This window comes from Camelus bactrianus, chromosome 25 (assembly GCF_048773025.1).
Source record: "Camelus bactrianus isolate YW-2024 breed Bactrian camel chromosome 25, ASM4877302v1, whole genome shotgun sequence".
NCBI lineage: Eukaryota > Metazoa > Chordata > Mammalia > Artiodactyla > Camelidae > Camelus > Camelus bactrianus.
Window position 1 is genome coordinate 10,033,027 of NC_133563.1, and position 288,358 is coordinate 10,321,384.

At 39.1% G+C, this 288,358-nt stretch overlaps 3 protein-coding genes, 1 long non-coding RNA gene and 1 pseudogene across 12 annotated transcripts; 3 read left to right on the plus strand and 2 right to left on the minus strand.

The window, feature by feature from the left end:
• Positions 1-4,983: 4,983 nt before the first annotated feature.
• On the minus strand, positions 4,984-34,794 carry RRM2B (ribonucleotide reductase regulatory TP53 inducible subunit M2B). 2 transcript variants are annotated; one of them, XM_045517241.2, is made up of 10 exons: positions 34,512-34,794; positions 26,172-26,325; positions 22,598-22,714; positions 21,714-21,847; positions 21,206-21,300; positions 17,919-18,052; positions 13,834-13,938; positions 12,539-12,652; positions 8,444-8,625; positions 4,984-6,011 (listed from the first exon to the last, which is right to left on the minus strand). In XM_045517241.2, the coding sequence occupies exons 1-9, from the start codon at positions 34,769-34,771 to the stop codon at positions 8,473-8,475; spliced, it is 1,266 nt and encodes a 421-aa protein (XP_045373197.1). In that variant the 5' UTR covers positions 34,772-34,794; the 3' UTR covers positions 4,984-6,011; positions 8,444-8,472. The 2 variants fall into 2 exon arrangements, with proteins under 2 accessions (XP_045373197.1, XP_045373196.1); XM_045517240.2 differs by having other exon boundaries at positions 4,984-8,625.
• Positions 34,795-34,909: 115 nt separating this feature from the next.
• LOC105069629 (uncharacterized) lies at positions 34,910-88,443 on the plus strand. Of its 2 annotated transcripts, none has more exons than XR_012502254.1 (6): positions 34,910-35,106; positions 62,338-62,606; positions 62,943-66,846; positions 67,629-67,711; positions 79,319-79,429; positions 87,222-88,443. It is a non-coding gene; the product is annotated as an uncharacterized LOC105069629 (long non-coding RNA). The 2 variants fall into 2 exon arrangements; XR_012502255.1 differs by having other exon boundaries at positions 35,099-35,229.
• Positions 54,133-179,213, minus strand: UBR5 (ubiquitin protein ligase E3 component n-recognin 5). 7 transcript variants are annotated; one of them, XM_074353060.1, is made up of 59 exons: positions 179,054-179,213; positions 144,639-144,683; positions 144,177-144,258; positions 143,639-143,715; positions 142,788-142,907; positions 135,707-135,896; positions 135,361-135,520; positions 134,618-134,767; positions 132,643-132,836; positions 123,629-123,745; positions 123,232-123,342; positions 122,019-122,173; positions 121,087-121,204; positions 118,250-118,434; positions 115,895-116,004; positions 114,948-115,060; positions 113,466-113,609; positions 113,259-113,370; positions 112,860-113,014; positions 112,379-112,576; positions 107,959-108,169; positions 106,875-107,001; positions 102,768-102,919; positions 102,242-102,337; positions 101,744-101,867; positions 97,131-97,228; positions 96,180-96,328; positions 95,591-95,682; positions 94,449-94,595; positions 94,241-94,359; positions 94,032-94,158; positions 93,810-93,939; positions 92,538-92,698; positions 92,182-92,421; positions 87,166-87,289; positions 86,490-86,601; positions 85,461-85,592; positions 84,800-85,057; positions 83,993-84,261; positions 83,613-83,824; positions 80,796-81,026; positions 80,247-80,320; positions 78,867-79,039; positions 78,658-78,771; positions 77,538-77,758; positions 76,033-76,153; positions 75,848-75,946; positions 73,311-73,554; positions 71,825-71,936; positions 71,018-71,162; positions 70,117-70,247; positions 68,658-68,718; positions 66,576-66,751; positions 66,264-66,348; positions 62,311-62,466; positions 61,854-61,967; positions 60,232-60,376; positions 58,974-59,059; positions 54,133-56,357 (listed from the first exon to the last, which is right to left on the minus strand). In XM_074353060.1, exons 1-59 carry the CDS (start codon positions 179,113-179,115, stop codon positions 56,145-56,147), a joined length of 8,379 nt encoding a protein of 2,792 aa, XP_074209161.1. In that variant the 5' UTR covers positions 179,116-179,213; the 3' UTR covers positions 54,133-56,144. The 7 variants fall into 7 exon arrangements, with proteins under 7 accessions (XP_074209161.1, XP_074209160.1, XP_074209159.1 ...); XM_074353059.1 differs by having other exon boundaries at positions 132,643-132,854; XM_074353058.1 differs by having other exon boundaries at positions 75,842-75,946; positions 132,643-132,854.
• A 54,409-nt stretch (positions 179,214-233,622) lies between these two features.
• Positions 233,623-237,394, plus strand: LOC141574959 (small ribosomal subunit protein eS12-like; annotated as a pseudogene).
• Positions 237,395-278,927: 41,533 nt separating this feature from the next.
• Positions 278,928-286,587, plus strand: ODF1 (outer dense fiber of sperm tails 1). The gene is made up of 2 exons (XM_010955788.2): positions 278,928-279,272; positions 285,928-286,587. The coding sequence occupies exons 1-2, from the start codon at positions 278,953-278,955 to the stop codon at positions 286,358-286,360; spliced, it is 753 nt and encodes a 250-aa protein (XP_010954090.1). The 5' UTR covers positions 278,928-278,952; the 3' UTR covers positions 286,361-286,587.
• Positions 286,588-288,358: the final 1,771 nt, after the last annotated feature.

The window sequence follows — 288,358 nt, forward strand, 5'->3', positions numbered from 1 at the left end:
CTTCATAGGATGAAGCATCATTTAATGGACCCAGGAAACTTGCTTCCAATACCTGAATTGTGAAAATACCCACTTCCTGCCCCGACCATGGGTAGTACCCTTCCCAGACTGAGGTGGAGGGGAGCTTCAGGTTTCCAGGACCAGAGGAACTCATGTGACCCCTTCAGGTGGAGCAAACAAGGGCCAGTATGTCCCCTCCATCCCCAGAGCTTCCGAGAATGGGTCAGAGAGTAAGTGCCATTTCTGACCATCCTTCCAACTGACGGATAAGCAGACACCAAAGCCACAGATGACTGCAGCTAGTCCGGGGCTGCCACTGCCTCACAAGGAGGCATGGCTTTGGCAGTTGTTTCATGACTGCTTGGCATCCGTTCATGGAATAAGGTTTTTCCTGTTTCATTTGGTATCAAAATGCAGGGCTTCCCCTGTGGCACTGTCCCCTAGACTTTCATCTCTGTGAAAGCCAGCCGGGGGTGACATTCCCCAAGGGCTCCTGCTGGGAGTTTGCCCTTCTAAAGGGCTAGTGTTGAGCATGGATTTCTTCTACGTTTCTGGTGACCTCACTCTGGCCAAGAAGCCCAAGCTCAAGCTCAACTGGAAACAGAATCGTCCTTTCTCTAAAATCTACCTCCTCGGCCCCCAAGTGAAAGAGCAGCCTCCAAGCTGAGAAGCCAGTGGCTCGAGGGCTCCACCGTGAGGCAGTCAGGAAATGAGACCTCAGACAAAGTTTTGGGGCTTCCAGGGCAGGTGCCACCAGCAGGAAGCCTACGGCAGGAGATGGGGAACCAGGGGCCAGTGGAGCAGCCAGGCCATAGCTTTCTGACTCAGAAGAGAACTTGGCACCGTGTACCCCTACATCCCCTCATCCCAGCCTCTCCTACTTTACCCGGGTCCAGGCAGGGCAGGGGGCACAGCAGCTTCCTTTGACTTTCTCAGCTCCACGCGAGGCATGTGGCAGCTGGCGATGCTGAGCTCTCCGTTGGCAGCGGCTGGCAAGATGCTGAAGCTATTCTTCCCTTTTGGAGAACTAGATGGAATTAGTTTTGCTAAATTCTACCATCAGCCCTGCCCACCAAATCCTCCCAGTTACAGCAGGGCTGCCTGCCAGTTGCTGGCAATTGCAGCCACGTCTGGCCCTCACCTCCCCAGCTCCCCCCATGGGGCCTGAGCACACCTGCGGTGGCTGGCTCTCGCCTTCCTCGCCCCCGGCACAGCCCTTGGGGGCAGGTTGAGACCACTGCCTCTGGGGCCCGGGACTCTGTGCCTCTCAGAGCTGCAGTCACATCTTGACTGGGAATTTCCCAGGAGAGCAGGCGCTTTGGTATTAAGCAGAACTGGGACAGAGTTTGGCCTCTATCTGTACCCCTTTAATAAAGCAAGGAGCAGACAAGGGGTAGAGCCTCTCTGAAAGTCATCTCAGAAATGGAGGAAATAACATATTCTTTGCTTTTGTCTATTATGCATCTACCCCACTGCTGTCCACGAGGCAGGCATGTCTGTCCTCGGGTTTGGTCTTCAGCAACTAGCATAGTACCTGGCACTTATGATACACTCAATAAATATTTTTGGAAGAAGGAGGGAAAAAATAACTTCCTAATAGGATTTTTTAAGAGCATTAATTGAGATGACATATATAAAGCCTGTGGGTCACATGTTCTCTGTAAATGACAGTTTCTAGCTACCAGCTTATTCTGATTACATGAAACCAGGCTTTATGATTTGACTAATTATGACTGTCATTCACTCATTTGTTGAGGAAATACTGAGCACCTACTATATGTCACTCGGACAAGAGTAATGAGCACTGTCCTTTTCTGAAAGTGGCTCAGCTACCACTGTAATACACCGAGTACCGGAGACAGAGGACAGAGAGCTATGAGCGCACAAAGACAGGGAGCTTCCTGGAGGACAAGTAGGGACTAGCCGGTAAAGAAGGCATGAGCAGGTGGAAAACCTGGAAAGGAAAAAATTTTGTGTCAAACTCTGTAGCCTATTGACAAAGCTGAGTCCCTGCAGATAAGTAGATGATCAATTGATGTATCACACCCAGGAAATATCTTGGAAGAGATTTTTACTTATGTGTTTTCTCCGAGATGTAAAGGCTGACTGTATCTGGATGTCACCTTCGGTGGGTTACACTCTCTTTTGGAGAACTGTGCAAAGGAGGGTGCAAGCCCCCTGAGATTTTAGGCTCTAATCCTAGAGACCTAAACCAACAGATGGCAGGAATTAGAGGCAGGTGCTGCCTTGTGGCCTGAAATTTAAACAAATTGAAGCCATCCTACCTTTATTTATATCACTTTATAACCCTCTGTTCTGGGCAGGAGTTCTTGGGAAACTCCAACCCAGACAGCCTGTAACATTTTAGACAGTGATGGTGTGGTTTAGAGTTTCCAAAATTTGTCGTATGTAACCACTGTCAGGATATGCCATTCTGAATTCCACCTGTACTATTACTTTACCAATTTATTACTTTAAATTACTTAAAGAAACCACCCCTGTCAGGCCCCCGTAGAAGAGCCCTCTCCACCGCCACCCCCGTGAAGTTACACTCTAGCACAATTCCCAGCAAGCTGTGGGGCAGGACCTGAAGATGGACGAATGCAATTCTCAATAAATGGACACCTGCCAATGGAGTGCATTAGGGAGAGTAGGTCAAGGGGATCATATCCCATAAAAAATAGCCTCTTGAATACCACCAGGAGTGGGAATAGACATTTGGGTGCAAAAAAAATGATGAAAAAAATGATGGCATCTCAAGCCATGACACCTGGGTTGGGGTCCTGCCTCTAACTTCTACCAGCTGTGTGGCCTTGGGCAAGTAACTTACTTGTCTGAGCCTCCGGCCCTCTTATCAACAATATTATTAGGGCACAGCAGTGCCTCATAAGATGAGCAAACCAATGAAATGACTAAAATAACATGATTGCAAAATTACCTTAGAAACTCTAAAGTACGTACAGATAATATTTTATCGGAAATTAATGTTAAAGGTACAGTGAAGCACATGTTTCTCCTCTCAGAACTCGGACACAATCATTACTGGTGAGGCAGTATCAAGAGCATCCTCCTTGACTGTTACTCAGACAAACCGGAAATTCTTTGTTTCTTATGACGTGAAAGCATGCCAACCCGAAGAAACAGAACAGAGAGCAGATGTGGCTGTGAGAGGGCCCTGGGCGCAGAAAGCCCAGATGCACGAGTCACCCAAAAAGGTCATGTAAAACAAGGTCAGCTGCTTTTTCATCGCAGGATTAACAGGCAGACCACGGACACCACATTCTTTTGTAACAACGCTGCTCTTCTGAGACTCACAACTTAGCTATCCCTCCCTCTCCTCCTCTTCACCTTGTCCTCCGAGGTACTTCAGTTTCACTGCAGACTCAAACACCAGCTCTCAGGGCCCACTCAGGGTGCCAACTCTGGGCTCTCAGCTCCTGGACTGATACACACGTGAACACCCTGGTTCTTTCCAATCACTTTTTTTGTTTGTGTTGTTTCCAGGAACCAATTTCTGTTTTAAATAGGGTCCTTTTGGTTGCAAAACAAGAAATTTAACTTGAACTATCTTAGGCAAAATGTAGGCATTTATTACCTTGACAATGAAAGGTTGCAAAGAATTGGGATAAGGTTTGGCCTCGGGGGAGGTAGAACTAGGCCTCTTTCTCTAGTTTTGTCATTAGAACAAAAATGATCCTTTTCCTTTAGTTTCAATAAAAAAGAGCTTAGGTAAGGACCTGGCCATGCCTGGATCACATGCCTAACACTGGGCCCAGATGAAGCACGTGTTGTACAGATGGAACAGTACTGGCAGCCCTGCGAGAAGCACCTGGTGGGAGTGGGAGCAGCAGCTCCCAGGACTGAGTGGTGTTTATTCCCAGATATTCCCAGATATCCTCCTTCATCACCTTCTGGTTGTAATGACTGCACAGAACAGAAATCGTGCATAGAAACTTGTACCATCAATTCTACTGCCCACTTCTTCGGTTCTAGATTTAGAGCTCCTATATTGTCAAAAATGTCTGCTGACTGAGAGCATCTCTTGTGCCCATAGTCCAAAAAGAAAAAAAAGACAATAAAGGTATCTCTTTGGGGAGTGAGGGTAGGAGCAGAGAGTGGAAACAGCATGAAAAAAGCAATTGTGGAGGACGGAGAACAAGTTTATCAGGAAACTAGTATGACTGTCAGACAGGGCTGGGGTAGGTGCTATAAATCGAGTGTCTGCGTCCCACCAAAATTCATGGGGAAACCTAAACCCCAGTATGATGGCATTTGTGGGTGGGGCCTTTGGGAGGTGATTGGCAGGGCCCCCATGAGAGGGATTAGTGCCTTTGTGGAAGAGCCCTCAGAGAGCTCCCTCCACGTGAGGACACACGGAGGGACAGCTGTCGACAGTTGTCTATAAACCAGGAAACAAGGCTCACCAGACACTGAATCTGTCAGCACCTTCATCTTGGACTTCCCAGCCTCTAAAACTGTGAGAAATGTCTTGTTTGAGCCAGCCAGTCTATAGTAGTTTTTTAATAGCAGCCCAAATGGACTAAGACAGTAGACAGTCACGAACATACAGTAGATCCAGTTTGTCTTACATGACTTTTTCTCTAGCAGTATTTGGCTGCAGGGGTGCAAACATGGATGTAACAGGGTGAAGAAATTTCTCTGAATTTTCTATGTAAGGTAGAAATGCAGATGAAGAACAGAGTTCAGGGTATTGATAAAGAATGTTACTCTTAGTAATATGATAGATTGTGGAATCTTAGCTGAATACAAAGAGATACGAAAAAAGGTTCAGGGATTGGGAGAAAGATAAGAGAGAACTAGGGGGTCCCACTTAGGTCAGAGTGGGAGGAGGAATGGTTGAACAAAGTGAACAATATGTATTTATCTGTATACATGAATAGAAAATATATATATTCCTTGATTGGGGTAGCCTCTGCACTTATAAAGAAACATTCTTACTCAGAAAGGACATACACAAAATGATGTAGCTATGATACAGTTTATTTCAACATACTAAACCAAAAAATAACGAAACAACTCATTTCTTTAAAAAAAAAAAAAGCCCAAATTTTATATATGCAGCTTGGCTTGATTGACTGTAATATATTTTATCAAAAAAGTACTTAAGTACACCACACTTAATAAAGCTTTCAGAATACACAGTAGATAGTAACTGTGCTAAATGACTAGACATTTGGAAAAATCAAAACACCATTGTAAAACAGAGTCAAATGCACAAGTTAAGATTCTTGTAAACTTAGAAAAAGACTGAGTTGTTATATTTTTACCTGTACACACAAAAAATTATTCTTCAGCCTTTCATTTTTACCTATATTTTCTGTAACGGAATTAAGCCCCAAACTTGAAGGCTTAAATTCGTTCATCCTAATGCCTCAGGAGTATCAGATTTCTCCTTCAGTCCTGTGGCTGTCTAAAAAGGAGCAGACCCTTTAAATGGCGGGGAGAATGAAGACATACAGACTTGACTTCCGTGCCACTCGCGCAGATCCTGCTGCGGAAGAGTTCCTGAGTTGGCTAACAATTCACCCAGCTTAGTTAAAACACATAATAACTGATGAAAGGACTAAACTGGCATTCATGCAGCCGATCAGCAGATTTTCTTTATCCCCGAAAATCAGGTAGTGACATTCAGCCCTTAATCTGCACAGATGTAATCTGGGAATTCTATGACATGATGTTAATATATTTAAATGTAAAATGCAAAATTCTGAATATTAAATAATTAATTTTTTTAATATATAGGCTGCCATGTTTTCTCAATAATCACCTTTTCTATGAACAAGTGAAAGTCAAAATGGTGAAAGAAGCAGAAAAATTTGGATATTCCAAAATGAGAGAACTGGAAAAATTTCATGTATAAAGACATGATTGAGGTAAGTTTATATTGTAAGAATAACTTTATTATTGCATGTAATCAGACAGCGGAACAGCCCTGTTGAGAGCACTGGATCAAACGGTCTTCCTGAGTCCTTCCAAGCCATGATTCTATGCTACAATGAAACATTTTTAATAAATGCAATTTGTCATAGGATAACTAGTTTTCACATTCTTAAATATCAACTTAACTTTACTATGGCAATGATTTATATACATGTGCTGTTAAAACGAAAAAGTTATAAACATACTCTGAATTTTTTTCTTTGCCTGTGAGATAATAGTAAAAAGAGATTCCACAACTTCTTGATTCCTTAAGAACTAAGAACCAAAATATTAAACATAATAAATAAATATGCAACCTGGAAGCCAGGAAAAGGGAATAGAATACTTAATATAATAAACCAGTGTATTAAAAATCCAGTATTTCAGTATTAAAACTTCATCTCAATACAGTTAGGTTTATTGCTACTATAAATAAGCATCATATTAAGGCACCTGTCATTACCTATGAGAAAAAAGATTTGGATTCAAAACAAAGGGAATATGCAATATAAAACTTTTTTTCTTTCATTCTGATGTCACCACTGATACTTTATCAGTTTTAAATGTAAGTTTTTGTATGGCAGTAGATAAATATCTTTGAACACATTACCCAAATATAGTTAAAATGTTTATAATACTATGATATTTTAATTAATGTATATGACACCCTAATTAAGGTATGTGATTCTTTAATGGGAAAATAGGCAAAATCAAATCAAGATGGATGGCAGGGGACTAAATATAAGAAATATGATAACCTCTGAGAAAAGAAATATATTGTAGGGACAGTGACTATGAGCAGATCTTGGTCAAGTTATTGAACGTCTCTGAGCCTCACTCTCTCCATCTGTAAAATTTCAAGCTCATAAGGCTGTTGTGAGATCAAATCAGGTGATGTAAAAACACTTCCCAAACTACGAAGTGTTGAACAAGTAAATGGTATCATCATAGGCCAAAACAGCTCAAGTTTCTGATATACTCCAATAGAAAACGTTATGGCCTGTCCTTTCACATCACTTGAAAACTCCAAGTTTTAACCAATTAGATAGTTGTATAATGAATGGAATCAAAATGTATGCAAAGAGAAAAATCTCTAAACCTTATTCCAGAATTATATAAAGTAGTTTGTTGTGAGTGAGGAGCCCCACTGCTTGCCGGAGCTCAGGCTACCTTGACATTTCCCTATGATAGAGGGCGCAGACTTCTCAGAGACCTTGGCTGCTGGTCCTTCCTCAGTTTCCCTCACCATCTGCTATCGTGCAGCGTGCATAGTTGCAGAAAAGAACCAAATCTTATAATAGCATAGAAGAGTTTTAGGAGTATAAGAAACATAGCTGAGGTCAATCACAGGTACATTACTCAGCTTGGCACAAAGTTGAAATGGTTCACTAATCCTTACCATGTTCTCCCTTGCTTGGTCCACAAGGTTTTTCCAACTATGTTCTGAGGAGCGTCAGTTAGGTGAAATATTAACAAGTGAAACACAGACCTCTGCTAAGTAGGTTTGGAATATGCAGGGGGAAGTAAGTTTATGTACTGCAGAAATTCTTAGTCTTTGATGTACTGACTATACTTTCTAAAAAGGAATGGAGTGTGCAATATTTCCCAAACTCATTTGACCACAGAATCTTCTTTTTCTTCCTCCCACAAAATATTTAGAGGGGCTAACAGCTCTTACAGTACTCTTCAGGAAATGCTATTCTAGATAATTCACCCTAGTTTTAAACATTCCAGGGCTATGTCTGGCAAAAATTACCCTTTTAATTTCTGAAGGAGCAGAATCATTTTGCTTACAAGGTCAACTACCATGATAACTTCCTGAATTCCACTCCATACGTATCCTGCCCAAAGCAACTAAATACTCAGTTTCCTTAACTACATACTGAGAAGTTCGAAGAGGTTATTCTCATGTTTCTTTTTAAGGAAATCTTTATGTTCTTCCTCCATTAAAAATACAAAGATCTAATTTTAGATCTTAGGACCTAGAATCACAATGACTTTGAGGAGATGGAAGTATTTTATCACAACATCACTGCAATTAACATTATTAATAATAATAAAAATAGGAGAGGAGTGGGGAGGAGGACGAGGAGGCGGCAACAGTAGCATTGGCTAAGAACTTATTTTGCGTCTTAATCCTCATGCACACTCTGAATTTAGGACCAACTATTACATTCATTTTAAAGGTAAGTACACTGAGGTTTAGAGAGATTAACTGACTTATCATGGGTCACACAAAGACAGACAGACTTGCAAACTCATATCTGACCCCTCGCCCCATGCTCTCAACAACTACGTGACGCCGTCTTATATTTTAGTGACAAAACAAGAGCATTTAGGTCATACTCCTGCTGTTAAACAGGAAAATTAAAGCATATTTATATAAATCCAACTTGACTGAAATTTAGTTTTAGATTTCCTTTTGAGCAAACTCCTATGCCCTAAAGGAGATAGTATAAGTTCTTTTTTTTTTTAAAGCAGAGAAAAAAAGACTGCTATTTACCAATGATAAGTTTAGATATTGGGAGCATTTTAAAAGTCTGCATCTAAGGTGAAGACATTATCTGTAGTTTCCGCCATAACTGCAAAGCGCTGATACTCTGAAACTCGTTTCTCAAAGAAATTTGTTTTCCCCTCTAAAGAAATGTTTTCCATAAAATCAAAGGGATTTTCTGCCTGAAAAACCTGGAAAGAAAAGAAATATTGTTAGATACTCTGAAGAAGCCAAATTATACCCCACAAGAAGAGTAACAGATAAATAAAAGAGACCTCAGGTCTCCCAACACCTGTCTAGTCACCTGCAAGATCACACTGTTCCCTAGGGTCCTGGGGACACTCAACGCTGATAAATTCTAAGATGACTAAGATCACCTACTCACCTCCTAAAGAAACTATACTAGCATCTCTGGTATTCGAAGAAGTAGACAGAAAAAGATTGTTTCAGGAAATGAAAGATTCAATACCAAACTAAAATATTTTCACAACTTGAGAAATCTAAAACACCACAGACATTACAGGCATTTTTCACAGGTATTACCACTAAGTACTCACATATACATGATACTACAAACTGTGACGTTACCAACAATGTACTGTGGGCATAAATATGTCTCCTAGTTTGTAAGAGAACATATAATCAACAAATCGATGTTCAGGGACCATGATCAGGGAAGGCAGAATAAATGCTATCCATAGTAGCCCCAAACAAGAAGAGGGACATGTATTGACAAGAAGCTTTTTTTTTTTTTTTTTAACTACTTCTGAATTCAAGAAACAGGCTTGGAGATACAGCTTGATGGAAACAGACATTTCAGTGATTCATGAGGAACAGTAAAAGAGGATTTTAAAAATTAGTAATACTCCAGCAGGAATTATGACTACCATAGATAAGAATATATTCAAATAACTCAAAAATGGGCAAAGGATCTGAATGGATACACAAACATTTCTCAAAAGAAGATATACAAAAGGCCAATAAGCACATGAAAAGATGCTCCAAATCATTATCCAGAGGGAAATGCAAATCAATACCATAATGAGATACCATTTCACACCTACTAGGATGGCTGTAACAAAAAAGACAGATAACAAGTGTTAGTGAGGATGTGGAGAAAGTGGAACCCTCACATTCTGATGGTGTTAATGTAAAATGGTGCAATGGCTCTGGAAAACAGTCTGATAGTTCCTCTAATGATTAGAAATAGAATTACTATATGACCCAGTAATTTCACTTCTAGTTATATACCCAAAAGAAATAAAAACATATGTCTACACAAAAACTTAACATGAATGTTTACAGCAGCATTAGTCATAAAAGCCAAAAAATGCAAACCACCCAAATGCCCATTAACCAATAAATGGATAAATAAAATTTCGTATAACCACACAATGGAATATTATTTGGCCATAGTAAAGAATAAAGAACTGATACATCTAACGTGAATGAAACTTGAAAACATTATACTGGAGCTGCATATACCATATACTGGTATACTGTATATATCATACACTGATACATGGTGTATACCATATATGATTCCATTTATATGAAATGGGATACACAGAACAGGCAAATCTAAGGAGACAAAAATCATATTAGTAATGCCTAGGGTTAAGGTAGGGGTGGAGGAAAGAAAGGTAAATGATTGCTAATGGGTACACAGTTTCTTTGTGGGGTGATAAAATGTTCTCAAATAGACTGTTGTGATAGTTATACAACTCTGCAAATATACTAAAAACTATTGAATTGTACATTTCTTAGTAGGTGAACTGCATGCTCTGTGATTTATATCTTGATAAAGCTATTTTTTTTCTAAAAAAAATTCATATACTGGGTGTGGCTGAACTGTGGAACTGCCTGTTGGAAACAGTTTTAAGAGGGAGTGAATGTGAGTTATCACACACAGCAGGATACAGTGGAAAGAACATTGGACAACAGTCATAGATTCACTGGATTTTAAAACTGGGTATCTTCCCAAAAATCTGATCCAAATCATTCACAGCATGGACAAAGTAACTAAGACCAGCCTAAATTAAGTGACTTATTTTGACACATAGAAGTACTCAAATATTTATTGACTAATCCAAAACTAAAAGAGAAGCTGAGAACAGCATTAATGTGGCTCCTACTTAGAATTCTGTATAAATAACAACCATTTGCTAATTTAAATAATCTCTTATTTTACCCAAAACTATCATTATAAGAATAATTCTTCTTCTAGCTCCTTGAAATCACACTTCATGTATTTTAAATTGTCTTGCTTTCTTAATATACACACTCAAGGGTCCAAATTTTCTTCTGAGGATCTATGTGGCTGCATTCTATAAGTTGTGATATATAGTAATCTTATTGTCATTTAGTTTATATTTTCTATTAGTTTATATTTTCATTTTTAACCTTATTTCAAAGGGTATAGTTTCAATTTCTAAGTATATGGAACTTCTTGGCAATCTTGTATTGTTAATTTCTAATCTTATTGCATTGAAATCTAAGAGGTCAGTATAATTTCTGCTTTCTGGAATTTACTGAGATATTTTGAAGGCCTGTGGAGAAATGATGTTTTAACTACATTCAGATTTTCTTCTTAGGAGGCATGTTTTGTATACCTACAGTTAGCAAGTTCCCCAAAAGAAAATTAGACCTGGGGGTCTGTAGGTTTCAAATGAGCAGAACATGGATATGTAGGTGTGAGGATAGCGGGGTGGGTTAAAGGATAGTGCGTTCACTTTAAGGCTTAAGTAAGCAAATTAATTTTCCCGTAACAAATATATTATATAACATAAGAACAAAAATGATTTATTATAATATATGGTTTATAAATTTCAGAGATCATGTTAATATAATTACAATCTTTATTTCTCTCAATGATCTGTAAAAAGAGAGGCTCTTGTAACTAAAATACTAAGATATAAAGAATTTATACTTTACAATATATAGTTACAAAAAAATCTTTACCGCATCTGACTCTTTCATTACAGTATTTCTGTCGTTACCAGAAAATAAATGCATTACCAAGAGAGGTAATGATTACCCTAGCATCGTGGATTTCATAAGGCTTCTCATTAATTTAAACTTCCATTTCCATACAAAGAAATCAAAACATAATTTCTAATGAACATGGTATAGTACATAGTAAATTTCTGTGAATGTTCTACTTATGACGAATACAATATGACCATTTAGTACAATTTACACTGACACTGTTTCAAGTGCTTTAAGTATACCAACGCATCAACAATTATTTGCGGTAAGCAGTATTATTATTATCTCCATTTTACAGGTGAGGAGACTGAGACAGAGATAAGCAACTCGCCTAAGGTCACAGTGCTAGACAGTGGTGGAACCAGGATTCAAACCCAGGTAGTCTGGCTGCAGCCTTCTTTTAAATCACGTGAAAAGTGCACCTTTTTATGAAATTGAGGTACACTGTCTCTGATAAGCAAAATGACATAAATAACTGAAAGACAACTGAGTTCAAAGAGTCAAATATGACAGTTAATGTCTTTCTATTATTAGGAGTATTCCTATATTATAATTTTCTATTTAAAAGTATTAACCCCAAAATTACAACATAGACACATGAGGATTTCTCGGAAGGTAAACATACATTGGCATATTAAATCCAATTACTTAAAGACAGTTCTATTAAACACATACCTACAATTATCACAAAGTAATTTACTGAGCTTATTAGTTCTAAGATTTATCAGCCTCCTACTTCAGTTATGAATTTCATTTTGAGTTTCATTTAAGAATTTTGCAAAATCAATTTGTTCATACAAAAGAAGGTTCTGTCACGGACAATTTAAAAACCTGACTAGTCTCGGGGGAAGGGTACAGCTCAGTGGTATAGCTCATGCTTAGCAAGCACAAGGCCCTGGGTTCAATCCCTAGTACCTCTGTTAAAAAAATAAGTAAATAAGTAACCTGAATTACCTCCCCCCCACAAAAAAAATCTAAAAACAAATAAATCCATTTAAAAAATAAAAAATAGACTAGTCTGTTACAAAAACTTTCAGTGAAATATAGTATGTGTTTTAGAGGACTTACCTGACTGTAACATTTTAGCTAGTAGTAATAAATTTTTAAACACCTTACCTTTGAGAATCCAAGTTCTGTAAGCAACCTGTCAGCTACAAATTCAATATACTGTTTCATCAAAACACAATTCATTCCAATGAGGCCAACTGGCAAAGCTTCTGTTAAAAACTCCTGAGACATAAACAAAAACAGAATAAAATTGAAAGAAAGAACAATAAACAGTATGTATTTTCCAAATAAAAAGAAGGTTTTAGTTTTATCAGTCTTCTAAGTCACTGGTCTTGTTCCAGGAGAGTACACTAGGATAAATTCTTTCAACATGGCAAACAGTGCCCATTTGTTTTAAAATTTTGGGGGTATTACTATTTACATAACTTCACATTTTCAAGTAGCCAAAAGAAATGGAAACTATTAAATTACTGGTATTTTTTAAAGTACACTTGTATGCCCTGAATGTATATGCTTTTTCAATAGAAAAAGGGATATAATTTGTTCTGAAATATCCAAAAAAAGTTTCACCTACGATGATTATTGTGGGGAACATCACTATGAAACGGAGTTGGGAAAGAGAGAAAACCTTAACAAAGAAAATGAGAAAGACATAGAAATGGATCTGGGGAGATAAACTGAACTTTAATTTTATTGAAAGACAGTGGTAAAGTGTTAATAGAGGAAAAAGTAAAAACATATTAACCATTTGGATTTAGTTCTCAAAATGATTCAAGATATAAAAATGCATTTTATACCTTTTCCCCTTCCCAGTATGAAAACGATGGCTATTAAAGTATGTACTATTAACATTTTTTTAAATTTATTTTACTTTTAAACTAGTTCTTTCAAATGATAAAAATACATTCTAAGTATCAGGTCTTTCTAGTCAGAGATCTTTACAAGCCATGAATTACAGTTTATTATTCACAAATTCATTGATTTATTCATTCTATAAACATTTGACGCACACTTCAAGCTAGATACTCTGCTAGTTTTTTGAAACCATCACTGCCCTTTAGGAGCTAAAATTTTAAAAATACAAAATAAGATAATTAAAACAGTCTGTTATGGCATGAAATTTGACAGATAGGTCAATGAGACCAAAAAATAGTCCTGAAACAAGTTTTAGTACACATAAAATCTTAATATATAATAAAGACTGACTTATAAACCGAATGATAAGATGACATAATAATTGCAATACATCATTTATTGGTATTGGTATTTGGTTCACCATATAATATTGCTGACATCTGTTTTGACCTACGAAATGGCAATTTCATATGAATCAACCTAATACAATAATGGTACAAACACCAAAGAAAGAGAAATGTGCTAATTATATAAGCTTCCCTGCTTACCTGCTCAATTTCAACAGCATTAACAATGATCTCCCTAACCCTTTCTTCTGAAGGCTTATTTACTAAGTACCGAAACATCAGGCAAGCAAAGTCACAGTGAAGACCCTAAAATAGAAGAAAAATACCACTGTCAAAGGATGTTTAATCAGCTATTTTTACACAATGATGTGTCAGGCGTTACAAATAAAGTGGGTTCTAGGAATGCAACATTGAACTTCTGGAAGATAGAAGGACTATTAGGGCCAGAAACTTCTCTTCAAATCTTATTAAACTGTCAATTATAAAACCTATAAGGAAAATTTTTCAATACCAGCAGATTTCAGTTCATTAACATGAAAGAAGAATTAATTAACAACAACAACAACAACAAATCTGCAACCAAAAACATTTTGGAAAGGAAAACAATGCAAGAAGAACCAAAATGAAAATTCATTAATTTTCAATGTCTTTAAAAAAAAATCAAGAAGTGACTGAAAAACAATAACTATTGAAAGAACAGATAAAACTCACTTAGAGACTTCAAAAATACAACAGTTACATTAAACAAGAATGGGGGGAGGGTATAGCTCAGTGGTAGAGTGCATGCTTAGCATTCAGCAGGTCCTAGGTTCAATCCCCATTAGCTCCATTAAAAAAAATAAACAAAAAATTAAACAAGAATGGCTCAAGATAAAAATGAATTTAGTGCAATGAAAATGGAAAGTGAATATACCATCTGAAGCTGTATAAACCAGAGATGATACTGCAGATAACTCAACCAAAGAAGATGATAAACTTGTGAAATACCTTGAGAACAGAATGGTTATGCAAATATATAAAATGGTACAGAATCTTAAATAACTGGAGAACAGAGCAAGGAGATTCAACATACAATAATCAGGATCTCAACACAGAACAAGCAGTATAAAGTTGAAAACAACGGAAGAAAATTTCAAAAAGTCAAAACAAAAAAAGAGAAAAAGGCCAGAGGTATAGAAAGATGGCGTTCTAAACAAAATTAACAATTAGAGACTGAAAACAAGGCAGAGTCAATTAACATTTCTAAACTACAAAGAAAAAAAATAATTCTGTAAGCCAACAAGGGAGAAGAGGGAGGGAGGAAGGAACGTGCACTTTAGAGGATCACAAATCAGAGTTGCTTAGATTTTTCTAAATGAATCAACAAAAACCCAAAATCAATCAAAAGACTCAAATCAAAGGTTGTATTCCAAGGATTATTTACCTAGTTAAATTGTCATTCCCAGAAGAAACCATTAGGAAAAAAAAAAACAACCTTTGAATAGCTAATCTTAGAAAAAATTTACTAGTGAAACACACTCCACCTCACTTGGCTCAAGAGAATACTTCAAATTACCAAAGGCTGAATTTCAAGTAAACTGCTGAAAGGTGAGGAAGTGTTGATTGGAACCTACAGCTAGCTACCTATTACAGAGATGAGTAAATCAAAGGTAGGCATTTATAATTGGTAGATCAATAAGGGAAAAAAATTAATTTTGAGGTTTAAAGTGACTCAAAATAAAATCCCAGTGGGATTGTTTTTAGTTAAAAAAATTAATCTGAAAGAATAAATGGGCAGAATCTTAATTTTAAGCATACTTTAAAAAGGAAAGTTGTGAGATTTATCCTACTAATTATCAGAACATAAAAAACTGTAAGAATTACAATAGTTTGTTATGGCATGAAATTTGACACGTTAATGAAAAAGAAAAAGCCCTGAAACAGATTTTAGTATACTTGAAAACTTAATATATAATACAGACATCATAAGTGAATGGAGAAGGAAGGGTTAGTTAACAAAGAGAACTGGAAAAATTTCCCAAAAGTGTGTGAAATAAAATTAAGTTAAATTCTAACTTATCCTATACCATATTTACACTAAATTCCATACTTGTACTAAACCAATTCCAATTGCCTTTGAGAGTTAAATGTTAAAAAGCCAAAAAGAAAATATATGTGACTATTTAACTCGTCTCTAGAAGTAGATCACACAAATTTCAGGTCTCTGTACATTAAAAAGAACAAAGTTTAAAAGAAAAGGACAAACTAGGAAAATATCTGCAATAAATAAAACAAAATTTATATTTTATATTATAGTTATGTGATAAATATAACAAATACTATAACAAATTCAATAAACAAATACTTAATGAAAGAGCCCAGTTACTGTGCATCGGGAAAGTATATCTACAGAAATAAAGGCAAAAGACAAGAATAGGTAAGTACAGAAAAAAAGACAAATGACTGGTATCATTATGAAAACAGTGTTCAATCTAAGTAGTAATCAAACAAATGAGAATAAAACCAATAATGAGAGACTAGCTATATCTATCAAATTTGTCCAATACTTAACAAGTAAATTCAAATTCTGGTGAGGGTGTGGTAAGGAAAGACACATTCATACATTATTCGGTGGGGCTGCAAATTGTTACTAGATTTCTGGAAAAAAATCTGCAACTACGAAGGCCTTTAAAATGTCCATACTTTATACTCTAGTAATTTTATTTCTAGGGAATCTATCTTAGGAAAATAATGTGAAATTGGAACAAAGCTTGTATACAGAGATACTCATTTTGCATTTTAGCAAATAAACAAACAAATAAACAAAAAGCCTGCAGACAACCTAAATTTCTAATTATAGAAGAGTCAAAGACATGATATACGCATTAATTAGTATATATATATATTATATTTCAAAAAATGCTTAATATCATAGAAAAATACAATATTCTGCTAAGTGAAATAAGAATAGCTTAGCTTGTAAAAATATGAAAAAAGCAAGATATCTCAAATTATAAAAATATGATGTTGGAATATAGCTGCATAGATTTAAATGTAGGAAACTGTCCAGAAGGAAATAAATGAAATCTGAAAGGTGGCTATCCCTGTGTATTGAGATTGAATGATTTCTTTCTCTTAATTCTCTGTAATAATCTTATGTGACATTAATAATAAAAATTGTTAGAAGTTTAAAGAAATGAAACAACAAAAAGTAATTATATGAAGCATTTTATGGCACTTAAAAAGTACATTCATACATACTGTTTCACTGCATTTTAACAAAACCCTGTTTAAGGTGTATAGTTAAAGAAACTGAGGCTCAGAGAAATTAAGTAACTCGACAAGGTCACTAGAAATAGGGTGAGGGAAAAAATAAATAAATAAATAAAAAGAGATAGGTTGAGGAGCCAGGATTAGTCAATAATTGTGACCTGAATGGCTGTAATGGGCTAAATACTGAGAACAGAAAGATAAATAACAAACTTTCTGCACTCAAGGAGCTTAGAGTCCAGCAGAGAGATACAAGAAGTGCAATGCATGTTGTAGACTCTAAGATAGGGACAAGTTCAAGTTTCAAAGGGATATGTAGAGGAAAGAGTGGTCAATTCTACATAACTGGGTCAGGAAAGTTTTAAGTGGCAATTTGTGAGAAGGTAATCAACAGACGGAAAAAAACTGGTAGGAAAGACAGAAAGAGTGTTGCAGACAGAAGGAGACAAGATTTAGTTACTGATTGGATGTGGCTGGAAAAGATAAGCAATCTGAAATGACTACCAGGTTTCAAATTTGGATGACCAGGTAGAAAGTCGTACCACACAACAAGTTAGGGAAAACAGAAGGAAGAAAACCTTTTGGGAGAAGGATGATGAGTTTGATTTCTGAACTATTAGGTATGAGATACCTGTGGGGCTTCCAGCAGAAAATCTCTAACATGCACATGAATATATGGGCTTGGAGCTCAGGAAAGAATAACCAGGGTAAAGATAAAATTTTAGTTGCTATGAGCATGTAGGTGGTGACTGATTCCACGGGAATAAATACAGTCAGGAGGTCACGATTAGGGAAAAAGAGAGGTCAAGATGGGAACCCAGGAGTACAATGCCATTTAAGGGTGAGAAGAGATTGAGGAAGAACAGTAAGAGGAAGGTGGGAAATATGGACTCTTAAAATTCAAGGAAGAAGTGACTTCCTATTTTATTTTAATTACCAGGATACTTGTGTCACCATAAGCACTTTCAGGAGAAAGAAAAATAAATGAACACCAAACATGAATACAAACATAATCAGAAGAATACGTCATTCCTTACTTCATCTCTGCTGATGAGTTCATTGGAAAAAGTGAGGCCAGGCATAAGACCTCTCTTCTTCAGCCAAAATATAGCAGCAAAAGAGCCTGAGAAGAAAATTCCTTCCACAGCAGCAAAGGCCACCACCCTTTCCCCTGGGAGACATAAAATAGTTTCACTTTCTGAAATATCATATACTACAGATGTTTTCAAGCTTAGATATCTATTTTATATATATTTTACATATATATATATAAATATTTTACATATATATATAAATATTTTACATATATATATATATATATATATTAATAACAATACCATAGCTGTTTTGCTAAGATACAAAATCAACAAGTTAGTGCTATGGCCAAAAGTCTCCAGAGGAGGAAATTTACCACCTCTACCAACTAGAGCAGAAAGTTCTGTCTACTTCAATTCCTATATCTGACAGTGGACTCCTGTAGAATATGGGCAAAGCAGAGCCTTCCACACCCAGAAAAAAAGGCGATTTATCTGTGTACCATACATGCCTGTGAGCTCAGGTGCGTGTGTGAATGTAGCATGTATATACACATGGGTTTGTGCACTATGCTCTGTTGACCCTCCTGAAAATAAAAGTGGCTCTTCAGACTAGTGAGTTATATTTTTTTTAGGATGGAGATTTATCATTAATTTAACATATATTTTCATCTTACCATTAATAAGCTAATGGGTAGTTATAATTGATACATTTTAACTGACATAAGGGTGATGCAGAACATTTATCTCCAAAGGACCTAGACAATAATTTAATACAAAGTGTTAATAAGAGGAATACTGTTGCTGTAACTATTCTATGCATTCATGTGAATGCTGAAGAATGAACATTGTAACAGAAATAGTTATAGAAGGCTATTCTTTTGGAGAAGATTAAAGGATTATGAAGAATAAATTTTACAAATTTTGAAGAATAGATGTGAACTAAAAAGAGACTTCCAAAACATTAATTCTAAAGCCATAATGAATTGTAAAGGCCTCATGGTTTATTTTATTGACAGGAAAGTAGTACATATTTTTAAAATATGGCTAATCTCTATGATGCGGAGTACTAAGATTGTATAACTAATAATTTTTTTGATATTTGAAATGTAATTTCATTACATATATTAAAGTTGAGTCAATATATTTAATGTTTAAAGTTCTTTACATATATTTTTAAAACCAAGCAGATTGTTGCAGGATGACTGCCACCCTCCTCTGTTTCCTCTGTCTCTAGGTTACCTCTTTCATAGTGTCATGAAATACGTGCTTTCTGTGAACCTGTCCATCATTTCCATCATTATCTATCCACACTAATCTTTTCAGTGCATATTAAACACCCTGACAGTTGTCTTTGTTTTTCTCTAAAGCCAGTGTTTCTGAAGATTGGGCGTCTCAAACCGCTTGTGAGAGAACCAGCTGGGTACAAAATGCAGGTTCCTCAAGCTCACCTGGGCCTCCTAAATCACTCTCTGGGGAGGACCAACAAGCTGCAGGATTTTTCCACAAATTCTCCAGGTGATTTTTATGCACATTGAGAACCACTGCTTTTCTCATTCTCGAAATGAACTAAGGCAATGCTGAAATGTGTGTTTCTTCCCTGACATACATGCTTGCCTGTATCTTATGCTACATCTCTGGTTCTCAATGTGTGGTCCAGGGATCCCTGGAGATCCACAGACTCAGGAGGTCTGTGAGGTCAAGCTATTTTCATAATAATACTAAAATACTATTTATCTCTTTTACTACCATTCGCTCATGAGTGTACACTGGTGTTTTCCAGAGACTGCACAACATATTCACAACAATCTGAAAAATTTAGTAAAATACTCCACCCTTTACTAACTACGTATGTACGGGGCTGGATTTTTTTCATGTACTTCAATTAGAACAACATACTGCGATAAATTGAATGCAGAAGCAGATACAATATGGCTATCTTCTATTAAGTCAGGTATTAAAGAGATTTCCAAAATTTAAAAACTATGCCATTCTCACCAAATTTTTTTTTTTTTTGGAAAATACAGTGTTTCTTTTCATAAATATATGTTATTTATTTTAAAATATAATGGGTTATTACTGTTAATTTAAAATGCATTTATAAGTAACTATTTTTAAAGTTTCTTGGTCTTAATTTCTATTACAGAGATAGATATCAATATATACAATCAATCAATATGATATATCAATAGATATAACCTCATAAATAAAATCACTTTGGAGTCCTCAATAATTTTCAAGAGTACAAAGGAATAATAAGACCAAGAATTTTGAGACCTGCTTCCCCACATAATGAATAAAACCAGAAAGTGAAGAAAACCAATTGTGAAATAGGTAAGAATAAGACAGTTACTTAGCACTATTCAAATTATTCTCTTTCTTTTTCTTTTTATTTTATTTTTTGAATTTTTATACAATTTTGAAAGATTACTTTCCATTTACAGTTCTCGTGAAATATTGGCTATATTCCCCACGTTGTACAGTATGTCCTTGAGCCTGTCCTACACCCAACAGTACCTCCCACTTTCTCACCTCTATATTGCCCCCCTCATTAACCACTAGTTTGTTCTCTATATCTGTGAGTCTGCTTCTTTTTGTTAGACTCACTAGTTTGTTGTATTTTTCAGATTCCATATATAAGTGATATCATACAGTATTTGCCTTTCTCTATTTGATTTATTTTACTTTGCATAATGCCTTCTAAATACATCCATGTTGCTGCAAATGACAAAATTTTGTTCTTTTTATGGCTTAGTAGTATTCCATTCAAATTAAATATATGACTATTTTAATTAAATGTAATAAATATTTATTGAGCAACTACTATGTGTAAGATACAATATTAATGGCTTCCTTAAAAAAATGTTATTGGATCTCAACTCATCCAAAAGGGTGTTTGCATTTAACTTATCTGTGAAAAATAAGTCTGTTATTGCAAACTGTTTATTGCCTTAGTTGAATGCACTAATCTACATATTTGTTCTCTGAAAAATGTTAAGACTTTAACTTGCTTTATTATTTAGGGACAATAAATATTCCTGAAAGCAAATACAAACTGAGGATTTCTCTAATATTCTTGTCAGTCTATGTGACTGACTCGTATTTACCTATAATTATCACTGACATTTTAACCTTTCAATTTCCAAATTAATAAACAGAATAGATAACAGCTTTAGATTATTTTTTCACCAGTTTCTAGTTAATTATTAGGAAATGTAATTCTACATCACAAAAAATAGTACTGTATAACCCATGGCAAATTTGATCATATATAAATTAAAGCTACATACCAAAAGTAGATTTTCTATCTGCTATCCATCTCAAGGCCCAATCTGCTTTTTTCTTAACATATGGCATTGTTTCAATTGCATTAAACAAAAACTCCCTGTAAAAACAAAATAATTAATAGCAAAGTTACTCACTTGATTTTAATCAGAATATATTTGATTCTATGTAATTCTATGGTATGTAACAGACTTGTAGTTTTTCTGTATTTTTGCATGTTTATAAAATCCAGAACTGAAAGTGAAACTCAAATTAGCAGTTTGGATATGGTCTAATACAAAACTGACTAAATTAGAACATTTAATTTCTAAACAGACTGTGCTGGTGAATAGTTTTTTAAGATACAATATCCAAAGATTAACTGGTCCTATACAAGTTTTTTTTAACCCAACACAACATTAAGCAATAGAAAATATTGTACTCCCAAACTTCCATATTTGAATAATGTTTCCCTAATATTTACATAATCAAGCAATAGGATAAACCCTTGTAAATAAAATCCCAGCATAATACCTTTTCTTGGGATCTCTGATGTAAGTGTCTATTAGCAAACTGTACATCTCTGAGTGAACATTCTCGATGAGAATTTGAAAGCCGTAGAAACAGCGAGCCTCTGGAACCTGCACCTCCTGACTAAAGCGCTCCACCTAAGAAAATAAGGGAAACATACATCCAATCCTATGGGCTCTCAGTAAACACTACAAATTTAGAATCTGGACATCAGAATTATCACTTAAAAATTGCTTGTCATGCTACAAACAAGTCAGAAAGAACTTAGGAATTATTTTAAGCAGTACTGTTTATCCATCAACCCTCCAAAATTTAGTTGCAGTCTATATTCTTAAGCAATTAAATAAATTGACCTGTTAGATGGAGATACTGCCTATAAAGCCAAATACATTTTAGAACATCTACCAAAAATAATCATTTCACTTTGTGGAACTGACCTTACTAAGTAGATCTATTGAAGCCCCTACCAGTTCATGATGGAAGCTTGTATCTTCCCACTCTGTTTAATAAGAAAGCGTGCCTTTTGACAAACCAGAATACAAGTTTAAAAACCAGACCCAGCGCTCTATTACAGAGCTCAGAAGGGTATTAAGGTGCAGGTTCCCTATTAGGATTACCATCCAAGGGGGAAATTAAACTCACATTCATGCCTTGTAAGCAGTTTTGATTGGTACAATATACTTGATTTCATGGTATTTGGGGGGTCAAATTATAGAAATGTATTCTTTCCTCTGACGCTTCGTCAAAAAAATTGTTTTCAAGAGTTAAGCTTCATCTAATTCATTTCTTAGACATCATATTTTAGGCTCAGTCTAACTATCTTACTGCCATTATCAACATTTAACTACTGAATGGAAACAAAAGTAACATAAAACAAAAAATCTTACCAAATTTTCATTCACAATTCCATCACTGGCTGCAAAGAAGGCTAAGATGTGGGAGATAAAATACTTCTCATCTGATTTAAGCTTGTTCCAGTGAGGGAGATCCTTTGATAAGTCAACCTGAAATAAAAAGATTTTCAAAAAATTTAACTTTGAGTTAAATTATTCTCAATGAATGGAAAACTAACTTCCATCTCCAAGTTAAGGTGGGATATCTCAGCAGTAAAATGTGAAAAAGTAAAAATGCTATCTTTATTGCTATAGACTGAATGTTTGTGTCCTCCCCCGCTACCCCGAATTTATATTGAAAAACCTAGTATTCAATGTGATGGTATCTGGAGGTGGAGCCCTTAGGAAATGATTAGGTCATCCTCGTGAAGGGGAGTAGTGCCCTTACAAAAGAGACCTCAGAGAGTTCCTTTGCGCCTATGCCATGTGAGGACATAGCAACAATACAGAGGTCTATGAACAGGAAGCAAGCCCTCCCCAGACACCGTATCTGCAGGAGCCTTCATCTTACAATCCCTGGGCTCCAAAGCTGTGAGAAATAAACTTCTGTTATTTGTAAGCCAGCCACTCTATGATTATTATTATAGCAGCTAAAATGAAGACAATTACAAAGGAACACAACAAAAAAATATTATGAAGGAATCTATCGTTCCGTTAATTGAGAAGATGGAGAGGAGATACTTTCAAAATATTAAAATTAACCCAACCTATTCTCACCACAAAAAAGAAATGGTAATTATGGAATGGGATACAGGTATTAGCTAATGATATGGTGGTAATATCTGGGGATACTAACTGTATCAAAGTGGTATGTTGTATACTTTATACCCTTACACAGTGTTATATGTCAACTCAGGTGAATAAACTAATGACTTTCGGCAGTCATTGCTTTAACATTTTATACAATATTTTCCATTGTGTTAGATAATTAGGCAGCTGTTAAACAACTGTAGCTGTTACTTTACTGCTGGCTAATCTACTTTTACCACCCACTAGTAATGTCAGGCAGGTAGCAACCTGGGTTATAAGACAATTTGTAAGTATGATTTCCTCTAGGAATAGACATGTTTTTGAAAATGTTTATTAGAACAAGTCCTTGGGATTAATAGAAATGCATTCTAGAGTTTGGTGAAATCAACAATTTAAAAGTAGTCTTTAAATGTACCTTGTAGATATCATTTTGTCTCAGGAAGATCTCTTAACTGTGTTTCACAATAACCTCATAAACATTGAAAGATGTAATTATCTTTTGTCCTTTTATTTATTCTAATAAAGCCCTAATCTCTTTGGTCACTCCAAAAAAGACCAAAGTTTCAGCTTTTCAATCATTTGTGTTCTTCCCTAAAAGCCTTTTTTCATTATTTTACTTTTTAAATGTTTACTGAGCACCTACTACATGCCAGACACTGTGCTAAATGTTGGGGAGAGATACAATGGGGCAAAGAAGAGGAAATATTTATATACATCTTTTAAAATATGCAAGCTAAAAGTAAGGTCCTATTCTATTAAGAGTTCACTCAGGTTTAACTGACATCTTCCTGGTTTTTGTGTAACATAAAATAATAAATTTCTGATATTAGATTTTAATATTATAATGTGCTTGCTCCCAAACACTGAAATTACCTCTTTGAACACTCAGTTTCAAAAGGTCTTAGGAATTTTATTTATACTACACTGGTCATTTTCCATTCCTAGGAGGTACACCTTTCTTTCTATCCAGCTTTATCTCATTTGAATAATCCTCTATTTCACAATCTAAATATTGATTATAAACTATTAATTAACAGAATTGCCTGGGTAGCTTCAGGAAAAAAAAAAAACCACCAGAACTGTCTTCTGAATCAAGGTTTCGATGATCAGCCATATTTATGAATAAAGCTAAGTCACTGATAAAACAATAAAATCTACAGCTGATTAAATTGTAATTTACATAATTTGTTTAAATGAAAATATATGTGGAACTAAAAATGTGTTTGAGTTCCCTCAATTATGTATTTGAATCTTCCTATAAGCTGCCTACAAAATACATACCAACCTGTATATTTTAATTTTTAAAAATTAGTGTGTAAGTCATAGTACAACACATAATATGTTTCCTAAAGGATGCAAGAAATTTTCAAATGAATTTCAAAAACCCAAGTACCACAAGTGCCTTTTTTAACATGATGAATTAAAAAGCTACCTATGTACTCCATTTGTTCTTACAACCATAGCTAACAAAACACTCTAAAAACCACAGATAGTTAGGGACAGCCAGGTGTGCCTAGCACTATGGTCCAATTTGAAAATACTGGGTTTTCGGTTTGGTTGGTTTTTTTTCTTTTTCTATATATATGTTAACTACACTATAGCAAAGATATTAATAATGTAACAATACAAAATGACAAAGATGGGTAGGTGGTAGAATTAGCGTAACAGAGGCTTCAAAAATTGGTGCCTTCTGATTTCTAGTATAAATCTCCCCCATTCTGTGTAAAATAATAGCTTACATTCATTTAGTGCTTATTAAGTGCCAAGTAACGTTTCACACTTCTAACTAATTCTCACAACGACCCAATGAAACAGGTGACCGTTAGCCCAGTTGACTGATGAGAATACACAGAGAGGTTCCACAGAGCAGCTCTCCAAGTTGCACAGCTAGTCCCCGGGAGAGCCAGGATTTGTACCCAGGCAGCCTGGCTCCATAGTCTGCATTCTTCACAGCGGATGTGACGAACCAATTTCTCACAAAATAGGTAAATAGACAGATAGATAGATCCAAATATAGCTACACAAATAGATGTATCTATCTATATAGATAAATACACACACAGAGACAGCAAGAGTGCTGTGTAGGTATCATCCACCATGCTCAAAGATGAAGACAATGACTAGTGGTGTGTTCAGTTTACATCACGTAGCAATAGCTCACATGACCGACTGTCCTCACCAGACCTACAAGCATTTTCTTATTTGCTGTGTTCCACTCATTCCCTAGGTGGAAAAGGCCACACTAACCAAAAGCATACTCCAGCTGTCCTGTCTGCTGGGGCAGCTGTCCCAGGTTTGATGTGGCTGAGGACAAGGCCAGGCTGGGAGGAGCACTGTGAACGCAGGCCAGCAGCTGAGAAGCGAGTGCATTGCCCGGGCAAACTCCCCGTGTGACAGCTCCTTCTGCACAATCACATAAAGCCTCAAAATTGAAAGCAGGGTCCCTGAGGCTTTTACTTGTTCATATTTTAGCGATAGCTGCAATTTTATTCATTCTGCTGACCAGAAGTAAAGACTAGTCTTACATGATCATAGCAAATCAAAAGTCTGTTTAAAAATAGAAAATACTCTAAAATATATTGGAGGTAAAAATCTGGCAAACTGAGATGCCATTTTTGCAGCAGGAAACGTATAGTCTAAACACAAAACACTGGAAAACCCTGTACCTACTCTCGGAAATTTCAAACATTATCTTTTATAACTGATCCTGTTCAATGTATCTTACAATGTGAGTTAAAAAAATTTTTAATGTCTTGGAACAAAAAATGTGAACACCGCACTAGAGAATATGTTTGCTGATGAAGGCGACACCACTTACCTCTTCTGCTGTCCAGAAGGAGGCCTGTGCCTGTTTATACATTTTCCAAATATCAGGGTACTGGATTGGAAAGATGACAAATCGGCGAGAACTCCTTCTTAGGAGTGGCTCTTCATTTGACTTTGCTTCGTTTTCGTTGGTATCTGAAGATAACCTCTTGAAAAATAAAGTACAAACACTCATTTTATGTAGGCATTTCTTCTTTATTCATATCTGAACACACATTAGGGAGACAGCACAGTTTTGGGAGCCAGTCTCCGCAGGTTGAATCCTTATTGTTTATCTGGTAGCTGTTCAATTGTGTTTAGCTAGTTGTGTGGCTATAGGAAGTTTCTTAACTTCTCCGAGCCTTGGTTTCCCATCAGTAAAATAATACCCACCTCAGGTTAATTTTGATAATTAAAAGTGCCTTAAACGGAGCCTGGCAAATAATAAGCACTCAAAAAACTTGTCATTATTGTCGCTTTAAGAATATGTATAAAACTAGACCCATAAATATATTGATGGGCAAATTTCTATGTTTGTGAACAAAATGTCCATTCAGTGCCTCTCTCAGAGATAGAATGCTGCAACCAATAGGCTATTATCATAAGCTACTTTTTTATTTTAATGTTTTCTTTTCTAATCTTAATCTAAATACTGTAATACTTATCTAAAAACTCCTTACCAACAGCTTTGCAGCCTTTGTTTGTCTGAACCTTCCCATATACCAATTTGTTATTGCTATTTACGTGTTAACATTCCTTTACTGCACGTGGGCTCACTGTGGGCTGTCTCAAAGTTCTGTGGCATAAAAAAAGCAGCACATACCTAAATATACACTGCTTGGAAAAAGGATGGCACTCTAAAAGGGGGCAGTGCCACATGTGTATTTTTTTAAAAAGTCAGCAAGAGTCTCAGAAGAGTTGTGCGTTCTTGAGAATGAGTTATACACAAAGTGCATACAAATGGCCTAAAGGGTATAAATCAAAATGATTGGAATATGTCTAAATTCTGGACTTCTAACTCAAACTGTCTGTCTCTTTCTCTCCTGTGCCAGGCCCATCTATCACGTCCCTTCATCCTTACCATTGCCTCGACCAATCCCATTACCTCTCTGAAACAAGCGTGATAACTCAGGTGAGGCTAATGCAAGACAAGATGAGAGGAAGCCCAAAATCAAAGCGTGAGGCCATACAGGTGGGGCTCGCACACTCACACGGACTGCCATTAGAGAACAGACTGTCTTATTTTGTAACTACCTCTTTGAAGGTGTGAGCCTCCCCAGATGGAGCACTTGAGCCCCAGAGGCCAGAGACAGGTTTTACATATTGTGCTGTTCCCAGAGTACTATGTCACGCGTAACATCAATAAACATGAGCTAAGTAAGTGAATGGGCTGCTAATTTCTCTTTATTCTGTGCTCAGATTACTGGATACCTTTAGATTTTTGAAAAATTTAATATAAGACTACAATACATCAGTGAAATAAGTTCACAACCACTAAAATCAAGCCTTCTCGGAATGTCCTCGTACCTCCCCTGCCCCCTCCACACCAGAAGGCTGGATTAGGTCCCTAACAGCACATAGCTCTCTGCAATTTACTTGCCTGTTACTTGTCTACAGTCTCCTCTGAACTGTGCTTCTAAACAGTAAAAACCAACTCTACACTTGTGGAATCCCTAGAGCCCAGCACAATACCTGGCACTTAGTCAATATTCATTCCAGAATATTGAAGCAGATTTTTAAAAACAGATGTTGTCAAGTTTTTTGTTTGTTTGTGTTGCCATTGAGGGCTTTGCAATCTCAAAAGAGCCACAAGATCTTGAGACACTGCAGTTCCAAGTTCTAGAACAGGAGGCATACATAAGAGCGTGTCTTCTGGGTCTGGCATTGAGGCTGCTTTTGAATTGTCACTGCACAGATGCTTTATATACATTATTCTGCTTAATCTGTACAACAATTTGGTCAAATAGTAATAGTATTCCCATTTTACAGACGGGGAAATTAAATCTTGAAGGATATAAATAACATAGTCAGGATCCCACAACTGGTAAGTGGCAGAAATTAGAACCGAGGTATGTCTGCTTGTTTTGTTTGTTTTACGAGGGGGTGGTAACTGGGTTTATTCATTTAGTTTGATTTGGAGGAGGTACTGGGGACTGAACCTGGGACCCAGTGCATGTCAAGCATGCGCTCTACTACTTGAGCTATACCCTCCCCCTCCGAGAACTGAGATAGGTCTGAACTCAAGCCTTGCCTTAAACTACATCTCTGTATGTATGGATGGCAGCTAGAGTAGAGGCAGCCTACATCTAAAAACCAGGATTCAAAACAGTGAGATGAACTAAAGTTAAGAAGAGTGTCCACCCTTGAACAACACAGGTTTGAACTGCACAGGTCCACTCACAGGAAGATTTTTTTCCAATAAAAACGACAGGACTGTATCATCCACTGTTGGTTGAATCAGTGGATACAGGACCATAGATACGGAGGGCCAGCTGTAAAGTTATGTGAGGCGTTTCAACTGCACCAATGGTGTTTAAGGGCCAACTGTACTATCTAGTGATGGTAGTGATGTAACCAGTGAAATGACAGGGGGAGGAAATCACCAAATTTGATTCTAGGAAAAAGTAAGATAAATAACAATGATTTTCTTGTAAACAAAGTTGAAAGAACCAAAGCTATGTGAAGTTGGTGAAAAACAGCCAAACTGATGAGGTTTAAATCAGTGATTTTAACTGGTGCAAATTTTAAAATCTCAGAATAATACTTTCTCAAAACGCATTAGCTTTCCCTTTTATCAGGTTAAAATCACGATAGGTAACGAGATCATGAAGCATGTTGTTGATGGGGATGTGTTCAGAGGTATATGATAAAATATAAAAATAAGATTGAAAATCAACATTTTTGAAATTGCCACCTCTACAGAAGAATGTAACATGAACCAAATGACCATATTTTATTCCACGTGGTTCATTATAGTACAAAATTGTGTTCACTTACAATATGCACATAGTATTACTCATGTTTTCAGGCAAGTCATTTAATTTGATCATCATCACGTGTAAATTAATGACAGTAACATATTTAAAAAGAATGTTATAAAGATCAGAGGAACTAATATAAATAAAAGTACTTTGCACATTCTCAAGTGCTACACACTTTAAACTATCATTGTGTTGTTATTGGCTGTTGAGATGTTTCTGGTTGGCCTTAGAAAGGCTGTCCCTATAATTCAAATAATTAATAAAAGAATGATTACTGTGGTTAATTAATAGTTCTTTAATTTGGTTTTTGGTTTTTTGTTTGTTTGTTTTTTGGGGGAGAAATAATTAGGTTTATGTATTTCTTTACTTTTTAGAGGAGGTATTGAGGACTGAACCCAGGACCTTGTGCATACTAAGCACTTGCTCCACCACTTTGAGCTATAACTTCCCCCTCCAGTGGTTAATTATTTGATCAATCAATACCTTCTAAGACTGCCCTCAGGGAACTGTCATGAGGGCTTAAAAAATGAGATATTCAAATCCCAATTTAAAAAGCTGAGGTTTGCAGTCAACAAATATTTCAAACTTGTCTTGGCCCAAACTGTTCTTCATTTATTTCTTCTAGAATGTTCTTGCTTTTATGATCACTATGTAGAATTTTAATGATTCTGTATTTTTCTTTTTGTTATATATTTTGTCCCTGGGGTACAGGTATATATTCAGAGTTAGAATTCTTTACTTTCACTGTATTTGCTATGTGGGCCACCCTGAAAGTTGAAGAGGACCTCAGAAGCAGTATCCCCTTGGCACCAAGCACTCTAGCCCTGAATGGAGTTTTTAAATGCTGACAAATACTCAAAGTCAGGATCCATGAAAACTGCTGAAAATGACTATCTCTAAATTAGGATGAAAGTCACATTTGTGTATACATCCTGATAATATGTGGACTGTTAACAGAAGAAGCTGGCTTAGGAAGGTATTATGAAAGATTCTGCTATGTAAAGAGAAGGGCTTTCACAAACCCAGACCTTTGAACTGGGCTAGAGATGATATACTGCTTATTTTCCTGATGCTTAGAAAAATCCACACACATTTTAAAACAATATGAGGAGGTCATACATCCCAAATTTCTAGGCTCTCTAGGGTATGTATCCTCTGTGGATGCTAAGAACCCATATTTTAGGAGGAAAAACAATATGAAAAAAGACATGATGGCATGTGACATTTTTAAGAATTGGAAGTAACTTTCTAAATCTGGATTTTATGGTATTTGGGGGGCAAGAGAAGAAAATATGTGTATGTGTGTGCATCAGAGAGCAGCCTACTAGCCACGTGCATTCTGATGCTATAGGTATCCACATGTTTTACAGGGTGGGAAAATCCACAAAATTGGCCAGTAGTGAATTGATTAAGAGAACTTCTGATAAATTTGTGAAGAAATTGTTTGCTAAGTCTCATATAAATCTTCAGCTATCATCTATACCCCAATTTAAAATGATGTGTTCATCAAAACATCCTCACTGTTCCAGTGAGTATAAGTAATGCTATATATATAAACTTTAAAAATTATACTAATAGGCAAAAGTCAATTTTATCAATTAGTTTTGCACTTATGATTTTGTTTGGAAAATGGGCTCAGGTATTAAAGCCCTGGAAGGGCCTTGAATGTAAATAGATATGAATTTTGCCATGGCTATTTTCCTATCACCATTCTGATACAACTATTTTGACACTTTGTTTTTTACCTCAGTGTCATCATTTTGATGGGAAAAAAATTAAAATTTTTAAAAATTTCACCTTTAAAAAATGTACTCCATCTCCAAGCTTTACCTGAGGTTAAAGGGGATGTGTCTAATTTGCATATTAAATGGATATTAAGAGGTTGACTTTTTTAAAAATGTTGGAGCAGGTCAAAGTGGTCTGCTTTGATATATAACACTTTGGCATCTGGTCTTACCGTGCAGACTATTGGGAGTCAAGTTTTTAATCAGGTAAGAAACATAATCAGGTCTATGTTTTAAGATCATTTTTGTAGAAATGTGGCTAGATTAGAAGAGAAATTGGAGGTGGAAATAACAAAAGACTATTACATTGTCATCTCTTACCTGAACTAGGAATATCAGCAGTAGAAACACAAAAGACTGACTTAAGAGATATTAAAAAATAGATTTAATAATTCTTGCTAAAATTTGGATTTTAGACAGCTAGGTAAGGAAAAGTTGAAGATGCCCTTGAGGTTTCCAGCTCCAGCAACTAGATGATCAAAACAAGAAGTAAGAGACTCAGAAAGTGCTCAGTACCTGGAGAATAACGGAATAAATCAGACAAAAACTCTTGCTTCTCACATCAGATATTTGACAAAACTTAATTTGAATTAACTCCCCCACCAACCCAAGCCACAACAATAAAGGTTACAAACACAAACGCCTTTTAAAAATCAGTTTAGTCAATAAAAAAGATAATGGGTTCAGTTTCCAGATACCCAGTAGGCAGCTGAAAATATAACACTATGGTAGGAGAGGCACTATCTCCACTCCTTCCTAATGGGGTGGAGATCTTATTAGTAGTCACCAAGGGGCGATGGATGTGATCATCTGGGGAGAACATACAGAGCAGCAGCACAACTGAGGATGCAAGACGAGAGAATGCAGGTATTTCTCTTCATGGAGAAAGGATGGAGGGAAGAAGAGCCAGCTGGGATTAAAACTGACTGATACAGATATAAAGCAAAGACAGAAGTGATCTGATTTGGCTAAAGCAAAGGGTAACAGATGAGACAGAGAGGAATTCTGTAAAGGATTCATACACTGGATATCAACTGGGCTAAGTGGTTAGGAATTTTCAGGACCAAAGATTTCCAAGCATCCGGGGGGCTGGGAGGATCAGACTCCAACTCTCCCCACTTACCCTAACCCCCAGGTGTTGGCATTCATTGTAAGGCACAGTTTAAAGTCATTCCTATGGATAATCATGGAGAGTTTGTGTAGGAATTAACATAAATAGGGATGCCATTGGAAAGAAACTGGATATCCATGTGTAGGTTGAATTAGAAAAAAAAAACAAAACCCTAGATTTTAGCAGCAATTATAGTGTCAATTTCAGAGGTGGAAATGGCAGCCTGAATTAAGTAACTAAGAATTACTATGAAAAAGCTGCTTGAACAGGACTTTGCCAGCCTGGGGAGCTGGGCATTTTTTGGTGGGAATTGAGATCCTTTTGGGAGTATTTGTGGGGAGTGACAGGGAGGCACTGGTTTAATGATGGATTAATTTGGCAGTGGTAAACAGGATTGGACAGCAGGTAACACTGGAAGTAGACAGATAACTAATTTGTAGCTGCCTACAGTTGAGGAGAACGTGAAGTAGTTTCTCATAGGCATTCCTTGGCAACAGTTCACTCTTTTACAGAATGGTGCTTCCTGTGCTTGGTCACCTGGTCCCACAAGGTGCCCAGACATGCTAAAGTACCCATCTAGGCCAAGACTCCCCCGCTAGCACTCACCAGGCCCTGATCTAGGCTGGCATTCTACAAGGCCCCGCCCTCCCATCCACCCCCAACCCTATCACTTCATTTGCTCCCCTTCACCTCTTTCATAATCCTCAGGTGAAGTAGAATATTTGGATGCTGTCAGACCTATTTGTAGGTATTTTCATTTTCATTCTTCTATTCCCACCAAATCTGACAAAACAGATGGAATACTGGCCCAGGAGCGAGAAGTTGGTTTTAAACCTAGCTCTACTAAGTTGTGTGGTCCTGGGTATGTCATTTAATCTTTCCTGGCCTTAACTTTCTTATCTTGAAAATAGGGATTATCAATTAGATTAATGATAGTTAATTTTGGGAAACTGATGAAAGCTATGGACCCCCTGTCTCAGGAGATTGACATCTGCACATACAAAGTCTACAAACTTCAGGAGCCTCATAAACCACATTCAAGCCCATCTATAAACCTTTAAGGCAGTGTTCTTAAAGTATGTATACCAGAATCACCTGAAGTGCTTGTTAAAAAAAAAAAAATACAGTCCATCCCAAGAGATTTTGGTTTACTATATCTGGGGTAATAGGGCCAGTAATTTACATTTTTTACAACATGTTCCAGGTGCTTCTGATGCAGGTGGCTCATGTGCACCATTATATCTAGAGAAACAAAGTACTTACGGCATCCTTACATCTCAAATTAAAAACGTGTGGGACAGGTGCTCACTATAATTCATTCTAGATCTGAAGTTCTGCCTCTGTCTTTGTGGGTCTGTATCCAGATAGGGATAATAAATAAAACTGGACTTCCAGGTGTTAAGTCTGAATAACTGCTGGTGCTACTAGCACAAACAAAAATATCTAAGTTGTCCCATTAGAATGGGGAAATTGGTACTAATTGTATTTGTTTCAAAAGAGGAAGAAAAAGCTGGAGGGGCAGTTGCAATCTGTTAATTAGATACTAAATGTTTACAAAATCAAATAAAAGATAATCTCAAATCTGGAATCTACAACTTTAAGAAATATAGGGCTAAGCAAGAGTCTCTGTGAGCTGAAACTATTAAATCAAAGATACTACACACAACAGGTGTAGAAGTATTTGCAAAATAACAGGCATGAAAATTATAGAGCAACGATCTGAACTACTCTCCAGTCTAATGAATCCTGGCTTATTTACTGTTGTCATGTTCCTCCACTAATATAGAAGCAGAGATGACGTGCATGTTAACTTAGGTTTTATTAAGCAACCGCAACTTCCGTAGCACTTTGCATAAAGCATTTTACTTAACCCTATGTGAGGGAAGTATCACTTCTGTATAAATGAAGAAAGTAATACCCCCAAAGATTCACAGCTAGTTTAGCTAGGTCTGAGCAAAACTGGCCTCTTAATTTTCTTTCGTTCTTATGAGGATTTCCCGTCACCTTTCTACCTGTCATCTCCACCTCATCCACCTGTGTCAACTGCCACAGGTGTCCGTCTCCTTTTAACAGTACCAAAGATGGCATGCATTTCCCCAGCAGACCCACCAGTCCTCGGCCCCTGCCTCGGTGTCCCCAACCAAGGCTCCAGAACAGAAAGCACAGGAGATAAGGGGGCGCCCCTCTTCCCAGTCCGACGTTTCTGAGCGTTGCCCTTGGGTAGCCCCGAGCAGAGCAGTGGAGCAAAAACCCAGCTCCCTCCTCACCCCTCCCTGGGGACGGCCTCCCGGGCGCTTGAAAAGACAAGACGAAACTAGGTTGTGGCTACGGCTCGAAGCTGGGCCTACACCCGGTTTACGCTGGCAATGGGTAAAACTTCCCCCAGCGGTCCTGCACCTTGCAGGTCCCTGTCGCAACCCTCAAACTAGAGGCCAGCGTGACTGTGGGGCGGGGGAGGAAGCGGCAGCAATGTTTACCTCCTCCTGCTCGGGCCTGGCCGCTTCCGGCCTTCCCGGGTCTCCCATCGCGCAGACTCCGCCAGAGCTACGGGAGCTGAGGGAACTGAGCGCTTCAGGCCACCTCTGCCTAGAACAGAACCAGGTGGCGGGCGGGTCTTCCGAGTCAGCCCCGCCCCCAGATGCAGGGACCTCTCCGACTCCTGCTGGCTCCGCCCGGCTCCACTGAGTGGACCCCGCTTTCTCGCCTGCCCATTGAGGGTCTGTTCCAGCTCTGGCATGGCCCCGCCTCCCCTGCCTCAGGGACCCACCTACTCCTGTCGGCCCCGCCTCCCGCCTGCCCAGTGCGGGTCTCTCCCCGCCTGCAGGCCCCGCCTCCTCGGGCAGACCCCGCCCCACTACGCGGGCCCCGGTTCACGACTGCTTCCCGAGTTGCTCGCCCAGAGCCGGCCCCGCCTCGCTTCCTAGCCAGCAGCACGAGAGACTTCGGCCTTGGGCCCCGCCCGCGTCGCCGGCGTTCCGCTCTAGTCGCCCGTGCGGGAGGTGCCCGGACTTGCCAGGTCACCCCTCCAGGTGGAGACTCGCCAGCCAGCTCCCGCCGTGCGTCAGGAACGCGGTATGTCGCGCTAACTCGGGCGGTCGGACCAGGAGAGAGAGAGGAACAAGCGCTCTTCGTGTGGGGAGCGGTGGTGGGGAAAAGCCGCGCTCCCAGTGAAAAAGGAGGCTCAGCGTCGCACAAGTGAGAAGTAAAGGCTGCCCAGCTTTGTCCTTAAGCGACCGGGAGGGAAGAGGCTGAGGGCAAAGCGTGTGGGAGCGGGCAGGTGGGGCGCGAGTGAGGAGGGGGAAAGGACGCGAGGCGGGGAACGGGTCTGAGGGCCCTGGAGCTGCTTCAGCAAAGTGAGCTCCAAGTAGTACCGAGCCCTCCGCAAGTGCCAGGCGCCGCCCTGCTCTGTGAACCGACGCTGCTCGGGTTCCAGAGCCGAAACTCGGTCTTAGGATAAACGACTAAGATTATCCAGCCCGAAAGGAGGAGACTCCCCACCCACCCTGCGAAACGCCCTTTTCAAGGCCCATAGTCGGCGTGTGGAGGGAGGACGGACTCCCCAGGGCTGGCGGTACCCAGTGGCTGCGGGCAGTCCCGGTAATTCGATTGAGTTCCTCACACCCGTTTCTCAGAGGAACACTCAGAAGATAAGGTGAAAGAAATTTGGTTCAGTCGTTTGAAGCTGAAATATTGAAGGAACCTTGTCAGGTCTTGAACGGCATGCACCTGTTCGTGGCTGGCTAGGTGAAGTAGGGTAAAACGGGGCCGAAAATTCAGCTTTGAAAACACTTGAGAGTCGTTCTCAACCCTGCCCTAGAGTGGGGGATGAGAGAGCCTTAGGCAGCTCCTGGGGGCCAAGTGCTGAGTAAAAAGTTTTACATGTATTAACTTTAAACTTAGACTTGCCCAGCAATTAATATTTTAATATTTTATAAGTGACACAGATAGTTCTCTTTGTTTAACTTAGTTTCAAGTTTCAGGTACCAAAATCCGGAGAGACAATTTTAGGTAGATAGTCTCAAAACTTTTTTTTATAGAGTTTACCCAAAAGCTCTTATTTTGTTTACTTTTCTTGAAAGTTCTTTTTTTCCACATTGAGTTACTTTCTGTGTTGACAAATTTGTAACAGGCATAAGGTCTTATTTGACCTCTGGTAAGCCTAGGTACAACAGAAGTATTATACTTAACGTTGATGACTCTAAAGACATGTTTATATTAATTAAACCAACAAGCTTAAGCTAGCTTTAATACCAATACCAGTTCTGAACACTTTTAGATAACGTGAACCTGAAATTCATTTTGGCCAGTTTTCTTTATATTTTTGAGTATTCATATAAGCACTTAATTTCCTTTAAGCCAATTAAATTGAAATCTTTCACCATTTAATTTTGCCAATACCATACATCTATGACATGCAAACATACAAAACAGAGACCTCATAGTTTTTACTTCAAAATTTAGCCATGATTTGGGTACAACAATGTAAAACCCATTAGTTATAAAAGAGATTGGATTTAAACTGGATTTTTGGCAGACGGAACAAATTAAAGTTGCCTGTCTAGGTGGCTAAACCTTTTTACTAATATTTATGAAAAAGAGACAATTTCTATTCTTAAGTTCCAAATTACTTAATCCCTTTTTTAAATTTTGCATTTTAAAAAGATGGTGAAATTAGAGTTCCTAGAGAAGAAGGTAGAATATTTGTATCTAAAGGCATAGGAAGACAAGTTGTTCCTAGAATTTTTTCCCTTAAGGCCAGGAAAAAAAATAAATCTTACCTCAATGCTTGTAATTATCTTAAGATAAGTAGGAGAGGTTTTGGGAGTGGTAAAGGGATTGGTGTGCTTTGTATTATTTCTGGAGCCACATCTCTGGTCCTGTAAAGACTAGATTTGTAAAACAGAGGCAGTTTTTTCCCCTCATTTAACTTAGGGGAGAAGACTTTCCCAAGAAATTTCTGTCAGGCTCCTAATATCAGCTATGGTCAGTTTAGTCCGACTGATGGCCTCCCATTTGGCAATCTACTTACAGACACGTTTGAGGATCCTTTCTGGGTTTGAGAATTTTTTAGATTATGGCTCTCTTTTTGGCCTTTGATCTGAAGAGGCTTGCCTATAGCCTCACGTGGTCCCATTTCTAATGGGAGCCTGACAATAGTAGCTCTGTCAGGGACCTCAGTTTCCCAGATGGCCGAGTTCACTTGAGAAACAATACGAAGTAGAAGGGAGACCTCTTCTGGCTTGGGACTGAGTCAGGCTCCCAAAGCCAGGAGTAGTCATTTTTCTTGGTGGGTGTCTTTCATGTAAGGATCTCCGAACTGGATTATTGCCTGGAATTTAGTGAGCAAGTCCCTTCAAACAAGGGGATGGGGCACTCAGGCACCAGCAAAAACTGATGTGCAAAAGCAGATTTCCTAGCAAGCGTTTGGTTTGGGACCTTTTATTGATCTCCATTATTATACAGGACGGGGAGGACAAGGGTCCAGGGAAATCAGCACAGAGTAGGCAGCCCCTGTATTTCATAAGAAAATAACTTTCTTGTCTGCCATGTCAGGGGTTACCTGAGGCTCCTTCAGGAAAATGACCAGGTGTACTTTTGGGTCCCAGGCCCTGTCATCTTGGCCATCATTGGTTTGGGGGCCTCAAGCCCCTTCGGGACCTGGGGCAACCTCACTTCCAGTGGCCTTTTCATTTGCATATGGGGCAGGGTCCCGGTGGACTTTTCCCATACATGGGGCATTTGTCCTTCCATCGACCCTCCTGGCTACACTTAAATAGATCCCTTCTTGGTGAGACAGTGGCTCTGATCCAGGTGTCCTGAATCCTGTCCTTGCCATGGGTCTTCACAAGTGAGGATAACTCTGAGGTGGTGCAGAGGTTAGGGCTGCCATTAAGAATTGTACCTTTTGCTCTTGTCCCTGAATCCTTTTTGCCTCTTTTACCCTGTCTCTACTGTTAAACGCTCCAAATACCAGATCCATGAGCTGATTTGTGGGGGTCTAAGGTCCCCAGCTGCCAGAAGGGGCATTAGAGGTAGATGGTCTGGAAGACTATCCTCCCTCAGAATCGGAGGAGATGAAAGTTCCCAGCTGTGGACCTCAGGGAGGTGGACCCATAAGGGATCATCTAAAACATTGAGCTCCTGTGGGGGAAGATGTCTGAAGGTGCGTGAGCCAGGCACAGCCAGCAGGAGTTCCTTAAACCTGGGTCTTGGAAATCAGGTTGGGAACACTTGGACATATGGAATCCCCCCTTCCTGCCCTTTACCTTCCTTTTGTAATCCAGTGACACAGTGGGAGGAAAAGTGATGATAGTCCCAGGGCCTAATCCTTCAGAGAGGGAGGGGGGAGACCTAGGCCCTGAGTCAACTAAGTGACTTCTGCAAAAGAAGGGGAAACAAATAGAGCTGAAAGGTAAGGGGTAGAGAGAGACAAGGTAGTGATAACGAGTCTCAGGTATCAATATAGACAATCTAAGGAGTCAGGACAGAGGAGGATATAAGAGAAATCCAGGGCAAAGAGGAAAGGTATACAGCCATGACACTTCCTAAACCAGAGATCTCTAGGCCCACTGAGGGAGTGCCCACCTGTGACTGTCTCTCAGGAGTGTAATGAAACCACAACCCCACCCAGAGGTGCAAGAAACTATGATCTGCAAAGGGAGTGCCCTGCCTGCAACTCCTGCCTACGGATGCAATGAGGCCATAGGACCTGAGGGCACTCGGGGAGGGCCGGGCCACAAATTTTTAAAGCGGAATTCATACAGTCCCCGAATTTGAGCCCCCTTACATAGTTCCAGCATCCTGGAACCAAACTGAGACTAAGACCGCGTAGAGAAGAGGAAATAGTCTCGAAGAGCTGAGGAGGGGAAGCGCACCCAATCAGGTTGCCAGTTACTTGCCACGTGGTCTTAATTTGGATGTCCAGATGGTCACCTTGGTGGATCTTGAGTCCGAAGAGGTAGAGTGATAGAGGAGAATGAGAAAAGATTGAGGGGAGAAAAACCTTGGGCTCAGTGGGCCCCTTCACAGCTCGAGGGCTGGTTTCTGCCAGATCCTGCAGGCAGTGTCAGCTGAAAGGGCCGCTAGAATCTGCATGGAGCTGGAGAAACCCCCTGCTACCCTCCAAAGAGAGGGGAGCCGTAGCCCAATAGGCAGATCGAGATTATGCCCTTTGAGCCCTGTTTCTTTATTTAAACGCCCCACGTTGGGTGCCAGAAAGATGATACAGGAAAAAATGAATGTCGGAATGAGAGGATGGCTGTGTCCTAGGCCTCGGTCGAGTCCCTGGGACGTGCCCTGCCAAGTGTGAGTCCTTGGCTTTGCTCATGAAAGAATTCAAGAGCAAGCCACAGTTAAGTAAAGGTATATTTATTTAGACAGATACATACTTCATAGAGTGCAGGCTGTTTCAGAAGGCAAGAGGAAGGTCACGAGGTGTGGGGGTTGGGTGCTTAGTAGAAGTAAGATACACACTCCATTGAAAGAGTGTGGTCCATCTCAGAAGGGAGAGCAGCTTACACATATCAACTTTAAATAATGGTTAAGTAAGTTCTCTGAGGAAACTGAGTCTTAAAGAAGTTAGATGATTTCTCATAGGCCACATGGCAAATAAACTAAGAGCAAGGGTTCTACCATGTTACAAGTCATCAAACGGTATGTGTACTGTATGTCAGGCATCATATTCCATATTGAAGATAGAAAAATGAATGAGCCTAGTGAAAATGAATGTGCATCCTGGAGCCATATCAACATGGGTGTGAATTCTAGCTCCCTTGTTTATTAGCTGTGCTACTTTGGACAAGTTATTTAGCCTTTCTGAGACTCTGTTTCCTCATCTGTAATATAAGAGTAATAATTCTTTCCTCATAAGATTGTTGTGTGGATTTACTAATCTGTTACTTGTAAAGCCCTTACTAGGGTGAGAAATTACAGTGGTAGCTTCCAGGTACACTACTAATCAGCCCATCCTAGAGGTCATGGAACGAAAGGCTCAATTGAGTTGCTTGAATCACCTAGTTTATTAAATTAATTTAAAACATATGTCAAGGGGAAAGAGAGGAGGTAGCTAACTTATTTAAGATAGGATGTGGGGGAGTGGAGGGAGTGGAAGGATCATACTATTCAAATGTTAATGTTTCTCAGTATTCATACATCCTGTCTTTGCTGCATCAGCCTTCCTGGCTGGTGGTGTAGTTACAAAAGCTGGAGTTGAGGATGAGCCTGAGGGTCTCAGCAGACAGAGGGTGGAACCAACATACACTTGCTCTTTTGGAGAGATGCGGGAGCAACTAGGCCTGGTCATAGATGTAACTTGCCATTAGTTAGCCTGCTGTGGAGCGATGAGTTTTATGTGTGTTTCTTGAGAAGAGCACATGTGGGGCCAGAATGGATGTCACCAATGTGTGGTTGATTCACGGATGATATAGTTGTCAATATGGAACTGAGATGATCCTTACCTTATGAATATTTAAGCATTACTTGGTCCTTCCAGGCCTTTGTGACATTCTCATTTGTTTCATTATTTTTATCTATGTTCAGCACATTTATGTTTCATTTATTCTAACTTTAGCATGCCTTGCAGGTTAATAAGTTACTAACTATTTATGCTTAACATGTCTTATGAATCTCCTTATGTCTTATAGGTATTTGCTTCCAAACTTAGTTTCGATTTTTGTATCAAAATTGAATAATCTTCAATAATATAGCAAAAACACATTTCAATGCTCGTTACAGTGTGTGAAGCATAATAGGCAGTATGTATTAGTTTCCCTCAAGATGTTTAAAGTTTATAGAAGAGGAAATGTAAAAATTAAATGTGTAACTGAAAGATCTCTGGGAGTAGGAGGATTCTACATCTTCATAGACTCTGGCATACTTTATTTTCCTAGTATTTTGGAAACAATATTTCTAATCACATGCTGTCCCAGAACCTTGATGGTCTTCTCATCAGAAGGTAGAGTCTGATTCCCCTTCTACCGAGGTCTGAATGCTTGTGTCCCCCCAAATTCTTATTTTGAAAATCTAATGCCCAAGATGATGATATTTAGGTAGTAAGGCCTTTAAAAGGTGACTAGGTCATAAGGGTGGAGCGTTCATGAATGAGATTAGTGCCCTTATATTGGATTGTTTGTTTTTTCACTATTGAGTTTATGTGGGTTCTTCATATATTTTGGATATATATCCAGTATATGATTTTCAAATATTTTCTCCCATTCAGTAAGTTGCATTTTCATTTTGTTGATGAATTTCTTTGCTGTGCAGAAACTTTTTAGTTTGATGTAGTCCCACTTGTTTGTTTTTGCTCTTGTTGCCTTTGCTTTTGGTGTGAAATATAAAGTCATTGCCAAGACCAATGTTAAAGAGCTTGCTGCCCATGTTTTTTATGGTATGAAGTCTTGTGTTCAAGTCTTTAGTACATCTTGAGTTAATTTTTGTGTGTGGTGTAAGGTAGTAGTTCAGTTTCTTTCTTTTGCATGTGGCTGTTCAGTTTTCCCAACACTATTTATTGAAGTTACTATTGTTTCTCCATTATATATTCTTGGCTCCTTTGTCATAAATTAATTGACGAGATAAGTGTAGGTTGATTTCTGGGCTCTCTGTTCTGTTCCATTGATCTATGTGTCTGTCTTTATGCCAGTACCACCATGCTTTGATTACCATAGTTTGGTAACATAGCTTGAAATCAGGAACCATGATGCCTCCAGCTTTGTTGTTTCTCAAGATTACTTTGGCTATTTGGGGTATTTTGTGGTTTCATACAAATTTTAGTATTGTTCATTCTATTTCTGTGAAAAAGACTACTGGAATTTAAGTAGGGATTGCACTGAATCTGTAGATTGCTCTGGAGAGTATGGACATTTTAACAATAGTAACTTTTCTAATCTATGAGCATGGAATATCTTTCCACTTATTTGTGTTCTCTTCCGTTTCTCTCATTAATGTACAGTTTTTAGTGTACAGGTCTTTCACCTCCTTTGTTAAATTCATTCCTATGTATTTTTTTATTTTTGGTGAAGTTGTAAATGGGATTGTTTTCTTAATTTCTCTTTCTGATAGTTCATTTTTAGTGTATAGAAACATGACAGATTTTGGTATACTGACTTTGTATCCTACAACTTCATTGAACTTGTTTATTCTAACGGTTTTTTGGTGGATTTTCAATAAATAGTATCATGTTGTCTGCAAATAGTGGCAATTTTACTTCTTCCTTTCCAATTTGAATGCCGTTTATTTCTTTTTTACGGCCTAATTGCTCTTGCTAGGAATTCCCATACTGTATTGCATAAAAGTGGTGAGACTGGGAATCCTTGTCTTGTTCCTGATCTTAGACATTAAGCTTTCAGCTTTTCACTGTTGAGTATGATGTTAGCTGTGGGCTGGTTGTATACGGCCTTTATTATGTTGAGGGACATGCCCTCTATACCCATTTTGTGAGAGTCTTTATCATAAATGGATGTTGAATTTTGTCAGATTCATTTTCTGCATCTATTGAAATGATTATGTGGTTTTTATACTTCATTTTGTTAACGTGGTGTATCCCATTGATTGATTTGCAGATGTTAAGCCATTCTTGCAATTCTGGAATTGATCCCACTTGATCATTATGTATATCTTTTTAATATATTGTTGAACTTGGTTTGCTTATATTTTGTTGAGGATTTTTACACCTATGTTCATCAGTGATATTGGCCTGTAATTTTCTTTTCTTGTGGCATCCTTGACTGGTTTTGGTATCAAGGTAATTCTGGCCTCATAAAATGATTTTGGAAATGTTCCCTCCGTTTCTATTTTTTGGAAGAGTTTTAGAAGGATTGGTATTAATTCTTTGAAGGTAGGGAAGAATTCACCAGTGAAGCCATCTGGTACTGGACTTTTGTTTTTTCGGGAGGTATTTGATTACTGATTCAATCTCCTTACTAGTAATCAGAAATAGATTTTCTATTTCTTCATGATTAAGTCTTGGTAGGTTGTGTGTTTCTAGGAATTTATACATTTCTTCTAGATTGTCAGATTTGTTGGCATATAATTGTAGCAGTCTCATGATTCTTTGTGTTTCTGTAGTATCAGTTGTAATGCCTCCTCTTTCATTTCTGAGTTTGAATACTCTTTTTTCCTTGGTAAGCCTAGCTTTAAGGTTTGTCAGTTTTATCTTTTCAAAGAACCAGCTCTTAGTTCCTTTGATCTTTCCTCTTGTTTTTTTAGTCTCTTTCACTTATTTCTACTCTGATCTTTGTTATTTCGTTCCTTCAGCTAACTTTAGGCTTTATGTATTCCTCTTTTTCTAGTTCCTTGAGGTGTAAAGTTAGGTTGTTTGCTTCATATTTTTCTTGTGCTATGATGTAGGCATTTATTGCTATGAACTTCCCTTTTAGAACTGCTTTTTGCTGCATCCTGTAAGTTTTGGTATTTACATTTTCATTTGTCCCAAAGTAAATTTTTTCGATTTCTCTTTTGATTTCTTCTTTGAGTCAATCTCATTGGTCAGTTACTATTGGTTGTTCAGTAGCATGTTGTTTAATCTCATATTTGTGAATTTTTACTTTTTCTACTTGTAATTGATTTCTATTTTCATACCACTGTGGTCAGAAAAAAATGCTTATTATAATTTCAGTCTTCTTAAATTTGTTAAGACTTGTTTTGTGGCCTAATACATGATCCATCCTGGAGATTGTTCCATGTACACTTGAGAAGAATGTATTCTGTTGCTTTTAGATGGAATCATACATATATGTGTATGTATGTATAGATATGTATACATATAGATATATAAAATCTCCATATCCATCTGTATGATCTAACATGTTATTCAAGGCCAGTGTTTCCTTATTAATTTTTCTGTTTGGGTGATCTATCCATTGATGTAAGCAAGGTATTAAAATCCCCTACTATTATTGTATTGCCTTCTATTTCGCTCTTTAGGTCTGTTAATATTTGCTTTGTATATTTAGGTGCTCCTAGGTTGGGTGCATAAAAATTGACAAATGTTGTATCTTCTTGTGGAGTGAGTCTTTTATCATTATGTAATGCCCTTTATTGTCTCTTATTACAGTCCTTGTTTTAAAGTCTATTTTGTCTGGTGTAATTATAGCTATTCCAGCTTTCTTTTGGTTTCCATTTGCTTGGAATCCTTTTCCATTTCTTCTTTTTCTGTCTGTGTGTGTTCTTACATCTGAAGTGAGTCTTCTGTAGGCCACATATAGATAGGTTTTTTTTTTTTAAAATCCATTTAACCTCTCTTGTCTTCTGATAAGAAAATATAGCATATTTGTGCCCTCATAAAAGGCTAAAAAAGCTTCCTAACCCGTTCTGCCATGTGAGAATATAATATGAAGTCTGTGACCAAGAAGAGGGCCTCACTGGATCATGTTGGGACCCTGATCTTAGATTTCCAGCCTCCAGAACTGTGAGAAATAAATGTTTATTGTTTATAAGCTACCCAGTCTATGGTAATTTGCTATAGCAGTTGTAATGGACTGAAATATCTCCCTTTGAATGTGAACTGTCCTTAGTGACTCTCTCCCACCAGTTTTGTCGAGACATAATAGACATAAAACACAGTATAAGTGTAAGGTACACAGCAAAGTGATTTGACTTACCCAAATTGTGAAATGATTACCTCAAGTTTAGTTAACATTTTCATCTCACATAGATACCAAAAAAAGAAAAAGAGAAAATTTTTTTTTCTTTGTCATGAGAACTCTTAGGATTTACTCTCAACCTTCATATATGTCATATGGTAATGTGCATCCCTGGTATTTATCTGTCTTAAAACTAGAAGCTTGTACCTTTTGACTGTCTTCATTCAATTCTCCCTTCCACTCCCCTGCCTTGGGGAACCACACATCTGATCTCTTTTTCTGCGAGTTTGGTGGTGTTTGGTTTAGGGGTTTTTTGGTTTTGTTTTGGATTTTGTTTTGTTTTGTTTTGTTTTGATTCCACATGTAAGTGAGATCATACAGTATTTGTCTTACTCTGTCTGACTTGATATTTCGCTTAGCATAATGCATTCAAGGTCCATTCATGTTATCGCAAAAGGTAGGATTTCTTCATTTTTTTAATAGCTGAATAATTCTATGCCACAAATTCTTTATCCATTTATCTCATAATGGATACTTAGGTTATTTACATGTCTTAGCTATTGTAAATAACGCTGCTATGAACATGGGGTGCAGATACCTCTTCAACATAATGTTTTCATTGGTTTCACTTATATTCTCAAGTGAAATTGTTACTGAATCAAACTTGGTTCGATTCACTTGATGCACAGCAAAGCCAATCTCCTGACACCAGGTTGTGATGAAGGAAAGTACAGTGTTCATGCAGGGCACCAAGTGAGGAGAACAGGCATCTTGTGCTCAAAAGACCCAAGCTTCTTGATGGATTTTGAGAAAGAGTTTTAAAGACAGTGTGAGGGTGAGGGTCATGGAGTGCATTATCAGTTTGTGCACAATTCTCTGATTGGTTGATAGTGAGGTAACAAAGGTGGTATTTCAGGAATCTCAGTTATCAGTTTTCTGGCTCCAGCCAGGCTGGGGTCTAGAGCTGGTGGTCAGCATGTGCAGTTAACTTCTTCCACTTGGTAGGAATTTTTCTATTTGCAGAACAACTCAAGGATATGGCTTAGGACACTACCTAGGGATCAGTAGCTTTTGAGGAGAAATTAAAGGTCCTTGACTTTGTTTTATGGCCAAATTATTATTTTTGTCTTGCTTGACTGCTTTCCTTTGTTTCTGCATTTTCTCACTTTTCTGATTAAATTTGCTCTTTAGAACTTGGAAAGCCTAGGAGGCTAAAACTTTTCTATAAACAAGAGTCAGGGGACAGGGGGGTTCTCTGTTCCTTGGAAGGCCCTGCAGGGTCCTGCTTGGTTTCAGAATTGCTGTATTGTACAGTAGATCTATTTTTAATTTTTTGAGGAACATCCATACTGTTTTCCACAGTGGCAATATCAATTTACAATCCCTCCAATAGTGTACAAAGGTTCTCTTTTCACATCATTGCCAGTGTTTCTCTCTTGTCTTTTTGATGCTAATCATTTTAACAGGTGTGAGTTGATATCGCATTGTGGTTTTGATTTGCATTTCCCTAATGATTAATGATGTTGAGCATCTTTTCATGTATTGTTGGCCATTGTCTATTTGGAACCATTTAAAAATTGGTTTATTTGCTTTTTTTGCTGTTGAGTTACATGAGTTCTTCATATAGTTTGGGTACCCCTTCTCAGATACACAGTTTGCAAATATTTTTTTCCCTTTCTGTAGATTGTCTTTTCATTTTGTTGATTGCTTGTTTGCTATGCAGAAGCTTTTTAGTTTGATGTAGTCCCACTTGTTTATTTTTTTGCTTGTGCTTTAGGTGTCCTATCCAAAAAATCATTGCCAAGATCCTTATCAAGGAGTTTTTTTCCCTATGTTTTCTTTTAGGAGTTTGATGGTGTCAGGCCTCATTTTTAAGTCTTCAGTCCATTTTGAGTTAATTTTTGTGAGTGCTGTAAGATAGGGATGTAATTTCATTCTTTTATATGTGAATATCCAGCTTTCCTAGCACCGTTTATTGAAGAGACTCTGTCTTTTCTCCATTGAGTATTCTCGGCTCCCTTGTCAAATATTAGTTGACTGTATATGCACGGGTTTTTTTCTGGGTTCTCATTCTGTTCCACTGGAATGACTTACTGTTAATGAGTAAAATACGTAAGTTTCAAGTAGTTCATAAAGGACAGCATGGACAGCTTTTGTCTGGTTTTCCTTCTCTCTTTTGGGAAGCTTGCCCTTAGAACTTAGGTGCCCTTCCTCAGGAAGCCAAAAGCTCGTCCACAAAGAAAGATGACATGGAGAAGCCTATGTGGGAAGGAACTGAGGCACTCAATCAACAGATAGTATCAACTTCTAGATGTGTGAATGAACAAACCATCAGAGGATTCTGCCTACCAGCTGTCAGTTCTTCCTTCCACTTGAAACCCCAGACATCATGGAGCAGAGATAAGCCATCATGACTGTGTCCTGTCCAAATTCCTAACCCACAGAATCCATGACCATAACGAATGATTATTTTATACCACTAAGTTTGGAGATAATTTGTTATGCAGCCACAGTAACTGGAACAGACTCCATTCCACTTAGAGATTTGTGTGGTAATGACCTCAGACAACAGTTTAACCTATGGTACAGAAAATGTATACTTTCAAGCTACTGCTGGCTTATTGTGTACCAGTAAGATGGATAGGTCCTCATTTCTCAAACCTGAATGATGTCTCCAACTCTTTTAAAGAAAAAAATTCTCACAGCCATTTAGTATTGACTTAAATTGTATATATTGTTACTTAAGTATGTACAAACATAGATCAGTTATATTCTCCTTATTTTTAGAGCTTTATACAACTAAAAAATAAAAATAAAGAGAAATAAGACTATAGAAGGGTTAATATGAAAATTTATGACATTAAGCAATGGATGAGGGGGAGGGAAATAGCTCAGTGGTAGAGCACATGCTTAGCATGCATGAGGTCCTGGGTTCAATCCCCAGTACCTCTATTAAAAAAAAGATTACTAAGCAGTGGATGATGTTTTGCAGAAACCGTATTACATCAGCATGGATTTTATAATGACCATTAATGAAGCATGTCTATGCATTCCAGTGATGGGACAGGTGACTCTATTTTCCTACAACAACAACTCCTATGTGTATATCACTTGCCTTTAATGAGGAACAAATGCATCATTTATATATTAAGTTTGCCTTTTTAGCATTCAGTCATTAAAAGGAGTAGTAACTTGACATCTGGACCATCATAAATGGTCATCCTGATAAACCAAAATATATTTATTAAAAATAAAAATAAAACCCTTGCACATAATTGACAGATCCTGAACCCTAGTTCAGATATCACTAGAGTGCATAGTTCTGTATTTAATGATACATTCATTTATCATGCAGGAAGACTGTCCGATGTTGGAGGGAAAAGGTGAATTTGGAGACAGATTAGTTTAAGGCCAATGGAAATAGGACAAGTATAAGATAACACAAGCTCAAAATGAGGCAGTGGCAGTGGGGAATACAAGTGAGTTAAGGTGACTTGATCAGTGATTGGATGTATGGAGTATTTGGTAGAGGAAGGATTCTAGGATGACCACATGTTTCTAGTTGAGAGAGATTAGGCAGTTAGCAGTGCCTTTTGCCAGTGAAAGTTTAGTAGGAAGTTTTTCTTGTCAGTTCAGACATGTTGAGATCATGGTGCCTGTGACAAATCCAACTGAAGGTATCTGGTAATGTGGCCCAGAAGTGACCAGCTCAGCCATAGATCTGTTCTAGCTCTGCCAACCTCAAAGCCATACTTAAGCTTCACATTCACCGTAAATAAAGCATTTGCCTCAAAAGAATTAGCAAGCAATGCAGTATTTTTTTTAAGTTTCAAATAGCGGACAAAAAAACTTTTTTGCCTCTTAACTATCTCAGAGTGAGTTGCTGACATGTCTAGGATAAATACAAAATAAAGGAAACAAGGCTGCTTTTACTCATTATAATAAGCGTGAGAACACTGGAATAGAAGTTCAGTAGTTTTTGGTCACAGAGGAGATAGTAAGACTTAATATTTCAGAAGTGCATAGCTCCAGGTGATATACTGAGGTTACAACAGTATGTTCCTAAATTGGATTGAAGTTGGTCACTGGAATTCATTCATTCATTCGTTCAATAAATATAAACATATTAGGCACTGGACAGGCAAAGGTAAATGAGCCATGATTCTTACTCTTAAGGAACTTACATACTAGAGGGGGAAATCAAGCAAGCATACACTGTTCTGGGAGTACAAAGGAGGAGCATCTAAACCGGCGATGTCCAGATGGAGGGAGAGCTTCTTGGGGAGGCGGCTAACCATTCCAAGATGAAGGGCCATGAAGAAAGAACAGTAAGGTCAAGCAGATGGGCCTCAGGGTGACAGAGGACATACTAGCAGGGAACTGCAAGACTTTTATAACAAGGGAATAAGTAGAGGTAAGGCTGTGGAGCAGGATGTAATCATGAAGGGCCTTATATGTTGTGTTAAGGAGTCCTGGACTTCACCTTAAGGGCCACGAAATCAATATATTTTAAACAGGTGAACCAGTGACATGATTAATACACATTTTAGAAAGATTGTTCTATCTACATACTGAAGGGGAGCAAAACAGCAGAGAAACCAGCCAGGAAGTTGTTGAAGTAATGTAGGCAAGATGATGGTAACTTAAAGTTAGATCATAATAGCGGATCTAGAGAGAAGTAGATGAATTCAAGACATAAGGTTTTAATAACTATAGGGCTTGATGGTTAAATTGAATGTGGGGATAAAGAAGAAATAAAGTATGGTTGCATGTTTCTAACTTGGGAACTAGATAATTTATTGATTCATAAATCTTTTTCAACCCTTTTAAGCACTGACCTTAAAAAAAGTAAACAAGGATAGAGTTTTTGGTGATCTCTGTTGTTGAGGTCACTGGAGAAGTTAGACAGCCAGCAAGGGAACTAGTTTCAGATAATGCATGGACCAATAATTGAGGGGTTGTGCCTGTGCCTCGGAAGCTTTAAAGGTGAAGTCATAGCTGTGGGGAAGCAGTGGCTACCAGTCTTTTGTTACTCTTGTGAACTTTCAGAAGTCTGAGGCATGGTGGTAGGGGAAAAGTGCAGAATCACAAGAATTACATGAAAATCTTGGTTCTCCTCTTTTGGCCTTCCCAAATCACTTCAACCTTCAGCTGCTGTACCTTAAAGTAATATTGGGAGGGTTTTTCTTCCCTTATTTAATGTTCCAGAATAGTTCTGCTAAATTTTATTTAAAAATTAAGAAAATGGATCTGTTTTACAATATTTAGGATGGTTCCCAAAAGTTCATATGATCTAGAAAATTCACACTACTTATCCAAGACAAGGACCATAGCTTTTCTCTGTTGTGCTTTACTACTTCATTAATTGTAAATAATATAGTAATTCCTTATCTATTAGAAACCTTTAAGGAATAAATTATTTCTTTCATTCAACACACATGTGAGTGCTTGCTTTGTTCAAGGCCCTGTATTTCAGGTGACAGAATTTCTTTTAACATCCTAATCATTACCAACTTTGAATGTATCTTTTAAAATGCAATGCATAGCTCAAGTGGTAGAGCACATGCTCAGCATGCACAAGGTCCTAGGTTCAATCCCCAGTACCACTTCTAAAAATAAATAAAATTCATTACCTCCCCCATCCCCCCATAAAAAAACCTTAAAAACTAAGTGCCTAGAAAATGTAAAGAAAACATAAGTATAAAAAAATAATAAAATACAATGCATGCTTCTCTGCCTTCTTCCAGTGTGCACAAAAGTTTTTTAGTCAAATGAATAGTTATCCTGAGCTAAAGTAAATGTTAATTAGTCTTAGGTGCTGTTTTTGAATTGGGTAGGTCTGCTACCATGTCATCCTGGTGTAGCAGACACATTAATGTTTGCAATATTCATATTTTTAGACTTGTACTACCAAATTTTTCTATTAAATGGTTCCATTCTTCTGTGCTTTTTGAATGTTTGCTAGCTTCCTTGATCTTAATTTGCTACTTCTAATCCATCATGTAGTAGAAACCTGGTGATCAAACATTCTAGGAACCAAAGCCTCTGCTTTCATTATTGTACTTAGATTTAGGTGCCTGTTTTTTGAGACAGCTATCATGACTACTCTGTTTATGTATTTGAGTAAAAGTAACTTTATTTAGAGAGACGTACATGGGGGTTAGGGGGGAGGGCTAATTAGTTAAAGGTAGATACTCCATAGACAGAGTGCTGGCATCTTGGAAGGCAAGAGAACGTGCGACCTCGAGGTGCGGTGTTGCTAGTTTTTATATGCTCAAGACTACTCTGTACTCATTCTTCCCAACCCCAGTCCATTTCTTGGTAATTGAGAGGATTTGTAAGGTTTTTATGTGGGCAGAATTCTTAAGGAAACATAACACAAATTTAATTTGTAACTTAAAGGTACTACATGAATGCGTAAAAAATCATCACATAAGCCTTCCACTCTAAGTAGTTAATAGTATCATTACACAATCTGAAACTTTTAAAATATAGTTGGCTCCTGAGAGCTGGAGGCACTTTGTTTACAAAGTTATTTTTCTAGGGGTAATCCATAATGCTCACAACACATGTAATCAGAATCATGCTATAACTTTGTAATAGAATGACAGTGCATTTGCTCTTCATAAATAGCCAAGTTTTATCTTCCCTTTGAAGAAAGCATTTCCAACAGAAATACTTGGCCTGGTATTTTCCTGCTGAAGAGTTCTACCATATGTAAAAATGCAAACTATTGAATCAAAGAATCCAATTCAGCAACTAAAAATAATCAAAAATACATTCTGAAAGATTCAGAAAATTTATTTTACCCATGAAAGACATTTACTCTTTTAGAGCAAGCAGCTCTTTATAACTTAAGAGAAAACCTAAAAATAAAAAATCAGTTTTCCATTGTTTAGTGCTTTTGATTTTAAGATATTTGAACTTAAAAGTAGGTACCATGGTTGATTTTAGACAATTCCTAGATCTTCAGAGTTCTTATCCTCAGGGAAAGTTACTGAATGATAATGTTTTTTTTAGAAATTTTTAGCAAAAAAATTTATTAATTACTGTCTTTTCATAATAATACAGCTAGACCCTCATTGGAGTATTTCATTGTTCTGTGACTGTGATATTACGGTTTATACTAACAAATATATATTTGGTCTTTGTCCCTTTTTCTGGGACAGAGCTCTCAAAACCCTCAGAATTTCCAAAGTGATGAGAACAATAATGTTGTCTTTTGTTATCTTGATGAGGTGACTTTTGGACCTCTCCTAAGGATGGGGGCTGGTTGCCAGGGGAACCAACCTTGATTGGGTTGGAACTTTCAGTCCCACCCCAGACCTCTGCAAAGGGGAGAGGGACTGGGGGTTGATAATCAGTCACCAGTGATTTAATCAATTATGTCTATGTAATAAGGCCAACGTAAAAACCTGGAAGTGTTCAGAGAGTTTCTGGGTTGGTGAACTCATGGAGATGCAGGGAGAGTGGCACACTTGGAGCGGGCACGGAAGCCCCACACTCTTTCCCCATGCTTTGCCCAGTGTTTTATCTTCCATCTGGTTGTTCCTGAGTTACTAATAAACCAGTGATCTAGTAAGTAAAATGTCTAAGTTCTGTGCGCCGCTTCAGCAGATTAGTCAAGTGGGGGTCATGGGAACCTCTGACCTATGTAGCCAGTCAGTCATCAAGTGTTGTGTGACACAACAGGGCAGCTGGTTGGTGAGCCAGTGACATGCGGGTTGGTAATTTACCAGAATTTACCAGATTAAGCGTAAGAATAGAAAGTTTATTAGGGTATGCTGTCGTAGACAACAGCGGGCCACACAGACGAGAGGTGCCTGTGTGAGCACCGAGGCGAAGGACAGGACTAGGGAAACGTTTTATAGTTAACGCTGCTATAGGCAACAGCGAGCCACACAGACGACACCAGGGGCCGGTTGTTGAAGTCTTTTATAAGGTCTGGTGACAAGGTGCCTGATTGGCTTGTGTGCAAGTCTGTGATTGTAGGTGAGGTAAGAGGTTTTGGGGTTTTATAAGGTAAGCATTACCTGTGTCTACTAGTTTGTTAGGGGAAACACATCCAGTAAAGAATTTCAGACATCTGGGAGCCCCGGAATGCGGGTTGTTGGACTTTGAAGGAGAGTTGGCCCAATAATAAATACAGGTAACAACCTAGCCTTGCAGTTGGCTTCTGAGGTGAAAAGTGGGTCTTGTGGGATTGAGCCCTTTACCTGTGGAGTCTGACGCTACCTCCAGGTAGATGGATTGAGAACTGTTAGGACACCCCAGCTAGTGTCAGTGCATTGTTTGGTGGTATGGGGACCCCCCCCCCACCAAACACCCACACGTTGGAATTAGGTGATCAGGACCTTTAATGACCAAATCACTTGTTTATAATCACACCTTCCACAAAATAGTGTAGCCCAATGTTTAGGAAGCTCCAGGATGCCTGGAGTCATCTCTCATTTCAGCACTTACCAGCTGAGTAACCTTGAGCAAGTTATTCAATCTGTGTCTAGTTCCCTATCTGTGAGGATAATAGTGCCTATCTCATAGGATAAAACAAGCTACTACGTGTAAAGCTCTGACAAAGTGCCTGGCACAATACTGAGTTCTCAGTAAAAGTAATTAAGAGAAGCTTCAAGTTTACAGTCAAAAATCCTTTTTTTGTTTTTTTGTATTTCATGAAGTAACATTCTTTTGCTTATATGTAATCCAGGGTATCTTGACATGAATAAACAAACCACATTTTAGATACAATTCTATATTAATCAAATGATGTTTAGAGAAGAATCTCTATGTTCATGCCTACCTACTTAGGTTAATGTAAACGTTGAAAATGCTTTCATTCACTACCCAGGTATAGGAGAAAGAGCCTAATCTAGGAGCAGATGATTAACAGAAGTACTTTTCCATAGGTTATAAGTAGGTAAAGTTTGGCTCTAGGGAGTTTACCAGCAGGGGATTTATATTCATGAATAAAAAGGAATGCTCTTTGGGCAGTTTTAGAATCACCTGGGATGCTGTTAAGAATAAAGATTTGTCCTCCACTTCAGAGGTACTGAATCAGAATGTGATTGATAGGATGAGCAGAGCTTAGAAGTCTGCATTAACAAGCTCCGCAAGAGAACCATGCACACAGAAGCCTAAGAACTGCTGCCTCAAGGGAAGATCTCAGTTTGAGTTTAGACCTAGATATTGCTGACTACCTCTAAACACACAAAAACAATCTTATCTTTAGGTGAGAAATCATGTCTTCAGGAGCAAGTACTAAATAGTGAAACCACGTACTATTTAAAAATCCTCTCAAGTCTGCCTCAGGAATTCGTTTATACTGGACAGTCTTGACATTCAGATAATTTAGGGAGGGGGAATGTAGCAAAACTTTGAAAACCTTTAGTAAAGTTCATTCTTGGTCTTCTCTTCCTAAATTTGTTTTCAAGTCATTAGGTTTAATCACTAAACAAGACCAAAAGAGAACTTTATTTTACATGACTTTATTTTACATTTAGAACCATTTTATGCTTTATTTAAAAAAAAAAAAAAAACTTACTCTGCTTTTAATATTCCTAAAAGCATCTTAACCAAAATCTTGATTTAGGAAGACTTAAGACATTGTGCATTATTTTAAATATTTTCATTCTTTTAATAACTATTAAAAAATAAAAGTAAGTTCACAATTAGGGTTTCAAATGTCCTAATCATATCTAGTTTGTTCTCATTTAATATTTTATCAGCTCCATCATGTGCATACAAGTTTTTATCTTTCAGACACATTGATGAAAATCAGCTCTTAATCTAATAATTATTTCATTTATTCAGAAATGGCATTTAGACATTAAAAACCAATGTCTCACTTTGTAAAATAACCTTTGGTTAATTTACACATGTGATACATCATATGTTGTGTAAGTTGTAAGTACTACAGTTTCACTACTATCTCAAGTTTCTGTTGTCTCAGGGATGAGAATATCACGTTCAGTTTTATGAAGGAAGTTTAATATATATATATGAGATATATATATATCATAAAGCATAGTGAGTGCCTTTGAACGTGAAAAACATCCCAAAGGCCAGGAGTCCTATAAAGGAACTGTAAGGAAAGATTCCAGAGGATATCTTGCCTCATTTTCAATGTGTAAAGTGACTGATTTAAGTCACTTTACTGAAGACATGGTAAAGAAAACAGTGTTCAGTGTTCCTTATTATGTCATTGAATAAAGCTACTAAAACCACAAGAATTTAGAGTTATTGGTCCTAAGCTACATAATTAATGGGTCATCAAAAAAGAACCTGTCGGTTTTTAAATTTAAGTGCGTTAACTTCCTATGCCAAATAAGGGTCACACTTGACTGTCCTCATTTATAAAAAGAAAAGGTGGCCTGGCTAGTGCCATTCAGGATTCTCTGCTAACTGTAAAATGTGGACTGATTTTCTTCTGTTTCTTATAGTCCATGGCTATATAAACAAACATTTAGTTCTTTAAATCAAAAAGTTTATGCACATAACCGTGTCGGTGTATTGCCCTTAGTTTAAAAATGTACAGTTACATAAATAAAAACTATTGTTTCTTCAGTATTACTTGACATTTCTTCTGTAATTTATTTAAAAAAGTAAATGTAACAAGATACTTAAAAAAGGCTAGATACAAAAGTAGTTAAGCTGCTCACGAACATTTAAAATTTTCCAAAATGTATCTTCAATAATCATGATCTTATAAAACATTTTACAGTTATCAGAAAGTGCCCAGGCTGAGTTTACATAACTGAAATACCTTAGTACAAATGTCTAGTTAGAAGTGAAGTGCAGTACTTCTGACTGACTGCTCACTGAAATAGGGATACAAAGAAAAAAAGTTGATTGTGATAAAGTATTGTGCATTGGCCCCATCATATGTACAAAAAAGTGCCCTCACTCAAATGAACAAATTACATGCAAAAAATTAGTGATATCATTTAATATCCTAGAGCTCAATGCAGTCAAAGTAAACTGCAATAAAAGTGGTTTTTATAGGTAAAAGTGATTTCATCTCTAAGATCTGAATGTCCAGAACTTATTTTTTTTTTTTACAAGTTCCATATACATGATACACAACTGCAGCCAACCACAAATTAAACACCATAAAAAAAGTTAAAATGAAAACACAGAACATACTTAATTTTTTATTTTGAAATTCCCTATTCCCTCTATACAAGAACCTTTGCTGAAACACTTCCACAAAGGCAGCAGTGAATTTTCAGAACATTTTACATTTTTTTCCCCTCAGCAAAAAGATAAATCACAGTGTAAATTATGTTGTTCTGCTGTCATCTTTGGCTGGGGTTAGACCCACAAGTTGTTGACTAGCAAACCATTAAGGTCAAATGTTGCTAGTGCTCCTCAGGCCTTTAAGCTACAAACTCAGCAAGGAATGTTTGCATTTAATCTCTTTAAGGTACCACCAGGGGGTGTGACAGCATTAACTTTCATAAACTTTTATAGACAAATGGAAAAAAAATCTACAAAATTAGCTAGTAATATTACACAGCAATACACACTTTTTATACTCTACACAAAACCAAAATTCTTGGTCTTAATGGCGAGTAGCAATTTCTGTTTGAGAATCTGTTTAGAGGAATAGAGTGGGACGTAAAGTCGAGAAATGCACGTATTTGCAGTAGGGAGATGTTGGTCATCTGGTGGTCTTATTGTGATTGAGGGCATAGGCTGAAATCCTTCTTCACTGGCTGGTAATGATGGGCTTGATGTCCAAAAGTAAACCTAAACAGGAGTATAATGATTACAATTTTGGCTTTTAACAGATTAACATTCAACCCTGAATTCTGGCAATATATACAGAGAGTCCCATTCTTTTGTTAAAACCTGCAATGGGGTATTTCTTTGACCTGGGTATTAAATTTATTTCTTGTGCTGAAAAGGAAAGGTTCAGGGTCAGAAGGGAAAAAAGTGCCAGATATGTAGAAAAGTGACTATTTCAGTGACTCAGTTTCCCATCTGTAACATGAGGCTGTTGGACCCAATGCTAAGGGCCTTTCCAGTTGCTAAATTCCAGAGTATCTCTTAGTAGGAATAAAGCACAAAGTCTCCAGAAAAGGTTCAAACTTCACAGAAGTTAGAGGTTATAAAAAAGTTATTTTGCATTTTATCTACTAGCAAAACCCAGTATTTTCAGTGGTGCACTGTGATACAAAATAACTTTATAATAGTAATTAAGTGCTGGACAGCATCTACTGTACATCAAAATTCATGCAATAAGCCATGTTAATAGAGTGCCCAGGCTGATTTGTGCAGCATAGCATCAATTACTTTTTACTTAAATATAACCAAGGATATATTTTCCTGAAATATTATTAATACATACCATTTCTTATTGACAGTTAAGACAGTGCCTATCTATCTTTTAAGGTAAAGCTTTTAAAATCTTGCATTTTTAGTGCACAAGACAAATATATACAATATCCCAGAGTGCCTAGGAAACCTAAAGGAACCAATCTATTTTCTGCAGCATTGTTTTTTGAGAAATCCCACCTAAAATTCTATAGAAGGGGACAGAAAAAGAAACTGCTAAGTGTAAGGGTCTACAAAATCTTTAAAGAACTGTAAAAAGGCTGGAAGGTACTCTAGAGATAAAGCTGACCCAATCTACTCATTTTACAGGTAAAAACCAGGCTTAATATTTCTCTGAGGATGAATGTGGTTAACCATAGTAAATGACTACATGACTAGACCTCCAAAAAGTTGAAGAGGTACTTCTCAGAACTTTTACTAGTGAACTGTGTGACTCTCCAAGAGGGTATTAAACTATGTAGTCTTGCCCAATAACCCTAGGACTAATAATTCAAGGGAGAACAGTTTAGGAAGCCTGTCCCTGAGTTCTTCTGCTCAGACGCATCAGGATAAAACAACAATATGTGAAGGATAACCTCCCAAAAGAGGAAGGATCAAAGAAGATGGGGGTAAAAGATACCTTGATATACGCTAAGTCCAAAGAACAGATATTTTTATAGGAGATTAAAGAGTGAAGCTCACAAATTAAAGCTATTGATAGGAAATTATGGAGCCCCTACAGAGGGAGATTTTTTGTCTTTTTTTATAAAAGACTGAATAGTTAACAAATTTCTCTTCTAGTGGAAGACAAAAATGAAGTGAGATTTAACTTGACAGAAATGGCAGAAAATTATAACTAGAGAATAGATAACCTTAGAACTCATAGCAAATAGTCAGTTATTCCTCTTTCTGTTTTTGGTAGGTCTTCTAGAATTAATATGGTTCCTTTCTTAAGGAAATATTGACTAGGAACACAAATCCAAATATTGACTTAAAGGAACCCTAAAAGCTATTCAGGTGCTCCTAAAACCAACAGGGACAGATATGGTATTAGCACTGGCAGGGGTTTAGGGTCGGATCACAAGATTGGGGAAGTCAGATTACATGGAATTACACGGAATCTACTAGGGAACAACCTAGGAAACCACCAGATGGCTAAGCCAAGAGCAGAGTCAGCCGACAGCTAGGACTGCTGGACAACCTGTCTCACGATAGTGGAGAAATACAGGAAGGCTTTTGGGGCGGTGTAAAGATGAAGGAGTGCTAAACGCAGGACCCCTCCCCACAAGAAAATAAGTTACTGCCTAAGTTAAAGGTAAATAGGAAACTGCAAGTTGTGTCCTTCCGTGACCATTTCCCCCTCTCTCAAGTGAAACTGGGGGTTATATCTAGAAACTGAATCATTTTAATGCATTCCATAAGTAGTCTGGTTTAGAGTTCTGAGAACTAAGGCTGGTTCAACAGGGGAAATATAATAGGGAACTATGAGGAATATGAATAAAAAGGATCTCAGATTCTCTGGGTAAGGAATGTCCCTGAAATTTCTACAAGAAAGTCTAGAGGAGACTGCCTTTCAAGATAATGAAAGGATAATGATTTGGATATATACTAATGGTTGGACCCAGATTCCATAGACTTGATGGACTTTTTCAGTATGATCAAAGTTTACATGAGCTAATTTATGATTCTAATAGTAATAATAAGATTAAAATCAGACTTATTACTCATAATTAAGCTATTCTATTCATAGTGTACAAGTAGGAATTAAGATACTATTCAAAAATTTTGCAAAGGCTTGCCACTAGTCAAAAGGACTAAGGACTGCATATTAATCGCTGAGATGTATTTCACTCTGCTTACAATTTTACTAGAACTTCAGATGTTCTGTTCTGGAGTCGAAAAACAAAACTGCCTTTTAGTTTTGACCTTTGGTAATTTCCTTAGCCAGAATTAAAAATGATCAACCATTACAAACTTTAAATACTGTGTATGACAGCCTTTTACGTTTTTACATTTTCTTCTACAAATTTTGTGAAACTTTTAACTTACAAGATCTTGTCGTTCTGTCATGCTCATCTTCTCTACAATTGACCAGAACCAACGCTTGAACTGCAAGAGCTTCTCAGCATTTTCTCCTACAAATAAATATAAATTCAATAATACTGTATCAGTTTCTCTTCTAATAAAAGTAGTTATAAAATTAAAATATGATGGGGGGGCTAATTCTTAATATAGGAAATTAGGACCATTTGCATAATGTGAAACCTCTATAGTTCATTAGTCCATCCTAATGACCAACATACGACCAATAGAAGAAAATGAATCACTTGACTTTAATCCCATCTGTAAGTCATTCTTCTCGTGATCTTAAACCAGTGCTTCTCAAAGTGAGTTTACGAATCACTTGGTGGATCTTTTTAAAGTGCAGATTCTCATTCACTAGGCATGCGGGAAGAGAGGGGAAGAACCAGAGACTGTGCATTTGTAAAAAACTTCCGGATGATGCTGATGTGAGGATCATACTTGGAGTGTCTTTAGAGATTTTTTCCCCTCCTAGGTTTCTGGTTTGTAATGGGCCAAATTATTATCTCACAAGTACTGAAAACTGTATTAAAAAGCACAAAAACTATTATGCAGGGATCTATATGTTGGCAAGCACGAAAACCAAAATTTACCCAAATTTAACCTACTATAATTAGGTTGAAGCTGGTCTGCAAACTATGAAAAATACTGGGGGAAAAACTGGTACCTTCATATATACAATAATCTTGGACTAGAGGTATAATCCTCTCATGAATTTCTTGGCGTTTCCAGTGTTTTATTGTATTGACACAGCTAAAGTCTATTCCTAGAATATGAGACTTTAAAAAGAGCTGCAACAAATCAAGCACTAAAGATAAATGTTATTCTAGGATTATCACTATGTCTTGATATTCTTTCTAGCTTCTCCATGTGTTTGTGTGCTGTTATGTCTTTCTAAGTGTGCAGTAGGTCGAGCTCTACAAAGCAAACATCATGCAATCAAATTCTTTTAACTAGCAAGTTTAAGAACCATGAATTGGGAAAGGTCTATAGAATTGTCACATGGGTTATTTTTTTCTTAATTAGTAATAAAAATCCTTTTTACACAACTGCTCACCACAAAGAATTTTTACTTGTATTCATACATTCTTTAAAACCTAGAAAAATTAAGCAATAAAAGAATTAAGCCCTGTAAATTTATCAAAACTAGAAACTAAGAAAATGCTGACTGACCAAACTATCTCTATAGCTTATTCCTTAAATAAACATTTAAAAAATCTCATACCTGATTCATCATTGAAAGAGGTGAAACTGATCAGCATTTGCACATTAACTTCGCCACAGCCATTTACCAAAAGCCTAAAATCTTCTGCTGTTAAATCTTCTAATGAATTTTTTGGAAGCACATCCAGTAGACCTTTCCTCATTGCCTAGAGGATTTCAAAAATTTTCTTTTTATTACTATCCATGCTTTATTTTCCACATTTGTTGTTGTTACAGCCCAATAACTAATTTAGCAGCCTAGGAATACTAGTTCTCATTTTAAACCCGAGAGAAAAAATTAAGTTCTGTATTTTGAGTTTCTTAACAGATTCAAGAAAAGCAAAGGAAAAAGGGCATTGTGAAAAGGCTACAGGTTCAAAAGTGAAGGAGTATTATTATGTAATAGGAGTTAACATAATTAAAAAAATTATTTTAGTTAATAACAGGCTAGTCATTAAGCAAGAATGAGTAGCTTCAATATGTCAAATGTGCTATCCTATCAGCATTCTAGAAAGGGTATGATAATGACAAAAACAAACATCCCTGACACAAACTGAAAATCTAGTGGCTTAACTGAGAAATTACCGTATGCCAAGAACTGTTCTAAGTACCTTACATAAATTAATTAATTCATTTAATCCTATCCTCATTTTGCAGAGGAGGGAACCAAAGCACAAAGTACTTAAGTGGTTTGCTAATGTCAGGCAGCTAGAGGGGGCTGCTGCAGCCATGATTTGAACCCTGACAGTATGATTCCAGACCCTGGACAGCTATTCCCAGTACAGGGATCAGAAACACTTGATAAAACATTTTTACATTAATGGAGAAAGAGTTAATGTAGCAGCCTGATGGTGTTCTTTAGAAGAGCCTGATTAAAGGCATGGTCCTTGGCTGGCATCTGGAAACTTAGTTTTTGGAGTGTTCCCTACATTACTAACTGATATGGCTATTTCTGAATACCTGGGGCAAGAAACCCTGCTGAACCAGCTTGCTTAAACTATCTGTGCAAACAAGGTGATTTATGATGAACATGTGCATTTCCTCTGGGAGTGTGAACTGCTTACGGGACTGGCCTTCAACAAAAACCCTGGCTGGGCTCTGGCTCTTAAGCAGGCTTCCCTAAGCACAAACAATGCACACGTTGCTGTAATTCACTGCTAGAGGAAGAAATATGTTCTTTGTGACAACCTACACCCCAGAGACAGAACTCTGGAGCCTGTACCTGGATTCCTCCAGACTCCATCTGATGTATTTTTCCCCCTGTGAGAGTTCTTTCACCGTAATAAACCATACCTGTGAGTACCAGTGCCTCTGAGTCCCAGGAGTCCTTCTAGGGGGTCACCAGAGCTGTGGGCAGGCATTTGTAGGACCCTAAAACAGTAGTCATTCCAGTCCCACAGCATCCTTTCCAAATTTTTACTCACCAAATCTACTTTCTGATGACTACATGGTTTTTCCAAGTAGTTTTACCCCAAAAGAAAGTTGGTCTGAATACAGGTGTAATTTACATTGTACATAATTTCATTTTGGTTCAAAAATTTTGATCTTTTATAGGCAAGTGAATACACTTGTGAGCTAGTTTAAAACAGAAGACACAAGTCACCTCAGCAGATCAAGTAACATTTTCTAGAAGGAAACACTTACATGTAATGGCTGTTCTGCAACTACCAACATTCTGTGCTCGGCATATTTCCGCACATACTCATACACATTCTGGGGAGTGACTGGTATATTTACACCATTAGGAATAAGTTCAACCTGTGAAAAATTTAGTAGTGCCATTTAAAAACAACTTTGTCAAAGCAGTAGTAAGTTAACAGTTCACAAAACAACGTCTCTCTAAAATTTTAAAATCTAAAAATCTGTATCTGAGAAGTATCTAAGAGATGCAGACATTTTAGGCCCAGGTCAACTATAAACTCTTCTACCTCTCATTCTCTCCATCCATTCCTCTTCCTCTTCCTCTCTCAATCTCCTGTGTCTTTTCTGTGTGTGTTCTCTTTCTTGGTCCCTATATATCTAAACTGTTTTTCTATATGACAAGCAAAACAGACTAACCAAGTTCTCTTGCCAGAAACAGAAAATTATACATTTGTTTTACCTGTCCTCCACCCTCTTCTTTACACAGGTCAATTGCAAATGCCAAATCCATCGCTGAGAAAACAGCATCAGCATCTGAACTCTGAGAAGCAAGGATAAGTTGCCGCAAACTCTCATACATCACAGGGTCAAAAAAAGCAAAATCATGCCAATTGACCTAAGAAAGTAATCATATGAAACTCAGTTATGAAAGAAACATCTTTAGTGAATTAAAAGCTGTAATAAAGAATTTTATCTAATTTGAAGATATACTGATAAAGAATAATCTTCCACTAAATATATAACTGATTGAAAGAGGTAAAATTTTAATAAATACATTTAATTTCAAAGTATATCAAGTATAATATACATTTTGAAAAAATTTAAAGCCAGTAGTGTAATAGTTTTTTTTTTCAGTCCTAAAATAATTTATTTGCAGAAACCAGGACTAATTATTAAAAGGTGATCATGCTGAGCAGCTGGTCCTAAACACACTAAACCTATTTAGTCTTGACAATAACCATAAATACAGATTATTAATGCCAGAGGATGAATCTGATGCTTAAAGGAATTCAGTAACATGCTGAAGGTCATATCACTGGTTAAACTTGCATCTATTTGATTCTGTGATCTTTTCTATAAACCTTGTTAAAGGCTCAACATTTTGATGTTGCTGAGCTTGAAGTCCAGTTCTTTCTCTGCACAAGAATATTTTAGTCGAGGAGAGAAGCAAGATGGCGGAGTAGAAGGATGATTGTAGCTCTCCCTCTCCCACAAATACACCAAAACTCACATCTACGGACCTACTTAGCCAACCAGAGCACGTGCCGAACTCTGACAGAACATCACCCTCTTCGAAACACAAAGACACCAAACCTCTAGTAGAAGAAAAGGAAAAAAGAAAGAAGAAAAAGCAAAACACTGAGGGACCAATCCCTCAGGGAGGGAGTGGCAAAGGAGGATTGGTGCTGGTTCGCTGGGTCTCCCCTCTCCAACTGAGACGCCAGCGGGACCGAGGGGGAGCCCCTGAGGCTCAGATCTGCCCCGAGCACCCCTTGACTGACAGAACTGAGTTAAACGGGCACTTAGGGTCCCCACAACACCCAGCCTGAGATGTGAGCTGGCAGCTGGGGCCAGGACAGGCCGCCTGAGCCGGGCGGAGGACGGGGGCGGCTGCACTGAGGCAGCCCTGGGGACTGCAAGGGGCTATGTGCCGTGGCTGGGAGGGGATACGGAGCAGAACAACCTCAGTCCCCCATAAATTGTGAAAAAAGCAAAGCAACAAGGCTGGTGTGCCTGGGGGGAGGGGCGCCGTAGCCTTTGTATCCTCAGACCTGTGCCGCCATTACTGGCACTTCTCGTGAGAAGAGAGGCAGGGCGCAGCCACAGCTGCCATCTCCTGTGTGCAGCGCCCAGGCAGGGGTAGGGCCAAGACCTGAATCTGCAACCAGGGGCTCTGCAACCTCCTAGGCAGGACTGAGACTTGTTTACAGCCCGAGGCAGATAGGATCTTTCTGCCCTGGCACCTCAGAGAACTCGTGCTGCCAAGACAAGCAAGGAGCAGAGATTTGGCATGGAGCAGGGGTGGGGCCGTTCCGCAGTCTTCCCCAAGCCCACCTTTGGAGCACTGACCCGAGGCGGAGCGGGCAGCTGCATAGAGCAGCAGAGCAACCGGCGCTGGGAGAGGGTGGGCGGCCACCCGCCTTCCTGGCAGGAATGCAGCGCCTGACCATGTGCTGGGAGGGGGCGTGATCCACCCACCTGCCTCCCCCAAAGCACAGCATCTGATTGCAGAATCGGGAGGGGGAGGGGGAATGACCCACCCACCCACTGGGTAAGAGCTCAGCTCCTGACCCAGTGTTGGGGGGGGTACGATCTGCTAACTGACAGCCACTGCTGGGAGCAGCACAGACGAGGGCGCCAACAGAGGGCCTCTGGAAACAGCAAGCTGAGTTCACGAAACAGGGCAAAAATACAAAGACCTCTCGATAATATCATTAAGAGCACACCGTCTCCAGGAGAACTAGATAACTGATACTCCTTAAGCCACACTGCCAGAGATACGAGCAATATGAAGAAGCAGAGGAACCACCCCCAATTAAAACATCAAGAGAAATCCCCTGAAAGCACGATCAAGGAAATAGACATCGATGGCCTACTAGAGCCAAGATTTCAAAAAAGGAGTGATCAAAGTACTGAAGGAACTAAAAGAAACAGTGTTTAGAGATATAAAATATGTCAAAAATGAAATAGAAGCTATAAAGAACCAAGTAGAATTAGTAAACTCATTTGCTGAGATGAGAGCTGACCTAAAGGGTGTACAAAGCAGGCTAGATGATGCAGAGGAACGAGTAAGTGACCTAGAAGACAGGACAAGAGAAAGCACCCAATCAGAACAGCTGAGAGAAAAACAAATAAAAAACAATGAAAGCAATATAAGGGACCTATGGGATAATATAAAGCGTGCCAATCTACTCATAATAGGGGTTCCAGAAGGGGAAGAAAGAACAAAGGGGATTGAAAAGGTATTTGAAGAAATCATGACTGAGAACTTCCCAAAGCTAAAGGAATCAGATGTCCAAGTACAGGAGGCTCAGAGGGTCCCAAACAGGAAGAACCCAAACAGACCCACACCAAGACACCACCCTACTTCAAAATGACCCCTGCACCCCAGTGTTCATAGCAGCACTATTTACAATAGCCAAGACATGGAAACAGCCTAAAATCCATCAACAGATGACTGAATAATGATGTGGTATATTTATACAATGGAATACTATTCAGCCACAAAACCCAACAACATAACACCATTTGCAGCAACACGGATGTTCCTGGAGAATGTCATTCTAAGTGAAGTAAAGCCAGAAAGAGAAAGAAAAATACCATATGAGATCGCTTATATGAGGAATATAAACAAACAAATACAAAACAGAAACAGACTCATAGACATAGAATACAAACTTGTGGTTGCCAAGGGGGCGGGGGGTGGGAAGGGACAGACTGGGATTTTAAAATGCAGAATAGATAAACAAGATTATACTGTATAGCACAGGGAAAAATATACAAGATCTTGTGGTAGCTCATAGCGGGGGAAAAAATGTGACAATGAATATATATATGTTCATGTATGACTGAAAAATTGTGCTCTACACTAGAATTTGACACAACATTGTAAAATGACTAATACTCAATAAAAAAAGTTAAAAGGAATATTTTAGTTGGAATACTCAAAAGTCAAGAGAGTCAGAGTTAATAAAAAGGGAAAAATATATCAAAATGTGATATGCTGTAATAATAGAAAACAATATTCATCAGTGGGTTTGAGTAAAGAAAATTATTAACAGGCCACAGCTTTAACAATGCTAATTCATATCAGATGTGTGATATGCATCACTAAAAAGGACTGTAAAATATTTCATTGTTTTCTGTATTATAATTAGTATTATACGTTAATTTTAAAGAATGTGGTTTTCCCCTCCCCATCATAAAGGAATGTATAAGCTGTCAAATTATCAAAACACATACAACAAACTGTCACCCAGAAATAATTATCAAGCATGCTGTGCTATGTTTTCTTAGTCTTTTGTCCCTTCTACCCATGTACATCTTATATGTATATTTGAAACTGAGAATGCCCTTTACAATACAGTACTACTTATACCTCCACTACTATTTGCTACAACTAATAATAATAGTTAAAAATCTACTGAGCACTTACTATGTACCAGGCACTATACATACTGTTTTCTTTACCATTTTATAAATGGAGAACTATGCCGTAAATGTCAGAGGATTTGTCTACAAGAGGACCCAGGTCTGTCAGACCCTCCAAACCCACCTGTGTGTCACCTACTCTGCTATGCTCTCTCCTCCATGTATTCAGATTTCCTCTAATGTCACTAAATGTTTGTAAACGATTTGTAAAAGAAAGTTTCTGCAAATGTAAAAGCAGTCAGGTTCATTAAAATCACTTACTTTCCTACCAAGCAACACTTTAATCACATGTCTGTTCAATGTGATAGGACATAGTTCATTCTGTAACAGACAAAGTCCAAGAATCCTAAAAATAAAAACAAGGAAATAGTATTTAAATTCAAAAATAATTCTAGAACACATAATCGCATGCACACATAATATACATACAATGTTCAGAAATTCTAACAGCCTCATTTCTAATCATTATGAAGTAGAGCATATACACATTTTTAAAAACTAATATATTTTAGAAAGTCTCATAAACTGAAATTTTTTTAAAATTCAAATACAAGATAAGAGTTATTATTTTACCTGCCAATGTTTCTGAAACAGTTCAACCTTGCTTCTGTGTTTTTGCCCGGCCTTGGAGTATAAAATCCTCTTTTTCCAGGTTGGTAAAACAAAGGGGCGTTGTCATCACCGTCATCCGTATCATCTAAATCCATATCTACTACACTTCGACTAGAGCCATGACGCTTGCGATTTTCCTGATAATAAAATATCAGAGATTAAGCCCCAAGATTGACTTTTAACAACAAAACATGAACTGGTTCTCTAAAAATCACTCAAAAAGTAAAGTCTGGTAAGTAAAGTAACATTCATCTTTAAATGTAAATAAACTTTCAAATTCATCCTTTCACAATTGTTATGTATAAAACCTGGTGCCTGTTAAGTCTTTAACTTCTCTATTTGAATAAAATCACTTAATGAAACTCTGGTAGCTTCTTTCACCTCAAGTCCTCAAATATATTTTCCCTGGATATGGAATTCTGGACTGACAGTTCTTAAGGATGATGCTCTGTTGTCTTCTAGCCTTCACAGTTTCTGATGAGAAATCTACTGCCTTTCAAATCACTGTTTCCCTGTGTGTAAGGCACTATTCTTTGCTAGTTTCATCAGTTTTACGGCAGCTTGATTATGTGTCTAGACATAGCTTTCTTTCAGTTTATCCTGTTTAGGATTCACTGACCTTCTTGAATCTGTAAACCTATGTCTTGTACCAAATTTGGAAAGTTTTATCTATTATTTCTTCAAATATTTTCCTGTAGCAATCTCATTCTTCTCTTCTGGGGACTCCAATGACATGAATGTTTGACCTTTTGATACGGTCCAAGAGGTCTCTGAAACAGTTCCTTTGTTTGACATCTTTTTCTCTTTCTGTTATTCAGAATGGATAAATCTTTAAACTGAATGATACTTTCCTGTGTTATCCTCATTCTGCTATTGACCTATCCAGTGAATTTTGTTCTTTAAGACATTGTAGTTTTAATTCTAAAAATTTCCCTTGATTCTCTTTTAAAGTTTCTGTTTCTCTGTTGTGAACCTCTGCTTTTCCACTCATCAGTGTTTACCTTTATTTCACAGAACATGAGATAAAATCTTTGATAATTCCAATAAGTGGGTCATTTCGAGTTTGGCATATACTGATTCTTTTCCCAAAACAACTGGTGAGTCTCTGATGGTACTTTCTATGTTGAATAATTTTGGAGTGTATCCTGGACATATTGAGTATTAAACTGAAACTCCTGGGTCTTGTTAAAATTATATGGAAAATGTTGATGTTTTTTGGCTTTGGTCTGAACCTGGTTAGGCTCAGACTGGAAGTGTCACCTTTTGTGTGCAGTGGTTCTACTAAAATTAAGTTTTCAAAGCCTTTTAATTATATTGTTTGGGTCTGTCCTGCATATGTACCATTTGGGATAGCCTGGGACTTGGACATTGGTTTATACTATATTTTGTTTCTTAAAGCCTTTGCTATCTTCCAGGTAAGATGGAGTAACAGGGGTCAGCTCTACTCTCCTGCCTGAAACAATGCCATACCAGTTGTTTTTCAAGTTTTGACTTCCCTCTACTCTGTGTGCTGCTGTTTACTTTTCAGAACATTCAAGCAGTTCCTTTTGGGATTTTGTCCAGAGTTTTAAGTTGTAATTAGTGAGATAAGATTATATGCTGGCTTGCACTGAAGTTCTCAGAACTGTTACAGAGCCTCATCTGATGAATGAAATACATCATGCACTTAAAAAAGCCTTCCTCACTGCTATACCGTATGTCACATTTTCTCTCGATCTTTGGTACTCATTACTTCCTAGAGGAACAAGCCCAAGAATCCATAGTGCCTCTCTCCTTCTCTGCTATTAATTTAAGACATCTCTACATTAAAGCTTAATTCAGGCTGTGCTCAATTGGAGGCAGCCAGTGAGTGGGGTTACACTGAGCCTTAACCAAAACAATCCTGTTACTTGATTCTGTATATGAGACCTTTATAGTTATTTTTACTTTTTCTTCTACTGTAATCAAGCAAGACATAGTTTAAAGAACATACGGCTTTCCTCACTTTTGTGCAATTTAAATTCCAAGTGCTTATTATTAGTACATGTACAAAACATCCCTTACCTGTACCTTTTCTGAGGAGTCTAATAATCCAAGATCCAGGATACTATCAGCTCCATTTTCCCTAAAAGCAAACAAAATCTTTTGCATTCCACATAATCGAAATTTCTATCATTTAGTGTGGAGAAAACCATATGAATTTAAGCTTATAAGAATTTATAAATGCATTTAAGTTGTGAAGTAAATAAATACCTAGGATACTTACTAGTCTTAATGCAGTTCTAGGAGCAGAAATGTTAATAATATACAGAGAAAAAATGCTACATGTATGAACCAAGATAATGAACTAAATAAAGGCTACCTGACTTAAAATAAATGCAGTCTTCACAGGGGTAGTGAAACTTAAGCTCAGGGGCAGCCTTATAAAAGAACACAAAAATGTCCAGAAAGCAACTACAACAGGAATCAAATTCTCCAGTGTATTTAATTATTCTAGAATACTAATAAATCCACTGTCCATTCTATGAAGCTAGGTGACAGTAGTCAATATTATATATTATTGCATTCAATAGAAAATACTACCAAATTAGCAACACTTACAAATTAGCAACACTTACATATATTTATAAAAATCTTTTTATCAAAAATGCACATTAACTCACAACTTTTTCTGTAATGGGCTAAGCTGTATCAGTGTGCTGCCAGAAACAGGGAAGAAGAATAAAGATACGGTACATAAAAGAGGAGAAAAATGGTAACATCAGCAAAGAAAATAAACTTCTAGCAACAGTCTCTGGCTTAGACCATTCAAAGGCTCTGTAAAAGGTAAATGGGTGGAACACATAAGTGGCTGTTTGGTTTCAAGGCTACCCTCTTATCCATCTCTAGGACTGTATCTAATCTTATCTCAGTCAAATCATGACTAGTAGGGAAAAAAACAGACATTTTCATCTCAAATAACATTTCAGAGCCTCAAAATGGATATCAGAGTAGCCCCAGGATAGAAGGGCACAGAATAAGTATGGCATATCTTACTGTCACTTCTACCTGTCACCTGAGGAAAAGAAAGATAATTAACTGTTAGATTTTTTTTAAAGTTTTATATTAAAACAAATATATTACACAATATAAAGCAAAAATTTGCATGACTTTTAAGATATATCAGGAGGCCTAAAAGAAATTTCATGTTTTTGGAAGAACTTGGGGATTACACCCAATTCCTTGAAGATCTGGCCTCTGACATTAGGGGTATTCAGGTGGAGAATAGATGTACTTCTTGTAAGTAATTTCTAAATAAGGTTCATAAAAGATCTTTAGAACCTAAAGTGGCTGCTAAAATTCTGTCCTTCAAATACATGTGAAACTTGGCTATCTCACTCATGGATTTTAAGCCATTTCTTAAAAAACCACTTAAAGTCTTTTACTTTTTAGTATACACACTGAGATATGGTGACACCCACATCCTACAAAATGAAGTAGCTGATGTTTTAAACTAAAATGTCTTCCCAACTGTACACATTACCGTCCATGTGCAATAATGAGTTCCATGGCTTCGTCCACTCTTGCTCTCAGAGAATCTTCACTTGCTAGAAGCAGCAGCAGCTGAGCTGGGGATAATTCCAACAGCATGCCAGTGATTTTACTTGCAAATGCCTGTAAATGATGAACAAATGTTACTTGACTCTACTCTCTGAAACCTCTTGTCTAAATTAGTAGTCTTTTATTTAAAAAAAAAAAAAAAAGAACCTTGAGTAACAAATAGGAAAACTCCTGACCCAATAAAATACTTTATTAAACTGTAAGCTTGAGAACTCTGGTAGGGAACAGTCTGTGCACTAGCAGGCTTATTAACAAGGAGAAAGAAAAAGATGCCTATATTTAAGGCGAAGGATTTACTGAAAGAAATAGAATAGGTTTTCTCTGTTGTATTATTCTTTTGCTATAACATGAACATATAGCTATGTATAAAGACAAACAAAAACATAACTAGGTTATATGTTCACATTAAAGAAACCTCTCACAGAACATTCAAAATAAAATCTTCCTGTGATACCTATCAACAGTACACTATTTACAGTGAGTTCTAGCTACCACCTGGTAACAGATACAAAGTTGGCTTTAAAAAGTAACAATCTGTACAAATAGGGTACAAATAAATACACAGCACAGGTGAATTCTCTAGCACACAAGGAACTTTATTATAGGGAGGATGCCAACCTGGCATAGGTAGTAAAGACAAACCTCGAACTATATATAATTACTCTCTGATAAATGTTGCTTCTTTCCTTCCTAAGCTTTTTTTATTACTGTAGTCCTAAACCACATGGCCTTCCAGTAGTGGACAACTTTTTAAAATATCAGCCTTAATTAAAAAACAAAAAGGGCACAGCCAGTTAAGAGGTGGCTAAATGCCCCGTACGTACTGGCTGCATGGCTTGTACACGGGGGTAAAGTCTCTCTCCGAGTGCCTGACGATGTGCCGGCAAAGGATCAGGATCATCACTAGGATTCCCTTCAGAGGCTGGTCTGAAGGGCCTCGTGTCGATGGAAAGCTGTCTTCTAAAATCTCTGAAACATGAATAAAGCTATTATGACTTCATTTCTCTTGTCTGCAGAATGAAAATACAACACAACTAGTAGCTGTGTTCCAACAACAAAGTTGGAAAACCAGCACTTAATGGTAGCTTCGGTTATGGTTACCAGGGTGGTACAATGCCTTAAAAATGGTGGTTGGGAAATAAAGATTATCTAGATTTTGTCACTTGAAAAATATCTAAATCTGAAATGTATATTTGCAGATCTGATTCTAATAGGACCTTAAAATACCAGAAATCAAGAGCCCACCCATAATTCCTGGAAATTTTAGTCAAAAGTAAAATGCCACCCATTCTAACAGGTGAAAAATTAAAAGGTTTAAATAACATAATTGCCACAATTAAAATTTTAAAACAAATCTGGGAAAGCATGATATGAAGTTAATAAAATTTTCAAAAAATTAGGAACTTGAGTGGGATAAATAAAAAGCCAACATAATTTCAACTGCCCCTGGGTTTTTAAAGCAGAACATTTTACTAACAGTTGGCTAGGATATTTTAGTTACTATACATATTAAATATATATTATTAAAACTTTCATCTTCTAAAAATCCACAGTTGAGATTCTTTTTTACAGGCCTATCTCCAATTCATCCAAAAAGGTGGTATTCGATAAAAGATACAAAATGGTCTCACCTGTCCCGGTCTCTCCGAGACCCTGCTCGCAAGCCGCTGCTCCTCCTCATCTCCCTTTCTCTCTCCCTTTCTCGATCCCTCTCTCCTCTGTTCCTTAATCTCTGCATTAAACCTGGAAAAAATTATGAAACACACTTTGTTTAGATGAACGTAAACACAACTGTTTTAAAGTCAATATGAAGACATAAGAAAAACGTAAGAACATGACAGCTGAAGATCATCTTCCTTAGTATCCGTGTTAGTGCCTTTCTGTCACTCTCCCCATCGTTTTGAGGGTTGGGAGTGACTGTAGAGCGTACCTGAATAGAATATTCACTCAGTATTTATTTAATGAATTTACCCCCTTGTCATGTCAAAGCTGTGAAATAATGTGTTGCAACTGAGGCTTAGTTTCACCATAAAAAATGCTGAAATTTCTTACTTGTTTAGGGTCATATTTAAATATACTCTCTATTCCTAGTTTTTGGCATTAAGCATTATAGGCCACCCAGCTGTTATTACATTTAAAACCTTAAACATAAACCAAGGTATGGTTTCCTAAAGAGTATGCAGAAAAGTTATTTTGACATGTCATACTTCTCAGGTTTCCTCATTCACATCTGCCGATTTCTTTTTATCACAGGACTATAGAAAGTCAAATGGTGAAACTAGGTACTCGCCCTATTTTTTCAGCTTCAATTCTTTTGAGCTCATTCATCTTTTATGATGGCAGTTTACAGAACCCCAGGAAGATACACCTACAGCCTAGGTAAAACACAGGGTTTTGTTAGTAACTCCTATCTCAATTACCATATCCATCCGCCTGCAAAACTGACAGTCTTCTGCCCCTACCTGACATGAATCCCGAGTTTCATCTACTTAAGGCTATTGTTGTTTTCACAGATTTTTAAAATATGCTAATTATTATCTTAAAAATTAGGTAATAATACTAATCCCAAAGTGCTAATCCTCAAGGAAATAAAGCTTGCACCAGGATGTTAGCATAGAAAATCTTACTATCAAAAAAGCCTTGCTAAATTAAACAGTGAGGTTAGCAACAGCCAATTTACATATGGTTGCAAGCTCCATCTCACTGGGTAGCAACTCTGGAAATCTTACTTTGAAAAGCACTGCTCTAGATAACAGCATTTTTAGTATCTTACTAATTAAATACAGGGATTGGGGAAATACTGTAGTTTACTCTTTGAATTTTTATACTACCATAGATCTTAAACCCCTCACTCCCAAAACATGTAATAATTGAGACGATAAACTCAGTATTACAATCACAACCATTTATGAAAATAAATGTGGCAGTAAAAGAGCAAACTGCTGAACTGTCAATTAGAATAGTTTAAGCAAGATTAAATCATTAATCTAGAATAAAATTGCATAAAAATGTAAATATACTTTAAAGTCCTCCCACTATAAACACACATAACCATGATTATCATTGTTTTGATCAAGGAAAGAATCTGTACGTGCCTGTTATCTGCAGAGTACTTACTTGTGTGAGTGCCTTTGTTGGCATTTTGGATACAATCCAGATTAGGCAGTTTTTCATTTGACAAAAAAGCTTGTGCAATGGCTGTATAAAAACTTCGTGCCACACCACTGCCCTCTCCTGGTTCATCCTTAAATGTAACTTTTACTCTATGTACAGCCATAGGTGTAGTAGCACATCTTCGACCAAAGTGATTGTTAAGTTGCCTCATGGTCTGCTGAATAAGAAGATCTCGATCTCGATCAACCTATTAAAACACACCAACAAGAAGTATATTCAGTGTTGGAAACCACCTTGAAATTTTTCTATGTAAAATCTGAATGTCTAAGTTTAGGTTTTCCTTGACAGCTGAAATAGCTACACAGTGCCCTGGGTTCTCAAAACCGTCTATATTCCACATAAACAGCATTCTAAGTCATACAAGAATGTCCTACATTAAGTCAGGATAATGGAATTTAACTAAATTCTAACACTTTCTTAAGAGCTCTACTCAAAAACAGCAATTCATCCAATTTTAGAATATAGGATAAATTACAAGTAGATCAAGGAGTAAATTTAAAAACCAACAAAAAAAGCAAATCCTAGAAGAAATCACAGGATATTCCTTTGGTGACCATAGCAAAGTAAATACCACAGCAAAGTAAAACAAAAATGACAAAGTGGAAAAAATATTTGTACCTTTTGTTACCAACAAAGCTTTATGAATGGTGTATATATCACCTAGTGTTTCTTAAAAAAAAAAAAAGAAAAAAACAATGTAATAGGAAAAATGGTCAAGATATATCAGCAGTTCCAAGAAAAATATCCATAATATATGAATTATATGAAACAATGTTTAACTTTGCTCATAATAAGAGAAATGCAAGTGAAAACTGTACTGAGATGCCATTTCTTGCCTGTCAGATGTGGGAAAAAAACCTCAAAATCTGACAATGCTGGCAAGACTTTGGAGAAGCAAGAATTCTCATGTTGATGTTGCAAGTGCAAAAACATACAACCATTATGTAGAGGTATTTGCAATATTCGGCAAAATTATATGCACATAGCCTCAGACCTTGTGTCTGGGTTCCATGTCTAAGAATCTGTCTCAAAGACATGCTAGCCAAACAGAGAAACACAAGAAGCTATTCATCACACCACTATTTTTAACAGCAAAAGAGTGGAAACACATCCAAATGTCTACCAATAGGAAACTGGTCAAAAAAATTGATACAACCATAAAATGTAGTACTAAAATTAGGCAGCTGGAAAAAAGGCGGCAGAATACCTCTATATATAACCATGGCTTTCTCTCTGGGAGATACTGGTAACTGGGAAAAACAAGATGTAGTAAAATGTGTAATAGCACGCTAAGTGTCAGGGAGAGAGGTAATGAATGAACACACATGATTGTATTTTTTTGAAAGAGGGGAGGAAAATAAGCTAAAAATAGAAAACTTGAAAGGAGGCAGGGGGTACACACAGTAAAAGAGACAGGAATGGAAACTAGATTTCTCTGAATACAACTTTCTTCTATACAGAGTTGACCTTGCAACACTGTGGATATTTTACATTAATTATGAAACAAAATTTTAAAGGGGGTGAGCAATCCCTGAAAAAACAAAAGCAAAATGAAACAAAAGGCCCTAATTATGTGGAGATGAGAAAGCAAAATCTCACTTAGAGGAATTATTTCAAGTAACTTTAAAACAATGTAATCTGACTCTACATCTCCAACTGGATATGCTCTAATAACAAAAAACTGCAAATGAATCTAAGCTATCTTCAGTCATTTTGTTGACAGTAGTGTTGATGCTGGGACTCTAAGGCTGCTGTGTGCATGCTGTGGGACAGAAGCAAATGAGTGATCTTATCAGTGTTGCTGGGAAGCTGGATATTATTCAGTTCAGAAGAAAGACAATAAAGACTAAAAGGTGAAAATAAAACAATTTTGTGGTCCTAAATCATTTTGAGTCAGGAGTATCAGTATGAACTCATGACAGAATTTTCTTTTTTTAAAGGGGCATTTCCTAGTTCTTTCCACTAAAAGGCCTAGAGACAATGACCAACCCAATAGGCAGTGAGCAACCTAGAACCCAGATTATAATCTCAAAATTCAGTTTTCTGCTAAAGGAAACCAGGGCTTCTTGAAGAAATGGCTGATTTAAGGTCTGTGACAGAAAATACACAAAATGAGACGTACCAAAAAGTAAGGAAGTTATCAAAGATTATTGGAGTCATATCAAAAGGACTCATAAGCCAAAGACCCAGGACTCCCACTAGCCAAAGACAATTTGAGTATCAGTGGAATGAAGCGTATCAAAAGTTTAAATCCGTGTGTTCATGATACTTAAACAAACCCATTGCTCATCATTATAGGATGTTAGGAAGCCAACTGCCAGAGATAGCCACTACTCTAAATTTGGTGATTACCGTTTATTTCCTTTAAAATTTTAATTACACAGTATGTACCCCTAAATAAAATAGTTATTTTTTGGTTTTTAAACTTTATATAAATGGCATACTATATGTATAGTATAAGAAAATCTAAATACCTTTACCTCTAGTGATAAATCTCTTGACTGCTGATTTCTCAGTTTTTCCATTTCTCTACGGAATTTTGATTCTTTTACCTCAAAACCACCCAATTCAGTTAGGATCTTTAAAAAAAAATGCATGACAGAATTATTCTCTGAAATATGTTCTTATCAGGCAGAACAGAATGTAAAGTTCTCAAAATACATACTGATCCAGGTTCTGCTCCAACATCCTCCATGAAAACCCTGCCGAACAGTTCCAAAGAAAGGCGCCAGCGTCCTAGCAGCATGTCATGGGAAATGACCATTCCCATGAAGCTACACTGTGGCCTGTAAGAAGTTTAAGGGGAGAAAGGGAAGCAATTTAGCCAATGCTAATAATTTCCTGGGTTTTGGTCAATAACAGTAACTTACCTGGTCTTTTAATATTCTGTTCTCTTAAGTACTTCAGAACCACACCTCTCTAATGCAGAACTTTTCTACAGAGACTCATTCCTTGCAGAACTTCCCATTTTTACTCCATTATTCCTTCTGTCCTTTACATAAGGATTCATCCCCAGGATGCTGCCTCTGTTGTCATGTTTCATTTTACCTCCTCAAAACTTTCACACTGGACCAGAATTCCATTGTGTTAAATATATCAACTTCAATTATACTCAACTCAAACTCAACCTGGTGAAGCTGAGTATGGCCTCTTCACTACCATGACACTGCACCCTGAGTTCCTTCAGTAGTACCACTTGTTTTCGAAAGAAATTTAAATTTGTTCTTCCCCTAGTTCCTCCAGAGTGATGAAGTCCTTTGTGAGTTTCTCTTCCTATCCATGGCTTCCTTTCCATCACCAAAGGCAATATTCTACTTTATCCCCTCCTTTATTTTACCACTAGCCAGAAAGAATAAACAGCTTGTCCCTCTACCACTAATTCTTCTCTCCTTCAATCTATCTGTGTCTACACATTCTAATCATCTCAGCTCAGACCATGTTGTCTCTAGGAAGCTTGGGCCATCCCAGTCCACAACTATTCCTCGCTTTTTATGGTTGTTAGACAAGATACATTTAGTTTCTTAAACTAGCTTAACTCTTCTTAAGCAAAAAACAAACAAACAAAAAAACCAAAAACGACCAAAAACCATGGAGCATAAAGCAGATACTCAATAATTCATTAGGTGATTAGCCATACTGAACCACAGTATACACTAGCAAATTTTTATTGGGAAAGCAAAGAACCTACCTCTTGCAACAGAATGACTGAATGGGAACTTGACAAAGGAGCAGGCCCAAGCGAGTGTGAAAGTCATAAATCTAGAAAGCTCTTTTATTCCCATGTTTCCCCCTGCCCCCTTAGCTAAGCTGCTGGTAACAAATGTGTAACTGGCAGTTTGACATGGATATATACTTTAACTCAGTACTGAACGTTAAAAACAGTCAGAATTTCCTCGATAAAGTGAGGAGAAAATCAGAATGTCAATGACAAAATAGTCACAAAAAACCCCCCAAATCTAATCTAACAACAGCAAAAAAAATCCCCATCTAATTTAATATTTAAATATCTGATTATAAACTAGGAAAACACAAATAATAGCATTTCATTCTATTAGTCATATACAAATGAAATACAAAGTAAATTATAAATTTTCTAAATAAAAATTCTTACAAAAATTATAGCAGCCATAAAGGAATGGAAAGGAAAAACTGTCTTCACTTAGCAAGTACCTGAAAGATGTAAGAGGTGGTCCTTCACTTTCAGTCAGTCCTATTTCTGCTAGTAAACTGCTTTTCAACTGTGCAGCGAGATCATGAGCAGATGGCCCTGGTTTTGAACTCTCAGCTTCTTCTGGTACCACATTCTGTTCCTCCCCTTCCTTTTTCTGTCGATTTTGCATGTTCATTACATTTTTCAAATTGGCAGCATAAGACATTTTAGTTGGAAGAACCTATGAATTTTTACATTTAAAAGTCAGATATTAAAAAAATAAACTGAATAGACTTCCTTTTCAACTTAGTCCACAGAAATCACATGGAAGTTAAATAATTCCTTTCTGGCACTTCAATTACAAAGATGCAACCTATTTTTTGTCTGTCTGATTCCCCTAGAATCAATTCCAGTGCATTTACCACAGCAGCCTCAGAGAACTTTTAAAGGTATCTTTATAGTATCTGTGGTTACTTAAGTGACTTATGTACACAAGATTCTCTTTTATCATTTAGGTAATAAAGAAAATTCTATTGTAGTTGAATACAGTGTCTCCCATGTCTGTTCTTAAATGTAGTATTACTTCTTCATTGTAGAAACAGTACAGTATTCTTTTAGGCTCTCAAATCAGACTTTTACCTAAAACTAGATCTGTCACTTAACTAGCTGTCTAATAATAGACATTCTCACATGAAATTTATATAATCTCTCCAAGCCTTACCCATGAAATCAGGACAACAATGTTTTCTACCCAACATGGTTATAAAGAGTAATTGAGACTGCCCAGGAGACAGAATTTTATTCAACAAATGTTAGGTATCATTATTAATATTACTTTATTTATTCACATTCTAGACTAAAAAAGAAAAGTTATATATTTATAAATTTAAACTTTCTGCATTACAATAGTTAACTGAAACAAGCAAAGCATATCATGAAACTGCCATTTTATAGGTGAAGTAACCTGACATACAGCAAGTTAGTCTCAAAGCAGACTAATGACATCACAGACTAATTCCTTTAATTATGTCATAAGAATTCCTGCTACTTCCATTATTTGGGGAAATACAATATTCTGAATTAATGCATTTCCAAAATTCTGGATGCTGGTGTTAAGTGTTCAGTTTTTCACTATCTTACCTCAAGGCAGTTTCTGTCCACTGTAACCTCCATGAAGCATTTCCCACTACTGGCAGATGAAGAATAAAGACCCTGACTTGGACGGCCAAAAAGATCCTCCTTTCTAGCATTTGGCTGGAATTGTAACAGAAATATTACAGTTACATTCAACACTTTAAAAAAGTAAAGTCAACCAAAAAGAAACCTCAAGACTAGTTTATTTAAATCACCTGCAACAGATGTGGCTGATCAGCCAAAGGGATGGCTTCAGCCAGAGGCACTTCAAATGGATTTGGGGGTATACACCCAAGAAATGTCATTGAGTCTGAGCGTCGGAAAAATGGATGGTTTTGGCCAGTTTCTGCAGGAAGAGAGTCATCATCCTTATCATTCAAAGTAGCACCTAAACAAAAAGAGAGATGTTTTCTTAGAAAAAATAATTATTGGGGAAGGGTAAAAGAATCTTCATCTGCTCAATCCAAAATTCCTTTTATCTCTATAAAATTTTAATGCCACTCAAAATCAACAGTCCAAACTTTTGGTAATATTTTAAAATGACAACTTAAAATACTACTTTAAAGTGGTTAAAATGATAAAGTTTATTTATGTGTATTTTAACATAATAAAAACTTGCAAAAAAAAATTAGCAGTAACAAATACTATTCTATTTTGTTTTGGACAGATGTTATCCACATCCACCTCTTCTTCACTCTAGAGATTCAGACCAGAACACAGTCAGTTTCCTGAGCATATTTAGGACCTGGCTTACTAATGACTCCAAAAGGAGGAGATGGTAAGTAGCTGAAATTTGAGCACTTGTTTACTTATAAATTGTTTCCTTTATAAGAAGATAAACAGAGAAATGTCTAAGCAACTCATGCGTCCCAACAGGCAAACAGCACAGCAACACCAACCCCTTTAACAGAATAAAACTTTTGGCAGTGCTTTACAGCTTGCTGTGAAAATAGTGAGCTATGGCTGGGTTCACAAGAAAGGGTAGTTAAGTCAGTTGTCTTTCCCAGAGGTGAATAAAAGTACTAGCTGATAATAAGGAACAGGCAAGTGGACTATTTGACCCCACTATAAAAATATTTTAATTCTACTTGAAATAGTATCTGAAAACTACAAAAAAAGAGTGGAGAAGATCCCAAAATTTCTTGAGTTTGGAGTATTTCCTTTTTTTATTGCATTAACTGCTGAGTTTTGATAAAATTTGGAAGTTATAATTGGTATTTTCCATTTTCTTGAATAAATCTTACATCAATATTAACAAAGGTTCTGGCTTTATCTAAACATACGTAACACCTACACACTTAAGAGAAAAGGTAAACATTAACACTAAGAAATGCAAAGGAGGGATACAAAATAAAAATAGAAAAAAAAATCAACTACTGAAAAGTTCATAGTATTTCTATAATTCATCCTTATTTATGAAGTAACTAATGCAAGGATGTAAAAGGAAAAATGGACAGAAAGTGTAAGAAATGGGACATAGAGAAGAAAAGAGAAATCCCCACCCAGACAGAAAACAATGAAGTTAAAAAGCTTGAAGGGGAAATACTGAGGCAGCCATTTCTTGAAGTAGATTAGCAGATTTTCTGTACACTAACTTTGATTGGTGTCATCATCATTTTCATGTTCTGAATCTTCATTATCAATACCCAGTTCCAAGAGTTCTCGTGTCCTTTAAAAAGACAAGTGAGTCATTTTACATGAAGTACTCATGCTATATGAACAGGAGCAAAGGTGGTGGGAACTATAAGCAAAACGTACTTAAAAGGTCTGTTTAGGATCTAGCCAATTTGAAACACTGTGTCAAGTTTAGACTTTGGGAATGGTGGATTCATCAGCCAAATGTACTACAATTCCTAAACAGGCTCAAAAGAAGCAAAAGGCTAATCATACCAAGAAATAGTGAGTACGATAAACAATCAGGATAAACTATCTCAACCATAAAGATTAAATGGATTCTTAGGTTTCATGTATTAAGTTAGGAGTAGTTATGGAGAAAGGCTGGACAGACTCAAGCCCACCTTCCCACTATTTCTCTTTTGGAATGTTGTTCTCCTTCTCCAAAAATCAGAAAATGTACTGAGGTACTAATGGAGACCCTACTGAGCAAGTACTTCTTAAATCAATCTCATGGCAAGTACGGATACCTTTTGCGTTCCAGTTGAGGTGTATCCAAGGTTGTCTGCTGATTCATTGCTTTAATCCAATATATAAGGGCTTGAAAAACATATGCCACATGCTTCAGTGAGCAAACATCCAAAACTGGAAGAACATCGGAATGCTCATCATTATGAGACCTCATTAAAGACAGGGCATAATTTAGGAAGTCCCCTCGAGCAGACATCATTCCTTGTCGGGCACTAAGCAATGTGGCACGTCTGTAGGAGTGAAAAGATATGAAAATGTTTACAAAAAGAACACAAATGTGAAATTTACCAATTTTATAAATATGCAAAATTAGAAACTGAGACTATCCATAAATAAAAATTCATTAAGCCTGGGCTCTGCTTTAGAAATATAACCATTGTGTATGATTTACAGTACTGTACATTTATAAAGGGAAGAAATTCAAATGTCCTTTGGAATGGCAGAAGGTACTCCTTCCCTAAAGACAACGATTCTAAAACTTCAGTGTCCGTCCATCAAAATCACCTGGAGAGCTTGTTGAAACATGTAGTTGGACCCACCATTTGTATTTCTAACAAGCTCTTAGATGATCTTGATGCAGCTATTTTGGGAACTACACTTTGAGAACCACTGCCTAAAATGACGCCAAAAGCAAAAAAAAAAAAAAAAAAAAAAAAAAGATATAGCACTGGACTTTATCTAAATTAAAAAACGTATGTCCTTCAAAGACACCTTCAAGAAACTGAAAAGACAACCCACAGAATGGGACATAATTTCTGCAAATCATATCTGTTAAGGAACTTGTATCCAGAATACAGAAAAGAACTCATACAATTCAATAGTAAAAAGACAAGCCAATTAAAAATGGACAAAGCTTCTAAATAGATATTTCTTCAAAGAAACACAAATGGCCAATAAGCACACGAAAAAGATGCTCAACATTATTAGCCATTAGGGAAACATAAATCAAAACCACAATGAGATCCCACTTCACACCTGCTAGGATGCCTATAATCCAAAAGACAGATACTAACAAGTGTTGACAAGGATGTAGAGAAACTGGAACCCTTATACACTGCTACTGGGAATGTAAAAATGGTGCAGTCACTCTAGAAAATAGTCTGGCAGTTCCTCAAAAGGTTAAACAAAGAAAATTACCATATATTCTAGCAATTCCACAACTAGGTATATACCCAAGATAACTGAGAAGACGTATCTACACAAAAACCTGTACACAAATGTTCATAGCAGCATTATTCATAATAGTCAAAAGGTATAAACAACCCAAATGTCTGTCAACTTATGAATGGAAAAACAAAATGTGGCATATCCATACAATGGAAATAATGTATTGATACATGCTAAACAAGGGTAAACCTTAAAACTATTATGCCAGGTAAAAGAAACCAGGCATGAAAGACCACGAGTCCATCTATATGAAATGCCCACAGGAGGCAAATCCATAGAGACAGAGAGTAGATCAGTGTGGTGGCTTAGGGTTAGAAAGCAGGGGAAAATGGGAGGTGACTCCAAATGGGTATCGGGTTTCTTGTGGAAATGAATATAGTATTCCAATATGAATTGTGATGATGGTTGCACAGCTCTGAATATTCTCAAAACCACAGAACTGTATACTTTAAATGGGTGAACTATATGGTATATGAACTACATCTCAATAAAGCTATTATATTAGAGTAAGAGCAAGAGAAAAAGGGGAACCCTATCACCAATTAAGTTCTATTAAAAATCCATCTTCTTTGGGGTAGTGACTAGCCTAATGAAGACAAGGCTTATGCTTATTGGTGAAGCAGGCTTCGAAGGACGGGAAAGCTGCTGCCTCTCAAATCTTTACTCTAATTCAGATCTCTCTGCCAAGCATTCAATTTTGCATACTAGACACTTCCACTAAATTCTCTCCCAGTTCTCAACATGTTCAAAAGCAAGTATGTCTACTCCACTCCTCTAGATTTTTCTCTTAATTTTCTTACTAGTTATTCAGAATCAAAATCTAAATGTAAATTCTGCCTCCTCCTGCTCCATCCCCCAACAAGGTCCTAAAATCTGTTTGTATGATTTCAATGCTTCTCTCTCCTCATCACTGGCCTTCACTGACCTACTTTAGTAACTGTTATTTCTCTTCTGAACTCCAACTGTAGTCTTGTTAAATTTCCAAAGCAGCCTCCTGGACCCTTGTCTTTCCCCCATTTACGATCCACTCAAAGCAGTAAGGTGGTTTAGCCTGAGGCAACGCTAGAACCAAATCCTAGAACTTTGCCTTTTGGTATGGGACACTCACTATACAGCACTGCCACTAGTCTAGCGTTCAATGTTTGGGTTAATTTCTAGTTCTGAAAAAGGTCATCTTATAATTGAATAGAACAAAACAAATACATAAAGAAACACGTCAATTCTGATTCAATAGGCTGGGGGAGGTAGAAAAAGAAGTTTGATTTGAGAAACGAAAAGAGCAGCCTGGGTAATTACACAGACTTTCCTCTTCCCAAGCACAAAGTACATTCATATTCAATCATAGTCAAAATAAGTCTTTCAATGAATATATGCCTTCCGAGGATGAGACAAGGATGTAGACCAACTACTTCAAAAATGGAAAGTATTTAGTGTCAGATTCCTACAGTATGAATGAATTTTTAAAAAACAGCTTGGATTATAACTTATTTTGCTTCAACGACACAATTTAAAAGAAGTAATGATGAAAGGCACTTATTTCCTCCTTTATAACAGAATGAGGTCTTATGTAATAGAAATCAAAAAGCTCTAAATTTCTAGGATATAAGGGTTCTGTCTAAACAAATAAGCATATACAAAGAATTTCATACCGTCTGCCTTCAAGGGTTCGTAAACTAGCCTCTTCTCGTGCAGTCATCCTTTCCCTTCGAGCTGAATTCTGAGAAGCATGAAGAGGATGATTTGGATGTCCCGGATCACCAGCAGATGCTAATGCAGAACCATAACGTAATTGAGCTTCAGTAGAATCCATAATACTGACCATCCAGTTCCAAGTGGGAATAAGCTTTTCTTCTACATAGTTCTACGAAGACCAAACTAAAATAGTTAAAACTATCCAGATAAAGTCAAATTTGATAGAGTAGTATGATACAAACATTTAACTCCTAACATTATTTCCCATCATACTGGAATTCTCATGACAGACAGCCAAAAAATATATTTGAATGGGTAACTTTTCAATGGTTCATACCTGTAAGTTTACTGCATCTTGGTAAGTCAGTTTCACAGCTGCTGGAATCTGAGAGTATACTAGGTGATTATACTTAGGAATAAGGCCCATCAAGTCCGAGATTTGCCTGATGACAATGCTATAAGCCCTGGCTAAACTGCTTGCAGATGTTAAGTAGCTGCTGGCATTGCTAGCTTCCAAAGCAGCTGCTGCAGCGGCAGCACTCGTGCTGATGGTACCACTCCGGCGTAAGTTTGAAGGATCAATGTAAATCAACCCCGCTGAACTTGCTGTAAGGAAAAGAAGGACAACCACAATAAACTAATGTCAGTCGCTAACTGTGTTTCTGTAACACTGTATATATTTAAATAAGCTAAAAGATCAATTACATTAGCAAATATGGTAAATGAGCATTTTCTCAAACCACACTAATTTAGGGAGGGGAATGATAAAGGGGACAAAAATTACTATGTTCTCAACCAGAGGCAGTTTTGCCACTGTATCCCCAAAAGGGGACACTGGCAATGTCTGCAGACATTTTTGGTTGTCACAACTGGTGGGGGGTACTACTGGCATCTAGTGGGTAAAGGTCAAGGATACTGCTAAACATCCTACAGTGCAGGGTCACAAAGAATTATTCAGCCCAAGGTAGCAATGGTACAGAGACTGAGAAACACCGCTATAAGCATATGCAAATAATTTTTCTATTTGAACTCAGCAAAACAATGAAGAACTATTATGAAACCACTTAATTTGTTCTCTAGAAGAATATGCCTAATTTTTAAACCCATCTAAGCACACTCAGGATTACCAAGTTTTCAGACTTGCCTGCTGGCGTGGATGTACTGGAAGGGGCTGTGCTAGCTGCCCGCTGATGCTGGGTGTTGCGGACAGCCCACTGCATGGAACGGGGAGCTTGGGCAGCACCGTTGGCATGGGAGCTATTTGTGGTTCTCTCTAATGGCTCATCAAGCATAAAGGTCTCCTGTTCTATGTCATCACTCTGACTACTGCTGCTGTCAGAATCACTTGAGTCATTTGATTGCGAATCGTCTTCAGAAAAGAAGGCAGGAACACTGCTTGCACCTAAATTTTTCATTTTTAAAACCAAAATCATTGTGAGTTTGTTGATACTTAAAATTACCGTGTACCCCCCCTCATTCAGGCAAATACACATATAAAACAGAATGCTAGACTGTATTCAATAGTCCACAAAACCCATTATTAAAACAGTTTAACTAGAATACTTTCAAATGAACGTTAAAAATAATTCATTATTTAAAAACCAGATATGCAAAAACAAAAAACAAAAAACCCCCCAAAAACTCAAAAGTCATTGAAATCATTGTCTTCTTCACTAACACCTACAGAGGGATAAAGTTATAAAAGGGGTTAGCCACCTTTGTGCATATTCTACTGAGCAGTTTAACCAATTCTACATACATAGCCTTACTATAAGCAAGAAAGTTGCTAAGATAAGGTAACATACCTGCTTCTGAGCCAGCAGTTGCTGCAGTGACAACACTTCTACGCCCACTAGCATTATCTTGGTTGCTATGGTTACTTTCACTGTCACTTTCTGTTTCAGCAGCTGCTAGCAAGTCCAGCTCCATGTCACTCCCTAGCAAAAATATTTAAATAATAAGGAAAAAAAATACAAATTCACTGTGGATCAAGACAGGGTCTGATAAGCCAGAATATCATAAGGGTGGGAACTAAGGGGAGTTGGGGGGAGGGTTGAGGGGGTGCCAGAGAAGTGATAACTACTAGAGAAAGCATAACTGCCTGCTTAGCAGAAGAATGACTAGGTAAATCATTGTACTCAGTGGACACTGTGATTCAAAATCTGTCCTGCACAGCCTCAGGTAAAAAATGTTAGGTAGGAGGACTTCAGACAGTGGGCAAGCTCTGGGTTACATCCACTGCTCCATTTTCATGTTTTACATATTGGGATTCCAAGAGGGGAAGGAGGTCAAAAATGTGTATCCTTTGTATTTCAAAATATATACACATGTCAAAATATATAAACTTATAAATTGTCAACATGTGTAGCTTATTATGTCAATTACACGCCAATAAAGCTGATCCCCAAAAGTCTATCCTACAGCACTAATAAGAATGGTTATGGTCACTATGAAGCAAAAACCCAAAATGATTATTGTAAGTGAAAAAAACAGTCACAAAATTTACGCATACAATACCCCAAAGACATGATGGGATGGGGACAGTACGGGGGAGACGGAAAGTAAAAATACAAACTGTTAACATCTAGGTGGGATTATGAGTATATGGGTCATTTTCCTGTTCTCTAATTTTCAAATGTTATGTAGTTATGATCATTTTAGTTTCTAAAAGCCTTTTAAGAAAATAGAAAGTATAAACCAAAAGGTAAAGAGAGAAGAAAACAAAATATGTTGAACATTTCACTAAACATCAAATATGGCTTTTCTCTGAAATAATCTCTCTTAAAGGGACCATATTTACTCATACTGAATAATTTCTCAAATAACCTGCATACCGTCCTCATCATGCTCATCATGTTGTCCCTCTGCTTCAGCATTTTCTTCCCCATGTTCCTCCTGTTCGTCATGATGATCCTCTTCTCCAGCCACACCCTCCACCACCTCAACCTAAATCCAGATCTTATTTGTAGACAATCAAGATACATAATAAACCCACATCTCTACCAGTATTCCTCAACAGCAATTAGAATTTTCATTTACTAGTGATCAACTTGCTATAAAAAATTATGCAAACATACTCCAATGTTTAAAATTAGGTCCATACACAGAACCTTAAAACCTGAAGTGTAACAACTGTGTGGGGAGTCTAAGTTTTTTTTAAAGTTCTGCAATTATAAAGTTTACCTAATTAATATGCAGTATCCTCTCTATCTTCAAATACATTGCACAAAACTACTAAAACTTTTTTTTAACACTGAGAATATCTTTTTCATGAACCCTCAAGTGGAACAAGTTTGTTTCCAGTTTCTTATTATTGAGCAAATCAAGGATTATTAAAATATTTTAAGATGTATAACCATAAATGAAAACATGTAACCAAAGTCTTACACGCTGGACACATATACATGTAATAGTAGTAAGCCACTAGTAATAAAACTTCTAGTGACTACTTTCCCCTTCCTTCTTAAATACAAGCCTCTCATCTACCACAGTTATAACAATTAAAACCACCTCTTCCACATCTGCTGAAACAATGTCATCCTGTTCTTCATCTCTGCCCCGAACAGGCTGCGACTGGCTGATGCGCCTCTGCTGTGGGTTCCGGATGATGTAGGATGACTGGGACTGGCTGGAGCTGTTAAGGAATCAGATTATGAGCACACTGCTGCCGCCCCCCTGACAGACAGCACAGACTCTCATGCTTCTCAGTGTTACTCAATGTGATTCACTTGTTAGGATGTTATTTTAAATCCGACGTAAAATTTCTTGGAAACTGGTAATAATTAACCTATAGTATATCGGAAAATATGAACCTCAAAGAAATAATTTTACCATAGAGACTTAATTTATAAATCTTAGAATTGTTTTTACTTTTTAGTAAGTCATTTCAAATCTATGGTAATGCATATACTTTCATGAGTCCTTCCCACTGAAATATTTCTACATGAAAGATTTTTCCTTTTCTATTGCTTTTGATACGAGCAGCCTTCAATTTCCAAATGCTCTGATAGCAGCACTCATCCACTAACAGAAGTGCGCTTATTACAAGTGACCAACTCTTTAAGATACCTAATTAACATGACCTGCTTTGCATCAGCTTATTAACCATGACTTCCTGATGAGTATGGGGGAGAAGTTCAAAAGTAAGATTTTTAAAATAGAATCACCAACTTCTAAGTATATATCTGAAGGGAACTCTAATTCGAAAAGATACATGCACCCCAATGTTCATAGCAGCGCTATTTACAATAGCCAAGACATGGAAGCAACCTAAATGTCCATCAACAGATGACTGGATAAAGAAGTTGTGGTATATTCATACAACGGAATACTACTCAGCCATAAAAAAGAAGAACATAATGCCATTTGCAGCAACATGGATGGACCTAGAGATCGTCATTCTAAGTAAGCCAGAAAGAGAAAGAAAAATACCATATGGTATCACTCATATGTGGAATCTAAAAATAAAAGACAAATGAAATTTTATATAAAAGAGAAACAGACTTACAGACATAGAATACTGACTTGTGGTTGCCAGCAGGGACAGGGATGGAAAGGGATAAACTGGGAGTTCGAGATTTGCAGATACTGACTGGTATATATAAAATAAACAAGTTTATACTGTATAGCACAGGGAACTATATTCAATATCTTGTAGTAGCTTACAGTGAAAAAGAATATGAAAATGAATATATGTACAATCATGTATGACTGAAGCATTGTGCTGTACACCAGAAATTGACACAACATTGTAAACTGACTGTGCCTCAATAAAACAAAGTACATCTATGTGTTTGTGTGTGTGTGTGTATATATAAAATAGAATATATCATATATAGAATGGAATATCACACAGCCATAAAAAAGAATGAAATGCCATTTGCAGCAACATGGATGTACCTACAGATTATCATACTAAGTGAAGTAAGTCAGAAAAAGGCAAATATGATATCACTTATATGTGGAATCTAAAACAATGATACAAACTAACAAAAATAGAGTCAAAGACACAGAAAACACACTTACGGTTACCAAAGGGGAAAGCGGGAGAGGGATAAATTAGGAGTTTGGGATTAGCAGATACACACTACTATATATAAAATAGGTAAACAACAAGATCCTACTCTTTAGCACAGGGAACTATATTCAATATCTTGTAACAAACTATAATGGAAAAAAATCTGAAAAATATACATATAACTAAATCACTTTACTGTGTACCAGATACTAACACAACACTATAAACCAACTATACTTCAATAAAAAATTTTTTTCATTAAAAAAAAAAACACATCTAAAAGAGGTTAAAGGACCTTTAAGTGTTAACACAGTGTTTTCCTCACCTCAGCTGCTCTGAGAAATGAGAATCAAACCAGAGACATGTGAAAACTCATCTTAGACACTCTGCTTTCAATAAATAGACTAGTCTCACTATGCTATTTAATACTAGAAATTTAAGTAACTGGTAATTCACAGAGACAGTGAATTATAAGGCATGTGGAGAGGCCAAAAGAAAATCTGAAGAGATAACACATGCTAACTGGTCTTATTTTGGTACTCATTTTATAATGTATAAACATTATCAAGTCACTGTGTGGTACACCCAAAACTAATGTAATATTGTATGTTAATTATACCTCAATTTTTTAAAAAAGAAAATATAAAAAGATGATAAGGGTATTTCCAACCAGTAAGATTTCAACATTTTCAATATTAAAATGTAAAAGTCAACATTATGTCAAGCCACAATTAATGATTCTTTTTAAAAAACATTCTGGAACAAACATCCACAAGACCAGCAGTACTCTCAAAGTAGTTACTTTAAGAGGTCATGCACTTAGTAGGTATGATGCCACCAATACACAAAACAGACTGCAACTCCCCATTAAGAAATGGAGCTTCATGGCTCTTCACACCATGATTCCATTTTTTCCCCACTAGACTTCCTGGCACAATGAAGCCCCACAGTCCTGAAATCCAGTCCAACAGTTGTTAAAATACTTTTTTTTTAAGTTTTGGGGACTTCTGTTCCCAGCAATTTGCGAGACTGTGCAGAGAAATCCCTCTTAGTATAGAACACTGAAAAATACTAAATAAAATATTTAAACAAAAACAGAGCACAACTATCCTAGTGAGAAAAGAAAACAATCATACTGAACAAGCTTGAGGGCAGCAGTGCCACCATTTACTCTAGAGGCAGCCGCTGATGTCTCTTAGCCTAGAGCTCTAAGGAGCTGCACGTTTCACAGGAGAAAGTCTGGGGTCTAAGCAAAATAGGAAATTACTTCACAGAAATCCCTTGTTTTTCCCTCACATACATAAAGCCAAACATAAATCATGAAAGGGCGAAAGATTTCAAGAGACTTACCTATATCAGCTATGGCTAGATGGGGGACAAGAAAGAAGTCTCTTCAGAGAACTTCTAATTACAAGCCTGCACCCACGAGAGTTTAGGACTGCAGTTCGTGCTGTGCGGTAGGGTGGGCCTCAGGGCTGGTTAACCCAATGCATCAGCACTATCAGCGAGCACCAAGCAGCAATTTCTCTCTCTGTTCTGCCATCCCATATACAGGGGTATCGGAAAAAGGAAAATATCCATCTAGAATTCTCTCTAAATGTCTCTTACCTTAATAGCTGTGTGACTTTGAACAAGTTACCTAACTGCTCTGAGCCTCAATTTCCTCACTTTAAAATTAAGATGATAATAGGTATCTGACTTACTGGGAAGGTTAAAACAGGTTTTAGATTAAATACATCTGTGATGTTTAGGAAAGTTCACAGTTCATACTATAATTTCAGTAACAGCTGTTATTATATGAGACATGGTTCTCTTTTTCTTATAAACTGTTTCTTTACAGTAAAAACAGATTAATTAATAAGGACAGAAGGGTTTTAAAGAGGTGGAAGGAAGCAATATAAAAAGCAAAGCTATTAAACTCAAGACTTTACACTCAATGGAGCAATAATACACCATTTACCATCCAAGATATGGGAAACCCCACAGACTGGTTAAGTGAGTACTTTTTATTTAAGACATGTTTGGAACGCTAGTCAGAATACACCCTATGAGAAGGAGTGACTGTACTTTATTATAATGAAGGACTTCTAGATCAACAGTTGTAGAAAACATCAGCCCTATTATCTCTTAATTATCATGAGATCTTCTGGGAAGACATGAGAGCCTGGCCAAAGAACCAACCAAGACGAATGGAGTGAAGAAAAGCTTTAGAGTGCACAATACTTTAATAAATTTATTAAAGACTAAGAAGCAGGGCAAGGGGACACAAAATCTTGAAACTTAGCAGGCTCATAGGAAATATTTAGAGACGAGATGATCGTAAAATCTATTCAACAGATAAAAATTTTTTATGTTTTTGGACAAAACAAAATGAAGGGTACAAAGAATTCGCAAGTTAATACCACGTAAGTAATTGGGTGGTTTCTCACGGGATCAGGGGCATCGCATGGAGCCTGCACAGATTTTGCTGGCAGAAGCACCGCAAAATGGGGTCTATCTGGCAAGTCTGAAAACATATAGCTTGATTTATAATGGTTCTCAGCAAATCCTGGAAGTGTATCAGTGACAAAGCTTCCACAGGAAAGCTTTTATAGACAAACCTGGATTCAGATTCCAGGGTACCCTATGAGACCTTGACAATAAAGGAAAAGTTGGGACACACACTGGCGTATGGAGTAATAATGAGAGTAACAAGAGAGCAGATACTCAACATCAACCCAGATGAAACCCAGAGATAAACTTTTAGGAACTGGCCCAAATACTAAAGCAAGCCATCCTTACTAACACAGAGATGTTTTCCAGAAAAGAGAAATAAGGGTCTCTAGGTCCAAAGATCCTTATTAAAACATTACACCTGCACATTAAAACATTACAAATGCATTACACATTTTAGTTTCTAAACATTCTGACTCAACAAACTTATAGCCTAGTTAGGGAAACTATCAAACAAATGGAAAAGATAAATGAGCTTTAAGAATAGATAATCGTAAAACTAGAAACTTTTTATTGTTGAATTGTTTTAGCTCTGTCCTAAATAATATGGCTGGAGAATATTTTAAAATGCCAGCATTCCGCTTGCTATTTAGATTGTGCAATAACAAACCGTCCCCCAGCCCAAAGCTGTGGACACAGAGAAAGTCACAGGTCTTTGCATTCTTTAGCATGGCCTGACAGTAGGCTACATTCAAAGGTAAGAAAATACAGAAAGTAATGATGTCTACAGAAGACTAAAGTAAACTTTCTTCCCAGATTACTTTATTGGCATAATAAAAATGATGCCTTTCCAAACAGAAAATGAAACTCAAGACTATACATCTATTGCTTTGCGTGTGTAGACACTTGTAATTTTCGAAGCGCTTTCATACGTTCCAAATGAAGTAAAATCTTTATCCTCTGTAGGCAAATGATCATGTACACCACCTGAGTGCTTATGCAAAGGTTTTAGTAAACCAACTGTGGCATTTCCAGAGGAAGAATGAATCAGAAGCTGTTACCAGGTAGAAATTTACCTGCTAGACTGATCAGATGATGGTCGTGGTGGCAGTGGTTCCACTGAAAATAACTCCTCGCTGCCCTGCATGGCATCTATGCTGGTACTCGCCAGAGTAAAAGGTGCGGTCGGACGAGCGATCCCCATTCTGACAGGAACAATCAGTGACTCTGCTACATTGCACAATTCTTCTACCGCGTAAGGCAGCAGTGCTTGGAATACACGCTTGCATTTTCCAATTGGCTGTGGAATGAAGTTGCTAGAGCAAAAAAAGAAATACAAGACTCTTTTGAATCCTTTAATATACAGAATTTTATCATCACAAAAAAAGTGTGCAAAATGATATAAAAACCAAAATCAAAAAGTATGCCTTACTTTTTCTTTTTAGATGAAGCCATTTCCACACTAAGAATGACAAAAACTCTTGCCACTGATCGCAAAAACCTCATTGTCACAGCAATAGCTTCTTCTCTGCGTCCAGGTGTGTACTTGTTTTGCAGTTCTTTCACTAGTGTACCTAATAGAGTATCTAGAAGCTTCAAATACAGTAATCACTCTATTAATGTTGAGATAAGATGCTTAGAAACATTCATGAAGTACAAAGTTCTAACGTGTTTTCAGTATTAACATTTCATAATAAAAAATAAAATACCGAAATATTTACAATGCCAGTGATTAATTTATGCCACGTGCCCATCACTACACTTGGCCAACAGAGGGTCTTAAATGCTTGATTTTTTTGTTTGTAGCCTCATAGTCCTATGTGTATCAATTAATATTTAGAAGAACAATACTCAATTTATCAAATCAGAGGAAGAATATATTTCACTCACTATAAGGTACTTCCCAAAACAGCAAAGCAGACTCAAATATTTATATTAATAAATCCATAATCCCACCCCTCTCACTTAACCATTATTATTACTTTCTAGTCTCACGTCTACACATGGTCTATAAGATAGTTGTTAATTACAAAGAACACCCAATTTCCGTTGTTTTCCCTGTTGTTGTTTTTCAAATGTTACTTAAAATAACCTTTATTTTTAAATTGCTGCATTACATTTCAGTAAGTGGCTGGACTGTAATTTGATTCAACAGTCCTCTATTATTAGCTCCATAAAGTATTTCTATTTTTTAATTTTACATTCTTCTGTGACACAAGTTTGTTCTTTCCCACCTTGTAAATTATTTCTTTATGACAACTTTTAAGGGCAATGATAGTTCTATGGTTCTTGACACTGCCAAGGTGTTTGCCAAAAGAGCACCAAATGCAGCACCACCTCGTTAGTGTCTTTCTGCCATAACCTCATCAGCACTGGGTTCTGTGGTTTATATTATTTTCTAATTTCACAGCAAAAAAGGGTATTTTAAAAAATTTTGCACTGAGTTGCTAATAATTTTGAACACTGCTTCATACATTCTTATAGTGTTGTATTTTTAATACATTCTAGGACTTTTACTTGGAATGAAAGAAGTTTCCATTGATTGATTTATTGATTTAAACGAGAAATTTAAATCAACCCCAATATTCCACTCCCCTTAATGTACTATTTAATTAGAGCTTACCAGAACTTTGCGGAGTTTTGGGAAGCTATGTAAAAACACATCTTTTTCATGTGCATGTAAATAACCATCCGAAGGACTTACCAAAATATCTGCTGTACACTTGACTATAAGGCAATGAGTGAAACAGTCCAACCGAATTGTGCCGCTCTGCTGATTGAGGTATACTTGCTCTTCTGGCAAAAGATGGCCTATCCGGCTGCTGGCACTGAGACTTGAGGGGGAAAGAAGGACAGAATGCACTGTAATCACCTACACTAACAATGGGAAATATATTTATCTTACAAAATTTTAATGAACACATACGGGTCTTTATTCTCCTGTGACCCAAACATAATCATAGATTTCAAAGCATTCCAGTCCTGTAGAACACGCTCCAAGGCAAGCTGGGCAAATCTTGGGGGCTCTAAATCATGATCGGGCATATCCGAATCTATAAAGAAAAAGATACAGGGGGTAAGACGGAAATAAACATACTGCGTTTCCTGTGTGTCATAAATGCCAAATTAACCCACCTTCAGGATTAGCTGTTTTTCGGTTGCGGTCTTCCCTGATGCGAGGAGGCCTGTACTGGCAATGCTCTACAGTCTGCCTCGCAACCGTCTGCACTAAAAACAGTAAGAGGTGCTCTCCCCTGCAAAACAGCACGTTGGTGTGAGGGGGGAAGGGTGCTCAGATGTGCTGTGCTTTTGCGACTTATGTCCTAAAAATCCTACTACTTGCCTGCTGTTTGGCAAAGTGACCAAATTAGTAGCAGTGAGCAGGCGATAAAGTAGATCAAGACGAGCAGATTTCTGTCCAGCAATTAGAGTTTTACATTTACATTTCTCCCAACAATCACAATAGGCTGTAGGTGACGTCCGTTTGAGTCTAGAAAGAATTCATACACAAGGACAAAAACTGAAATTAAAAAATACAAGGTCTATACTGAAATTATAGAGGCATAACTCTTTAAAACTCGACAGAAGCCTTGTTGACTTGTAACTGCAAAGTGTTAACTGTCAATGCATACATAACAAGACAGATTACTTCCGTGGTATGAAGTCTATAAAGCAACACGTGAGAAGAGATATCTTGACTCTTGTCCACACCACCCTAGCATCCAGCAGTGAGTACACTTAGTAAGCAATGGATCCATAAGTAGGCTATCACTTTTAGATGTTTAAAATAAGGGAGACAAACATTAGCCAAAATTCTTTTAATAAAAGTCATAAATATCAGTGCTGTATCTATAGAAACTGCCCACTTGTCCTATATAATTATTTATTTTAAAGCACAAAAGATGATTTTTACAAATCAATTCTCAACCATCACATCTACACATCTGTAGCACAGCTACAGCTCACGTCCCCACTGAGACTCCAAGGCACTGCAAATGTGTGCTGGGTATCTTACCGCTTCTGAGGCCTAACAAACTGGCCATGGTAACTCTATTACTAGACGAAGGTTATTATGTTTAGCTTAAGAAGTAAACAAGGCACAGACCACACATTCACCATGATTCTCTTGATATCTGCAGTGATTTCCTGCTAACAAACCCTCTCCAGGGGTCCTGTGCCTTTGGCTGGAGAATACAGACAAAACATTCTGCAGATGTGTTTCTCAAAAGACTAATCTGATCCTGGTCACAATGTGTGATCACATATTTCCTGCATGTTAGGCTACTGTATTTAAACAGTGCCACCTAGAACTAGCAAACAAACATTTCAAAGTACATTTTAAATTAAGAAAGTGAGCAACTTTAGGAAATCTTATGCTTTCTGAATTATGAAACAATTAAAGCATGACTTGTTACAGATGACTTTAATATGGCAACATGAACCTAGGTAGTTTACAGTATTAAGTAAAACTAGAATCACACTTACTTGCAATCATGACCTTTATGACAAACCCTTGCACATTCTGTACAACAACAGAGTGACTCCAGCAAGCCACAAGTTCGACACTCAAAAATATCCTACAATTAAAAGGGTATACTTTTTAAAAGAATACTGATATGTATATCTCATCACACTAATTATTTCTGTATTTTCTAAAACAATCATAATAACAATATAGAAAAATGAATGTGTTCTGGAAACAGGCACAGATGGGTATACAAATAGGAATTAAATTATTACCAAAAGAGCAAAAATAATTTGTATCATTAAGAAAAAGTATTACAGTTATTAAAAAAAAAGTCTATATCAAGAGCTGTGAATCAGATTACACTTGCCAGTAAATATTTCTAATCTTTATGAGAGCCTATAACTAATTTAACAATCAACTCCTTTGCCTCATTTATTTAGGAGTTAAATACAAATTAATTTTCTTTGGAGAATTTTATAACTCAAGAGTAAAAGGACGTATCAGACTTGCAATTTCAAAGCTAGGAACTGTAACTCCAGTGATGATGAAAGGGAAAAAAGAAAACCTGAAGACAGCATAAATATAGGGAAATATAAAATAACTTACCTGGTTAATGTGCTCTGCTCCAGTCCACGTAAAACTGCAGGTGTCATTACAACATAAGACATACAAGGGAGAGTCATCAGGATTGGTACCTGATGGGCAAACCATTCCCATAAATACATCTTCCTCTTTTTCACTTGAGGATACTTCAGCTAAAAAGATGGAAAACAGTAGCTCATACATCAAGAAACGACTTAATTACAGCCATCCTACTTTCCTCAAAAGGAAAAGCTGTAACATTTACACAGTATATATCAGTAACTACTACATATAAATAAAATAAATTGATACACAAAGTCAACACTGAAAGGAAATCCAGTCAATTCCAGTGCAAAGTAAAGCAAAGTGTAACTGCACCATAACCACATATAAGGACAATACAAACACACCACACATCAGCCATCCAAGGCCTCAGCTCTGTGTTATGCAGTTACGTTTCAAGTTCTAGCTCTATTTAACAAATTACAGACAATCACATAAATTATTTATAGCTAGTATTTTTTAAAAGACAACTTAAATATTTTAAAGACTGGATGGCTGGAACTGGTATTCCTTAATGCTTCCTGTTAAGCAGTAAATCCAAGTCAGAAAAAACAATGGCATTTGGCCTATTCTTCCTATAAAATTTTATCACTACCACCAGTTCACTGCTGACAGGTTGGTAAGTAAGCCATCTTGGCTTTCAAAAGATTAATCATTACACAATCCATTACGGAATTTTTTTTTTAATTAAAAAAATCTGTAACAGCTGCTTTTTGATGGAAAGTTAGAAGATACAATATACTTTAAAAAAAGGATAAACATGAACTTTATATACATATGCAAAGGAATTATCTTGAGAGTTTCTAATCAATTACATCACTTCCATATAGAAATTAAGGCCTGAATAATTACAGAAGAAAATCTATTCAAATTAAAAAATAAGCAACTCATTTAGAACTTGAAATAAATTACCTTTTGCAATTTTCTGGGCGGTTTCTAAGATGGTAATTGCAGCGGGATAAGCTCGGCCACTGACAGCTGACATAAATGGGGTCATACCTCTTGCATCCCTAAGATGAGAAAAATTGAACATAAAAATATTAATAATCAATTATTTTCCTTCCTGATTTAAAAAAAAGTTCATGATGAAACAAAAAACTAGTTTTATTTTATTAAATAATATCTCACCATTCAAAGATAATCATCAGTGGTATTTTCTGGTCTCAAGCTGTATCATTTAAGAAAGCTACCTCTGTGAAATTCTTTTCCCTCTAAACCAAGCTGTCCTGTCCTGGCTTTAGTGACGCTAAAGACTAAACTAAACCAGCAAGCGCTCTGGAGTAAGCACCTTGTAGCTGCGGGCACAGTAAGAGGCCCTACCTCCCACACTGTGATGAAGACTGAAGAAATTACTACTTAAAAGGTTTGAGCACAACTCCTAGTAAAAAGCCTGTATTCAAAAAAAGTTAGCTATTATTATTAAGAATTTCCTCTTAAAAACGTACCTTAAATGTTCTACACTGAAATTCTCTTTCCTCCAGATCCTTCGCATATCCCAAAAGTCGGTCCTCAGCCATTTGCATCTCTCTCTTCCACCACAGCAACTACCACTTCTCTGGCAATTCACTACAGTTCCAACATCTACACTGTCTACTTGTACGTCCACTTGGGACTTCCTGGTGACACTTAACAGTCAGCACGTCTAAAATTCAAATCATCTTTCTCCCCAGACCTGCTCTCTACCTGACTTATCTACGTTCTCCAACAGTATCCCTGTCCCAAGTAACTAACACAAAAATTGTAGGTTCTTCATGAAGTCTTTCTTCTAAGCAGTATTTTTTACTTTTGCACCTTTTTTTTTCATTTTCAATAACTCACTAGTTCAGTTTATTGCAACACATATTAAAGGCTATAACAGACATATAAAACAGCCTTGACTCTAGTCTCTACTCTTGCCTATTTTAATCCCTTTTTTATGCCACCATCTCATTTCTATTCCAATAATCCCACTTTGATACTGTTACAGTCTAACCAAGGCTATTATTCAGAGGATTTAAGCCAAGGATGGGGACCACAGTGGTGACGGTAATCTACTCTCTCCAGATCCACCAGCTGTTCCTCTCTTCTAATCCTCCACTTGTAATTGGATGAGTTACTGTTTCTTAAAATATTCATACTTCTCCAGTTCTATGTTACTGTTTCCTCTTCTCCCTCTATCTCGTGGTTCTACTCAAACTTTATCTTTATGATGCTTCTGACTACAAAATAAACATTTCTCCCTTCTGTTTACTCCAAAATACACTTATGTGTCCCTCCTATCCCCAAATAACATACATGCTACAAATGTCTAATATCCCAGTTTGATTATGGGCCACCAGATGACAGCAATAAAGCTGTGTTCTGCAATGCAATGTTTTCCAATTTTTAAAAAACAAAACAACCAACCAAGAAAATTTTCATACTACTTCTCTCTTCAGCTAAGTATGATCTGGTTAAAAATAACAGAATCCTCTGCATCTTCACTAAACAGGATAAGTTTATCAAAATTTACATTGTTTAGCTGATATTATAAAAGAAAATCCAACCACCTACACTTGGGATTAGAGATGACTTCAATTGAAAATAATAAACATTCTTTTTTAAAACTCCTCATCTTAACCACACACACACGCATGCACACACGTATGCACGTGCATCCCCATCACTGTGATGCTCAAACTGAGTGAGGTTCAACGATGTACTCTCCTAGCACTTAATATACAGCCAAAAACAGTCCAGTAAAAACGATTCAGACTGTGGCCAAGATGACAAAATTGGAAGAGCCTGAGCTCACCTCCTCCCACGGGCACACCAAAATTACAACTACTTACAGAGCAACGAACTGAAGACTAGCAGAAAGATTTTCCACAATTAAAGATAAAATGAAGGAACCACGATGAGATCAGCAGGAGTGGCAGAGATGCAGTGTAGTCGATACCCACCCCCCAGGACAGGGGACCCATAAACAGGAATATATCACAGCTGGAGGGGTTCTCTCTGAGGGGCATCACGCTTTCCAGCCCAGAGGTCCTGCACTGGGAAGACAAGACCCCAGAGGTGTGGCTTTGAAGGTCAACAGGGTTTGCAAACAGCAGAGCCAGAGGGCTGTAGAAAACAAAGACTCTGCTCGTAAACAGTACATACAAAATCTCACACAGGAATCTCAAAGGAGCCTAGGTTATGCCTACTTGCTGACCTTGTAGAGCCTCTGCCTGGGAACACAGATCTTGGTGGTAGTCATTTTGGTGACACTGGTTCTGACAAGTGCCATAATGATACTTAATAGGCTACCTCTAGCCTATTAGCGCCTGGGGCTCACCTGCCCGAGCAGCGTGCTGGTACTATACCCAGGCTCCTTTGGCCCTACCTACCAGCAGGCCAGGGCCAGCACCAGCCCTGGGACCCCTTAGATTGCACAGCCAGCCTTGCTGGGACCCAACCCCACTAGCCAGCAGGCTGGCACCAGCCCCAGGATCCCGAGTTGCACAGCCAGTCATGCCAGGAACCAACACCGCCTAGCAGCATGGCCACAGCAGAAAGGCCACGCGGCCCACGTAAGAGGCACTGTTAGAGCAATCAGCTCTGGTGACCCGAGAGGACTGTGCTGCTGGACCCATAGGATGTCTCCTACATAGGAGCACTTCTCCAAGATCAGGAAATGTAAGTGAGCTACCTAATACACAGAAATAAACAAAGAGAATTAGGCAAAATGAGGAGACAGAGGAATATGTTCCAAACAAAGGAATATGACAAAACCCCAGAACAAGAATTATATGAAGTGAATTAACCGGAATACTTGATCCAGCAAGGCTAACATTCAGGTACAGAGGAGAGAGTTTTACAGATAAGCAAAAGCTAAAATAGTTCAGCACCACGAAACTGGCCTTACAAGAAATGTTAAAGGGACTTCTTTAAGAGGAAAAGAAGAGACTACAACCAGAAATATAAAAATTACACACACAAAAGTCTTGAATCTCACTGGTTAAGGCAAACATACAGTAAAGACAGTAGACCAACCATGTACGAAAGCTAGAAGGAAAGCTAAAACACAAAAGCAGTAAAACCAGCTAGGTGCACAGTAAGCGGTTAAGGGACACACAAGACAGAAAGACGTAAAATAGCACGTCAGAACCATGCACGTGTGTGTAAGAGAGGCAGTTTTAAAAATGCAGGGTTGTTAGAATGTGTTCAACTTAAGAGATAAGCAACTTAAAACAATCACACATATATAGGTTGCTATATATAAACTTCATGGTAACCACAAACCAAAAACATTTAATATATACATTTTGAAAAAAGAAATCCAAACATAACACTTAAGACAGTCATCAAATCACAAGAGAAGAGAGCAAAATAAGAAGGGAACAAAAAAGAACTATAAAAACAACCAGAAACAATGAACAAAATGGCAGTAAGTACATATTGATCAATAATTACTTCAAATGTAAATGGACTAAATGCTCCAATCAAAAGACAGAGTGGTTGAATGAATTAAAAAAAAACTCATATATAAGCTGCCTATAAGAAACTTACTTCAGATCTCAACGTAAAAAAGGCCATTTATTATAATAGGCCCACAGCCAACATCATAATAAAAGGTGAAAAGTTGAAAGCATTTCCTTTCAGATCAGGAAGCCCATCTCACCACTTGCTTTCAACAAAGTATTCTAAGTCCTAGCCACAGTAATTAGACAAGAGAAAGAAAGAAGGGGCATCCAAATTGGAAAGAAAGAAGTAACACTATCAGTACTTACAGGTGACATGATACCACAGATAGAAAATCCTTAAGACGCCACCCAGGAAGCAATTAGAACCAATAAATGACTTGAGTAAAGGGCTGGAATTCCAGCCATGCCACTCACTTGTTTTGTGACCCTGGACAAATTAATTAACCTCTATTCCCGTTGCTTCAAATGTAAAGTGCGGATAATACTACCTACTCCAGACAGTTACATCCAGAGTAAGAGTTAACACAAGCAGAGCTGGGCACAGATTAAAAACTGTAATAAAAATGCACATCACTATGAGTTTGTACAGGAAGATAAACAATCATGCTGAAAGTAGAGATGCAATCTATTAACGGTTAATGAGCATTTACAACAGAGCACTTATCAAAAATTCTCTATGATCTCATAGTGATTCTGCTAGCCAAAAAGATTTCCAAAGAAACCATCAGAATCAGGAGTTTCAAATTACAGATTCCAGGCCTCATCCCAGACCTGCTGAGTCATACTTCTAGTAAAGAACCTGGGGAATAATCTGTAAAATTTTCAACTTCTCCAGGTGACAAATATAACTAATTTATGGATTCAAGATTTGAGACTAAGTATACTGTGCTCTTCTTGACATAAAAGTGCACACCCTGAACGAGCTAACATAAAATCTGTATCATCCTGAGAAGGCCTCACTGAGAGCTTAGTAACACAGAGAACACAATGCTAGATGCTGAAAAATTATTTTAAACTCAATTAAGATAACTGTCCATATATTAACAATAAAAGGAGCTAAGCTAAATCTTCCTATCAAAAGTACATTCAACTGCTTACTTGGCAGAAAGGAGTTCTCGAAGATAGGGCTGCAGGACAACACTGTCACACAACAGTTTTAGTATAAAATGAGCGTTGGCCTTTCGATCCTTGGATTCTACTACAGATGGCTCTGTGGAAGGACCTATAATGAAGCAGATCCACGTGGTAACAAAACAGGAGTAAACAAGACAGAGTGGAAGAATATTCTTGGATAATATACCAAGTATCTATTAAATAAATCCCCAGAAAAATACTCTAGTATTAGTAATAAATTAATAACTTCATTACAGAGAATGTAAACACATTTTAACACATTTTATAAATTTCAATTGATGAAATTTATGTACATATACAACACAATTTCACTGATATATGGAAGATAATTTAGAGAATTCAATACTTTTCAAGCCATGAAAAGTTTCCTTGAGATAAAGTGTAGATCTGTAGAAACCTACATAACACAGGGTGTACTTTTATCTTCCAAATGCTTAGGCAAATAAAACTACAGATTCTCACCTGGAATGGTGGAGGTGCTTGGTCCTTGACCGGTGCCAGTCGCTGCTGTGGTAAGAGATCCCACAGCAGGGGCCAGGATAAAATCAATGTCACCATCTTTCAGTAAACAGAACAGCAGGATGTACATCATTATAAGCAACATATCCCTAATATGTTCTCTTAACTGGCCTTAAGGCTTTTCTCTGCAAGCCTGAAGTCAAATTGGACAGAGGTTTAAGTGGAAACTTCTTTTCCGAACTATAATAGAAGGAAGCCACCTGGCAAATTATTAACTTATCTATGTATCACTCGCTGGCTTCTTACCCGTATAGGCATATATATTTCGTAGAAAAGGAATATCTAACAAGACTTTCTAGAATTCTGATTTTTAAGTTACAAACCCCTTAAACCAAATCTTTACAAACTAGTCATAGTATTATGTTAATTTTAATTATTTCAGATTTCTAAATATCCCATTGAAATGTTTATTTCTTTTCTTTCATGACTTTGTCTTTTTGTTAAAAGCTAATAAAATGTCAGATCTTACCAGGATCCATTGCAGGAGGGTCAGGAACCCAACTAGGGGGAGCTATGGGGGGTGAAACTGGATCTTGGTGGTCACTGGATGAAGCTCCAGCTTCATGTCTACCCAAACCAGCTGCTCTCAACGAACGTCTCATCATTTCCCGTAATCTCAAACTAGAAGAACACGGACAAAATCAGAGCTCACTACCACGTTTAAATGTAATGACAAGGTGCACAGAACTTCTCATCTGAGATCAGTTTGTTCTATAAGCAAATACTCCAGGCAGGAAAATGAAGTACAAATGCCAATTCTGGAATCACAGAGTAAGTCAATACCCAGTTCAGCACTAAAACCACTACATTAAGCTCCCACACAAACTTAAGCACAGGGAACAAAAGTTGCAGTGAAGTAAGATTAGAAAATAATCTTTCATACAATTAAGATAAATGAACAGCTGAACATTAAAACAAAAAAATTCTGTCCCCTGTTTATCATCAGTAAGAATTAGGTTTAATAGTAGACATTAGCGAACATATTGATTAGCACAAAACCAATACTATTAGCCTACTAAACCCCTTTTCTGTGATCTCAATAGCGAATGAATATCCACACAGTAAGTAGTTTTAAACAAAGACCAATTTAGATTTATTTTTATACAAAAAAAATTTATTTTAACAGTACAACTTTATCCCAAGGAAATTAATGAATGGAACTGGAGCTTATAAACTGTGTCATCAGATTAATGTCTGGGTGTGATTTATTTTTTCTCCTGCTATACAAAAAAAAAAACAAAACAAAAAAAACCCAAAAAACTGCACAGGTGTGCACATCACTAAAAAGATAAATAAATCATCACAAACACAGATCTCATTAGGGGAACTGGTAAACTACCTGTACAAAAATCTATACCTCTGAATGAAAGCTTACAAAGGCTACGAAATTAACACATTAAGAACTAGCAGCAATTAAGAGAAAGCACATAAGGCAAATCCCTTCACTTGGCCACAATTTTAGAGCTTCTAAATGAATAAAGAGTAAAAATTCAATTTTAAGGGCCAGGCAACACATAGGGGACTTCTTTCTCCCAGGCAGATTTAATCCCAAAGACATGACATTTCTGATGTGAAAGACCTAACACCTTACCAGGTACATTATACGTCTGCAAGTAAGTAACTCAGAAAGATTTGTATTGATGTTTGAATCTCTAATTCTAAGTATTATTTAATCCAAGGGTAAACGTGGTTCTTCCATACCAATACATTTTCAATTTTATAAGGAAAATTTGTTAAAAGACATTTACAAGATTTTCTTTTAGAGGCTACTTTCAGGAACACATTTATTTTATAAGGCTTGTGTAAGATGATGTACCTTTGGGGAGAGAAACATTCTTTGGAAGATTCTGCAAAGTAAATTTTAATGTCTCAAAAATATATTAGTTATTATAGTATGCACTATTAAAAATACCTATAGTTAATTCTTTTATGGTATCAGTGTCTTCTCTCTCCCAATTTAGAAATCTGAGTAAAGAGTTTTTATAATATGACAGGGAGCAGGGTACAGTGATTATAGTGATTATTTCAGTCAAGGTCACTTCCCTGTCCAAAGATATCACCCACAGAGAATGGCAGGCTCCTTACCGGTAACAGCACACACCAGGGTGACTGTTCACACTGTGATGCTCCTATACAATTTAATTAAGCTCAATATAGACACTCGGTATCCTAATGTGTCTTACTCAAAACAGAGAGAAGAAAATCAGCAGTAACAGGGAGGCACTGCAAATAACCTGAAAACAAATGCATGTTTTGGGCTTATCAAGAAGAATGCTTACACTTACACCAGGGTCACAAACGCAATGCCTACTGGGCCTAGAAGGTAAAATAAATTGAGGAAAGGGCAGTCAGGTTTAAGAAGTAGGGAGTAATGGCAAACTAGAGGCATAGATGCTCATCTAAAGGCATTCAAATTAAAAAAAAAAAAAAAAGTAACATAGCACAGGCCAAACAAAACATATATGGGCTATTCTCCAACCTCTAGCTTAGAGAAGATTAAGAATAAATGAAGATAAAGTGAGACCATAGCCTCATCTTGAACTTGCAAACTCCCAACTTTGTTGTAGTGATGTAGTCAATTCAATATTAAATGAGGGGGTCATTCTTTGTCATTTAAAAAAATTGTCCTTAACCTTTTTTCTTCAATAGTTCTTGGGAACATTTTTAAGTACAATGCCCAGCTCCTCATACAGATTCTTTAAGAACAAAAAACAAAAACAAAAAAAAAGAAAATTATTCTTCAAGATGTTGTACACAATTCATGAAGATTCACCTGTATCCTCAGTGGCTGAGGACAATACTGAGGAGATACCACCTTGGCTGCTAAGATTCAGAGTTTTGACATTTCTTCGTATAGGCTTGCCTGGAGTCATCGTATTTTCTGACAATATGGAAGAATTCAAGGATGATGTAATTTCCTCTTTGTAAGCACGTTATATCCATGCTACAGAAGCCTTAGAATCCAGTCATGTTCAAACATACCACTGTGACAAAAAAGCGAAGGTCATGTGTCTTCCAGATTAATAATCTCTAGAGTACATACACCTGCAATCAGATGCATCAATCAAGCTTTCCACTAAATCTGCCCTTTGTACTCAGGCACTATTGAGTCACATAACAAAACTTCTGAGTCAAATCATCATCTGAAGGCATTTAACAGTACTCCATTCAATATTGAAATTGCATCAGTTTTGAGCTTACAGCTCATGAATCCCAGCCTGCATACTCATCAAGGGGCATCGCCTAGAAAATCCATTGTAGGCTAGAGGAGGGTTTCACTTCAATGAAGCAGAGTCTGTGGACTTCCTACTGCCCGGCGTGGATAATAAGACTCCTGTGCTTTCATCTGTTCAACCGGCAGCCCTGAGTTTGAACTGGGTAAGAGCACTGCAGTGAAATCTTCGGCAAATGCCTCAAAGGAGCTTACTCTGCAAATTATTTCTGTGAGCAACACATCACCCACTCTTGAAGCTCCTTTTAGTCTTTGCCTTCAAAATAATCCTTACATGAAAAAAAGATGGCAGCACTGGCATTGGACCAACCATATCAGAGTCCAACTTGATTTGCACCTGTATTTTCCCTGAGGAAATGAAATACCTGAAATAATTCAGACACTAGTTTCTTCACGAAGAATTTAAGTTGCTTTCCATTTTAGACCAAACACTTTGCCTAGAATAGTCCTAAACAAATAAGCTGATGATAATTTCCATTTTGCATAGTCTACACATAATGTTTCTATACTGTCATTATAATTTGGTCACCCATAAATAGTTTTTGATAAATCTTACTTCAGGATGTTTTTGAACCTGGGAAGCTATCAAGTTGGAATCAATTTTAGAAGAATCATTTTTAAAGGGAAAGTTGAATATAGAACAGAAAATAGGCAAAGAGTGTCTTCATTTTAAGTAGACTTTACAACCTATCCCATTAGCACAGTAAGCAGTGCTTCTAATGATCTGTCAAGTAACCAAGAGTTTTGGCTCTCACGTCTAATATAAATGTGCTTTTTTTCCTTCAGGACAAAGAAACAAACAAACCTATACCCTGAGTTCTTTATATTCTTCATCTATTCAAACAGCTAGCAATTTTTAATATGTTATAAAGTTTTGTCCATCTCATAACTAGGAAGCCTGGAAATTTTAAATACCAAACATTCATAATATACAACAGTCTTTCATTTTCTCCCAGATGGTTAGGACATCGGTGAAACTGAGCTAAATAAGCAATCTGAAAATAAAAGATGGAGGTTCTTTCAATTATTATATTACTTGTTCTCCAACTAAAGAAAGTAACTTCCTAGGAAACAAGAATAATGAATTTAAAAGCACAAAGAATCAAGTTTGAACTACTTGTCTAAATTATCTCAATTTTTTTTTAAGGATCCTTGGTCCTACTGCTCTACACTTAAACTATAATTAGATATTATCAGATATTTTTCCCAGGGTGATATTGGGAAGAACAAAAAGAAAATAAAAAGACCCACCAATTCATGCACATCATAGGTAAGAGATACATTTCTTTCTGTACTTGGATTATGTTTCCGCCAATTAAACTTTCCTGGTAAAAATCACATTACCTTCGGCTACTTGATGATCCGGCCCGATTACCTGGGCCATTACTTGAAACAACCGATATTGCATTTGCAATGGCCTCAACAGCAGAAAGCCTTTCTGCAAATGTATTTCTTTCAGAGCGCTCTGCTTCTGGAACATAACAGAAAAAATTAGGATCAGTTTAAACTTCGAAAATAACTAAGAGATTAAGTATGAAAAGACCATGAATGTTGACTGCTATGTATTTTAGTGTTCTAAATCACATACTACTGATAATTAATAGCTTAATTTTTCCTCCTTAGAGCAACAAACACTTAAGCCAGATTGAACTAAAACCTTTAATATGTGAATTATTTCCTTATTCTGCTTTACTTTTCAACCCCCAAAGATAAGAATTTCAACCTTAGAGATAAAAATAAGGTTATCTGTAAGCAGGCTGAAATGTACCTTTCACTACCGACGAAGAAAAGACCCACGTACTAGTACCTCATCTTATTTATACACTACTTATAATCCTTTAGTGAGTCAATGATAATGAGACAAAGGTCAGAAACTTGCAAACCACTATTCAAAAATGTAGCTATCAGCATATATCGGCAGAATTCAAAATAAGGGAAACCATTGTGAATTACACAGCTGCATTTTAGGTTTTCAGTTTCCCCTTCACTACATCAATTAATAACTTCATACCACAAAAGGCTTATTTACTTTTCCAAAAACACCTAACAATTCACTCTGAAAATTGGGATAAAGGCTGCCCCAATATAATTTAACTTGCTAAATTAAGTCCTATGGTAAAAATAGTCATCTGCAAGTATAAAACCAGGAAAGCTCTTTAAGTATTATACATACAGTTTGTATGTAACAGAAAGAATAGAATTTAAGATGACAGAAACACATTGATAAAAATTTTATTTACTCATGTTACATACATCATCATATAAACAAGAAAACAGGTGTTTTTACCTTCTGAGAATGTCAAAACTCCTGCATTTTACAGAGAAAAGTAAAAGTACAGACTATTTATAGTGAGTTATTTCCTTTTCTTTTAATAATTTTTATATTTCCAAAATTCTTCTTAAAGAATGTTATAGTTCTTAATCTCACCCTCTTCTTCTTTAGTTTCCTTATTGCTCGTTGGAAAGCAAACTGATACACAAGCATGCAAAATATTGCGATTTCCATCACATCTGTGGCTGATGAATGTCTGTAGCATCTGTAGATTCTGCTCTAAAACAACCGCTTGCTCCAGATTCATAAGATATTGTCGACAGGCCTCATAGTCACAGCGTAGGATGTGCTGCATTAAGGTTTGTTTCTGTGCTCAGACAATTTAGGAAAAAAACTTCAATGAATTCGAATAGCACACTTCACATGTCAAAAAATTCTCACGGCCAACAAATAAGCAGAGACAATTTAAAGTGGTCTGGCAGAAGAAGCCGAACTTAAGGGTACCCTTAAGCAGAGAATACAACTGACAGGAATGGAAGAATGGGTAAAACTTTCTGTAAGGGACCAGTAAATATGTTCAGCTTCTGCAACTAACTCAACTCTGACTGCAGAGGGAAAACAGCCATATACAACGCATAAACCAACAGAAGTGGCTGGATCAGACCTACAGATCAGTTTACAGACCCCCGGTTTATGTCATATATAACCATTAAATTGGAACTCTGTTAGTACTGTTAACCAATTAAGCACAGGATATACATTTTATTCGAAGCTTATTCTCAGTCTCTCATGCTCTTTAAGGTTACATCACACCATGATACATGAAAACAAAAACTCTCAACTCCCTCCTGGAAATCATGACGGATGTAATCCCCCAAAGGTGACAACTAAAGTACTTCACTTCATTGTCAAAGACAGCAGTCCTGATAAAGTACTTACAGAACATAACATTTTTCTACCTACTAAGAAGTAGTATGCTATGGACTGAATATCTGCATTCCACCCCTCTCCCCACCACCGAATTCATGTTGAAGCCTAACCCCCAGTGCGATGGTATCTGGAGGTAAGGCCTTGGGGCGGTGATTAGGTCATGAGGATGTGAATGTGATCTGTGTCCTTAAAGGGGGCTGAAGGGACCAGAATTCTCCCCTTCCACTGTGTGAGGACACACTGACGTCTATGAATCAGTAAAGGGGCCCTCACCAGACACAGAATCTGCCCATGCCTTGATCTTGAATTTCCCACCTTCCTTAACTGTGTGAAGTAAATTTCAGTTGTTTACAAGCCACTCTGTCTGTAGCAGCCTAAACAGACTAAGACAAAGCACGAACATACCAAAGAGCTCAAATGTACTCTTTTCAGAAAGTAAACTACAGTTATGGAATATTTAATGGACTGAATGTAAAGCATTAGTTATGGAAAACAAGTCTATTTGTTCATTTTTAACTAGAATTAGAAACTGGAAGAAAGCAGGTGGGAAAAGAATGGGTGGGAATGCAAAGGAAGGAAGAAAGACGCTTTTGAACTTGCCAGGTCCCCCTAAACTGCCTAAATTACCTACCCCTTCCCTCAATCCTGAGGGACAAGAGGAGGTTAACAATGAGGGAAAGAGGGCACAATGAAGTACAGCTAAAAAACTATTTTCGGTACCTGACACATGTGAGATAGGCCATTCTAACCGTGGAACTAACTATGGTTCTGAGGTGACCCCATAAATTGCAAGCTCCAGTTCAAGAATATGAGGTGGGCCACAGAAGACTAAATTTGCCAAAGTCTAGCGACATATATGCAAAACCACTATGTTGAGAGAATATGTCAAAGTTTCTTCAAAGAACAAAAAGCCCAGGACTTTAAAAAAAAATTACTAAAATCAGTATTTTTTCTTGCACACTGCTGTGATACAGAATGCTTTCAGGCAATCGGCTAGTCTCTTGGCTGGAAGCAGCTACTCTACAGGGAGCTCTCATCTCCAACCTGCTGGCCAGTACATGGGCTCTCATGCTAGAAGTATCAATACCATACTTACCATGTTATTGCAAAGAAGTTTACTCTGCATCACTATGTTGTATTTGTCACTTATTCTCATAACAAAAGGCAGAGAGTTCAGTAAAAATTTCTTCTATGTTTATTGGGCATCAAGCCCTAGTAAATGAGGCACAAAGATAAATGATGACACATTTTGTCTTTACCCTTGAGATGCTGACAAAGTGCAGGGGTCACAGAATCAAATGCCTACAGAAGCATCTGAAATAGTATAAATGAATGGAGGAGGCTGTGTGTAAAAAAGATCACACGAACCGTGTAATAAATAAATGACAACTAACATTTGGACTCAGAGCAACAAATTTTAAGTAGTGGGAACTGCAATAAATTGGACAGCCTATGTATATAGCCTTTAACAGGAACAGACTAATGTTTTTATGACGGCCCAGTGTTAGCAGATCTCATTTTTTTAGAAGCAACTGAAAAATCTGGATTTTAAATATAAATCCTGTGATTTTAAATGCTGGCGACCAATCCAGAATTTTTAAATGAAGTGAAGCCTATCTCTAGGAGCCAAGTTCAGGCCACAGCCATCAACTTTAAACCCCACGCCCCTACCAATTTGGAACCACTATCTAGTAGGTTACAATTAAAGCTAAACTAAAAACAGGAGCACCGTGTCTCTAAACAAAAGCTCACAGGTAGCTCTCAGGAGCACCTGCATTCAGACTACTCTAGGTGCAAGTCTAACAGAAGTCTGCTTATCACCTCTAACCTGATGGAGGGTAAATGAGCTCCCATACTAAGCTCCATATCCATCCTTTGTAGAAAGACTTCTCAAAAGAGTTGTATTTATCTCCAGTTCCTCAACTCCCATTTTCTCCTTAGCTCACTCTAATCAGGCTCTAATTCCCACTGTCAACAATGACCTAGATGAAGCCAAACCCAAAAGTCAGTATTCAGAACATGCCTTACTGGCCTACAGCATCATTTGACACAGCTGATCAACACATCCTGCTTGACAACACGCGCTTCACTTGGTTTCCAAGACAACACTCATTCTAGTTTTCCTCCAACCCTTCTCAGTCACTTATGCAGGTTCCTCTTTATCTCCTGGTATTTAAATGCTGAGACTATTCTCATGGCTCAGTCTTTAGGCCTATTTTCTTCTCCAAGATTTTAGTAACCTCATTCAGTATAATCCCTTTAAATATCACAGACATACTAACAACTCCTAAGTGTATTTCTACAACTTAGGTCTCTCCTGGTCTTCAAAAGTCCACATCTAACTCTCTATTCACCATCTCCTCTTGGACATCTGACAGGAATCTTAAACTTGACATGTCTAAAACCAAACTCCTGAACCTGCTTCATCCCTACGATCTTCATCTCGATAAACGGCAATCTCATTCTTCAAAACCTCCCGCCCTCTTGCTTCTCCTATCTGACACTCTATATTTAGCCATTTAGCCACAAGCAAATCCTGCTGGCTCTACTTTAAAACATATCTAGTATATCTAGACTCATATCACTCATAACTCTACCTCCCGGGCCAAGCCAACATCACCTTCCACCTGAATTCTTCTAAGAGCCTCCTAACTGGTCCCCCTACTTCCAACCTATTCCCCTAGTGTTCTCAATGTGTCAGCAATGATCTTTTGAAAATGTAAGTCAAATCACATCAATTTCTGTTCAAATTGTTCCAGTAACTTCCAGTGGTGCTGCCTCCACATCTAGCAAATACATAAAACTCAACCACAGTATGTTCAAAACTAAACTCATCCTCTTCCCTATCCCATTTGTCTCTCCTCCTCTTTCTCATCTCCCTATCAACCACACCTAAATCAGAAGCTTTATAACCCCTTCCTTTCATTTACTGCAGACATTCTGTGACTAAGCTTTAGAGCTTCTACTTCTTTAACATCTCTTAAATCTATCCCCTCTCCCTCATTTCCAAGAATTCAAGCTTACTTTATTTCTAACACAATTACATTAGTTTTTAAAATCTGGTTTCTAAACTTCTATTCTGCATCCACTGCTCATCTTCTTTAAAACGAAACAAAAAATAGCTTAAAACCCTTCTCTGCTTAGCTTTCAGGGGAACGGCTACATCCTTAGGTTAATGTACAAGGTACCACAGCGCCTTTCTCCTACCTTCTCGGTTGCTACTCACTGGCCCATAGGAGCCATACCTTCTAGTTATAGCAGAAGGTACATATTCTCCCAACATGTTAATGAGATTCACAAACACCGTTCTTCATGCCTGGGGTAACACCTCCCACCTTTATTTTGCATCTAGGAGACCCCTATCTGACTATTTAAAGGTTATGTCCAGGCTTTACCTCCTCAGAGAAGCCTCTACAGCCACAGTTTGATTTATATCCCTTCCTTCTGTGCGTCTACAGCTGATGCATGCCTTACTCAAACACTTAAATCACACTGTAACCAACAGTGCTCAGTCATCCCTCTTGTCCTAACAGGCTATTAGCTCCTATAGGGAAGGGGCAATAAATGAGCTATTCCAGACTGTTTCCCTTGACTCTAGCAGTGTGTTCTGAATTGAAATGCCAAGTAGTTTCAGAAGTCAGATTACCTCTACAGCCATGATGATAATAGCAGCTTTCTTTTTGATTGTTGAATTGGCAGGAAGATTTATTAAAGAATGTACACCCATTCCAAGACTACTAATAGGTGGAAGATCAAGCCAATCAGGATCCCTTATTCCTCCCATGCAATCTTTGGCCATTGGGTAGATGGTACCATTTCCATCTCGAAGAATAATAGGAGACTCCTATAATAGAGGGGAAAATAAAAGTTTGGCTCATGATCAAAAATGTATGTCTGATTTTTACAATAGATATGTTTATTTTCAAATTAGTTATATATGTGTGTGTGTATATATAAAATATATATTAGTTTGTAATAATGATAGAATAAGAAACTTACTATTAAAATGTGCTGAATATTTTAATACTTCAGTAGTTTAATAACAAGCAAACTAGAGCCAAATCCTAAGCTTCACAAAAATCTCAATGTTGTGATAACATTTCAAAAGCTAAAATAAGCCTCTGTACCTGTCCAGCAGTGAAAATGGCTACATTCCTCTCGTTCTGACCAAGAAAAGCAATGCTGCTTGTAGGAAAATTATTTTCCTGTTCTGCTTTTCCTGTAGCAAGATCAAAGATACAGTACCGTACCCAATTTCCAGTCTTCAAAACAGCATGCACACCTTCAGAAACACATGAAGTTTTAAAAAAAAAAATTATTATACAGCTTTAGTAAACTCTAGTACATACCTACCAAATTTTAAATCTCTGGCCACATTTGAAATATAGATATATTTCCTTCCATAATGTTACACACAGGGGCAAAAACTCCCCAACGCCCCGAAACACTTTATCCTGTTCCCGTTTACTGCACAAGTATTAACAGGATAGAGAGTATACCAGCTGAAAAAGTTACAGAATCTTTACCTTTGGAATCCACATTCACTGCTAATATTTCTGTTTTCTCAGGTATACAAAGCTTTTTAGGAGTCCTTTGGAAACAGTCAGGAACTTTTGGTGTTCCACCAGTTTTGACAACCTGCATGACACAAAAGGAATTCAGCTCTCAAATCTATGACATACTCAAGGAGCCAGTCCCAACATTCGCCTGCTGAGGGATTCCACCACACTCACCTGCAGTTCATCAATTCTAAGTAACCTACAATCCTGCAGGAGAGAAGAAGGGTCAGCATCTGAACCAGAGCTGCTCTGACAGTTTGTATTACTGGACGTCCCTGGAAATTTTACAGCAACATAGGCACCATCCACTTTTAGCACCTAGAAACAGGTACATATGATAAATTTAACATTAACTCACATGAAATCAATATGCAAATTATATTCCCTGAACAAATTTAACACTGAAGACATCTAATTCCTTAGGAGTACGCTTCTTCAATGATCAGCAAGTTACAAAACTGACCTGAATACCCTCACACCAAAGCTTTGTTGTTGACGTCTATATTCAAGACATACTTTCTATAGAAAGACTGACCTATGCAGCCAGTGCTTAATCTGTGGATGTTCAACAATCAATTGAAAACACTAAGTATAACCCACAAAATCCTCCCATCCTCCTCCTTTGTTAGTTTAGAGCCTCACTGTGCAAAAGAACTTCGGCAGTGACAGTAACATTCTGTACCTGCGCCGTCCAGTATTGACAGCCGTCAGCCATGAGTGGCTACTGAGTGCCTGAAATGGAGGCTAACACGACTGGGGGACTGGCTTCTTAATGTTAATTTTAATAAACCTAATTAGCCCATATATGGCTAGTGGCTACAAAGCTGGACAACACAGGTATAGTCAGTAATGCACAGAAAGCCAAGCACGGAACTTGAAACCAGAATACTTGAGTCCCACCTCTGCTACTTACTGCTTTTGACTTTAAGCCAATGTGATCTTCTCAGAAAAAAATAGCTGCCCATAAACTACAGTTCTATTTGAAAATCAAACAGAATAGTGTATGAGAAAGGCCTTTGCAAATTGTAGGACATAATGTATCTACTCTGTCCTGTAAGTACAAGTGAAAGACCATCACATTTCAGAAACAAAAGAGCAATCAGGAAAACCTTTACTTTGCAGATATTCTACAGCTATGGACCCATTTTGTTTTTAACAATATATTAAGAGAAAGATGAAATTAATGGCCTTCCAGCTGATGGATTCCACTCACTTGGTTTCTTAGAAGGCAAGACCCTCTCCAGAAGAAGGGAAGAGAAGGTAGAAGCTTAAAGACAGAAGTAAGATTTTTCAAATGTTATGGAAGACAATCTCCATTAGAACTGTCTACTAGTTCCAAGGAATGGACTATATGTATCAAAGAGTAACGTTATCTCTTCACAACTTTTCTGTAAATTTAACGTCATTCCAAAATAAAAAAAATTTTTAAAGCCGCGTATCACCATGAATGCTCAAGGAGAGGCATAATAGTCATCAGCTCATCCGTCAGGGACAGAGGAGACGTGTGCATCAGATTAGGGGATTGGACTAAAGAGATCATCAGACACCATAAATAAAGCAGCCTCACAGGAAGGGCTGAATACTCACCAACCATAAATTCTTCAATAATCAGTACCATTAAAGTTAGTAATTAATTCTTAGCTATTCTGAACAAACCTTTCCAACAGGAACATTCTTAACATCTTCCACAAAAACGACTTCCCGAAGAGACCACTGCTCTTCGTTCACCTTCTCCTCCTCTTTCGGGGCAGGGGTGGACCGTCGTCGTTCTTAGACAACAACAAAATGGTAAGTACCAAAAAGAAAATGTGAAAGAGACTTTATAGATTTCATCTAAATAGATGAAAAAAGATCATTTGTAAAGGGATACATCATTGAGACATTTAAATAAGAACTTCATGAACTACTGCTTTACAAACTGAGTTTTTATGACCAACTTCCAGTTCAAATGAATTCATAGTGAAAGATACCTATATCCGTTAATGCCTAATGATATCACTATAAACAACTGCAAAGAAGAAACTGGAAACTTATTTTGGACCCTCAAAATTAGGCTATCTGACCAAGGTTTAAAAAGGAAGAACCGCTGGGCTATTTATAAAACTATTACATGGCTTAGTATACTAACTTTCAACTTCCTTGGGTACAAAGCAACTCCAACTATAAAATTTATTTTGGAAAGCTTAAAAAAAAAAAAAAGAAACTCTTTAACTCCAAGGTGCAGTAGTAAATATAGGTTTATAAATTCTACAAATTCTGAGCAAAAGTTGAGACTAAGCCAAAACCGATTTACAGTAATGACAGCCTTAACCAAGGCAGGCAGTTCTCCAGCCAAGTGGCAGTTACTTCCTTCTATGACTGCAACACGTTTTATGTATTGTAGATTATAACTCTCCAAAACAGCAAGAATAGTTAACACTGTAAATACTGTTCTTCCATTTAAATAAAGTTGCACATTTCAAAATAAAAATCAAACTAGTAGGAGCACAATTTATATTGAGATGTTTAAAATGGTCTGAGTTGCTTCAAAGCAGAAACAAACTAAACACAGCCATCTGCCCTGGACCTCATTTTGACTGCTGTGCACTTCACATAAAACTTACTATATGGCATTGATGCACTGCTGGCGATCGAGGACGCATCACTGCATGTGGATGCTGGAGACGGTGGAGGACCCATTTCCGTTTTCACTGGTTCCTGCTTACTTTCAGGCCTGAGATTAGAAATAAGATTCTCTTTATAATTAGGAAAATGAAATATTAGGAACTCACCAAATCATTTAAGACTCAAGTTTATTCTCATAGGGGAATGAAACAGTAAAAAAAATGTACACAATGGTAGTATTCTTTAGGACGCAAGGTACTGAAAAAGATACACAGTGCGTACTCCAAGTTTTTAATAATGTTTTAAAATAGGAAAAGAAACATGTACCATGTGAAGCTATTAACAACTTGAAATAATGGTTCAGGGAAGTTTTATCTAGGAATAACAAAAAGAGCTACCCTCAATTTATCAACACAGCTTTATCATAGGCCTCTTGAGCAAACAAGTTTCATACTTTAGTGAACACCCTGACTTGGACACAGCAATTTAACCTAAAAGATGGTAAAGGCAAATAAACAAAAAGCCTACTAGATCATTAATTTTCTAGGGGTCAAAGGAGGAACTCTACTTGCAATGGTTTATAAAACTTTGTTTACCACAGGTGGTTTAAGAATAATCACCTGCTATAACTGAAATGAGAAATTACAGCATTAACAAACTATCTCGCCCTCTCCCTTATTTCATTAATGCTATACTTGAGATGGTAACTACAGAAACTATAGAATATTCTACAGATGGTAAAAATATATTATCTTATTAATTAAAAGGCAGAAGTCAATTTTTAGACAAAGAAGTCATGTATCACTCAGAAATCTGTCCTCTATACACCATTCTGGCATATGTTACGATCAGGGCCATCATCTTAACCCCCTCATCTGCTAGGAATTTCACTACCAGGAATTTCACTTGAGTTTAGAAACAGTCCACAGAAAAACAGTGCTATTTCACCAGCATCTTAGCAAGGTGCTAGGCACAAGCACACATGAACACTTAATGGCTGCTCTACAAATCTTGTGATGGTGGAAGCAAGCCAGCACTGACTCATCACCGGCATGTGTTTAAAGTCAACACATTTCCATGGCTAGAAAAGACGCCTATTGATATGAAAAGGATTATCTTCATAACATTTAATTTCACCTAGCTCTTTTACTAAGTTTATTAATATAGATGTGAAATTTCAAGGAAGATTTTTAAAAACTTCATAAATCACAGGATATAGATAGCATTTCTATTTTAATTTTGCTTTCTATTTATGCACATCAAAAAGATTTCAAACGCTTTACAAAGTTTCATAAACAATGAAAATGTATTTTGCTACTTTTATTTTTAGGATAAAAATCAATGTAAGAGGGAAAACCTATAAATCTACTTTTTAAAACAAGACAGAGAAAATACTAAAAGCAAAAAAAGAAAAACCTTAAGCATAAATTACAATAGCTTTTGTTTAGTAAAGAATATTTTTAACTTATTTTAACAGTAATCCTTGTACAATCAACATTTGAGCAAACTAAAGAATTTCAAAAATTTAAAACACTGTAAGTATAGTACAGTCCCAATCATTTCTTTTTAATGCCTGTATATATTTAGAAAAAAAGAAAATAGTACATCAAAATATATAAAACATTATTTCTGGAATGTGACATTGTATTACTCTTCCACGTTTCTATAATGGTCACGTATTTTTATAAGATTAAGAAAAAAGTTATTTTGAAATTTTATTAAAGTTTTTAAGTTCATGTGCCAAATAACCAAATTATAATACATGTAAATATTTTTAAAGATGAGTAGATGTTTCTAAAAGTACAGAGTTAAGATCTGTGCACCTGGCTCCCGAACAATAACACAGCTGCAGAACGTGGGTGATACACAATTCAGTGGTATTTCTGTTCACATATCCCTGCAATGGACAAGTTTACAAATCCTTTACAGAACTTCCCTCCCCAGCATGTCTATAAAATCCTTCCAATGGTCAAGATGCAGGCAGGACGTTAAGTAGAAATTAAGATGATCACATATGGAGAGAGGAGGAAAAAGTCGGCCTAACGTAATGTAGTAAAGCTGAATGCACCATCACTGCTATACAACACCTGCAAAGGACATCAAAGGGAACTCTACACTGCCACTCTGGCCACTAAATATTAAGGACAACTATAATATACAAATATTAACTAAGCTGCAAACAGTAAATTTTACCAGTTCCTTTCAAAACTTGTGGGGACCTTAACGAGACCCCCCATGTTAGCATTTTTCTATGTCACTGTGTGCTTCCAAGTCTCACTTGGTTACCTCCCTTCATCTATAAAGCAAACTAGACACTGGTGTAAAATCAAGAACAGTCAGGGCATAGTACTTACTTAGCTTCAGTAGTTTTGCTAGCTTTATCCATGCTTTTTAAGCTCTCAGGAGATCTAAGTTGAAATCTACAGCTATCATTCATATTCCAAACTGACTCCATTAAGACACCAACTTTAGGAATCCCAGCGCTAATTGAAAATGCAACTGCTCCAGCATGATAAAGAGGATTATTTCGTAAGCATACCTAGCAAACAAAAGAAAAATCACCATCAAGATGACATAATTTTAAAACAAACTAGAAGACGTATTTCAAATGTATGAAAATATAAGCTGTAAAAGGTCTGCTTTCTAGGTTTTCCAAATACAAGCTTACACAATCAATAAGGTTAATAAAGCATTGACTTAAAAGTCTCCACCAAGAAAGTATGTTCCCCAAACCATAAAGCAAGAATAGTTTTAGCACATTTGCTGAAAATTAGCTTTAAAATTTCATGCAGCAAATATCCTGACCATCCTGCTACAAAAACACAGATTAGAAACAGCAGAAAAGAAACTAGAAAGGCTGTCCTTAAAAAAGTGAGATGTGAACAAAACATTTATACTTCTATCTGTTTCAGTCTGTTCAGTCATCCAGTAACTAATGATTATGTTATACTTGACAGTGGCATATATGAAGACATGTTTTTTGATGGTTTATAATGAAATGTAACTCACAAGGAGAAAGGTGGTATATCTAAGAAGCACAGAAGCTGGAAATACTGACATGGAGTAGTAGTTCTGTCAAAGAATAGTTCTGTGTCACCCAATACAGTTCTCTGGCATAAAATGAATAGTTCATAAGAACCAACTTCTTGAAAAGGGTATATCCTGCTTAGCTTGGCTTTTAAGAGATGTTTCATCCATTAAATTTCAAAATAGACTGGTGAAGGCTTAAAAGCCTAAAAGTGGATCAGTAAGAAGGCTATAATTGAAAAAGAAATGTGGCGCATTATATAAGTTATTTATTAATGCCTTATTTAAAAAATGCACCTTAAAGGAAAAGTACATCCAGCACATAACAAGACACGTAATGAATATTTGCTAAATATATTACTCAACAATTATGATCTGAGAGTGCAGGTTTAGCTGAAAATTCTAATTAACAAATCTTTCTGATGCTAGCATATGAATGTTTTTCCTCTTCTGTGGCTGTGACTGTCTTAAATCTCCAGTTTTCTACACTTTAAAAACAAAATCTTAGTTCTATACGAAGTACCATACATGCTGCTATTTTTCAGCAATTTAGTGCCAAGCTATTTTTGCTTAAAGTTTTTCTTCAGTGCAACTTTAATTTTTTCTGCCCTCCCTGACTATAGTAATGTCATCCTACATGCTAATAAGGCACCTGCTACAATAACCTGCTATCATGTGAGTCCAGTGAATAAGTAACCTTGAGAACATCAGAAATCAGTATGTGAACTAAATAAGAAAACAGGGGCTCCTAGAAGAGAGATCTGTCCCAAGAGTCTGACGTAAGTAATGAAGTGGGTAATCAATCACTAAAACCTCCTAGTTCGAAGGTCAACAAAAGAGTCAGAACAAGACAATTGTGAATAGGACAAAAAAAAAATAGACCCCCAAACAGAGAGAACAAGTACATTTAAGTTGAGTTTTGGAGAAAAGTAACAGCTAAAGTAGTGACTACTTTTTAAGACATCAGTGAAATGTAACTGATACCACCTTGCAAGTGATGAGATGCTACCACCCTGTAGTGATCAGAAAAAACTGAACTGAAAAAAAGTACTAGATCAGGAAATCAGTACCATGTTATATAATAAAACCCACCATGTGTCTCAGTGTTAAGTCCTTAAAACACAGAACTTGCTGCAGTGAACATAAGCATCCACTTTTATCTCAAAGATAAATTTCTCGGAGAATCTGAAGAACTAGAAGGATAACAGCAGTTCTCAAACTCTTTCGGTCTCAGGCCCCTCTTTCCCTATCACTGTGGGCACAAATATCTTTTGTTTATGTGGGTCGTATCTAGTTGGTATTTAACATATTAGGAATTAAAACTGAAAATTTAAAATATTTATTTAATACTAATAAATCCCATGTTAATATAAACAATTTATAAAATAACTTAAAAAAAAAAAACAGCGGGAAAAGTGGCATTGCTTACATTATTGCAAATCTCTTAATGTCTGATTTAATGGAAGACAGCCAGATTCCCGTGTGTGCTTCTGCATTCAATCTGTTGTGATGTTACTTTAACTAAAGTATATGAAGACAACTCAGCCTTACACAGATGTGTAACTGGAAAAAGAAGGCCTCTGCAGATCCTTGGAAAGGGCTGAGAAGCCATCAGGAGTCCTTGGACCACATTTTGAGAACCACTGGGCAATTAGAAAAATCACCTTCCGTAAAATATCTATAGGAGCCTCAAACCATCTCAGAGTCAAAAAACAGAAGCTAGCAGAAACGGGGGTACTTGACAAAGCCTCCTGCCTCATGCCGACAAGACCCCCAGAGAATGGTATCTTTCAAACTGCTGGGTAGAGAGAATCATCTGGGATGTGTGTTAAACACGATGAAGCCTGGGCCCTAACACCAACCAACTGAAGGGAAGTTTCAGGTAAGGAGCTCCAGACCCCACATTTAAGTACCAAATGATTCTTAAAACCAGGCAAGTCTGGGATCCCTGCCCCACAGAGAAACCAGGCAACATCAGGGCAGACTCTATGTGTGACTCAGCTACTGGATAAAGAGCAGTGTGGCACCTCCATACTACTGGAACCTGGTCCTTCAAATGGCATTCATGTATAAAAGTGCCTACAGGGGAATTACTTACAGGGGAAGAAAGTGATTTTGAAGAGAGACAATGTCCATTAGGACAGACTTAATTCTAATCACCTACCTGGGTACCAACAGTGATGTTCGGCATTGAAGAAATACCAGCGCTAGATTTTGGCTTTTTGTTTTTTGCTCTAGCTTTCTCTAACATTTTTTTCCTTTGACTAAAAGGGACTACACCCCTGAAAAAGGAAAGCAAAATTTGGACAAATAAGCAGCAAAGAAGCCCATTAAATAAATCTATAATTACACATATTATATTTAAGCATTTCTGGAATATTCCTTCTCCAATATTTTTGCCAGTATAATGTATAACATGTATAACTTATTCATAAGTATAACTTGATCATAGGCTTAATATCTAACTGGATTCATTTTTATTAAACTTTTAAAATTAAAATTTACAGGAAATCCATCATTTTGGTATCTTCTTCCAAATAATTCTATTTCATTAGTAGATTCCTCTATATATTATTTCTGCCAATGCAAAGTTACCGATAATTCCTTAAAACACAACAGAAAGTGCGTTTAAACTCCCTTTATAACATTAAAGGACTAAATGAGGCATAGAATATTCATACAATGAAAGACTTCAGTAACCTTTAAAATTAAATTTTAAGTAACTGTTCAATGAAAAAAAAAAAATCTATGCTTTCAATTAAGTAAAAGCAAAGGACATGTTTATGTACAGGAAAAGAAGATAAATAAAACACCCCCAAATGCTATAATAGTAGTTATATTTGGGTTGTAAGAGTAAGTTTGATTTTTATTTCTACTTTATACTTTTTAAAAATTTCATAGAGTCACTAAGTAGGTTTTTTTACAAGCTTTTTTAAAGGTTTTTTTCAATGTTATTTTGCTCCAAAGTGAAATTTCCCTCTCTGTAAAGCCTCATCTTGTGACTGAGCTTCTCTACTGGCATTCCATTACTCAAAGCACCCATCTATGTGCATAAAAGCGTTCCCTGAGAAGAAAACACCCCCACGCCATACTCACCACCAATACAAATTGTTCTCTAGCTGCGCACAAGTATAAAGGGCACAGCAATGTAAAGAAACAATCCGTTCGCCCTGAAGTTCCGAGTAAGTCTGTGCAGTATGCTCTAATTTAGAAGCCACAGAACTTAAAGTTTCATCCACCCATGTAGCAACCTAAAGAATAAAACATCAGAGGTTTAAATAAAAATAAGTTATCTATCTTTTCAAAAGGATTGTGGTCAAGGGAGGGTATAGCTCAGCTGTAGAGCGCATGCTTAGCATGCACGAGGTCCTGGGCTCAATCCTCAGTGCCTCCATTAAAAGCAAATAAATAAACCTAATTTATTCCCTCCCCCCTGCCAGGAAAGGATTGTGGTCAAAATAAGGGCAAGGAATACCTACTCCGCGGACCAGAATTCTAAATGTGTTTTGAGCTAAAGGCTAGACCAAAAAACAATTCAGAAAAAGTGTTAATAAGACTAAAAACTAAAGTATTTTCTTCAAACAAATCAATTAAAATTGCAGTTACTGAAATAAATGTCTAAAGCCATCTCTAAGGCATTAATCAAATGTAAGTATCTGCTCCAGTAATTTTTAAAAGAATTAAGTGACTCTAAAGTCAAACTGATAATCTGAGGTATAATAAGCATACTTCCTCAGTCTATCTTTTCATTACCACCTGTTTTGTCAGCACACAGCTTGATTATTTTTTCCTTCCCTTAAAGCAGAAAGCTACCTCTGAAGCTGGATTATAACATAGAGATAAATGAGCAACAAAAAGATTATACACTGGGTTACTCTACTAAGGCTTACTTACAAAGTATTACAACATGCTGCTATTTTCAGCAATTTAGTGCCAAGCTATTTTGCTTAAAGCTTTTCTTCAGTGCATCATTAAAGTATTTTTTCTGACCTCCCTGTCTATAGTAATGTCATCCTACATGCTAATAAGGAAGGCATCTGCTACAATATCCTGCTATCATGTGAGTCCAGTGAACAAGGAACCTTGAGAACATCAGAAATCAGTATGTGAACTAAATAAGAAAACAGGAGATTCTCGAAGAGAGATCTGTCCAAAGCAACTGATATAAGTAATGAAGACTGAACCACAATATTCAAAATAGTGGGTAATTAGATGGAAAGATACAAATGTAAAGATAGAAAAGGAGCAAGAGAGGAAGAAAATCAAGAATTTAAGTAATGTTTATCAATCAACGCATAGTGTTTCATACCTTGTTATTTTCTGTAGCTACAGTTGCTCTTATGCTATTTGCAGACAGGAGAACTATCTTTTCATTGGTTAGCCCCAAAAATGTTGCTCGTGGATGATGTAAGGACGGATTCTTTGAAAGCATAAGAAAAGAATAGATAAACAAGATTACACTGTATAGCACAGGGAAATATACACAAAGTGTTACGATAACTCAGAAAAAAATGTGACAATGTGTATATGTCCATGAATGACTGAAAAATTGTGCTGAACACTGGAATTTGACACAACATTGTAAAATGATTATAAATCAATAAAAAATGTTAAAAAAAAAAAAAAGAAAGCATAAGAAAACAGATTACCATTTTGCATGTTTGGTTGGAAAGCTATTTAATGCAATATTTTATATAACAAAATACCTGTGCGTTTCTGTAAGGCTCAGATTCACTCCACTTCCATTGATAAAGTTCTCCTTTACTGCTGACAGCCAAAAGCTCAGAATATAAAGCCCCAATACAGATGAATTTTGTTCCATCCTATGAAGTAAAAGTAATACAACAGTCTAAATATAACAACTGCCAAACTTAGTGATCTGGATACAACACCTGAATTATGGCATCAAATCTAGATTAACTACGTGTTCACAGAGCTTAGCACAGCCCATAAGGCCCTCCTTAATGTGGCCCCTCCTGAAACTCACTCTCCCGCCATCAGTCACACTGGCCTTCTTCCAGCTCCTTCCAGAATACCACCACATCCTTATTGTTTGCTTGCCTTGTATCTCAGCTGACTCACTCCCTCTCCTCAATCAAGTCTGCTCAAATGAGACCGTCCCTGACCACACTAACTATAAAATCAGCATTCTAATACTCCATCTCCTTACTCTGCTTTCTTTTTAGTACACAGAAGTTTACAACTTGACATACTACTGTGTTTACACACTTACAGTCTATTTCACTCAAACATAAGCTTTGTCTTGTTCACTACTGTATTCCCCATTCTTAGAACATTGCACAGACTAGATGCTCAGTAAATGTGCTGAGTAAATGGAGAAGAAAATAGACTAAAGAGTTGAAGCAGGGAAAGTCAAGTGTCAAAACAGAAGATTCCTTCCTGGGAGGGTATTTCAAGCTGCTAAAACAAGGATTTAGGTCATTTTTTAAGGTAAAAGCTCACTTAGTTTTAAAGCAATTCACATGCAATGAGAGCTGGAATGCAATTAAATTATAAAAAGCTTCAATATAAATGAACAATAAATGTAAATAATGTAATTAAACAATACCAGTGATAAAATGATAATTTTTTTTAACATAAGAGCAGTATGATTAGCGTCATGAATTTACCCAGAAATCTCAGAGCGAAACTTGCCAACAGATTTCAGGTCTTATTTTTGCTACTACAAAACTTATCTGCTCTCTTTGAAATTCTGGCTCTAGAGTATGCTAAACTAATGGCATCTTTTTAGTTCTCTGTCAAATTCCATTTCTCTGGTCAGATGGGTTATGGTGCTCAGCTGAAGTCTGAAGCCTGCCAAGACTTACAGTAACAACAGGGTATGCCTTGGAGCTGCACAGAAAGAAGACGAACTTTTATCTTCTCTTTTACCAGTGCCAGTCAGCCCTATTTTCAAGTCACATCTATGAAGGGATGGGAAAGAGATCAAATCTGAAATTTTCCAACTTAACAATTCTTCTCTTCCCTTCACCATATCTATCTGAAAAACACTGCTTTCTCCAGGCCGGCCACATCAAGTCTTAACAGGTCTACTTCATACTTCCTTCTCAACCTCCTGGTGAAAATGATGATGGAATCAGACCAAGTGAGCCCCAAACCTGGATCCAACACTTACTTATTAAGTAGGTAACTTCAGACAGGTTATGTAATTTCTCTGAACTCTTTTCTTCACCTCTAAAATGGGCATAATAATAATAATACATTGCAGAAGGGAAGGTAAAAACCAAATAAAGTAACATATATTAAAATACCTGGCACAAATAAATGATCAAATTCAACTGGTTATTCTGCTGTCCTGACTTCATCTCCTCCTCACCCCAAAAGCACAAGCTTCTTGAATATTCCTATCTCCAGATTTACTTAATGAAAAACACAATTCTCCACCACATAATCTCTGAGAAAGAAGTGCCCCTCTCTACTACTTAACGATAACCCACAAACACGTGGATACAACCCCCTCTCACTGCCCCAACAACTATCCAAACTAATCTTTCCTTCAGTCTTACTCACAGTAAAATGAATTATTACTTGGCGTATGTTTAACCTCACCAGCTTTCACTGACAGCTGTAGTCGCTCCTCCTACAGTCATATTAGTGTCCCACACATTTAATCAATCATCTTCTCTTTAAACTCTCTGAACCATCTGACCTTGTTCATCACCAGTTCTAGAACCTCTCCTCCCTTGTTCACAGGTCACGACTCTACTGGCCTCCTACCTTACCGTTTTCTCCATCTCCCTTGTACCACCATGTACTCCCTGATCCAGATTCTGTCCTTTTCCCTTTTTTTCAATTATGCTCCACCCTCAGCCTGACTGTGACCACTAGGGCACCAAGCTTTTAAACACGTACATCTCCTATCTCCAGACTAACCTGCAGACTGACTACCTGGAGACCTTAACAGCACCATAACATCTCCAAAATGGATTCATCACCTCCTCCAAAGCTGCATGTCCCCTGCAGTCCTACCTCCAAGAGTAACACCCACCAACCACCCATCTCGTAGCAGGAGAGCACACGGGCGCCCGAGCACTCTCCTCAACTCCTCCTCGTTTCCTCTCAACTACATAGTGACTAGTAAACCAGTGCTGTTCTTGTCTCAAATGCCTCTCAGATTCCTCCTTCCTCGGTCCGCACTGTCACTGCCTCGGCTGAGATCCTCACAGTCCTTTCTATAATGACTCTACTAGTGTCTTCACTGGCTCTAGCCTTTTCCCAGTCCTGTCTTTCTCCCACCATGCCAGTAGTCTCCTTAAGAGCACACAAAACAAAGCCCACCTACCTCCCTGTCACTCCTCTAAGAATGTTGCAGGCAGAACACCCCCCTAACTCTTGGGCAGGCTGCCTCGGGCCCTTTACAGTCTTGCTGCATCTGCCTTTTCTCCTACTCCCCACCACAGGGCGGCAGTTCTGAATTTCTCATTGTTTCGCAAACACACCCTGACCTTTCGTGATTTTAGGCCCATACTTGATATGTCTGGAATGTCTTTGCAACTTAGTTAACACCTACTTATCCTTAAAAATGCTATTTAAATGTCATCTCCTCTGTGAAGTCTTTGCCATTTCTCTCAGGTGGCATTAGTCATTCCCACCCTGAACCCCTAAGCCCCACAGCCACACCTTCAGTCCAGCACTGATCACACTGTGGACACATTTCATTGTATGTGAATGCTTGCCTTCCCCACTGAGTTCCCCATGGGAAGGTCCACGACGCATTCACCCCTACATTCCCATAGGCCAGCTCAGCGCCTGCCACACAGTAGGAGCACACTGACAACTGAATGAACAAATGCATCTTAAATCTTAACTCAAATTTCTTTGAGTATAAGCCCTGCCAGAGCAGTACGATCCTGTACAGATCATCCCTATAGCAAAACCACGGCGTTTGAGGCCCTCTCAGCACTGACTTACCTTTATCCTTCAACGATGGGCCACTGTTCTCCAGTTTATTAGTCCTGAATGAGCTAAGTGAACCCTGAAAGCCCTGAACATCCATTATGGGCAAATGTGGGTAGATGGCACAATTACCAACCAAAGGAAGATGATAGAAAAATCACTTACTGCTTCTTGCTCAAAGCAATTAGTATGCAGAGAAATACAAATCAAATACACACAAAGGAACAGTATTTCAGCTCACACATTTCATGTCACAGAAAACAATGCTTTTATTGTTTTAATGAAATACTAATGGCTGCTTCTGAGCAAGTTGGGGCCTGCTTCAACCCAACTGGAAAAAGTGGATACGCATGTTTCCTTAAAGGTCAGTAGTATGCAGCACTATTTTTTTTAAACAAAAACAAATCACTTCGAGGCTGAATCTAATCAGTAAATTTGCAACTGTCTGAACAATAAACAAGTCATCGACTAAATAAGAAATTCCTAAGGGAGATGGAAAATATTAAAAAAGATAAAAATTACCTGGTGATCAAAGCTTAAAAAAAATATCACTCAGCCCAGCAACTCAAGCCCTTATTAACCTCATCTACATGTAGTGACTTGGTATTTTGAAAAAGCTGGTCTTTTTATTCCTAAATTTCTCCCCACAAAACTTGGTTTTCATAAAAAAAAAAAAAAAAACTTTTTCCTACTATCAGCAAACACTAGTTCTGCCATCAAGCAGCAGCTCCAACAGTGACGTGCCGCGTGCTGTGGCTGAAACGGACACTACGCAGCTGCAGGCTGCACGCGCAACTGGTGAGGGGCCCTGTTCTCACCTCATCTCTCCTGCCCGTCCACATTTCTGTTTTCTCCTTATGCCTGGCTTCTCTTCCTTTGGATGACTACCTCTCCTTTTGTTCCTACTTCATTATTAAATTGCATTTGTGACATACCTAGCTAACTTTTAACAAATACTTCCTGAAAGCCTCCATGAGTTGATTTAAAAAAAAAAAAAAAAAAAAAAAGACCTCCCTACCCAACTTCCACTTCTAGAACCTTAAAGGCAAAGGAGTCTGACCAACAAGTTTGATCAACTGGTCCCAACAGTGAAGCTGCTCCGTAACTTAAGGAGACAAATGTTAAGGGACTACTTCCTCTCAACACTGTTCAAAGAAACTTGAGAAAAACACACAATTCTACAATTCAAAAGGCTCGTGGGGAATGAATTGTCTTATTTCCCCTAGACTAGACGAAAATAGACCCAGAGCAGTAAGGGACGTGACTGTAAATTCATAGCACTGCCCTGCTGAATCAGTTTTGATTCTTCATCACCCACCATACAACTTCCATCAAGTTCTTCTCTGAGAGCTTATGAAAATAAAGGATGTGTGTCTCTTCTAAAATGAAAGAGTTGTAACAGGGCACAAAGCAAAGTTTTTATGTTCAACTTCAGCTGATTTACTGAGCATGGACTTCTGTGTAATTTCTCTCCCTCCTTTCCCTTCAACATGTATGACTTAGCTCTCATCTTTACATTCTACCTTTAACAGACTTTGTTACTACCATAGCTGCATTTTTTCCCCTACAAGTTACTTTAGATTCTTGTTGGAAGTAGGTTGGTATAAAAAGAAAATATATATATAAATATATATATACATGCACACAAATTACATATATTTGTAATTTAAATGAAGACGTTCAGCAACATGGAACTAAATTTCTAATCTGAGCAAAGTAAATTCCAAAAATGACTGTGAAGTGAAAAAGGAACCCTGTTAGATAATCACCTAATTGAAAGACTATACCTTCTCATCCAAGTAACTAAATTATCACAGCTTTTTCCAGAAGCACGAAGTATAAGCAGAGAGAGAGGGGGACAGGAAGAGGGGAGGAGTTTTTATTTGAGAGGAGGAGAGGAAAGAAGGATTGGGGGGGGGGGTAATAAATTGGTATTCTGGGGTAAAACTACTTAGAAACCAGAGTAAACTCGACCAGTTCAGCTGTGAACATCAGGGACTTCGAGGCCTGGACTCAGGCACTCCCTCCGCGTCTTACTCTGGTGCATAGAGATTACCTGTTAAGTTCTTATTATGCCAATTGTTACTATAATGAAATGCTTTCATTACGTGCATTCTAGCCCAGTCCGACAAGGGGCATCGCCTGTATCTCCCGGCAGAGAACCTGACACCAAGCACTGCTGCCGCACGGCCTACCGCGCACCCACCCCCCGGGTTCTTGCCGGCCCCGACCTGCGGGAACGGCCTTTCTCTTTGTAAAATGGGCATCTGCTTCTCCCTGCTCTTTATGCTTCACATACATTAACTCATTTAATTCTCATGACAATCCCATAAAGTAAAAAATATTATTATCCCCATTTTATGGACGAGAAAACCACGGCCCAGAGAAGTTAAAGGCTTTGCCCAAGGCTACACAGCCAGGAAGAGGCAGGGCCAGGACAGGGCCTTCAGCCGCCCGGCTCCAGAGTCCACGCCCTTGGTCATCATAACTCTGGCCTCCTTTGATTCCCCAAAGCCTCTTGCACCCAATGTTATCACGGTACTGACGCCAGAGCATTAACAACATTATTCTGCCTTCCTACAAAACTCTCAACCCAACACCTGAACAAAAGGCCTAACACCCAGCATGCATTCATTCAAGGGCTACTCCACCACTGACTGAATGACTCACTTGTCTTCAGAGCTTTCAACATCCCTAATTATCAACTATGCTTTTTTAAAAAAGATGCTGAAAAGTTAATGGGGAGGGGGGAAGGTGTCATAGTTTTCTTTCTTTTTACCATTTGATCCCCACCCCCTTTACCCACTTCTCCCACGCCCCTCCTCTGGCAACGGACTATTCTGTTTACTGTATCTACAAGCTTTGTTTTGGTTGTTTTTTCAGATTCCACATTTAAGTGAGATTATATGGTATTTGTCTTTCTCTGTCTGATTTATTTGTCTTTAACTTATTTCACTTAGCATAATGCCTTTGGGGTCCATCCATGTTGTTGAAAATGGCGAGATTTCGTTCTATTTTACGGCTGTCTAGTATTCCTCTGCGTGTCTGTGTGTTATGTGTGTGTCCATCCACTGGTGGACACTTAGGTTGCTTCAGTATCTTAACTGTTGTAAATAATGCTGCAACGGACATGGGAGTACGTGTATCTTTTCTAGTTAATTATTTTCATTTTTTTCAGATAAGCACCCAGAAGTGGAATTTCTGGATCATACAGTAGTTCTATTTTTAATTTTTTAAGGAACCTCCATACTATTTTCCACAGTGGCTGCACCAATTTACTTTTACATTCCCACCAACAGTGCACAAGGGTTCCCAATTATGCTTTTATACTACTTTGACATTGAAATCAAATAATTTATGGAAATAATCAAAAGTTTAAGGTTACTTCAAATATTTTCAGTTTAAGATTATACTGCAAAGGCTTAAAGAAAAGAGATCATTCATTCCACCACTGAAAGAAACTTATTAGCCAACAAACTGGTGAAATTCTGAAGAAGTAGCTGTTACTCTAAACAGGTGGTAGTAAAGTCAGGACTAACCCAGATAATTTACCCGTGGAATTTCTCATGTACCCTAACAAAAGGAGAATGAAAAAGGCCATGGATACTAACCAAACTTAAATTCAAAAATAATGGATTAGGTCATTTCTGAAATTAAGCTGGGATGCGTATTCTGCCCACCCCCGACATACACAAAAAGAGAGAAAGAGACTACTTTCCAAATAGTGCTTGCCGACATCCTCCATCTCCCTGCACTCTTCACCTACCACTCTATCCTCTGTCACGCTTTCCCCAAAACCCTTGTAACTCTGCAGGGATCATTACCCCCAAGTGGAGGACCAAATGGTCCCATATATTGCCCATTTCTTCATGTGGAATTTATCTTAATGCCCCTGCATGATAATTCTGCATCTTGTTCTAAAGGCAAGATCTTTTCTTCCCTTTAATAACTCTCTGCATTCTCTGACTGCAGCACTCAGCCTTGCAAACAGGCATCTAACATATGTATCTGTTGGTAACTGCGATGATGCTTAAAGCTCAATTAGGCTTAAGCTGTTTTCTTTCCCTGAACCAAAATTTTTGCTGTCTAAATTTCAAGAGTAAGCTAATAAAAGTGGTTCTTTTTCAATGACATTTAAACATTTCTTTAATAGGAAAATAAAGCATAGGTAGGATATCTTTTTGTTGCACAATACAGCTATTTCTCCTTCATTCAATGTCTAAATAAATCAAGGAAATAACACACTAAGTTAAGGCCAGTACAGTGTCAAGATTTTATGACGCAGCCAGTAACAGTCTCTGAAAACAAGCTGTATCTAAAAACGTGCCTATCAGTGTAAGCCAATAAAGACTGGCTAACTCTAACACAAGGTGCACTGGCCAGGGGAAAAAGCTTGCTAAACTCATACAGCTCAAAACATTTTCATTAATCAAAAAGAATACAAGATAGAGAAGCCTATGCTAATGCATGTGCGGTGGCACTATTAAAACAAGCCTCATGAGTCCTCCACTACTTCCTGTCAGTGTGAAGTAGACAGCCCTAACACGAGCCCGGCAAGAGAAACAAAAAACAAAGATCAGTATACGAAAAAAGAAAAGAAAAAGCACAATGGTTTAAATCATCTTCTACCATATGAAGTAAAAGTAGAGACTAGAACATTTCTAGTTCTATGGAAATAAGTAAGAGAATGCAATTCAGGGAGAGTTTGCTGCCAAAGAAAACAGAATAACCTTTTGCTTACAAAGAGACTGATTAAAATTCATGTTCCTTCTTGCATTCAAGCTTTCCACATGAGCTGAATGCAGAGGAAAATAAATGAAGTACATCAAGATTCACAATAACTATGAAAAGTAAACAAATTCAGGAAGTTAAATAATATTTTTCCTTTAATATCCCGAATTCAACTTCAAAGAAAGAAATCTGTATCGGAATCTCCTTATCTGCTAGAGATAACCTTCAAGTTCTTATCTTCTTTTACTTCTACTTAAGAAAATTTCCTATCCAACTGGATCTGGAAATTTTTATTTCATTGTAACAGGCACTCCAAAAAACAGGTGAAAAACATGGCTTCCTGTAAGAGCCTTTGAAGATGAATTACCAATCACTTAAGACAATGAAACCTACACACCATCAATACGTGTCGACTCTTTCAACTAGAGCAGTGATGGATTTTTAAAGATTCAAATCAACTTAAACCCTGGATGCTTTCTAGAAACCAGTCATTGTACTACTCCTCAGGATGCAGAGCATAACTCCCACAGTCCATTCCTGCTTTGTCTCCCACAGCATTTAGAGCAAAGGGGCCGTCAGAATTCACTGCCATCAAACGGGAAAGCTAACTAACCAAAGAAACAGAGATCCCTAATCTCGCCCTGACATGCATGCTTGTATCAATGACCAGAAACCTGCCCTGCAGAAACTGGGGTCCACTTGACATTACAAAAGAAATTTCTATCAAGAAAGATACTAGTTTCCGGTATATTTATCATCAGAAAAGAAATCCTGAAATAGAATGCTGGTGTTACCTGGAACTACTATCCCAATTTCTCTGATTTATTTCATGAAGTAGAGAAAGAAATAGCACCAACTGATGAAATCTCATTAAAATGACTCCTATAGAGTCAAATAAAGATGATCTATTTACATTTAAAAACAAAAAAAAATACCACTTTATGCCTGCATTTTAAATGATAGTACAAAACTCTGAAATAAAACGGAAACCTTTTTGTTCGGGGTGGGGGGTGGGGGTGAAACTGCCAGGAATCTATTTAAAATGTAAGGGGGTGGGATTGTTTTCAAATACCTTATCAGGCCACCACTGCAAATCTTCTCCTAGAGATACTGGGCTTTGCACAGGCGTATTCTTCTTATCCAAGTTTGGCTCTCCTTCCTTGCTAGTAGAGCCCCTTTCATTATCAAATGAGGCTCCATCAAGCCACCTTCGTTCACGTAAACGTAAAACGGATTCACGTTCACGCAACAGCTCAGAGTCTCTCTCTAAGGGAAGAAGGAGAACTGGTATGCAATTGGGTCACACCAGTGGGATAAAAGTAAGCCACTCTCTAGTAAAGACCCTTCAGGATGCAACTAACAGCAGTTTATCTACTCACAAGAATTTAATATAAATGTATATCTAATAAGCCTGACATGCAACATTCAAAACATTAACTCTTTCAAGTGAATGTATGAAAATTACAAACTAGTATTGTTAAGCACTATGTTGAGACAGACTTTTCTGGAATCCAACTATATGCTTTTAGAGCAGAACTGCTTTATTTTAAAGTGGATTCTGGATTTTTTAATGGAGTTTTAAATTTTGGGCTCTCATTAAAAATGCTTAACATAACTTTTTTTATTTATCTATTAGAAAAGACGACAACTTAGAAGTTCAACATGTTAGATGCATACATAAACCAAAAAAAAAGAGTATTTGTTAAAGAGTCTACACATAAAGCAAAAAAACTTGAAAGGGGCAAAATATTAATCCATTGACTATAAACCTGTGATGATCCAAGCCCTTGTTTAGAGTAATTTTATAGGTTGCACTTTTATGAATGTCTTATTTTAAAATTTTTGAGAAATCAGATATGGTTTTTTTAAAAAAAACTTTATAGAAAGATTATTTTATAAAAATGCTTCCCCTGCAAGACACTGGCCTACAAACTTTTTAAAACCAGTGGTTTTTCTCCCCAGTTTGCTCACACATTACTTCTTTAAATAGGCAGCCAAAATAAACTTTCCAATATGGGGATAGTAAGGATTAAAAACAATATTAAGTTGAACCATATAAAATTGCCATCCATGCAGGTCAAACATGATCAAGTACCAGCAATTTCATGTGGTTCAAACTAAAAGTGATGCCCACATAGAATGACCTAAAGAAAAGCAAAAGGGAGAAATTTAGGAGTTATTTGTGTTAAAGATATTGAATATTTGAAATGTAATACTTGAATAGAAAGCAGTAAAATATGCTTTTAAGATTTTAAGCTATTACACAATAGGTTCAATATATTAAAAGATCATCGTGGGTCTGTTATTTTAAAACTGCTTTTAAGTGCTAAGTATTCGTAGCAAGGTCTTAATATAACATCGCATCTCTTTCAGTTTATAAATGATAGTAAATAATATAGCTGATTCTTGCCTGTTGTTTGAATCAAGCAGTTTTATATTCTGGAAAGTAAAAATATTGGCTTAAAAAAGTTAAAATGCAAGTTAAATCTATATCAACATATACAGAGGAAGGCTCCTATTTGTTTGATTTCAAAACTTTCTTTCTAACCTCTACTATGTACTATAACTTTTAAAGATTTCAAACTTCTGAAAATACCATTTTAATAAGCTAAACATTTCTATATATTCATTACTGATCAATCCTATTCTAATAATCTGTTTCACTCTTCCATCTAACAAGGATTTTAAGTGAATGAAATAATCACTTTATTTTAATCAAATAAACTAAAGAGGCTTGTTTTCTGAATGCTGCATGTCACTATAAAGTAGAGTTCTGCTTTTAGTTCAGAATCCATGTTCCTAATTAAACATATAGTTAGGTAAGGCATAACCCTTTACATGTATTCCACAACATAGTTAAGATTATCTCTAAAGTACTATTGTGGCTCTTCAAAATCAAAAGAACTATTTTAATGCCAATGCATCCAAAAACACTAATAAGTAATGATTTCTTCTACTGTAATATTACAAGTTCAAATACACTGAATTCTACCACTATCTCTCTGTACAGCCAACCAATAATCACAAAGAAATAAATGCAAAATTACCTCGAGATGAGCCTAGCCTGGAGAGTGACGAACGACGGAAAGAAGGGTAACCAAAATAGCTAATGTCTTCAGAAAACATGGCGTCTGCATCGATAATGACACTTGGGTGGGCAGAATGAATGTCAGCATCAAGAAGAGACATAAGATCCTCTATAAGCAGAAACAAATATAAATGAAGTAGATATAGAGAAAAAAATCTATAGACCACTAAAAAATTCCCTGAAAAGTAAAACATTAAAACCAAGGACTGACTACCAACATAACCTGAGGAGAAAAGCAGTAACTACCCAGAAATAAAATTAACATTATTAATATAGATTTTAAGTAACATCAATTGAATGACTGTTGCTTGGGCTACCTACTATAATCCTACTATACCCAAAAAAATCCCTATTTAAGATTCTTGTGCATCACAGATAATGGAGTCAAAATCAAAATGCAGTTCAATTCTTATATATTCAGTAATAAGGGGATCGAAATACAACATCCCAGAGTCATCTGTCAGCCAGTGATAAAGCCATTCACATGCTCTTTACTGGGACCAAACACAAGTCCACTGAACAAAAACTCTCCCTCATTTGCCCTTAAAAAGAATTTTACAATCAAATCAAACACTACAGTGAGAAATATCTACCACCGTGGAAAGAACTGTCAGAAAATCCATTGCACTTTAAAATTCCACTCCCCAGTCAGAAAAATCTCTCCCTTCAGAGCTGAGAAAACCATGACTGTGACCCACAAACCTCCAGGCAAATAAGATTCACTGGCTGTATCATCCCCATCATCTCCATCTTCATCATCCCGGCTAAGTAAATTATTTACAGCAAGGTTTACATCGAGATTTGTTCGCTGAAGTTCTCGAATAATGACACTTCTGGATTTGCCTTGTAAAACAACTTGGGCCTGAAATTAAACATAAAGGTGAGTGCTATGCTTATTTTCTTTCCATAACTTCTTTATCAAAATCAGCTTTCTAGGATCAATACAAAAAAGCAGTTTTCACAATTCGTGAGTCACCACTACAGTCCACTACATCTAAACCTCATTTTGTCCTGCTGTCTTACACTGAGTGTCCTCTAAGATCCATACCTGTGAAATCAGCTCCTCTGGAATTACAGACGCTGGAATAACTGGCTGGGGCTGGCTGCCCAGAAGCCCAGACCCTCGATCCCGTCCCGTCCGAATTACTCGAGTCTGTCGGCGGGAATCTCGAGCTCCAGCTGATGACCGTCCAGAGGACCCTCCTCCACTTCCACCCACTCCAGAACTCCAGCGACTCCTAAATATTGGAGAATTTATATAATTAGCATTTTAAACAATCATTCTAAAAGATCGCTTTGGGTCTCATTTTCATTCTCTTAGGCTGCAATAAAGCTATTTTTCTACCTGACATATGTTAGAGTAGTATTGTGATAGAACACGGTTAACAGAACTGAGCTTTAACATAATACTGTTCTAATTTTTAAATGCTTAAGTATAAACTCACTTTTTAGAAAGATAAATATCACACTTTTGCATCTTTCAAAACAATTTTTAAAAAGAGCCACATACTAAGTATTTCTAGTCATAACTATAAAATGCATGCCTCTGCATGAAAGACATATCAGATGTAGCTATCAATATTCTGTAACACAAAAAGTAAAATATAAAGTTTAAAGACATAAATTAATGGAAAGACACCCGTGTTTGTGGGTTGGAAGACTTAGTATTGAATATTGTTAAGATGTCCATACTGCTCAAAGCAATCTACAGATTCATCACAATCCCTGTCAAAATCCCAATGGATTTTGTGTCTCAAAGGACATAATCAACAGAGTGAGGAGGTAACCTACAGAAGAATATAAGAAAACATTTGTAAATCATATATATATATCTAATAAGAGGTTAATATCCAGATATATACAGCTCCTATTTCAACAACAAAAAAATCAGATAACTTGATTTTAAAATGGGCAAAGAATATGAACAGACATTTCTCTGAAGATAATACACAAATGGCCAAATAAGCATATGAAAAGATGTTCAACATCACTAATCATGAGAGAAATGCAAATCAAAACCATGATTACATATTACCTCACACTCATGAGGAATGGCTCCCATCAAAAAAATAGAAAATTACAAGTGTTGGTAAGGATGTACAGAAATTAGAATCCTCATGCACCATTGGTAGGATTGTAAAATTGTAAAGTGCTATGAAAAAAAGTATGAACATTTCTCAAAAATTGAAATCAGAACCACCATATATAACTCAGCAATCATACATCTAGGTATATATCCAAAATTGAAAGCAGAATATCAGAGAGATATTTACATACTCATGTTCATGGCAGCACTATTCACAAGTGCCAAGGGGTGGAAGCAACCAAATATCCATCAAAGGGATAAATGCAATGGATAAATGAAATATGGCATATACATACATTATAATATTATTCAGCCTTAAAAAGGAAAGAAATCCTGACACATGCTACAACACAGATGAACCTTGAAGACAGTAGTATGCTAAATGAAATAAGCCAGTCACAAAAAGGCAAATACCATATGATTCCAAATATACACAGTACCTAAGTAGTCAAATTCCTAGAAACAGAAAGTAAAATGGTAGCTGCCAGGGGTTAGGGAGAGAGGTAAAGGGAGCTATTTAATAGACATGAAGTTTCATTTTTACAAGATGAAGAAGTTCTGGAGATCTCTTTCACAACAGTATGAATATACTTAACACTACTAAAATGTGCAGTTAAAAATAGTTAAGATAGTAAATTTCTTGTCATATGTTTGTGCCATGATTTTTAAAAAATAAAGTCATGTGTTATCAAAGAAAACAAAATTCTATCATACAGACATGTTTTCTTTTCAAGTTATATGCACTGTGACAATTACGCAACAGAAAATATTGTAGGATCAATGAAACATACAAATAGGTATTCAAATCTAACAGAAAATCAGCATTTCTAGTTAATTTTGACAACTTATAAGAAACTATTAAGTCAGTAGGAACTACTTTTTCAAAAGTTTTGAACAGTCAAAAAGCTGAATATATTATTTCAACTTGAAAACAGGAGGAACTAAAGAGTCTTTAAAAAATATATTTAGGGTGACTACACGTCCCACTTTGCCTGAGATAATGTTGGTGTAAGCCTATTATCTGAGCCTAATCAATTTCACTCCAAAATGTCCCAGTTTGGACAATAAATTGCACTGCCAACATAAATGTAAGGAATGACTTGATATTTCCACCAAGAAATGCATACCATCCCCCCAAGCCCAGGCAAATAATGCTAGAAACCTGATCAGATATACTATCCAAGTACACATATTCCTGGTAGATGCTACAGGTATCACAAACTCAAATCTCCACGAGGGGTAGATAGGTTACTTATAAGTAAAGTCAAGATAACAGGGAAAGTAAAGAATATCTGTGTATCTAAAACATTCAAATTCTTTTCCTTAAGCACTGACAGATTAATCCATAAAACACTACCTGCTGCCACTCTGCAATCTCTGCCACACAAACCCTCAACTGAGGTTAGCTGAAGGACAAAGGTCAAAGTATCTCTGGCTTGCCTACAAACCTGACCAGTGACCATGGACAACACGTTTTCCCACCCACACCCACTGTACACGGTTTCTTCTATCAGAATCCAAAGAACCTACCAGCCTCCCTACCTCAATTGCTCCTGAACATTCCTCTAACCAGCATGCTATCTAGAGAAAGCAATGTGTTAGACTAAGTACACACTAACAGAGGTCTATCAGTGGTCACCGAAGACAGTACTGAAATCCTCTTTTTATTTGTAATTACAGTGAGCTATGTAATGTTTAACATTAACCTCAAAAATAATGGAAAAACCAGTTTCTACTATCTATACTTTGCTCATCAAAATAATACTACAATTTAACCCAATTAAATAATACTCAAGATACACAAAGTGACTCAAATCACCTAAGAAAATCACCTCTAGTATAGAACTAGCCCACAGCTTGCAAACTTAAAGCTCATGGATCAAGTCTTGTCCATGTGGCTGGTTGGTTAAAAAATATGTACAGCATTAAAAATAAGAAACGCCTGATAAACTGTCAGAGTCAAGACGAGACGGAGGAGAAATGCTGACTAAATGCACTGTGGTGCCCTGGATGGGATCCTGGAACAGAAAAAGGACATTAAGGGGAAAAACAAAGGGAATGTGAATAACCTACGGCCTTCAGTTGATACTAACGTATCAATATACAGTAATTGTAAAAAGTGTGCTGTTACATGTTACTAGTGAAAACTGGGTATGAAGTATGTAAGAATTCTCAGTACTATCTTTGTCATTTTTCTGTCACCCTAAAACTTTGTTCTAAAATACAAAGTTTATTTAAAGGAATATATATACACGTGCATACAAACACACCACGTATGTATGACTGGTATCTGTGTATATTTATTTCCTTGGAAATACTGATTAGTTTCAACATTTAACTCAGGAGATTTCACATGAAAAACCCAGATTTGCAGCTTTTCTTCAGATAAAAGGGGGTGGAATGGAGTTTGCATTTGGCAACAACGGCCCTATATTTTCCTATGGTAATATCAGCTGATGAGCTGCCTCCTTTAAAAATGGGGCATCCACTTAGTTTATCAGAGCCCTATGATCTACTATCTTACCCACCTTGCCAGCTTCAGCTGTTTACAATTACAATGAACTGTTTGGCTATTACATTCCAAATCCTGTACTATTAGCTCAAATTAAACTCCAAAGCAAACATGGAAGCGCAAACCAATGCAAGGCACCTGATACTTACCACCTATTATGGCCAGTGGTAACAAACAACTGAATAAAGAGATTTTAGATACTAGTATCTCCATTTTAAACATCTTATTAAACACAAACTCTCTCTCCTCTCCAAATAAAGCTGGTGGTTCTTGCCCTTCACCTAGTCTGAAATGAGTTTAACAAAAATATCCAAGAGATTTTTGAAATACCTCCCAGGATAAATCTGAGTAATTATGAAAGGGAAAAAAACAGCAGCAGCTAGAAACCTTTAGCACATCAACCTGCCAACTGGTGAGAACACCAAAGGGGAAAATATTAAAGGTCCCTTAAATTGTGACTGCCACGTATTCCTAAGAATGACCAGCCGAAATAAATGGTCAATTGTCAATTATATACGTTGATGGAAAAGAACAGTTCCAATTATCCAAAATCTTTCAAATGCAGCTCTCAAATACAGAGGCCACTCTCTCCCTGATGGACATCACCTCTCTGAACCCAAAGGGAGCCAGCCAGGACTCTGAAGGAAGGGGTGGGGGCCAAGCTCTGTGGAGACAGTCTCTTTCATATACAACTGCATTTGGTAAATTTGCAGACAAGCATCCCCTTTGGGGATTCAAGATCTGTCTGTCCTAGATTCTCTATTACATGTAATAAATTGCAAATTTCTTTAAAATTTACTGTAAACACAGAAATAGGGAGAAAAACTATACAAGGGAAAAAATTATAAAGGATTACATTTTTGAGTCTAAATTTCTTAATTTACAGAATAAGTGATCACAATTTCACCATCAAACAGAGAAAAATTTTCATAAAGGCCAAAAGAAACAATCAGCTTTCAACTGCTTAGTCTGTGGAGATCTGCAAGACCAAACAAAGGTTAACAAATGGCTTAGCCAGTGGGAACTGTGACATTTTTCAAAATTGCAATTCATGAACCCAATGCTAAAGAAAGCTCACACAGAATCTGTTTTGGGGTGCATGTGTGTGGAGGGAGGGAGGGTAAAAGGGAGACAGAAAAACATGGTTCAAAAAGTAGTATGAGGAAGGATGTGTAAGGGGGACCCAAAAACTAATGATTCTCCCTGCATTTTAAAGTTTTCAAGTTAGCCCTGATCTTCTTTGGAGGAGGTCTACTGAAGTTTTATTCAAGCTAAAATGTACTGCTTTATTATTATATTTCTTGCATATTTTATTAGCAAAGTCACAAAATTCCACTGTTCTTTTTCAGTGAGCAACATAATGATATAAGTAACTCAATAGAAACAGAATAGATAAAAAAAAGGGTGAGGAGGGAAAGTTCTTCCTTACAGTCGAATTTCAGTTAATGAGTACAAAACAAATAATGAAATGTTTAAACAAATCACTATTTGTCCAATACCACAGTAATAATTAAAGCGAAGAATCATCAATGGATGCTAAAATCAATGAGCAAAAGTATGGTGAACAGGAAATTTACATACTCATGAAGCATCTCCCCACAAAATACGTATTAATTACAAAGGGGAAAATGGTAACTTTATAGTTGAGAAGCCTGGCAAACATCACCTTAACTAAGTGATCAGAGGTAACCACCACCAGTAAGAATCAAGATATAAAATGAATAAAATCATCTGGCTTGGAATGTGTATATGATTTATTTAGTTTGACAGCATATCAACTCTAGACAAAATGGAAGAAGAGTAGTTTAAAAAGTAAAAATTTTACAAATGATTTTAAAAGTGAAAATAAGTTACAAACTTCCAGTTATAAAATAAGTAAGTCATGGAGATATAATGTACAGCATGATGACTATAGTTAATACTATTCACATATTTGAAGTTGGTAAGAGAATTGATCTTAAAAGTCCTCATCACAAGGAAAAAACTTTGTAACTATGTATGGTGATGAATGCTAACTAAGTTTACTGTGGTGATCATTTCACAATACAGTTGAGTCTTGAACAACACAGACTTGAACTATGTGGATCCACTTACATACAAATTTTTTCAATACATATATATTGGAAATTTTTTTGGAGATTTGCAGTAATGTGAAAAAAACTCACAGACAAACCCCATAGCCTAGAAGTATTAAAAGAATTTAAGAAAAAATTAGGTATGTCATGAATGCATAAAATATTTGTAGATACTACTCCATGCTTACCTAGGCATAAAGTGACTGATATGTAATATGAAATTAATAATGCATAATAACTATGCATTATTAATTAAATTAAAACAATTCCTTACTGTTTTAACACTCTGCTTTCACAGAAGTACATTGCCATATAGTATGCAGTCTCTCAACTAGAGAACTGCGTATCAGCCTATCACCACAGGTGTTTTTTTAATGTAACAATGTTTCTAATACTGTATTATGAATATGACTATAACACTGCATGCCATAAAATTTTAATAACAATTCACTCATTAATGTACAGGTTAGGCTACCGCGAAATAATCTTATTGCTGCTTCTTTGCTATTAATGCATAAATCACTATTACCTCTAAATAAATATAAATTTCTTTTCCACGTTATCTTTTCATTTTTGCTGTCTAGTGTTAGTTATACGTATAACATCTACAGTTCTGTATCATACAGGACAATACTGCTGTAGGTAATGACAGGCAATTCATCTTGTAAACAGATGATGTAAACTTACAGTATCAATAAACACAGTACAGTGTAAATGTATTGTCTCTTCATGATTTTCTTAATAACATTTTGTTTTCTCTAGCTTACTTTAAGAATACAGTATATAATATATATAATATACAAAATATGTACTAATCAACTGTATGTCACCTGTAAGGCTTCCAGAGGGCTATTAGCAGTTAAGCTTTTGGAGAGTCAAAAGTTACAAGTAGATTTTTGACTGTGAGGGGGATCAGTGCCCCTAATCCCTGCACTATTCAAGGGTCCAGTGTATATACAAATATCAAACTGTTGTGCTGTACACTTGAAATTAATATAATGTTACATGTCAATTATACCACAATAATTTAAAAAGTAAAAATAACTATTAAAGGCTGTAAGCTTTAGTTCCAGGATAGTTTCAAGCCTCACTAAATTAATTCAGAAAGAGCTGCCAGATTTAAACATCAGAAATAAATGCTATATTTTTTTTACCCAAGAATTAGTCATAAATAAGACCAAAGACAATAGCACTGAAAATTTTTAAATAACATAAATAATATGATAAACACATATAACCATTACACATTTTAAAAACGTTTCAAAAACCTAGGGTAACTGAAATGAGCCTGATGGGCTTTCTATCATGGTGGCTCACCATGAGCAACACGAACCGCCCAGGGTTCAGCAGTTTCCTCATTCCATCGCTAGACAACACTGAAACGGCCACTCACAGGGACAGCACTCACAGAGCAACAACCCAAACCAGAGGATGCCATCATCTGGCCACAACTTACCCCAGGGTGTTGCCTGCCAGCCTGCCCAGAGTCTCAGAACCCGAGAGAAACCACGGGGAGTCACTTGTCCTACCAGGCCTTGATGTCCTCCCTGCCCCCGAGTTGCTATTCAACTTTGACCTGGGAAAAAATGAGAGGTGGAAATATCACAGAACAGTCCCAAATCACCTAGGAACAAGCCTAGAATTCCAGGCCTCACCACTCTGGGACTCACTGTGGAAAAAAGCCAGCTTAACAATTCTCTGACGACTCCTACTGAAATGTATACTTTAATTAAAAGAGTAAACCCAACAATTTGTAGCCTCATAATAATCTAGTTTCTGTTTGAAATGGTTTTCATGGTTTAGCTGCAAATGAATTGTTTCTTAGATTTTTAAAAGTAATCATACATTCCTTAGAAGCAGTCAATTCAAAGTCATCATATATTATCTAAAAACCATTTTTATAAGTCATCGTTAATAAAGACGAAATTTTAAAGACTGTCATTTTCAAATAGAGTTACTTAATTTGGGAATATTAATAGGGGAAAAACATGATCTGAAAAGTCAGTTCACTCAAAGAGCAGATAAGACTTGGGATCTACCAAATACATATCATTCTCCTGGTAACCTATTTCTGTGAAATGACCACCGTTTCCTCTGCTACTTTTAATGTGAATATTTTAGCTACAAATCACTACCTGCATAAAAATTAAAATCAAACTACAAAGTAACCATTTCACTCTATTTTAAGCATCTCATTTTCTACATTGCTTTTTTTTTTTAACTTGAGGGTTCCCAAAAATCAAAACACACATTTAATATAATACCTCTAAGAGCTAGTTATTAAACAGAAAGGACATACTGTCTTACCCATCATTATTGTCAGGTTTACCCAATTCCAATCGGTCTGGTTGTACTGAAAAACCGATCCTGCAAACTCTACCATCCTGGAAGCAAAGAAAATACAAGATATTTCCAAAGTAAAAATGTGTATTAAAATTTGAATTTATTCAACAGATTATGAACCTATCACTGCCAATTCAGAAAGCAACAAATAAGCTCCCTTCCAGAAGGCACTCACCTCAGCTGGGGAAGTATATTTTATATACGTTGTCAAGAAACCAGTACAAATAATTTAAAATATCTCAATGTAACAGAATTCAGAGCAAGGAAATGACTGGATATCAGGAACTTCTCTATTCTCTTACTAACGAGTTTCAAGCTCTAGTAAATCATTTAAGCTTTCTGTGGGCCAGAGAATTTATATACTACAGAAATGAAACTAGGTGATCGCTGAAATAACTCTTGCAAGAAATTGCTTCCATGGTTAAAAAGAAAGACACATGATGAGGTACAGCTGTACTTTAATGTTCATCTTCATTTCTCTACCTTAGCGTAAACAATTTACCTCAAGAAGAAAGGCAGCATGATTTGGTCCCACCACACACTGTTTAATAGTAGCCTGTTCCAATACATTCAAAGGGGGATGGCTAGAAAAGAAAAAAAGTATGCAAATAAAATTATTTTTTAAGTAGCAAATACATCTCAGGTTTTCCTTTAAAATCCAATTAACAATAACAACAACAAAAACTGCTGGTAAAACGTGCTTTTAAAAACTAATACTTACGTATTTTAAAGCAACAATTGAAAGATAGTAATTATGATATCTATGTAGTCATTATAGTTTCTCGTTATGCCAGAGTTTTTAAAAATCAGTATGAACACAAACTATAATTCAAATGAACCCAATTCATAAAAAGTTGATAGTCAGATTAAAATATTAAGAGCTACTGCCTAAAAAAGGGGATTTTTGCCTAATTAAAGAAAAATCATTCTTTGCAGGAAACTTAAAACATCTTAAAACCCTTACCTGTTTAAATTGTACTTGTTCAGTTTCTCTGAAACTTCCCGTAACCTTTAAAAACAAAACAAAACATGAATAACCACATGTACAGATCCTTTGTTTTAAGAAAAAAAAAAAACGATAGTTCTGATTTGGTGATTTCTGACAGTAGTATACAAAAAATGTACTGAGGCAACAATGTTTTTTATATTATCTTTGATTTTCCCCCCTGAAAAGATCACAAGTCAACCCTGCAATTCCCTTCCCTCACCACCTTATCATCTGCAACCAAAATCGCCATCATAATCCAACTTTACAGATGAGGAAACTGGAGCTTCTAGCATTTATATAACAAAAAGTAGCAGCAGAGCTGGTACTTGAACCAACACCTAATGGAAAGCCAATTTTTAAACACTGTACTATAAACGCCAAAAGAGATTCTTGAATGTACATGTATATCATGAAATAAAAATATTTGGGAAGCACATATCTATTAAGAATTTAATATAATGGGGCAGAAACAATCCAAAAGCCAAAATGACTTAAGGTGAGAATAGTCTTAAGTTCTTGAAGGGCATTGTGACACATAATTGTACAAATTAAAACCTCAGTGCCCATATTCATAAAACAAGAATAACACCTCCCACTTTTAAGAGTGTTGAATATGCTTAGAAAAATCTCAAAGGGCTGCCTAACAAGAAGATATTAACTCACGTTATCTGTTAAGATTTTGCCATTTCCCTCAAAGAAACAGTCTTGAATTAATATAACATGTTGTAACATTCATTTAAGGCACTTTTGTCAACTTAAGGAAGTCATTTTGTAATATAAGGATGTAATCAAATGTAGAGATTTTTAAGAGTTCAATTATATTAAGTTACCAAAACAACTGCCTCATCTTTGAAAACTTTTTCAAAAATGATTCTCTTAAAAATAAACTGAGGATGGCATCACAGGTAAATTCTACCAAACATTTAAAGAGTTAACACCTATCCTTCTGAAACTATTCCAAAAAACTGCAGAGAAAGGAACACTTCCGAACTCAACTCTATGAAGCCACCATCACCCTGATACCAAAATCAGACAAAGATACCACACACAAAAAAGAAAATTACAGGCTAATATCACTGATGAACACAGATGCAAAAATCCTCAACAAAATACTAGCAAATTGACTGCAACAATATATTAAAACTAAAAACAGAGTTGCCATATGATCCAGCAATCCCACTCCTGGCCATATATCTGGAGGAAACTCTAATTCAAAAAGATACATGCACCCCAATGTTCATAGCAGCACTATTTACAATAGCCAAGACATGGAAGCAACCTAAATGTCTATCGACAGATAAATGGATGTGTGCATGTATATATATGGAATATTATGGTGGAATATTACTCAGCCATAAAAAAGAATGAAACAATGCCATATGCAACAATCTTGAGGATGGAACTAGAGATTATCATCCTAAGTGAAGTCAGACAGAGAAAACAAATATCATATGATACCACTTTTACATGGAATCTTTAAAAAAAAAAAAGACACAAATCAACTTATTTACAAAACAGAAAGATTTACAGATATAGAAAACAAACTTTTAGTTACCAAAGGGGAAAGGGGAGGAAGCAATAAATTTGGAATTTGAGACTATATATAAAATAGATAAACAACATAGTTCTGTATATAGGTACAGCACAGGGAACTATATTCAGTATCTTGTAATAACCTATAATGGAAAATAATCTGAAAAAGAATACATATATATATATATATATATATATATATATATATATATAAAACTGAATCACTTAGCTGTCTACCTGAAACACTGTAAATCAACTATACTTCAATTTAAAAAAAAACTTTAAAAAATAATAAACAGAATCTCAGAAAATGGGGAAAAATTAAAATAGTAAATCAACGGGAAATTCCATGAATTTTGCTTTCTAAAGAATGACAAAAATACATGAAATCAAATTTCTATCATTCCTACTAACAGATGAAAGTGGTATACAAACTCAAAATTAATCACACCTTAAAGCCAGCTTAGGATTTAAAGCTGCCACAAATCATACAATATATGGGCAAATAACCTAATTGTTTCAATAAGAGATTCTAGTAGGAGCCAGTTGTCCCTCAACTGTACTTTATCCATTAAAGTTCTACCTTCTGTTCAACTTTTGATAAGGAGCATCTTTCAGACACTGAAATATGTATAAGCAAATGTCCAATACCAAATCATACTCCAAAGCAAGAATAACTTTCAAATGATGCCACACTTAAGTCTACCAAAAAAGGAGATATCACTAGTGACTTCATTCTCACTCCCAAAAAATAGCATCTGATCACGTGTGACTTAGCCTCCAATAAAATACATTTTCATTTTTGTAGCCTAGGGTTCACTTACTTTCATTACCAAAAATGTGTTTTCATTGGTCCTGTAACATCAAGCTTTTTGACCAAGTCCCAGTTTGCTCATTTACAAGGCACACACCTGTGTTCCAGGACAAGATAAAATGCCCTAAGAGTAAGGCAAAGTCGAACTCATGAGTTCTGAGAGAAGACTGACTAGAAAATGGGGAGAAGAAAATAAACTGGGAGGCTCCGTTCTGGGCAATAACACCAGCCTTGAGAAGTCCGGGAGCAGAGGCAGGCACTCTCACTCTCCTCAGCCCACATTCACCAGGAGTAATTCATAAAACTCTTCACCACACTACAGACTAGAGCCAGACTGTGAGAAAAGACTAAGAAAGGTTTTATTTCCCAAAAACCATAGCAGTGACACTTTCAAAAGATACTTGTCCACTGGCAACTAAACCCATTCATTTCCATTCCTTTTTTCCTTAGCCCAACACTGTCTTTGGAGCTTTCACAAAGCATACGAGGTGGGGGGAGGGGGGCGGATAAAATTTGTCAAAGCGTTTTCAAAGCTGGACAATAACTGAGATTAAGAATTTAATGCTGCTTTCAGGCTCCAAATATCTATAAAAATAGAGATATTAAAATGCTAGAAAATAACAAATCAAGAACTCAAAAGCAAATTTCAGGTTAGGAAGGATATAGAGGAAATGGTTACTGCCATCAAATTTTCTAATCTTAAAAATCAAGGTGGACTCCTAACTGTATCTGAAATGTACCCCCATTGAAACAATACCCACTGGATATCAAGGAATCTGGGGTTTACCCCCAGCTCTTCTACTACTAACGGGTTCATTTCAACCTATTACATCTAAATTCTCATCTACATAAAGAAAGACTAATAGTCCTCTCTGGATCTTTTCAGTCTTGAAACCATTGTGAATGTATGAAAAGCAAATATATCAGTGGAAGTTACATATGTAATGTTTATATGGAAATAGCACTTACTAATTATCATATTCAGTTTCATCTTACTCATCTGAAACTTCCACATGCAAATTGATTTTATATGGATACTAAGAATATTTTCCCAAATAGCAAATTTTAATTTCTTAAATTCAGTCCCCAAAATTTACAGAAAATGTTTCATTCTTCCAAACCTCAAGACAGTTGGCCCCATACACATTAGTTTACACATTCCAGATAATAGTAACAAAGAAACTTTCAAGCAAAAAAACAGTGCTGGCTCTAAAATAAGGAGTACTTAGTTCCCCTTTATTTTATACATAATCCTCAACAGACTTGCAAATCCCAGAATCACTGCGGGCCAATGATCACATTCATTCAAATTTACTAAGTTACTGAATGTCTCTACATAATTATTAGGCATTCATCTACTTTAAAGGATCTTCCTCCAAAAGCTTACAGTGCTTAAAGTTACTAACTACATTTCCTCTCATAGCAATATTAACAAAAGTTTTCCCTGTTTTTAAAATATAAGGAAAACCACCCTAGAGCTCACCAAATTCAGTTTCAGAATAAATCTTTACATGCGGCTGTGATGGAAAACGGTTTTAAGAGCACAGAATAACATTACAAAATAACCTCATAATTCAACATTTAATCTCATTCAGAGACAGGCAGGCAAGCCTTTGTGAGGTGGCTGTAACACACAATGGATTATGTTAGCAATGTTAGCAATGGGCTTCTGACAATCCTTAGTACTTCGACATCAAAGATTTATTCTACGTTCCGATTCAATAATCTATTTATTCCTTCAAGTTTATAGACATTTTACAAATCCAGAGACAGGTAATTTTTTTTAAGCACCAAGGTAAGGTAACAGCAAACTGATGTTAATAGAGAAATCAATATAACAGTACTTGCTAGAAGCTAACGTTATTTCATAGCCGCCCTTGAAATTCCCTACGATTTCAGTCTCATTTCTCCCACCTTTAACATTATAATTTCAGAGATTATTTATCTTCTCTCTGATCCTCAATTGTTGGTAGCATTTAGTGTGGGTTCTTCAGTTTTATAATTCTCTGCCCAAACCCTAATATCCCCTCCCACCTGTTCAGACACACATACCTCCCTAAAATGAATCAAACCTGCTAGATTCCTAGATCAGTTTTTTAAAAGTAAAAAAATTAGGTATATTTTGATCCCTAAAAAGCTTCGATTCCCCAGGACATTAAGATATTTCTGATACTCCACCTTCTACATTATTTTCATATATCTGGATGATATGTTTTGGTTTGATGGTTTCCACATGTCTGGACTGTAAGACCAGGTAGACCCACTGCATTTCATCTATAATCACGCTAATGGTAGAAAGTGAATAATCTGCCACCAACATATTTCCTCTAGTCTCATTCTAATTTATTTCAGGCCCAGCTCAAATGCCACCTCCCTCATGAACTTCTCCTGGTAGCTCTAATTTTCTTCCTACATAAATCCACAGCTTCTTCCTCATATAGGGCCTTCATTGTCTACTTTACATTCTATAGTCATCTGTGTTTCTATTTGAACTGGCTTCAGGCTTTAAGCAAAGAAGAGATAAAACTTACCAAGTATCTCCCACCCTTCCACTTCTTTAGATACAGTTCCAACAGTGAAAAATGTACCATAATACTTGTTACAATGCATTTTCAGAGGCAGCAAAGATTCCTGATCCTAAACTCAACGAACTACTCCCCAGGTCTTCCACCACAAATTAAAGTTTGGAGCAAGCAAGCAAAAGTGTGAATATACAGATTTCTTTTAGGATACCTGCCCACGTAACTCAGAAGCACACCAGTTATAACAAAAACATTTACGAACTCACAACTTATCCAATAATCATATTAGCAAACTGCCTTTAAAGTGACCTCACTCCAATTTCTCGATAACCATCCATGGAATAAAACTTTTACATATCCACAGAATTTTATTCTGGAGTATAGGGTTAATAATCCATACAGAGAAACAACAGCCAACAGTCAGTAAAGGTTACCTACAACACTAAATCACAGACTCCTGAAGAAAATCTCTTAGCGATCACCTCTTGTCATCCACGTCAGAGAAGGAGGGTAGTGCCAAAACGCAAATGCACCCAGATTATCTTCTTGTAGAAGAAGAAATACTGTAGGAATATTTCCGGCATTTCTCCAAAAGCAAACTCTCTAAAGCTTAAAGCTTAAAACTCAAGAAGCAATAAACGTGCGCATTTTTTCTTTTGGAGCAACAACCATGTTATTAGACAGACAGAGATAGGAGTCAAACCCACCTCTAACCACAGAACGTGGTCTTTCCACTGTATCATCAATGCACTTTCCAGTCCTCGATTTCTACAACATGGTTCTTTTACACAACTACTGCACCATACTGTATACACTGCCACCGCTGGAAAGCTTCTTTGTATGCCAAAGAATGCAAAGTAATAACAACAGTAAATTCAAGCAATCACATGGTGGTCCTGCCTGGCAGTCGCTGATGTAACTGGGAGAAAAGGATGTACTTCAGGCAAAGTTGCAGAGGGCATTCTGAGATGGTCATTTCCTCCTGCCAGCATCTAGTGGGCACATTCCCACCCCCATCAGCAAACTGAAAGTCTGGAACTAGATTATTCAATCCAGTACAGAGGCATCCCAGCCCCAAATCCCTTTTTAAACAGCCTGAGAGCAAGCCACCTAAGCTGTGCTCCAAGGGGAGCTCCTTGAGGGAGTCTTGGTGTAAGACTGGGGGCGGGAAGAGGGAGCAACTAAGCCTTCTCCTCATGCTGCATTACGGATTTGTTTGTGTGAAGGAGATAAAGCCTTTCTGCCTACCCACCCACTCTGTGCTGTGACTTAAATATTAAGAGCTACTTTGACCTGTGGGGCTGAGGATGGCTGGAAAGGGCCTGGAAGAATTAGGGTTGCCTCGGCCCAAGCAAGAGCATCAGCACGTAAGGGATGAGTCCCTTTATCTCTGTGGTCATGACTCGCGCATTGCGGATATGAAATTTGACTTCAAGAAATCCAACTTCCAGATAAATTTTTTAAACCCACTTTGTACTGCTTCTATCTGAACCCTGATGATGGGTTCCCCAACTTCAGGATTTCTCAGGAATGGGGAATGGGTGGATAATGAGAGAAGCAATATTGCTATTCAGACAACACACATAGAGAAGGAAGAAAAAATCACTACACCTCATTTTCTCAGAGAAAAATGTAACAAGGCCACAATCTTAGAAGCATAAATGAAATAAATTTAGCTATATTAAAAATTCCCTATTTTGTCCTTAATTTTGCTCACATCACAGGTGACCACAGAAAACTTCAAAGTTTAACACTAAGGAACCAAGGAGTAAGTAATATTATTGTAACAGCCAAACAGAAACTAAAAATGTTACCAGAAACAAAAGATTTTAGGCCTCAGGAAATCAGCCAAGACCATAGCGTATTTCTTTCTATGTCCTATAAAAGGATTTTCTCTGAAAGCAAATCAGAATCTCTGGATGCTTATTTTTCACCTCTTCAAACATTCTTAACAGCCTCCCTTCCCAATCTCTCTTAATGTTCTCTAATAATTCTCAAACTTTTTGATCTCAAGCCTCACTACCAATCTACAGTCTCAAACTCAGTGATGGATAAGAGTTTCCCAAAACACTAATTTTTGCTTAAAAGCTCAATTTTTTTTTTTTACTGGCAACAAACAGCTTCAGTTGTTTTCCTTCAAGTGACAGGCTCACTTCATTCATTTTCAAGAAAAGGTGTGAGAAATACTCAAGTCTGAACAACCAGCTTGTTGGTCAGTTCACTCTCTCAAGTAAAAATGGTGTTCCATGAAGAAGGCAGCTAGTTCAGCTTGACTAAAACACCTGCAAGGTAGCTCTTCCTCAGGACCACCAAGTTCTTCTCATTCTGTCACACTGAATGGCACATTCACAAAAGGCTAGACTTAATCATCATTTTTTACTGCTTCATCAAGGGCACTCAAGTCAAACTGCTTTCCTTTCCCTTAAGTGCAAAAAAATGGATAATAAAATACTAATTTTCAGTACAGTTTGGTGCCACTACTTTGATTTGTGCTAAGAAGCCAGTATTTTACCCACTATTGCTTTTGAACAATAGCACAAATGTCAAAACAGTAAAAAAGACAAAGTCTCAGTGTTAACTGTGAAGGCAGTTCTGGCTCTCAGAGCCCCTAAAAGGGTCTCAGGGGTCTCTAGGGCCACAGACCACACCTAGAACCGCTGTGGTCTAAATGCGAGCTAGTGCCACTAAAGGAACCAATTACTAAATCAATTAAGGAAAAAAAAATTACTTGTTCATCCTTAGTAAAACAGCCACAAACTCCTAATTATGTACTTTCAAAATACTTTTAAAACAATGGATATTCTTTGATACTACACCAAAACTCAACAAGTGATGGTTTCTTAAAGGTTGGTTACAATGTGAATCTAAAATCCTATTATCGAACTCTTCATGCTGTTAATACTAAAATTCATAGGTCTATCTTGCATTCTGAATAAATCACTTACCCATGTATGAGTCTCTTTAGATACAAAATGGTATAGCAATGCAGCATAAAACAGCATAAAGCATATTAAAATGTTTAATCCTGACTTCCTAATGGTATTAAACTTCTCATGAGGCACTAAATGGTATCATTTCAGGCCTCTCTTGCTCCCTCATCTTCGGAGACAGCCCACACTCTTAGTGTGGAGTGTGTATCTACCTTTACTTTAACCTAAGCACCCAACCCCTACACATCTCGTGGCCTTTCTCTCACCTTCTGAGATAGCCTACACTCTGTATAGTATGTATCGCTCTAAATAAATCTACCTTTACTCAGAAAAAAAGAAGTTATCATTTCAATAGGGGAGGGGAAGGTAGTAGAGGCAAGGATACAAAAGAACCTCTTTAGAATTTATGCAAAAGCGATAGTCAGCTACTAAAAGGGGTGGAGGGGGTGATGCTTAAGAAGTCACAAGCTGCCAGCCCACAGATAGACACCATACTGAATCACATGGCATTTTAAATTTTTTAAAGACTGTTAAAGATTCTTGGCCAACATTTAAAACTGGAAAAGTTCACACAGAATTTCAGACTTCTAGCTTCTCCTGAAAAATGAGATCTAGCAACAGAGCTTGTGTTGCCTAGTGATGACGAGAGGTGCCCTCACCTGCCTTACCTATAGGCACTTGGGTTGGAGACCACTGACACAGAAGGATTATTCCTCCCTCCTTCTGAAAAAGGGTACTTCCTTGGTGAAGAGTAATCTGTTCAGTTTTATAATGTTAATCTCAGCTTATACATTGATCCCTAATATATCTTTGCTCAGACATAAGTCTCAACCACATTTTATTTCTTTATATTTGACTTGACATCTTCTAAAAAGGCAGCTGGGTTTTTCTTATTTTTTGCCTACCCAAAGTCAAGCAGTAAACATCTGACTTTACTTTTAAAAGACCCCAAAGCAAACAAATGATGGCTTTTGTAGAGAGAAAATCTATCAGCTTCCTGAATAACCTGGATATAAGGTAGGACTTGGACATACTTGGTGTTTACAGAGATAACAAATGCCAGTTTATATGACAGTGTTCATTTTACCCTGAATAAATGACATAGGATATTCAGTTTCAAGGTACATTCAAGACCAAAAAGAAAAGTTTTAAAATAAATACTGTGAATTCATAAATTGATAGAAATTTTAAATGGGAAGTTCTTTTAACTCTTTCACCTAGAATGGTTTTCAGCTGAAACTACTCAAGATTTCTGTAAAGCTAATATGAGAAAATTCATGTTATAGAAACACCCTGCAAACGATCACAGAAAAAAATGACCCTATGCTTACAAATAATTTCTTCCCTTAATGTACAAAATATTCTGGTTAGAAATTCCTATATAGTGTCATAAATAACATTTTTCCTAATAAAAATGAAAAGGAGACCGAAATCCTGAATACCGTGCCATTTGACAGATAAACACATCTCTGAGAAACTAAATGCTGAACACAAGAAAATGAGTCATTTTCCTTTAAAGCAAAACCAACCATGTTATTTTCAGCTCCATTCAAAACAGGAAAAGGGAAATACATATGCCAAGTGGACAAGAATTTGGTAGGAAAAGATAAAAGACATGGCCTTCATACATTAATTCTTCTTGACAATTTCTTAAGCCCTTTTCTCCCATCTAACTTCATTTTGTTAACAATAAGACTATACATACATACAAGAGATAAACTGTGCTAACAAGATAAGAAGACTTCTTTAGTGCTCCTGTCCAAAAAGTGTAGCATCCAGCCAAAATTTCAGGAGAAAAGTCTTGGTTTTCTTCACCCTTAGGCCATATCCACATTCTGAATAGCTGCAAAGCATTCATTATGATCTGCCAAATGCAGATAATGTATTCAAATCAAACCCACTTTTAACTCTACATACAAATCAAATGTCTCATGAGATAACTGGTGCACTTTGTAATATAAATACTGCCATTTGGAAAATTATTCAGTCCTTGAGAGAACTGTAAACTGAAATATAATACCTGTAATGAAATCTGATTTTTCCATAAACCAAGACAATTAGGAGGTTATGTTCCTGACCAAGAATCTTGATGCCATTAGATGCAGGGAAGCTTCTTTAACTACAGCTCCTGGGATTGCTTCTTGTTGCCCTTTTAACATCGAAGATGAAACAGCAGTTTTACTGCCTCTGAAATGGTCATTTTACATTCCTGAGCTGCCACTCCATCTGCCCCAGGAGCCAGCCTGCAGCCTTGTGAGGGGCAGCATGGTGGGCTGGGAAAGGAGGAGCTGTGGTGTCAGACAAACCAACCTGGGTTCGATTCCATCTTCACCGTTAACTGACTCTGTAACCTTGGGCAAGATTACTTTAACCTCCCAGAGCCTGGAAGGTTTCTTGGTCTGTTAAATGGAGATAAAACCACTTGTCTGGTAGTGCTGCTATAAGGATTAAAGGTAATTCTGTAATGTACCTTAGAAAGAGCCAAGCACTTAAATGCTCAATAAATGGCAGCCATTATCATTATTACTCAACTCTATTTTTCATCCTTGGATAGCTTGCTATATATATTGCTGCTTCAAATCAGCCAAGTTCTGGCTTGAACTGGTTGCCAAACTAAATAGAGCCCAACTTGAATTCTGAGATCTGGTAGGAACCTGAGGAACTAGGGAATGACAGCTAAGTCTGGGAATTCTTGGAACCAGAAATCTGTAGATGCACTGTAACTCTCTGTACCTTGTGCGTGGGTTTTTATTTCAAGAGTGAGCGATGCCTTCTCTTCTTGCCCACAAGACCTTCAATCTCATCTCCTCACTCTTCCAGAGCACTCTATACTCCAAGTATCACTATATCAAGTCCTGAACAAGATCATACTCACAAACTACTCTTTTATTTTTTTGTGCATCCCTAATCCTTCAGCCTGGACTAAACCACATCCCACTCCACCTAGACATCTAGCCACTAGTCCCTCAACGGTACAGCTGAAAGAACCTGTGGGAAACCTTACCTCACCTTTCACTCCAGGCAAACCCAGGCATTTCTCTGATTCCCCAGAGGCATACTTCCTCCACCGTACTTATGCTGTAACTACTTGTTTGATGAAATATTTGTTTCTTTCACAGCCTGACAAACTCTACGAAGGCAAGAACCATGTTTTACTGATTTCTATATCCCCAGCATCTGACACATCATAAACTGTGCCGGCGGACAGGTGGCCGAACAAATGAAAGGATATTCATGCCCCTGCTCTGAAATGCTGGATTCACAGCTTTTTTTATTCTTCTCATAATCATTCTTAAAGACTTTCAGCTTTAAGATTGTTCTTCTATGAGATCAATATTGTAAGACTAGGTTTTTAAAAACACACCAAAGAAATATGGTCCTACAAAATAACCCCATAGAGGCTCTACCCTAATTCAAATGGTCCTGCAGGACTATGAAGAATTTTTTCAACTCTTTCTTTGAGAATCACCCTCCAAAGGAATTTACCGGACAGAAAGGAAAATCACTCGTTACTTTACAGCTGGGGATACTCTCCCAGCTCCTTCCATTTAGAGGACATTCTTCTTTCTCCCTCCACTCCTCCCTCCTCTGTGACTTAATCAGGGTTGGTGTTAAGGAAATGTGCTGAAGGGGCCAAAAGGAAGCTGGAAGCAAAGGCAAGAGAGGAGAGCTCATCGGGAAGCAAAATTACAGATAGAAGTCTGTGTGCAGCCTGCCTGTTTAAGTGCCTAAAATTGATACTGTGAGTCTGACTGGCCAAGTATCTTAAAACGCAAACTAGGGAAAGTCTAATCACTGGATATCTACTGGCAAGTAATGCAATAAAATATTCTAACATTTAATGCAGTGCCAAAATAGGAAGAACTGGATATAAATAACCACATTAATTTATTTGTTTGGGCTTTTTGTTGTTGTTTAGCCAGTCATCAGCACTGCAGCCCTGAAAAGGCAGAGTTAGTGTTAGCCTAGTTCTACCCAGAAACCCACAAAAATCTCTGGGTTTTGAGTCTCAGCTCCACCATTAAAAGATGGAGGAGTACAACCTTGAGAAGGTCATTTAACATCTCCAGCTCTCATGTTTCCACCTCTGCCAAAAAGGGTGCTTACCATATCTGTTTCACAAAATTGCTTTAAGAACTGGATAACACGCCACATACAAAAGTAGTATGTACCATCTAAAATAAACAGTGTCTAAACCTGGCTAATTATCCAATTTCTAAGGAACATTTTAAAAAACATATTACCAGACCCCACCCAAAGCTACTAAATTAGAAATCTCCAAATACAAGGCTCAGTAATTTATATCCTGGCTAAATAAATTATGACACATTCATAAAATACCTCTAGAAGGAATACCACTAGTCACCTATGAGGAAAGGAAGTATGCAGTTAGGAAACAGAGCGGAGAGTAAGCTTTTCACTGAGTAACAATGTATACTTTTTCAATTTTAAGTCACATAAACATATTACCAACTCAAAATTAAAATAAAAATTTCTAAGCAACCCAAAGTAATACCGATGATCAACTAAGTTTGAAAATCACTACTCTAAAATACCACAAATACATGTAAGGATTGCTTAAAAGTCACAAGATTAGTAGTCCATTTAGAGAGATATTAATAATCCTACTGTTTCAAGTTTTGGAAATGTTGCTTAGTCCAGTCCCCTCTTAGAAACTCACACTCCACATATCTCTACTAGACTCTAAGTCCTAAAATAAAGAAACTTTTCAGCTATGCTTAATCCTGTATCTTCCAAACTGACATGAACACTGTTTGGCAAACACTAAACAAGGAACCCTGTTCAGGTCATTCTTTCTAGTAAGGTCCTGGGGAACCAGAGGACTACTGACTGGAAGTCTAAACTCCCAGAGGTAGAGACCCTGTCTTCTTCAACTCTGCCCCCGAACGCTGGAGAGCACCTTGCACAAAGAAAACCTCTCCAAAAGGTAGAGCTCAACAGAGACAAACTGTCTTTCCTGCTTTTTCCTCTTTATCTAAACAAAAATCATTTCCCAATTTCCTGTCTAGTAACTTCAAGGATTAAAAAGGTAAACAGCATAAGCAAACAATTCTACTCTGCCTAAAATTATATTGTTAATATATATATACAGCAGATAATTTTTTATATCCAAATACTATGGCAATAGGCATTTTTATTCCTTTAAGTGGAAAAATTAAAGATCTTTATGTTTCAAAATCATCTACTTTTAAGAGACAGCAATAGATTTCAGTATTTCCCTTCTACAGTACAAGCAGACCTTGCTGGGCATCTTTAGTCCCATGACGCCAGACTGATCACATGAGCTTTACAATCAAACTGCCCAACAACCTCCCTTATTACCTGGAGCATGATCATCAGTGTACCCAGAGGGGGTCTGAAAGCTGTATCAAACCACTTCTCTGAAGTCTGCACCTATACTAGGGTTCATAACATTGGGGTCTCTAATCCAGAAAGCCTTCCTTTAAGTACAATTCAGAGATCCAAACCGAAATAGTCAAACATGTGAAAACTACAAACCACCAAAGTCAAACTGAAGGGCTCTTACCAGATCCCTTCTGTTTTCCTACCATGGAGCACAAATGAACACAGATTTCTCCTCTCTGGCAAAACAGCAACCATAGCAAAGGGCTGGCTTCTCCGTCTGGCCTTCAGGGATCCAACGATGTTTCCAATTCTCCCTCTTACAATAAATACTCAACCCAATGTAAGCTAACTCAACAGGCAGTCTCTGATTTACAGACTGACATTACTGATAGACGCGCTCTCATCCCATCTTGGTCTCCACTCTTCATCTCCCAACCACTTAAAAAACAAAACACATCAAAAAAAAGTGGTGCTTTTACATAGCGTGAGGATAATGGCAGTTAGAGAGCTAACCCTGAGAAAGATCAGGGAGATCAGCCTGTCTCCCAACCCCTAATCGTCATCCCCAGACTGCTAGCTTTTTCCCCCATGCTGTTGTTTTAAGCCTGAAAATCACTTAGTGGTCACTGATGCTATGTTCTCAGCACTGCAGCATCAAGCGCTAAAAAGTGTATTGGTTTTATCAGCCACCTCCTCTCTTCATAACTAACTTCCACCTCCTGAAAGAGTGGTGAGTGGGAGTGAGGTAGAGCCAAACACTGACCTGATCTCCAGCCCGGCACCCTTGTAACTGCCACCATCACAGACTGTCCAAGCAAACACTAGTCCAGAACAGGAGTGCTTGCAAAATTCAGTCCCCATCATCACTGCTACAACATACAGTATAGCTCTCCTGTTTCCCACAAAAATAACTGGCATCTGTAGTGTTCACAGAGCAAAACAGTTAACAAACGAACCAGCCTACAATGAGATTACTATTAATAAATATTATCAATTCACACTAGGACTCTATAGTTGCTCTGTCCCAGACCAAATTCTCTACACCTTTCTTCTCCTAACACTGAGCACCCCACCACGCCTGACGTGGATAATCAGGGAAAAGGCCTTCCACAGGCTTGGGTGGGCCTATTCCTTCCACTTTCTCTCCTTTCCATGCAGAGCTGAAAAAAGTAAAGTGAGTAAAACTAAAACAAAACAGAAGGAACAAAATGTGTAAGACACGTATCAATTAACAAATATTGACTGAGTATGATGTACAGGTATGCAAGCCAGCGAGACAGAAGAATGCCTGGATAAAGACGGCGCAGTGTGTTCACTCTGGAAAACCTCCCCTACTCTTAATATACAGCCATGAAAGACAACTGTAAAAAAAGAGAGAGAGAGAGGGAGGGAGGGCAGGTGGGAGGGAGAGAGAGAGAGACAGAAGACAAGGCTGAGATTGAATAAAAGATAAACATCTCCACAGAAGGGAAATAAAGCTAGTCAGAGACTAGGTATCTGAGCTTAGGTTCCTTCATCGTGGAAGGTAGAATTTGATGATTTATTAGAAACATTGTGGCTGAAAATTTTAATAGTAACCAATCTATGGCTTCCAATCAAAGGGGTTGGGGGATACAGAAAACTAGGAATCTAACAGAAGGGGGAAAAAGAGCAGCAAAATAAAAGTCAGAAAGTATGAAATTCAGACACTAGAAATAAACCTACTTATTCAAATGATTCATCATACATATTAACACATTAAAAGTCAAAGATTATCAGAGTGAAGGAAAAGGAAGTATTAATAGGGATAGAGACACTGTATAAGACTAAAAGGAATAATCCACCAAGAACATTTAACATGCATGAATTTGAATGCTTCTAACACCATAACTTCAAAAATATACCTAGTAAAAACTGACCATTTGAGAAAAGTCTACTGCAATGAGAACTGAATACGTTTCTATCAGAAATTAACAGCTCAAGCAGACAAAATATCAGCAACAATAAAAACTTTGAAAAGAAATATTAGCAAGTTAGTCTAACAAATATATAGAAACCTGTCCCCAAACCGGGTGTCATGGATTTTAAGGCATAAAGCACATTCTGACTTTTAGATTTAACAGATAAATGAAATCTCCCTCAAGTTTAAAGAACAAACATAAGGTTGCCAACTTTTCATCTTGCCAAGATCTAGAAAACGAACCCACTACTACTATCAAGATTCATTAACAGATGAACTTTAAAAGTAGGAAAGATGATCTGAAATAAAAAAATTTTCTCACTAACCCATGGACTGTGAAAACTTTCTTAGAAACTGGCACCAGCACAGAATTGTACTTAATTTAATATTTCTTAACTTTTATTTGATCTCAGGAAAACAAACATACAGTTTTTCTCATTTAATATCAAGTCCTTGGTGTAACAGTCTCTTCGTCCTCCATGAGAATACAAAAGACTAAGAGGTTGATTTACATGTAATTACTCAATTAAGAGGTGAGACAGAACCTCTAGAAGTCTCCATTCTTGACATCATACCACACCTGCCATGGGTCCAATTCAATCCACAAACACCTCCTGAACACCCGGAGTAGAAGGCCTGATGTTAAGTATGACAGGAAATAAGCTGCACTATGAAATACACGGGGATCAGGGGAGGCGAACAGGGGCTGTCTACATACTTGGGAAAACCACCCCTAACCGTGAGCCACCACCGCAGAAAAGTCATCTACCACTTGGGAAGCCTGAGGAAGAAAGGAAAGTTGAAAACCACTGATTCACAACCCACACATCTCAGGTAGTGTACAATTTACTTGTAAAAACAAGATATACACAGCAAAACAAACAAAAAATAAAACACTAGGCCAGGTGCCAAGATGACTGCTATAACCAAAATGACTAAGAGAAGTCAGAACTCATTTTGGGTTAGAAGAGTCAGCGAGGGCCAGGGCTCCAGGAGAGTCAGGACTTTTAAACAGGTCTTGAGGCGCTGGGATCCATCATCTCAGAAAAGGGGGTCTACCCGAGTGAAAACAGTTGTAATGGTTTATCTACTAAACAAAACAATGGCTCTTCTACAACTAAAAAAGCTCAAGAAACCAAGAAGATAAATTCCAAGATTTGAAATTATTTTTCTTACAGATCATCTAAACAGTCAACAGTGCTACAACAGCCTGCTAGTCAAAACACAACTGCAAAAGTAAACTATCCACCACCTTCCTGCAATCAACAACTGTTCCTTTTGGAACTGAAATCTCCCTTCCAATAAGGGTGAATAAATATAAAAATAGACCATTTAAAGGCAGATGATACAAAAACAGTAAAAAGGAAAGTCCAACATACTTCACAGACGCAGATCTCATTAACTGGACAGCAGATAACAGATCCGCCCATCTTTCCACTTTGCTACCTACCTGTCGTGGACACGAAAGTGTACAAAATGAACGCTACACAGAAGAACCCGAGTGCTTTGAAGAGAACCTTAGCATACGGGAAAGTGTATGCCCCTCAACAGATGAAGAAAATGAAGGCGAAAACATTTCAAAATGGCAATAAAAGAAAAAACAAGCCCTAATAATAGTAAGATTTAAAGAACTTTCTTCATGCCTGAAGACTAACAGGAGCCTCCCAAAATTAAACTGAGGCAGGCTTGAGTACATTGTGAAAAGTTATTAAACCTGCACATCCTGGGATCCCCATTTTCAGGAGGAAAATGTAGGATTACTGCAAAGCCAAAAGCAAGCTTCAAGCCTTTCCTGAGAGTAAAGAGTCATGGCCAAAAACCAGTTACATGAGCAGAGATTACAGGGACAGTGTGCAAGCTAAAGAGAGAGTCACACAGAGATTACACTGGGAGCTACAAACTGAAGGCTTGTGTCAGCACCCACCTTCGTACCCCTCTCTGCACCAGTTCATATGCTGAAACCCTAATCCCCAATGTGATGGTGTTGGGAGATGGGGGTTTTGGGAGGTAATCAGATCCTGAAGGTGGAGCCCTTAAGATGGTACTGGTACCCATATAAGAGATACAACCAGAGCTTGCTTCGTCCCTCTCTCTCTCTGCTCACGGCCATGTGAAAATAGAAGAAGAAAACAGTCATCTACGAGCCAAGAAGCAGGCTTGCACCAGAACCCAACCATTACGGCATCCTGATCTTAGACTTCCAGCCTCCAGAATCATGAAAAATAAACAGTATTTTGTTACAGCAGCCCAAGCAGACCAAGACAATGGGTACGGAGAACTAGTATATTCAGAATAAAGAGAAATAATGTTCTTGTGTAGGCCTCTAGTGAAATATGTGTTTACCTCCACTACCTCCTGCAACCCCAATAAAATGACAACAAATGAATCTTAAAGTTACAAGAACAAAAAGAAAGAAGGCTAGAGTGCTCAAGCAAGAGATGCCAACAAAATTTTTGGAAGCTAGAAAGCAGATAGAGAAGGGCAAGCGATTTAGCCAACAAGAGAAACAGAGGGGGAAGCCAAAAAAGGACCAGACCAACCCTTAGGAACTGGAGGTACCAGGTACCTCTGCAGTCTGGGGCTGACTGGGAACAGGAAGTTTGCATAAGGAGCAATTAAGACCCCCACCCTACAGGCAGAAGACTGTCCTTCCCAGACTCTGACAGAACTGTTCCCTATTTACAGAAATTCAACCAGAATAACAGCCTAGGGATACGTGGCTAGGCAGTTATGGGCACACTGAAGTCATGAAAGCTGTTTACTGAAATGAGGTGTTGGCCAGCCCCCATCCCAGAATGCTCACAGCCACACTCTTATCTTCTAGGATTCGTTTCTGGAGAAACTGGCCAAACAGGAGGAGAAAAAAAAAAGTCAACATAAAACAAAAAGGAAGAGCGATGGACAATACAGGAGAAAAGATAAGTACATCAGAGTAGCAACAGAAGAGGTGTCAAACATCCAACTACTAGGAATTCCTCCCCCTCCAAAAAAAAAAAAAGAAAGAAAAGGAAGGAAATGAGAGAATAAAATGTAATAAAATTTCCTGGAACTGGATGATATGAGCTTCCAGAATAGACACCTACCAAGTGTTTGGGGCCCAAAATAAAATGAATGAGAAAAGGACCTACTACACTACATAAAGGCATGTCAACATGAACTTTCTCAGCACCACAGGCTAAATAAGGGAAGACTAAAAGCTTTGGGGGGAGTGGAGGGAGGTCAAGAAAAAGGATCAATAGTCAAAGGGCACTGAACTCCCCAAAAGAAATACTGGAAGCTATGTGACAATGGTGCAATGCCTTCAAAATTTTGAGGAAAAATTATTCCCAGAAATGTTACACCTAGCAAATGACAGTAAGGACAAAAATTAAGTTTATTTTTAACTAAATAAAGTAACAAAATGGCACACTAAAGACAGAAAAGGGACATGCTTTTAAAAAAAACTTTAAAAATAAACTATCAAAACTAGATCCAAAATTCCTTAAAATGTCACGAGGACAGCTAACTAAGAAACAAAAACAAAGGAACTTCCATCCTCCTGCCATTTGGGATACAGAAAATATGCAGACTCTCTTGTCCAATCAACCTCAGAGCAGTGACTGAGGTCTCATCTAAAAGAGTACAGAAAAGTAAAGGTGATACTTGTCTTTAAAATGTATACATGCAATTTTAAACATCTTTAAATATTCTGAAGCTTGCTGGATCTCCACAAAGCCAAGAGCTTGGAATAAGAGAAAAGAGCAAGTAATAAAGACCAAAATCAAACAAAAGGAAAAAAAAAAATCTAGGAACAAAAATTTCTTAAAAAACTAAAGGAAGCTCTACTGAAACCAGCAAGTCTAAAGGGCCTTGACCCTATTTCTTTAAACTCTCTCAATAATGTCTCAAGTTATTGGCTTTACCAGAATCTATAAAGTAGACAAGCCAGAAAAACTAACCACAACAATGAGAACTTAAAAGCCTGACCTTCGACCTGAATCAAGATTTTTGATCTGAAATACCTGGAATGGACAGATTAGTCCCTCAGCATATCCAAGAAATAATTCAGACCATAAATTCACTTCTATAGTGGCAAAGTTTACTTACCCATTGAACTAATGGAGTCCTGTACTTGTAGCTTACAATATGCCTAGTGCAGAGCCTGGTACAAAGTATTAGCTGCTCCTGCTATTACTGTCATTACCATTTCTGACCACTTCTGTTACTGATGGGCAGCACCACTTTGGATGAAGACAGTAAAGAATGACTCCAAATATGTACCATTATACCCCATTTAAACACAAGCACTGAACATTGTCCTAGGGCAGTCTACCCAGGTAATAGAAGAGCAAAAATAAACAAATGGGACCTGATTAAACTTATAAGCTTTGCACAGCAAAAGAAACTATAAACAAAACAAAAAGACAACCTATGGAATGGGAGAAAATATTTGCAAATAATGCAACCGACTAGGGCTTAATTTCCAGAATATACGAATAGCTCATACAACTCAGTAACAACAATTAAAAATACTCAATCAAAAAATGGGCAGAAGACTCAAACAAGCATTTCTCCAATGAAGACATACAAATGGCCAATAGGCACATGAAAAAATGCTCAATATGGCTAATTATCAGAGAAATGCAAATCAAAACTACAATGAAGTATCACCTCACACCAGTCAGAATGGCCATCATTCAAAAGTCCACAAAAGATAAATGCTGGAGAGGTTGTGGAGAAAAGGAAACCCTCTGTGTAGGTAGGAGTGTAGTTTGGTGCAGTCATTATAGAACAGTATGGAGATTTCTTAAAAGACTGAAAAACACACCTCCCGTATGATCCAGCAAACCCACTCCTGGGCATAAATCTGGAGCAAACTCTAATTCGAAAAGACACACGCACTCCCAATGTTCACAGAAGCACTATATACAGTAGCCAAGACATGGAAGCAACCTAAATGTCTACTGACAGATGAATGGATAAAGAAGTGTGTGTATAAACACACACACACACACACACACATACACACACAGAGAGAGGAATACTACTCAGCAATAAAAAAGGATAAAATAATGCCATTTGCAGCAACATGGATGACCTGGAGATTGTCATACTAAGTGAAGTAAGCCAGAGAGAGAGAAAAATACCGTATGATACTACTTACATGTAGAATCTGAAAAAACGAAACAAGTGAACTTATTTACAAAACAGAAATAGATTCACAGACAGAAAACAAACTTACGGTTATCAGGGGGAAAAGCAAGGTGGGGTGGAGGGATAAATTGGGAGTTCGGGATTTGCAGATACTGCTATTTATAAAATAGATAAACAACAAGGTTCTACTGTATAGCACAGGGAACTATATTCAGTATCTTGTAATAACCTATGATGAAAAAGAACATGAAAAGGAGTATATAAATATATATATATGTATATAACTGAAACAGTATGCTGTACACCAGAAATTAACACATTATAAATCAACTATACTTTAATTTTTTTAAAAAAAGCACTGAAAGACATCTGAAATAGATCTCATAAGACCAACCAGACAGACAATACTGAAGTTCATGGGTAAAACTGTACCTCTTAGCTCATATGTACTGCAAAAATAATGAAAAGACAACACCTATTAAAACTCTGGTTATCTCAACTTCTCCAAATTACATTTAGAATTACCTGCATATCAATACATACATATTATATATACATACATATACAGAAAGTCTAATTAAGACATGAAGGTCCAGGGGGCATTTTCTCTTTTGACTTCCTCCAGAATTTCTCATGAATTCTATTCAATTCTGCAATTAATCATTTACTGAGTTTCTAATACTGCTATACTACTTTTAATATTTCTATTTTATTTCCCTAACTACACAGTAAGCTCCTTAAGGATAAAACCTGTGACTTGACTTTTTGATCATCGGAGTATTTAGTACATTGCAGGTACTACATAGACTGACCAAAGATACTGGAATATTATACCAAAGCAAGAAACTAACTGCTCAGCCTTTCTCACGCAAATAACACATAAAGGATGGAAACGATGGTAATGATCCCAATGCATCCCCAGCCCACCATCTCACACCCTCGCATGTCCAGAAGGAGAGCTTAATAAAAATAGGTACCAGCATACTGACTTTTGACATGAACAATTGTCCCAGTTTCCACACTCAACTAAGCATGGAGATTGTCACTTTATGGTCCCCATTCCCCCATCAAACCCTAGGCAAGAGGAAAGAAAAAGACACATGATCATGACCTGTCCTCTGCAAACAGATGAAATTTTAAAGCAATTTAAAACATGCCTTCATGTAGACACAAGGTAATAGTTAATGTATGGCTTTTAAAGGCTGGAGCACAGTCATTTACTGTGACATTTTGTTTTTACCTACAAATGTTTAAAACTTCAGTTCACGTAAAAGTACATCACACAGCTCCCCTAGCAGCTCCTCAGCCTACCTCCTCTTCAGAATCCTGGTTCTCCTTTTAAACATTTCTTCTTCCCGTAGGTTTGCCTTCTTCGCAAGACAGGGCTATGTGCCTCTGGTGAAGAATTCTGAACTTCCTTTTTCCCTGTACTTATACTGCCCTGTAATGGCCTGTCTTCCCACAGACTAAGCTCTACCACCACACACCCAAGACTGGAACTGACATTTAGCAGAAGCCCCACAAAATTTGCTGAATTACAGAATGAGATTATATTTAATGGCATACACGTGCACACAGTGTGTGTACTATCAATATTTGATTGCATGCGTATGCGTGCGTGTGTGTGTGTGTGTGTATCAGAAAAGCAAGTTACTTCCCATGCCCATTACAAAAAGAAAAGGAAAAGCAGTAAGCTGAGTTAATGCAAAGTCTCATCTTCGCCACTTCACTAAGTGGGCACTCTAGTCCTCAATTTCCTCAGCCATAAAATATGAAAATCCTAAAATCCTCCTTGGTGTAAAATTTTCAACATCTCAAAAATGAGTTTCTACTCAGCAGTCAAAGTCAAGTAGACTTGCAGTCTACTCAAGTCAAAAGGTAGTATCAATTATCACGGCCACCATACAGAGTAACAGGTGTCCCGGAACACAGGAGACGAACTCCCACTGAGCACTGCACAGCACTGGGACTGCCTAAACAGCCTTCCAAAAGCGACCAGACTCACAGTCACAACCCAATACAAATCAAAGGTGAGCAACACTCCAAAGCCCAGGAGGTGATAAGCTACCAATGTGCTTTCACTTTATCACACATTATTTCAAATAAGCTTTTGCTACCCGGAACCTTCTTCCATTAAACTTATATGGAGAGTATAATGAAAAGATAATATAACTGTACTAAATTCATTCGTGACAAATTAAATACATGAGCCCTAGCAGTTCAAAAATTAAAAAAAAAAAATACAGAGGAGGTGGGCTAGTTTTGAAGAGCTTCCCTCCAGCTAAACAAACAAGGTGTTCGGAGTTTAGAATGCTCACTGCTTCTACACACCTGGCAGAACGTGTACAAAAGGGTAGATGAGCAAGTCTGAGGCAGGAAATAAAAATCAGATCTTAAAATGGCATAGCTGACCAACATATATTAAATATAAGTCATAAAAGAGTACCTATAGGCCTAAGTCCCACAGATTCAAAGCTGAAATGAACTTTCAGACATCGCACACCCCCCCGCATCTTACAAATGAGTAAACCAAGACTCACTGAAAGGATATGACTTGCCCATGATGACACGACTAATTAGTTGAAGGACAAGTTTCTTGACTCCAAATCCAGTATCGTTCCAGTTCTCAGCTCTCTCCCCATCAGGGCCTGCCTACACAAAATCTTTCAGATTCACAGTAACACTTAAATCCGGTAAAAAATTCTCTACCCACTAAAACAGATCTATCACATGAATATCTATAACCATAAATAATCTTAAAATATTTATTGGCAGTGCACTACATGAAATTTTTATTTTAAACACAGAGAATAACAATGAAAGAGTCAGAGGACACTTGGTCTCACTTCTAAGTGTCTCTGTGCTAGGACACCTCTCTCCTAGCAGCATTCAGGCGGCCAGAGCCCAGCCTGCGCACGAGTGAACAGAAAGGAGCACAGAGCCCCCACATAAGCTCTTCAAGTATCCCCCCGACTCTCTTTGCCAAATCACAGTACTGTCTCCTACAGCACGAAGTCCAAGCATTAGGGTGAAGCACCTTGTGTTCACACCCCGACAGGCCATTATCTTCTGTGTTCTTACCCCTAAATAGATCCTCTGCAAACAAAAAGCAAAGGAACAACAACCAAAAACACCCCACAATACTGTCTATGTGTAAACTGTTCTCTAAAACTGCAAGAGTTCTAGACTATTATTAACACTCTGATTATCAACGTCAAATATAAGCAACTATGATGAACCCCTAGTTGCTGACAGTATCTTCAATGCCTATAAATGAAAATTCATTAGGCCCAAGAGAACGGAAGTAAGAGGATGAACCAGTCCCCACACCCTGAAACCTTGTCTTCAAAGCCCTTTGTGAGCCCCAGGTTTAATCATCAGATCCTTCTTTCCTGTCACTTATATTATCTCTTAGTACTTAATTCTTTATTCACATGTATGTCTCCCCCTTAACCTGAAAGCTTCATGAGGTCAGAGGCCATCATCTTTGCATCCCAATGTATGTAATTTAATTGACAAAATACTCATTGAATTGAGCAAAGGAGTAAAATTTATTTTCTCACTTGGCTTGTTCATTTTTTTTCATTTATCAACAAAATTTAAGTGAAACAATGGACAACCATAAATAGACACAGTTCTTTCTCCTTCTGAGCCATTCTACAGTGCAAAAACCCTTTACCCTACCACAACCGTCCAAGCACAGAAACTGAAGCAGAAAAAAACCTACATGATCTGGTCCAGCTCTCTCATGTTACAGATGAGTGTTATATCATTGATGCATAGTCACAGGGCCAGTTAGTATCAGACACAAATAAAAACAAATAAATCCCCAGTTTTCTTCCAACTTATATTCCATAACCATCACATCAAAGACAGACTGACTGAAAACTTAAATCACTGCCTACTATACACCCCATCAATTCAAAATCATCTAAGAATACCAAGTTTTCTTTAAATTGTGTCTTCTATGTAATCTTGTAGAGAAATAAACAATTTTCAAAAATGCATATGGAGAAATGCTCCTTTCCGTCTCTAGTACTTTGACAAGGATGTGAATAAGACATTACCACTGGGGGAAGCTGAGTACATGGGACTTCTCTGCATTATTTCCACAACTACTTATGAGTCTAATTATTTCCAAGTAAAAAGCTTAAAAAAAAAAAAAGGCACACCCACCTGATGCCACTCACTGGGCCCACTAATTTATCACCTCACTCTTCTCCAAACCCTCCCAATGCACCAGAGAGGTTCCGACTACCCAACCCAAGTTCCAGGAGGGGCTGGGACAGCCGCCAGGGGCCCAGCACAATGTCTGAGAAGCACACAAACATTTACTGAACAAGGAAAACTAATCTAACACTGTTCTCAAACTCTGTGCAGGCAACATAGAGCAAATATTTACACAGGTCTAACTCAACTACCTCTGTCCCCAGTCTTTCCTAGTTTGCTACTGGTCTGTGGATCAGCTTCACTCTCCCAACTAACACTGTAACCCTATGAACAGACATCTATTTTTAAAACGCTATCCTCAGTGTCTTAGAGTTCTGGGGAAGACCTAATATTCATGCAACAACGTAGATTTTTAAAATTTCATTTGTAAAACCAGAAAAGCAAACAAAAACAAATTACTGTAGTCTCAAAGGGCAGGAAAATACCCCATTCTTCAACAGCTCTAGAACCTGTAGTCTGAGGGGAAAGGCCGGCTGTGGGCAGTGAGGGGCTGGCAAGCTCGGCCCTGTTTGCTGTCCTCAGTTACTTTTAAGACAAAGAAATGCGGGCAGGAGCCTTTCGCACAGTGCTCCTCAAGCTTTCGTGTTCCTGATGCTGGTAGTGGTCCATTTAGACACTACTTTAAATTAAAGAAACTCTTCATCAGAAAAAGTCACCATAAAAAATGTTTTTACTACAATTTGGTTAGATTATGTTACTCTTGTAAAACTTTAACACTGTTGCCAGAAAAACTTTCCATTTCCAAAAAAGGGGGGGGGGGTGCGGTTTAAACACATCATGTTCAAAAACAAATGCTATCACCCCTCAAGAATGTCCTAGAATTTACTGAAGAAAAGACTGAATCTTCATGTCAAATGAAAAAGCTTTTTACAATTCTAAACAGTCTTCTGAGGACTCAAGAGGTCCTGGAGAAGAAAAGCAAAAGACCAACTGCCCTAGAGTCAGCGCCCCTCAACAAAGCTTCGTGAAACCAGAAACCTTCTGGATGGTATGGGATGGCTGCTAACTGCATACTGATACCTGTTTCTGGACGCGGGTGTTTTATTTATTTCTTTCAGTGTCTCTCGGCTCTCAGAAGTGGCAGAAAGATGAGCAGCTGCCAATGAAATCAGCCCACACGTCATCTCTGACCTGCAGACCATAGGCTGCCAACCACCCCTGCAGAAGACACCCATTCGTTCCTGGTTCTGCATCCCTCAGCAGTGACAGAAACCTAACAGGGAACCAGTAGGAACATGTGGCAGCAATTTGTATTCACCCCTGCTGGCAGCTGCAGGAAGTAAAGAAAAAGTAGTTCCTACACTTCCCCAAGGAACAGCCATAGAAGGCAAAGGATGCACTGTCCACAGCATCCAAGGACTCCCTCCCCCTCATTTTCTCAATCTATAATCATCAGAACACCTGACAAGCAGAAAAACGCAATCACTGAAGAAAACATCAAGGTATTTCTAGGAGATAAAGACAAGTTTAAACACCACTAGAAATATAAGAACACTAAGAAAATGAATGTTCAAACTAGATTTGCATGCAACCTAAGAAAAATAACTTAATTGGTGCTTCCTTTAAAGATAAAGCAGAGTTTCCACATGCAGATGATGACACAGAGCAACAACTGAACTAGTTCAAATTCCCTTTGGACCCAAGACAAAGTCACTTCCACAACATTAGAAAATAAATGATGAACAGTACAAACCCAATATATACCCCCTTTCCAAAGCTTTTCTTATTTTTTTCATCATTTAGACATCCAAATAACCCTACCATATTGTCTGTTTTTCTGACTTTCTTCATCAAGTTAACTTCCCAATCTCAAATCTGGCTTTTTCTTAAAGCTTAAAAAACCCATTCTCCCCTACTTTTCACATCACAGCAAGTGGACTGGCACAGAAAAACACTCAGATGAATTTCCACCAAGCCCCTAAGTAAGAGGGTCTTGGAGCCACTCATACAAAAGCCATTTCTGGAGTCCGTAGGGAAAACCTCGTATTTGAGTTCAAGTAAAAAGATGGAACACCTTGCCATCTGCATTCTGGAACAGGAAATTCATGCTGACAGAGCCAATTTCTTGAAATGGCAGGTTCTCAAAATTTTTTTTCTTTTGTACTACCAAAATGGGGCCCAAACTGATGAGAAAGAAAATAAACATCTGTCTATTGATTCATTCTATTCACAGTGCTAAGGCTGGACACTGTCATAACCTTTATAACTAGCAATTCAGAATACCACTACTACTAATGAAATTCCAAAATATAACCTCTTTATCTGTATCAGTATTTTAATTAACATGGAGATGTGCTATCAAGAAAAATGTAAATTTTTTGGAGTAACTTTTTCCTATGAAAAATAATACAACATGTTTAAGTCAAGAAAAATTTCAAATACATAAGATTATACCCAGCATGATTACAACCATATACACATACATATTTTTTTAAAAATCCATGTATATAAAAAGAGACCAGAAAGTCACCAAAATATTACCAATGATGGTACTCTTACCAGAAGTGCTAAATTGATCTTCTTTGTTTTCTAGATCTTCTATAAGAATGCTTTTTAATAGCAAAATATTAAAAAAAAAAAAGACTAGGAAACAGCCAGAAAATGAAAATAATCCAAATTTCTATCAGCTAGAATACAGATTCAAAAACTGTTATACCCTTTAATGAAAAAAAAATGACAATGAATACATGACTGAGACATTATGCTGTACACCAGAAACTGACACACTGTAACTGAATATACTTCAATTAAAAAGAAAAAGAAAAAAAATTGTGTTATATCCAAACAATGAAATACTACTACCACAGATACAAAAGAAAAACTGCTACCTGTGCTAATGAAAAGACACCAGACACATGATTCTATCTCCATGAAATTCTAAAAAAGGCAAAATTACAGCAAGAAAAAGTAAAATAACTTGTTTTCAGGGGCAGGTGCTAAAGGGGAAAGGACTGAGAATGCAAATTCTCAGGGCACCAGGGAACTTTTTGGGGTCATAAAAAATATCTTGATGGTGGTGGTTACATAATTGCATACATTTGTCAAAACTCATCAAACTATACACTTAAAATGGTGAATTTTATTGTATGTAAACTATACTTCAATAAAGCTGAGTTACAAAATAAGCAGAGAAAACTGAAAACATTTTATTAAGATGAATAATATCATTGGAAATGGAACAAATAACATAACTTTTGCTATTTTGGTATTGTATAGTTACATGTCAAATAACAATTTTTAACACTTGTTCAGTATCCAGACAAAAATGAGAATGTTACAAGTCACAATTATCTAGAAATTTATCATATTTCTCATTTTGAAGGGGTTTATTACATTACAGTAATCTATCAAGAAAATAATATAAGACATGATCTCATTAGAGAATAATTTCTAATATCCAAGTTCAATTTAACAGTAGTCTAACCTCTACATATTAACTCAGAAAAATGTTACAAACTTTTTGAGTGACTTATTTTCTTATTCCTCAATGTGCCCCACAGAAAATCACTTAATTTCAAGAATCCTGTCTTACCATCATGACATAACCACTATAAGGAACTTGCTGATAAAAAGCTATCATACTGCAGGTAAGAAGTGATAGCATCAGCCAACCTATGAGGAACTTGCAGACTTCCAGTGCAATGCTGCCTGTCTTTCTAAGGCTATTATCCAAAATTTTCTCTTATATTTGTAAGAATGTCAAATTTTGCAACATGTTAAAATCTAATTAGTTTTATCATGTAAAACTTCAAAACTGTCAATTATCAAAAATAAGCATTTATGTAACAATAGGAAAATCTAACAGACAATTTTGAGATTAAGGTAATTCTTTTAAAAGTCTTCATCTTCAAGATAATAATGAAGGTATATTAATTAAATGATCTGAGGGAAAGGTATAAGTAGGGAAGACGCTTTGAAATTAGACTGGCCCTAAGTCGATAACTGCTGAAATCAGTAACAACTGTTGTACATAGATGTTCATTATACTATCCTCTCTATTTTTGTATATGTTTGAAATTTCCCATAACAAAAAACTAAAATAATTTTCAGAGTGAAACTTATTATAGAAACAAATCAACAATTCACAATTACAGTGAGCCAGGAGGGCAGGCTGTTACTTGCTCAGAAGGCCACGGCATCAAAATGACAGAAACTCAGAGTATAACTGGAATGTGGGTTTTCTTTTGGGGGGGGAGTAATTAGGTTTGTTTGTTTATTTACTTGTTTATTGATTTATGGAGGTACCGGGGATTGAACCCATGTAATTTGTTTTCTTAATCAGAAGTAGTCACCCCTGTCTCCACTGGGAATTGGTTCCAGGAGCCCCACAGATGCCAAAATCCACGAATGCTGACATCCCTTATATAAAATAACTAGTATAATGAACAGTCAGCACTTGGTATCCACACATGCTAAACCCGTGGATACCAAGGGCCAACTGTATGTATGATAAAAACCAAGCAAAAAGACAGGAGCACATCCTCCTGCAAAATAAAATTACTCCTTTCAACACACCTTACAAGATCTACTTAAGTGTAATTTGACACAGCCTTCAGTGATTAAACTTTCCTTTAGAGACGACTTCCTAAATAACCTAATTGTTAGGGAAAAATTCTGACCTTTCTAAAGTTCATCCCATTATCCCTAGTTGTACTCCTGTGTACTATGTAATTTCCTTCCCAAGGGTCTGTTTACTTCTGAACCTACAATTTAGTCACTGATTTCTTGATTTATAAAACCGACCTGCCCTTGTTTTGATTTTCAATTTTTTTGTTTGGCTATTTCACACCCTATCTTAAATCTTACTTTCCTTAATCAACTTCATCTCATCATTTTAGTGAAGCTCACCTGTACTTTCCCAGAACAGTCACTCTAGTACCATTTTTCCTAGGTAACAATCTCAACTATCAAATAGTGAGATTTTCCACTGGCTTGTGATGTGATGCTCACCCCACCCTAGTACTTGTGTTTTTTGGGGTAGCACAATGAAATCTCAGGCAGCTTTCAACAATTATAACCTCTACCGACCACAACCTTTGTTCAGCTCCACATATTCCCTGGCATATTTTCTGCCCCCAACTGAGAAGATGAGGATATGCCTGAGTCTTTAAAACCCAACAGTTCCTAATAAACATAAGGAGCACTTACTAAATGCCATGACTTGTGCAAAAAAAAAAAAAGCACTTTCTATGTCAAAGCTGTCCAACAGAATTTGCAATGCTCATGGCACTGTTCTGTATCCACACTGTCCAATCCGAGGCCACCCGCTACATGTGGGTACAGAGCACTTGAAATGTGGCTACTGTTACTAAGGAACTGACTTGTTAATTTTATTTCATGTTAATTAATTTAAATTTAAATAAATTTTACTTCATTTTAATTAATTTCAACTTAAATAAGTCATGTTTTGACATTAAACTTACACTGCTTGAAGTTTTCTTCAAAAATTCCCATTTAGTTTTACATCTAGATACATTCAAGATAATCCAGGACGGAGTTTCTCAACCTCAGCTTAATTGACATTTTAGACAGGTGCATACTTTGTTGTGGGGCTGACCTCTGCATTGCAGGATGTTTAGCAGCATCTCTGGCCTCCACCCACCAGAGGCCAGTATCAATGCCCCAACAGAGACAATCAAAAATGTCTCCAAACCCAGCCAAATATCTCCTGGGGAGCAAAACTGCACCCAGTTGCAAACCACTGATCTAAGACTAAGTCTGAATTCTGCACTGAATGCTAAGGATATTCTAAGGCAATGTCTTTGAGTTCCTGCTTGTCTATGTGGAAACCAAACAACACATAAAAGCAGTTAAAAAAAAAAAATTAACCATCTCTTTATAATATTTTCCACAGAACCTACATTATCATGTTGTGTTCCCCACCCACTATCTCAACTGTTCTTCACCGACGCTGAGGTAGGGACTTATGCCTGATTTTGAGACTGAGGTGTGTAGGGGGTGGGGAGGAGAAAACAAGGAGCAAGGCTCTAAGTGCTTAAATGACTCGCCTACCATACCATAGTTATTAACAAGTAGTAGGGCTGAGACAAACCCAGATTTAGGAATTCCAAATTTCAAATTCCTCTCTACACTATCTTACTGTGTAGCCTTACAGCACCTAAGGCAGGAGCTCCTTAGAGAAAAACCTTTTTGATATGACAATCTCATCCAAGAATGTTTATGATCGCACAACACATTATAAGGCCAAAAAGCAAAGCTCACAGGAAAATTTCACATACAGGCCAAAAACGAGATTTGGTTTGTATTGTAGCCAACCTGTATCCAGAGGAGTAATTCAGGAGAGGGACAAGTCACACGGACACACTCACATCACCTCCTAACCAGTACTAGGAAAGGGTTAAGAGGGCCCGCCCCTGGACAAATGGCCTCAGTCAGTTTGGAGCGCTGGAGGGAGGAGCAGAGGGGAAGGGGAAATCAAGACAGGTGGCTGCTCTAAGGCCGGGATGCCTCAGAGAGCAGAAATTTCCCAGAATATAGGCCATGTGGAATAGTGGAAAGAGCCCTGGACTTTAAAAATCAGAAGACCCATCATGTGGACCGCATCTGCCAGTACCTTGGATAAAATCTGTAAACTCGGGGCCTGTTTTTCCAGTGCATCAGTGAAAAACTGGTCTCCATGACTTCTCCGGCACTTTCCAGGGCTTGGAGAGCCAGCACTTCCAGCTCAATCTCAACATGCAGAACCATGTTCTTGGTGTTGTTTCTGCTATTTCTCTGAGACAATGTGTTAAGCAGGAACATACCACTAACTCACAAAACTCACTAGAAAGAAAATCAAAATGCCACAAAAGTATCTGAGCACTGAATGGTTTCAATTCCACACAATGAATATTTGCTGAGGGCCAGCGCCCTGCACCAGGGACCTTGTAACCACTCTGGAAAGCCATGACCAACATCCTAGGCTCTCTGAATTCCTCTCCTCTGGCCTAGCCATCCCCACCTATATTCATCCACTGCATTATCTGGTCTTCCGGCACCAGTAATTAAAGATTTCAACCCAATATACAGCCTATCACAAAAATTGCAAGTTTGAGAAAACAAAGAAAAAAATCAGATACAACTGTCTTTTTATTAATGCTGAGTACACTATAGGTGTTTGAGACATCACACTATTACACTAAACAAAATACGACTTTTAACAGGGTGTGGCTATTTAAAAAAGAAAACTTACTCGGAGAAGAAAATATTGATGTTTGGAGGCCTGTACATTTTCTTTAACTGAGCAGTTTACTTGCAGTACCATACTGCCTGTCCGATCTTACTGCCTTTCAGGTAAAGACTAAAGTCAACCTATTCATAGCCTTTTTCATTCAAAATTATCATTTATCATTTCATTTGTGACTATAGCAGATATACTTTTCATATAAAAATCAAGCCTTAGTAGCACACTCTTTTCTATTACCAAAACTGACTAAACCTCGGTAGATTTTTATCTGAAGGCAAAAATACTCTGGGCTTGCTTATTCTAGTAAGTTAAAAGGGTCCAGAAAACCAACCCCTTTTGGAAACATTTTGCTTAAGCAATGCAGCAATAGGTTGATCCTATTACTGTGCAGCCAGGTATGCAAACCCCATCTTTCTTCTGAAGAGGAGACAGAAGAGCTCCACCACTAGTCAACTACTTCAAAACTGAAGGAGCATGACTAACTCAAATGCTACCTTCATAAATCTTAACAGGTCAGACATTTTTACTGCTACTACACGGATACAACCATAGCTTCCTAAAATTTTACCTACAGCCCTTTCCTATTTTTTTCAAATTATCTGCCCCCTTGACGCACACATTCTATGGTCTCAATCAACTCTGTATTTTATGAAATGAAAATTGAAGATGATCTAAATATTCTTAATATTGTGTATGACACTACAGGAATCAAAAACAAAGCTGATTATTTGTTTATCCTAGGGGTAAAAAAAAAGAACAGGTCACTTTTACTTTTCACTTTATACATTACTTGTAAATTTCTCAGACTAGCAGAAGCAAAAGGAATGCTTAAAAATTACTCAAAGTGCCAACAAGCTGCAAAAGAGGCTTTAGCATGCATAGTCAACTGAGAAGGCTAGTCAGGATTCTTGGTATATAAAGTCAGGACTAATACAGAAAACATGCCCTACTTCTCTCCTGCTGCAGTTTTCTAAGTTACAAGTTGCACCACCAACTCCGTTCTATAAATGACAGTACAGTCATCCTCACTTTTAGCCTAGTTCAAAAATTTACAAAAAAACTTACGTGAAATCTTAAAAAAAAAAAAACTAATGAAATAAAGTCAGAGCAAGGATTGCATAACAAAATGTTAAAAATAAATGACTTAAAACTTATTTCAGTCTTTAAAGGAACTATGTGACAATTGTAAATGTTTGATATTTTCATAAAGTATTCTAAAAGTTTTACAAACATGTTAAATACAACATGGCTACAACAAAGATTAGACAAATCCGAACCAATGCAGAAACCAAATCACCAGCTTCCCGGATTGAAAAGCTGTTCGCCCCACCTGAAGCAGTTAGATACTCCGAGACAGGGGCCAATATCTTAGCATCAAGTTAGGCCTCTTCCTCCCTCCGGGAAGCGCATGACAAACAGGGCGTCATGCAATTTATGTCACCCGGTCACTTAGCAAAAATTATATCTAAACTTAGGTTCAGATGACCTTCAGTACTCAAAAGAAACAGCAGCGAAAGTGCTGGGGTAGAGAGAAGCTTAAAATGCCCCACTTTCTGACCCTGTAAACACTTAGCCCATCATTAGGTCTGAGTCCTAGATTCTAAGACTAGCTTTAATGGAGGCTTCCCTCAACCTTCTCGGAGTCTCTGTTTTGTAACAGTGAAGGAACTTTTCCTGCTTTATCTCAGTTTCCCGAGAGCATGCGGCCCTGCAATTCAATATCCTAAACTGGCAGGGAACGGTGGAGGGAAGGGGTGGAATCCAGGGCCAAAAGAGTCTTCTTATAAAAGACAAAAAAAAAAATCATAATTCCTCCCTCGCCCATGCAAAACCCATCCCAGAAATTTACAGCGTGTTAAGAAAAGCAGCAGTGTGAACTGCAAACGTAAGAGTTTTCCTTTGACTCTACGCATGGTTTTCAGCTGTCAAATTACAACTCAGGAAAACACTATCATTAGAATAAAAAAGGAAACAAAAAAGCTCGCACCGTAGGGGCCGGGAGCAGGAGCCGCCAGCACCATTTCGGGAAAAGCAGAGCAAAGGGAATCCAATCCACTTCCCCACCCCCGCCTGAATTCATCCCCTCCCCGGACTGGCAAACCTCACTGCAGGAGCTCAAATTTAATAATAATAACAATAATCATGGCGCTTCCTCCCTCCCCCGAGCCGCGATCTGCCGGGAATCGGCTTCTCTCCCCCACCCCCACCCCCGCCCCGGGACCTCCAGGCCCAGCAGGTCCAGACCACCCCACCGGACACAGTTCCCGGGGGCCCCGGAGAGCCCAGCCAACCCCGGGGCCCCTCGCCCGGCTTCTCCTCTTCCCTCTCTTTTTACCTCCACCATCCCCCATCCGCATTGTCTGTCTCAATTCAACTTTGACTAATATGGATTCCTCGGGCCTGGGCCGGGCAGTAATTACAGCCCGCCCCCCCCCCCGGGAGCCGAATTCCCCCCCTCCTTCCCGTCTCCGCGGAGTTCAACGCGGCTCCTCCGGGGAAGGGGGACGAGGGTGTTGGAGGTGCAGCGCGCTTTCGCGTCTACACCCCGCTCCCCTCCGCGGCCCCCGGTCCCCGGGACCAGAAGTTTGCCCCGGAAGGGGCCTAGCCGGGGGCAGCGAGGAACCCCCCCACCCCGCCCGCGGGCGCGTAAACACCGGCGCCCGCCCCGGAGCGGCCCCATGGGGGAGGGGAGGGCGAGGAGGCGCCCCTCCCCCCGCCCGCCCGCCGGCCCTATTACCTGTCATTGAGCTGGTCCTCGGTGCCCGGCAGCGGGTGAACCACGAAATGGATGGACGTCATGGTGCTTCCTTCTCGTCCTCCTCCCGAGGACAGCCCCCTCCCGCTCTGCACCCCCCCCCCGACCCCTTCCCCTCCCAAAACCCACAGCCGCCGCCGCCGCCTCCCAGTCCCCAAATGGAGAGAAGCAAATGCGCAGGGGCCGCCGCCGCCTCCCTGCCGGGCGTGTGTCCGCCGCACGGCTGTCCGGCGGGGCGGGCAGGAAGGCGGATCAACGCGCCACCCGCTCCCCCGGCGACAGCGCGCAGGAGTGCGAGGCCGGCGGCCGGGACCCGGGGCGCGCCGCCGCCAGCGGCAGCCAGGCGTCGGGAGAAGGGCCGACTGGGGAGGGAGGAGCGGAACCGGCTGCGGGCTGCGGGGCCGGGGTGGTCCCGGCGGCGGACGAGGTCGGGACCAGGGAGTAGGGAGGGAGATAAGCCCGCACCGCGCGTCACTGGCGAGAAGCCGCCGCCGCCGCCGCCAGCACCACCGCCGCCGCCATCTTCACTTCTGCCCCAGTTTCTCCGTCTCGCAGGCTCCGCTCCCGAGCGGCGGGGGAGGGGCGAACGGGAGGAGGAGGAGGAGGAGGAGGAGGGAGGAGACCGGCGGGCGGGGGCACGGCTGCGAGGGGGCGGGGCTCCGGGAAACGGGCGGTAAAGCCCTTTCGATTGGGCGGCTCAACGTTGTCGGGCCACGATGCTGTAAGGCGCGTGCAGATTGGTCCGTTCGGCTCCCGAGCCCAGCCCCCCGGGTGGTGGGATAGCTCCTGAGTGAGTGTTCCGGAGAGCACGTGTTAGGAAAAGAGGAGGCGGAGGGGGCAAGCCGGCCCGGGCGGGGAGGCGGGGAGGGAGGCTAAGTGTGCGCCCCAGGGGAGGTGGGAAGGAAGAGGGGCTCCTGCGTTCTCCTGCTCTGATTTCCCTCGGGGCAGCCCTAATTATTTTGCGGACCCTTGAGGGTTTTGTTGTTTCTCGTCCTTCATCCTCAGTTATATTTAAAGTGGAAGTGTAAAATCAGTTAAGGGGCGAGAAATACACAGCCTTTCATTGGAGAAGGTATTATGTAAGGACCTTTCCAGAAGGTCCAATTTTAGGATTATAAAGCTGCCTTTGCAGCAACTTCTTTTATCACCCAGACTCCCGTTTCCCCAACACCACCATCACATACCTGGACGAAGACAAAATGTGGAAATTTCCATCAATTCTCTGATTTAAATGATTCCTGATTTTCTTCACTACTACTTTTAAATGAATGATTATATGTCTACAAAAGTTCTACAAAAGTGTATATTGTATATTCTACAAAAGTGTTTAGTTCTTAAGCTTACGATCAGTGGAATCGTAACAGCTAATTCTTGAATAGATGTGGCCCCTTCAAAAAATCGAGTACCTCTCTCAAGAGCAAAAAGTGAAAGCATGAAGCCTCTTCTCCAATATATGTGGATGTTCCTTAAACCAGGGATCCTGGTGAAGTGTTCTTAATTTTAAATATCACTTTTCTTCTGTTAATGTGCGCGCGCACACACAGACTCTTTTGCTTAGGAAGTTCTTTTGAACAAAATATATGAAAATTTATTTATATATCAGGATAGAGTAGGTACCCCTTGAGACAGATAATGGAACACTTTTGTAGGTCACCAGCTCCAAAATGGCCCAGATTAGTTTAGACTAAAAAGTGATTTCAAGGCCATTACCTATTAGAAATCCGTGAGAGCCTTGAGGATGCAAGATAGACCAGTGGACACTGCTAGTTTTGGAGCCAGGCAGAGCTGAATTTGTGTTCTGCTTCTGCTACTTAATTATGTGACTCTGATTACATCATTTAACCTGTTAGGGCATCTTTTTTCTCATTTTTGAAATATTCCATCCTAACAGATCTATGTAGGGTTTTAGTGAGGTCTAAATAAGATAATGTATGTCAAGCACCAAGAGCACTTCATAACTCTTAGTAGTCTCCGCAGTTGGAAGCTTTTATTTGTCAAGTCACTCACTCTGTACCACTTGACAATGGACCACATGACTACGTATCACTTTATACACTTAACAGCTTTTAACACTCAAATCGCACTATTGAGTAAATAATATTAGGCCCATTGTGTAGATGAGGACACTGAGGCTCAAACACCTTAGGTAAGTGCTGAAGTTGAGACTTAAACCCAGTTCATCTAACTCTGATCCCACTGCTCTTTCCACTCTACCACAGCTGCCATCTACTTAATAATTTAGAAGGAACAGACTATGCAAAGCCAGTAGGAAAAAATGTGATATGATAAATGGAACAAGAGTGCTATGAAAGTTAAAGGAGGATGTGGTTCCAGCCAAGAGAAATAAGAAAAGTCATTTAAGCTGAGCTTTGAAGAATGTTCTGGGGAAAGAGAACACCTAGCTTTAACTCAGTCACTTTAGATGAGCCCTGGACAAACTCCAAACTCCACGCCCAGATTTTTCTACATTTCTCTTTCTTCCCCATCTGTCTGTCTTCATCTTTTCATTGTGCTTCCACCCTGTGTCCAACTTGATTTACCCACTCCTAGTTTCCTAGAACTGAGACCTTCTCTCCTGGTTAAGGCCGGTCTCCTCCCTCTTGGCAGTTCATTCACACTGCCCACTTGGGCTTTGACGGACAGCCACCTTGGCTTTGCCCAGACTGGCATGTTAGGAGAACTTTCCTCTCCCAGGGCCCCAACACTTTGGTGGGTCATACTTTGAACAGGGAAAAACAAGAGTAAAGGCATGGAGTTGTGCAAGGTCATCACACGGAGAGAGGAGGAGGGAATATAGATAGGGAACAGAGATAAGCAGGGTTCAAGCAGCAGCTTTTTGAAGAGTCAAAGTGCAATACAACCTAAAAATGGGGCTGTAGTGGGCTTCTTTTCTAACAATTTGGACTAATTCTCCCTTTGAGGACAACTAAAAAGTTAATCAAAATATTTCTTTAAATCTGCTTAAAGGCACAAGAGAGTTACCAAAATAATGAGGAATTACCAAACCAAGATCCAAAGGATGAGTAAGACCCAAGGAAGTGAGTCCTGTGTTTAGAGCCACTTTTCCCCCTGGGATGAATGCCAATTCCAGAAAGACCAAGTGAGAAGCCAAGAAGCTGAGCAGTTCTGACAAACACTCAGAGCTAAGGCAACAGGAACTGATGTTCAAAGTTCCCCAATGCAGTGGCAAGGGCTAATGAATCCCTCTTACTTTGGGTTGAGCCCTGAAGGGCTGCACCTCTTAAATAGGCCATATCTTGGATTTGGTTTCCCCAAAGACATACCTCAAGACAAGGATTTGGCTATAAATAGTTTATTTAGAAAGTGATTGCAGGAGCACGTAATAGAAATGGAGAAATGAGACAAGGAAGGGAGAAAACCCAGTAAAAGATGGGCTGATGAGTGTTTTGCCACTGTGGGCAACTGGAATTCAATCCAACTGGGGACCATTTGAGAGACTGTAGGACACACCGTAGAATTAGCCCACTGAGCAGGGAGGAAGCTGGAGGTATTTATCCATCAATTTCATCCCTCCGTAGTTGAGGATTGCTTCTGGGTTGCTAATTCCCTGACACTTCAAGCTTTCCCCACTTGTGGGCAAAGCATACTCCTAGTGCCAAAAATTGCCTCAACAGTGACAGAAAAATAAAGATACTCCAAAAGAGAAAGAGAGAGAGAGAGAGAGAGAAAGAAAGAAAAAGAAATGTGAGAAATGTTTAGCAGTCAACCCATACTAAAGGATATTCTTCAAGTAAAAGGAAAATGATTCCCCAGTGTAAACTAAGAGAGGCATAAAAGAATGAAGAATGAAAAGGGAAAATAATATATAGGTATCTGAATGTTGACTGAATGAAACAATGGGGCTTAAAAATCCAAAACACTGACAGTATCAAATGCTGACAAAGATGCAGAACAGCAAGAACTCTCATCCTTTGCTAGTGGGAATGCAAAATGGTACAGCCACCATAGAAGACAATTCAGTGGTTTCTTACAAAACTAAACATACTCCTAACATATGATCCAGCAGTCGTGCTCCTTGGTATTTACCCAAGGGAGTTGAAAATTTATGTCCACACAAAAACCTGCACACACATGTTCATAGCAGCTTTACTCATAATTGCTAAAACTTGGAAGCAACCAAAATGGCCTTCTGTAGGTTAATGTGTAAATAAACTGTAGTACATCCACACAATGGAATATTATTCAGCACTAAAAGGGAATGAGCTATCAAGAATGAAAAGAAACAAAGGAACCTTAAATGCATATTATTAAATGAAGGCAGCCAAAAAGGCTACATACTGTATGATGCCAACTATATGACATTCTGGAAAAGGCAAAACTATGGGGATGGTAAAAAGATCAATGGTTGCCAGAGGTTAATAGAGAGAGGAAGGTGAACAGGCAGAGCACAGAGGATTTTTAGGGCAGTGAAACTATTTTGTATGATGCTATAAAGGTAAATACTTGTCATTATAAATTTGTCCAAACCCATAGGATGTTTGACACCTAGAGTGAATCCTAATGTGAGCTATGAACTCTGGGTGATAATGATGTGTCAGCATAGGTTAACCATCTAACAAATGGACCACTTTGGTGGGGGATGTTGATAATGGACAAGGCTATGCTGATGTGGGGACAAGGAGTGTATGGGGAAATCTCTGTACCTTCCTCTCAATTTTGCTGTGAATCTAAAACTGCTCTAAAAAATAAAGTCTGTTAAAAAAAATCTTAAATATTAGCAAAACAAATTTAACGGGATATAACAAGGATAGTAGATCACAAACAAATTGGACGATCTGTCATATGAAAACCAACAAATGTAATTCACCATATGAACAGAATGAAGGAGAAAAATTATTATATCATTTTAATATATCATGGTAATCAATGGTTGAAACCATCTCCAGGGCTACCTGGAGGCCAGAGTGGCCAGGCAGGTACTGCTGGGCGGTCATGCACTGTGAGGACATTAACATTTCTTATAACATCTACAGAATTAAATAGAGATACCAAGCCTTGGCCCTTGTCCACAGAACATAGATACCAAGCCATCCCATGGTCCCCACCACATCTTTAGGTAAACTGTGCAAGGCCTGCTGCCCTACCAGATCAATCATGACCAGGCTACTTTAGAGTATCTCAAAGTGTCTGACAAAAAAAAGCAGATGATCACTTCTGCTCATATTTGTGTTCCTTAAGCCCACACATAAGTTTGCTTATCTGAGGCACCTGACATGAGGCTGGCTTGAAGTACCAGGTAGTGACAACCACTCTGGAGAAGAAGAGGTAGAATGATGCCAGGATTCACAACAGGAAGCGTAGCTCAAATGGGCCAAGAAGAACATAGGGAACAAAACCAACAAAGAAAGGTCCTCAAGATTCATAGACTCCTAATCTCAGTCTAGTAAAAACTATTTACCCCTCAAATATATATATGTTTTATAAAGGAAGATATAAAAACATCATTATCACATATTTTAATATATACAAATTAGAATTAGTAAGCCTCTACACAGAGAACTTTAAAACATTTTTGAGAGAAATCAAAGATGATCTAAATAAATGGAGGAATATAACATGCTCATGGGCTAGCACAACTAATGTTGTGAAGTTGTAGAGTCTCCCTAAACTGATCTATAGATTTAGTACCATCTCAATCAAAATTCCAACACTCTCCTCCACCCCAGAGAACTTCAAAGTTATTTTTCAAACCTATATGGAAATATAAGAAGAAACAAAGAGGTCAATGAAATAGAATAAAGAGCTCAGACATAGACCAAAGGTTAGTGAACACATGATTTTGATAATACAGGCACTTAAGGGCAGCTTGGAAAGAAAGTGTTTGCAATTAGTTGTGCTGGGATGATTGGATATCATTATTTTTAAAAATTAAACTTAATCCTTCCCCACATCATACACAAGGATCCAGGTAGTTTGTAGATATAAATGTAGAAGACAAATAATAAAATCTCTAAGAAGATAATATAAAATGATATCTATATGACTTAGGATGTAGTAAACGTCCTAACTTGGACATAAAAGCTCTAATCATAAAGAAAAGGGATCATTATGTTAGACTATATTATAAATAAGAATTTCTGTTCATCAAAAAGATATTAAGAGATTGAAAAAAATAAGTCACAGAATGGAAGAAGATATTTGTGATACTACTGACAAAGGACTCACATCAGAATGTATTTTTAAATTCCTAGAAATTACATATTAAAGAAAAATAAAATCTATTTTTTTGCATTTAAAAAATTGAAGTATAGTTGACATGCAATACTATATAAGTTATAGGTGTACAATATAGTGATTCATAATTTTTTAAGTTTATACTTCATTTACAGTTATTATAAAATATTGGCTATATTCCCCATGATGTATATATCCTTATAGTTTATTTTATACCTAATAGTTTGTACCTCTAAATTTCCTACCCCTATCTTGCCTCTCCCTCTTTTTCTCTCCCCAGTGGTAACCACTAGTTTGTTCTCTGTATCTGTGAGTCTGTTTCTTTTATGTTATATTCACTAGTTTGTTGTATTTCTTATATTCCACATATAAGTGATATCACACAGTATTTGTCTTTCTCTTTCTGACTTATTTCACTTAGCATAATGCCCTCCAAGTCCATCCATGTTGCTGCAAATGGCAAATTTTCGTTCTTTTTTATGGCTGAGTAGTATTCCATTACACACACACACACACACACACACACACACACACACACACACACCCCACATTTTCTTTATCCATTCATATGTTAATGGACACTTAGGTTGTCTCCATATCTTAGCAATTGTACATAATGCTGCTAGGAACATTGGGGGTGTGTATCTTTGCAAGTTAGTGTTTTTGTTTTTTTCAGATATATACCCACGAGTGGAATTACTGGGTCATATGGTAGTTCTATTTTTAGTTTTTTGAGAAACCTTCATACTGTTTTCCACAGTGGCTGCACCAATTTACATTCTCACCAACAGTGTAGGAGGGTTCCCTTTTCTCCACATTCCCACCAACATTTTTTATTTGTATTCTTTTTGGTGACAGCCATTCTGACAGGTGTGAGGTGATACCTCATTGTGGTTTTGATTTGCATTTCCCTGATAATTAGCAATGTTAAGCATCTTTCATGTGGGCATTTGCATGTTTTCTTTGGAAAAAATGTCTATTCAGTTCTGCCCATTTTTCCATCGGTCTGTTTTTTTTTAACTGAACCCAGGACCACATGCATGCTAACTATGTGGTCTACCACTGAGCTATGCCCACCCCCACTGTTTGTTTTTTTGATGTTGAGTTGTATGAGCTCTTTCTATATGTTGGAATATTAATCCCTATTGGTCATATAATTTGCAAGTACTTTTCTCCCATTCAGTAGATTATCTTTTCATTTTGTCATTGGTTTCCTTTGCTGTGCAAAAGCTTTTATGTTTAATTAGGTCCCATTTGTTTACTTTTGCTCTTGTTTCCTTTACTTTAGGAGACAGAGCCAAAAAAATATTGCTGTGATTTATCTCAAAGAGTGTTATGCCTATGCTTTCTTCTAGGAGTTTTATGGTATCTAGTTTTACATTTAGGTATTTAATCCATTTTGAGTTTATTTTTTTATATAGTGTTAGAGAATGTTCTAATTTCATTCTTTTATATGTAGCTGTCCAGTTTTCCCAGCACCACTTACTAAAGAAACTGTCTTTTCTCCATTGTGTATTCTTACCTCCTTTGTCATAATTAATTGACCATAAGTGCATGGGTTTATTTCTGAGCTTTCTATCCTATTGATCTGTGTGTCTGTTTTTGTGCCAGTATCATACTGTTTTGATTACTGTAGCTTTATAGTATAGTCTGAAGTCAGGGAGCATGATTCCTCCAACTCTGTTCTTTCTCAAGATTGTTTTGGCTATTTGGGTCTTTTGTGTTTCCATATAAATTTAAAATTATTTGTTTTAGTTCTGTGAAAAGTGCCCTTGGTATTTTGGTAGGAATTGCATTGAATCTGTAGATTGCCCTGGGCAGCATGGTCATTTGAACAATATTGATTGTTGTCTTAAATGAAGTCAAGCCTCCAGACCCAGATAAACTATATGCCAATGTGCCATATGAAGTTTTAAAAAAAATCCTGCTGGGAAAAATAGGCAAAGGATTTGAATGATATTCCTACAAAGAAGATAGACAAATGGCCAACAAGCACATGAAAAGATGCACAACATCATTAGGGAAATGCAAATCAAACCCACAGTGAGATATTACTTCTCATGCACTCAGATGACTGAAATAAAAAACACAGACAATAATGAAAGTTGGACAGGTTGTGGAGAAATTAAAACCCTCATAGGTTGTTGATAGGATTGTAAAATGAAGCAACCAATACAGAAGAGTTCCCCAAAAGTCAAACATTGAGTTACTGTAAGACCATGCCTAGTTATGTACCCAAGAGAATGGAAAATTTATATCCATACAGAAACTGGTATATTAATGTTCATAGTAGCATTATTCACAATAGAGGAAAAAGTGGAAACAACCAAAATGTCTATAAACTGATACATGGCTAAATAAAATGGAATACTATTTGCCATAAAAAAGAATGAAGTACTAATACACACTTTGGCATAGATGAACCTTAAAAAACTATGATAAGTGAAGGAAGGCAGACACCAAAGGCCAAATATTATATGTTTCCATTTATATGAAATGTCCAGAATAGGCAAATCCATAGACAGAAAATGGATTAGCAGGTGCCAGAGGATGGAAGGACAAGGGAATGGGAAGTGATTGCCAATGGGCGTGGTGTGTTTTGGGGGGATGAGGAGTACAAGTTGATATATACAAGTTTTAATTAGCTAAGCTAGCTTCTACCTTCTCATTGCATTTTTTAAAATGGCTCTATCATTTATCCAAAGAATGACTGATTGAGTGACCTCTGTTTGCCAAGCACTAAGTATTACAGATAGATGTAATGGGACAGACAAAGTCTCTGCTCTCATGGAGTTCACAATCCAGTGTCGCAGACACTTTAACAAAAAGTAAGCCATTTGCCCAAAGTCATACAGTTAGTGGAGTCATTCTGGAAAGCAAGATCAAGTCTGATAGGACCTTAGTGGTCCCTAATCCCATGCCTTCATTTCACAGGATCTGAGGCTCAGAGAGGTTACATTGCCTAGTGACACGAATTTGGAAGCCCAGAGGGACCTGAGAAAACCCTCAAGGTCAATCCATCTAAGATCTCTTTCAGCTAACCTAATCACCCTCAGCAGCTTAAGATGCCCCTCAGAAATGGGAAAGCCTCTCACAGGCATTCAACAACTGCTCATTGCTGTTTGCCACCTGCGAGCCATTATGCCACATACTGGGAGCCTGGCAGTAAGCAAGACAGATGCCATCCTTTCCCTGTGGCCTCATGAAGTCTGGCAGCTCCCAAGTGCAAGTTGACGGCTCTTTCAGTGGCTACCTGAGAGTCATCATGAGAGGCGAAGATACCTACAGACTTGAGGCCCCTCCCAGGTAGTGATTCCACTGTTGATTCCATGGGTCTGGAGTGGGTCCTGGAATCTGTATTTTTAACACTCTCAGAAGGCGACTCTGATGAGCAGCCAGGTTTGGGGACCACTGACCTACTGTACCCACAACTTGGCTTTTAGAGCTGAGTTAAGTGAGACCTGAAGAGACTCACCCAGTCCCACAAGCAGAGAAAAATCTGTTTAATGCCCGTCCCTGGGGCAAACCACTTACTCATTCTCAGGCTAATATTGAGCATCTACCAGGTACCACACAGTATGCTAGGAGCTAGGGATACAGCAAAGATAAGCCAGTGCCCTTCCTGCTCTAATGGGCTTTCACTTGTGGGGTGGGGGTTGGAAGCAGGGAGAAAGCCAAGAAAGAAAGAAACCAGATCATTTAAACTGTTAATGAGAAGTGAGACCAAGTGAGTGCCAAGTGAGTGCCAAGTCAGCAGAAGACAATATGTTCAGTTGAAATTGTCCATGAAATTTGGTAAAATTGTCCATGTTTGACAATTTTTGATCTATAGAAACAACAATTTCATGTGGTTCAGCTTTATAAATAGGAGTTAGAGAGAGGAGTTGAGCTCTTGTTCCCCCAGGGAAAAAAGGAAAGGAGGTCTCTCAAGATAGATATGATCTGAACATGAGAATGACAGATAAGAGCCTAGAGGAAAGGTTTTGTTAGAACAGAGTCTCTGAGGAGAAACTGTGAAAGAGAAGCTGGAGAGAAGGGACATTCAATCCGTAGCTGAGTGGGGAACACTTTGGAGAAACGGCACAGTCATCAAAGAAGTGTCATACCTGGTCGCTATTCTTAACAGTTATTTACACACTGATTACAGACACAATCAATAAAAACCGTGAATACTAAAAAATCAAATACTTCCATAGAGTCATGCCATATCCACTGCTGCAAACAAACATCCTGCTCTGAGCTGCCTGTCCTCGGGCCCTGACCAAATGCCACTTCCTCTGAGATGCTGCTGTCCGTCACCTTCACATTCAGAGCAGATTGCACCCTCCGCCGAGCCTCCATGGTTCACCAGTGTCACTTTTAGTAGGTCTCCTCCTTCCATCTACTGTCACCTCCATCCACCCCAGTCATTTACAGGCTTAACTTCCTTTCTTCCACTCAGTCCTTAGGTGAAGGACGATATCACATTGATCTGGGTTCTCCTGCCAGTGCGTAACTGTCACTAGGACAATGGGGAAGAAGTGAATGAAAGAATGAATGATGACTATCTCTGAATTGTTTGTTTGTTTGTTTATTTTTTAAATGGAGGTACTGGGGTTAGAACCCAGGACCTCGTGCATGCTAAGCACATGCTCTACCATTGAGCTCTCACCCCACCCCACTCCACCCTAAATTTTGTCTATCTTTAAGATTATATAAGTCTGCAGAAAATTGTCCCAAGTGACTATGGTAGGTCTGGGGTGAGCTACTTGGCAAGCAAGGTCCCAGTCCCATGGGCACCTTTAAGCTCCATCTCACAAAGATAAACCTTTCAGCGATAGGAATTAGCCCAAGTTTGTTCAAAGTGATTAAATTCCATGACAGCATCTGGCCCCCCCACCCCTGGCTGGGTCTGGGAGTGGCAGTCTGGCTGACTACATAACCAGGTCACAGCCCCTTTGGTGCTGGCTTTGATCTGCCCCATTGCCCTATGGACAGAAATCTCCCATCCTGCTGACCCCAACAGATCCTCAGCCCAGCCACCTGCAAGTCCCGTTTTCTGGGGAAACAGCTCACGGCTGCTTGCCACGTTTCTCACAGTTGTCCTATGGGTACTTGGAAGCCATTAGCATCCCTCCCATGTATCTTTTCAGCTTTTCCTCATAGGCCTCATTTTCCAGCCACTAAAGTTGCCCCCAGGGCTCCATATTGGACCCGGCCTAGCCAAGTCTATATGATTCAGAGGCTGGTTATTCCAGTTGGTGAATTACCCAGGATTTTTTCTTTTTCTTTTTTCCTTTTTTTCTTTCTTCTTCTGCTATTTATGTGTGAGGAAATTTTACTGCTCAGTATCATCTCCCTCAGTGTCTGGGAAGAATACTTGTACTCACATTTGTTTACTGCTTTGCCGTCAACAAAATGCCATTACATATATAAACTTACTTTAGCCTCCTAACAGTCCTGCAAAGTAGATTTCATTATTCTCTTTTTCCAGCTAAGCAATGATAAGTGACTTGTCTGCAATCACAGAGCCAGAAAGTACAACAATTGGGTCTTGAACCTCAGCTTCTGATTCTCTGTCCAGTGTTGTCAGTGTTAAACCCTTCAGGGGATCCAGGTTTCCCACTCTGCCGTCCATTAGAAGGCTTGGAAAGGGGTGGATGGGAGAGTGATTTCCTGACACTACCATTAGGAGTTATCCACAGATTTAATTCTGTCGGCCACACAGGCTGGAACTTTCCACTTTGGCTGCAAGGCTGTGGCATCCACCTTTGAGTGGCCCACAGCTTCAACAACCATATGGCCTTGGCCCCCAGTGGATACGCTTTCTGAGAAGTGTATATCTTCAAATGTATTATCACTCCTGGAGGTAACCGTACATGCCCTGTTGACATTCTATCCACTGGATCATGGTGTTCTAACCACTCAAACAAACAAAACCCAATGCTTGTGTTATGCTTTACAACTTTCAAAGCATTTTGCAGCAAGCTATGTATGGGAGGAAAATAGCAATATTAATATCCCCACTTTAAAGATGAGAAGACTAAGGCTCAAAGAACAACTATGAGCAACTTTCCAAGGTCACACAACTGAAGGTATCTTCTGACTCTAAATCTTATGTTTCTTTCCAGGAAGACTAGTTATCCACAATATCTATGTATAGTGATAATAACTAACATGTGTGTGGGGCTTAAAGGTTTTACCAGGCATTTTCACATATAATAGTTCATTTCGTCTTCACAAATCCCTGTAAGATGATACTGTTATTAATTACCCCAATATTGCTTTTAAATTCTCAGCCTTGTTATCATCATACCCCTTTCATCTCAGAGTAGTCAATGCAGCCCTGAAGAACATTCATTTGTTCTTTCAACATCTGTTTTTGAGCACCCACGTGTAAGACCCTGCACTGGTTGCTGTGGTCAGAGCCTGTGATTTCTGTGATTTCTGCACTCCTGAGTCTCCAGAATTCTGTTAGCAGAATTGGGATACCATAGCTGTGATTAGAGGTGAAATGACAGGGGTAGTTGGAACAACCAGAAACGGAGTGAATGGAAGTGACCCACCACAGGGCAAAAGAGGCAGCCTCTCAAACTGCCCCAGATGCTTCAATTAGTGGCTGTTCCACCAACCAGAAAATAGATTTTATATGAGCAGCCTAAAAAGGAACATCGGCCTAGCCTTCGTCTCTAAGCCATGGTCACACACAAAGATTCCATCGTCAAATGCTGAGAACATTACAGGCCATGGTTATTGAATCAACGAATGATGCAAGGTTGGCTTTGGAGCCCTCCACAGCCCGGTTCAAGTGCTCATGGTCCCGTGCATGGGGCGATCAGGAGTGCATCACTGCGGTAGATTAGGAGAGGAAGAGGACGAGGGCACACACTATCTGTTCTTCACTTCTTCCTTTTCTCCATAGCTACCAGCCAAGGAAAGATCACTGATTAAATGAAGATGCAGAGACTAATTGGAGAGGGTGTACTAGCCATGGGTGGCCTGGGGAGACAGGATTCTGTGGTCAGGGCCTCTGATTTCTGCACTCCTGAGTCTCCTGGACACTGGGCAAGTGAGCAGGTTGGTGGGGCTCTAGATTTGCCCTGATATTTTAACCCCTATGAGGGCAATTCACCATGGTTCCTATTGTTCAGTGCCACTCTGATGTCACCAGGATGCTGAACACCCAGGGGACGGCTTGATTTTTGTCAACTTACCATGAAAAGTGTGGCTGGGAGAGGCACATGGGGAACAGAGAAAACAGTTATATCCTCCAAAGACAGTCTCTAAAAATGGGGCCTTTTCACCAGTCTTTAAGATACTATTTTGACATCAAAAGGCATGAGCAGAAGCAGTGTGAAAGCAAGACTTTAAAAAATGAAAAGGAGGACATCAAGGAGTGCCCAGCCCCCACGCTAACCCACCAGCCCTCCAACCAGTGGTGCAGCCCCACCGGTGCTGGACAGTCTACCTTCTTCTCCAGAGCCACGCTCCACCCTCTTCCATGGCGCTCTTGCCCTGGGAGGCAGACCTTCTTTGACTGCATCAACGGGGCTCCCCTGCCCTTGGTCTCTGGTTGTGTTAGGCCACTGAGTGGCACTAGCAGGAGATCGAAGGGTTGGAGGAGAGAGATCAGGCATGTATTCCCCCAGGGATTGCATTCCTGACACAAGGCCTTTCCTATAGCTGTGGCTCTCCCCAGATCCCAGGAACTGTCCCCTCCCCTTCCCTCTTCAGGGTGGCGCTAAAACAGCTTTTAGCTCTACCTCACCCCCGGCTGCTTCACCAAGCTTTGTTGGTTTTTCTAAATAGTCCCGCCTTTAAATGCTATTCAGTTGCTCTTTTGAGAGAGCCATCTGATTGCAGGCAGGCCCCTAACTATTACACATCCCAAAGCCTGCCACTCCTAAGGTTTCAGCCTGTCTGTCCATTTACCATCCGCTGCTCTGAGATCCCACCTCATTTCCCTCCATCTTTCCTCTATTCCTCACCCTAAAATTCAAAGCTCCTTATCTTTTTCCTTGCCTTTAATGCTCATCTGGGTCATTCCAATTAATCTACATGAAAGTAATACATCCTAAGATAATGTTTCTTGATCTTACCTCCCTCCCTCACCCCCCCAAAATCTTCTCTAACAAACAGGACTGTCAAGCTCTCTTTTAAAGTGAATTTCACCCAAAATTAATGTAAGCAAATCAAAGCAGTGTGTCAAAGGGCAACTTTGTGAATTAGGCCCTTCCACTTATTTTAATATGCCTTCCCACCTCCTGGGACTCTCTAAAATATAGACGAGACTTAACCTTAATAGGGGTTATTTAAATTAAAAAAAAATTTTTTATGCTAAATGAACTTGCAAAAATTAGAATAAAAGGGAAATTCCTGGGGTATCTTCCCTGGACTCTGCTCCCTGGGGTGGCTCCTGGTGCCCTATGGTTAGCTGGCGTAAAATATTTAATCCAGAAGATCTGAGGTAGGATTTATTGTGTGGGAACGATGCCAAACCACGTTTGGAATTTCTCTCCATATTCTAGATGCGGGAGTCTTTGGTATGAAAGATCCAGTGGAGAAAGAGAAGAAGAAGGAAGAGTAGGAAAACTGCATGGAATTCCATTTCCTGAACTATCGAGGAGGTTAGATAACATACAGACCCTACTGCCACAAACTCCTTTAAGTGCTGGATTAAGTGCCACAAACATCTGTTTAAATGTGTAGCTGAGCTACTGAGAAAGCAAGAGAAATCTCCAAAGACCCAATGGAAAGATGGAGCTGGTACCTGGAAAGGGAAGGGCCAGGGCAGCTGCTGCAGTAGTTTGATGGAGGTGTTTGCCCCCATGTAGGGGCACTTGGGATCTTGTGGCCACAAGGGGACAGTAAAGTAGGCAGAGAACTGGAACTGAGAGCTTGGCCTGTAGCTACAACCCTTATGTCCTTGGGGAAGGAAAGAACTAGAAATTATCCCCCTACCAGCCCAGGGAGATGACAGACAGCTTGTATGTTTCACCCAGGTTCTGGGCGAGGATAAAAAGAGTCAGAGCTGATAATTTCTCACCGTGGCTTGCCTCACCATGGAGTGTGGGGCTCCAGTGTATTCTGCTTCTATGATTTGCAAATCTCTAAGCTAAGATGTTACCATAGAATGTGATTCTAGGCCAACGATACACCTAGGACTCCAGCAGAAGAATGCACATGCACACGCGCGTGCGTGCACACACACACACACACACACTTCCAAAAACACATCTCTGAAAAATACACTTTCAACCTAGGTTGCACAGGGGCTCTCCTGGTAAAAGCCTGCTGAAGATGAGATTATAACAGAAAATTCAATATTCATACTAAGTCCGAAGCAGAATAAATAAAATTAAATCCACATCTTGACATGTTGCAGAAAATTTCAAAACACCAAAGAGAGTGACAGAGAGAACAGTTTACCTACAAAAGAACAACACTTAGGCTGGCAGCAAAAGCAGCAAGAGAAACTAGAAACTAACAGAATCTCATGTTCAAAGTGCTGAGAGAAAATTACTGCCAACCTGGTTTACATGTCATGGTAGAGAAATGGTGAAATGTAGATATTCTCAGGCATAAGAGAGAGCTCCCCATCAAGAGAGCATTACCGAAGGGACTACTAAAGATTATCTTTAGGACACTAAACTCAGAAGGAGGGAGTCATACTCAAAAAGCAATAGTGAACAAACAAATCAGTAAACGTTGGGGAAAATCCAAGCAAGTGAAATAAGAACAATAATAGCAATAATAACAATGAATTTGGTACTTGGGGAGTATCAAAAAACTGAGATGAAGACAGGGTGTACAATGTGAGCCAGAATGATCACAATGAAGACCGTCTACCATCTTTATCCAGTTAGGACTTTGCCAAATTACATATGCTTAATTACAAATTTAAGAGTAACCAGGAAATAATAGAAATTGAATGAATGAGTCTTAAACCAGAAGAGCAGAAAACAGATGGTGATCTCAGAGAGGAGGCAGGCAATTGCACCAGGGCGGATCTAGAAGGAATGTCCCACCCACGTGGGAAGCACCTGTGGAGAAATCCAGGTCCAAGATGAGAGGAAACTTGTTCTTAGATGGCAATGCGCTAGAGCAGGGCTACCAGGAGACCAAGGTCAATGGGATTCGGGAAAGCTGAGATGCTCAGGAGCTAAAAGTGGGATAAATGAACATTTAGTGACCAGGTTGTCCGGGAAAGCTGTTTCTCTAAGCTGTTTACATACTTAATGCTTAACATATATGCACTATGTGCTATTTTCTGTCAGTTGAACTTCAAAAAATAGCATTTATTTCAGATTTTCAAATAATATATGTTTACAAGATCAAGGAAAGAGGATGCTTAAAAAAAAAACGAGGGAATAAACCTCAGGATTAAATTTTTAAAATAGATGTTTAAAATTCAGAAAGTAAAGAATTCAATTTCTTGATGCAATGATACAGTTAGAACATCGCTACTGTATTTCAAGTGTTATATATACCAACTCAGCCGCAGGTCCTAGAAAAACTCCACCTTTTTGGAACTTTGTATTCAAAGGCGCTATGAGAGGAGATTCTGCTGGAAGTCACATTACCTTTGAAGGCCCACTCCCCCTCTCGTCCACTGTGAGTGCGAACACAGAAGAAAAAATGGTTAATAACTCAGAGAAAGGGGCTGGAGCCATCTCATAAAACCCAAGTATTCTGAACAGGAAATCAAATCCACAAATGCAGAGAGCCCTTTCCATGTTCAAATTGCCCAAGGAAGGCTAAGTAAAAACATGACCTTATTCACACAGTCTTCACTATGCCTGTGTCTTGCTAAACATACCAGTCTCATGCTTGATTCCCCCCCCCATTACTGTTAAACAAAGTTATATACTAGGTCATTTGTGATCCGTTTATCACTTGATTTGTTCATTTTTCCTATTAGACATTTTGCTACCCATTGGGGTGATTATCAATAACATCCCTAACTTCTGCAAGCCTCAGTTTCCTCACCATGTTACACAGATGATTATACCTGCTATACTAAGTTACTTGAGAGAGAAATAAACTTCTTTTATGTCTATTAACTGGCCTATGTAGGTGTTCAACAAATATTAATGTCATCTCTCTTCTGGTAATATAGAGATGGTTGGCAGGCTGAGTCCAGACAGTGTATGAGTTTTGTTTGACTCATACATTTGGTGTTTTTTTAAAATCAAATTATATACTGAATTAGACACCAAGAGATGTCACATAAAATCCAGATATCCAAAATCACTTAAAAATTCTGGATGACCCCCTTCACCCATATTCCCATATGTCAACGGCTGCCTCTGCAGACGGAATGCACACCCCTAGTTGGTCCCCGTCTCCAATCTTCTTGTTCTCACCCCAGGCCACCTTCATTTCCCGTGTCCTCTGCCCTAGCCCCTATAGGCATGTGACGTTGACACGACTGTAATCTTTTATTTCCTGTTCTGACTTATGGCCTAAAATAATTCCTTAACAACCCAAAACTTATTGTAAAACAGTCTTATTTAAGCACATACAAATCATAAAATGTCAAAAACTGAAGTCCCCCACTAGGGGTAACATTTCATTTTCACCTAGTTACCAGGGTTACACTATCAAATATTTTTATCCTCAGTATTGGCAATCAATCCAAGAACTGTACAAGTTGTTGATTTGCAATTATCCTAAATTTTCTTGCTAGTTATTCCTGCCTCTGTTTCCTATTCATGAAAAGAATCCCTTCTAATCACATCCTGCTTCAAACTATGTAACATCCCAAGACAGCGTCTGAAATTGTAACTGTTCCAATATCCTTAATCTTCAGCAACTTTAATAACTCTCCAAAATAGAATGTAATAAAGGAATTAACTTCTATATATTTTGGTTATTGTTTGCTTTGAACAATGAAGCTGATCTCCTTCTGGGCTTTTGATTCTTGTACATTTCAGAAAGTTAGTTTTAAATTTCTTATCACTACTACAACTCTGAAATTTTCTTATACAATTACACGATAGGTTTCATGAAAAAAGACTTGTAACTAGTATCTAATTTTATACCGTGGCCTATTTGCTTTGTTTTAGTCAGAGTTTGGCAGACTTTGTAGAACAAAATGAAGCCTCACCCTAAAATTTTTAACAGTTAAATGGTCGAAACACAGTAGATTTTTGCTCTGCCCCAAATCTCTGTGCTGATGTTCTAATAAGCTGAGGAAAAGAATATACACAATTTTTTCTCAAAGGGATTCTGAAGTCATTTAAAATTAATTTCTCACCAATGATTAGAGAAGAATCTCTCACAAAGAATTCCTCAAAAGCACATGGTACCAGAGACTGACACATTGTAAACTGACTAAACTTCAATTAAAAAAAAAATATATATATATACACATACATACATACACACACACACACACACAAAGGCATATGGAAAATTTTTCATGACCCTCTGCAGGGTACAAAACAGTATTTAAAAAGTCACTGAATATAATGTGAACTTACTTTTGAGGAGGCTGTGTACCTACAATCTAGAAAACTGTATTTTCCAAGTTAGTGATGACACATTTCAAAGATCTTTTCCTATTGCCTCTCAAAATTCTTTGCTCTTCCTTCTTAGTTTTTATTTCTACCTTCTTTAACTTCCCCTTATCTTTCCTTTTCTCAACTTTCTCTCTGTAGTGTATAGGTCCTCTCAGACCCTCTGGTTCCTTCTCATTGTATGACAATACACTATAATGACAAAGTAGTTTTATCAGGTATTCACTAAAATGTTCTGTTATATTACAAAACACAACTTTACTTTAGGCAACTACTTGTAATTAATATATCTTTTAGTCATTAATAAAATTGTACGCATTTTTGTCAGTTTGTAAAGTGGTCATTAAAAATGAATATTAAAAAGGAGATCTAAAACATAGGTGGTAGTGGACATGAGATTAGCATCAGAGATCACTAACAAGCACTTTATTCTTCTGTTGGCAGGCACTCTGGTTTGTCACTGGACTTACCACGCCCTGTTACTTACACCAGCCCATGTCATCCCCTTTCTCCTGCTTTTCTCATTCAGGTTATCTGCCTCACTCAAAAAGCATTTCAGTTTGCAACCCAAGAGACAGTAAAAACCTGAAATGCTGAAGCCAGAAATGTATCATCTCAGCAATTCAAGGACTGTGCCGTGGGGAAATTACTTCAGGTCCTATCCAACTTGAAAACTGAAAATTCTGGGGACAATTCATGGCATCCAATGAAACCGCCTCTCATTTACAACATAAGGAGCTGCAGACGGAGAGTCACAGGAAAGGAAAGCACTCTCCCACCGTCCACCACCCTCAGGATAACAGGCATGGTTCTGCAGAGAGCTTAGAGTGAAAGACAGCATTGCACGGACCTAGTATAGCCAGTAACAACGGAGCCTAGAACTTCAGGAAAGCAGTTGATGATTCACTGGTTTAGAGGAGAAGCTCTCAAATCAGAGGCAATCAGGATTGATAATTTGTCTGTTAATCAAAAAACTTGCTTAGAGCATGGAATCTTTAAAAAATGACACACAGATACCTTATATATTTTATTTTAACTTAAAACATATAAACCAGTCTTTAAATGTAGGCCCAAATTTATATGGCTAACTTAAAACTATATATGTATTTACCACCAGTCTTTAAATGTAGAGATCAGCTCTTTTCTTTTAGTATAGATCAATGGATTTCTGAGTCGCCTTTCCTGCATAAGCCATTCCCATAATGTATTGCCCTTAATTTCTAGTTTGGGCACTTTTAAAGTAGAACAAAGCCTCAAGGGCATTTGTGAAGCAGATGGAATGTATTTTTCTGCAAGATTTTTACAATCTTCTTTCCAATCTTTTACAATTTTACAATTGTCATGTTCATATCAAATTCAAAAGCAATTTTTTTCAGCAACCCATCTTCTCAAGTCTTTTTCAGAGTAATACATTTAGTTTTCAATGGTGCATTCATCTCCTGCTGCTGCTGGAACAACTTACCACAACCTGCGTTGCTCAACACAATACCCATTTACTATCTCATAGGTTTTTGGTCAGAGTTCCATGAGCTCTGCTGAGGGTCCCACCAGGCTGAAATCAAGGTGTTGGCAGAGCTTCATTCCTTACTGCTTTGGGAGAATTGCTTGCAGAATCATTTGGGTTATTGGCAGAATTTAGTTCTGTGAGGTTGTAGGACTGAAGTCTCTGATCCTGGTGGTGGCTGGTCAGGGTCATTCCCTTCTTCCAGAGGCCGCCCACATTCCCTGGCTGTTGACCTCCTTCCTTAGTCTTCAGAGCCAGCGATGGTGGAGGAGTTCTCACACTTCTAATCCTTCTGCCCTTCCCTTATGCCTCATCTCCGCGGCTTTTAAAGGTTCATGTGATTACTTTGCACCGGTCTGGAAAATCCAGGATAAATGTCCCCATTTTAAGGCCAGTTGATTAATAATCTTAATTCCACCTGTGAAGTCTCTACAAAGAAGTACCTAGATTAGTGTTTCAATAACCAGGGGACAAGAATCTTGGCATAAACCTTTAGAAGTTTGCCTACTCCAAACAGAATCAACAGTTCTTTGGCTTCACATTCGCATTTTGCCAAATTAAGAAATATTTGATTAAATCAAATATTTAAAATAACAAGCACAACTGGCAAAAAGCAATTTGGGGACAAAAAAACGACCAAACAGCTCAACCTGTAGGAACAGAGGTATGTGATTATACTAGACAGTAGCCTACTAGCCATGAGCGCCGTATACCATAAACATTCACCAGTAAGATTTCCCCGAAAGGTGGTGAGGTGTTGGTCAGTTAAATGTAAGTTGGTTAAAAGAGTTCTACTGTAACAAATGAAAGGAGAAAAGCCATGAGATCATTTTGATAGATACTGATTAGAAGCTCTGAGTAGATGGGGATTGTTCTAATGGTATTTTCTGAAGGATAATTGGATGGGGTCCCAGCCTCTTTTTGGCAATCCTCCCAGATTAAAGTGTCTGCAGTTTCTTCTTTGTGGCCGATCATTTTCTCTGGTGTGTGTGTGGGGGGGGGTAACCCCCCCAAACTGTGTGAGGTGGAGCTGGTGATAAGAAAAAGCCCAACTTCCAGTGCTATGAGAGCCACGCCTGGGAATGGGGCCAGTGGTTCAGAATGTAGACTTTTACATTTTTTTCTGTCATTGTTTGCAGCGTGTACTTCACCCTTCTGTCCAGTTTCTTGAGTTCTGCTGGTTTGTGCTGTGTGTCCTGCCTGAAATCACCGAGGTTTCAGCTCCCTCCTCTCTGCTAGATCCTACACTCCACCATATGCTTTGCAGCTTTGAAAATTTTGTTTCTTCTTGTCTCTGTTTCTGCAACATCTGGAATATATGTCCCCTTACTTGGCACTTAGTGCACTTTTCAAAATGTCTACACATGACTTGGACATTTCACCACTTTGACTGGGAATGTAACATGACACTTCCTTCATGTAGTATTGTTAAAAATATTGTACTGGATTTGGGGAATGTAAATACAATTTTTTTTTCCTAGGTAAACATCAGCCTCCAGAGTCTTGTATTGTTATGCACTTATGTACTATGGCATTTTGATATTAAAAATCAAGAAGCATTTTATTGATAAAATATTGCCTAGGGAGGCATTCTATAGGATATACTTTCTTCATGAGAAGAAAATTTCTTCTACTCAAAAGAAAGCAGGAAAGAAGAAAGATTAAAAACTAAAAGTAGACATGCCAGGTAAGAAACAAATCCTAATACAACGTTAATTAAAATAGGTGTAAATGTTAAAGTTACCAGATTAGGCAGAGATCATCAGAGAAACAGAACCAATAGATAGAGAGGAGGGTAGAGCTCAGTGGTAGAATGTGTGCTTAGCATGCACGAGGTCCTGGGTTCAATCCCTAGTGCCTCCATTTAAAAAAAATAAAAGAAAGGAAGATAGACAGATGGATAGAAAGATGATAGATAGATTGTAAGGAACTGACTCATGTGATTATGGAGACTGACAAGTCCCTAGATCTGCGGTCAGCAATCTAGAGACCCAGGAGAGCTGATGATGCAGTCTGAGTACAAATCCAGTACTTATGAGACCCAGAAACAGCCAATGTTTTGTTTCAAGCCCAAAGGCAGGAAAAAAAACCAATAACACATCTCAAGACAGGCAGAAGGAAATTCCCTCTTTCTAGAAGGCTGCCTGAATGAGACCCACTCACAGAGGGCAATCTGCTTGAGTCAAATGTTAATCTCATCTGAAAAAACCCTCACAGACACATCCAGAAGAATGTCTGATCGGTATCTGGACACCCTGTGGCCTAGTCAAATTGACACATAATCAACCATCACAGTTACTAATGAAAATCCCTGTGGGATTAAAAGAAGGACATCGGATACAAAATACACATTTAAAACCGAAGGACACAGAAAAGTCAGAAACAGAAGGATAGAAAAAGGTATGCCTAGCAAAAATAAAAAGCTAAAAGAAAGCTGAGGTGGCAATTTTAATATGTGACAAAATAAAATTCAAGTAAAAAATAGAATAAGTTAGTAAGGGATAGTATACGCTAATAAATACAAAACGATACAACCATGCACACATAAGCACTTAATCAAACCGTCTCAAACATATATTAAAACAAGTGACAGATATAGATACATAAATAATTATAGTTGGAGATTTTAACTGATCAAGCAGATAAAAATAATAGAGCTGTGGGACTTTCTAAAGATGTAGTTAACAAGCTTGGACTGACTGAGAAAAGCAAAAAGGAGAATGAGATCTTTAGCCTGATATCATTTGTATAGACTGAAAATAAGTTTGCCAAGAATAATGATACGTATTTTACTGGGATACATGCAATAGCAAGATGTGTGCCACCCCACAGTAAAACAGTTGCCCAGTGGAAGGAGAAGAGGAGAGAGGAATCGGGGAAAAACACACTTAAAAAGACAAGAGAGAGGCCTCACATGAACCAATAATTACAGAAATATTAGCTTAGTTCTTTTTCAAAAATTATGACAACAACACCCCCATACCCATAACTCCTCTTACTCCTCCCAAAGGAAACACCTCCTGTGTTTGAAGTCCCAGAGAGTGTTAAAAATGAGTTGAGCTTTCTGTTTTAAGTTAGTGAACCATGAAGGAGGCTAGCAACTCATGAGAATTTCCAAGAATTTCTGGAGACAAAAAAACAGAAAATGGAGTGGTAACTCATGAAGCAGGCTGTAGGCAACTATTTCTTGACATACATAAGAGGTGGCCTGCAGCAAGGAGGGTGCTGACTTGCCTGTAGAAACTCAGAGAGGTTCGGGACTCAGAGACTCAACCATGGCAGGTACCACAGAGGGCAGAAATGAAACGTGGCAGGAAACAGGAGGCTGCGAATGGAAGTCAACTTGCCTACTCCAGGTCACAGAACTAGGCTGCCTCATGTTTACCCCCAAGGTTAGAATAGCTACCTCTCTAAGGAAATGGACCAACCTGCTTGGAGATGACTCGGTAACCATTCAGGACCCATGCATTTTGGAGTCCCTGCGCAAACTGTCTGATCCTCAACTGCTCACCAGTACACAAAGCCTGCCATTCAACAAGCCCATCCACACAGCCACATGGCCACTCTCCCAAGGAATAAGCTTTTCTGTTGCCTCATTTTAAATATACATGAGCAACCAAGGGTCGCTAAACATTGGAGGAAAGACTGCAACAAGAAAAAAGAAGGACCAAATTAAACAGAGACATCAATCCTATAAGAGACAAATAATTCAGAGAATGGTGGATACGTTTTAAAAAATACCCCCTTGTATGTTCAGAAATATCTGAAAAATTAAAATCGCACCTCTGAAATAAGAAATGGATGCTGTAAAAATGGTAGAACTAGGGAACAAGGGAGAAATCTTGGAAATTTAAAATGATTATCAAAAAAAAAAAAAGAATAATGTGAAGAAAGCCAAAAAATAAAATAAAACACAACAATTATCAAATTTAAAAATTGAATAGAAAGAAGATAAAGTTGAAGAAATCTCTTAGAAAGTAAAACAAATAAACAGAGGTGGAAAATATGAAATTAATGGCATCTCATCTTTAATGTAATTAATTAGAATTACAGAAAAAGAGAACAGAAACAAAGGGGTGGAAGTGAAGAAATCATGAGAAAAAATAGATTTTTGCTTAATTCTTATACCAATAGACAATCTAACTTTGCAACTAATGACTATAATTCCAACATGAAAGTTGGTTAATATTCTTCTTTACATTAATCAGTAAGACAAAATAGAAATAATGAAGAGATATGTCTGAACTTCACTTATTGGACAATGATGTGAGAAACTCCACTGAACTGGACAATAAGTTTTAAATATTGGAAGAATATATGCTCATATTTCTGTTCTATTTACAATGTGATGGCTACAGATGTGATGTAGTTTTAAGTTCAATTTGAATTATTAATATTTTCTCTACTACTTTCCTAAGCCTAGAAAAATCAATAAAACTCAAGCCTTGACTTGTAACATTTGTTGATTTCTGTGCTGCAAATGAAATCAGCCACCATGGCCCATTTCATACTATCAAGATGACATCACTGAGTGCAGAGTTGGGAAGAGACGTGTAGTAACATACGTCTATACGTGTTGCATATTCCCATCACACAGATACAATGCACATAACAACCTTAGGAGCAGGGATAATAGTTAAACGTAGTCAAATAATTAGGAAGTGTTGAGTACCCTTTCTAGGATAATTTATTTAATCATAATTTTCCATAATGTAACTTTTAATGATGGGTGTGTTTAACAACCAGGTCACAAGCTCCTGCAAATTAAAATAATCAGCTCTCAGACAAAATAATCGGTTTGCAGACTCCAGCACACGGCTGGAACACAACCATGCAACCAATCCCAGGGGCACCAGACCTTACCAGTACCCCAGCTGGCCCCTCCTGACCTTTCCAGGCACTGCCACCCTTAAAGATAACCACTATTCTGACTTCACAGGGTGTAATTTTGAGGAGAAGAACTTTATTTGGGTAAGTTCTAAATATGATTTGAATGTTTTTCAGTGTTTCTAAATGCTATAGCAACAACAAAAAAAACCCAACCATAACAATCAATGAACATTTTATATTCATTTAAAATTGTATTTAATTTTTTTATGGCTTCTAATTACATTTCACAGAATATCTTGATTCTTTTTCTCTTTTGCATCTTTTTTTTTTTTTTTAAAGTTTGTTTTCATCTTTTTCCAACATGAATCCTTGGTCTATATTTGAGAGCTCTGCTTTTCATTTTGGTTTCTACATACATTAGCTATTGGTTAGACTCAGAGCACAATTCTTGTGCAAGGAATGAGTGTCCAGGCCCAAAGAGCCATTGAGACTTTACGAAGCAAGGAACACCATCTGGTGGGGAGCTCTTTCTCAGAACCTGGGAACATAAGCCCCAGTGGATGCTGCTGTGTTCCCAGTCCTCACTTACACGCACGATGTTTTCCAAAGTGTCATTAGCAGACAACAGTGGCCATTTAAGCTGGTCACATTGCCATGACTACTCAGTTTTCCCATGAGGGTAAACACACTATCAGTTTCATCAGCTTTGAACCCTTGATTTGCACGTGGAATGGTTCATGCTGTCTCAAGCCCATCTCTGAAAGTACTTAACTCTGCAAGGAGTACTTCAGTTGCTTGGGAAACCATCCTCTGGACCCCTGTGATATCCCCACCACTTATCTGCAGATCTGTGGCAAATAAGGACACTTGATATTTTGCTGCCAAGCTTTGCTTTCTTTCTAGCTCCTTTTATCCTGCCATTTCTTCTCTGAAATCACTGTCAAATGCACTTGAAAACACACTTTAAAATCCTACTGATTAATGACCTCAAAAGAGAACACCATGGCCTCCTCCTCTTACCAGGGAATAATAAAATCCTTAAGCTTTTTTTTTTTTTTAGTACTTCAGCTTTTATTAAAAAAAAAAAACATAAACTAAAAAGCAGGCTTATGCTTAAGTGGATATTATTTGGTTCCTGGAAGAACTGTGTAAATTTGATGGAAGGCGAGTGGTGGAGATGGGGGAGCAGTGGAGATGGGCCTACCCTACATTCCAGAGGGAACAATAATTATATCTCTCAAGCCAGCTGTGTCAATTATAAAATGTAAGTCATGGTTCTATTTGACTTGAGAAGATGTAAAAATATTCAGTTTTTCATGGAGACAAAAAAAAAATCAGAGAAAAACTAGGGACAGCTTATGGACTGAATGTTTGTGTCCATCAAAAACTAACATGTTGAAACTCTGCCTCCCAACGTGATGGTATTAGGAGGTGGCGCCTTTGGGAGGTAAGTAAGGTTAGAAGGGGTCGTGAGGGGAAGGTCTCATGAACGGCACTAGTGCCCCTGTAAGAGTCACAAGGGAGCTTGCTTCCCCTCTCAGCTCTGCCGCGTGAGCATCCAAAGAGAAATTAGCTATTGATGAACCAAGAAGCATGTTCTCACCAGACACTGAATCTAATGTGCCTTGACCTTAGACTTCTGGCCTTCAGAACTGTGAGAAATAAATTTCTGTTGATTATAGGCATCTATGATATTTTTGTTATAGCAGCCTGAATGGACTAAGACGGGACACCACTGAGCATCTCAAACGATGGTGAGTCCTGCCATCATTCTGCAGCTGATGTTTTAACTGTGTCCTCACGTGGACTTATCTGTTCCTGTCGACACTTGTACAGTTTGCCAGGCTTGGTTTGCACATTTTGTTGTTGTTCTTCTTTAGCAGTGTGATTATTTCAACTGGGGTCAGTTGTGTTTGTTTTGTGTATGCCTCTGTGGTTATTTTAAAACGTTGTCAGAACAAAAGTCTGTTATTATCATTAACAAAAGATGCTAATATTCCACCGTAAATTGAAGAAGATGCTAATGATAGCAACATGCAATAAAGGGCTTTATCTTCGCCAATAATTAGAGTTCATCTACTGGCCAGAAAAGGATTCAGCTTCCACTTTGGATCCTACACATAGTTTGAAATTCATGAAATTGACTTCAACACAGATTTACCCAAAGATTAAAAAACATCTCAGGTACACCGTAAAGCTTTAAGAAGCTTGTTTCACTGGTTGGAGTATGGTGTTTCAAAGAATGCAATCGTCTGTTACTTACACTTACTGGTCTACCTCCACTTAAAAAAAAAAAAAAAAAAAAAACTAGTCAGGGCGAAAAAAAACCAGGAAGAATTTCAGGTGGAAAACAGCTTTGAAAATTTTTAGGAAGCATTGAAAATTTTCAGAAAGCATGAAAAATTTGAAGGACATTTGAAAACATTGCAACTCAAGAGTGAATAATGATTTTTGTGGTAAAACCATTGATAATAGATTACCTTCAAGAGGTAATCTTACTCATTCAAGAGAAGCTGAAAAGATTATAAGGTACCTGACATTCTTAAGTGAAAATATTTTATTTTTCTTGGAAAATAGCATTTACTTTTAGGAGTTTATTTTATCTGTATATTAAAGCAATTTTTTTTAGCACTCAAGAGTTGATTTCTGTAAGTGTACAAACTCACACTGGAATGATAAAGACAGGAATATTTGCAGGATGTGACAGAAATACCACTTTCCTCAGCTTACTCCAATGGTGTTTTACAAGAAGACTGTTGGTGCAAAGGAAAAAAAACAACAACTATTGGTTTATGCAAGATGATCTCAGAAAACATCAAAGTCTATGCTTTGAGAGTTTCATTGCTGATAAAGACATGGCCAAGACTAGCTCTCCATGGTTATCAAGTTACTTGCAGTAAATCAGAGTCAATATGAATAAAATGCAAGATGATGCCTATGATACTGTATATGGAATGTTAACAGAATGGGAAGTGAACAGAGAGTTGCAGTGAAGTGTAAGCAGGAACAGCCAAGACTGCTTTCCCACGTGCCCATGCCATGCTCTCATCCTCTAAATTAGTCATATGAGTCTGGAGGGAAATGAAGGAACATCACAGTTCCCTCAACACTGTCAACTCTTTGTTTTCTGCTACTCATGTATCTGTGAAAATACTGGCAATATTAAAACATGTAGAAATGGAATTGAAAGTAACACACTGGAAGCAATGTGATTCTTTTGCAACCTGTAGAACTGGACATGTTCATTATCAGCAGTGAGGAACTTCCGGAGATTTTTTGGAAAACTCAAAAAACTTTTGAAATTGGCTCTTTAATTACACAGGTAATTAGTGAATGGAGCAGTTTGCTGGCATAAATTTCCAAATTTGAGTTTTTCCGCTTGCTTAAATTGTCCTTATCACATGTTAAGTAAGTATGTGGTTGGCTAATATACAATTGTCACTGTCGCCATTTTAAGGTTTCTAAAATAGTTTACTACTGATGAGAATTAAATAAAATTCACTCCATTATTTTTAATACAAACCTGCCTTTGCTCTTGTTAGATCTAACTTAAATTGGAAATATTGAAGGAAAGAAAGTACAGTATGACCAACATTTGTGCTTTTGGGGTCTACTTTCACTGCTGAATGCAATAAGATACCAAGCCTTAGTGCTTTGGAGGAGGCAAGATTCTGTCAATGTAAACCTGAGGCCAATGAAGCTGAAGGAGCACCTGACAATTCTACATCCTAAAATATATCTCAGACAGGGTGGATTCATGAGAAGAACACAGTTTTGGAAATACTAGAATCTTATCTTCATCTCAAATCAGGAGGCTTATTTTGAAGTACCCTGCAAAATAAGCCTTGCTCATGCCAAACCATGTGTTTGGAGAGACCTTGGTAAAGCCACATGCCTTGAAATTGGTCCATCTGGGCGCTTGAAACTGAGGTGGGATATGTCAGCTGATGACCACACTCCAAAATGTGTAGTCTTCCTTCTTGTATTTTGAAGCAGATCTTCAAATAATTGAAAGTAATAACATTTCTCTTTGGCATGGAAAAGAACGGAACTACAAACATTTCTCTGTGACTTTCTGGGTTTTGTTCACTATTATTGACCAGTGAGTGCCATTAGAGTTAAAAACAAAAACATGTTTTCTGAGCCAATATTTGAAAATACAGATACCACTAACTTCTTTAAAATTGTGGAAAGTCCTTGCCAAGCAAACACTGATGAAAAGGCAAGTCCCAGCTCAGATTCTAGGAGGTGCCCCTGGAAGGTCAGCTGCCCGTCGGGTCACAATGCCGTTTAGAAGAAAGGAACAGGGCACGTTGGCCAGCAGGCATCAGTGCCGAAGACCCTGCGAACAGCTCTGCCTCAGCTCTGAATAGCTTCATCTTCCTCCACAGCAGGGCCTTGAATCACCCTCTTTACTAGAGATTTTGTCAAATAATAGTAGTACGATATTACCAACCACACAGAATAAGACAGGTCATGAAGCACTTACTGAACTTGAAGCAGAAGTTATGTGCGTGCTTAAGAGAAAAAGAAAAGGAAAGCCAATTCTCTAAGCAATTCTACTGGAAGGAGTTCGCTCACAGTTTGGCTTATTAGGCACATAGTTTTGGTCAGAGTGGATGAGGTAAATCTTCCACTTCAAGGTCCTGGAGTCACCAACCTCATTTTGCTGAAAAACAAACAAAACAAAACAAAAAAATACAAGCTCTTTTGTCCAAGCCTGTATACTTTGAAGAATAACTTGGAGGGATGAAACTTCAAAGTTTTGATCACTGAAGCAAATGCTTCTACAGGCTGGAATTGAGAGTGACAAAGAAGAGAAGCAGCTTTTTCAAACACTTTAGTCAGAAAACTGCTGTAACCTGAAAGCCCTCGGAATACTTTTGAGCGTTACTTCTGCTCAAATCATCTTCAAGTGGAAAGTAGACCTGTAATACTTCCCTTGCTGACTGACGGCAGTAGTGAGGTACACTTTGCCAAAGATGACTTCAGTGACTTGAGAACAAAGGAAATGAAGTAACACGAATTCATCTTGCAAAGTTGTAGAGAATCTGGTGTTCTAGGTCCCAGCCCACCTTTAACTGGCCACGGTTCCATTTGCTACCACAGAGTGGTGTGAGTCATGGTTTCAACCTTGATGTCCATCAAAGCGAAAGTTGAAGTCAATTGTATGATAATGCTTGTCTTTTCAAAAACCACACAACTTCTTATTAAACCAAAGGGGCCTCCCTGAAGGCAGGGGTGGGAAAGTAGCTGTGGTAGGCAGAGTTCTAAGATGACCCCACGTCTCCCAGCCCCTGGTGTGTACACCGTTTGTATAATCTCCTCGCCTTGAGTGCAGGCAGAACCTGTGACTGTGACGAGATATCACTCCTGTGGTAAGGTTTCTGGTCAGTTCTTTTTAAGTTAATCCAAAGGGAGATGATCCAGCTGGGTCAGACCTAATCAGGAGAGTATTTAAAAGTGACTGGGGCCTTCAGAAAGTCAGAGACATGTGCTCCTGTTAACCTGGAAGCAAGGAACTGCCTATGAAGGCCACGTGGCAAGGAACTTTGGGCATCATTGGTATCCAGGAGCCGAGAGTGGTCTCCAGCCAACAGTCAGTTAGCAAGTAAACAGGAACCTCAATCCTATACCTGGAATTCTGCCAACAATCTGAAGGGTCTCAAAGGGACCCGAAGTCCTACATGACCATGCAGCATTATCAGCTTTACTGCACCCAGACTTCTGACTAACAGAAACTTTGAAATAAGAAATAGGGGCTGTTTTTAAAAAAAAAATAAATAAACAAAGATCAAAACAAACAAACAAAATAAACCAAAGGAGCAGCAACCTTCTCATTAAAATTACTTTTGAGCAGAATTAACTTATTTTTGTTCTATGTGTGCACAACTTTTATTTATTGTAAGTTTTTTTTCAAGAGGGTATTAGTTTTACTTGAAAACCCAAATTAGAATGCTTAACTTTTTTTGTAATTCTCTAAGGGAAGGAAAAGCATTTCCAAGGCAATAAAGTTAATTATATGGAAGTCTTCTGGGGCTGTTTACATGCATTTTTCTGGGAGTGAAGTCTATCGCTCTCATTAGATTTCAGAGTGGTCCATGATTCAAAAAAATGTTTCAAACCATAGACATAACTAGAAATCACATCCCAGTTTTCAAGATCTAAGAATCAAGATCGATTTTTTTGGATTCTTTCAGTGTGAACACATATAGTTCATACTTTCCCCAACTCCAAACCTTATTCCATTTCTTCTCCTGGCACCGGATTTTAATGTTTGGTTTTAGTTTTTATCAGTGATTGGGAAATACAGGCCAATTTTATTTAGATGATTTTAGGTTTCCGTCATCTTTTTTATTTAAACGAGTGAGTAGTATTAAGGATAATTTTTAAATGAAAGTAAAGACATATAAGATATATAGCTCTATTCACGTTCTGATGTATTTTTAATGAGAGAGATGGACAGAGAGAAAGATTTCCAAAAAAGTATTTGTAAGGCACATGTATTACACAATGACCACACATTTCCCACTTAGATATTATTGAAGCAAGTTCAATAAAAAATTATTTCTGTGACTCATCTACTATTCATTGAAAAAATTTTATTATGCAAAACAGTCATATATGAGGGCACCACTACCACAAACCATCAACAGTACATGTGCTTTGAGGTATTATTTTAATAGTAGGAGAGACACTTTAGTGTTGATCTATCAACAGCTACCAGCCTATGGTCTGTACAGGCAGGAGTAATCTGTGGCTTGGAACAGGAAACCCAACTGGCCCACAGGAAGATTTCTTTCATGATCACAGCCTCAATTGCATAGCCCTGCCCAACTGAGAGAACAAATCTGAAACTACCATTTGTGACAATGACAAAATTTTAGTTTTCTTAGTTCTCCTACTCTTTCTTAGTTTCCTTAGCTGTCTGCCCCCAACAACTCATCCCAGACATCACTTTTTACAACACTGCATTTCACAGATGTATCACTTCTAACAGTGTAGATTTTTTTTAAGACCTTATATTTTAAGAGTAGTTTGTGGTTCACAACAATGTTAAAAGGTACAGAGATTTCCCACATATCCTCTTCCCATACACATGCATGGCCTCCCCCATTAACAACATCACTCACCAGTGTGGTACCTTTGTTACCAAGGATGAAGTTACATGGACCAATCATCATCTCCCAAAGTCCATCAGGGTTCTCTCTTGGTGATGTACAGCCTATGGGTTTGGAGAAGGGTATAATGACATATACCCATTAATATAATGCCATACAGGATATTTTCATTGCCTTAAAAATCCTCCATGCTCCACCTAATCATGCCTCCCTCTTCTGTAACCCCTGACAACCATTGATCTTCTACTGTCCATCGTTTTCCCTTTTCTAGAATGTTATACAGTTGGAATCAAACAATATGTAGCCTTTCCAGACTGGCTACTTTCACTTTGTAATACATGTTTAAGGTTCTTCCATGTGTTTTCATGGCTTGATAGCTGATTTCTTTTTAGTGCTGAATAATATTCCATACTTTGGATGTACTACAGTTTACCTGTTTACCTACTGAAGTACATCTTGGTTGCTTCCAAATTTTGGCAATTATGAATAAAGTTTCTATAAACATCCATGTACAGGTTTTTGTGTATAAATAAGTTTTCAACTCCTTTGGGTAAAAACCAAGGAGTGTGATTGCTGGGTTGTATGGTAAGAGTATGTTTAGTTTTGTAAGAAACTGACAAACTGTCTTTCAAAGTGGCTGTACCATTTTGCATTTCCACCAGCAGTGTATGAGAGTTCTGGTTGCTCATATCGCCCCCAGCATTTGGTGGTGTCAGTGTTCCAGATTTTGGCAATTTCTATAGGTATGTAGTGGTATCTCATTGTTGTTTTAATTTGCACTTCCTGGTGGCATGACATGGAGCACGTTTTCATACACTTATTTGCCGTATATATATCTTCTTTGGTGAAGTGTCTGTCAAGGTAACTTATTAATTGGGTTGCCTGTTTCCTTATTTTTGAGTTCTAAGCATTCTTTTTATATTTTGGATAACAGTCCTTTATCAGATATATCTTTTGCAAACATTTTCTCCAAGTCTGTGGCTGGTCTTTTCATTCTCTTCAAAGTGTCTTTTGCAGAGCAGAAGTTTTTAATTTTAATGAAGTCCAGCTTATCAATTATTCCTTTCATGGGTGGTGCCTTTGGTGTTTATCTAAAAAGTCATCACCACATCCAAGGTCATCCAGATTTCTCCTACGTTATTTTCCAGAAATTTTATAGTTTTCCACTTTATAATTTGTCTGTGATCCATTTTAAGTTAGTTTTTGTGAACTGTGTAAGATCTGTGTCTAGATTCATTTTTTTGCACATGGATGTCCAATTTCAACCATCTGTTGAAAAGACTCTCTTTGCTTCATTGTATTGCCTTTGCTCCTTTGTCAAAGGTCAGTTATCTACATTTATGGGGGTTTATTTCTGTGCCCTCTACTCTTCTATTGATCTATTTGTCTATTCTTTCACCAACAGTACACTGTCTTTTTTCTCCTTCCAGTTTTATTAAGATATAATTGACATTCAGCACTGTAAAGCTTCGCTGTACAGCACAGTTATTTTTAGTAAGAGAAAACTTTGCACAAGCATGAAGAGAAACTAAGTGTGAATGTACAGCACAATTATTTGACTAACATACATCATGAAATGATTACTACAGTAAGTTTAGGGAACATTCATCATCTCCTTAGACACAAAATTGAAGAAATGAAAAAAAAATTTTTTTTCCCTGTGATGAGAACTCTTAGGATTTACTTTCTCAACAGTTTTCATATATGAAGCAGTGTTATCTTTATCATGTTATACACTAACTCCCTAGTACTTATTTATTTTATAACTGGTATAGTTGGAAGTTTGTACCTTTTGACTGCCTTCATCCAATTACCCCTTCCCTCACTGTCCACCACCAGTACCCTGCCTTGATTACTGTAGCTTTATAGTAAATCTTGAAGTCTGATAGCATCATCCTTCAACTTTGTTCTTCCCCTTCAATATTGTGTTGGCTATTTTGGGTCTTCTGCCTTTCTGTATGACCTTTAGAATCAGTTTATTGAGCTCCACAAAGTAATTTGTTGGGATTTCTATTGGGATTGCACTGAATCTATAGATCAAGTGAGGAAAAACTGACATCTTGACAATATTGTCTTCCTATCCATAAACGTAGAATATCTCTCCATTTATTTCATTTTATTTGATTTCATTCATCAGAGTTTTGTAGTTTTTTTCATATAGATTTTGTACATATTTTGTTAGATTTATACCTAAATATTTGATTTTGCGGATGATAACATAAATGGTATTTAATTCCAAATTCCATTTGTTTATCATTGACATACAGGAAAGCAACTGACTTCTGTGTATTAACCTTGTGTCCTGCAGCCTTGCTATAATGCCTTATTAGTTTCGATCAGTTCTTTCAGATTTTCTATATAGACAATTGTGTAATCTGCAAGCCGTTTTTTAAACTGCAATAGAAAAACAGTTTAATAAATAAAGTTTACACTGTACAGCACAGGAAACTATATTTAATATCTATAGCAACCTATAATGAAAAAGAATATGAAAATTAATATATGTATGTATATGTATGACTGAAACACTATGCTGTACACTAGAAATTGACACACCATTGTAAACGGACTATATTTCAATTCAAAAAAAGAAAGAGAAAGAAAAAGATAAACTGTTTAATGTCTTCTTTCCCCATCTGTATACTTTACATTTTATTTTCTTGCCTAATTGCATAGCAAGGACTTTCAGTACAATGTTGAAAAGGAGTGGTGAGTGGACATCCTTGCCTTGTACCTGATGTTAGTTGGAAACCTTAGGGTTTCTCACCATTAGGTATGATGTTATCTTTTTTTGAGGTTTTTTTTTTTATAGATAGGTTTTTTTTAAATCAAGTTGAGAAAGTTTCCCTCTATTTCTAGCTTACTGAAATTTTTTTTTTAATCGTGAATAGGTGTTAGATTTTGTCAAATGCTTTTTCTGCACCCATTGATATGATCACGTGGGTTTTTTTCTTTAATTTACTGATGTGATAGATTACATTAGTTGATTTTTAAATGCTCAACCAGACTAGCATGCCTGGGATAAAAGCTGCTTGGCTGTGGCATATAATTCCTCTAATACTTTTTAAAATTGATTTGCTCATATTTCGTTGAGGATTTCGGCATCTATGTTCATGAGAGATATTGGAGCGTAGCTGTCTTTTCTTGTGATGTCTCTGTCTGGTTTTGGTACGAGGGCAATACCGGCCTCATGGAATGAGTTAGAAAGTATTCCCTCTGCTTCTATCTCCTAAAAGATATTGTAGAGAATTGGTGTAATTTCTTCCTTAAATGTTTGGTAGAATTCACCAGTGAATGCATATGGGCCTGGTGCTTTCTGTTTTGAAAGGTTATTAATTACTGATTCAATTTTGTTAATAGACATAGGTCTATTTAGATTCCGCATTTCTTCTTGTGTACGTTTTGGCAGATTGTGTCTTTCCAAGGAATTAGTCCATTTCATCTAGGTTATCAAATTTGTGGGTAGGAGTCGTTCATAATATTCCTTTATTATCCTTTTACTTTCCGTGGGACCTATAGTGATGGCCCCTCTTTCATTTCTGATAGTAGTAATTTGTGCCCTCTTTTTTTTTTTCATAGTTAGCCTGGCTAAAGGCTTATTGATTTTAATATTTTCAAAGAACAGCTTTTGGTTTCATTGATTTCCTCCACTGATTTCCTATTTTCAATTTCACTGATTTCTGTTCTGATTCTTATTATTTCTTTCCTCTCCTGACTTTGGATTTAATTTGCTCTTCTTTTTCTAGTTTCCTAAGACAGAAATTTAAAGATTATTGATTTTAGGTTTTTCTTTTCTAATCTATGTATTCAATGCTATCAGTTTTCTTCTAAGTACTGTTTTTTTCTGTATCCCACAAGTTTTAGTAAATTGTGTTTTAATTTTCATTTAGTTTAAAATATTTTAAAATTTCTCTTGAGATTTCTTCTTTGACCATGTGCTATTTAGAAGCATATTATTTTCTCTTTGCATATTTGAGGATTTTCCTGTTATCTTTCTAGTTTAAGTCCACCATGGTCTGGTAGCAGACATTGTATGATTTCTACTCTTTTAAATTTAAGTTGTGTTTTTTGGCTCAGAATGTAGTCTATCTTGGTGAATGTTCCATGTGAGCTTGAGGGAAATGTGTATTCTGCTGATAAGGTCAATTTTAAGGCTCCTTTTGTCCTGTGGTTCTGCCCCCTTTTAGGGCCCGGGAGCCATCCTTTGCATTATTTGCATCTGGCAGCAGATGATAATTGCAGCAGAGGTTTTGGGGATCAGGCCTAAAGTTGCATACTATTCTACTGGGCAGCACACATTCTATTGGACATAACAGTCACACGGCCCCATGCAGATGCAAAGGAACAAGAAAATGTGGTCTACTGATGTGCCAAGGAAGAAAGAGCACTGATACTGGGGAATGCCTTACCAAGTTCTGCCAAAGTCCATGCTTCTGGTAACCACATGTCTGTTTCATCCTTCCTCCCACACACAGAACACTGCCTCTTCTCCCTGCAAGGAGGAACAATCCAAAGTTTCAGCCAGTTACTACCTTCAGCTTAAAAACAGGATCCGCAGATAATTCAATGATGTGCAGTCCTCTCCATCAGGTCTGGATATGGCTCCTTGTGTGCACAGTCTGCACTGGCACCTCCCTAAATTTTGCACTCTAAGCATCTCACTTGCCTCACCTTGGTCCCAGCCCTGCTTTCTGCACATACTAATGTAAAATGGTAAAACACATGCTGCATCGATCACTCACATTTGGAAGAGAACATAGAAGACACACAGCAATCACTGGTCAATAAAAATCTGAAAGCTTCTAAGTGTTCATACCCAAGAATAAGCTCTAATTCTTCTCGCAGGGAGGAACTGTCTGTTGTTCTCAGAGGCTCCTGGACCCACCCTCTGGCATGGTCTTCAATGCGCATCATTTTCTTTAGCCACAACTGAAGTGTGTATTTGAGATGATGTCCTCCTTGGAAACAAGATTAAATTATGGATTTTCTCTGTTCCCTTTCACTTCTGCTTGCAAGTTGGCCATTTTCTTTTCCGGTGCTCATCTCTTTCTTGTAATAGCCTGTCAGATGCCGCCAGCAACAACCAACAGACACTATTAATGTTCGTTTTCTGATTTCTTCGCACAGAGCTGCAAGTTTAATGGGCACATCGTCTGCCTCCAAGATATCACAGGTGACATTTTACCAAAATTTTTGCCACTGTATGTGCACGGATTTCTAGACATCAGCATGCTATATCTATTGCTGCCTGCCATGCAATGCCATAAGTTTTGGTGTTTTTATTTAATGGCATTTCCAATATGAATCTCTATATATTACCAGGGGTGAGAAATTCTGGTTACTGTAACAAACAACCCCCAAAACTCAGTGACTTGACCCAACAAAATAGTTCAAGCTGACATCATACTCCAACGAGGGTCAGTAGAGGTTCTCTGAACCATACAGTCACTCAGGGACCAGGCTCCTTCTATCTGGGGCTCCGACATCTTTGAGGGCCTCACACTCCATCCCTGAACCCTCTCATTTGGGGACATATAAGAGAATGAGAGTTTGAAGTATTTTACAAGAAATTTTAAAGACCATATCTGAACACAGCACAGAGCACTTCAGTCTACATTCCATCAGTCAGAAATCATTCCCTGATGCAAGGTAACAGAGTAAGCATTCCACCGATGTTTGTTGAGGGAAGACATGGACCTTTAACCAGGGCTTGCGAAAATACATGGCTCTTTGTCCTCCCATTAAATGTTTGTGGAACCCAGATTTATTGGAGTTCCTTTCTATCTTCTGTAGGTTTTTGTCTCCTCTCTTGCTGGTAGGTCGACACTCATCACTTCCTGTTGCTGCTCACGTGCCTGTCTGCACAGCCCTCTCCCTGCTTCTACGTAGCGTATCTTGTTTTATTGTGCTTCACTTTACTGTACGTCACAGATACTACATTTCTTACAAATTGAAGGTTTGTAGCAGCCCTGCTTTGTCAGATGATGATTGGAATTGTTTAGCAATATTTTAAATTAAAGTATGTATTTTAAAAAAGCACAATGCTATTACACACAAAACAGACTACAATGCAGTGTAAACATAACTTTTATATGCATTGGGAAACCAAAGAGTGTGTGTGACTTGCTTTATTGCGATAGTCACTTTATTGCCATGGTCTGGAGCCAAACCCACAATATCTCTGACATATGCCTGTAGTTCCAATATGCTTGGAAAGTAGAAGCCAGATAACACGCTTATGAGAACTGTGTATAGTGCAGGATTATGTGTGCTGTGAGTCAGGACTCAGTGGATAATCTTGACTTCCTTAGGGAAAAAAATACATGAATTCTTACAGCAACTATTTTATTTTGTCATAGACACATGTTTCTTAGCTGTGTTCCTAAGAGGCTGTAGATCGCTGAGCTCTAGAGAAGTGAGAAGTTGAAAGCAGGTAAAAATTTTTATTTTAAAGTAGAGCCATATCAGCAGATCGTTTTTGGTTTTGATAAATTCAGACGCGGTTACTCAGTTCTGAGTCTCAGGGGCCCACAAGCGGGTACTCTGAAAGTATAAAACTTTTAACATTGGCTTTGCAGGTGGATTTCCACATTATATGCTTACAACTGGCCAGACTTTATAATGAATCCCCTCATATTCATGGATTTATCTCTCCATATTTTGGGAGGAAACTAAGAGAAGGGTGGGTTGGTCACTTGAAGCTCTGCTGGCTTCACAGAGACTGAAGCTTCCTACAGTTCTGATCTGACTGGCAAACTGGGTGCGACTTAACATTTATATTTCCCCTGCCAAGGGCATGCTGTTTGCTCAGACTTGTGATCTCTTTGCCATAATATTTATTCTGTATTATTCCACAGACTCCATGGATGAATTGATCATTCTTGGAACCTGAACATTAAGCCTGCTGGTGCGTCAGATCACACTCATTTGGAGCTGCCGGAGAAGAGGAGGGTTGCTTCCTTATGGACCCTACTCTTAACGGCAGATGCAATCATCAAATGGAAAAACCCTCTACTACTTAGAAACGACAGCATGTGAAGGTCAGTCAGGAGTTGGGGTGGTCTCCCATAATTAGCATTATAGATTTTTTTTATCGTTAGCCCCAGTGACAGAACCTACTATTAGCCTCCCCACCAATATTCATTCTCCCCTTCTTTCTCAGCAGTAGAACCAATGATTATGTGGGCACTTGGCCACCCAGAATAAGCACTACCTTAGCCAGCCTTCCTTGCAACTAACAGTAGCCCTGTGACTTAGGTCAGGTCAGGGGAAGGGGTAGTCACGGTTTCAAGGAAGCCTCACTATGGGGAAAGGGTGTGTCCCATATCTCTCTGAACCACAGTGTGAAAGCCGTGTGTTGAGAATGAAAAAGTAAGAAGACGAAAGGGGTGCAGGTCCCTGCTCAATGCAGAGCCCCCATGCCAGTGCTGGATGGCCCTCCCAGGCTGCTATGTAAGGGAGAAGTAAATTACTACCTTGTTCAAGCTACTGTCACTGTGACTTTCCTGTCACTTGCCACTGAGTCTAATCCTGATAAAGTCACCATCTTTAGAATGAATATTCCAGATCTGGTGGAAAATGATCTTTTCTCTCTCTTTCTAATGGAGAGTCTTGGCTGCACATGAGATCAGATTAGGGAGGTTAGATCCAAGGCCTTTCAATGCAACTGGTGACCTATTACTGGCTAGGATCTACTTAAAATTCTGCCTCTGAAGGTGAAATTTCTTCTCTTACCAATTATCAAGGAATTACCAAAAATCAGTTCTACCTTCAGAGTGTTCTGATAAACGTGGCAGACACTCTCCAAACACCTGCATTGACAAAGACTGGGGATTTAGACATGATTAAGATATCATCAGATCTGAAGCTTATTATAAATTTCTCATCACCTAAAAAAAGCAGAAATGATAAATCCCAGTAGGAGGAGATGAGCCTGGCTGTCAGAGACAGTAAGGAGGGGAGATTCTGGGGACAGTTAGCAAAGACAGAAACTTGGTGACTGAGGTCCTGAAGGCAAAGCCCCCTCTAGAGATAAGGGTGGCTCCCACTCGTTTACACAAGGGCAACTGCTCAGAGCCTTCTCTGACTGCAGCCTGGTCTCTGGGCCTCATTTTTGAAAGTTGGTCAAAAATTCCAAGTGGAATAAACACTCAGAGGAGATTCCTAGCCCCGAAAGTTACTTTGGAGGACCACCCAGAACAGTGGGCTCAGATGATTACCAACCTAGTCACCTTTATGAATCCCAGGGGTATGACGCCCTCTGGTTTGACCCAGAGTGTGGGTTTTGAAAATTTCTCAAAATGGCCAGCTAGGAACTTTGGCTGCTGGGAAGATGGAACGGGTGTACTTTTTCCTACTCTTCCCACTAAGTACAATGAAAAACCGTGAATATTTTATGTAAAACAAACATAAGAAGATGGAGAGATGGAGAGAAGGTAGACCAGCTAGGGACATCGAGACCCAAGGAACAGCACAGTGGTGAGTTTCCTGAGCTTTTCTTAGCCTTGTAAATCTCAGACTTGGAGCTAAAAAAGCCAGCAACATAAAAATGCCAACAAGCTGAAGGGAGAAAAAAGCCCCAACAAAAGCCTGCTCTCTCCAGCCAAAGGACCAGAAAAGAGGCAGCCTGGCAAGAAGAGAAAGAACAGTGTCCCCACCCCGACCCATGATAGCAAAGGTGGAGTGAGGAGCCTGTATGTCTACCCTCATGAGGTTGTAATGTAAATTGTGAATATAAAACATAACACTCACCACCAGGGTGGTGTGAGAGAGGGCAGAATAGGGGGCCGAGAATTTTATCCACAATAGGAGTAATGAGCCCCCCCCCCACTTCATGGAATCAATGGAGACCACGTGGGGAGCCTGGACTTACACCCCTACCCACAGTAATGCGGCGCCCCTTTCCTTCCCACTGGAGTGATGTCAGGGCCAGTGGAGAGTCAGGACTGTAACCAGGCCACTCCCCACCCTTGGTGTCAGTGGAGGCCACATGCGGAGCAATATGGAGGTACCCCTATCTCCCCCAGCCAGAGAGGTACCAGTACGGGCCTGGTGCAAAGCTGGAACTCCTACCTCCTCCCAGCAGAAATGAGAAGCACCTCCCCCAATCAGGTGTCAACAGGGCTGCGTGGGAAATCTGGATTTCTACCCCAACTTGGCAGTAATGAGGCAGCACCCTCTACTTCCCCTGCCAGAACAATGTCAGAGAAAGCCAGATAAAACAGAAGGTTTCAGTAAGGATCCAAAGTCTCATAATAGCCAAACATTCCAGGATTAAACAAACAAACAAAAAAACACTTATCATACAAAAACACATGAAGATCACAAACTGAATGGAAAAACACAATCAACAGATGCGAACATCAATAGATGCGAACATCAAGAGATGTTAGAATTATCTGACAAAGACTTTAAAGCAGTCAAATAAAAATGCTTCAATAAGCAATGAAGAAGAGTCTTGAAACAAAACAAAATAAAACAAAATAGACTCAGCAAAGAAATAGAAAGTCTCATAAAAAAATTGAAGATACAAAGAAGAACTAAATAGAAAACTTTAGAATTGAAAAACACAATAACAGAAATTAAAAACTCAGCGGATGGGGGGACCAAGGAACAAATCAGTGAACTTGAAGATGGAGAAACAGAAATCACTCAATCTGAATAAGAGGGAGAAAAATAGATGAGAGAAAAATGAACAGAGCCTCAGGGACCTGTGGGACTATAACAAAGGATTTATATCATTGGATTCCTAGAAGGAGAGGAGGAAGAGGACAGCACTGAAAAAGTATTGGATTTTTCGATAAACAAAACCTCACCACACCCAGTATGAAATAAATCATCTGAATAACCTTGCAACTTTCAAACAAATTGAATTTTTAATTAAAAGATTTCTCAAAGAAATCTCCAGACACAGAGTTTCACTGGAGAGTTCTACCAAACACTCAAGGAAAAATGAACATCAATTCTACATGATCTCTTTTAGAAAACAGAACACTCCCCAATTCATTTTATGATGCTAGTATTATTCTGATGTCTGTAGGGGATCTGAAGGATTTGGAAGATGATCAAGAAAAAATACATAACCACAAAGGAAGTAACACACAAGCTTTATTGAGCTGTGCTTGGACAAGGTTGCATGTAAGGGGAAGTCGCTCATAGTATGAGACCGACCAGAGGCTTAAGGCAAGAGGGCTACCATCCAGAAGGGGTGGAAGGCAGAGGAACTCCCAGAGGAGAGGGTGATCAGAGGGGGGCCTCTAGGTGATGTCAATGAGCAGTATGGTGGGGAGTCTCTGGGTCAGAAAACTCTGAAGGGCAGCAGCATGGGATCTTACAACCACAGGGCTCTACCTTATCAAAGGCCAACAGATGCTCAGTGAGATTTCGTGGGATATGCAAAGCAGGTGAGCCCTAAATGGCTAAATGGTTTGCTTATTGGGACTATTTTTAAGATGAATGTTGGATGTGTAAAATTTTGAATTTGGTGCCAGTGGACTTTTGAGCTAATGGGTCTTAGCCTGCAGTGAAGAAATAAACAAACTAGGCTCCAATACAAAGAGGCCATATTTGATTCATTTATATAACAGTAGAAAACTAAACAAAGACAGTACAAAAAAAGAGAGAAAACTACAGTTCAAAATTCTTCATGAATATGGACACAAAAGCTCTTAACAAAATATTAGCAGAGTATCCAGCAATATGTACAAAATTTATACACCATGATCATATGGGGTTATACCAGGAATGCAGGGCTTGTTCAATATTCAGAAATTAATCAGTGTAATCTATACTAATGGGCTAAAGAATAAAAATCACATGATCATATCAACTCATTCAAAAAAAGCATCTGACAAAATTCAACATCCTTCATGGTAAAAGCTCTAAGAAAAAAAAAAGATAGGAATAGAGGGGAACTTCCTCAAACTGATAAACAGCATCAACAAAATACCTACAACTAACATACTTAATGGTAAAAGACTGAATGCTTTCACCCTAAGACAAGGAGCAAGGCAAGGATATCTAATTTCACCACTTTTATTCAACATAATGCTGGAAGTTCTAGCCAGTGCAATAAGTCAAGAAAAGGAAATAAAAGGCATACAGATGATTGAAAAGGAGAAAACAAAACTATTTGTGGATAACATAATCATTTATATAAGAAATCCTGAGTTTATCCCCACCCCTGAAAAAACTTCTAGAAATAATGAGTTCATCAAGATAGCCAGATGCAAGATAAATATATAAAAATCAATTGTATACACGGTAATGAACTTGTGAACACCAAAATTTAAAAATATAATACCTTTTAAAATCATTTTTAAAAAGTGAAAGTCTCAGGTATAAATCTGACAAAACATGTACAGGACTTGAATGCTTGAATGATTAAAGCTAAAAAATGCTAATGAAAGAAATCAAAGATCTAATAAATGGAGACCTAGTGTATTCATGGATTGGAAGATTCAACTTATTAAAGATGTCAGTTCTCAGCAAATTGATATACAGGTTTAATGCAATTCCCACCAAAATCTTAGAAAGATTTTATAGATTTTACTAGATTATTATAAAATGTATATGGAAAGGCAGAGGAATTAAAACAGCTAAAGCAATTTTGATTTAAAAGAATCAAGTGGGAAAATCAGTCTACACAACTTCAGGACTTACTGTACAACAGCAGTAATAAAAATTGTGTAGCACTGCAGAGGAATAGACTTAGATCAATGGAAGAGTAAAGAACCAACAAACAGTACCACACAGAAAAGGAATTCAATAGAAGAAAGATTTTAAACAAATGGTGCCAGAGTGATTGGACATCCTAGGCAAAAAAAAATAGGCCTCAACCTAAATATCACACCTTATACCAAAAAAATTACTCAAAGTGGACCACAGACAAATGTAAGCCATAAAACTAAAACTTTAAGGATGAAAATATGAGAAAATCTTCAGAATCTAAAATTAGATAAGAGTATTTAGACTTGAGAGAAAAACCAAGATCCATAAAAGGGAAAATTAATAATTGGATTTCATCAAAAATAACATTTTGATCTGTGAAATATGAGGGTGAAAAGATAAGCTACAAACTAGGAGAAAATATTTGCAAACCACATATCTGATGCAGGATTAGGATGTAGAACATATAAAGAACCCTCAAAATATGGCAGTAAAGAAGACCAAACAATCCAACTAGTAAAAGGGCTAAAGATAGGAAGACACACTTCATTCAAGAGGATAAAAAAATGGCGAATAATCACCTGAAAAGATGTTCAATATCATTACCCATCAGAGAAATGCAAATTAAAGCCACAATAATATATCACCAATACCTATCAAAATGTCTAACAAGAAATAGTGACCAAACTAAATGCTGGCAAAGATGTGGAGAAACTGGGTCACTGCTGTTGTGAGTACAAAATGGTACAGCCATCTACAAAACATTTTGGCAGTTTATTAAAAAACTAAACATGCAACTACCATATGAGCCAGAAATTGCACTCCTGGGCATTTACCCCAGAGAAATGAAAACTTATGCTCACATAAAAACCTACAAACAAATCTTTGTAGCAGCTTTATTCATAACAGTCCAGAATTGGAAGCAACCCTTTTGTTCTTGAATGGGTAAATAGTTCAGCAAACTGTGGTACATCCATACCACAGAATACTATTCAGCAATAAAAAGGAACCAACTGTTGATAGATGCAACAACGTAGATGAATCTCCAGAGGAATATACTGAGTGAAAAAAAAAAATCCCCTAAGGTTACACACTGTATGACTATTTACATAACACTCTTGAAATGACAAAATTATAGAAATGAAGACTAGATTACTGGTTACCAGCAGTTAAGGAGTGATGGGAGTGGGAGGAAAGTGCGGGTGGTGGCTATGAAGAGGCTTCTTGACTGTATCAATGTCAATATCCAGGTTGTGATTTGTACTATAGTTTTACAACATGTTACCATTGGGAGAAATTGGGTAAAAGGGACACAAGATCCCTCTCTATTTTTTTCTTAAAACTGGATATAAATCTACAGCTTCAAAACAAAAAGTTTAATTTAAAAAAAATGGAAAACTCTTTTCTTTGCCTGATTACAGATATATTATAATTTGTTAGATGTTCCAGACAAAAATGTGGCCAGTTTTTCACTTTATAAAATGTAAGCCTGGGTTTTTCAGGCCAGTACTTAACATGAGGAGTCAAGGGTTTTTAGGTATAACTCTTCTATTGTAAGCCACTATTAGATTCCTTGCTATCTTGAAGAGAAATCTGTCCATAACAACATAAATGGTGGTTCTTCAATCTTTTTCTTTTGGCTGTGACTTTATGGGCCCCAACTGTGTCCAGGCTAATTTGAAAGATCAGTTAATAACCTCTGATGAGATAAAACTACAATTTGTTTTGGCCTCTCCTTTAGATTTAGTCCACAATAATATTTTTACTACTTTTGGGTCAGCTGGATGTTTCCATAACTTGCTGATTGGTGAGAGAAAGACACATATTCCCTTATATGCAGACTACACACGTGGATTTATCATGATCTAGGAGTGGTCTTAACAGGTATTTGGTACTAATGGCTAATTACTGCTAAAGAGATCAGCTTCAAGTCAATTATTCAAAAGCCAAATTCACTGTTTTGAATAGCTATCCCTTAACTTTTTACTAGTTTATCTCAAGTAATCCCATAAGACCAGTAAGCTCATTTATGGTCTAAGATTTATGTGGAAAAGGAAGAGGCGGGATCTGCGTCCCCAACCCCCGCCCAGAGACAAGCGGGTGTGCTTTTCCAGGGAAACCAATTAGACCGTTTCTCAGGAGGCCTAGGTGACACCTGTTACTTCTGGCAATTTTCCATGGTCTTCTGGGTGGTCTTTGGTCTTACAGGCTTAGAAACCTAATTTTGTTAGTCACTCATCTTAACCAGGTATATGACATTAGATCTGAAAGCAAAACACCAATGCATTGATTCACTGAGAGGTGTGTTCCATACATGCTTTCATCAATGCTTTGAGGCTACAAAAATGGTATTTTCTAAGAACTAGGAAATGAAGGTGCCCACTGAGACTTAAGCTACAAAATCAAAACATGATGGGAACTGTAGACCAGAACACCTAAGTGGGGCATGGGCAGCCCATTTTCTCCCTGTAGTCAAGTTGTATGAGAAGCCAAATCATAAAATGAATAACAGTTCATTCACAATAGCAAAAAAAAAAATTGTTATGATGTGACTACATGATGCCCATATTCTCCGTACAAAATTTCTCCTTAGGGTCCCTGACATGGGAAACCAGAGTAAGCAAGAGACTGATGCTAAACATGGAATAAGAACAAGAGGCATGGGGTTAACTGAATGTTTCCTGGTATCAGGCACACATAGCATGATACATCCTGCTCTCATTAGGGAGGTTCTTATCTCGGAATCTGAACATTTATAGTCACTTGGTGACAATCTTTTGCTTCTATCCCCACTGGGGAATGGCCTTTCCAGGCAAAAAAGCCATCAAGATTCAAAAGTTGTTGGCTGAGATTTCTGTTCCTCTAGGCAGTGCCCTTTGGCTGGATACTGTCCACATTTCCCTCCATCCTTTTTCTAGGGTAGCAAAGCCCTGCTGGGTAGCCATGTGAATATTTCTACTTCAACCCATCAGAATTCGACATTATAGTTTAGCTTTCAGAGGACCATCTTATTCTAAACTACTGGGATTCGGCTCAGCAGCCCTCAAATACTGACAAGCAAATATTCTGCAACTTGTTTATCCTGGAATCCACCCCAAGAAGCTGTGTGGCTCAAATCAATAAAGGTTTTTCTTTTATTGATGCAGGTAGTCATTGGTATAACTGCTCTAAAACCCTTCAAGGTCAAAATAATTTCTGTAGTGCTATGGGGGTGGCGGCTTGGGGCTTTTTTCCATGGTCTATATTAGACCACGTTCCAAATTATTTTCTAAGCAATCACTTCTATCCTCAGTATGGTGTAAATAAAGAAAATAACATAACACACATGCAAGACACTAAGTTAAGTGCCACTTCAAAATATTTGTATTTAGTCTTTATAAGAACTGATACATGTATACAAAAATAATGTTTTATCTCCCCTTGTGAAGCATCTGTACTTGTCCATTTTCTACCAGTGGTTCAGACATCTTACTTTTGTCACAGGGGTGACACTGGGTAACAAAGCAATTCATCTGCCAGAAACAAGTACGAACATCCTTCTTGCGGCTGGGTTCATATTTATGCTGCTCAATAATTCCTGTTTTCAGCCATGACATGGCTAGTGAAAAGTGCTTACATTTACTGCGGAATTTTAAGCACAGAATTCCTCTAAGTGGAATGATAATGGACTTTGCTGTGGTACATCCTTAATGGGCAGGAAGCTTTGTTTGGTTTATCACTGGCGATGATAAGGACACACACTGGTTTCTTCCTCTGGTCCCCTGGTTCAAATCAGCTTGAATGATGACATACTTTTGCTGCCACATCCTCTATCAGTTCTTACCAGACTCAAGTCTAGGCAACCGCATCGCCGCAAGGCCAGAGCCAGAGGCATCTGAACCAGGAACTGAAGTAGGGAGCGCTTCAGAGCAAGCATTTCAGGTTTAGGCTCCATGCACCCAACCACACAGAGAGCCTGGTGCCCTGACCTGTGCCCACTTACAAACCACAACTTCCTAGGCCTTTTGTAACATACACATGCCAGGCAGAGCCCCCTCACCCACTGCAAATAAAAACCCAAGGAGTTATACACAATATCACCTCACCATCCCTCCCAGATTCTTATTTAAGGATCTGTGTTGGTGAAACAGGCTGAGTTGCTGCAGGTAACCTATGTTGTAAAGGCATCATACAGAAGCTCTTGTCTCATTATGACTTTCATACATTTCCTCAAAGTTCATCAACCTAAAAATCACTAAAAGATAACTTTTCCTGGAAAGTTATCTCAGAAAGTTACCTGACAGTTGTACTAATGTATTAAGCCACCTGGTTCTCAGTGGAAATGCGTCAGTGCAACTACTGTCTCTCTTTTTAACTATTACTAATCTGTCTCAGGGCCTTGCAAAAATAATTTAGCTCTCTGGTCACGGTAATTTCTGTCCTGCTGATGTCACTGCATAATGTGGGGTTAAAATAATAAAGCTAACACCAGCCACCACTGTCACCAAAACAGTAACATTGAGCATTTCAATGTTTTGAGCACTTTTCTAAGTATTTTACATATAGTAAAACATTCCCTCCTCACAATCTGATGAAGAAGCAACTATCATTACCTTCATTTTATGATGAAGGAAACTAAGGCAGAGAGACGTTAGCTAACTTGCCTAAGGTTACACTCATATCAAAAGAGATGTGTGTAATTGCTCTGTAGAAAAATGATTTTTCTGTTTTTAGTCAATAAAAATGATGCAGACTTAGGTTTAAAAAACAAGTTCTTATAAGACAGAATTACAATTTAAAAAGTAAAAAAAAAAACCAAAAACAAAAACAATTGCACCATATTCTACTACCAGAGATAACCACCAATTATTTATAAGTGAATTTCCTCCAAATACCTCTTTATAGATTTAGGATCATATCGATTTGTGATTATCACAGCATAAATGGGATCAAGCACACAAAACTTTTCTGTGATTTGCTTTTTCTGCCCCACTATATGGACGTCAACAGCCCTTTATAGACGTCTAAGTGCTACGTAAATCTCTCTGGCTCTTAGAATGATGAGGGCAGAGGGGAGTCTCCCAGCCCACTCAGAAGAGAGGACTCGAGATCAGAGTGTTTTCCAGTCCCTTCGTAGCAGATTTTACTTCAGTCTGACGTTTAACATAGTCATCCATGATAATGCTACAAAATTCCTTTCCAGAATGCAAGCCAAAAAGCTCTGCTGGCCACTGACTTGGACCTGAAGGCCTGACCCCCAGCTCTCCAGAGAATTAGCCGGGCTCTGGGCTGAGGATGTTTAATGCCCGAGTCATGTGCCAGCTGGCACAAGGGGAGCCCAACATGCAGACACATACCCCGAGTGGGGCAGAGGAGCTGAGAGCTGTCACTGGGTTGTTATTGTAGCAATCTGCTGACAAGTGACGGGCTAGTGAGGGGAGAAGTCCAAACCTCTCCAGGAAACCAGACAGGGCTTATGATGAGGGCTGTTCCCACGCACCTCACCAGGAGATCAATCCCCATGAATGACACCCTTGAGTTGTGCAGTGCGCAACGTGTGCAGCCTTATGTGATGGCTACTGTGGGTCAGCTGAGGCTGTGCCTGCAGGACACAGTTACATCGTGCGGCCAGTTGAAAGAGAATAATCCTAAGAGAGTTCAAAGATGATGGCTGATACCTCACAGAGTACCCTCACACCTCTGGTTCTCCTTTGAAAAAGTCCTGTTGGGGAAACAAGACAAGAAAGTGGCAGTTTAAGGGTAGGAGTGCCTACATGTGAACATGGATTCCCGGGCTGACTTGTGAAGGCGAGAAATCTCTGGGGCACACACACTCATCTCACCACCAGCATCTCTCTGGGGCAAGCAGTGTCCGTCAGTGTGGGGATGGAGCCAGTTCACCAGAAACAGTTCTAGCACATTTTAAGAAAGGTTTAAAATTCAATCTTTGAGCTCAAAAGAAACAAGAAAAGTGTGAAAAAAAAAAAAAAAAAAGAAAATCAACATCATCCATAATTCTTTCACTCTCACCCAAAATAATCATGGTTAATATTTAGGTCTAGTTCCTTCTAGCTTTTTCTATTCAGCATTGTTTTCAAAGAGAGCCACATATCTCTCTCTCCAAGTTCACTTAATATTTTATATTTCCCATTATCATAGAGAAATTCCACATGAATACAAAGTGTCATGCATAATATTTCACTATCTAAAGTTCTATCCAAAGTTATGGAGTCCTTCAAAGCAACTGTCTTTGTTAACGAAGTTGTCTAGGAACCAACACTGAGCTCATTTCCCCCCAGATTCCTCACGCACCTCTGTAGCATGTTATCCAAGGAGCCCCTGTAATCTGTGGGGATGCCATTAGTATCCTCTTGCTTTCATTTTTAATTGCAATATTTTAAATGAATTCCTACATATGGTAAACAAACTAACTCCCACAAACTTCAAAGTTTTAAAGGAGTATATACTAAAGACTCAACTCCCTGTCCCCAAATCCTCCTCCCCAGAAGTGACACTGTTGTCAGTTTCTTGGGCATTCTTCCAAAAATATACCATGTATACGTAAGCAAGTATGTAATAGTCATCCCCATTTTTTTTTCATACAAATAACCGCATGCTCTATGCTTTGCTCTCACCTTGCTTTGTGCATTTAATGTTGAGAGAGAGAGAGAGTGTGGTCTCGTGGCTAAAAGCACAGGATTTAGAAGCCAGATTTCCAGTACCATCATGTATTCTTGACCAAATTACCTAATCTCTTTGTGCTCCAGTTTCGTCAACTGCAAAGAGGTGCTAATAATGGTACCCACCTCACTGGGTCCTTACATGGTGATGTAGTTTGAACTGTGTTCCCCCAAAAAAGGTATGTTGAAGTCCTATCTTCCCCAGTACCTCAGGATGGGACCTTAGTTGGAAATAGGGTATTTACAGAGATAATCAAATTAAAAGGAGGTCATTGGGGTGGATCCTAATCTAACATGACCAGTGATCTTATAAAAAAGGGGGAGTTTGGGCACAGACACAGACATGCACAGAGGGAGATCGCCACGTGAGGGTAGGAGTTATGCTGCCACATGTGCTCCTGGAACTGCCGGAAGCTGGAGGGGCAAGGAAGCACCCTTCCCCACAGGTTTCAATGGGAGCCCAAGCCTGCTGACACCTTGACTTCTGACTTCTGGCTGCAGACAATAAATAACTGTTGCTCTAAGCCACCTGGTTTGCTGCACTTTGTTATGGCAACCCTAGCAAACAAATACACACATGCCCAGAATTTAGCCCATGGTGAGTAACAGAGGAGAAGTAGATCTTTTCTGACATTGGTGTTGGGAAGCTTAGATTTCTCTCTACGTCCTGTTGTATCCTCAAATCCTACAGCATCATGCTGCAGATCTGCCTCATTCTTCTCATTGACTGCATAGTTTTTTGTGGTTTTGGCAAATTTTGTTATTTAAATATTCCTCATTATTATCAAAGTAATACATTTGTTTAAAAAAATTAGTACTAAAAAGCACATAATGAGAAAATAGCAGTATTTGTCTCTACGTATCCTCAGACCCCTGGTCTGACTCCCCGAAGGCGGGCATTTCCAGCTACTTGGATCTTCTTCCTGGTACTTATCTCCGTATTTCTAAGCCATGTGCTATGCTGTTACTTCTCGTTACTTCTAAACTTATCAGTTTTAGACACTGTCTTTTGCCTTCCTGTTACGATAAATGAGGATAATGAGGATAATGAGGATTTGGGTTTATGACAACCCTTTACCCCTACACACACACACACACACACACACACCCCTTTCCCTCTCATCTTTACCATGTAATTATATAACTATTTTAAGTTATGTAATAGATTATTAAAATAGATTTCTTAAGTCGCTGAAATTCAATAGAGACTTCAAAGCTGAGAACAATAGGTACAAAAAGCCCCCACACTGTAAATAGAGGTTCTAGAAATCCACACGGGGCTTGCAAATGGGGTGGCCCCAAAGTGATTCTTCCAGCCTTTGCTACTATCTCCAGTCTCAAGAATTAACTGGGGAGCTGAAGGAGCCTGTGCTGGGCATTGCTCTGGAGAGTCAGCAGAGCAATTGTATTTCCCACCCCACCCCCAGTGCAAGATGGAAGGAGGACTTCTCCCACCCACCCTAAACTCAGTGAGGGGGACCTCAAGAGAATCCTCAGAGAGACTGATAGTTTGGGGGCAACAGCCACATACTTGGTGACTGACACCCCTGGAAAAAAAAAATTCTGAAGCCAGAAGCTGGCTAGAGCAGCCTGCCTGGTAGCAGGACAAAGAGTCAAGGTTGGCCCGCATTTCCAGGGATTGCTGGGCAAAGATCTGGTTTGCTGTGGGCTAGATTCGAATCTGTTGAAGAGAGCTGCCAACAGGTAGCTTTCAAAAGTTCCCAACCCAACAGTACCATCTAGAAGGATGAAAAATGACTCCAACAAAGAGTGGCCAGGCAGGAGCCAGGTGCCGAGTGGACAGCTGTCAGTGCCAGCCAAAGGACACATCTTCTAGGTCAAGGAAAGTATGGCAAAAACATCCCTCATGATGGAAGTTCTCCCAGGAACCAACCTTGGGTACATGACAGACAAAGAGGGCACTTGTGGCAGATGACAACTCTGCGGGTCAAGATCTTTTCTTCCTCTTAATTCCACCCTTCCTGTGCCTGACCCTAGAGGAGCCAGAGGCAGCAGAGTGAGCGAGATGGAATAAAGTGACACTGACCTCCTACCTACAGTGCCAGATTTAGCCAACAAAAGTACAGGGTGACCAGAATTTTAGATAAACAATGAATGCGTTTTTTAGTGTAAGTACCTCCTATGCAATATTTGGGACGTAATTTTACTAAAAGCCTGTACTGCTTTCTGGAACTCACACTGAACTGGGCGTCCTTATTTTATCTGGCAATCCTGCCCATCCTCTTTGCCCACTGCAAACTTCAGGCCTGTGTCAGACCCAAGCGGCAGGAGAGGAGAGATGGAAACTGGATAAGAGCTTGGTGTTCTGATATCAGATGACACTGGACTTTGGATAACTTAAAAAAAACAGACTATTCATTAATAGCCTAAAAGTGCTTAGAAACATGGTACAAATTGTCTGGCAGTTCAGCTGACAGGAGTTTTGCAGCTGGAACCTTCCAAGTCCCTCTTGTTCAATAAACTACTTACAGGTATATTAGGTTCAGCATGTAGGTTATTATTTGTTGCTGAGCCAAGCTGTAAACTAAGATTGCATCTCTTACATGACTTTCTATTTTTAATTTGACTTAATAATTGCCTAGTTAAAGCAATTTTCTTATTTAAAAGTCATTTATGTTTCTTTCTCTATGAACTGCCTATTTATGTACTCTGTTGGGTTGTTGAGCTTTCTCTTAATGATTTATTCAAGTTTATTTGTATATTAAGAAAATTAACCTAAAATAACATTCTTCTATGGGGAAGTTTGAAATGGTGAGTAACAGAGGAGAAGTAGATCTTTTCTGACATTGGTGTTGGGAAGCTTAGATTTCTCTCTCTGTCTTGTTGTATCTAGTCATGCTCTTCCCAAATTTTCTTAAATCAACAGTTTCCTTAAATATTCCTTTAATGCTTACATGCTCAATTCTTGGTTAAAAATTTCCCAAGAAGATGTGCATGATTAAGATACAGCCTATCAGCATCCTTCCCCTTTAGACACGATCATTCATCCTTGGGATTTGTTTCCATGAAATTAACCCATATCAGGAAAACAGCTGCAAATATCATCTCAAAGGAATTATGACAAATTTCTCTTGAGATACTATTATTACCTAGTTGGAATATGTGACACAAAGATTAAAATCTCAAATTTGTTTCTTTCTCTGTTCATGATTTTATGATTCTAATCTGATAACAAATCTCATTATTATTTTCAGTTTTTCATTAGAAAATCAGAGCCTTGCTCCTTATCTGTCTCATGAGATTTAGTCTCCACGGTTATCACCACAGTAATGGGGATTGTATGATAAGGTAAAGATTACACTCGAGACTACTACCACTGCATATAAATTTCCACTGTAAATGGTTGCAGGCCACAAGGCTAATTTTTGCATATAATTCTTTTCAAAGAATCCTTTTGTTCTTGAGGGAAATAAAACATTCCAAAAACAAATACATTGAAATATGAATTTAAAAATTATTTTAAGAACAATAGGCAGAAAAATTGCATTTCAGATGAGCTGTCAATGGAGTCCCACATTTGTCAATAATTTCTCAGAAGAGCCCAGGATGTGCTTCGGCTTCTGATTTTTATTTATAAATTCAGTTTTAAGACTGCAATGAGGCATGCTGATTCTCCTGTTTCACTGCCTAATTCATTTATTTCTCTAGAATGAATGACAAGTAGGAAGGGCTGGATTCCAGAATCCCTTGGCCCTGGAATGAAAAAAACCTTGCGTGTCTTGCAGATGCAGGGCTCTGTTTAGTCTCAGCGATATCATCTTCAGCATATGTAATATTGCACATTCCTGTTCAGCTTTATCTCTCTATTCAGTGGAGAACTAGCTTCTTGGGAACCTCTGTCTTAGAAATCAACAAATGTTTCCTTGCTTTGTCCATCTGCAGCACACAAGTTTATCTATCGGGTTTTGTGCTTATCTGACAAGAGTGATGACAGAAATCTGATCAGTGCCCAGATCAATCAATCAATCAATCAATCAAACATACTAGGGGATAGCCAAAGCACTGTGGAGGAAGAAAATGAGTATTGCCGAGGGATGGTCATGTTCCTGGCACAATGCTTGGTGTCTCCATTTGTGCAGACTTATTAAACTCTTGCAACAGCTTCTTCAAGGTAAATGAGAAAACTGCAGGTCAGAAAGTCAGAGTTACTTGCTGATGGTAAATGTCAGGCTTTTCCCATTGCTTCCTGCCTCATACCCAGCACTCCAGCCGTGCTGAACTGTAGGCAGTTCTTCTTAAGCACATAATCATTATCCAAATGTGTCTGGTTAGTTTGGGACACAAAAATCATCATAATATGAATAACCCTGATGCAGACTTTCATGAAACTGATGGAGATGATGTTGAAGAAATGCTAGACTCACAAGCAAACGCTAATAATTAAGGGTCTTCCAGAGTTAGACCAGTTAACGATTAAAGTGAAAAAAAAAATAGACATTAATAAGATCTTCAAAAGAGAAATATTTGAAAATCATAGATTAAGGTAGGGGCAGCAGAAAAAAATGGAGGACTTCAATGTATCTGTCAAATGTGTTACTAAACACTCTTTTTTAAAAAGTAGATCCCCAAACCCTAAATCAACACTTGTTTTTTTGTTCCAAAAATTAGTGAAGACTTACAATTATTACCTAACTTTTGTTAAATGTAAGTAACAATATAGATTATTTTTATAATTCTTCTTTTCATTTTCCAAGATCAAATTCTAATCAATGTTTCCCATATCTTACATAGAATGTTTATGTTGGGTTCCCTCTATGTCTTCCTTAGACATTCACTGCTTTCACTGGGAGACCTCCTGTGCTTCGTCCTGCTGTTCATGCTTCTGAACCTTTGTCCATGGTATTCCATCTGCCTTCGCGACCTGTCTCTGTTGTTCTGCAGGGAAAAACCTCTTCACTCTTCTCAACCTCCTCCAATATCACCTCTTGTGTAAAAGTTTCCTCTAACTTTCCCTGGCTCTCTTAGCCAAATGGATGGAAATAGGAAGAAATACACAACTTAACAGAAAAATGTAAGTTACAAAGGAAGCAACGAATGAATTGGTGTCAGGAGGCAGTTTTCCATGCCCAAGCACAGGCCTCAAGCAACAGATTTCTTGGATTAAAACCCAAGCACAAATAAAGAACATTTTCACAATCATGGAAAGTTCTATTGGACAGCACTGGAACTTGCTTGAGAAAACACAAGCAATAGATTTAAAAAAAAGAAGAAGCACTAAGAAAGGAATTCTGGGCTTGTTTTCTTTCTAGGTAATGGCAGTACTGCTGGAATGACTATGTGTTCTGGATGCACATTGGAGGAGTCCTTACCAGTGTGGGAGGCTGGATGAGGAAATGATCTTTCAGCTAAGATTTGAGTAGGAATTAACTAGGAATGTGTTGGCGAGGGGAGGAGGGATGGGGGGCTGTGGATTGGTTTGAAAGAGAGTCCCAAGGAGATGGAACTATGGGCGGGGGAGCCTAAAGAAAGAGGACACAGGATGCCTTTGCAAGAAGTACAACATATCCATCAGGCTCTAGTTCTGCAAACAAATTCGTGGTTGACATTGTGCCTGTAATGAAAAATAAAAGAATATGACCTAAATGTGAATTAAGTGCCAGAGGAAATAAACTCCTCTGGTTATACCAGGTCAGGATGATCAGAAGTGATGATGTATCAAGAGGTTTCTTACTAATTCCTTATTTTCAGTATTTGTTCATTTCACACTTATCACATGTCAAATGGTGGAAAGAATTCTATTAGGAAACTCATTGAGGGCCTCAAATAGACTGGAGATGTTACATAATAAATGGAAGCTCATGATCTTTCCATCTTCAGAAGATTTTTGTTCCAACTGAACTCACATCTTACTAATAGACATGGTAATTACGAACAGAATATCAAATTTTGGTTTCCAGTGCAGTATGTCCAAAAGGTGGCATTTCAGGAGCCCTTGTAGCACTTATTTAAAATGCAATCCCAAGACCAGAAATAAATGCATAAACCTATGGTCAGTTAACCTTTGACAAAGGAGGCAAGAGTATACAATGGAGAAAAGACAGTCTCTTCAGCAAGTGGTGCTGGGAAAACTGGACAGTTGTGTGTAAATCAGTGGAATTAGAACACTCCCTCCCACCATATACAAAAGTAAACTCAAAATGGTTTAAAGACCTAAATATAAGATATGACACCATAAAACTCCTAGAAGAAAACATAGGGAAACATTCTCGAACATAAATCACAGCAATATTTTCTTAGATCACTCACCCAAGACAAAACAAAAAAGCAAAAATGAATAAATGGGACCTAATCAAACTTAAAAGCTTTTGCACAGCAAAGGAAACCATCAACAAAATGAAAAGACATCTATGGAATGGGAGAAAATATTTGTAAATGATGTGACTGACAAGGGATTGATATACAAAATATACAAACAGCTCATACAACTCAATATTAAAAAAACAAACAACCCAATCAAAAAATGTGCAGAAGACCTGTATAGACATTTCTCCAAAGAAGATATACAGATGGCCAACAGGCACATTAAAAAATGCCCAACATCACTAATTATTAGAGAAAAGAAAGTAAAAACCACAGTATCTCACAATGGTCAGAATAGCCATCATCAAAAAGTCTGCAAATAACAAATGCTGGAGAGGGTGTGGAGAAAATGGAGCATAAACTGGTGCAGCCACTATGGAAAATAACATGGAGGTTCCTCTAAAAACTAAAAACAGAGCTACCATATGATCCAGCAATCTCACTCCTAAAGCAAATATCTGGAAAAAGTAAAAACTTTCATTCAAAAAGATATATGCGCCCCAATGTTCACAGCAGCACTATTTACAATAGCCAAGACATGAAAACAACCCAAGTGCCCATCAACAGACAACTGACTTAAGAAGATGTCATATATATACATACACAATGGGATACTACTCAGCCATGAAAAAGAATGAAATATTGTCATTTGTAGCAACATGGATGGACCTAGAGATTATCATACCTAGTGAAGTAAGTCAGACAATGACAAATATGATATCACTTATATGTAGAATCTAAAAAATAATACAAATGAATCTATATACAAAACAGAAACAGACTCATTGACTTAGAAAACGAATTTATAGTTACTAAATGGGAAGTGGGCAGAGAGGGATTAAATTAGGATTATGGGAATTAACAGATACAAACTACTATCATAAAATAGGTAAGCAACAGGGATTTACTATACAGCATAGGGAACTATATTCAATATCTTATAATAACCTAAAATGGAAAATAATCTAAAAAAAACATATATATATATATCTGGATCACTTTGCTGTACACCTGAAACTAATACAATATTGTAAATCAATTATACTTAAATAAAAAATAATTAAAATGCATATCCCCTCTTTTCCTGCCATCAGTGAGCTGGGCAGAGGCAGGGTTCAGGGGCATTCAAGATTTGGCTCCATTACCTACTGCCATAGCATCGTTGTGGAGGTGTAATAGATGTTAACACTACTTTACAAGAGGTACCAAAGACTGCCTTCTCCTCACAATGACCCAGCACGTGGAATTTGTGAAGCTGCCAATGTCTCAGTGCCAAGCCCATTTTGAGTGCCTGCCTCCAACTGTGATGAGTTGTCAAGTTGGTGGAGGCCCTTTGTGCTGAACAACAAATCAATCTAATTGATGTTCATGACAATAAGAAACTAGGGGAATGAGAAGGCCTCTGGAATACTGACAGAGAAGGAAAAGCCTGTAGAAAGGTTCGTTGCAGCTGTGTGGTTTTAGTAAAGGACTATGCAAAGAATCCCAAGGATGTCATCAAAGAGTACTTCAAATGCAAAAAATGAACAAAAAACTTGGCTTTTGCTTTTAAAAAATGCATACGCCCAAGCCCACCATGGACCTACTTAATCAGAATTGCTGGGCTCTACAGGGCTAACAAATTCCCCGGGTAATTCTACTACACACCAAAGTTTGAGAACTTCTACTCTACGGAAGTGACTCTGAAGTGTGTAGTGGCAGCCCGGAGCCAAGCTGGTTACATAAGAACCATGTAGAATTTTGGTTTTGTTTTTAATTATTACCTCTATACTTATTGGATTTCACTAGTTGCTCCTCTTCCTGTCCCAGGATCCTATCCAGGACACCACATTACATTTAATCATCATGTCTCTTTAGTCTCCCCTGGTCTATGTCAGTTTTTTAGAGTTTCTTTGTTTTTCTCATGACCTTGAGAGCTTTGAAGAGTCCTGGCCAGGTACCTTGTAGAATGTTCCTCAATTTGGGTTTGTCTGATGTCTTCCTCATGGTTAGACTGGGGCTATGGGTTATAGGGAAGAAAACCACAGAGGTGAAGTACCACTCTTACTGTACCTTATCAAAGGTACATACTGTCAACAAGATTTACCACTGTTGATGCTAATCTGGATTATTCTGCCTAGAGGTAGTGTTTGCTGGTTTCCTTCACTGTCAATTTCTCCCCCAGCCCAACGCTACACTCTATACTATATTCTTTATACTTTTTGGAAAAGAATCACAAAGCACAACTCACAGTCAAGGGGGAGGTGGAAATTAAGCTTCACTTCCTGGAGTGGCAGGTATCTACATAAATTATTTGGAATTCTTCTGTAAGGCAGATGGGTTTCCTTTTCCATTTATGTATTTACTTAATCATTTATGTATATCCATATGGGTGCGTTGATATTTGTACTCTGGGTTATAATCCAATATTATGTTATTTATTTTATTGCCCACATTTTTCAGCTTTGGCCATTGGGAGCTTTTGATATGCCCCTGTGTTGTTACTTTAGGCACTCCAAGATGCCCCAGGCTCATCTTGTGTCTTCCCTATCCCAGACCTAGAATCAGGCATGTCTTGCAGTAGAGTTCTTTTCTAAAATGTACAATTTCTGCCTCCTAACCTTGGAGACGCAAATCCAGTTGGTCTAGAAAGGAAGCCCAAGAATATGTTTTTTTTTTTTAATTAAATGAAACAGAACACACTCATAGGAAAAATAAATTCAAACAATGCAAAAGGAATATATATATTAAAAGTGAGGGTCTATCAGTCCCTGCCCAAAGACAACCTACTGCCAGCTTTTTAGAAATCCTTTCAGAAATCATCTATATGTATTTCTGAGTATGCACATATGTATATATCACCTGTATTTTTATGGAAACAACAGTATACTACAACATTCTTGCACCTTGCTGTTTTCACTTAACACATCTTAGAGATTGTTACATGAACACAGATTGACATTATCCTTTTCTATGTGGCAGAGAGCTTCAGTGGACAGCCACAATGTAAGTTTTTTACCCGTTGTTTATTAATAAACATTAAGGATGTCTCTGAGTTTTGCCATTACAAGCAATGCTACCATGAACTTTCTGCACATACTTTTTCATACATGTCTTAAGACATCACTGTGCTAAACTCACAGCAGTGAAATCACTGGGTCAAAGGTATATGCCTGTAACATTTTGGTAGATACTGACAAACTGCAATTCAAAAACTTACAGCAACATATACTCTCACCAACAATGTATGAGAATGTCTTTTCTCCACATAATTCACAATAAAGTGTAGTGCTAAAGTTTTTTATTTTTGCCAATCTGATAGGTGAGAAATGGTACCTCATGGTTTAAATGTTCATGACTTTAATTATGAGTCATACCGATTATATTTTTATATATTTATAAGTATTCAGAATTTTTGTATGTGTACGAGCTGCCTATTCACACCTTTTGTCCTTTCTTTTCTATTGGATTATCAACATTTTTCTTATTGGTTTGTAAGAGCTCTTTATATATTAAGGAAACAAGTACATGCTTGCTTTCTGTGTTGTATGTACTTTTTTAGAATACATTTTTGAAAGTCTCCCAGGTGATTCTGATGACAGCCAGGCTAGGGACCCACTGCTAGATAATTGTATATAGTCAGGGTTAATATGTCCCACATGGGTGACACCCCCAGTCACAGGTAAGGGTAATTGCTGCCCTACCAGCTGTGATCTGAGGGTAACAAAATTCCTGTGGAAATCACCTCAGCTACTGAGAGTAGAGATTCTAGGGACTGAACCTACCCTTTGAGGCACTGTTACCAGGGAGCTGAGCATCCCACTGACCCATTATTATGCAACAGCAAGACTGCCACTTCCCCAACATGTCCTGTATCCTGGGATTGGATGCAGATCCGACAAGGATAATAGAGGGAGACTCTTTTAGCCTAATACCACAGGACACAGCCATGGCGTTGGTAATCAGGCAATATGAAAGCCCTGATTATCTTGCACACGACACATCACATCTTGAGGGCAGGTAAGATGGAAGGCCTCTTCTCCCCTTTCCACCTCCCGCTCCCCAGGTGCTGAAGCCTTAAAAGCAAGATGGAAATGAACAATGCACAGCCCGGCAGAGGAAAAGGACCAAAAGAGGGGCTGTGTGAGGAAGGAGAGATAGGATATCCGGGGGAAAGGCTCTTCTTCCAAAGAGAGGGAGCTGCCACCTGGGTGCCTGAGGGTCACTGTGAGGCCCCCTTTAGTGACAGAACCCCAAGAAAGGCAAGCATGTGGCAAGGAGCAGAGGAGCATCTCCAGAGCCCCTGGCCCCTTAGTGGCCATTAGAATGGACTGGAATGTTCTGCTGAACATAAAATGAAAGGGCTGTTTAATACACAACTGTGGACCCTGTGTCTGGATAACTATGTCTGCACCACCCGCTCCCATCCAAGATGTTTGTGCAAGGTGGCGTTGAGGGCTACATTCTGGGATTGGGCCCAAGCTGAGGAAGTAGGGGCACCTTAGATTAAAAGCACAGACCAGTGGTTCTCAAAGTGCAGCTCTAGGACCAGAAGCATCAGCTTCACTGGTAGCTCGTCAGAAATGCCAATTCTGGGATCTCACCCAAGACCCACTAAATCAGAAACTCTGGGGATGGGGCCTAAGAGTCTATGTTTTAGTAAGCCCTGCAGGTGATTCTGAAGCTAAAGTTTGAGAACCACTGCTATCTGCCATGGCATCCAAGATAGCAGAGTGGAGCCCGTAAGCAAAAAGCCGGCACCAAGTGCAGTGGTGGCACTCAGACATTCTCTCTGGGGCAGCGGCACACCGTGTACAACTGCCATTGGGCCCTACAACTTCCAGATGTGTGTTTGCTGGGGATCAATGCTTTCCCCAGAGAGCTGGCACCAGAGTGCCATGCACATTTCCCAGATGGGCTTCTGAACAAGAACCCCCAGCAGGAGGTCCCAGGGGAGGATAATTCTTCTTGATTGAAGGTAGGCAGGGTGTGGGCTCTGTGTGAACTCCCCCAGGTCACTTCACTTCTTTGGATTTTAGGGTTGAGCATATGGGGCTTTATTCACCCAATTCAAAAACAGTTCATCTTGGCAAAAGTAAAGAAAAAAAAAATCTTTTTTTTTTGATAGATTTTTTTTTAATGGCTCCAAGATAATTTGGGTTCTGGATCATTATTTCAGTTGTTTCTGTCAGCAAGTAACCTTACTGAGTACTGTCTTACAGGGGGAGGGTATAGCTCAAACAGTAGAGCACGCATGAGGTCCTGGGTTCAATCCCCAGTACCTCCATCAAATATAAATTAATAAATAAACCCAATCACCTCCCCCTCATAAAACAAAAGAAAAAAAAAGAGTACTGTCTTGTAATTTATTGCCAAGTCACATTTTTTGGCAAATATTTTCCTATAAAATATTTAAGGCTCTATCTGACTTTGGGTCTTTGGAAGAGATTACATTTCCTCTAAATGTCTGATGCATCCTCTGGGGTTTTGGCCACAGCGCCACCAATGTGAATGCTGCTGACGGGAAGCTCGTCACCCCCCACTAAACAGACCTTTTTGCCCACTGGAAAAGATGCGCGGACTGAAAATTTTTCAGAATTATTTTTCAATTACATTTCCTCTATTTTTTTTCTCTTTGCTAGAAGTCAAATACCAAATGATTGCTTTAGAAAATGTTTAGTTTAAAAGGAATCTTAGTTCTGGCTTGAGCTCATGGGGCAAAAGGGAGCTGTTTGGGCCCTGCGTGGAAAGGCTCTGTCCCATCAGGAAACCCAGATGGTCTTCCAGGAAGAGGCGACAGAGGCTGGCCACGCAGCACTCCAGACAACTTGTGGTCCTGGGGGTGTAGGTGGGGAGGGATCTGACACCACAGTCCTGCAAGACTAAGTGGGTTTCTCTAAATTTTCTGCTCCAGGCTGAGGGAGGCTGAATGCGAGGACTGGGATGCTGGCATTTACACTGGCAGGAGCTGGGCTTCCTCAGTCTCAAGTTTCCCAGAATGACCTGACTTATTGACATTACACTTCAGGATGCAAACTGAGAGCTCTTGAGAAGCAGTGCTTGTTTTTTTAGGGTTTCAACAGCTTTTACACACAGTCACACATATGCACACATTTCTGCAAAGACAGCGTTGTATTTCTATGTTTTAACAAGTCTCCCTGGTCTCTCAGCCGTGCATTTTTAACTTAGCTGTTCTGGAGGTCAACAAAAGTCAGCCTCTGGATAACCCACAAGCTGTGCAGACTCTGATCCCAGGCTACAAAGCCCCTGAAATTATATGCCAAATTGTGTGTGTGTGCATTTTCCTCCCTAGAGTCAAGAGGACATAGCTTGTGTCAGAGGGTCAAAGAGGTCCCTAGGTGTTTAAGAACCTCAGCAGGTTGTTGAAATTCACATGCCACGGCAATGATTAATTTCTGTTGCCTGCAAGTGACTATTCCTGAAGGACCACAGTCAAGGTTATTCACCAATGCCTCCCCTCCAAGCACAATACAGCAGATACGTATATCCAAAATCAGACTCACAAGCCATATTTTTGTTTTCTGAGAAAAAAAGAATCTCTGCAATATAGAACAGTGTTCTTATACCCCAATCATCATCCTAAATTCAGTTGTTAATATTCTTCCTTTAACGCTTTAGGTTGAGGGTTTTTTTTTTCTAATTAAAAGAGAAAAAAATATTAGAGATAAAACTTGGTTCCCAAATTCCTCTTTCGAAAAGTAACTATAATGATGAATTTAGCATGTGTCCCTTCAGTGCATTGTTTGAAGCTTGTGCATAGATGTGGCCCAGAACAATAAATAGTATTCCTTTTATATTTTAAACAGTATCATCCTGAATGCATCAGCCTGCAACTTATTTTCTTCCCTTAAAATTATACTTTGAAATCTATCCTGATTGACATACAAAATCTAGTTCCTGCCTTTGCTATTTTGTATTTTAATATTTAAATGCACCACATTTTATTTATTCATCACTGATGGATTCTCAGGTTGTTTTTAATTTCTTGGTCTTATAAACAATGCAGCAATGCATCTCCTTGAACAAATCTCCTGTGCGAGTGTCCTTCTAGGGAGGAGACCTAGAAGAAGAACTGCTGGACCACAGGGTATGTGCATCTTGGATTTAATAAATACGCCCAGTGGGTCTCCAAAGTGCAGTACAGCAATTTTCACTTCTCCAGCAGCCTCTGAGATTGCATGAATATAAAATGTAAAAGGAACACTATTTATATTTTTCCACTGGGGCTCAGATGGGAATGCACCTGGTCTGGGACCTCCTACCTCTTTCCACCTTTCTGTGTGCAGGCAGCTACTTCTCCGAGCATGGAGATGAGAGCGCTCCAAATAAAACCTTTTTGAGGGGAATCTTTCTCAAATTGTTTTCGATCCATGAGGCACTGCTAACTTGCCATGACCTACACCATAGGGTTGTGCCCCAGCCTGTTTGTTTAGACTCAGCTTTTATTTCCCCTGACTTGATAAAACAAGTGGAAACTCTTTATCTGCTCATACTTGTGCCCTAAACTGACCCAGCCCAGGGGCTTGACACTGACCAGGGAGGAGTACCACACTGGCTTGCCTTCAGATTGCCTAAGGTCAGTCCTGCTGCTTGGTTTGCCTTGTCCATTCCTTAAGCCAGTGTGTGAGCACCTGGGTGAAAGGGTGCAAAGATACACAAGACAATAGTCCACAGTCTAGCTGTCACCTGCAGAGGCCATGCACTAGCAGTTTAGAGTCGTATCTCAACAAGTCCTCCCAGCAGGCTTATGAAGTCAGTACTATTATTATCTCCAACTTACAGAGCAGGAAACTGAGGCTTGGCATTCGGGATGACCTCACTTGCCCCGGCAAAGCTAGGATTCCAGCCCACATCTCTTTGTGTCCAGACTAAGTAATGTCTAAGTCAAACAGTAGGAGGAGCTCTCTGTGAGGCTGGAGTGAGAGGACACTTTGGTTAAGGGGAGAAGAGGAGATGGTAGAAAGGGAGTGACATTGGAATGGGCTTAGAAGGCTGGTTCACATGTTAATGGGAAATGATGCTGGGAAGGATAGAAGATGTACAAACACACGAGGTGAGAAAGGGAAGAATGCATTTGGGGAATGTGGAATGGCTGGAGCAGAGGAAACCTGTAGGAGTGGAGCAGAATGTAAACCAGGAAAGCAAGCTGGGATCTGCTCACAGCAGAGAGGCTGAGTCACTGGAGGCCTGAGCTGCGGAGTGATGTGATCAGAGCCAGAAGCAATACAGAGAATGGAGTTGTGGGAAGTGTAGGGTCGCTGGGAGACTAGCTAGGAGGGGAGGACACTGAGGACTGGCATGCTCACATCCGTTCTAACTGGTACTACTCAAGGTTGGAAAGCTAGAAACTACAACTCACACACTTCTTTGTAACTAGACAGGGGACCCACTTTGCTGACATGGATGATACAGAGGCAACATGGTGCTGGGGTCACTTGCTTCCTGATTGGAGGACTTCTGCAGTGACAGAATTCACTTTCCAATTTTCAGCAGAGACAGTAGGATTCCAAGTGTTGGGTGTTGCTCCTGGAAGCTCTGTTTCAAATGTCTTCTCCAGATTTTTCAACAACTTGTTAGCCACTGAAACCTGAGTTCTGCTCAAACTAGCCTGAGTGGCTTCTATTTCTGCAAATAAACCCTAAACAAGAAGGCAATAACTTGGGTGGAAGCCATAAAGCTGGAAAGAAGAGGGAGTGGGAATGTACATTTTGGAGGCAGAAATGGCAGGACGAGGTTGTCCTGGTCAGAGATGTTGGATGGAGGACCTGGCCAGAGGCAATGCTGAGGTCGTATGCTGCAGTGATATGGGGAGTGATGGGGGCATTAATGGCCACAAATATTGGATTTTGAGAAGCTGACTTTAATCTAGAACTTTGAGGAAGACCTAAATTTTGGGAAGTGGGAAGAAGAGTCAGTTACGACACAATTATGTGTTTAGAAGCCTCTTTCCACTGGAGGCTGGAATCCCATGAGGTCAGAAACCTCGCTGGCTTATTCACCATCACAAACTCTAGGCCTGGCTCAGTGCTTGGCATAGTGTGCATTCTCACAAAATATGTGTTGAGTAGCGAAGTTAGGGGTCCAAGGTGCAAGAGGAATTATGAAAGGAACGCATTTTTAGAGCCAGAGGGTAGGAAAGAATGTAGGAGGGATAAAAGAAGTTGAGAAGTAAGAAAAAGACCACCAGATGTGACAACTGGTGATGGATAAAACAGGACGTTTTAAAAGCTTTTCTAAAAATAAGCTTTTTTAAAAAAAAATTGAAGGAAAATATATATACAGAAAGCATATGAAATACATGTATAGCTCAAAGAATTATCACAGATGGTAACTACCTTCCAGATCAAAAACCAAAATATTCCCAGCGTATCCAAAGCCTCCCTCATAACCCCTCAGTCATTAATCTTCACTACCTGAAGGAAACCACAACCCTGACTCCTAGCATCATAGATTAGTTTTGCCCATTTTGAGCTTTATATAGGGTCATGCATTGTATATTCACTTGTGTCTGGCTTCTTTTGCTCAAAATTGTTTGTAAAACTCATCTGCGTTGTTGCACGTGGCAGTAGTTTGTTCATTTTCATTGCTGTACAGAATTCCATAGTGTGCATGTCCCAGACGGTTTAACTGCTCAACTGTTGAGGGACATTTAGCTTGCTTCCTCATTTTGACTATGAATAAAGCAACTATAAACATTCTTATATAAGTCTTTCAGAATACCTATCTATACATTTGTATTGATTTGGTACATATCTAGAAGTGAAATTGCTGGTATATAGGGTCTCAATATATTCAACTTCAGTAAATACCAGCAAACAGTCTTCCAAAGTGGCTGAACTAATTTATACAGTCGGCCCTCTGTATACACAGATTTTGGTATCCACGGGGTTCCTGGAACCAATACCCCATGGATACTGAGGGACTACTACACTCCATCAACAATTGTACTTTATAATTGTTCTGTATTTTCTTCAAATAGATTAGTGCTTTTTATGGTCTATTTAAGACATCTTACCTGACTTCAAAGTCTTGGAGAGACTCTCCCATTTTATCTTTTAGAAGATTATTGTTTTATCTTTCACATTTAGCTCTATTATACGCTTTGTGTTGATGTTTATGTATGCTGTGAAGTGGGGGGGCAAGATTAATGTGTATTCCATTCAGACATCCAGTTGGCCCAGCATCATTTATTTGAGAAGACTTCCTTCCCCCTTGTTCTGCAGAACCATCTCTATCATACATGTATGTGTGTGAATCTGACTATGGGCTATCTGTTCTAAAAATTTGACCTTGCCATTTACCCAGCTCCTGTGACTCCTGTGACTTTTCTCTCTTAATATTTTTCATTTTCTGTTCCAAGAAGTAGATATTAGTGATCAGTCATTTTTCCAATTTGCAATGAAAACTGAGGTTCACAATAAATGTTGGCCTGGACTGTGCTACTGGGAATTGTTTCCTAGAATTTCTTCCCTATATGATTCTGGGTTGAGTTAGCCAAAAGTGAAGTTGTGAGAGATTTAGGAAGCAGAAACGAAGCAGGCACCATTATGGTCTAAAGGCTGTCGATGGTGAGATGCCGCTAGAGACAGACTGAACACACCAGCGGGTTCCAGCATGCCCTCACTGGTCCCTGACCCTGCACCCAGCTCCCATGACAGCACCGCCAGGCCTGCCAGCGGATGCTGTGCTGTAAACACAGAGGCTTCGTCATGAAGACCCAACAACCCTCCCTAGACTTCATCTCCAGCCCCTCTCCCCATCCTGCTCCAGCAGCTAGACGGCGCCTGGGCTCCAGATTTCCCTGTGAGCCGGGGCTGATTAGTGATTTCCTCTGATTCTTCCTTTCCAGACCTTTACTTCCCCAGCTCCTCCCAAAACTGTATAAAATCCATTTCCTGTAATAAACTCCTTATCTCGTAACTCATAGTGATTTTGCTTCCCTGATAGAACCCTGACTGATCCACACACGCGTCAATCATCAATGCAACAAGACAGTGGCAAGCCCGAAATTGGCACTCAGTAAAATCTACAACTGATGAAGAACTGAAGAAGTGTATGACGGGATGCCTGGCTGACAACACGCAACGAGCTCACATTGATGATTTCAGTTAAGACCATGAAGCTGGCTAAGTGACCTCTTTGCGCATCCTTCCTCCACACCATCCCTAGCTGCCTCGAAGCATTGCTTTTCTATATGCCCACCTCTATCTTTCCCTCCCTGGTAAACTCATGCAGGGGCTTGTCATAATCCTCCTTGTCTGAAGGGAAGTGTAAACCCAGTGCCACAAGGATGTCAGGAGGGAGTGACTGGAAGGAGTGATCAGCTCTGGCTGGGGGAGCCCATAATTTCCATGCGGGCGCTGGCCCTCAACTTGGATCTAAAAGTCTGAACCTTGATGGGCAGGAAGAGAGGGAACAAGTAAGACTAGGTAACATTTGTCTGTGGATTAAGTGCCAAGCACTGTGCTAGTAAGACTTTACGCATTAACTTACTTGTTCTCACATCACTTGTATGAAGCAAGTGCTATCATATCTCATCTTATAGATGGGGAAGCTGGGAGTCAGGATAACTAGAAAACGAACGGATTACCACATTCCCCCACTAACAGCCAGACAAAAACTAGGGACGGGGTTGATTTGTCCTAGAATTTAAGAAGAGCCCTTCTGCAGGGGTGGTAATTGCAAAACTCTGGTGTGGTCCTTGAATATATATCACGGAGTCCTGGAAAACGGGAAGCGAGAGGGAGAGAGTGTGGTGGGCTTTGTGTTGTTTTGTTTCTCCTGAGACAAAGGAAACAAAGAGAAAAGAAAAGAAGAAGGAGAGGTTACATAACCTGGCACAAAGCAGCAGAAATGGCTGAGGAGTGTCTTTAAGAACTTGACCAAGAAGGCCATCAAGGATGGCTAACATTTACTTTTAACTTGCCCAATTTTCTATGCTATAGATCCATTTTCCTGAATTTTTAATAGAAATAAAGTCTGCAATACACACAAAGGCGTGTCAGCATGAATCTATGGGAAATAAGGAAATGGATGAGTCCCAGGTCTGGGGTCTGGATTATACGAAACAGCGAGATGAGCCCTAAACTGAACTGTAGTTCATGGAAGCAGAAGGTCAGAACAAGAGGTAATTCAGGACTCAGGTCCCCCAGGAACTTGTAGAAATCTTAGAGGAGGCCCTGGGCTTTCCAAGACCTATTGAATTTTGTTTTTTAACTTTCCAATGACAGACAATCAACAGCAAAATTAACCCCAAAGACCTAATACCCATCCCTCTATGGCAGTATCGGCCCCTCGCCTGAAGGCTGCTTTTGGAAATGAGGGCAGGCTCTACCCCTCCCATGTGAGGCACTTGTGCTTAGCACCAGCTCCATGGCAGGGACCACCAGCTGGGCTCTATTTCTTAAGATTGCCTCCCTTCCCAAGCTCAGGGAAATTCACTGCCTTTTCCAAGATTTCTGAGAATTCACAGGGGCCTCATGGTCTCCAGCATCTGCTTCTGTAACAGGGTAAATTCACAGGTCCGCCTGCTGCCCTCATGCGGGGTCCCTGCTTAGACTATCAACCAGACCTGACACTGCCTCCTTCCACAAGCCCCTCACACGTGTGTGTGTGTGTGTGTGTGTGTGTGTGTGTGTGTGTGTGTGTGTGTGTGTCCCTGGAAAAACGGAGGGGGTCTAACTCCAACACTCCAGCCACACGACTTCAGACATCACCTCAGGGAGACCTGTTCCCACAAGTCTGCCAGGAGCCCCACACGCCAGGCTCACGCTCCCTCTCCTCTCTCACTTCCCTTCTTTCCTTCGTCCCTTCTTTTGACAGAAAGTTCAAATTCCTCCCATTTGTTTACATAGAATAAATTCACTCTCTTTAGCCCCAGCCCCTAAACTCAGCGCCAGGCCTCCCTCTGCAGAGCTGAGGACTTGGTTTCAACAGCGGGATTAAGGGCTTAAACAAAGGCATCTGCACCCCATGGAGAAGTGAAGTCGTTACTAAGGACACCCTCAGACTCTCCGAGACTGCTCCTTTCAAAGGCTGGCACCGAGCGCTCCTCCCCGTTAGTGAGAGCTGAACTTGGTGACTCACTTCCCACGAATGAAGGGACGAGACTTCCCAGGTGGGCGCACAGTAGGCACCGTGACTTCTTCCTCTCAGACCACTCACCCTGGGACAAGCCAGCTGCCCTGTCACAGGACACTCCAGAGTGTGGAAACCCAGGGAACCTTCTCTCTTCTCTTCCTCCACTGCTAACTCTTCCCATCAAACACAGCCAGAGTGCAAAGTGTGGTGGGGGGCGGGGTTAGGCTTGGGGGGAAGGTGCTGGGTCACAGCAGAGGAGTCGAAAGACATTTGATGCCCGGTGGCCAAGCGCAGGCTGTGGAGTCACAAAACCTGCGTTTAATCCCCAGCCCCTTTCAGCCCCTGAAGTGTCAGTCTGCTCATCTGTAAGGTGGCTCACGTGGCGGTAGTAATGACGGCCAAGAGGGCTGGCCAAGCCCCTGCAGTGCGCGCACCAGGCTCTGGGCAGCTGCGCTACATACATTATCATATTATTAATATGACCTTTTAATCCTCACACACCACCTCAACAAGGTTACTCTGTTGTAGTGGTTGAATAGTGTCCCCCCCAAAAAAGATATGTCCAAATCAGAATCCCAGATACCTGTGAACTGTGAGCTTCTTTGAAAACAGGGTCTTTGCAGATACAATTAAGAATCTTGGGATGAGATCATTTTAACTTTCAAGAAGGCCCTAAAAACAATAATGGGCGTCCTCATAAGAGAGAGGAGAAAGAGGTTTGACACACAGAGGAGAGACACAGGGAAGAAGGCCACGTGAAGAAGGAGACAGAGATGGCAGCTACCACAGACCCAGGAAGGCCAGAGCTGGAAGGATTCTCCCCTGGGGCCCTTGGAGGGAGCACCGCCTTGCTGACACCTCAAGTCTGTGCTTCTGGTCTCTAGAATTATGAAGAGAATACATTCCTATTGTTTTCGGCCACCAAGTTTGTGGTCATTTGTTAACAGCAGCCTTGGGAAACTAATATATATGTTTTCATCTCCACGTCACAGATGAGGAAATGAAAGTGAACGAACCCGCTTACGGTCGGTTTTTATGCAAAGCACTGATTTACGCTAGAGAAACACGAAGCTGCTGAGTGCCTGTAAGACAAATGATGAGGAACCAAAACAGGAAAATGAGGACAAGTGTGTAGTGCCAGGTCTCCACTGGAGGAAAGGAAAAGGAGCCCACATCATTTCCCTTAATGTGCTACTTCTCCCAAATACCAGAGCCCATTTAATTAGGTCAGGAAAACCCTCTCGGAAGGAGAAAGCCAGCAAAACAGAACTCGGGGTAACATGCAAAACAGCTCAGCACAACTCTGTGGAAGAGACCAGACCAGCCAGAACCAGTCGTGAAGACAGGATTAGACTCTTGGGAGGCTTTGAGCAGATTAAATTAATAGAGCAATTAGGGACAAGAAAGCAGGGTAAGCCTCTTAAAATCTAGGAATCGAAGGGGAAATTTTCAGAACAATTTGGCCTGTAGGAAGGACACAGTTCGCGAACTTTAATTTCTCTTTGGTTTCTTTTTAAGATGCTGAAATGGCAGGTCTGAAGAGCAGGAAATAATTAGACATTTCTTCTTAAATGCAAACAGCGGAAAATCATTAATTTTTAAGGTCCACTCATTTCCAAAGGAGCCAGGTAGCCGTGCCTGGTCTTGAGGGTTTAATTCACTTACATACAGGGGAAAGATTTCTCCTAACCTACACCATTATCATTCCAAGAGGCTTCTCTTGCCTTTTAGGAAAAACAAAACCAAAAACAACTGCATTTTCCATAGTTGCAAAAATAATAAATGCTCAATGTACAAAACTTGGAAAACTTGAAAAGGCACAAAGAAAATAAAAAGAAAAAAATAAACACCACAATCCCACCTTTAATACATTAAAATATTTCCTCTGGTATTTTAGATATAGTCATAGATATAAATATGTAATTCAGAACAAACGGACGATAGCTGCTCCTGCATATTCATGGAAGGGGTGAGGGCATAATGCATACTTACGAAGAAAAAATAGTTAACATTTAATAGTATTTACTTTGTGCCAAACATTGTAAGCACTTCAAAATATTAACGCTAAGAAACTTCTGCCTACTACCAAGTCCAAAGATATTCATCTGCATCCAACTCATTTAATTCTCAGCAACCGTCTTAAATGTTAGTCCCACCCCCATTTTGTAGATTAGGAAACTGAGGCACTTGGAGACCCGCTCCCCAAACCACACAGCGGGTAAGCAGCAAAGCGGACTTCGCCCCAGCCTCCTCGGGAAGCGAGGGAGGCCGTGCCAGCTCCATTCACTGCGTCCTCCCCCTTAGAGGCCGGCAGGTGGGAGGGACTCACGGTTCAGAGAGTCCCCTCGTTGGTCTCTTCTGTCCCAGACTGACCTCTGTCAGAGTCACCGGGGAGTCTAGGTAAACTTGGGCTCGAGAGCACGCGGTAAAGAGGGGGTGGGGGAAACTGAAGCAAGGAGCGCCTGGAGTGGGGGCGGGCCTGCCCTGGTGCCGCCCTACGCCCAACGGGCCTGTTGCACGGGCCACGCCCACGGCCACTCCCCCACCCTCGCCCGTGGTCCAGACCCTCCTCTGCAGTCAGAGCCTAGGGAGTGGGGGCGCCTGAGACGCTGGCAATAGGAAAGTCAGCAAACGTTGAGAAAAAGTTTCACACACATTTGCCTAGTTTTGGGGAAATTCAGGGAAGTGGCTGAATCCCACGTCCGAGCTGAGGCAGCGAAGAGGGAAAGGGGGAAAAGAAGACTTAGTGGGCTGAGAGTGAGAGGCCAGAGGCAGCAGTGAGCCCCTGGGAATCTGGATAAATTTTGAGCAGGACGTTGTACATTGTACTTCCCACAAACACAGGCTAGAGGACACAACCACTTCTCTCTCAAGCCCAAAGGACTGAATGATCTCAGCCGACTGTTGGAAGAGAGATATACATTCATACATCCATATTCATACATGCTCTCTGTAATATGTGTGTTGTGTGTTTTGTCTCATATATACGTAACATATATATGACACAAAATATGTACAAGTAGACATGTAAATAATTCTTTACAAAAGTGACATCATATATAATAAATCTATGTAATAAACAGTATATATTATATAAATATGATACATGATTGCATAATATAATATATACATATGTGTCAGCTATACAACAAAACACACATTTTATATGTAGGATATACAAGATTGATATAGATTTTATTAAAATGTACTATTACATATGATTTTCATCTTTCCCATTAAAATGTTTTTACAAAAATGGGATATTATATATAAAATTTTGTGAGTTTAGTTAGGAATATACTATGACCATTTTACTATTTTAGTTATTTTCTTTTACAACATGATTGCTAATTTTTATATTCTATGCTGAGGCATCATAATTTGCTTAATCAGTCTCCAATTTGGTTATTTGGACTGTTTTGAGTTTTCATTATTATAAATAATGATGCTAATGAACTTTCTTATAAATAGATCTCTGATTTGACACATAGTGCCGGGCACCAGTCAAGGCCTGACAGGACACAGGTGGCATGCTAAAACTGGGTAATTGAGGGATGTCTAATTAAAGGACAATGTACAAATGTGTGAAACCAGCCAGGGATGGTGCAGAGCTGGGGGATACCACCACCGATAGACTGCAGGGGGCAGGGAGGGAGATGTTACTAGAACCCGCAGAGGGTGGTGTTTGGAGCGGATCACCTGATAGGAAGTATGCCTGTTGGTGCAGAGATGCAACAAACCCAGCAGCAGGGTCAAAGAAACTGTATCCTCACCCTTTCCCCATCCTCCCAGCTCCTTCCCATGCCTCTCACTAGCAGGACCCAGCCAGGAGCCAGAGGTCAGTCCATGCAGGTGAGCCACACAGAAGGATGGAGAAGAGTAGACAGTGGATCTGGAGAAGCAAACTGAGGTTAATGTGCCATAAAGAATGATGTTAACAACTTCATACCCAATGGCGATGTAAAAAGTCACCTTTTTCTCTAGAGTACCCATGTAGATACCAGGCATTACCACTTGAAGGGGGCTGAGTAATGTCTCTCAACAATATCTGGTCCAAGTCCCTGAAACTTCCAAGTGTTACCTTATATAGAAGAAAGGTCTTTGCAGAGGTGTTTACGTTAAGGATCTTGAGATGGGGAGATTATCCTGGATTAGCCAAATGGGCCCTACATGCAATCCTAAGTGTCCTTATAAGAGAAAGGCAGAGGGAGATTTGACACAGAGCAGAGATTGGAGGTCATGTGGCCACAAACAAAGGAATGACAACGGCCACCAAAAGCTGGAAGAGGCACGGAGAGAATTCTCCACCAGAGCCTCCAGAGTGAGTGTGGCCCTGCTGGCACCTTGATTTCAGCCCACCGAGTACACTGTGTTTGTGATAATTTGTTACAGCAGTCACAGAAAAATAATACACCACTCTTTTCAATCTGTGTTAGTCATGGCGTTAGGGAGTAGGAGAGTATTTTGTTATTGCATCATTTTCTGTTTCTTTTGTGAGGTCTAATACTCTTCATATATTTAGTTTTCTTTTGTAGAATTGCCTTTGCTTGTCAGGGGAGAGTCATCTTTTTCTGCTTGGTTTGTGAAGTGTTTTATATCATAAGCATATCAACTGTTGGTTTGTTTCCCAAACATTTCAGTAGGTTTATTATTTTTTACAGGTGGCTTTGGTGTTTTGATAGAATGAAGCTAAACATTTTTATGTGGTCATATCTTTTAATCTTTGTCTGTATGTTTTAGAATGATGCCAATTTCAATAGGATTACATAAATAGAATGTACAGTCTATTTTAGTTTCTTTTTAACCTCTAGTTCTTATCTTTTTTTTTTTAATTCTTATCTTCTTAACCAGGGCTATAGTTGAGTCATTGTCAATTAACCATTTACCCTAACCCGACAGAAATGAGTATGATTCCTCTCCCTGTAAAAAATACTTAAAATCTTTCCAAACACCAGTATCATTATGAATCATTGTATTCACTGAGTTTGTAGTCTTCCATTTTAGTTTCAAAGCATGGAAGAGTAAATTTGCTTTCTTTCTTTCCTTTTTTTTTTCTTCATCTTCTAGGTGCTGCAAAAATAATAAACTCTCCGTCCTGCAGAGACTACTTGCCTGAGCCTTAGCAGACAAGCCCTGACTTAACACATCTAAGTAAAGCTAGAGCATTTTTTTCAAGAATCATCTTTAAGGTGACTATAGTTAACAGTATGATATTGTATACTTGAAAGTTGCTGAGAGTAGATCTTAAGCATTCTCACCACACACAAAAAATCACCTATGTTAACTATGTGAGGTGATAGATATGTTAATTATCTTGATCTTGGTCATCATTCTACAATGTATATCAAATCATCATGTGGTAGGTACACTTTCAATAGAGTTATATTCATCAGTTATTCCTCAATAAAGTTTTTAAAAAGCATCATCTTTAAAATGTTCAAGACAGATTAAATGGGGGAAAAGAAGATTTTTAAAAATAAAATCAGTTTGTAGAATAAAATACAAAAATATAAAACAATATATAAGCACAGGCTTGGGCCAATAAATCTGCACTTGAACCACTTACAAGCTGTGTGACCTTGGACAAGTTCCTTTACCTAAGCTTTAGATACCCTTTGTAAAGTGATAATAATATCTCCTAACTAATTGTGTTCATAACAGGATTAGATGAAATAATAAAACCTTTGTGCTACCCACAGTGCCTAGACTTCCCCTCTTCCCTGATCTAGCAGGTATCAGCAAACTTTCTATAAAGGGTCAAATTGTTAATATTTTAGGCTTTGCAGGCCAAATGGTCTCTGTTGCAACTACTTAACTATGTTGTTGCAACACCAAAGCAGATTTAGGCAATACAAAAATGAATGAACATGGCTGTGTTCCAATAAAACTTTATTTACGAAAATAGGCAGTGTGCATGATTTGGCCCATGGGCTGCAGTTTGCCAATCCTTAATCCAGATGAGCAAGGAGTCAGCAAACTACAGACTATGACCAAATCTGGTTTGCTTCCCATTTTTATGGCTTGCAAGCTAAGAATGATTTTTACATTTTTTAAATTGGTTGCAAAACAAAGAATATTTTATGACACACAAGAATCACATGAAATTCAAATTTCAGTGTTTATAAATAAAGTTTTATTGAAACACACTCATTTGTTTATGTATCAGCAGTGGCTGCTCTCATGCTAAAAGGCAAAGTTGAATAGCTGCAACAGAGACTGTATGTGGCACCCTAATTGGTCTGCACTGCTACTCAGTGGCTGTTTTATAATAAAGAATTTGACTGGCTTTTGTTCCTGGTTTCTGAGAGGTACCATCTAAATTCTTGGAATTTTCCAAGTGATAGGATTGTCTTTTTTATTTTTGGTAGGTCCCTGGATAATTGATGCTGATAAGATGATGCAGAAGGGAACAGAAAGACCATGCCAGAAAGACCAACCACATGATTAGAACCATTTGAGCCATATCAACCTGACCTCTGGGGTGGGTAGAGGATAATGACCATTCACTTGGTCATTGATTCAATCAATCATATCTACATAATGAAACTCCAGTAAAAATTCTAGCCATGAACGTTGGGTAAGCTTCCCCGATTGGTGATACACTTCAATGTGCTGGGAGACTGACACATCCTGAAGTCATGGAAAGCTTCACATATGGAACCCTCCAAACATTTCCCTATGCATCTCTTCACTTGTCTAGTCCTGATTTGTATCCTTTATAATGTTAAAGAGCAAAAGCCCCTCGAGTAAATTTTAAAGATCTTATTGGCTATATTCAACAATTCATGAACAGGGCAGCATCCCATCTAGCAGATAGCAAGGAGCTACAAGGAGCTGTACAGAATGGAAGACTTTTATAGGTAGAAGGGAGCAGGAGCAAGAAAGTTATCATAGCAAAAAGTGGATTATTTGTGGCAAGGTTACTTTCCTTTAGGGGAAGACAGGGGTCTATCAGGCAGATTACCTAACTAGTACTGATTAGGTGACTCCTGATTGACTGGTTTAAAATTCTATTTCTGGAAGAGAACCAAAACTGTAATTAAGTCTCAGTTTGGTACATGGGCTTAGCATATGTGATTCCATTTTGGGCCTGTTGTCTTGTTTTTAACAATAATAAAACTGTAATCATAAGTATTGCACTTTTCTGAGTTCTGTGAGTTGTTCTAGTGAATTATTGAACCCTGAGGGTCTGGTGGGAATCCCCAAATCTATAGATAGTCAGTCAGAAGTATGGATGGCCTGGAAACTGGAGCTTAAGACTGGTGTCTGAAGAGAGAGGAGTCTTGTGGAAAACTGTGCCCTTAACTGTGGGACTTGACCTAACTCCAGGTAGTTAGCATCAGAATTGCATTGCAAATTGGAGTGGCACAGTTATAACTTGACAGTATTTTGAGTGTTAACCATATTACTATGTGGTGGCTTTATAGGTATTTTATTATTTTATATGTATATAATGTGTATATATATATGTATATCCCTCATTTCAAAACAAAAAAAGAGAAGTTGGTTCTGAATGCCACATTTTTAAGGCACAGTGGACTGTGGATTATTTTGTTACTGAATCTGATGGCAAAGCATGCAATGACACTATTGCTATGCTAAATGAATACAATATATATCAATAATACTAGATTAAGTATTCATCACAATAGTCCCAACTCACAGGAAAGCAACAATCAGAAAAATTAGAAAACTTAAATTGGCATATCTCATGACAGCAGAATTTCTTCACAAAAATAGAAAATGAAAGTGAGGCTGTGACCAAAGTGGCTCATGTTTAAGTGGCCAATTATTAGCCAAGCAAGGAAAGCCATTTATCAATGAGTAAATTAAATCATGTTTAAAGAACTAGGCCCAGGGAAGATAAATGTGTCTAAGACTATTAGATTTTCTTCAATTTCTTGAAGAGTCGAGGACTTTGGAAGCAGCATCAATAGTCAATTAAAAAAAAAGCAAATGATTTTGAATGGTTTTCTTATGCCCTTGAGGAATTGATAGATGTTACTGATACTGCACAATTGTCATTTACTTGAGAAGTCAATGCCAAGTGTGAAGTGGCTGAAGAGTTAGCCTCTATGAATAGTCTGCATGGAACAATTAGAGGTGAGAATATTTTCCAAGAAGTTGAGAAAACTAATTCAATACAACCTGAAGTGGAATCTGCTAAGATGTGTCACACCTGATGGTGGTAAAAAAAAAAAAAATGTGTGGAGCAGAAAAAGAAAGTATTAGAAAAATTTAGAAAGCTTGTGAAAATGTAGGGTATTAAAAACCTGTGGTTCTTCACTGTATTATGCAGCAGCAGGTACCTGGTAGAAAATACTTGATCTATCATGTATTATTGAACCAGTACTGTCACTTGTTGCTTTGGACTTAATGGTTGTCAGTTCTGTGAATTTTTGTCATAAGTAGCAGCTAAATATCTTGGCTTTCACTACTACACAATTCTGTGGCTTAGCAGTGATAAACCTCTACCACAATTTTTGGACTTGGGCCTGAGATTGAAATTTTTCTAAATGAGAAAAACTTCCCTTTATTATTTATTTGCTTATTTATTTATTTAGTAAGCAATTATTATTGGACACTGAATGGCTTTAGAAGAAAATTAACTTCTGTTGCAGACTTGATAAGGCTTCTTAGTGAGTTCAATCTAAAATTAAAAGACAAAACAGTATTTATGTGCAAAACTTATGTACTGCAGTGAAGTCATTTTGATGATAAATAAAATTGCTTGAACTGCAAGTAATGTCATGCTTCTTTATATACTTTCTATGCCTTCAAAAATTAAAATGAGAAAGTGAGCTCTCTGTTCCCACACACATTTTCTGTGGATAAATTTATATATTCAGCTCAAACTATAGTCCCAGCAGCATTTTTTGAACCTCTATGCAAGTTTAAAGGGAATTTCCATATTTTAAAATCCATTTAACTGTAATTGAGGAGCTTCCACATAATCTTCAGTTGGAAGTGATTAATCCACATTATAATGACATACTCAAAGGCAAATAAGGAGGAACTAATAGAATTCTAAAAATGCCTTCCAAACAATGAATATGTTCAATTAAAATTGTATGCTTGAAGATCGATATCAGTATTCAGCAGCACCTAGCTGTGTGAAAAGACATTTTCAAAGATGAAATACATAAAATTACACTACAGATCTGTGGTAACAGACAAACATTTGCAATACATTTAGATGTCCACCAGTGGGAACACCAACTTTGAACTCCAATTAAGCAAAATGTTAGCCTCTCTCTCCTAAAAAAGAATTCTATTCTTACCATTAGTAGACCTATATTAAAAAAAAAAAGTCCTCATTTATTATTATTATTATTATATTTAAAATTATGTCAGTAAGAATTTTGTAGCTGTATTCTCTCTTGCTGTTTAAGTGCCTATACAATATCAATCATACATCTTGGCCTACAATGCCTATAATATTTACTATCCAGTCCTTACCAGGAAAAGTTCACTGACCTTGGATTTAGAGAATGTACACCAAAATGTAACAGTGGTTTTCCCCAAGTATTTAGATTATGAATATTTTAATTTATTTTTTGTTTTTGCTATTTGTATTTCCTCATTTATCACTGATGAACATGTATTAACCATGTAATAAAGAAAAAAGCTATTTATAAAAATCAGTTCTATAAAAGGAAATTATTTCTCCAATCAAGCTGATAAATATGTCACTGGTAGAATCCTCTGTTCTGTTCTTGCCAGGTAAGTAGGCTCACTTCTAGGGAATTCACTGTCTTTCTCATCAGGAGTGGAAAACTGCATTGAAACTGAGGACTTCCTATGAAGAGACGCCCTTGTGGCTTGCTTAGAACCACCCCAGAGCAGAGAATTTCCAGGAGGACACTTTCATCTGCCACAAGGCTGAATCGGACTTTTCAGAAGCCCAGCTCAGCCTTACGGGGAGCAGGCAGAATGGGGGAGCTGGCAGAATGGGGGAGCCTGCGCAGTCTCCTCCCATCACAGCGTCTGACATCCTGACACTTGAGATGCTCTATAGTAGAGTGCACATTTGACTGGAAGTAACTATCCCGAGACTGATCCACGATCACACGTTCGAAAGGATCAGGGCAGTGGAAGGGATGGAAAAGGAGCTCTGACCATTTCGCCCAGTAACGATCTGTGCCAGTGGCGGTCTGGTATGGTGGGTCGCAAACCTATTATCTGTTTTCAAAAGAAACTTGACACTAAATCCCAATATATATAAATCCATTTTTATCTGTATAAACTTATTTTATAATTTCAAGTGGCAATATTTACCGCTTACGATAATCAAACAAGGGAAATCAGGCTGCCCAGATAAAAATTTAAATTAGATCTGGACTGCCCTCAGCATCAAGTTTGTCCTTCTACATTACATTTCTGTTGCATGAGATGAATAAAATCCCAATTCCCACATGCATGTGATTGCAAGTAGTAACAGCTTTCAGCCTCTTGCTTTGCAACCTCAGGATATCCTTTAATTAAACTGATCTAAAAGCTTGAAACAAAAGTAGTAGAAAATTTTTGTCTCAAAAATGGAATCACCAACATTCTCTTCCAACTGCCAATATTTCTTATCATGAGTATAAAAGTCAATCAAATAGCATCCAAAACTATAATAAATATGAAAATGATTAATATGGTATGTTTACCACCGGCAGTGCCAATTATTACACAGCTCACCCTTGTGTTGGGTTCAGTTTTAAGTGAATGGATAGGCACAGATCTGAATATTTTGGAAAAAAGGAGAGTCGAGTTGTGCTCTTCTTAATCAACATAGTTACAGAAAGGTCACAGAAGCATATAGTACATACTCAACAAACATTTGTCAACTGAATGAATGAATGAGGTTTTCTCAACAAAAGGGTTAGTCTGGCAGCACCAATTTGGGCTAAGATGGCCTCTACCATGCTGAAATCTGATATGGAACATCTGCGTGTGCATGTTTGCATGTGTTTTTATAGTTTTTAGAGACCATATTATAAAGTATACAGTTACGAACGACATCTCTGGAATCAGATTCCCTGCATTCAAATCCCAGCTCTACCCTTACTAACTATAGGGACTCAGGAAAACTGCTTAACTTCTCTGTGCCCTAGTTTTCTCATCTGTAAAACCAGGATAAGACAGCATCCACTTCGTAGGGTAGCTGTGAGGATTAAGTGAGCTATTCACGGAAATAACTCCATTTGTAGGTTTGCTATTTAAAGCCAGTAAAATAATTATATATACAAAAGAAATGTAAATTGAAAGCAAATGTTTTTTCAGAATTCTCCAAGGAATCCTAAGATTTCAGGGAACATAGTTTGAGAAACAGCTGTTTAGGAGAGAATGAGTGTTTGTACATCTCAAAGCCAAACGTTCTCCTCCTTTCAGTTTGGTTGCTTAATTTATCCCAAAGGAACCCCCTGGTGGGTTTCCACAGCCCTCCTTTGACCTCGTTCCCAAATTGTCATTTCTATCTGATGCACAACCAAGTTTCCTGTGTAAGAAGGATGGTGTGATTGATTCCTAGGGCTGCTCTATCAAAGCACAAGCTACATGGCTTAAAACAACAGAAATGTGTTCTCTCACAGTTCTGAAGGCAGAAGTTCGAAATCAAGGTTTGGCAGGGAATCTTTCCTTGCCTCTTCCTAGCTTCCGGTGGTTTCCCAGCAATCACGGTCGTTCCTTGGTTTGTGGTTGCATCGCTCAATCCTCCGATCTCACATGTGTTCCCCTGTGTACCTTCGCGCCCTGTGTTCAAATTTCCCCTTTTTATCAGGACACTGGTCTGATTGGATTAGGGCCCACCCAAATGGCCTCATTTTAACTTGATTACCTCTGTAAAGAACCAATTGGCAGTTAAGGTCACATTCTGAAGTACAGGGGGTAGGACTTCAATATATCTTTTAGGGAGGCATGACCCATAACTGATGGCAACAAAGAATGTCCAAGCTGCTAGGATTTGGATGACTGCTAAACAACCTAGGTGTCCCCAAGGGATTGAACAGGTCTAAGGGCCAGGGAGGGGTCTGAATCCCTGCACCCAGTTGGAGGAGGGTCCTCTCAAGTGCCAAGTGCTGTCAGTGCTTTACACACCTTGCAAACACTACCTGTTAAATTCACATCGTCCCCTGGTGATGCAGGTGTTACTGTGACCATTTTACAGGTGAGGAAACTGAGGCCTGGTGAGGTCTATTTGGGACTCTAGCTGTGATCTACTAGAGAAAGTAGGGTTTGCTGGTGACTATGTCACTTCCATGCCCACTTCATTCCTGGACTCAGTGGATTTAGAATCTAGTCAATGATTATGGTAAGTCAGTACCCTCTCCTAGTTTTAGATATGACTCGCTGGGTCACATCTCTTATCCAGATTTAACCACAAGCATCATGTGAAAGCAGAAGTGAAACATTTTGCCCTTTTTCCCAAAGGTGTCACAACTGCCAGAGATTTATGACTAGGCATTGAATTGAAACGCTGACTTCTGAGTGCTGAGCATGTGCTGAAAGGTGTTTTTAATTGAAGAATAACCTGGAAACTCCATGTCACTGAGACATGTGTCAGAGATAGTGCCAAGAATCATCCAGGCCTTACCCTGTGCCAGGCCCCGAGTCTCACCATGCACGTAAATTTTCTCCTTTGATTATCAGAAAATGCCCTTCCATAGTGTAATGGTGAGCACGCTGTACTCTGATTATCAGAAAATGCCCCATGAGCGTGGTATTTCAGCTCCATTTCCACATGAAAAAAATGGTCCAACTGAATCTCTTGTAAATAAATGGAAGAGGCGGGATTTGTCTGATTTGAAAGCCCATGCTCTGAATCATGACTGCCCCCACTTACACACACACACACACACACACACAACAACAACACAACGACCTAAAACTCAGCAAAGTTCAAGTTCAAGGGAATGCAAAGACCTCCCCTGGAGAGTGTTCACACCCTCTTTCCAGAACCGAGAAGGGGCCTTCCCCCCTCCCACGTGGTACTACAGGAATGGCTCACCAGCCAGGGGCCCTCTCCCCGGCTGGACCAGGTGGCTGCAGAATACACAGGCTGAGGTTTCTCTGCTGCATTTCCTCTGTCCTCCCCCATCCACACCCACCCTCTCGCCTTGTGCTTATTAACACGGCAGGCTCACCCAGCACCTTTTATTTTTAGAATATCAAAATGTTCGAACAAGACATTTGTATGACGCTCATGTGCTCATGACTGGGAAAATCAGAATCACAAAGACTCTTATGATCCGTGGTGACTTGGATGGTTATGCAACAGACAGTTCAAGATAAAAGGGGGTGGGGGGAGGGGCTGCCGCTGACCCGTCCCCGGGACTCAGGGCTTGTTGATCTGGGTGGAAACGGCTCCCTCCTTCCAGGGCCGGTCTGCCTCTGCTGCAAGGACGTTACTGACAGGCAGGGAGGCTGACAGCTGGGCTGCCTCAAAGTCGTGCTCACCGCGTTAGCCATTTTAACAGGAATTTAAAATTCATTTCCAATACTAGAAATAGCAGTTTGTCACTTTCTCTGCTGTTGTTTTTTTCTGCAGACATATTAATATGGATGTGGCTAGCAGGTTCCAAGCTCTGAATTGAGCTCATTAAGTCACAGCTGGCTGGGAATACGTGTCAATCTATGCCTTTATTTCTCCAGCCGGTTTTATAATGAAATTAAAATGGACTCCTCCAGACACCCTATTCCCTGCAAGCAAAGCCGCTTTACCCTCTGGGGAGTGGATGCTGCGTTCTGATGATGCGCTTTTCTCGGAAGAAATGCATATGTAATTTCGGTAATTAAAACACTTAATCTGGTGATTACCCTCACAAAAAGAAACCACTCTGAATTAACCCTGGTGGGGGAACATTTCATCCAGCTGTTACAACCTCGGATTTCTGCCCCCTCATCCCTCCTCCTTTCCTTTGAAGGAACAGCCCACATGCTTGGGGATGTTCTCTTGTCACTCACCATTTACCAGTCTCCTGGGTGGAAGTGTGGCTGGCCAGATGGCCCCCAGCGTTACTCAGTCTCCTCTGCTGAGATGCATGGTTGGATTTCTGAAACTCAGTATTTATTTTTCAAAAGAGCTAAGGAAAAAGCTGATTCACTGTTTCTCCAGAGGAATTCCTTAAGGGAAGATAATACTCTAAAGACCAGACATTTCATGAAAACCTTTCTGGTTTAAATAAAACGAGCTGCTGTATCAAATAAATTCACCTGGGGAGCTTGTTAAACCAGGGGATTCCCAGGTCTGCCCTGGGCCTCCCGAAACAGGAACCCAGGCAGGGGCCCAGAATCGGGCTTTTTAACGAGCTCCCAGGGTGATTCACTTGCATCCTAAAGTTTGGGAGCCACTGTCGGGGGAACACCCACTCACCAGCAGAGCTGGGGTCGGGTGTAACAGTGAGTCACTGAGGCAATGAAGTGCCTGCCCTCCCCAGGCAGCCTCTGTGCTTCCTTTGGAAATGACAAATTAGCAAATGATGTGCAATTAAGCTTTTCACGAGGCAGTTCATCAGTTCACCCCCTCTTGTCCCTCAGAGCCAGGCTTTGTGTCCCTGGGTAATCAGGAACGTCACCAAGACCCCCTGTGTTGTGTGGGCTGGAAGATGATGGGGCAGAAGCCCTCAGATGTTGCCTGTAAACCCGGAAAACAGAACAGGTGGAGTGAGTCCTGCAGCCTCACCCACACTGGGTTCTAACCCTCAGAAGCTGCTAACGAGGAGCCCAGCACACCCGCAGAGGTTTCTGTAGTGGTTCCCAAATGTCAGCCTAACCCAGGGTCTGGACCTGGACTATCCAGAGAGCTTATTAAAAATACAGATTTTTGGGCCCCAGCCCAGAGCCACTGATGGAGGCTGGACCCTGAAATCTGTATTCAGGACCATCTTTCCTGGGGGTCAGAAACCACTGTGAACAGAGTACTGCCTGTTGCATCATGAGGTTATTAGAAATAAGCCCACAGAGAAGTTGATGTAAAGAAGAGACTAGACATCAGACGACAGGGCCCCATGACCCTGCAGCCAAAGAGTTTAACCAACGTCCTAATTAGGGAAAAGCAATCGATAAGGACTGAAAATGTCCCTTCAAAGAGAGTTGTGTAATTCAGGTTTGTTTTGCTCCCATTTAGCACCAGGAGCTTCCAGAATGATGGGGAGGGAGGGATGGAGAAGATTCTAGTTGCACAGGCTGCTAGCTCCTGAGGAGATTTCTTTTTTTTTAAAGGGAGGTATTTCCAGTAATGAAGTGGGTGCTCGTGGGGACGGGGAGAAAAATCCCTGATTTGTAATGCTTGCTGAATCCTCCCTCTGCAGCCTATTTCAAGCTACCAACATGCTGTCACCAAGCATGAATTTGGGAAGAGATACATACAATTGGCTCTCTCTGCGGGCAGGAGCCCCCCTCCAGCACCTCAGGATAGTCACCAAATTCAAGGCAGACCTTCTTGAAAAAAATCCAGCAGTACCTACAGTAACATCACTATGCTGGAATCCCCATGGGACAGAGACGAGCAGAGTAACAGGAAGGCAGAGTAACACCGACCATGCAGTTGAGAGCCAGCTTCTCCTCTCCAGGTGTGCAGACATCAGTGGGTACCACATACCACACCGGGAGCCATGCTCAACACCCAAGGGCAAACTCTCCCAACAAAAAGCCAGAAGCCCACCTAAGGCAGAGCTCAGTTTCCTAAGGAAGTGGGGACACGCAGCAAAAACAAGAACTAAGAACTTTAGGTGGGGGAAGGGGTTATTTCTTTTTGAATTCTGCTTGTCATCACTGACTAAGGACTGAAAGTTCATGAAATAGGAAATGGAGATATTGCCCACAGCCCTGGTATACAGACAAGCAGCTTCTGCAACATTAGCTGCAGCCAAAGACTGATGGGGAAGAGCTTGGGATAACGTATTCTGCACAATCTGAATTGGAGTGGAATGGAAACTAATCAATTAATCATTCAAATTTGTGTCTAAGGAACCTGATGTTCAGTGATGAATTTCAAGTACTTTTAAAAACTGCTCTGGGGAGAGAGATGGGAAACCCATGATGGATATAGAATTAGCACATATTTCCCCAAGTAGGACTCAGGGAGAGCTAGTTGGTCCTGAAACAAAGGCCAGCAACAGGATACATCTCTTTTCTTCTCCATCAGTGTGTCGGGTAGATCCAGAGTGAAAGACAAGGCATAGATGGCAGAATACAGGGATCACTTACAAGATTAACACACAAATCAGTTGCATTTCTTTACACTAACAATGAAATATCAGAAAAGGAAAGTAAAGAAATAATCCCTTTTTAAACTGCATCCAAAAAAAAAAAAAATTATGAATAAACCTGAGCAAGGAAGTGAAAGACTTATACATGGAGAACTACAAAACACTGACTAAGGAAATTAAAGATGACTTAAAGAAATGGAAAGATATTCTATGTTCTTGGATTAGAAGAATTAATATTGTTCAAATGGCCATACTACCCAAAGCAATCTGCAGATTTAATGTGATCCCTATCAAATTACCCAGGACATTTTTCACAGAACTAGAACAAATAATCCTAAAATTTATATGCAATCACAAAAGACCCAGAATTGCCAAAGCAATACTGAAGAAAAAGGATGAAACTGGAGGAATAATCCTCCCAGACTTCAGACAATACTACAGAGCTACAGTAATCAAAACAGCATGGTATTGGTACAAAAACAGACATGTGGATCAATGGAATAGAAGAGAGAGCCCAGAAATAAACCCACAAACTTTTGGTCAACTAATCTTTGACAAAGGAGGCAAGAATATACAATGGAGAAAAGACAGTCTCTTCAGCAAATGATGTTGCTGATAACTGGACAGCTGCATGTAAATCAATGAAGTTAGAACACTCCCTCACACCAATAAACTCAAAATGGCTTAAAGACTTAAACATGAGACAAGACACTATAAACCTCTTGGAATAAAACATAGGCAGAACATTATCTGACATAAATCTTAGCAATATTCTCCTAGGAAAGTCTACCCATGCAATAGAAATAAAAGCAAAAATAAACAAATGGGACCTAATTAAACTTATAAGCTTTTGCACAGCAAAGGAAACCATAAGCAAACAAAAGGGCAACCTACAGAATGGGAGAAAATATTTGCAAAAGATGAGACTGACAAGAGCTAACTTTCCAGAATACATAAACAGCTCATACAACTTAACAACAAAAAATAAACAACTCAATTCAAAAATGGGCAGGAGACCTAAACAAGCAATTCTCCAATGAAGACATACAAGTGGCCAATAGGCATATAAAAAAATGCTCAATATTGCTAATTATCAGAGAAATGCAAATCAAAACTACAATAAGGTATCATCTCACACCAGTCAGAATGGCCATCATTCAAAAGTCCACAAAGGATAAATGCTGGAGAGGGTGTAGAGAAAAGGGACCCCTCCTATGCTGTTGGTGGGAATGTAGTTTGGTGCAACCATTATGGAAGACAGTATAGAGATTCCTCAAAAGACTAAAAATAGACTTACTATATGATCCAGCAATCCCATTCCTGGGCATATATCCAGAGGGAACCTTAATTCAAAAAGATACATGCACCCCAAAGTTCATTGCAGCATTATTTACAATAGCGAAGACATAGAAACAACCTAAATGTCCATTGACAAATGACAGGATAAAGAAATTGTGGTCTATTTACACAATGGAATACTATGCGGCCATAAAAAATAATAATATAATGCCATTTGCAGCAACATAGATGGACCTGGAGAGTGTCATCCTAAGTGAAGTAAGCCAGAAAGAGAAATAAAAATACCATATATCATTTACATGTGGAATCTGAAAAAAAAAAGATAAACTAACTTATTTACAAAACAGAAACAGACTCTCAGACATAGAAAACAAATTTATGGTTACCAGAGAGAGGAGGGGGTGGGAAGGGATAAACTGGGAGTTCGAGATTTGCAGATACTAACTAATATATATAAAATAGATAAACAACAAATTTATACTGTATAACACAGGGAACTATATTCAATATCTTGTAGAAATTTATGGTGAAAAAGAATATGAAAATGAATATATGCATGTTCAGGTATGACCAAAGCATTATGCTGTACACCAGAAATTGACACAGCATTGTAAACTGACTACACTTCAATAATACATACATATTCAATAATATATATATATTATATATAAGAATACAGGTTTCACTTTATTTTCAAACCACTTCCTGCTCTGGAAACTCTGGCCTAGAGCGTGTGGGTGTCCTTGTGTGTTTGTGTTTGAGGTGGGAGTAAGGGAAAGCTAGTAAAATCCCATTTTACTAAAAACCTAGCAAGAGAGATCCTGCCGTACAATGAGCTGCTATAAATATGGTGCGATCGGCCAACATGATGGGCTGGAGCCAGCGGGGATGCTGGCTGGTGAAAGCAAAGGATGCTCGTTACTTCCCAACTTAGTATCAGTGACAGGACACTGACAGCTTGAAATCGGCCAGAGCAGGAGTATTTACACTGTAGTAATTAGCAAATCCTATGAATCAGGCCGTTTGTCCCTGGAGAGCCGGTTTTTACAGGTCTACCACCACACCACTGTGGGCAAGGCTTCTAATGAGAGATGGGATCATAACCTGGGCAGACTGTCCATAGCCTGCTCGGGCTGCCACCACAAAATACCACAGGCTGAGTGGTGAGACAACAAACATTTATTTCCTCTTTCCCCTGGAGTCAAGGTGTCGGCAGGGTTGGATTCCCTGAGGCCTCTGTTCGTGGTTTGCAGATGGCCACCCTCTCCCTGCGTCCTCACATGGCCTTTTCATTGTGTGTCCACAGCCCTGGTGTCTCTTCCACTTCTTGTAAGGACGCCAGTCAGACTGAATTAGGCCTGCTCACATGACCTCATTTGACCTTAACTGCCTCTTTAAAAGCCCCATGTCCAAATACAATCACGCTGCCGGTGAGAGCTGCAATATGCGAATCTCAGGGGAAGACACCATGCGACAGGCCCCTTGGGAGGATGCATTTTATCCACAGAGCAGTGCAGGTGTGGGGATTTCAAGCCCGCTAGCATGGTGGAGCCTGGGACGGGGTAATGATTCTGGGGAGTCACGGAGTTGTCATCTGGCATTGGTATGGTTGGCCACAGAACTGTCAGGAAACAGCTATCGTCTCCCAGCGAGCCCTGGGAAGCCCTGGTGCCAGATCCTGCATCATTTACAACTTTGTGAAAGAGAATAAAGAGGACAGCAGCCAACAGCCTTGTTCTTAGAGATGGAATCATAGGGAAGCACAGACTTTGAAATTTCCAATTCCATTATTCACCCAGCACCTGCTAAGCACGACAACAACAGTAATGACCTTTCACAGCAGTACGGAGTGGGCACGTGACATCAGCTGGCGCAATGAGAATGAAGCCCAAGACTTGTTGCAGTTGCAGGTCTAACCCAGGAAACGGGTACCCTTGGTTACTACTATTAGCCATCTCGTGAGCAGGTGGGAAGCAAGCCTGAGCATAAAGTCAGTATTCTGAGGAGGGCAGAGAGGGAAGATGCACAGAGAAATGCAGCTACAGTCTTGATCAAACCATGCCTGCAGCCCTGGAGTACACACATGCAGATCCTGTGTGTTAATTATATAAGTTATTAAATTCCTTTAATTCCTAGTCCAGCTTTCATTGGGATTTCTGTTATTTACAACAGAAATAATCTCCTTAGGGGTGATAACATGAGAGTGTTCTGTGTGTGAGGGGCTGGGGGTGGCGGGTGGTTCATGTAACCTGTAAGCACCAGTTCAAATAGCTTGCTGTCCCTATCTGACCAACAAACAGTTCACAAGGCCCCGTGAATAGAGGAGCGGTGTGGGTGCAGCAAGCAGGGGAAGTCCCGCAGGGCAGCAGCTGTGGCAAGAGAACTGGAGGAAGTCCTCTTCAGCAGTCCCCTTAAAGCTGCTAGCAATGGGAGAAACCTCAGAAACCTCCGAAAGGATTCACCGCCTGCTCAGAATCAGAGGAGGAAACGCTAGTCTCTTTCTGTGGCTGAACTCTGACAGCTCCAGGCGGAGGCAGCTGTCAACAGCACAGGGGCAGGAGACGGGCCGGGGGAGTGGGGAGGTGCTTCTGTACCTGAGGCGATGGCTTGAGGTGCCTCTTGTCTGGTCAGAGCGTCCAGGAGTGTGAGTCTTCCTTTCTGACCCAAACAGATACCCCAGCCTGCCTCAGCCCTGCCACATCACCCTCTGCTTCTCCATCAGCTACAGCCTCTTGCCTGTTCTCCATCAGTCCTTTCGTCCCATCAATACTTGCTGTGTCCACTGTGTGACAGGCACTGTGCTCAGCGCTGTGGGCACAGCAGCACACGTGGCTGGCTGAGCCCTTGGACACGTACACAAGCCATTACAACAGTGGTGTGTGCTTCTGACAATGTGCACAGAGGACAGGGTAGGCTGACACGGGGGAAGAGCTATTTGAGCTGAGATCTGAACCATGAGTAGAGCTTGCTGACTAGAGAGGGGGTTAAGCATGGTGGACACAGAGCAGGCAGCTTTGCAAAGGCACCGGGGTAGAAAGAGCAAGCTGTGTTCTGCCTTCTCAGGCAGTGCTCCCTCCTCCTTGGGAACTTCTCCTGCTCCCCCAACCCTGTCCTGCTTGGTAGGGCAGTGGCAAGAGGCCAGGAAGAGTTCATAGACTGGGAGAAGGTGGAGTGAGGGCCAAGGCGGGGGTGTTGTTAAGAGAGTCCTCTGAAAGTTTTTTAAAATCTTCACTGTTTATTAAGAAAATGAGAAAGCTGGAGGGTAAGAGACTGAGCAGAAAGCAGAACTTTCAGACTCAAGATACGCGAGTGAAGCAGGAGGTGATGGAGGCTGGAGGGACCTGCAGGGTGGGTGCTGACGTGAAGGTAATCGAAGGCAAGCAATTTAAGAAACTGAAAGCCTGGATAGATGCCAGCCTGGGGGTCAACAGGAGTTAGAGGGAGAGAGTGACAACCACCTGGCAGAGGAGAGGGTGGAAGAGATGGATGGAAAGACCAAGTCCAGGACCACAGACCCTCCTGCTGCTGCTGTCACCAGCCAAGAGCATGGGAAAGTTCTAAAGGAGGTTCTCCTGGTGCCTGGATCATGCTCCTTCCCTGGTCTCTCTGCCTCTAATGATGGACCGCGTTGCTGTGTGGGGTAGGGTAACAAGGACCGTGGTCAAGCTGGAGGTTGGGGACAGAACTTTGAGAAACATCAGGAAAAGGACACTCCAGTTTTATTTATGTAAGAGATAAACATTTGTTTGCAAAACAAGAAATAAATGAAATTTAAAAAGAGAAATACAAACTCAGGCATTAGTAGCATGGACTGCATCCTAGTTTCCTGGCACCCCAGAGGCGTAATTTAAACAGTGAGAAACCACACGTCTTTGGCTGGCGCCTACCGGTGACTGAGCACCCCAGCCTCACCCGAGCCTTCCGCCGGGTCTTTCCCAGGTATTTCTGGGAGCTCTGCATGAGGGTTTCTAGAAGCTCCCAACAGCCCTCTCCAGCCCCACTGGGGGTTCACCACTCTGCCCGTGTCCTGCTCCAGCTCACTCTGGAGGGTCCTGGTCCCCTAGCCTGGAAGTCACTCTCCCTGGGGCAGGTTGGGCTTGAGGACTCTGACATACTTGCCAAGGGTGCCATCTCCTGGGGCTTCCAGCACTGGTGCTGCATCTAGCAGCTTCCTGGAAGAGCAGCTCAAGGATGCCTCTGTGTGTCCTGCAGGGACTTCCTCCTGGTTGGCTCTGGGCACAGCTGCTAATATGGGGAAGGGTGGAAGGTATTAGTGTTGCTCTGTGTTCTGGAGCCTTTGACACGCCAAAGCCATCCCCTGCTTCAGGTCAGAGTGGGGACACTGGATTTCCCCCTCTTTTGTGTATGATCTGAAAGTCAGCCAGGGTCCCTCTGGCCCTGAACCCTCTGTGCATCCCAGGGCATTCCTAGATGCCTAGAGGAGCCTGGCGTTATCAGCAGTCACCTTGGGGCCAAAGCTCCTGGCGTCACAGTTAGTGCAGCTCGTTGGTCCCTCACCATCTCACACAAGCCATTTTCTGCTTCACACCAGCTTGGCCCTGCCATAAACCTCAGCTCATTCTTTGATTTTTATACCAAAAAACAAAAACAGACAATCAAGCAGAAAAACAACAAAAAAACCCCAAAACTGCCATTCATACACGTGATTGGTGAGATGTACTGAACGCTTAGGAGGGGATGGAGGTTTATATCATAGCAGCAGAAATTCATAAAGAGATTGGGCTCTCCTCAGTCTTAAAAATAACCCACTAGCAATTGTATATGCGGCATACAATTTGCAAAGCTGTTTAGCGATGTCTAGCAGAGTTGAACGCATGCATATGCTACACGCTGACCCAGCAATTCCATCCCACAAACATGCTATGAATGTTTACCAAGATGTGTACAAGAATGACCACATGGCCAGAGTCCCAACAACAGCCTCAAGTGAAAATGCCCAAACGCCCATCTATAAATGTCCATCCACAGAGAGAGCGTAAGTAGGTCGTGGTGCATTCACACAAGGGAACGTCATACAATGAGAAGGAGAGAAATACAAATACTGGCAACAGGGAGGCTCACAGCTAGTGTGTTGACTGGGAGGAGTGAGACATGAAAGAGCAGATAGTTTTTAATATATTTCCATTTACATAAAGTTCAATACCAGGCAAAACGAGTTTTGGGTGTTAGAAAGCAGAGGGGAGGCCAATGCTGGAAGCAGGGGCTTCAGGGCTGCCCAGAACGTTCTGCCTCTTGATGGAGGTGCTGGCTACCTACAGGTTCACCTGGTGAAAAGTCACCAGGCTGTACATTTGATTGCTCACTTTTCTATATGTATGCTATTCTTCAATAAAATTTACATTAAATGAAAGAAAGCCCGCCTGTCACTAAGGGATCTCCCACCAGCTGTGTGGTCTTGCTCCTCCCCTCCCCGCCCCGCTCACCTCCTTTAGGCGCCAGGATGCGAGCTGTCTCGCTGCCCTAGCTCCTCTCCCCTCAGGGTTCACTCTCTTGGGCGCCCGTCCTTCACTTACCCTTTTTGACTAAAGAGAATTTCCTCCCCAAAGACAAGCTCTTGCACCCGCTTCTAAGAATGTAATTTTCCCACCTGGAAGGGTTCGGCGGCCTCAGGGAGGGGCCGGCGGCCCGGCAGCGCCGCGTGGTGGTAACGCCTGGAGTTGCAGGGTCATCGTCGGTGCGCCTTCTGCCTCTGGGACTCGCCAGCCAGCCAGACAGCCAAGAAAAGTGACTTGGCTGCTCTGTGCTGCAGATGCCTCTCCTGTGAAAAAGCGACGACATTAGCACGGACCTCAAAGGGCTGGCTGAGAAGATCAAATGGACAAACACAAACACGTGACCAGCACCTAGAATGTCACCTGGACGTGTAGCTATCTCTACTGCTTTGAACCCCTCATCTTAAAGAATCTCTAAGGAGAAGAGCTCCGTTTTTGTTTTCTCTATTACTGTCATGCATCCAGGCCGTCAGTAAGACTCCAATGTGAGTCCATGCAGGGGAGGGGCCGGATGTAGTAGAGACCTAGAACAGAACCCGGCCATAGGCGCCACGCCGCACTCACAGTCCAGCCTTCCCTCCAATCTGAACTTCATACCCCCTCCTCCTCTAGGTGAGTTCTTCCTCAAGAAGCAGATAGACCCTAGCTGGACCCAGCATTCCAGTCCACAAGCTGGGCCAGACCCAACTAAATCCCTAAAAGGGGCCCCAACTTAGCTGAAGCCAGGACCCTGCTACATAGATTTTTAAAATTTCACCTGTAACTAATACATTTCTCTCCATCTTTCTTTTACACACCCACATGCGTGCACACACACATTAGTCACAGCTGGATTTTGAACTTTTAACTTGTCCTACTCTTTTGAGATCCACAGGTGCTATTGACGGTTGGATGTTTACTAGAACAACAAATGAAGGAGGTAATCGGTTCACAGCCCAATAAGACAGAAGCCTCCCCACCTGAGAGACTCGAAGCAGGACCTGGAAGCCATGAAGAACCCAGGGCCCCACAGCCAAGGAGGCTGCCCCACAACGGCCACCTCGATCTCTGAGTTCAAGCTCCCTTAGTCCGGGTCCCCCAGTACCAAAGTCCCAGAAAAGAGAACCTGGCTGCCCAGCCATGCTGGGGTCCTCCCTGTGCAGAAATTTACACCCAGGATGGCAGGCGGGCCTTGTCTTAGTAGGATTTCTGCCAGAGCTTCCCCAGTCTTCCCTTTGATGGGTGGTGTTGAGTCCTTAGAGAAGAGGATCAATGGATGGGCAGACTCCTCAAAAGCTTTATAACAGAGCTCTGAATTGTGAGATGAAGGCGCTGTTTCATGAAAAGCTTAGCTGTTGTGGCTTTGAGGTGCCATGCACTGTGTAACTTCCAGAAGATGAATCAAAGCAGCGATTCTTGACGTATGAGCCCTATGACCTTTTCAGGGGTCCAAGAGGTCCTTCCTTTCCCAGCTATATATTGGTGTAAAGCTGGATTCTCTTTTCTACTTAAAACAAATATATCGCAACAGAAGCTACATCGCAGCAGATTGGAGGCAGAAGGAGATACTTCAGCTATCCTCCATGAAGCTGGACATCAGAAAGACTTGTAAAAATGTAACACAGTGTCCCTGTTCTCAATTTTTTGCTGTTGTTTTGGAAAACACAGTTCCCATAAAAAATGTTACTCTTTAATGGGAAATGTAATGGTTTTACTGTTGTTATTTTAAAATGATTATGTATTCTATAAATGTCTCAGTTTTAATTTCTAGTGTGGTGAGTCTTGATAGACAAAACCCACATAACCAAAGCTCTTTGGGAACCCCAATCATTGAGAGCATAAAGTGGTCCTGAGGCCAAGAAGTTGGGGAACCATGAATGAGAACCAGAAGACGGTCCCACATTCCCTCTCCCTCTGGTCTTCTGTTTCTCCCTCCTCCCTGGGCCTCCTGGCCCACAGCTCAAAGGGGCACTGCGTCTTGGTCTCTCTCCAGCTTCTCCATGGGGAGTCCCACCTTGCTGTCTCTCTGCTGGGCTTCTGCAGGGACTCGAGAAAGAGTCAGGGATCTGAATGTACCTCAGGTCCTGAGAGCTCTCCCTGGAGACCTGAGTCAGACTGAACACTAGGTAAAAAGATGATTTTGCATTTCACGTTCTCTGGTTACGAGCAACCCCCGCTGGGGTGAAAGAACCCACCCACTGGGCCAGGAGCCCAGGCAGGAAGACTTGGGTCTCTTCGAGGGTGTGTTTTGCTTTGAATGCATCTTCTTTGATAACAATTGACAAAAAAAGTTCTGGCTTCTCTGCAAAATGAGCCGTCCATGCTATGGGAAAGAATTCTTGGTAAGAAATATGACTTTGGGAGAGAGGAAGACTTCTCTGGCTGAAGGAAGCAAGAGGGTTTCAATCAGTCACTGAAGATGCACTCAGGAAGCAGCCCCACGCACTACAAGGCGGGGCTCGGGGTGCCCCAGGGAGGGAAAGCGCACTACTCCACTTGAACAACAAAATATGCAGCAGATCAAGCGACGCGTGTGTGGATAATGACCGAAGCAGGAAACCCGGAAGTCCTAATGTTCAGATCCAATTCTTCCTTCATCTTTAAGGCAAGAATAAAGAGAAATTTCCTTCTCAAGAAACCCTGACGGGGTAAGTAAAGAAAAGCAGGAATTTCTTGGAAGGATATGGAGGAACTGAGAGACCCAAGGGAAAGCTGAAGAACCAACTTGCAAACAACAGAACAAGGCAGTAATTAAGGTGCAGGGTCTTCAGGGCCCACTGTCAGGATGAATCATCTTCAGTCTCTGAAGAAAGATTAAATTCCCAGAAGAGAGTCAGACTGGCCAGCTTTGGATACCTGCCTGCCTCTTGCCTGGGCAACTTTATTGAGAGTGCCTAATGGCGGAGGGCATGGTAGGAGGGTAGATGGTTATTTTACCAAAAGAGGGTGCCAGGAATGATGGTAGGACAAACATTAGACGTCCATTACAGGAAGACTCCCCCAGTGGCAAGCCTGCCCAGAGAGATGGCCCTGAAGCCCACCTGGATTTCAGAGGCAGAGGCCGGAGGTGGGCTTAGCTGTTCGGTGCAAAGCTGACAGTGTGGCAGAGAGCACATTGCCAAAAGTGTTTCATTATAAAATTGATGATATCCTCATTGAAAAGACTAAGAAATCACAGAAAAGTCTAGAAAAGAGAATTTCAAAAGTCACCTACAATTCATTCCACTCCTGAGAGTAACCACAGTTAACATCTGAAGGTGTTTTTCTCCTTCTGTGGATTCTTGTTAACATATTTGAGGACCCATCGTGTGTCTGGCTCTGGATTCAATGTTTAAGCAACACCTATTAATCCAACAGGTGCTGGAGGAGTATCTTTGTAGCATTGGCCTAGTAAATGACTTGCCCCATAGCTAGCCTACCTGGTGGAAAAGGCAGAGACCCTTTCGGGCTCATTGTTCCACCCACAATGGGGACCACGCATCCACTTTGCCCAGGTTGGCAAGTTGCCCTCCATCCCATAGGAGGTTCTATCTGGGCACCAGCCAAGGTGGGTGGGAGCTTCCGCAGACATGGTTCTATGTGAAGAAGGGCCCCCATCTCCACTTTAGAGCCCATGGAAGCTCCTTGTGTTTATGCTTCAGGGAACTGTGACTGTAGATCATTCCTGTGGGTTTCTGCAGGTTCTGTGAATTCTACATTGTCCTTCTGACATGAATAGATCAAATTTCCGCCTGATCTTTAAAGATGACACTACCTTTGTTAAGTCATTTGAAATGATGTCAAGAATATTCTTCATAAGTAAGCCAGAAAGAAAAAGAAAAATACCATATGATATCATTTATATGTGGAATCTAAAAAAAAAAGACAAACAACTTATTTGCAAAACAGAAACAGACTCTCAGACATACAGAACAAACTTGTGGTTAGGCGGACGGGGTGGGAGAGGATAAACTGGGAGTTAGAGATGTGCAGATACTAATTGATACATATAGAATACATAAACAACAAGTTCATGCTGTATGGTGCAGGGAATGATATTCTATGTGTTATGGTAACTTACGGTGAAAAAGAATATGAAAACGAATATATGTATGTTCCCGTATGACTGAAGCATTGTGCTGTACACCAGAAATTGACACAACATTGTAAACTGACTATGATTCAATTAAAAAAAAAATATATATATACACACAAAAAAAGAGAACATGTTTCATGATAAAGAGTGAAATTCCTAGGAGGAGGGGATTGTGGGAGGATCCGAGTTAAAATGAAGCCATAACCACCTTCATAAAGTGCCATGTAATACAGATGTTGTGTACTTAAATTCCTGAACTTGTATATTTAAGAATCTAAAACTGAGAGCTTGCTTGTTTTAACCTTTCCTGACATTTGCTAAGGGATGGAATTTATGGTGATGAAGAGTTCAGAAGTCCATCACCTGGAGCTGGAGAAATCTCTACAACTCGGGCAGTGAAGCCTCAGGAAGAGCTAGCCACATTCCTATTCACAGAGTCTGCTCTTAGGATTGGATGCACTCACTCTTGAAAGACTCGAGCATTTGTCCGTAGAGAAGTATTATTCATCTTTGTTTTTTAACTCATCCCATGTGACTCAGCTTCCAGCCTCCCATTCTCACATCTCCAGGGAAATCTGTTTTCTCTACTAAAACCCTTTATCTGCAAGGAAAGGGGATCCCGAGGCCAAGACTGGGGGGCGCTGGGCTTGGTCTAGTGATACACAAGCGGCCACAGCGCAGGGGGCTCATACCACTCTGATTATTCCTTCCACGAGCTCCTGCTCTTCCCTCATGTCTTGTTATGGCTTCTCAGGGGTCTGCCTCAGCCCACTTCTTTTTTCAGTCTATTCCTCCTCCTGAATGATCTTGCCTGCTCCAGGGTTCCAACTCTCTAGGGAATTGTGGCTCCTGAATTCATATCTCTAGCCCAGCTTTCTCTCAAGTTCCAGACCCCCTTATCCACAGGCTATTCCCCATTTCTACCTTAAAACTGTCACTAGCACCTCAAGCCCAGCATGTCCTCCAAACTTGGTCTTCTTCCTGTATTTCTTATCTCGGTCAATGGCACCATGACGCTGTCAAGCTAGAGACCTACAAGTGATCACAGGCTCCTCCCTCACACCAGCCTCATTCTGTTCACTAAATTCTGTTTAGTTTACTCATTTGGTCACTCAGTGAATCAATGTTAAGCTCTTACTCTGTGCCAGGCATTGTGTTGGGTATCTAATGCTGAGCAAAAATGGGTCTCTGATCTCACGGGGCTTATGGTCTAGGTGGGGAAACAGACAAACAATGTTATGAAAGAAATAGGCAGCGTTATGAGTGTTTAGTCTGGGAGACAGGGAAGGCCTTGAAGGAGGGACACTGAAGAGGGGATCTAGAGAACACCTTAGGAGTTACCTAGATAAAGGGCTGGGGTGGGGGGTTCAGGTTCTAAGAACAACGTGCGCACAAGTCCTGAGTGAGGTGGGATGAGAGAGCCAAGGAAGCCTCCGTGGCTCAAGTGTAATGATTACGGGAACAATGATGAGAGAGGAAACTGGAGAGGTGGGCAGAGGCCCTGCTGTTCTGCACCTTGTAAGGATGTTGCCCTTCTTCTAAGAGGACAGAGAAGGCTGAAGACTTCTAGCAGGGGGCTGGGGGCGGGGTAGAGTTGAGGGGTAACAGATGTCTATGTGAAAATCACTCTGGCTACAACATGGAGAATGGACTGGGTGGGGCCTGAGTGGACTGGCTTCTTTCTTGCCCTCATATAGCCACGGTCCACAGTCCAGAATCTGGCTGTCTCTTGCCTTCCAGCAGAAGACACTGCTACTATTGTCCCCTTACACTGTACCTTCAGTGTGGCTGTTGGACTTACTTTTCAATGTCTCAACAGAAAAGACAATCAGTGATTCTTCACTGTGCTCAGAATAAAGTTCAAACTCCTTAGCTGGCCCACAAGTCCAGACAAACCTGGCCCCTGTCTCCCTCCCCAGTGTCACATCCAACCATTTGTCCTCAGGTGCCCTATGCCTTAGTCCACTAACAGGGGACTCGAGGGGTGGAGAGCAGTCTGAGGGGGAAGGCCCAAGGCAACAGCAGTATCCGAGCCAGGGCTGAGGCTGAGCCCCAGGTCCAGCGTGGTGAGCTGGCTGAGAGCACAGAAAACTGGACCAAGTCGGGGTTGCACACACTTGGCTTCAACTTCAGGCAGTGACTGTAAGAGCATCAAGGACCAGCCCTTGGGAAGCACTTGGGGACAAGGCATCCGGAGGCTTAGATGTAAGACCAGACGTGTAGTTTCTGGGAGGTGGGGACTGAGGACAGGACCGTGAGCATTGAGAGAAGGGAACTTAAGAGTAGGACCCCGGCTGCTGGAGAACTGAGGTTTCAGGATAGCCAGGATGCCAGCTAATAAGGAAGGAGCTCAGAAGGTCAAGAACAAAGGCTGACTTGAGGATGGCCTGGTCAGGAGAACCATGGGAAAGCTCTTTACATTCTACCCATCAGGGGAAGAGGAGCCAGAACAAACCCTTGAGTATGAGGGACAAGGGTCTAGGTGTGTCAAAGCAAGGCTGGAGCTGGAAGGACCCAGGGAAAGGGGCCAGGTGGCGCCTCCTGTCCCCGACTCTAAGATCTTCATGGCTGTGGCTGGTCCCCGGGGCCTGCACTCGTGGAGAACAATCAGTTTCAACCCAGTGAACCCCAAAGAGCTGTGATGGCTTGGGGGACCCACCCCACCTCACAGTGAATGAAATCTCAGCATGAGTATGGCTCTGAGAGCAGCTCTGCAACTCTGAGGAGGGTCTCTGGAGACCATGACTGTGCCCAGTTCACACGGCAACCAAAAGACTATGACATACTTAGAGGGCGGTGAGGTCACAGAGCACAAGCTTTAAAGTAGGCGAATCATGTGTGCCTCATTTATTTTTAAAAGAAACTTCTGAGAAGAGCTCAGAACAATTTTTTCCCCTGAGTGCCATTTCCCAAAGGTACTCACAGCACAATAAGGTGTGACCGTAATGGCTGCACTGAGTTGTCTTCTGGACAGTGTGAGAAGGGACATAAAGAAGGTGGACAGGGAGCTGCGGCAGCTGAGATGCATCGACGAGCTGGGCGCGCGCTGCCTGTGCGACCTGTACATGCACCCCTACTGCTGCTGCGACCTGCACCCCTACCCGTACTGCCTGTGCTACTCGAAGCGGGCGCGCTCCTGCGGCCTGTGCGACCTCTACCCGTGCTGCCTGTGCGATGTCAAGCTGTACTGCCTTCGGCCATCTCTGAGAAGCCTGGAGAGGAAAGCCATTCGAGCCATAGAAGATGAAAAGAGAGAGCTTGCCAAGTAAGAGAACGTCCCGAGAGGTTTACAGCCAGGGTACCAGCCTCCTCAGTTGGAAGGGGGTTGCGGGGGGTGTGTGACAATCAACAGCTGAACAAAGTTGTAGTGGGTTGAAGGTAACGACCCTGGTGACTTAGCAAAGATGTAAGAAAAGAAGAGTAAACAGGTTCATGATGGGAACTGTGAGATTCTCTAAAGACAATGTAATGATCTCGATTGGCAAGGCTGTTTTTGGCTTATAGCAGGAGTGCCAACATGATAAATAATGTGGCTCTAATGAGGGAAAGAAACAGGGTGTGTCATTAAAAAGCTATTGGAAGCAGCAAACTAAACATTTTTTCTGGTTATGAGGAAAGTGATTTGAGTATATTTTGGCTTACAGAAATGACTACAGGAGAAGTAATAATAATTGATCAAATCCTTAATGTTTGCCAGAGGCTTTAACAGGGGAGCAAATTGAACAACAGAGGCATTTCTTTGGTTTTGTAGGAAATCCTTTCTCCTATTCCCCAACTCCAGACGACTTAACATTCATCTGGAATTGGGTTTATTATCTGCCTCCCGCTTCAACTGTAGTAAAGATTGTGCAAATAAATGACAGAACTGAGAGTCGTAGTTTTCAGAATAGAGTTGAAAAGTTTTTAATTGAATTGGGTAATTTTAAATGCACTTTAATATTTTTTGGTTTTGATCGCATTTTATTTTTTGCCTGAGAAAGCTTTCTTTTTCTAACTTCCTACATATGCCATTTAGTCTGTTACTATGATGGAAAAAAAAATGGTTGAAAGCACTGTCCCCTGGTTAAATAAAATATGGTACATCTATACATTGGGATGATACATAGATGTAAAAAGAACCAATAAAGCATTTTAAGTATTGATATATTAAGTGAAAAAAAGCAAGGTGCAGAAAAATTACTTAAAATGCTACTATTTTCTAACAGACACAAATAGATGATCTTTTTCATTGAAATTTATTTGACATATAACATTGTGTAAATTTAAGGTGTATAATGTTAATTTGATACATTTTATATATTGCAATGATTGCTGTTGTAGCAATAATTAGCACCTCTATTGTGTTACATAATTATCATTTTTTTAGTGGTTGTAATAATTAAGTTCTAGTCTCTTAGCAAGTTTGATGATTATAATACAATATTTGTTGTCTATATTCACTACACTGTGTATTAGATCTCTAAGACTTACTAGTTATTGCCAGTTTGTATCCTTAAAGAACATGCTTCCTATCCCAATGATAGATTAATAGATTAGATGACAGATAAATAGATGAGAGAAAGAATAGATGATGGATGGATGAATGGATGGATGGATGGCGGGGAGAGAGAGGGAGAGAATGAGGTCCTTGACAACAGTGACAGTGACATTTCACTGGAAAGAGCAACAGGGCAATTATTGTCCACGTCATTAGTCACCAAAGGTCAGGAATGGACCTCCCTAAATACTCTGAGATGTGGTATTACCAGTGAACTCATCTACACTCAGTCTGAATGAATTTTAACTTTTATTCCTTCGAGTATCAAGTTACATAAATGTCACACACTGTGAGTCAGGTATTCTTTTTCAAACACTTGGTTTAAATGAAGGGTTACTTGTGAGCAGATCTGTGTCCATTCTCCCTGTGCCTCTGAAACTCAAATACCCTTGATCCAAGTCCACTCAGCTTGGTCTCCTGGCTGTCCCCACTCTCTGGACTCTCCAGGTGAGCTCTTGACCACCTGAGGGCCCTCTGCCTGCTCCAGGAATCCCTACTTAATGACATGCTGCAGAAACAACTTCAAGCTTAATTCTTGACAGTGTGGTTTGTACAAGAGGTAATGTTTTCTATGGTTTGTGATGCTTTTCCTGACAACGTCTAGATTTTTGCTGATTTTTTTTTTCTGTGCCTGCAAGCAGTTTATGAACCTGGTGACGTCTTTACATTAATTCCCGGATCTCTGAACTGATAACTCTGAGACCATTCTAGAAACGACCTCAGGCTTGCCCTCTCGTGCCTCCCCCCAGCCACTTTTCCTCCCATTCACACCACCTCAGGAAACCCTCCTGTGCTCTGTTTCTGGCAGTTTGACATTTCACTAGCCTTAAAAGCTTAGTGTCACCTGCAAACCTAAATATACAAATTTCTGAATATGGATGAAAATGTTAAATCCTGATCCAGCTCCAACCCTAGATGACTCTCACAATTAATTTTTTTTCCAGCAAAATGCCTCTTTTTTTCCCCTTATCTCTCGGCTAGCTCCTAATCCCTGACTAAATAGAGCCAGAAATATCACATTGGTTTAATTTTTTTAAAACAATCTTTGGCATGAAATCTTGCCCAAGGCTTTCAGAGTTTAGAAATCATATTCACATGACCTTTTACTCCTTAAAGACAAAGCTAGCAGTTTGGTTAGGCTATGACATGTCCTTTCAGATGCCAGCCTATGTTGTCCAGAAGGCTTTTTACCAAAGATTCCCTGGTCTGTAGTTGCCATGGTCCCATTGGAATTGTTTTTCTATGTGAGAATCTATCCCCTCTGACTTTGGGTGTTCCTTTAATAACTGGTCAGAAGGTTTGGCTGACTGTATAATTCCTCCCGAGAGTTTCTAGAGCCTTGCTAAGTGTAAGTTATTTGATTGGGGTCTGTGTGTGTGTGTGTGTGTGTGTGTGTGTGTGTGTGTGTATGAACGCTTGTGTGTGTTGTGTTTTTTTAGACCAGATACAAAAGGTCCAATTCATTTCCATTGTTTACTGAGCAGCTGCTTCAAAAGATACCTTAGCAGTATCTTCATTACTAGAAACTCAAGTAAGTATTTTTGTTTCTTGAGCTTTTTTGTTATTTTTTTCCCTCCCCAAATTGCCTTTTGCACTCCAAGCACTAGGCTTGTCCCTGACTCTCCCTTCCTTTTCTGGATTGAGAGAGACTGAGGGGACTGAATCTGGTTTCCTTTGTAAGAAGCCATGTGACCAGCCTGATGGAAGTTTGCACCTAACTGACCACCATACCATGGGCTTGCGGGCCTCAGTACTCCAGTGGCAGAGGCAAAGCCAGCCCCTCCTCAACCCTGCCCTCGGGAGCTAATTATCTGATTACCCGGCCTGCGTCAGAGCGGCTCTGACACCTGGCCCCAGTCCTTGTGGGCAAATGAACCCTGGTGGGCCATTGGCGCCTAGGAACGCCCCGGGCACCACCCCCGCACCCTTGCTGGTGCCCGAATCTCCTCCTGAGACTGCGTCCGTCCAATCATCTGAGGACCCGTGGTTGGCCTGCGGCTCAAGGAGGAATTTCCTCCTCAACCCCCACACAAGGGGCACCATCTCCTGAAAAGTTAAAAAATCTGCCCTCTCATTTCTTGCTTCTGCGTCACGCTCTGAATCACTCTCAGGGGGAGGCCGGTGACCATCAGCCCTCAGGGTGAGTTCTTTGTGGCTTAGCAGTGCCTCCCCAGGCCTTTAGCCCTCAGGGAACTCCATCCAGCTTCCATCCTCTGACCCACAGGTGGGGGCATAGTGACACCAAGGGAAGCCCACAGAGAGGAGGAACCTGGGGGCTTTCCCCTGGTGGAAGGCTGGCTTTCCCACCGAGAGGGAGTCGCTGTTGCCCTCTTTGTCCCTAAGCCCTGGGAGCGAGTTGGCTCCTCACAGGTGTTCAGGTGCACCTGTGTTGTGCTGCGCTGCTCCTGCTGAGTGACATCTTTCTCCGGCCTCATCCAAAAGTCAGGAGGAGAGAGACAAGACAAGAGGAAAAGGGAAGAGAAGAAAGGAGAGAGTGGGAAAGATTCAACCGAGTTGGATGGGTCTTTGGCAGGGTCTAGATTAGGGGAAAAAGTAAAGTACTCCAAGGATAACTAGAGGAAAGCCTGCCTCCTTTTGCGGCAGAGTAGAGACGGGCAGTTTCGTCATACTCGTTATTTGTCACCTGGCTGAAACTGATTCGTACCTTTGTGAAGACAGCTGGCGATCTCGCTCACCTTTGCTTCGGCAGAAGCACATGCAGAAGCCTGGTTGTCCGTTCGGGTGAAATTCAGCTCCCTCGGGAGAAGAGGTGACAGCCCGCGAGGCAGATGGACAGCGCTGCCCACTCGCTTTCCCAGCTTTCCCAAGAGGCTTCTGCCACCAACCAAAGGGGCTGACTTGCCTGTTCACTGTGACCGAACTCCACCCTCTTGATAACAAGAATAGCAGTCCATCTCCCTTTGCCCAGAACCCCACAAGCCAGGGAAAACCGCATGTGGGGTGACAGGTACATTGATGGGCAGGAGTTAGGCTGTGAGTTCAAAGTTAAATCTGACAGGTAAAACACGGCGCCTGCAGTTTCTCCTAAACCCATGCATCCCTACCAATAACCCCTGAACTGGAAGCAAAAGGAAGAAGAAACCTGACCTGGCCAAGACTTTGTGGGCGACTTCCTAAAGACCCACATTTATGAGACCTCCGTGCAGCTGCTGCAGGGACAAGGTGGCCAGAGTGACAGAAATAGAGGAAGAGGAGGCATCTAAGCAAAACGAAGACAAAAACAAAGAACACATGAAATTATACTCCAAGACTCAGATTGCTAAGAGGAGGAGATGCATCTGGGAGTGGCGTGGCTTGTAGGTCTGGCTCCCAGATCCATCTCCTTCAGAAGACAAGGGGGCTCTGTTGGGACCAGCCACAGCAGAAATCATGGTCTCTAGCATCCCGCTGGGGATCCTCGGCTCTTCTTGGTGAGGCCCAGCCTCATCTCCTGTTGGAGGGTCTGAGCTGAACAGAACTTGGACTCTCAGCCCACACCCACCACATGGGAGGTTCACGAGAGACCCGGGAGCACCCGTTCTGCTTTGTGCTTCACTCTTGGCTTTGGCTGTTCAGGCTTCACGCCTGCAGTCCATCCAGAGAAGGCACAGTGCGTCTCTGTAAGCTGATCTCTGCCCATCCAGGGAGATAGGGTGCTTTTTCTTCTGTTTCTTGTGCAGAGGTAAAGATTTTAGAGAAAGTCCAGTTTTCTTCCTTTCTTCTTAGCATGGCCCACAGGTACCCTGGCACCTGTACCAGGGCATGAAAGATGTCTGGGCCTCACTTCACTGGAGGAACCTGGGGTAGAAATGGGGCTGAATGACCCTCACAGTCATCTGGGGCCCTTGGTATCCTCCAGGACAGCGTTCTAGTTGATTATTCTTAATTAGCCACTAAAAGCCTTGGTTTGTAACCTTCTGTACAAGGGCTCATGCTGTTGTTAAACCAATCATGTTAGGTGTTATCGAGTGAAAAACACAATTCAAAGCAACAAGTATAGCATGATTTTATAGGAATACACACAAAACTCTATATATGTGTGTGGAAATACACACACACACAAGAAAGTCTAACACCAAATGTTAAATGTTATATAGGATTTACAGGTATTTTTTAAAAATATCCCATCTTTTTGATTATTTATATTTTCTGAGTTTTCTGTAATTAACTTGTATAACTTATGTAACAAAAAGAAGAAATTACATAAACAAAATTCCGCATAGAAAGCAAGAATTAAAAATGTATCTCAGACCCATCATCCAATCAGAGTCCAGACTCCTCAAACTGGGAAGCACACAGGCCAAGACCTCCCTTTGGAGGCCAAGAGATGCAAGATTTGCCAGGAGTGTCTCTTAGAAAACAGATTTTTGTTTAAATTTTGTTTAGGAAGAAAGTGGGCCCCAAGCAGGCCCCGGGCACGCAGGGCTGAAGCCAGGCCACCGAGGCTGAGTCCACCGAGAGCTCAGGCCTCCAGCAGCCCTGTGATGTAGATACTGTTACCTATCTCCATTTTACAAATGAGGAAACTGAGGCACGGAGAGGTTAAGGGGCCTGCCCAAGGTTCCACAACTAATAAGACGAGGAGCTGGGATTTAAATGCAAGAGAAAGTGGTGATCATTTTGTAATGCATAGAAATATCAAATCACTATGTCGTGTGCCAGGAACTAACATACTGTTGTAGGTCAATTGTATTTCAAAAAAACCCAATCAAACTACCAAACAAACTGACAGAAAAAGAGATGAGACTTGCGGTTATCACAGGTTGGGATGGGGCAGGGATGATTGGTTGGAGGTGGTCAAAATGTTCAAACGTCCCGTCATAAGAAAAATGAGTACTAGGGATGCAACATAGGTGAATAATTCGCGGTGCTGTAGGTTATATAGGAAAGTTAAGAGAATACATCCTACGCATTCTCATCACAAAGAAAAAATAATTTTTTATTTAATTTTGTATCTGTGTGCGATGGTGGATGTTCACTAAACTTAACTGCAATGATCATTTCATGAGGTATGTAAGTCAAATCATCATGCTGTACACCTTACACTTATACAGTGCAGTCAATCATATCTCAGTAAAACTGGAGGGAAAAAGGAAAAATTAAATTAAAAATTAATAAACAAAAGAGAAAGATCTGGAAGGCCAAGCAGCCATCCGTTGTTAGCAGGGGTTTACCCGTGGGAGTGTGATTTACAGGGGAGGATGCTCATGTTCCACTTTACACACCTCTGTAAGGTTTAACTTTTCACAATGACTAGTGTTTACTCTTGCTCTTTAGGAAAAAAAAAAAAAAAAACAGGGGTCAAAATATTGCCTGTCAAGCTGTGTCTGAGTTCTGAGGTCTGAGCTTCTTCCTCCCACCCTTTCCTCTTCCTAAACTCCAGATTGAGAAGAACAACAAATAGAATTCTGGCCTCCTCATGCTGTAGCAGTAACATTTTAGGATCGGTGAACGTGTGTGGCTTTGAACCTGATCAAGTCAAGGTTCGAGTGAAGGACGGAAAGGTGTGTGTGTCAGCCGAGCGCGAGAACAGATACGACTGCCTGGGATCAAAAAAGTACAGCTACATGAACATCTGCAAGGAGTTCAGCTTGCCCCCGTGTGTGGACGAGAAGGACGTGACCTACTCCTACGGGCTGGGCAGCTGCGTCAAGATCGAGTCTCCCTGCTACCCTTGCACTTCCCCCTGCAACCCCTGCAACCCCTGCAGCCCCTGCAACCCCTGCAGCCCCTGTAGCCCCTGCAACCCGTGTGACCCCTGCAACCCATGCTACCCCTGTGGGAGCCGGTTTTCCTGTAGGAAGATGATTTTGTAAAGTGTAGGAACCCAGGACTTAGGAGAATTCAATTAACCAGCCAGGCAGCTCTTCTAGTGTTTCTCTCCCCCTGCCCATGACCCGTGTTATTCAAGAACGTAGGAAACTGAATACATAACTGCAATCCACTGGTGATGTGTGCAAGTCTTTTGGTTCAACCCCCTGCAGAGCCTCTGCCTGGTTAGGGGGCATTGGAAGAATGACTGGATGGGAACCAGAAGATGAATGGTGAGACCTGGCCTCCCATGTGCTCCTCCTCCCGTGTCCACACCCCGCGACCGCCAAATCCTGGGAAAAGATACTTTTGAGGAGGGCATCTCTAGATATTTTTTCCAAATGATTCCATGACATGACCTAGCCCAGAAACCAGACAGTCAAAGCAGAAACTGAGACTAGCTGGGGTTGAAGGCAAGTGTTTTTGCAAAGCTTTGGCAATGGGGACAACTGGAGAGAAATGCCTCCGCAAGTGACATGTGGTTGGGGTTTGACTGGGGCAACGATCAGAGTACAGAAGTACATGGCAGGGAGCATGCTCCCTGACGGAGGGCGGGGTGGCCATCCAGCCTGTCATGTCTCAACATTCTTGTGATCTGGGGAAGTGGCCAGCTCTGGGTCAGGGCGGTTTGCCACCTCCTCAGGATTTATTTTAACTGTTGGCTTTTCTCAATTCCTAAAACTACTTTTAGGCACAGAAGTTCAGTTCAAAGTTCCTGAATGGCAAAGTACAGCTTTCACAAAGTGATAGCGTGGTTCACATGCACTTGGAATCCTCGTGGACACGACCCATGAGTCATCCTCGACCACCAAGACAGAAATAAGTGCAAAGGAAGCAGGTGATGATGGGGAGGGGCCAGAAGGAGGACACGGGCTGGTTTCAGCTCTGACTCTTAACAGGGAACGTAAAACCCTCATGTTTGCGCAGTAAGTCTTTTCATTAGTCTCAGCTGCACGTGGGTTAAAACAGTGGTTCAGCTTTAACTGCACATGGGAATCACTTGGGGACCTTTAAAAACATGGGTGCCAAACCATAAAAGATAGAACAAAACATACACAAGAAACAAACAAAAAAAAGAAAGAAAGAAAGAAAAAAATTTAAAAGAAAAAAGTTTTAAAAAAGAAAAAGAAAAAAATACCAAGGCTTGTGTCCCATCTCCAGAGATTCTAATGTGAGAGATTTGAGATGCAGCCTGGGGATCAAGATTTTAAAAAGTCTTCCCCAGTAATTCAATCACACAGCTAAAGTTGAGATGGGATCTTAAAGCTACCCCAGCCTTTTTTCTTTAAAAGCTTCAAGTTCAAGGCTAAAGAATATTGATGGTGATAGCAAACATATTTTGCTTTCAGCTGAGGGAAGTAATGGCCTGCTAATACAACTGGTGAAAAAAAACATTGAGCATGTCAAGAATCTATTACCTAGCAACTAGGCTTAAAGGAATGTTTGTGTGTACCAAATGGTAGCATTCCCTTTATATGCCTTGCCATATTTTGATTACGTGTTCATAAATATTCTAGTCACATATTTTTGAAATGAATTTTGAAAAAATTCATGCTGTGGAGTCAGTGGAATCCCATTGGGGTCTTAAACCAGTAGGAATCCCTGTCCTATGGAGGGCATCATTCTCGGGCACGCCTGGCAGGAGTTCATTCTTTTTTTCACCCACCCGCCTGCTCACCCTCCTGTTCGTCCAAATTCATTCATTCATTCATCCAATCTGCCCGCCAGACTTTATCAGTGTAAATGCCAGATACTGTGCTCTACAGCAGGGATGGAGAGAAAGAAATGCCCTTTTCACAAATGCCTCAAATTAAATTCAAGGAGGTGCTTGGCGGCATGGGAAGAGGACTGAGTTCCAAAGAAAAGGAACTTACAAGGTCTGGGAGAGGCCTGAGGGGCATTCCCGAGGGGCCTTGGGCATTTCCTTGGAATGCATTGGTGACATCACTGCCTCACGAGAAGCTTCAGTGAAGCCAGAGGCCCCTCAGCTTGGAGCCTGGCCT

Coding starts and splice junctions, on each gene's coding strand:
- RRM2B (XM_045517241.2), bottom strand. CDS start 34,771: ATGCCAGAGCTGGAACAGACCCTCAATGGGCAGGCGAGAAAGCGGGGT. Junction 26,326..34,511: donor CCAGGCCCGAGCAGGAGGAG/GTAAACATTGCT, acceptor ATTTTTCAAGAG/GTTATCTTCAGATACCAACG. Junction 8,626..12,538: donor CAGAACTTGGATTCTCAAAG/GTAAGGTGTTTA, acceptor TTTTCTTTCCAG/GTTTTTCAGGCAGAAAATCC.
- UBR5 (XM_045517236.2), bottom strand. CDS start 175,892: ATGTTCCTGCTTAACACATTGTCTCAGAGAAATAGCAGAAACAACACC. Junction 135,521..135,706: donor CAGAGGAGCTGATTTCACAG/GTATGGATCTTA, acceptor GTTTAATTTCAG/GCCCAAGTTGTTTTACAAGG. Junction 66,349..66,575: donor TGTTTCAGAAACATTGGCAG/GTAAAATAATAA, acceptor TTTTATTTTTAG/GATTCTTGGACTTTGTCTGT.
- ODF1 (XM_010955788.2), top strand. CDS start 278,953: ATGGCTGCACTGAGTTGTCTTCTGGACAGTGTGAGAAGGGACATAAAG. Junction 279,273..285,927: donor GAAAAGAGAGAGCTTGCCAA/GTAAGAGAACGT, acceptor CCTAAACTCCAG/ATTGAGAAGAACAACAAATA.